Source organism: Schistocerca piceifrons, chromosome 5, assembly GCF_021461385.2.
Source record: "Schistocerca piceifrons isolate TAMUIC-IGC-003096 chromosome 5, iqSchPice1.1, whole genome shotgun sequence".
Lineage (NCBI taxonomy): Eukaryota > Metazoa > Arthropoda > Insecta > Orthoptera > Acrididae > Schistocerca > Schistocerca piceifrons.
In genome coordinates, this window is record NC_060142.1 from 207,549,623 (window position 1) to 207,837,980 (window position 288,358).

Sequence of the window (288,358 nt, forward strand, 5' to 3'; positions counted from 1 at the left end):
ATCATATCTCCCATTTCATCTTCATCTACATCCTCTTCCATTTCCATAATATTGTCCTCAAGTACATCGCCCTTGTATAGACCCTCTATATACTCCTTCCACCTTTCTGCTTTCCCTTCTTTGCTTAGAACTGGGTTGCCATCTGAGCTCTTGATATTCATACAAGTCGTTCTCTTATCTCCAAAGGTCTCTTTAATTTTCCTGTAGGCAGTACCTATCTTACCCCTAGTGAGATAGGCCTCTACATCCTTACATTTGTCCTCTAGCCATCCCTGCTTAGCCATTTTGCACTTCCTGTCGATCTCATTTTTGAGACGTTTGTATTCCTTTTTGCCTGTTTCACTTACTGCATTTTTATATTTTCTCCTTTCATCAATTAAATTCAATATTTCTTCTGTTACCCAAGGATTTCTACTAGCCCTCGTCTTTTTACCTACTTGATCCTCTGCTGCCTTCACTACTTCATCCCTCAAAGCTACCCATTCTTCTTCTACTGTATTTATTTCCCCCATTCCAGTCAATTGCTCCCTTATGCTCTCCCTGAATCTCTGTACAACCTCTGGTTCTTTTAGATTATCCAGGTCCCATCTCCTTAAATTCCCACCTTTTTGCAGTTTCTTCAGTTTTAATCTGCAGTTCATAACCAATAGATTGTGGTCAGAGTCCACATCTGCCCCTGGAAATGTCTTACAATTTAAAACCTGGTTCCTAAATCTCTGTCTTACAATTATATAATCTATCTGATACCTTTTAGTATCTCCAGGGTTCTTCCATGTATACAACCTTCTTTCATGATTCTTAAACCAAGTGTTAGTTATGATTATATTGTGCTCTGTGCAAAATTCTACCAGGCGGCTTCCTCTTTCATTTCTGTCCCCCAATCCATATTCACCTACTATGTTTCCTTCTCTTCCTTTTCCTACACTCGAATTCCAGTCACCCATGACTATTAAATTTTCGTCTCCCTTCACAATCTGAATAATTTCTTTTATTTCATCATACATTTCTTCAATTTCTTCGTCATCTGCAGAGCCAGTTGGCATATAAACTTGTACTACTGTAGTAGGTGTGGGCTTCGTATCTATCTTGGCCACAATAATGCGTTCACTATGCTGTTTGTAGTTGCTTACCCGCATTCCTATTTTCCTATTCATTATTAAACCTACTCCTGCATTACCCCTATTTGATTTTGTGTTTATAACCCTGTAGTCACCTGACCAGAAATCTTGTTCTTCCTGCCACCGAACTTCACTAATTCCCACTATATCCAACTTCAACCTATCCATTTCCCTTTTTAAATTTTCTAACCTACCTGCCCGATTAAGGGATCTGACATTCCACGCTCCGATCCGTAGAACGCCAGTTTTCTTTCTCCTGATAACGACATCCTCTTGAGTAGTCCCCGCCCGGAGATCCGAATGGGGGACTATTTTACCTCCGGAATATTTTATCCAAGAGGACGCCATCATCATTTGATCATACAGTAAAGCTGCATGCCCTCAGGAAAAATTACGGCTGTAGTTTCCCCTTGCTTTCAGCCGTTCACAGTACCAGCACAGCAAGGCCGTTTTGGTTATTGTTACAAGGCCAGATCAGTCAATCATCCAGACTGTTGCCCTTGCAACTACTGAAAAGGCTGCTGCCCCTCTTCAGGAACCACACGTTTGTCTGGCCTCTCAACAGATACCCCTCCGTTGTGGTTGCACCTACGGTACGGCTATCTGTATCGCTGAGGCACGCAAGCCTCCCCACCAACGGCAAGATCCAGGTTCATGGGGGGGGGGAATAAATATGTACAAAAAGTAAATGTAATATGTTTAATAACAATATTTGTTCTGAAGTGTTGAATCTAACATCAAGGTGTTGAACCACACATTACAACTTGTAAAATGTAAAAGTCAACATTTAAAAGTAAATATGAATGAAAAATAAATTCTACAGTGTTGTTGATATTTATTCAAATAGCTATTCACCACATGCTATAATCACAGGAGAAAAATTAAAGGTGAATATCCAGGAAACTTACAAGAAACACAAAAACAGTTTGGTACAGCTTCAAACTGTGGCCAAATGCAAAGGTTATGCTTTCTGCCTTCATCCGTTTTAGGGTCAGCTGAAATGTAGAACACTAATCATCTGCTGTGACTCATGACTAATGTGTTGCGTAATGTTTCATCATGAGTGGCATATTTAAGGCTGATCATGTTAGAAAGAGGGAATTTATTAGTATGTTGTGACAGTCTCTAGTGTTGAATGTTGATATTTTGAAGTTGTTATTGAGAGATGTTAGTCAGTCATCAGGCTGGAGGACTGTTATATGTCAGCCTTTTTATGTTTGGTAGTTATTGGCTATAAATTTGGTTTTGGAATTGTAATTGTTAGTTCATAATAGTTGGACATTTAATTTTTAATTTTTGTTTGTCATTTATTATAGATACGATGAGGAAATTTACCAACAGGTCATCACATGCTGCAGTGGGTGACAATATGGCCATTGCTGTGAAGTTTTTGTAGTTGTATGGGTTGCTGGCTGAATATATCAAGTCTCTCATGTGTGGCAAATTTATGTGGTTAACCAAAGTCGCTGTGTCTCAGACCAGGGAAGAGCATATGTGGTAGAGTTGTCATGATAATGTTTGGTGATGTATTTGGAAGAATTCCTGTTATGAGAAGTCTTGGCTGAGTATTCATGATATTGTGTTGTTAAGGTGCTATTGTTGCTATTGCTTGTCAATTAGGTATTGTGTTCTTGTTACAGGAATTAGCACTCATACAGCATTGGATTGGTTTTCTTATTTTATGGAGGTTCTCTCCAGGTTTATTAAGTATACATGATGGTTGGGGTGGGATGGGGTGGGGGTGGGGGGTTGGAACCTCATGAAGTGGCATTTGGGAAGGTGAGGTATGGGAGGGGTAGTGGCATTGTGGGAACCTGGGTGTGGGGGACTATTGTTTCAGGGGCTGGATGTTCTGAGGTTGATTGTAGGGTGGTGGGTTGACTGATGAAATATATATTGGTTGGGTTAATTGAGGAATATTCTAAGGAGAGGTCTATGATTGTTTCAGATTCATTTTCATCTTATAGGGATTTAGAGCTATGAAGTTTCAGCATTTAGTAGTGAATAAAGTATGTAATCTAAAAATTATAAGGTGGGGACTTGCACAAATACAGCAGATTAGTATAGGAATGGTTAAATCTATGGTAGGGAGGGGGAAGAAGCACTCTCCCACTTTGTTGAGTGTTCACTTTTTCTATTTACATTTATTGAGATTGGAACTACCAATTCGGTGGATTTCATTTGCTGATTTTTGTGTAAGTTTTGGTATGCATTTAATATTATGGATGTTGCTTATTAGCTTGTACCTTTCCAACACTCCCTAATTCCTGTGGTTGTCCTGTTAGTTCCATGTTCTTTGAATTATTTTGATTATATTTAGTACAAACTTTTTGCATCTTGTGTGTGTGATGTCATGGTTGCCATATTGTAAAAGGGCAAAATGGTGACTCAAAGCTGATGGCTGGTACTGGATATTTTGGTATTTCCCAATTTTAACAGCAAAGTGTACCATGAATTCTTGCCACAAGGTCAAACAGTCAATAAGGAGTACTACTTACTAGTTCAATGTCATTTGCATAGAGCAATTGGAAAAAATGACCAGTTTTGTGGCAAAACAATTCATGCCTTTTGCGCTACAATAATACACCTGATCACACTTCATTGCTTGTTCGTAAGTTTTTGGGCAACAGCAATATTTTAATGATGCCCCAGCCTCCATATTTGCCAGATATGGCCCCATGTAACCTTTTTTTTGTTCCCAAAAATAAAGAAATCCTTAAAAGGCTGTGATTTTACAAGCACGGTTGAGATAAAAAACACATTGCAGAGTGAAAAGCTATCTCCAACATCAAGTTCCAGAACAGTGTAAGCAAATGAAAAAAGTGCTGGCATAAGCCTATAATATCTAATGTGATTATTGTGAAGGAGATAGCATTGATATAGATGAAAAAATACAAGAACAAAAATTCCCATTATTTTTAACACACATTGCATTGCCATTTAATTATTTCTGTATTGAAATATGATACTCTAATGTTGTCTTTGTATTGTGGTCACTTAAGGTTTTTGTGATTTGAGAGATTAGAGGTTACAAAAAATACAGGAGATTTTCCAGGGATTTTTCAGAAAGGAAATGAGCATGATAGATATATTTTCATTTATATTTTATTTGCATGAATATGACTGTGTAGGAATAAAGTCTTAATCTAAATATTATACATTAATCTGTAAAAAATACATGACAAATTCTCAACGTTTGTTAAAGCATCAGGCTACTCCTTTTGCCTGCATATGAGATCATGTTTACTAATATTCTACTTTTGTAATATTTCAATCACATGTTTTTGTATTCAGTGTTATAACTTTCACTGACATGGGACTGTGATTTCATAATAAAACAATACTGAAGAAACATTAAATAATAATAGATCTCATTCTTATTTGGTTCTGTAAAACTGACTCATGCACACAGTTTCTGAAGATATTTCAGTCATTAGTTTAATTTATCATCTGCAGCAGTTCTTTCCCATGCCTAAGGAAAACCGTAGCATTGCCTCCTCTAAATTAGTTATCCAACATGCAGTGTGGACTTCCCACTGATGATGAGGAGGTTATTCAATTTCATGAGTAATTACACAGACATCAGTTTGAGTAAGCTTTCATAAAATTGAATGCTGCAGCTTTCTTTAGAGAAACTATACATATACAAAACTGAAAATTACATATTTAAGACATAAAACAGTTTTTTCAGATTTTTTTCAGTACAGCTGCATTAAAATCATAATCAGACCCACTTTGATTGATTCAGATACAGTTAACAATAAGACAAAATTACAGTTCCTAAAACTATATTTACAATATAACACAAGAACTAACTCATTAAGGTATATATGAACTAAATACAGTTTTTTTCTGGTACTGCATAACTTTAGGAGTCATGTAATTGCCCAAGTGGTTCTCAACAAGCTGGTTTATGAAGTATATGCAGTTCTATGTTACAAATAAATTTCTGTAATTCATGACATCCAATAATGGAGATCCATGAAGGTATGATTTCTCTTTGAAAAAAGAAAAATCTCTGCTATAGGACTTCGGGATCTCTAGACTCTAATCGTTTTACAACCACCAACATCAGAGGTGTCTTACCCTATCTGTCTTGTTCCAATGTATAAGAATTATCACACTTAAATAATCAAGTTGCTTGTTATGGTAGCTGTAATGTCCACTTTTGTTTCTGATTCAAATGCTGGTTATTGCATGTATTTTCCTCTTAAACACAAGCTGTACAACTGGAATACAAATAAAGTATCACAATCCTTTGAGTTAATTTGACCAGTTGCATTCTTTCTGAATGTGACATTAATTATACATGTTTTATAAAGTCTACCATAATTTTAATAATACATTGCTTGCTTTATCCACCCATTAATCAATACCAGTAGCAGAAGCAATCAGAATATTGCTGTATTTGGCATTGTCTCAAACTTTTATGAAACATCTTATTTGGCTCTTATTATTTGTGATGTATATTTATTTTCATCCATATCTACACCTGTCTTTGTTAATTTTCAGTTTAACTATTTCCAGTGCCTGGACTAAAAAAATACAGTATGTCTTTTGCAAATAATCACATCAAACTTGTACATCAGTGCCTGATAGGATATTGTACAACACTATGGCTCTCTTGAATAATTTCTGGTATACTGTGATGTGATTCACATTTCAAATTTTGTCAAAGTGCCAGGTATGGAGAAATTGCAGTAACTGCAAAGGAGATGCTGAAAACTTGTGCTATGTGAAGTACCAAAGAATTTAATTACACATTAATTCAAATTTGGTTGATAGATTATGCGATTCTGAAATTTTTGTGTCTTTGGTTTCGGAGACTTTTTTTAAACATTTCAGACAGTTTAGATTTATAAGGAATCAAGTAAACTATGGACCTTATAAAGTAAACCATGTTGTTAGCACATATAATTTGTGTAGTCCTTTCATTGTCTTCTGGAAGTTATTTGAACAAAAGATCTACAGTTTTATTATAAGCATTAACTAACTAAGAAAATTTTTGCTTGATACTGGTCATATGGTCAAAAACTGTGGTTACATTCAGGCCCCTCATGCCATGTCAGCAACAGATCAATAAGGTTACACAAAACTTTGTGTGACCCTATCAGCATGCCACGGGGGCTACTACCTGAGATCCCTTCTCACCTCTCTCACCATTACTCTTCTTTCTGAGCTGTCTGTATGCACTTAATTGTCTTGAAATACATATCTTGCAACACACAACTACTCAAAAGAGCTCTGTAACACATATACTGTTACCACTTCATAATAGCATGAAGATAAATACTCTAATACAACATTAACTATAAACAATACATTTGCATAATATATAGAAATTATGTACAGCAATACATACATGGGTTAATTATGTTACTCTATGAGTCATTCTATAAATACATTTACAATACTCCTGTACTGTGTGATAATTTTAGTTCAAACACCATAAATACATTATTCCCATGAACTGTTAATGGGAGACACAGATGACTGCAAATATCTATAAAACTGAACAGAATGGGGTGTTGAATCTGAAGTGAAGAGTGACCTACAGTCTATAAGAATGGGCTAGATTTCACATCACAGGCAGCAGGCTGCATGAGCCTAAACTTTCTACAATGAAGTCATCGTCCTCATAAGTACCTGTTTGCTGTGGTGTCGCCATCTAGTACAGTGTTGGCAACAGCAGCTGAAACAAACAAAGAAAAGTATTTTTTTATTCCCCTTGTAACCTGTTATCGCAAGATATCATGCTTGCTACCAATTCTTTTCTTTACTGTTCTGTGCTAACTTACAACTTAAATTACACTTATTTATAATGCCAAAGTGTAATCTTCATACCATTTATTCTCTATGATTGGAGCCCATATTTTTAAAAAAAATATTTAATTATAAAATAATTTTTTGAAAGTACAGGGGTTGAAATATATAGGTCCTGATGAAAGTGCTTCACATGGTGACTGGTTCTTGATGGATAGTGCTCACCTTAAATGCTGAGTCGTATGCAACTGGTGACAGAGATGCAAAGCTTGTTATTCTCATTGTTTGTTTCAAAGAATTTGTTTAGAGTTACTTACATATTAGCTGATGAACAACAATTGGAGAATCACATATTTTATTATGGATACTGATGTCTTTTTCTACCTTGTGCCAATACAGTGAGTCATGGAAATGCTGCTGAAGTGATACTATCTAATTGCAGAATTTTGTTCTTTATATCCATCCTTTTGTTGAAAATGTCATTATCAAATTATGGGCATGATCATAAGAAGAACTTTTAAGATGGTATGGAAGTTTTATATTGAAAGAAACTCCCAGTAATATAGTTATGTTCATTTTTCAGTTGCTTCTTATGCTAGCCAATGTATTACATATTGTGTGCCACATCATTCTTAATAACTTATTTTGTCAAAGCAACAGCTATCTAATGATTAATGGTATGTTATCAAATTTATGTGAATTCCGATTTATTTGTTTCTTATTGTGTATTTACTAATCATATGATTGGGGGCAGGAGAGTAATAAATGTGTCTAATATAATTTCAATTATGCAAAACTAGAGTCATTGAGAGGCAGCAATTTTTAATACAGCCCCCCCCCCCCCCCAGCTGATAGTATTAAAATCATAGAAGTTAGTTAATTGCTGAAGCATTTGCAGCAAAATGCCAGAGTCTGATGTGCTCCTGAAAAGCAGCGAATGTCACATAATACTAGTTACAGAAAGATGTGTGAAACCTGAAACTGATAGCAGTGAGATTTTTGGGGATAACTGAAGTGTATATCAAAATGATAAGCTAATGCCAAATGGAGGTGTTGTATTTGTCAAAGTACACAAGAAATTCAAATCTACCAAGGTAGAAAGAAACAGAAGCTGTATAATGAGACAGGAACTGAAGTTGAGGGTAGAAACACAAAAGCTGAAATGCTTAACTCCATTTTCAAATGTTCATTTACAAAGGAAAACCCAGAAGAACTGCTCCAATTTAATCCTCATACCTCTAAAAAATAAGTGAAATAAGTGTTGGTGTCAGTGGTGTTCACAAACAGCTGAAATCATTAGAGTTGAACAAGGCTCTAAGGTCCAATGGAATCCCAAACAGGTTATATACTGAATTTTCAGCTGAGTGAGACACTCTTCCAACTATAACCTGTCATAGATCCCTCAAACAAAAACAGTGCCCAGTAGTTGAAAAAAAAACCACAGTTTACATTCGTTTACAAGAAAAGTAGCAGAAGTGATCCACAAAACTACCACCAGTTATCCTTGACATCAGTTTGTTGCAGAATCTTAGGACATATTCAGAGCTCGAACATAATAAGGTACCTCGAACAATCTGACCTTCTCCATTTTCTGAAAACATTGATCATGTGAAACCCAATGTACACTTTTCTCACATAACATGGTGAAAACTTTGCATCAAGGCAGTCAGGCAGATGTAGCATTTCTTGATTTCCAGAAATCATAAAGCATATGACTCAGTACCACATCTACACTTATTGTCAAAAGTATGAACATATGGGGTACCAAGAAATATTTGTGACTGAGAACTTTTTGGTAGAGAGCAGGCAGCATGTTATCTTGGATTAAGAATCTTTGTCAGATGTAGACGTAACTTTGGGTGTGCCCCGAGAATTGTGTTGGGACCCTTGCTGTTCATGTTGTATACTAATGACCTTGCAGGCAATATTAATAGTAATCTCCACCTTTTTGCAGATGATGAAGTTATCTTTAATGAAGTATTGTCTGAAAAAAGTTGTGTAAAAATTCAATTAGATCTTGATAAGATTTCAAAGTGGTGCCAATATTGGAAACTTGCATTAAATGTTCAGAAATATAAAACTGCACATTTCCCAAAATGAAAAAAATGTAATATCCTATGACTATAATATCAATGAGTGACAACTGGAATTGACCAACTCGTACAAATACTTGGATGTAGCACTTTGCAGGGATATGAAATGGAATGACCATGTTGGCTCAGTTGTGGGTAAAGCAGGTAGTAGCTTTGATTTATTGGTAGAATACGGAGGAAATGCAATCAGTCTACAAGGGAGATTGCGTACAAATCACTTGTGCAACCCAGTCTAGAATATTCTTCAAGTCTATGGGATCCTACCAAATAGGTATAACGGGGGATATGTAATGTATACAGTGAAGTGCAGGACGAATGGTCACAGGTTTGTCTGACTTGTGGGAAAGAGTCACAGAGATGCTGAAGAATCTGAACTAGTGGACTCTTGAAGATAGATATAAATGATCCCAAGAAAGCTGAGCTACAAGGTTTCAATATATGACACTAGGAATATACTGCAACCCTCTATGTACTGCTTCCATAGTCACCATGAGAACAAGAATAGTTACAGCATGCACATAGGCATTTAGACAGTCATTCTTCCCATGCTCCATGTGTGATTTGATTGGGAAGAAACCCTAATAAGTGGTACAATGTGACACACACTGTCTTGTATTTCACAGTGGTTTGGGTTTGCAGAGTATAGATGTTGCTGTAGATATAGAGAAACTGCAATCTATATAAATTACCAGTCTGTCCTTCATGAACTCTCCCACTCAGTAGATGTTCCAGATTTACATGACTGATGTAATCCCAGAAGTTAGTACCACACTTCCTCTAGAGAGTGGATGAACACAATCCATTTGAGTGCCTCTGTTTGAACAATGTGGCACTGTGATCAGTGGTAGTTTTGTCCTTAAAATTTATTACATATCTCACCTTTGTTTGTAAATAACTTAATTACAAACCACTGCATGTGTCACGTCATTATACTTTTCTGTTGAATAGCTCTGTAATGCTGCTAGTGAGAGAGGTGCCCCAGTGGGCAGTGGAGGACAATGGTTTAAACTGCTTCTCCACCACCATTATTTCACTAAATCATTTAAGACACATGGTGAAATGATTCATACGTAATTGACACAGCCAATTTGCTTCTCCATCTGTTTCTCTGAGTTTGTGCTCTACATCTAATGGTTGCTGGACACTGTAGAAAAGCACTAAGTTCTTACAGTGTAGGTTTCATGGCCATTGTGTATGCCCTTGCTGATACATGGTTTCTGGTACTTAGGTTACCATGTTAAGTATAACTTTCCGTGTAAAATTTCATCTTCTGTTACATGAGATATTATCAGAGGCTATCCTGATAAGTTTTTAACTCTCTACTTTTAAGTGCTTTGAAAAACTGTAACTCAGAACAGTGTTAGAAACAATGGTTCAATCTGCTCATCTATAACATTCAAGTCACTCAGTTACTGAGGATGAGACGCCTGTGCACACCTTCATGCAATGAATGAGACAGAAAACAATGCATTTTGACCCTACAAGTGAAAAAAGACAAACTCAGTTTCATTTATTGGAATGATTGTGACCAGTATGCTATGGGATGCAAGAGAAAATAATCTTATCAGTTTCCTAGTAAATGATATAACAAGAACTTAAGTCTCCATGACCAAATGTATGATGAAATAAATAGAGTAGGTCTGCATTATAAAAGAAATAAACCAACCCTCGTCAGAACACTGCATCATCTCACAGAAGTGTTTTGGCAAAGAGAAAACTGGTGAATTTGAAATATTATTTGTTGGAACATCCATCCTTTTCACAAAATTTGATACTGTCTGACTTTCACCTATCTAAAGAAATTTATGGTTGTGCTTTGAGTACATTATGATGGGTGTTTTGCAGACTTTTCAGAATCACACTTCAGACATGGAGTCATACAGCTAATCAGTCATATGGGATTATTTTTTGGGGTAATTCATCAAGCCAAGCTAAAGTTTTCCGGGCACAAAAACGTGCAGTAAGAATTATATGTGGTGTGAACTCAAGAACATCCTGCAGAAGCCTGTTTAGGGAACTAGGGATACTAACTACAGCTTCCCAGTATATTTATTCCTTAATGAAATTTGTCATTAAAAATATATCACTTTTTCAAACCAACAGCTCAATTCATGGAATCAATACTAGAAATAAGAATAATCTTCACAAGAATTTAAAGTCACTTAGTCTTGTACAAAAAGGTGTGCATTATTCAGGAACACACATTTTCAATAACTTGCCAGCAGCCATAAAAAGCTTAACAACCAATGAAATTCAGTTTAAGAGAAGCCTAAAGGATTTATTGGTGGCCAACTCCTTCTACTCCATTGATGAATTTCTTAGTAAAACCAACTGATTTGTATATAAGTACAACATAACTTCTGCACAATTTCAGTGCAGTAATGTGTTCACTGAAAATTTGTGTGTGTGTGTGTGTGTGTGTGTGTGTGTGTGTGTGTGTGTGTGTGTGTGTAAGTATAATCTAACTTCTGCACCATTTCAGTGCAGTAATGTGTTCATTGTAAATAAGTATTACAGTAGTTGTATTACATGTTTATTACCTTATAAATAAATAAAAAACGTTTTTTATTTTAAATTCAGTGCATTAGTATTTGTAAAATGACTCTTAGTGTTCATTAAAAATGACGATCATTCCACTTGGGACCTGTGGAATGGTACATTAGCTTATTTGTTTTAGTTGTAAATATTTGTCATGTATTGTTGTTTTTCTGACATGTTCCACATCCAGGAGGACCTCCTCACTACGGATCAATTGGAATGAAAGTAAATCTAATCTAATCTAATCAGGGAAACTTTTTACCAGTCAGGATATCTTAGTACCGCTTAACCACTATTGTTTTAAATGGCTGCTGCCCTGCCTAATTGCATTATTTCTTCCATGATTTCTAGCTAATATTTCATTTGTCTTTCCAACTTCCTGCCACCTCTGAGGTTTGTGATTATCCTTTAATTGCATTGTCTATGAAGAGAGTTCCTGATGACAGTGATTTAAGTTGAACAATGCCAGGTTGATACAAATATCTTGATATTTCAATACTGAATTAATGCTGTTTGTTTTTACTTCTTACTAACACATTATTTCCTTCTGGAATGATCTAAATTTAGCTAGAGCGTTGGATACAGGAAAAATTCTTTGTTTTTAAAGACTGCTCTAATGTTTACCTGAATGACACTGTAGCTTTGTACCAGCTTTAAAATTGGAGCTTTAGTCTAATAGGGCATAGTTAATATACATTTTCGCTTTGCCAAGCACTCAGTAACTATAGATGTAAAATGTTCCACTGTCTGCTGCAATGTGTAATTTATTTTGTGTCCAGTATAAAAAAATGGTAAAAAGTGGTGCCAAGGTGCCCCAACTGACTGTAGTTACTGGGAAAATGTTAGACAAAGTGAACTGTACTAAAAGGAAGTGTTGTTGTTGTGGTCTTCAGACAAAGGACTGCAGCTCTCCATGCTAGTCTAACTTGTGTAAGCCTCTTTAAATCTGCATAATTGCTGCAACCTGCATCCATTTGTAGCATACTTCCATGAGACTGATGACCCCTTGATGTCTCAGGATGTTCACCATCAACCAATTCCTTCTTTGGTCAAGCTACATTTAACACATGATACTTTCCAATTGCTAGCCAGAGTGCCTGCCTACGTGTGTGGGTAGCCTGACTGCTACCACTCCCGACAGGTTTGGGAGCACATTCAGAGGCTGACTACACCTGCTGGCAACAACAAAACTGATGTGGTTCATGATCCCAGAGGTGGAATCACCAAATCACAGAAAGTAGAGTAAGGTACAGCAGATAGGGAAAGAACCTCAACTAAGAAAGGCAAAATAACAGAAAGGCTGACTTCCTGGTCGTGGGCAGAAACAATGGAAAGAGACAGTGTTCTCATAATTTAGATGCTTGCTTGTCCTTAGTCTACATAATGGTTTTCATAATCATAGTGCTTAGTATACTGGATGAATCACCTTAAACTTGCACCACAAATATTCTGGTAATGGAAAGTGCTATTGGTGTGTGGTTTTCAAAGAATGGATTGGTAATCAGGGGTTCATGTTGTTAGCCAATAAACAGATTGTAATAATACTTAGAAAGTGTATTTTTGTGTAAATAATACTTAGAAAGTATATTTTTTGTGTAAACATACACTGACACCAACAAACTGAACGTAGTGTAAATTAGAATGTCTATGGTGTTTGTTGCAGGATTCTAGTGTGAGTCATTTATGAGATATCATATTTTGAAAAGTTTCCACACCAACACTTCTTTGGCCACTCAGCTTGCGTAGTTGCTAGGTACTATGTTGTTTGCTTACAGTGTGCTTGAGTGTTCCTTGGTGCATTGAGACCTGCTAGTCAGTTAATGTGTGCAGTAGGTCGTGAGTAGACAATGGGATTTACCAGTGCGGAAAAAGCCAACATGCTTTTGGCATGGTAGGTGGAGAATGTAGGAAGAATGCAGTTCATTTTTGTATGGTGTGTGTGGCAAGACAGACCAACAGATGTCAACTATCTCAGCAGTTATTTATCAACCTCTTCAACCAGTTACATGAAAATGATACTATAACACCTAGACAACATAACAGAAGGAAACAGAAGAGGGGGGTGAGGGGGGGAAATAAAATGTTCTTGTTGCTGTTGCTTGCAATTGATCTGCACATAAGCTCTCACACAATCGCACAAGGATGTGACATGAGTCTGGCAAGTGTTCTAGACATTCTCCATTGACATAAGATCCATCCCTGGTGGGGGAGACAATGCTTCACTGTGTGAATCACCTCCTTATCATCCTCAAAATGTATTCCATGAATGGCATCCTTTAATGCATGTGTCTTCATGAATGACAATATCAGCTTGCTGCAACATGTCATGTGAGGGCTGTGGATGGTCTCCCCAAATGCTGCAGATCATGGAGCTTCGCCGAATCACCTTCTGATGACCTCACCCTTTGTGCCCAGGGACTAACTGTACTTCTGTTGATAGTAGATGCTCCACAGACTTCGCACAAGCGTTTGTGAATATTCCCCACAGTTTCTTCCCTGTAGTGAGAAATTCAAACTATGATGTTCCATAAATGACTTGCACTAGAATTCTGCAACAAAGACCACTGACATTCTCATTTACCCTAGTTTTAGTTTGTTGGTGTCAATAGGCATTGTTCCATTGAAAATGTGTATGTTTACACAAAAAAATACATTCTCGAAGTATTTTTACAATCTCTTGATTGGCTGATGACACGAGCCCTTGACTACCAATCCATCAAGTGAAAACTGCACACCAGTAACACTTTCCATTTCTGCAATAGCTGTTTATTATGTTTTCACTGTATGACGACCAGTTTCATATCCTCAAAGTATATCCTTAGGTCATATCTGCATATAGAATGAAACAACATAATAAGTAAAAGCAGTAATAGTCAACATAACCTACCGAACAAAGTAGACAATAAAGCAATGTATGCAAAAAACTAAGACTTCTTGTGCCATGATTTCCAAGATGCAAGTGCGCGTAAAAACATGTCACTCCTTGGGAAAACCGTAGAAGAAATGGCAGATGGGCATGTGATCTGAACGATGCATGATCAGTAATAAATCTCTAAAACACTGTCAAAAGATGAGCCTGGACAGCAAATGACAATCCACGTATGATAGGACGAAACCTATGACCACAAAACATTCTAGATTGAAGGTAATGTAAATTAAAACACAGCTCACAGTGTCAGGAGAGTATAAAAGAGGAGAAACTACCTTTGTCAAAATCTGCTGGGGAAACAAAGAAGTAAAAGATAAACAATCCTTGGGAGTCATCAACAGACTAAAATATATTGGGAGGTATCAAATAGAACTGCATGTTACAGCATTAGCTACACACTGAATATCGTGGAGCCAAGCATGCACCACCCCATCATGGGTTGAAGATTGTAATGTCTAACAGTAGGAACCAAATTAAAAGGTCATGCAGACTGGACCCTGGAAATCACAGTAAACATGGATTGTCATGTGCTGTCTGGGCTTGTCATTTGACAACATTTTGGAGATGTACTAATGATCATGCATGGTTTGCGTCGGATGCCCATCTGCTGTTTCATCCAAGATTTTACCAAGGAGTGATATGCTTTTACGTACACTTACCCTTTGGAAGTTGTGTCACATAAAGTATTAGTTTTGAGAGTACATAGCTTTACTGACTACTTTGTTCCATAGTTTTTATTGTCTATTACCATTTTACTTATGTAGTTTCAGGCTAACATGCAGGGTATGAAACCAATCATGATATAGTGAAAATACAATAAACAGCTATTGCGGATTTGGACTTTTACTTAGTTTAATATAGACTATTTTACCATCTCTGATTTTAAATTGTTTGATTGATGTACAAGTTTTTTAGCTGTTGTTGTCCAACCTATAATGTTATTCGTGCTTTCCATTTCCGCAATATTTGCACTGCAAGTTTTAGGTGGTTCACCCTGTATACTCAAAGCAGTGAGTGTACGCTTTGATTTTATGTTGTGAAAATTATGATGTCAAATTTGTGAGAGTTTGTAGCTATTGCATGACATATGGCACAGTGATATTAGCAGTGACACATCAAAAATAAACTCGTTTGTAGCAAAATTTAGTTTGAAGATTTCAATAGTCGTTAAGTTTTCTGATAAGATAAAAAATTAAAAAAAAAAATCAAAAAATCATGGTTGTTATGTGCACTTTAAGTATTTATCTAAACCTTTGCAGAGAATATAATCATTTTAAACTATACTTATGTGTAATTCTTATTAATGATCAAAACAATTTGCAGGTATCGCATTGCTCTGTTAGCTCCTATGAACCTGGTTTTAACTTGTAGCTTTTTGTACTTGTTACGCAGTGAAGTATGTATATAAAAATAAATCACGTTTCTGAATGTAATTATATAGTACAAGTACCCGTCTGTGCATCATATGACCATAACTGCGATTTCATTTATAATAATTATCTGAAGTCCAAAATTTTAGAGGTTTTAACAGCCAACTACCAATGAAATTGATATACTCAGCAGAATGAAACTTTGAAACTTTCTAACGTATAATTATTTCAGTAAGATTTTTTATGATGGTGTAAAAGCTATAAGTGTTCTAACATGTGATTTTCCTAACTGACAAAAATACAGTTTCAAACAATTCTTGCTATTTTTCTGGCTACCATTGTGTTGTGAAAATAATTTGGTATCTTGATACCTTTACAAATTAAAATAGTAATGAATCATGAAAGAGGGCATCCGGGATTTGCAGAATGAGTGTCTAATGTAGTGAAATACCTGTTTGTTCTAAAATAAAAAAATAAAAAACAAAGAAAATCACGAATGTGACAGTAGCATTGATTAATTTTCTCAATGTGTCATGTGACAACAACAAGTGAGAGTTGTTCAAAATTTATAATATTTATATAAAAGATATAGAAATTTTGTCAAATTCCTTAGTATCATTTCTTGTTAACAATATTAGCTTATTCCCCAGAATAAGCAGCTTTCACTTGGTTAATACTCAGCAGAAATCAAACCTGCATTTGGATCGGACTTCCTTAACATGCAGAAAGCTGTGCTGTATACTGCTGCATCCATTTTCAATAAGCTACCAATAGAATTCAAAAATCTTAGCAGCAATCCGCACGCTTTCGAATTGAAACTGAAGAGTTTTCTCATGGGTCACTCCTTCTATTCTGTCGAGTAGTTCCTTGAAAAATTAAGCTGATTCTTATTGTATTGTTGATTGTATTTACTTAAACTTATGGACTGACATTTTTCAGGTTCATAAACATTTATTTTTATCTGTTATTACTTTTAAGTTGCAATTTCATGTACTGAAACGCTCCATGGCCCAGGAGATTTGGTCCTACAGAACTTGACGTATAAATAAAAAATAAAATACAATTCAACATGTCATATTTACAGCGGTAGCAATCTATCCTTCCCATAATTGTTGATATTCTGACCTAGACTTCCCATTGTTCAAAATCACAGTTCTTTTGCTAACACTTAATGGAACTTCCTAATACAATTAGTAAGAAATACTGGTCCTTGTTGACATTAAGAGGAGAATTTAAAGGTCAAAATAAAAAGTTGGCACATTGACTAGAGGCATCAAGTCTTTCTTTTTATCCTTGGAGATTACCGATGGTGTTTTATAGGCCTGCATTTGTTTCCAATCATTAATGATTTGTTTCCCTTTTTCTGGTGGATAGCATTTTTGTTTTTCGTGATGTGGATATCTTCTAACTTTCCTCACCCTTTCCTGATATGATGTGCTTTTTTCCTTTGATACAGACTTTACTTCAAATGTTTCCTCTGCTTCATAACTCACACTTTAAGATGTTTGGTAGAGCAACCTAAAGAGGTCTTTTTGAAAAATCAATACATTTCCAATAGAAAAGCATTTAAGGTTTGTGTTCACCATTAAATGTGTGCCTAGTTTATTCAAAATATCTTTGAAATCAATGAAATTGTTGTATGACAATTCAAAGTCAACATAAAATTGTGGCTTTTTCTTAACACTTCTAATGACCTGAACATATTGAAGTGCAATATATACTAGGCCTCACTTATTTGCTCTCCTTATCTCTTTTTCAATCATCAAATGTGTTCCATCACCTTCATTCTGTGTCTTCCCTTTTGTGAAGTATTTATGGGTAATTTACTTAGTTTTCTGGAATTTGTGAAAGATGTACATGTACATGACAATTGTATATCTATTTGTGTTGTTGTTGAGGGCAGCAATTGTCTTCCTTGTTTCGTTTTGTAGTCAAATATTGTCAGATTGTAAGTAGACAGTTTACCTTCTCCATAAAAATTGAGGTGTCCTTCATAGGTATAGGAAACCACATATAAAAAGAAACTGAATTCAGAGCTGAATATTTTTGAAGACATAAAGAGAGTACCATTAGGCTTGCCATTCTTTTTGTGATCTTCTATGCAGTCTCTGTATAAACTCACAATAGTTCTTCCTCCTTCTATAAACTTGTGGATGCTGGTAGGTAATGACTCTCAGCGCAAGGGATTGATTTAATGTGTATATGCATGTTATTTGTAATGTTGTTACCAACTGAGGCATGTTAACCTTGTTTGCCCCAAAGATCCTCTAGTACAACTTCACCTTTAATTCATTCAGATCTAGTTGACACTTTTCGTCTGATAATATCCAAAGTAGACAAAAAATATTAACAGACTCTCAACCATTGTCCATCCTTTACAGAATGGAACACATGCTTCATATCCTTCTTGGAATATCTATATTGTAGCTTTATTTCAGTGGTATGATGTACAATATGTTCCCATTGCTTAGACAAATCCCCTATCTTCTAGTAGTTTGAAAAAATCACTCTCCTGTCATCTTCAATGAACTTTGAGGTACAAGTTTGAGAACAGTTTTGACATGGTAGCTTAGTACTCCTAAATGCTATATATTTTAAAGAAGTTACAAAGGGCTTGTGCTTTTCTGTGCTTCCATTTGGTAGTATGTGACTTTCTTCTTTCCTTTGGAGTTTATTTTATTTTTGGTAGCCTGGTTTTCTTCATTGCTAGTACTAGAATGAGAGAGAAGTTGATTGCAATCTAAGTGATTGTTCTTTTTCACTTGTTGATCCTCAGAAGTAAATGACTTCATGCTTTTGGTATTCTCAACTGAAATTTTCATAGGAGCTCAGCCTTTTTTCTGCTGTGTGTCCACTTGTTGTCAATGTGATCTTTAGATAACCATATACTTCTTCTGATGTCAAAGTAGTGTTACATTCAAAGTCAAACTCAGGATTTTCTATGCTGACATCACTGTTAAGAAGGCGTTCGTAGTTATCATTTTTTGGTTGGAACCACATTCTTCTGTGAGCATTTGACTGGAGGAGGAGATGGCGAAAACTCTCTTCTAAAAGGAATCAAGTCCTGCTCACTTTAAGACTGCAAGTATTGAGCACATTCGTAGCCACACAGCACCCAAACATTCCCACTATTAATCTGCTTCTTAAAATTAAAGCAAGTGTGCGTACTACAAATTTCCTTCATGGTTTCATCTAGTTCTTTCATCTTAAGCAATCATTCAGGCTCTGGATGATCCTCAGTGTTTTGTGCCTTGGTGGTTAAAACATTCTGGAGAAATCAAGAAACATGCGAGGCAATACTGACTCTGCAGCTTATCTCAGCAGATAGGTTGGAGAAAGGAAAACCTATGTTTATAGCATTTGTAGATATAGAGGAAGCTTTTGACAATATTGATTGGAATACACCATTTTAAATCCTGAATGTAGCAAGGATAAAATACAGGGAGCAAAATATTATCTACTACATGTGCAGAAACCAGTCTGTAGTCATAAGAGCCAAAGGACCCCATACGGACACAATAATTGAGGAGGAAATGAGGCAGGGTCAGGTGCAGCTACAGGTTAGTTCTTGAACAGAAGGGTAGGGCATTATCACAATGTGAAATGTGATTTATTCATCTCATTAAATACAATTTTCAAATCATTTCATTTGACGTGTAGGAGACGTGACAATATTTACAACAAGAACCAAGCTACATATTAAATATATTACTGCTTTTATTTAAATTTAAATTTTTAACTCCTTATAATATTCTGGTGGTTGGGCGTAGAGTTTTAAACACTACATCAGAAGTTTAAATTCTCTCTGTGGTGAGTGCTGCAGGTGTGGTGAAAATGGAAATTGTCAAGTCTGTGTTGATTTTTTTTATAAGAATAGCAGATCCTCATAAACGTGTTGTTGTTGTTATGGTCTTCAGTCCAAAGACTGGGTTTGATGCAGCTTTCCATACTACTCTATACTCTATACTCTATACTCTATACTCTTCATCTCTAACTACTACAACTTGTATCCTTTTGAATCTACTCATTGTATTCATGTTTGTCTCCCTCCCTTCTCTCAATACTAAATTTGTGATCTCTTGCTGTCTCAGAATGTGTCCTATCAACTGGTCCCTTCCTATAGCCAAGTTGTGGCACAAATTTGTTTTCTCCCCGATTCTGTTCAGTACCTCTTCATTAGTTATATGATCTACCCATCTAATCTTCAGCAGTCTTCTGTAATATTACTTTTCAAAAATTTCTATTCTCTTCCTACCTAAACAGCTTATTGTTCCTGTTTTGCTACCCATATGGCTTCAATCCATATAAATACTTCCAGAAAAGCATTCCTAACACTTAAATCTACATTTGATGTTAACGGAACAGAGAGGAATCCTTTATGTCTTCTCCCTGTACGTTAATTCCTACTCCAAATTCTTCTTTGAGGTCATTCACTGCTTGCTCATTGTACAGTTTGAAAACATAGGGATGGACTGCAACTCTGTTTCACTCCCTTCTCAGCCACTGCTTCCCATTCATGTTCCTTGGGTTTCTGTACAAGATGTAAAGAGCCTTTCATTCCCTCTATTTTATCCCTACTGCTGTCAGAATTTCAAAGAGAGTGTTCCAGACAACATTGTGAAAAGCTTTCTCTAAGTCTATAAATGCTATACATATATTTGTCATGCTAGGGATTGCTGAAGAAAAAATATAGGAGGTCCATTTAAAAAAAAACATAAGTTTGTGTTAAAAAATTCATATGCTTTCATTTTAGAATGTTTCCAAATATGTACATTCATGGGCCCCAGCCCTACATTGATACCGGTGGAAGTCGTTTTCCAATAGCTGTTATTGTTCCAGAGATATTTTGGGTGGACAAGATAGCTGAGACACCTTGTATATTCCTTAGTATCATTTCTTGTTAACAATATTAGCTTATTCCCCAGAATAAGCAGCTTTCACTTGGTTAATACTCAGCAGAAATCAAACCTGCATTTGGATCGGACTTCCTTAACATGCAAAAAGCTGTGCTGTATACTGCTGCATCCATTTTCAATAAGCTACCAATAGAATTCAAAAATCTTAGCAGCAATCCACACGCTTTCGAATTGAAACTGAAGAGTTTTCTCATGGGTCACTCCTTCTATTCTGTCGAGTAGTTCCTTGAAAAATTAAGCTGATTCTTATTGTATTGATGATTGTATTTACGTAAACTTATGGACTGACATTTTTCAGGTTCATAAACATTTATTTTTATCTGTTATTACTTTTAAGTTGCAGTTTCATGTACTGAAACGCTCCATGGCTCAGGATATTTGGTCCTACAGAACTTGACGTATAAATAAAAAATAAAATACAATTCAACATGTCATATTTACAGCGGTAGCAATCTATCCTTCCCATAATTGTTGATATTCTGACCTAGACTTCCCATTGTTCAAAATCACAGTTCTTTTGCTAACACTTAATGGAACTTCCTAATACAATTAGTAAGAAATACTGGTCCTTGTTGACATTAAGAGGAGAATTTAAAGGTTAAAATAAAAAGTTGGCACATTGACTAGAGGCATCAAGTCTTTCTTTTTACCCTTGGAGATTACCGATGGTGTTTTACAGGCCTGCATTTGTTTCCAATCATTAATGATTTGTTTCCCTTTTTCTGGTGGATAGCATTTTTGTTTTTCGTGATGTGGATATCTTCTAACTTTCCTCACCCTTTCCTGATATGAGGTGCTTTTTTCCTTTGATACAGACTTTACTTCAAATGTTTCCTCTGCTTCATAACTCACACTTTAAGATGTTTGGTAGAGCAACCTAAAGAGGTCTTTTTGAAAAATCAATACATTTCCAATAGAAAAGCATTTAAGGTTTGTGTTCACCATTAAATGTGTGCCTAGTTTATTCAAAATATCTTTGAAATCAATGAAATCGTTGTATGACAATTCAAAGTCATCATAAAATTGTGGCTTTTTCTTAACACTTTCTAATGACCTGAACATATTGAAGTGCAATATATACTAGGCCTCACTTATTTGCTCTCCTTATCTCTTTTTCAATCATCAAATGTGTTCCATCACCTTCATTCTGTGTCTTCCCTTTTGTGAAGTATTTATGGGTAATTTACTTAGTTTTCTGGAATTTGTGAAAGATGTACATGTACATGACAATTGTATATCTATTTGTGTTGTTGTTGAGGGCAGCAATTGTCTTCCTTGTTTCGTTTTGTAGTCAAATATTGTCAGATTGTAAGTAGACAGTTTACCTTCCCCATAAAAATTGAGGTGTCCTTCATAGGTATAGGAAACCACATAAAAAAAGAAACTGAATTCAGAGCTGAGTATTTTTGAAGACATAAAGAGAGTACCATTAGGCTTGCCATTCCTTTTGTGATCTTCTATGCAGTCTCTGTATAAACTCACAATAGTTCTTCCTCCTTCTATAATCTTGTGGATGCTGGTAGGTAATGACTCTCAGTGCAAGGGATTGATTTAATGTGTATATGCATGTTATTTGTAATGTTGTTACCAACTGAGGCATGTTAACCTTGTTTGCCCCAAAGATCCTCTAGTACAACTTCACCTTTAATTCATTCAGATCTAGTTGACACTGTTCGTCTGATAATATCCAAAGTAGACAAAAAATATTGACAGACTCTCAACCATTGTCCATCCTTTACAGAATGGAACACATGCTTCATATCCTTCTTGGGATATCTATATTGTAGCTTTATTTCAGTGGTATGATGTACAATATGTTCCCATTGCTTAGACAAATCCCCTATCTTCTAGTAGTTTGAAAAAAATCACTCTCCTGTCATCTTCAATGAACTTTGAGGTACAAGTTTGAGAACAGTTTTGACATGGTAGCTTAGTACTCCTAAATGCTATATATTTTAAAGAAGTTACAAAGGGCTTGTGCTTTTCTGTGCTTCCATTTGGTAGTATGTGACTTTCTTCTTTCCTTTGGAGTTTATTTTATTTTTGGTAGCCTGGTTTTCTTCATTGCTAGTACTAGAATGAGAGAGAAGTTGATTGCAATCTAAGTGATTGTTCTTTTTCACTTGTTGATCCTCAGAAGTAAGTGACTTCATGCTTTTGGTATTCTCAACTGAAATTTTCATAGGAGCTCAGCCTTTTTTCTGCTGTGTGTCCACTTGTTGTCAATGTGATCTTTAGATAACCATATACTTCTTCTGATGTCAAAGTAGTGTTACATTCGAAGTCAAACTCAGGATTTTCTATGCTGACATCACTGTTAAGAAGGCGTTCGTAGTTATCATTTTTTGGTTGGAACCACATTCTTCTGTGAGCATTTGACTGGAGGAGGAGATGGCGAAAACTCTCTTCTAAAAGGAATCAAGTCCTGCTCACTTTAAGACTGCAAGTATTGAGCACATTCGTAGCCACACAGCACCCAAACATTCCCACTATTAATCTGCTTCTTAAAATTAAAGCAAGTGTGCGTACTACAAATTTCCTTCATGGTTTCATCTAGTTCTTTCATCTTAAGCAATCATTCAGGCTCTGGATGATCCTCAGTGTTTTGTGCCTTGGTGGTTAAAACATTCTGGAGAAATCAAGAAACATGCGAGGCAATACTGACTCTGCAGCTTATCTCAGCAGATAGGTTGGAGAAAGGAAAACCTATGTTTATAGCATTTGTAGATATAGAGGAAGCTTTTGTCAATATTGATTGGAATACACCATTTTAAATCCTGAATGTAGCAAGGATAAAATACAGGGAGCAAAATATTATCTACTACATGTGCAGAAACCAGTCTGTAGTCATAAGAGCCAAAGGACCCCATACGGACACAATAATTGAGGAGGAAATGAGGCAGGGTCAGGTGCAGCTACAGGTTCAGTTCTTGAACAGAAGGGTAGGGCATTATCACAATGTGAAATGTGATTTATTCATCTCATTAAATACAATTTTCAAATCATTTCATTTGACGTGTAGGAGACGTGACAATATTTACAACAAGAACCAAGCTACATATTAAATATATTACTGCTTTTATTTAAATTTAAATTTTTAACTCCTTATGATATTCTGGTGGTTGGGCGTAGAGTTTTAAACACTACATCAGAAGTTTAAATTCTCTCTGTGGTGAGTGCTGCAGGTGTGGTGAAAATGGAAATTGTCAAGTCTGTGTTGATTTTTTTTTATAAGAATAGCAGATCCTCATAAACGTGTTGTTGTTATTATGGTCTTCAGTCCAAAGACTGGGTTTGATGCAGCTTTCCATACTACTCTATACTCTATACTCTATACTCTTCATCTCTAACTGCTACAACTTGCATCCTTTTGAATCTACTCACTGTATTCATGTTTGTCTCCCTCCCTTCTCTCAATACTAAATTTGTGATCTCTTGCTGTCTCAGAATGTGTCCTTTCAACTGGTCCCTTCCTATAGCCAAGTTGTGGCACAAATTTCTTTTCTCCCCGATTCTGTTCAGTACCTCTTCATTAGTTATATGATCTACCCATCTAATCTTCAGCAGTCTTCTGTAATATTACTTTTCAAAAATTTCTATTCTCTTCCTACCTAAACAGCTTATTGTTCCTGTTTTGCTACCCATATGGCTTCAATCCATATAAATACTTCCAGAAAAGCATTCCTAACACTTAAATCTACATTTGATGTTAACGGAACAGAGAGGAAACCTTTATGTCTTCTCCCTGTACGTTAATTCCTACTCCAAATTCTTCTTTGAGGTCATTCACTGCTTGCTCATTGTACAGTTTGAAAACATAGGGATGGACTGCAACTCTGTTTCACTCTCTTCTCAGCCACTGCTTCCCATTCATGTTCCTTGGGTTTCTGTACAAGATGTAAAGAGCCTTTCATTCCCTCTATTTTATCCCTACTGCTGTCAGAATTTCAAAGAGAGTGTTCCAGACAACATTGTGAAAAGCTTTCTCTAAGTCTATAAATGCTATGCATATAGGTTTGCCTTTCCTTAATCTATCTTCTAAGATAAGTCATAGAGCCAGTATTGCCTCGCGTGTTTCTACATTTCTCCGAAATCCAAACTTATCTTCCCGGAGGTCAGGCTCTACCAGTTTCACAATTCTTCTGTAAAGAATTAGTGTTAGTATTTTGCAATCTTGTCTTATTAAACTGATAGTTCAGTAATATTCACATCTTTCAACACCTGCTTTCTTTGTATTTGGAATTATTGCATTTTTGTTGAAGTCTGTGGGTATGTTGCTTGTCTTGTACATCTTGCTCATCAAATGGAAAAGTTTTTGTCATGGCTGGCTCTCTTAAGGCTCAGTAGATCTGACAGGGTATTGTCTACTCCCAGGGCCTTGTTTCAGCTGAGGTCTTTCAGTGATGTGTCAAGTTCTTCTCACAGTATCATATCTCATCTTCATCTGTGCCCAATTCCATTTCTATACTACTCCATTCAAGTTCACCTCACTCCTATAGAATGCCTTTCACCTTTCAGCTTTCCCTTCTTTGCTTAAGACTTGATATTTGTACAGCTGTTCTCCCCTCCATAGGCCTTGCTTGTAACTTTGTGTGATATGAACAGCAACTTGTCCATTTGCTGAAGTTAACAGTAAACAAATGGTAACATAAGGAAAATGCACACCAGCCATTTAGTCAACAGTCTTCAGTTGGTGGTTTGTGTGAGTTGAATGTACACCAAAGAAGAAAAAATAGAAGTGCTACTCATCTATGGAGAACGTGTGTCAGCAGAACAGCAATTGCAGTTATGTTTTCTTGTTTATAATATCGGTAGATGTAGCATAGTACTGTAGTAACTTTTTAAACAATATATTGTCTACAGTAAAGGCAATAATGATGATGCAGCTTTTAATCAGTGATTGACTTTACTATACACAACATATCATGTAAAAGTAGAGTACAACATGTACCAATATTGTAAATAATTCCATTCAAGTTCACCTCGCTCCTATAGAACGCCTTCCACCTTTCAGCTTTCCCTTCTTTGCTTAAGACTTGATATTTGTACAGCTGTTCTCCTCTCCAAAGGCCTTGCTTGTAACTTTGTGTGATATGAACAGCAATAAGTCTTTTTTAAAAAGCAACCTAATTTTTTTTTATTTTGTCATCCACTTCCTCTTCTCAAGACCAATTCAAATACATATTACAGTGAACAATTCATCTAAACATGCCATACTTAAAAACATAGCATAAACCTGAGTTTGAGACTCCTGTACTAGCACACAGTGGATGTACCTAGGAAAACAACTTGTCTACTTGCTGAAGTTAACAGTAAACAAATTGAAACATAAGGAAAATGCACACCAGCCATTTAGTCAACAATCTTCAGTTGGTGGTTTGTGTGAGTTGAATGTACACCAAAGAAGAAAAAATAGAAGTGCTACTCATCTATGGAGAACATGTGTCAGCAGAACAGCAATTGCAGTTATGTTTTCTTGTTTATAATATCAGTAGATGTAGCATAGTACTGTAGTAACTTTTTAAACAATATCTTGTCTACAGTAAAGGCAATAATGGTGATGCAGCTTTTAATCAGTGATTGACTTTACTGTACACAACATATCATGTAAAAGTAGAGTACAACATGTACCAATATTGTAAATAAAAAAAAAACATTATTGCAGTTACTGTTCTGCTACCTTATGTTCTCCATAGATGAGTAGCATTGCTACCTTTTCTTCATTGGTGTACTTTGTACTTTAGCTATTAGATTGTTTTACAACATGTACAGTGTGAGTCCGTGATGATGTTACATACTTTCATGATGGTGGAGAAGGATAAATGTATCAGTTTGAGGTAAATGACCCTATCCAAAATCATTTGAGTCAAAAGGTATAAGTAAAAACCTACACAAGTTTCACCTTAGCCTCACACAGTGCTCAAACCATGGGCCTTAACTTTGGAACCTGATCATAATGTGCAGAGTTTCCGCTCAATATTCTACAGTGCACTTTGATAATTTCTCCGGTTGATGGATTAGTAATGGTGAATTTAAGTTGATGTCAGGGAGGGAGGGGGGGGGGGGGGGGGAGAGAGAGAGAGAGAGAGAGAGAGAGAGAGAGAGAGAGACTAAAAACAATAAAAAAGTCAATACTCAATAACCATTTAAATTATCATAAAAATATAATTTGAATGGTTACTGAGTCTTTTTTGTTGTTATTCACAATGTCTCTGAGCCATGGTTGCCCTTTCCGGACAGCTGTTCATAGAAACTGAAAAAACCTAAGCCTATGGTTCAGTAATAATAAGTTTCATTTACCTGCACATGTTTCACAAGCTGCTGCATTTACAACAGTTGTTCAAAATGGGGTCCCCCAGCATCAATGCAGTCTTGGCATCATAACACAAAATTCTGTCATACCAATTCTAATATCCCCAATGTCATTTGAACAATGTCGCAGACAGTGAGAACTCTTGCCAGGAGATGCTCTTCAGTCTCAACAGGCTTTCCACAAGCCCCACAAGTAGAAGTTAGGTTGGGTGAGATCAGGTGAATATGCTGGCCACAAAACAGGACTTCCTCTGTCTGTCCACTTTTCACAGATTGTCTGGTCCACATTTTCTTGAATCCTCAGTCCAAAATGAGGTGTGTCTATATCATGTTGGAACCGATCTATTGATGGATAGTAGACTATGTTCCCAGAACCAAGGTATCATACCTCTGATAAACACTGTGTACACTGGAGCATTTAAGTGGTGAGGAAGAAGAATAGGGCCTACTATGTAGTTACTGCCTATGCCTTTCACTACATTGGTAGATAATCTGTGTTGATGGTTCTTCACAACTGTAGTGCGGGGATTCTCATCGCCCAAAACATCATTGCTGCGACTATTTAGCATTTCGTCTCTGGCGATACAGGCTTCATCCATGAATAGTACCTATGCAGGAAAGTGGGGAATGACTGTAAGGCGTTGCAAGAAGTATTTACTGAACACAACATGGGGTCCAAAGTCAGCCGGAGTTAAAGCATGCACTTTCTATGGATGGTAGAGATGTAGCTGCGTCTTCTGTAATAGTCACCACACAGTACTCCATGAAACATTCATTTCACCTACGTGTGATCAATTACTGACTGCAGATGTCTCATCCACTGGAGCAAACACTGCATCTCCTAAGTCGAAAATCTATGTAGTTCATTGTCTCCCTCTATTGTTGTACTGAGGTACTAACTGCTCTGCTCACTTAATCATTAGAACAGTTTTGGAAACATGGTATGAGCCAGATGTCTTCTACACAGATATTTAATCCTGCAGAACCTTTCCACTTCTCTGGTGCTTCCATATGCTTGCCTGCAAGTTCCATTACCAGGTACAACTCCATTTGGTTAGGGCCGATCGACATTAGTACTTCACTACCCTGCATAACCTGCAGTCCACTACAGTACAGACATTGTACACCAGGACTGCACATGTCACTACATAATACACCATCTGCATTGGATTAGTTGAGTCATTTTCCAAAGCTCTATGCCTTTGCGCTTGTTGGTATTGCCTACCATACAGTCTTGGCAACAACAGTACTAGTACATGTACTCCAATGTCAGAAGTATAAAAAAGATTTTCGCATATAAATTTCAACTCGGTCCCTTACCTCAAATTGATACATTTTGGCCATATTATCCAACTCTCCACCTTCCACATTGTTTCGTGTGGGTACACGTCATGCTTCCCCACGAACACAAACACGATGTTTGGACTTAAAGTTGTCGAACGTTTCTTTCGTTTATTTTTATTGGGCTGGTGCATAACTTCGTAGTGTTTTTCCATAAGTTTAAAAAAACACAATAGATACACACAACAAGGACTTTGGTCATCAATAATATTTCCTTCTTCACTGTTTACAACAGTCTGTCAATCCTGGGGTAAATTTAGATTCCGCGTCTGAAGAAATCATGTCGTTTTGAGGTGAAGAACTTGTTGAGCCATGTTCGAAGCGCATTTTCACCCAGAAAGGAAGTTCCTTGAGTGTTGTTCGACAGAGAGCGGAAAAGTTGAAAATCTGAGGGTGCAAGATCTGGTGAATAAGGTGGGTGTGAAATGACTTCCCAATTTAACTCCTGTATAGCGTTTTTTGTCTTTTTAGCAAAATGTGGGAGGGCATTATCGAGGAGTAGCAGTGCTTCATACACTCTTCCTTGTCGTTGTTCTTGGACTGTGTCTACAAGGCCCGTTGACAATAAATGTCAGCAGTGATGGTTAAACCTTGGGGAAGTAATTCGTAATACACCATACCGTCGCTGTCCCACCAAATTCGCAACATTATCTTTTTTGGATGAAGGTCTTTGCAAGTGAAGCTGCTTTGTTTGGAGTCAAACATTTCTTTCTTTTGCTTACGTTAGCACTAAGACATCATTTCTCGTCACCTATAACGATACAGAGTATGAATGGTTGGCGTTGTTCACGAACCAGTCGATAACGAGCAAGCGGTGATGCACATTTAGGCATCCGCAGATTTTTGTGATTTGGTACTCGTACACCCGATTTCTGAACCTCCCTCATTGCATACAAATGGTGGAATGATCACAGTTCATCACATTTGCCAGTTCTCCAGTTACAATGACTTGGATCAATGCGTTTAAATGATCTTCATAAAATCCCAAAGGTCTTCCTGAGTGAGGATAGTCACTAATGTCAAAACGACCTTCCTTTGTCATGCTCTGTCCAATGGTATTATCCCCATACATGGCCCACATGTTTCAGGCTCCCTCTGCAGCTGTCACCCCTCTGTTGAACTCAAAAAGAAGAATATGTCGAGTAGCCGAGTGGTTCTAGGCGCTACAGTCTGAAACCGCGCAACCGCTACGGTCGCAGGTTCGAATCCTGCCTTGGGCATAGATGTGTGTGATGTCCTTAGGTTAGTTAGGTTTAAGTAGTTCTAAGTTCTAGGGGACTGATGACCTCAGAAGTTAAGTCATATAGTGCTCAGAGCCATTTGAACCGGTTTTTTTGAAGAATATATCGGAAATGTTCCGATTTCTCCGCTTGGCACTCCATGTTCCAGCGTCAACAGCTCCACTCACTACCTCTAAATGACAAAACGACAATATGTACACTACAGTAACAGTACAGTAAGAGTGAACTAAACCCACAGCATCCGGAATACCAACATGCAAACCATAAATGCTTCGGATTTATGCACTAAGCTAATATTTCCTGTTTCGCTTTAATATTTTAGAAAGCCAGAAAAGGAAATGAATGAATACTTCAGAACATCTATAACTTAATGTTTTTCGCGTACGATTGTGAAGTCGTTCGCTCACGCAGTGGCAGAAGTATCACATAGGACAGTGCTAGGGCACGGCTGGCGGGGCTCACCTCCGCTGGCTGCCTTGCAGTGCCCTGCGAACTGGGTCTCAATGACGAAGCCCGTGGCGCAGGCGTCCTTGAGCATGTGGCACCAGGTCTCGTACGTGTGGTTGTTGGTGCCACAGATGGGGCCGAAGGGCGCGGCGTCGGCGTGTCCGTGAGCCCTGCGGTGGCCGCCTCCCGCGCCCGCCGCCGCCGCCGCCCCCGCTGCCCCCGCGCCTGCCCGGCCGGAACCTCGGGGACGGGGGCGGGAGCGAGCTCGGGGGCAGCGGTAGCTGCACGTCACACAGCGGGGGGCGCCAGTGTCCGGCTCCGTGAGGCACGTCTGCCGGTCCCCGCAGCGCACGCTGCTGCAGCTAGCGCCCTCTGTAACAGCACACCAGCCGCTTGGGACGCCCGCCTCCACAGCACGCACAGCCAGAACAAAACACATGGGGCGGCTACAGGGACCGCACAGAGCTATAGGAACACCGTACAAAAAAATTAGTCACCCAGGAGACATCACGCTACTACCCACAGCCTCGATAATGGTCTTACGGTTCCTCCAGTATGCCATATTTTTGATGATTACATATGTAGTGCCACCAAACTATGGGGATGTTCATGGTTTCGTTTCATTCGCTGTTCCAATCCTAGACATCGTCAGTGGGAGTAAGATCGATTGAGACCTGAGTTTCTCTTGGCGTATACAACTTTCAAATAACTTCCGGAAATTCAGCCAGGTAACACTTTCAGCGACCGCCGATATTTCGGCGGGAGAACACCCCGCCATTTTCAAGGCAAACTGCAACGGACAGGCGGCGTACATGCAAATTTAAAACCTCGGTTCTCGGACTGAAGCAGGAAAGATAACACACGCACTGAACACTAGTGCCACCAAAGATGACCAATGTCAGAGCTATCGATAGTAAGACTTGGTTTCCCAGGTGAGATAGCAATGACTCTGTCCCTCTGTTTTTTGACAAGGGAGAGAGCCGGATTTCAAACAGAGTTTAAACAGAAACCTCCATCCCTGTTAACGAGGTTGCTCGCTAATTTAATCTCAACTGCCTCCCTAATAACACTGTCCCAATAGCTGGACGTGCATGCTAATATCTCGGTGTTATTATATAACATGGGGTGGCCAGTATCCAAGCAATGTTCGGCAATAGCAGATCTACTTGGCTGCTGTAATCGTGTGTGCCGTTTATTCTCAGTACATCGGTCCTCCACGGTCCTGATAGTTTGACCAATATATGCCATGCCGCAGCTACAAGGAATACGATATACACCCGCCTCGCGCAGTCCAAGATCATCCTTAACGGAACTCAAAAGTGCTCTAATTTTAGATGGAGGTCGGAAAACACATTTCACATCGCATTTCCGTAAAAAACGACCGACCTTGTTGGACGTGTTTCCTACTTACTTACTTACTCACTGGTCATACCGGACTGGAGAGTCCATTACCGCAGCAACGTATTTTCGCCATCTGTCCCTGTCTTGGGCTATTTCCTTCCATTCACCTTCAATACCTAGGCTCCTCAAATCGGCCTTCACATTGTCCTCCCATCTACACCTCGGTCTCCCCACAGGACGTTTTCCCTCTAGGTGCCCTACCAGTACTCTGCACGCTGCCCTGCCCTCATCCATTCGAGCTACGTGACCCGCCCATCGCAGCCTACGTGATTTAATAATACTGATTATGTCAGGGCTTGAATAGAGTTCGTGAATGTCTTCGTTATGCAGTTTTCGCCACTCTCCGCTAATGTCATCCTAATTTTCCTCAAAATTTTGTTTTCAAATACTCTAAACGGCTTTTCATTTTGCACAGTGAGGGACCAAGTCTCACACCCATACAGCATAACTGGTAGAATAATAGTTTTGTATATTCTAATGTTTAAATTTCTAGACAATATCCGTGATGAAAGTAATCTATTTAGTGAGAAGTAGCACGCATTTCCCTCCCGTAATCTCTTCCTCAGTTCGGATTCAATCTCATTTCTCGAAGTGATGTCCACTCGTAGATACTTAAATGTGTTCGCTTTTTCAAACTGCATGTCTCCAACTCTTAACATTTCCTGATCTACTGCTGCTGGAATCCTAGTAGTAACCAGGGATTTAGTTTTGTCTTCACTTATCCTTAGACCTACATCTTCACTAGCCTTGATTAACGCATTCGCATTTGCTGTTACAGATTCTTTCTTATCGCTAATGATGTTTAGATCATCTGCATACCCTAATATCTTAATATTTCCATTTAACTCTACACCCTCTGAATTACCTGCTGCCATTCGTACAATATATTCTAGGACTAAGTTAAAAAGTAGCGGAGACAGGGCATCTCCCTGCTTAAGTCCGTTCTTTATTACAAATTCTTCTGACTCCAATTTCCCCACGCGTACTCTACCTTTTGTGTTTTTCAAACTCACTTCTATAAGTCTAACATACTTCTTTGGTATTCCAAGTTCCAAAAGAATTCTGTAAAATTTTGATTGCAATACTGAATCATATGCTTTTGTAAAATCTATGAAAAGATTATGAACTGTTTTATTGTATTCCCATTTCTTTTCCAAAATTTGACGCAGGGTGAATATTTGGTCTATAGTTTATCTGTTCCTCCGAAAGCCGGCTTGGTAATCCCCCACAATTTCATCTGCATATGGTGTAAGCCGAATATTCGAGAAAATTTTGGAAAATACTGGTAATAGCGATATGCCTCTATAATTACTACAATCCATTTTGTCACCTTTTTTAAAAATTAGGTTCAGAATCGATTCCTGCCACTCTCCAGGTATCATCTCTGAGTTCCATACTTTCGTAAGGCAGAAAGGTGTGAACATCATATCTGGAACTCAGCTGATTTTTTTACGTCGTTTGGAGGGACTGCAGTTGAATGACTCTGATATTTTAGTAAGTTTCGATGTGGTCTCTCTCTTCACTCGTGTTCCTCTGTCTGATTCGTTGCTGTTAACTGACGCCAGGTTTGGTGCTGAATTAACTAATCTCTTTCGGCATGTGTTGTCATCCACTTACTTTTTATTTAATGACCAGTATTACGACCAGACAGATGGAGTCGCGATGGGTAGTCCGTTGTCTCCTATGATCGCAAATTTGTTTATGGAAGACTTCGAGGAACGTGCATTGGAGTCGGCGCCTTTGAAACCCGCCTGTTTCTTTAGATACGTTGATGATACCTTCGTTGTTTGGCATCATGGTAGGGAGAATTTGAATGTCTTTCTAGAACATCTGAACTCGATCCACCCGAACATTCGTTTTACGATGGAGGTGGAAGAGGATGGTTGCCTTCCCTTCCTTGACGTGTAGGTTAGGAGGAAGGATGATGGATCATTGGGACATGCAGACTACAGGTAACGTACTCACACCAACTTGTACTTACAGGCTAATAGTTGTCACCATCCGGCTCAGCGTGAAGGGGTACTTCGTACCTTGGTGCACAGGGCACATGTCGTTTCTGACGCTGAGACTTCGCCAGCTGAGCTGTCCCATCTTGAAGTTACATTTTGTCAAAATGGTTATAGTGATAGACAGATTGAACGTGCGTTGCGCTGTCGACCAACTGTACATCTGGTGGTTGATGATAATTCTGAGTCAACACCTAAGTCTACTGCCTTTTTGCCTTACGTAGGAAACGCGTCCAACAAGATCGGTCGTTTTTTACGGAAATACGATGTGAAATGTGTTTTCCGACCTTCATTTAAAATTAGAGCACTTTTGAGTTCCGTTAAGGATGATCTTGGACTGCGTAAAACGGGTGTATATCGTATTCCTTGTAGCTGCGGCGTGGCATATATTGGTCAAACTATCAGGACCATGGAGGACCGATGTACAGCATAAACGGCACACACGATTACAGCAGCCAAGTAGATCTGCTATTGCCGAACAATGCTTGGATACTGGTCACCCCATGTTACATAATAACACCGAGATATTGGCATGTACGTCCAGCTGCTGGGACAGTGTTATTAGGGAGGCAGTTGAGATTAAATTAGCGGGCAACCTCGTTAACAGGGATGGAGGTTTCTGTTTAAACTCTATTTGGAATCCGGCTCTCTCCCTTGTCAAAAAAACAGAGGGACAGAGTCATTGCTACCTCACCTGCGAATTCATAGTCTCACTATCGATAGCTCTGACTTTGGTCATCTTTGGTGGCACCAGTGTTCAGTGTGTGTGTTATCTTTCCTGCTTCAGTCCGAGAACCGAGGTTTTAAGTTTGCATGTATGCCGCCTGTCCGTTGCAGTTAGCCTTGGAAACGGCGGGGTGTTCTCCCGCAGAAATATCGGCGGTCGCTGAAAGTGTTACCTGGCTGAATTCCCGGAAGTTATTTGTAAGATCGATTGATTTAACAGGCCAGTTGAGGTGCACTAGGACGCCTGAGGGTTTGCTCAACCAGGAACATATGCTTGCTGGCCTCGACCACGCTTTTTATCATCTTGGAAGACGGTAGTGTTCACAACAAATTCATTGTGAAGATTTAGGGGCAACACTTTTTCATCGAGAATGTTGAATAAACATTCTGCTTCATGCTTCAGTGGTTCACGAACGATGCGTCGGATAATGTTGTGAAAACTGCACAGTATTTCAACGAGACCGACGCTCGTCATCTACAGGTGCTTGCTGACGTGTTGCTGCAGTGGCTCGTCGTCAATAAATGCGCTGGCTCGCTAGAAGAGCGCAGTCACTGCAGGATGTAGCTATAACGTCATCGTAAACGAATCACAAAGGACGACGACAGCAGGGGGGCACTGCACGTCATCGTCCTCTATGATTTGTTTACGATGATGTTATAGCCCCATCCCTTGGTAACTGCGCTTTTCTAGCAAGCCAGCGCGTATAATAATGAGCCACTGCAGCTACACGTCAGCAAGCGCCCGAAGATGATGAGCAGCTGTCTCGTTGAAATACTGTGCAGTTTTCACAATATTATGCGATGCGACGCCCATGAACCACTGAAGCAGTTACTACGCCATACCCAACCGTGGTATGAAAAACACTCGCAAGGACAAAACCATCTCCAGCCCTAACTACAGCCTCCACGTACTGCTGGTTAAACGTATTTGGCCGTAGTGAATTCGACGCCTTGCATCGTTTGAAAAATTCGTGACTTGTCGAACCACAGTACAGATTACAGTCAGCTAATGGCCGAATTTTCTGTGTTGATTCGGCCAGCGAAGGGGTGCAGTTTTATCTGCCGCCGTGGGCAAAGGTCTTTTGTGAGGCATGTGACTAAATGTCCATTATATGTCACTTCACAATGTTTGCTCAAAAAGTGGTTGTCTTTTGCGAGGTATGTGACTAAATGTCTATTACACGTCACTTCACAATGTTTGCTCAAAGAGTGGTTCAGATGGACCTACATTCACGTAAAGTAGCAATTCCTGTCGTGTTTGAAACTGACTGTCATTGACAACGCTGACGCTCGTCTGCAGTCCCTGTTGGTTATTATCTTTTTATGACCACTGCACTTACACCGCATTGTACTGTTACGAATGGTACATCACTCCGTCCAGACAAGTTGGACAGTCCGTGTTGGTACATCAACAAATCGGGCGACTTCATTCATTGTGTGGAAATGGTACGACCAAACACGAAAGCTCCTTTCTACCATCGTCTCGCATCTCCACATCGACCCACCTAACTTTGCTAATTCCATACAAGCGACTGGCATATATAACGGGCAGTCGCTGCAGTGTATAAACACCGACATGTAGGCGAGGGCTAGTGTGGCATTCGTGTCTTTCGACATACGTGTGATAAATGTGGAAACGTGAACTATGGGGATGTTATTGCCAAATGCGTCCAAACAGGTCCAATGTGCTGTTATTATTTTCTTGAATGCCGAAGGAAAAATACTGATAGACATTCATCAAAGAATGAAGATTCTGCAAGGGGCAGTATGTGTATCGAAAAGCACCGTTGTGGAATGGTATACCAAGTTCGGTGCTGGTCGCATTTCGACACAGGACACTGCGACCTGTGAGGCCAGCCTCATCAATTACAGACAACAATGAGGGGGCAGTTGATGATGCGATTAGGGTGGACTGGCGCACAACCATTTGTGCACTAGCAAAGGATCCCGACTTCTGCTTCGGTAGCGTGCAACACATCATCTGGTAGGAGTTAAGCATTGTAAGGTCTGCAGCCAGTGGATACCCCGAGAGTTGAAAGCAGAATGAAAAGTAAATCGGATGGCTTTCTGCCTGAAGCACATGAGTTGTTTCAATGCTGAAGGCAATACGTTCCCTGGGCGCATTGTTGCAGGCGATAAAAGCTGGTGCCACCACTGGGAGCCGGAGTCGACCATGCAGTAGCGTCATCCATCGTCCATTCGTTCCAAGAAGCTCAAGACCAAGCCATCTGGTGCAAACGTGATGTTCTTTGATTACTGGGGCCTATTGCTTATTGATTTCAATGAACCTGGCGTCTCCATCGTTGGGGAATGGTGCTGTAGAATACGAGCAATTAAGGTGAACGTCAGAGAAAATTGCAACAAGAGGTGCTGGTGCTTTGTGATAACTCACGTCCCCATATCGCAAATGTCGTAATGCAGAACTTACACCAACTCAAGTGGGAGACACTTAAGCATCATCCCTGTGGTCCTGATCTCTCCGTATGCTCTTATCACGCTTTCGGTCCCTTGAAAAGGGCTTGAAGGGTCGATAATTCCTGTCGGACGAGGATGTATAGCACTCAGCTTCGGATTTCTTCGTGCTGCAGGACACGGTGTTTTACCAAACGGGTATCTTCAAACTGATGCGTCGGTAGTATGACGGCCTCAATGATTATGACGATTCACTGCCATGACATATGACCAGGTACCAGTCGTACACCATCTACAGTGCTCCAAAGTGAATACTGTGCTCTGTTAAGAGGTGACTAATAATTTTTTTCTGGTGGGGTTGTCATAACGCACAAAATGGCTTCTATTGTTCTCAAAGGTATTGCATGCGCAGAAGTAACTGTCGCGACATGCAGCAAGACTTAGTTTGCTTATGTGTCCTACACAAGTTGTGAAACATATTTGTACAAGATGTTAAACGTAAACTTGTACAATCGCTCGTTCTGCCGAACGTCCGTTATCTCTGTGTAATACAGCTTGAAACAAGTAGCGAAATCTCGTGACTATTAGAACCAACCAAGAATTCTTGCGTGCAGTAGATCTGCAACACATAGTTGGCGTTGTCAGTGCTTCGTACACCCATTTAGAATGGTTGTTGCCAACCAAGTTAAGTTACCGTGTAACGTATCTTTCACGACAGCACTCGTCTGCTCGTCCTCTGGCTATTACGAATGTCAGGGACGGCTTCTAGAGTATGAGGGAAAGGGGGTTGTCCAGCCAGGAGATGATGCCAGGGTCTTTCCGTAATTCTAATAGGGTTGTGGTCAGGCATAATACGCTGATTTCAAGGGAGAACGAGTTTCTCTAGAAAGCAAATGTTTTCCAGCACCTATTGAAAATAAACTTTGAAGAGACCTGTCAGGAAGCAGACCTTTTTCTAAGAGTGAGCAGGAAATGACCATTGAGAAAGCATGAATTCTTTTCTTGAAGCTGTTTGGCTGAAATAATTTAATTTTAAAAATACTTTCGTGGCGCGGTTTGAAGCTAGCGAAATGGAAAGGAAAGCAGCTGTCACTCCTTTTGGGGTGGCGGAAGTAAGCGTGAACCCTGTGGGGCGGAGGTGGTCTGTGATGTAGGAGGGCGTACTGAAAAGTAATTCCTCCAAAGTTTGCCTGAGATAACTCTTAAAGCTTTTTAAGTAAAACAAACTTTCTACAGCTTTATTCGTCATGTCCACGCATTTGGAATCCTCTGCCTCTAGAAGGCTGCAAATTATAGCGTGTAACATGGCGTTGCATAACGTAACTATGTCGGTCCCTGAGAAACAGCGCCGGCCGAAGTGGCCGTGCGGTTAAAGGCGCTGCAGTCTGGAACCGCAAGACCGCTACGGTCACAGGTTCGAATCCTGCCTCGGGCATGGATGTTTGTGATGTCCTTAGGTTAGTTAGGTTTAACTAGTTCTAAGTTCTAGGGGACTAATGACCTCAGCAGTTGAGTCCCATAGTGCTCAGAGCCATTTGAACCATTTTTTTGAGAAACAGCGTGCTGTGGTCGAGTTTCGAATTCGAAGAGTTTATCCACATGCGGAGCATCTTCCGCTTCAGTATGACAATGCTAGACCACCTAACAGCACTGCGACATCTGTAACAATGCTACGCTTCGGGTTCAGTGTAATTGATCATCCTCCATACAGTCCCGACTTGGCCCCATCCGATTTTCTTCTATTTACAGAACTTAAAGAATACCTTCGAGGGCTTAACTTCGATAGTGGCGAAGTGGTGCAAGCAGAGGTAAGGTTGTGGCTCCGTCAGCAAAATCAAACATTCTACTCTGATGGTATCAACAAACTGGTCTCTCGTTAGGAGTAATGTGTAATGTGTTCGCCGCCAGGGTGACTAAACTGGGAAATAAATATGTAGACACGAGTATAAGGAAGTAGAATGTTAATAAAGTTCATTTTATTTAAAAACCGTAAAGAGTTTTCACGTAAAAAATTCGGAGGCATTACTTTTCAACACGCCCTCGTATTTTCGAAGTCGGGAGTAGGCGATCATTCGCCAACTACCAAGTATTTCTTCCATCAGGGAAAACAGAAATAATACGGAACTACATTCCCATGTGATGGAGTGAATTTCGGATCTTTTTGGTTTTATAGGCCAGTGTTGTCGTTTCGTGACGGTGCAAACGCTCAGTGGATAGAGACCTCGAATTTAGTTCTGGAACCGAATAGCTAGCTAGGCGATGGTGTTTAGTGAACGAAATAGACTTGAAGCCAATAAATTATATTTGTTTACATGGAGGCCTGAAGTGTAATGTTTTGGTGTGACTTTCTTTACCTACTGACTCTGACCTGTTTTCGTTTTATCTTTGCTGAAGATTATCAGCGAGGGTTGACAGAACCAGCTGGAGGCGATCTATGTATTGTTGGCAGTGCTTGTTTTCCATTCTAGTCGTTGGATCGCGGAATGTTCTGAAAGTACTTGGATTGCTATAGGCCAGTTACTGTTGGCATGCGAGTAATGAGAATTTTAATCCCATCTCGCTGGTCAAAGCGGGGCTGGTGACCCTTTTTCAGACTCGCTTAACAGTGTAGCAATGCTGAATATTAATCCGGGTCCGCGGTCTGGTCACACGTGTCCTGACCGTGCCCGTGCCCAGGCACGTCCGAGTATCGGCCGTGACCCGGAGGACGAAATGTACCATCAGAATACACTACTGGCCATTAAAATTGCTACACCACCAAGATGATCTGCTACAGACGCGAAATTTAACCGACAGGAAGAAGATGCTGTGATATGCAAATGATTAGCTTTTCAGAGCATTCACACAAGGTTGGCGCCGGTGGCGACAACCACAACGTGCTGACATGAGGAAAGTTTCCAACCGATTTCTCATACACAAACAGCAGTTGACCGGCGTTGCCTGGTGAAACGTTGTTGTGATGCTTCGTGTAAGGAGGAGAAATGCGCACCATAACGTTTCCGACTTTGATAAAGGTCGGATTGTAGGCTATCGCGATTGCGGTTTATCGTATCGCGACATTGCTGCTCGCGTTGGTCGAGATCCAATGACTGTAAGCAGAATATGGAGTCGGTGGGTTCAGGAGGGTAATGCGGAACGCCGTGCTGGATCCCAACGGCCTCATATCACTAGCAGTCGAGATGACAGTCATCCGCATGGCTGTAACGGACCGTGCAGCCACGTCTCGATCCCTGAGTCAACAGATGGGGACGTTTGCAAGACAACAACCATCTGCACGAACAGTTCGACGACGTTTGTAGCGGCATGGACTACCAGCTTGGAGAGCATGGCTGCGGTTACCCTTGACGCTGCATCACAAAAAATGGTTCAAATGGCGCTGAGCACTATGGGACTTAACTACTGAGGTCATCAGTCCCCTAGAACTTAGAACTACTTAAACCTAACTAACCTAAGGACATCACACACATCCATGCACGAGGCAGGATTCGAACCTGCGACCGTAGCGGTCACGCTGTTCCAAACTGAAGCGCTTAGAACCGCACGGCCACACCGGCCGGCGCTGCATCACAGACAGGAGCGCCTGTGATGGTGTGCTCAGCGTCGAACCTGGGTGCACGAATGGCAAAACGTCATTTTTTCGGATGAATCCAGGCTTTGTTTACAGCATCATGATGGTCGCATCCGTGGTTGGCGACATCGCGGTGAACGCACATTGGAAGCGCGTATTCGTCATCACCATACTGGCGTATCACTCGGCGTGATGGTATGGGGTGCCATTGGTTACACGTGTCGGTCACATCTTGTTCGCATTGACGGCACTTTGATCGGTGGGCGTTACATTTCAGATGTGTTACGATCCGTGGCTCTACCCTTCATTCGATTCCTGCGAAACCCTACATTTCAGCAGGATAATGCACTACCGCATGTTGCAAGTCCTGTACGGGCCTTTCTGGAAACAGAAAATGTTCGACTGCTGCCCTGGCCAGCACATTCTCCACATCTCTCACCAATTGAAAACGTCTGGTCAATGGTGGCCGAGCAACTGGCTCGTCACAATACGCCAGTCACTACTCATGATGAACTGTGGTATCGTGTTGAAGCTGCATGGGCAAGCTGTACCTGTACACGCCATCCAAGTTTTGTTTGACTCAATGCCCAGGCGTATCAAGGCCGTTATTACGGCCAGAGGTGGTTGTTCTGGGTACTGATTTCTCACGATCTATGCACGAAAATTGCGTGAAAATGTAGTCACTTGTCAGTTCTAGCATAATGTATTTGTCCAATGCATACCCGTTTATCATCTGCATTTCTTCTTGGTGTAGCGGTTTTAATGGCCAGTAGTGTAAATGTAGCCCTCTAGACATGACCGGTGTGAGCTCGAAGAATGTCGGTGTGCCGAGAGAGTGCCGGGCGGAAATTGTTCTGTCTAATTTTTCACGTGACGGTAGAATTGTTTCGATGCTGTACAACTATGCATGACCGTTTTGTGTACAAAATATGGATGTGGAAAACTTAAAAGAGAAGATGTTCGTAAATTTTTTTGTGCTTTAGGACCAGACAAATGAAAAATACTGGATTTCCGAGTAGAAAGATAGAGTCTGGGAGAAAACCACAATAGATTTTCAAGCCAAAGGTAAGATAAAAATTATACAAATTTTAATACAGAAAGATATTTATTTCCTTTCTATTTTGCAGATGGATAGAAGGTTTTGCTTTATTTCATCACTATATCGCCAAACGACGTGTTCTTATAATTCCGCACTCCCTTGTGAAGAATTCGGCAATTTTTTTAATTGATCTCGTACAGAAAATGCAGCATCTGCTGATCTGCCACGAATTCGAGGTAGGTTTCGAAGATTTTATGATGTTTCGGATCCTTCAGAAGTTACCTTTTGATCCATTCTCTGTTCGGCCATCCTATAACCTTCCATTTTTCGAATAAAGTTGTACAATATACATGCCGCCGTTGTAACCATTGTAAGGTTTTTAGGACCTCCGTGAAAGATTCTTGCAAATATTCGAAATTATTGTTGCAAGATCCCGAATGCGTTGCGGATATCCTTCTTACCCGACTCAAACGAAACAAAAGTTGACAGAAGACGTGCTGCATCGTCTTAAAACATTCATAAAATTTTGTCTCTTCGTCCACGAGATGAGGAAATAATATTAGAAATTCTCCCTCTATTGGTTTTGTTTTCCGAGCACTGCATGTCTTCTTTTTTGCCTTTGTTCTTTTTCTTCTTCCTCTAAAGCAAGTGCTATAAGTCCCAATTCACTATTACGAAAATTAGCGAACGTGTTTAAAACTTTCACAAACGAAAAACACAGACCACCACTTTCGAGTCACAGAAACGCGGACGAGTTTCGGTTACGTGTGGTTACTAGAGGAATTACCCGGAGCATGGGCGTCACTCGTCCGACGCAGTGTGCTGACACGGCCACGACAAGTGCGATCGCACCTTGCAAGGACCGTTTCAACGTGACTGTCGTCCTCTGCGTCTGCTTCATCGGTACTGTGTGTGCATGCAGCCAAGTGCCTCGCATCACAAGTGTATGTCATTTCATCACAAAGTCTTACTGTCTGATCATAAGTGTGTGGACACGCTTATGTAATGCGGAATCGACCACAGCAGAATGAGTCGGTTGGGAAAGCTCAGTGACTTCGAACCTGTACTGGTCACTGGATGTCACCTGAGAAACGAATCCACCAAAGTCACTTTATCCTGCTAAACACGCCCCTAGTCGATTTTTGGTGACGTGATTATGAATTGGAAACTCGAAGCTAAACCAAGGCCAAACAGGCCGACAGAAAGTGTCGAGGATTGGGGATGGTGGTTGTGAAACATAGCATGAAATCAGCGGAAGGAATCACTCGTGAGTTTCAAAGTGCTTCAAGCAGACTGTCTAGTGCAATGATCGTGCGTAGGGAGTTAAAAAGAATGTGGTACAACAGTCGAGGAGCTCTTCACAAGCCACATGTTTCCGTAGTCAATACTAATCGACGCTTGAGGTGGGGTAAAGAGTGATGCCAATGGACAGTGGTTCACTGGGGTGACCTACTTTGAGGTGACGTCATCGCCACGATCTTGGATAACGGTACTTTGGGGCCACGTCCTTGTCTGGGGTGACCTACTTTGGGGCGACGTCCTGGTGTGGGGTGACCTACTTTGGGGCGACGTCCTGGTCTGGGGTGACCTACTTTGGGATGACGTCATCACCGCCATCTTGGATAACGGTAATTTGGGGCGACGTCCTTGTCCTGGGTGGCCTACTCTGGGGCGATGTCCTGGTCTGGGGTGACGTCCTGGGCTGGGGTGACCTACTTTGGGGCGATGTCCTGGTCTGGAGTGACCTACTTTGGGGTGACGTCATCGCCGCCATCTTGGATTATGGTACTTTGGGGCGACGTCCTTGTCTGGGGTGACCTACTTTGGGGCGACGTCCTGGTCTGGGGTGACCTACTTTGGGGCGACGTCCTGGTCTGGGGAGACCTACTTTGGGGCGATGTCCTGGTCTGGGGTACCTACTTTGGGGTGACGTCCTGGTGGGGGCTGACCTACTTTTGGACGACGTCCTGGTGTGGGGTGACCTACTTTGGGGCGATGTCCTCCTTGGGGCGATGACCCCCTTGTGCCCCTACTTAAGCCATCATAAAAGCGAAAGTTTGACACATGCCATATCAACGTCCACTAACAGGTGTCCGGACGTTTTTGCCCAGACTGTATATCAAGTATTCTAGCTGTGCCCATCCACAAAACAAAAACATTCACAGACATATTTTCCACTGCTGCTGTCCCCTTATCGAGCAAGTTACTCAGTAGGGCTACTCTGTGCGCAATTTGGTGTCCTGTTGCATTCGAGAAAAAACTGAATTAATTCCGTTTGTTGGTCTCACAACTTTTCACTAAGAAATTAACAAGTATGGTCGTTTCTCTCTTTGGTTACGGTTAGTCACACTCAACATATAGTCTAAACTTCCCAATTACTATTATCTATTGATTTGCTTCTTTTTTCGAGCGAGATGGCATAGTAGTTAAGTCTCTTGATTAATATTCGATTCGGAAGGCGCAGGTATCAAATCGACGTCTGTCGGTCCACATTCATGATTCCGGTCGCTTCCCTAAAGATCACTTTGAAGCAGTCGCTGAGATGGTTAAAGTCACGACCTTTTACTTGCAGCATCGTTCCCAAACCTGAGTTTGTGTACTGTCTTTAAAAACTTAGTGCTCGATGGGACATTAAACGAGAACCTCCTGCTTCCTTTTGTGGTTTTTCCGGCATTTGTGAAAACCAGTAAACTTAACTCGTAACGAAGCTAGCGGAGAAGAGCGAAGTCGCTATCGTTTACTGGAGAGAGAAGTTAAATGGAACAGAATGTTAAACTTCGTTGCCGCTGTATTACCGCATCCTCTTATTTTGAATTACTATTCACTGAAGACAGAACGCTGTATTCAATTTGAACTGCTATGCAGAAAATCTGCGGAATAACTAGGTGTGTTAAAATCTGGATTACATTTTTCCATTGTGTAACGGCCTTAGAAACATCCTTTTTTAATGCATTCTCTTTGTATGCCTTCTTTTCTTCATATAATTGCTACGAGGCAGCACTCCATTTTTCTTCTGAAATCTCTGTGATTTACTAATTTCCTTTGTCAATGTGTAATTTCTTCGTCGATCTTCCATTGTATTATGCAAGACTTGAAAAGCTATAAAACATTTGTTATCCAGACGTTTGAAGGTATCCTCTGACAGAAAATAGTACAAACATAAATTTTCACATTAAAAGAAATATACTCCTTACGAGAGCAGCAGCAAGTTAAGTACTACATACAAAGATCTGCAAAGATATCATCTGAAATGGAACAAAAAGAAAAGAAAGCGCTTTATGCTGGCTGCATAACATTAAGCTCATTTTTCCAGACACGATTAAACATTCCATACAAGAATTTATTAGAGAAGGAAGGGAAGTAAAGAATGATTGTGCACAGCTAATCACAACTACTTTGCTCTTGAAATAAAAATCGACAAATAGAGGCTATGGAGTTCAACGCATACCAACTGCAAAACACAGAATATACGAATGCAGCATATTAGCTCATGCAAAGCCGTCGCCGTAAATGTGCAAGAAACCAGGTGCTCACCCAGAACCAAGAGACTTGAACCTCAAAGAAGGACAAAGAGTGAGCAGCCCTTAACGCTCTGTGCTGGTTGAAAGGCAGCTCATACAGATATCTGGATCTTTGAAATCTGATGACAGCAATGAGGTTTCCAGCAGGTGTAATAAGATTCCATGCTGCGCTGTACTCATAAGAAACTGACTTTATGGCCAGTTAACGGCTAATTGAAGAAAAGAATCATCTGAATTCTTGTTAAAAATCCTGTTCTGCATAAAAATACTTATATTCGGTAAAGTGTTGGTGTCAAATGAGCGAGGTTGCGCTTTCAGGAGGAGCGAAATTCAAATCCGCATCCGTCCATGCAGACTTAGGTCTCCCTTGGTTCCCTTCGTGTGTTAAAACGAAGGCTGGAATGGTTTGTCAAATCGGATCTTGTGTTTCGTTTCTAGTTGCCTTCTCTATGTTTTTTAGGGAGGAATGACTGGAATTTATGTATAAATCATATCGTTATTTTCGTTGTGTAGTCGACTGCATTTTCAGTAGGATAAAAGCACGAACAATAATTGATAAAAGCGGAAAGTAACACAAATATTGCTTTTGGAGATGGAGGCTTCGAGAAATAAATGTATTAATAGGCAATCAAAATTATTATCCGTGAAAAGGAAATTATAAATTGACTGAAAGAAGATATAAATTTCCGGGTATATTCTCCGAAAACGGCAGGTTTTAGTTATACCAGTGAGAGTAATTACGCCAACATGTGAGTAAGATTCGAAATTAAGAAGAAAGAGCGTTTACTTATTTGAAACTACAACTATTGCAAAGGTTTTCGCAGACAATACCACACAGAATTAGCCCTTTAGGTACTGAACAGTAATCCCCGATTCCTTAAAGACTCAAACTTCTAATTACTTCACAAATGAGTTATTGTGTTAAATATTCGTCTTTAAGCGCGTAAGCGAGGAGAAGTTTGGAAAAATTTTGAAATTATGTTAAAAGTTTGTTGGAATTCGCTAAATGCTGTCATTATGATGAGTGGAGTTTGGGTAGTATGCGCTCCGTTCTAGGCAAAAGCTGGATTTCTTACGTATCTCAGTGTTTATGACGTCATATCTCCTGAAGTACGTGTCGTACAACGATGTAATTCTGCACGCACTTTCAGTGGTACATGTGGATACTGTCTGCAAAATATGTTACGAGTAGAGTTAACTGTAAAGAACTAATACATGAAAACGCCATTTTACAATAAAGAAGTAATACATGGAAACGCTATGCCTAATGCTGAAGTCTACAAGAACAGCGAAAACATAGTAAGCTATAAATTTCTTTCTTTTCATTATTTTGTGGGTGGTGTCAGCGAGTAACAGTTTCAGAATGGTGTATTGGAAGGCGCTAATTGCTGTCATCCTCAAATGCTGGAGAAATAGAGTTCTACTATTTTAGCGCGGCCTCAAGACGTCTACACTGTTTCTAATTGGAATTCTTTTCTTATTGTGTTAAACCTGTAACTTAAGATTACACCTCCTAATCAGTAGATTGTGACAGTATTCAAAAATTTTAAATTCGATCGATAATCATACGAAATATTGAAAATAAAATATTTGTTGGCCCTGGAAGTCATTAGATAGAAAACTTTCTACTGTGACTGGTTACTTTGTCCCAGGTTATTCGCTGAGTAATATATTAGGTTGGTGCATAAGTTCTCAGAGTTTCTGTTTTTCATATTGGTATTCCGGTTACTACGGTTTTATTTATCGATTGTCATTTTTTTATTTGCAGTTCACTGTTGCTATTTGAGTTTACACATTGTGATTTTGTCATTTGGAGACAAGTGAGTGGAGCTGTGGGCACTAGAAAAGGAAGTTTCAAGTGGAGGAATCAGAACTTTCAGGCATAGTCTCCTGTTTGAATTAAGTGTAGGGGTGGCAGCTGCGGAGGCAGCTAGAAACATTTGCACCATGTATGGGGATAATGTTATTGGACAGAGCACGGAAAGAAAACGATTTTCTCATTGTAAGGAGGATTTTCGCATTAGTGACTCTCCGCGGTCAGGAAGGCCTTAGGGGGTTTGATGATGATCGTTTAAAATCACGAATCCGTACAGATCCACGTAGATTACTCGGTAACTAACAAATGTGACGAATTGTGATTATTCCATCATCGTGCGACATTTGGGTGCAGTGGGAAATGTTCAAATATTGGGTGTGGGGGAGCTGCGTGCTCTAAGCCAAAATCACACGAGAAATGGTGTCTTTTTGTTGACATGAAGAAAACAAAGGATTTTTTGGGCCAAAACAAAACATCAGCTCCCCGTTCAGAGATCTGCACACATCCACAAAAGATAATGTTATGCATCTGGTGGAAATGCGACGTCGTGGCGTGTTACAAATTGCTTCCCCGAGGTTTAACCATCACTGTTGACGTTTACTATCAACAACTGAGACACCTTGCAGAAGCAAACCAAGAACAACAACCAAGAAGACTGCATGTAGTGATACTACGCCACGATAACGCCCGCCCGCATTCTGATAGCCTGGCAGAAAATACTATACATGAGTTGGTTTAAGAAATAATACTGCACACCCCTTATTCACCTGATCTGGTGCCCTCAGCTTTTCGCCTTTGCGGCTCTTTATCGAACACAACCTTTAAGGAATTTCCTTTCCGGATGAAAATGCGCTCCGAACAGACTCGACGAGTTCTTCGCCTCGAAACCACGTGATTTCTACAGTCACAGAGTCGAAGTTACCCCACGGTTGGCAGTAGTAGTGAAGGAGAGTATATTATTGATGACTAAAGTCTTTGTTATGTTTATCTGTTGTGTTTATTTAACTTATGGAAAAACGCTACGAACTTATGCACCAACCTAATAGATATTTCAGGCGCATTATGTGCTACATATACTTTAATGTTAGCTAAAATACAACACATGTCAAGTCAACTTGTGATGATCACATTAACTGATGCAATGTTGCAACATGCCTATATCTATTCTTCTCTGCACCACTGTATCTCCCAGATAAATACAATTCGTACACATACACAGTTTTTGAATTCTGGAATCATTTTCTTTCCTCGCTGTATAACACAACCTACTCACCAGACTACCAAACAGGAGTTCTCAGTTCATGACTTGCTTTTCATGCCTTCCCGTTAAACTGTTTCTCAAAACTTACTTAAATACAAATAATCTCCCAGAACTGGTTATCTCCAGTAGGAGTTCTATTTTTTTCACGCATGACGCATTGTTGTTTAAAAAGCTTTACTAATATCGTTAGTAATTTTTAATGTTATCGATAAAAAGTGACACTAAACTTGTTAAATCTTACATTTGATGATGTTTATAAAACAACTGTCATAATATAACTGTTATCGATTCAGTTAGTTTGTTACTGCCTAACTAATAATTCTCACCATATTTTTTCTGGGAGATTTCGCAGTATAATGACTGCAATCAAGAGCTAGGGATGGAATACATAATTTCTGCATATCAGTGTACCAGAAAATTTTGCTAGCATTATTTGCGTGTTTCAGTCATAATTAGCGAATGGCGTTATCAGAACATACAACGTTAATCAGCCACAGTATTTAGTAGAAACTGATCTGCAACTATAGTCGTGAAAATGTTCGTAGCAAAATTATGTCATCGTGCTAAACTTTCAAATTAAGAATTAAGTTCATGTGACTATCATGCAACCAAAGAGAGCACAGAAAGTTTAACGAGGTCGCAGCAGTTTGTCGCTAAAATTTGCGTAATGTTTACCTGCAAATCGAGGTTTATTCTTCAGAGGTAGAGCAAACTGTCAAAAATGAAAGGAGTCATTCTTTACTGTCAGGACACGTAACGCTGCCTACATGGTTATAAAGAGTCAAATTAGAGAGCGGTTTTCCGGTTCCTCTGTTTACCTCACAGCATAGAAAAAGTCTTTCAGACCGTAGGGCTTAGATGTTTATGTTTACTTCAGTATTGGGAGATCGTTATTCCATTGAAGAAGTGAAAACTTTGGAGCATGTGTGTGTGTGTGTGTGTTTGTGTGTGTGTGATATGTTAACCGGAGTAAAAGTCATTGTCGTATAAACAAACTGTATTTAATTTTCACTTTTTCATTTCCCAACCAAAACTGGCAGGACGAGTGTTGTAGAGGTGTGCTGTTTCCACCTGAGTTCAGGGTTCTGAGATGAGAGCATCTGCAGTCCTACATGGGAATAGTTGTAATCGAGAGTGTAGCGCCAGCAGAGCGTTTCGGGCTGTCACTTTCAGTAGGAAGAGGAAAGGAAGCGGACGCCACACAGAACAAAACAGAAGAACGGCTGCTAACCTGAGATGTGCCTCGTTCGATTCTCGTCTGCTTCGACCGTCGGCCCGTGGCTTCCTGGTGCCGAAAAGGAGGAATTAAAATTATACAGGTTCGCATGGTCACAGGTACGAATGCAAAGCTCTCATACATGCGCACAATACAGATATATATTATATTGCTCGTTGCCCTTTCTCCTACCCTCCCTGCTTCTCAATCTCTCTCTCTCTCTCTCTCTCTCTCACTCGCAAACATATGCACACATTCACATCCCCAGACATACTGACACGTACATATATTTTATGTATGTTTGCAGCTACACTTCGTTAAGTGCCAGTATATATACAGTATATATCAAAGCAATGTAGCGCCAGGTAGCAGGAAAGTTAATACTTGACTCATCAGTTGATTATAGTGTTTCCAGCGGCATCGGTCAGTTCAGTGTAGAAGTTCCTGACACAGAGTTTCGGGCAGTTCAGTATTGTTGTCGGAAAGTCGGGTATCGGTCTCTACACTGTTTTTGTGACAAGCGGTATCGGTTTTTTTATGCTTTTCGTGAGGCGAAGTGTCGTATATTTCTTATATCAGTGTAATTTTGTTAGTTCAAGTCAGTTTTGTAATAATGTGGATCTATTTGTGTTAAGAACTTCGTAAACTGTAACGTTTACCATTATTATACTGAAGTTGAAAAAGTATTTTATATATTAGTTTAGTTTTCCTGCCTATTCTAGCAAATGTATGCTTGTCAGAACTTTGCGTGAAAACTTATAGTGAGCGGACGTATTCTGGCGAAGGGTCACTCTACAATGCACACTTAGGTGACAAAGGTCATGCAGATAGCGGTGGTACAACATACGTAAGGTATAAGAGGGCAGTGCATCGGCAGTGCTGTCGTTTGTACTCATTCGATCGACGTGAAAAGATTGCCGATGTGATTATGGCAGTACGAAGGGAATAAACAGACTTTGAACACGGAATGCTAGTTGGAAGTAGCCACATGGGATGGTTCCATTTCGGATATCGATACTGGATTCAGTATTCCAAGATCCACTGTGTCAAGAGTGTGTCGAGAATACCAAATTTCAGGCATTTCCACTCACCACGAATAACGCAATGGCTGACGGACTTCACTTAACGACCGAGAGCAGCGGCGTTTGCATAGAGTTGTCAGTGCTTACAGACAAGAAACACTGCCTGAAATAATCACAGAAATCAATATGGGACGTACGACGAACGTATCCGTTACGACAGTGCGGCGAAATTTGGCGTTAATGGGCTATGGTAGCAGACGACCGATGCGAGTGCCTTTGCTAACAACGTGACATTGCCTGCAGCACCTCTCGTGGGCTCGTGACCATATTGGTTGGAACCTAGACGACTGGAAGACCGTGGACTGCTCAGATGAGTCCCAATTTCAGTTGGCAAAACTGATAGTGGGGTTCGAGTGTGGCGCAGACCCCACGAAGTCATGGACCCAGGTTGTCAACAGGGCAACTGTGCAAGCTGTTGGCTCCATTATGGTGTGGGCTTTGTTTGGATGCAATGGACTGGGTCCTCTGGTCCAACTTAACCGATCATTGACTGGAAATGGTTATGTTCGGCTACTTGAAGACCATTTGCAGACATTCATGGATTTCATGTTCGCAAACAACGATGCACTATGTCGCCGGGCCACAATTGTTCATGATTGGTTTGGAGAACTTTCTGGACTATTCGACTGAATGATTCGGCCACCTAGATCGTTCGGCATGAATACAATCGAACATTTATAGGACATAATCTAGAGCTCAGTTGGTGCACAAAAATCGTGCACCGGCAACGCCTCTGCAACTGTGGACGGCTATGGAGGCATCATGGCTCAATATTTCTGCAGGGCACTTCCAACAACTTGTTGATCCATGACACGTCAACCTGCTGCACTAAGCCGGGCAAAAGTAGGTCCAGCACTATGTTAGGAGGTGTTCCACGACTCTTGTCACTTCGATGTATATGATGTTCGGTTTTCATAAACAAAACGAATAAAAGAGTCATTTGTGATAACGATGTTAATGAAAATTATTTTTTGAAATACCAATGACCATATACCGAATCTTTAAATTATCTGTCTAGGATCTGGAAGCGAATTATAGTGGCATTTAAACAATGGACATCGTGCTAGATAACTACAAAGGATAATTGTTGAGTGAGGGCAGTTACGCCTTAGGATGCGTCCAGAATAAGCAGATTCAGCTGTTGACAAACAGCCAAGGAGCTCGCTTGATACGACCACAAGTTCGACTGTTGTTCATTTCCCTTGCTGTACAATCTACACTCCTGGAAATGGAAAAAAGAACACATTGACACCGGTGTGTCATACCCACCATACTTGCTCCGGACACTGCGAGAGGGCTGTACAAGCAATGATCACACGCACGGCACAGCGGACACACCAGGAACCGCGGTGTTGGCCGTCGAATGGCGCTAGCTGCGCAGCATTTGTGCACCGCCGCCGTCAGTGTCAGCCAGTTTGCCGTGGCATACGGAGCTCCATCGCAGTCTTTAACACTGGTAGCATGCCGCGACAGCGTGGACGTGAACCATATGTGCAGTTGACGGACTTTGAGCGAGGGCGTATAGTGGGCATGCGGGAGGCCGGGTGGACGTACCGCCGAATTGCTCAACACGTGGGGCGTGAGGTCTCCACAGTACATCGATGTTGTCGCCAGTGGTCGGCGGAAGGTGCACGTGCCCGTCGACCTGGGACCGGACCGCAGCGACGCACGGATGCACGCCAAGACCGAAGGATCCTACGCAGTGCCGTAGGGGACCGCACCTCCACTTCCCAACAAATTAGGGACACTGTTGCTCCTGGGGTATCGGCGAGGACCATTCGCAACCGTCTCCATGAAGCTGGGCTATGGTCCCGCACACCGTTAGGCCGTCTTCCGCTCACGCCCCAACATCGTGCAACCCACCTCCAGTGGTGTCGCGACAGGCGTGAATGGAGGGACGAATGGAGACGTGTCGTCTTCAGCGATGAGAGTCGCTTCTGCCTTGGTGCCAATGATGGTCGTATGCGTGTTTGGCGCCGTGCAGGTGAGCGCCACAATCAGGACTGCATACGACCGAGGCACACAGGGCCAACACCCGGCATCATGGTGTGGGGAGCGATCTCCTACACTGGCCGTACACCACTGGTGATCGTCGAGGGGACACTGAATAGTGCACGGTACATCCAAACCGTCATCGAACCCATCGTTCTACCATTCCTAGACCGGCAAGGGAACTTGCTGTTCCAACAGGACAATGCACGTCCGCATGTATCCCGTGCCACCCAACGTGCTCTAAAAGGTGTAAGTCAACTACCCTGGCCAGCAAGATCTCCGGATCTGTCCCCCATTGAGTATGTTTCGGACTGGATGAAGCGTCGTCTCACGCGGTCTGCACGTCCAGCACGAATGCTGGTCCAACTGAGGCGCCAGGTGGAAATGGCATGGTAAGCCGTTCCACAGGACCACATCCAGCATCTCTACGATCGTCTCCATGGGAGAATAGCAGCCTGCATTGCTGCGAAAGGTGGATATACACTGTACTAGTGCCGACATTGTGCATGCTCTGTTGCCTGTGTCTATGTGCCTGTGGTTCTGTCAGTGTGATCATGTGATGTATCTGACCCCAGGAATGTGTCAATAAAGTTTCCCCTTCCTGGGACAATGAATTCACGGTGTTCTTATTTCAATTTCCAGGAGTGTAGTTCCTACTACACTAGTGTCAAAAATGGTTCAAATGGCTCTGAGCACTATGGGACTTAACTTCTAAGGTCGTCAGTCCCATAGACCTTAGAACTACTTAAACCTAACTAACCTAAGGACATCACACACATCCATGCCCGAGGCAGGATTCGAACCTGCGACCGTAGCGGTCACGCGGTTCCTGACTGTAGCGCCTAGAACCGCTCGGCCACCCCGGCCGGCACACTAGTGTCGAGAAGTTGCGCACAGTCAGGAAAAGAAACACATGGGTAGAGCAAAAATGGATAAACGTGGTGAATTGCTGTCAAGGTTTTCCCACAAATCAGGGTTGTCCGTACGAAAAGAACATTCCCTGCTACAAACAGGCACATGGTTGTATAATTTCCGAAAGTGAATTTGACACATAATATGTGAAGTTTGTTTGCATTCTCTTTTCAAATAAGGTTGGCACTTTGGTGAAGTTTTTAACGTAACGACACAAAGCCGCCATTGGACACTTTTGTGCAAGGTTGAATTCTCAAATGTAGTACAGAAAAATCAGGCACTGGCTGCTTCCTCAGTACTGTTGAATGTACCAAAAATGTAATTTGAAGGCCTTTACAAACGTTCCGAGACACAGGAAGTGTTTGGATCAATACAAAGTAACCAGTACAGAGCAATCACCACAACATGATTGATACGCGTTTCACTGTATGATAAAGTCAGTGATGCCTGCAAAAGCTTATAACTATCTCGGAAGTTCTGATTTCTCCACAACCTGTTTTAGGTGTTGGGAAAAGCTGATCTGCAAGGTACAGGTTTGGCAAAAAAGACGCATTCGAAAGATTGTGAATAGAGTTCTCTAGAATTGAAATGGAATTATCGTAATTTGTAACCTAGCGAAGGGTAAAAGGATAAGTGGCGAATATTACAAAATTCCTCCGAACCAACAGAACGGCAAAAGGGGTACAAGAGACAGATTGATACAGAGACAAAAACTCCATCAGGACAATGTACATACGTATCTCAGAGCTTTGTTAGCTGTGGGAAAACAGAGAGATGTGAAATATAAATTATTTTAAAATGCTCTTCATTCATGAGATTTGGTACAGTCTGACTTCTGACTATTCACGCGTCTAAAGCCGGCCGGTGTGGCCGAGCGGTTCTAGGCGCTTCAGTTTGGAACCGCGCGACCGCTATGGTCGCAGGTTCGAATCCTGCCTCGGGCATGGATGTGTGTGATGTCCTTAGGCTAGTTAGTTTTAAGTAGTTCTAAGTTCTAGGGAGAATCGTTGGACATAGTACGCTGACCTAAAAAGGGGTCGCATCAAAAAATTAGTGCTTCTTTTAGTTAAAAGATACAGCCCTTCACTGCCAGGCCGAAATATTTTGACCTGATTCTAATAAATTGAAGACATTGATACCTAAATATGCCAGCGGCGATGGCAATTTCTGCGATGAGACCTTCTTTCGATTCAACGATATTCTCCCAAACAACTAAATGAAAAAATTGATGCCATATGGGTTCGGTGTCGAGGCTAGCTTGGTCGATCCATTGGCCGTGAAACACAGCTGTCAGAGGCAGTTCCCCTCACAAGCTGCTGAGGCAAAACCCTGCCCCTCTCTCCCCCCTCCAGCTTCTCAATAATATTTCACTTAACATCGAAAGATATATCCATAAGAGTTTGGCTGGACAATTTGAGGGAATATGTGATATGTCCTTCCATTAAGGCAGGCAAAGTGATTTTGTCGTCCATTTGCTCCATTTATAAGAGTTGAAAGACATGAAAAGGAAGCAGTGGTTGGGAAGGGAGTAAGACAGGGTTGTAGCCTCTCCCCGATGTTATTCAATCTCTATATTGAGCAAGCAGTAGAGGAAACAAAAGAAAAATTCGGAGTAGGTATTAAAATTCATGGAGAAGAAATAAAAACTTTGAGGTTCGCCGATGACATTGTAATTCTGTCAGAGACAGCAAAGGACTTGGAAGAGCAGTTGAACGGAATGGATGGTGTCTTGAAGGGAGGATATAAGATGAACATCAACAAAAGCAAAACGAGGATAATGGAATGTGGTCGAGTTAAGTCGGGTGATGCTGAGGGTATTAGATTAGGAAATGAGACACTTAAAGTAGTAAAGGAGTTTTGCTATTTGGGGAGCAAAATAACTGATGATGGACTAAGTAGCGAGGATATAAAATGTAGACTGGCAATGGCAAGGAAAGCGTTTCTGAAGAAGAGAAATTTGTTAACATCGAGTATAGATTTAAGTGTCAGGAAGTTATTTCTGAAAGTATTTGTATGGAGTGTCGCCATGTATGGAAGTGAAACATGGACGGTAAATAGTTTGGACAAGAAGAGAATAGAAGCTTTTGAAATGTGGTGCTACAGAAGAATGCTGAAGATTAGATGGGTAGATCACATAACTAATGAGGAAGTATTGAATAGGATTGGGGAGAAGAGAAGTTTGTGGCACAACTTGACCAGAAGAAGGGATCGGTTGGTAGGACATGTTCTGAGGCATCAAGGGATCACCAATTTAGTATTGGAGGGCAGCGTGGAGGGTAAAAATCATAGGGGGAGACCAAGAGATGAATACACTGAGCAGATTCAGAAGGATGTAGGTTGCAGTAGGTACTGGGAGATGAAGAAGCTTGCACAGGATAGAGTAGCATGGAGAGCTGCATCAAACCAGTCTCAGGACTGAAGACCACAACAACAACAGTCAGTCCCTCATGGACGAACAAGTGTATGAACAGACATGCTGTCTTGAACAGTTTAAGTCAGTAGCCATATGTTTCTATTACAGTTATGTATGTCTTGCAGTAATCTATCTCCTGTATAAATTTAGATGAATAGTCTGCAACACACTACATAGAGAGTGACTCTCCTAAGAGTCGTCAGACGCATTTACTCTGATATTTCGGCAAATATTGTTAATTTTGTTTTGAAACTTGAAGCTGGATGCTGCTCATCAACGTTTTTCATGCGACGCTCAGCGACGATGGAAAGCATAGGTTTGTTTCCCGTTACAAGCAAAATTATTTTTAAAGCGGAATTTTGCGTATCCATTCGATTAAGTGGCCCAAAATTAGTCTAGTGCGGTATTCGTTTTACCGATATGTACTCGTATTAAAAGGGACAGTAAAACATATGGAACAACGAGTACTCCAGCAACGACGTCACTGTCGTGGCCCGCGCTCACTGCTACCGCCATGCTGAAGCGTGCTGCTCAGTCGCTGTTGGAACACTGGTTATTCTTCATATTTTACTGTTTCTGTTAACACATATCGGTAAAACGAATATCGCATTCGACTAATATGGTAGGGCTCAATCGAATGGGCATGTAAAATATCGATTTAAAGAACATTATGTTTCACACGGGAAACAAACCAATACATTCCGTCGACCCTGGGGTCCCATGAAAGTCATGACGAGCAGAATTTGTTTGGGCTGACACCAGCTACACGCTGTAAAAACGAAATTGCAAATAACTGCCGAAGTGGTTCAAATGGCTCTGAGCACTATGGGACTTAACATCTATGGTCATCAGTCCCCTAGAACTTAGAACTACTTAAACCTAACTAACCTAAGGACATCACACAACACCCAGTCATCACGAGGCAGAGAAAATCCCTGACCCCGCCGGGAATCGAACCCGGGCGCGGGAAGCGAGAACGCTACCGCACGATCACGAGCTGCGGACTAACTGCCGAAATACCAGAGAAAATGCGCCTGGCTACCCACGGGAGAGACAAGCAGTAAAGAAATAGGAATATACAGGATATCTCAAAACTTTAGGGTGAAAATTATGCAGATGGCAAAGGAAGCTATAATTACTACTATGATATAAGAAACTATTGGTCGGGAATGAATATATATGTTCTTCTTGCTGTGCCTAATAGATTGATAGACGCACTGACATGGTGCGGTTAGAATCCCCGGCTGTTTAAAAAGAGATTTACATTAGGCTCAGTTACTATTTTAGCTATTATTCTAACAGCCCTTTTCTGTTGTACTGGCACTTCAAACAACAGAAAAGGGCTGCTCGAATAATAACTAAAATAGTAACTGAGCTCAATGTAAATCTCTTTTCAAACAGCCGGGGATTCTAACCGCACCATGTCAGTGCGTCTATCAATCTATTAGGCACAGCAAGAAGAACATAGCAACTGTTTCACAAACAGGAGCATTCATGACTAGGGAGCAAGAGCCAGACTAAACTTACATTTACCAAGACTGAACAAACAAAAAACACAAAACAGCATTTTCTACAACGAAATAAATTGTAAGATTAAGAGCTGGCCGCTGTAGCCGAGCGGTTCTAGGCGCTTCAGTCCGGAACCGCGCTGTTGCTACGGTCTGGGTTCGAATCCTGCCTCGGGCATGGATGTATGTGATGTCCTTAGGTTAGTTAGGTTTAAGTAGTTCTAAGTCCAGGGGACTGATGACCTCAGATGTTAAGTCCCATAGTGCCTAGAGCCATTTTAACCATTTGGAAAATTAAGAACCAATAAAAAAGCAAAGATTTAAATCTATAGTTAAAGCATACCTCTTAAATAACTCATGCTACAAAATCAAGGATTATTTACGAAACTCAGAACAAGAAGTGGCAAATACGACAGTTATTCCGTAAGTCATAACAACTATGGTATATCTTATGATAAAGCGACAGCATGAAAATTTCACGATGTGGACTGAATAGGTGCGGCTGTGTGTATATGAATGCCAACTTAAAATAGGGTTCCAGTAAAGGAGATCACGGTAATGGTTGAAATGAAGCACATGCATTGGAACTCTGTGTAAATTTATTGTCAAAGAGTAAAAATGGAACAAAAATGAACAAAAATACTAATGTACTTCAAGATAGTCCTCCAGTGCATACAGATGGCGTTGCCGACAATGGGGAGTGCACTGAATGCCATTGGCATTGCCATCAATGTGTGCCACCTATCGCCGAAATGCCCCGAGGACATTCACTTTACTTAAAAAGCGCCTCCCATGCAATGGTTTTCTCAGTTGTGGAATGAGATCGAAATCGCGTGAACTGAGGTCTGGTGAATAGAGTGGCTGGGGGAAGGTCCATCTTTAAAACGGCCGACCACACACTGAACCTATCAGGCGCTGGTGCCGAGCCATACTCACATGCGGCCGCAATGTCTCGGTTGATTTTGGTAATGTTTGCCAAGGGCTTTCGAATGTATTACTGCGATTACGATTATGCCACATGTTCGCACGATATACTGTAGTCGTCATGAATTATAGGATGACTGTCATATTAAAATTATTTAGTAATAAATAACACTCATTATCCAGTAAACTGCCATATTTTAATGAATATTACGGAAAAATCCTACTGCCACGATCTCTTTCCATTTTCTTGAGCTTAAAATCTCATTCATTACGAAAGGGTGCTTTCTCATTTTTTTTCAGCAGGCCAAAGATACAACATGAAGAAATGAAAAGAATGGCTGAAGTATCTTGTAAAATTTCTGACACAATTTTGCAAATGCCTTATAGTAACTACCAAAGCTTGTGCAAGTTTTTAAAAAAAATGAGACCTTAGCATCAAAGATAAATGGCCCTTGTTTTGAAAGCTCGCCCACTGGCGAAATGTAAGAGATGATACACTAACAACTAGGTGGTATACCTCGAATGACTGTGTCTCAGTTCATGCACTACAACGGCGCATAAAATATTGCCATCCTCAAGTATCCCTGTTGTCTGTTTTACATTGAGACAGGCAGGTAAGACCTTAAGAACCAATCCGTCTTCAGTTTGGTTTCAAACATCAACGACTTCAAGTAGCACCGTAGGGGAAAAATCATTAGGGAGAGATCTGGCGATCTCGCTGCCCAATGGGGCAGGATGTTCCCTTTCAATTTATGTATATGTATATGTATTTATATCAGGTAGATGTCTCGAATGAACATCCGGCAACGTTCATCAGTCAAATAGAGTTGTACCAAATAAGATCGGAATAGTTCACGTAACGTAATTTTAAACCAGAAGTTGCAGAGAATCGTTTTTGGAGATCTGAGAGAGGCTGGTGTATTAATGTTTATTACTTCAGACACGGCTGTTTCGGTAGTTGGAAACAGCATCACAGTTAAAAGAGAACTTATCTGTAAACTATACGTGCTATAGGAAGTTCGGCACCGCATTACAACACTGGATAATTCGTTGACAAAAGTGCACACCTGGTTGAGAATCATTTGACCCAATTGCTTTCACATGTTTTGTATGACAGGGCTGTTTTTGCCGCTCCACCAACACTCTTCACACCATATTCTTCGAATTTCACTGTGAAGCTGAAGGTGCCTTCATGAATTGTATCCTACACGATATAGCTCTCCATCTGCTCAAATTCTCTCTTTGTAGAGAGTCTCGATCAGAACTCTGTCGTCTGAACGACGTGGTTCCTCCTAAGTTTTCATCCCTGATGATAAATTTCTTCCAATTATGATGTTGCGTAACTTTTCTCTACACATTAGTTTGGACCTACAGTCACCATCCTGCAGTACCATTCATTAAACGCTTGTCCGTTAGTTCCTGCAACGAGTAATTCTCCGTCTTTGACCAACTAATCGTGAACTGTGAACAGTAGTACACTTCATCGTATCCATATCATACAACTGTATATCGTTTTTCAAGGGAGCGTCACGAGCGTTAATGCACCGAAAACTTGTTTGTTACATAAACTGTAACTTTGCACATTCAGGAGCTCGTATGATTCTTTACCTGAAAATACTGATCTTAGGGTCGTGTAACGTCTGTATAATTTTCACTCTAATGGTTCGCGACGACGTGCTCAAACAGTAGAGGCGAGCGACGAAGAGAGACAAACAGATGGTTATAATACACTTTGATTATGAAATATACACTGATAGAAAATAAAAGTTTTACACTATGAACACCTTGGCATAATCTTACGGAAAACTGATACGCAGCACTTTCGTATCTGTGGGAAATATTTACTAAAATTTCATCGTAAAAAAAAAATGCTGTCCTACAGATGAAGAATGCTGTAAGCACAGCATGGCTGTTGGTTGTGTCTAACTTTTCTGGAAGTTTCCAGGTGGAGACCACAACACAGCGTATCCAAAGGACGTGCACTTGCAGCTTATCGCCATCTTTATCATTTTCAGAGTCTATATCCGAGAGTCTATATCTACAGCTACATGAATACTCTGCAATTCACGCTTAAGTGCCTGGTAGAGGATTCTTCGAACCACCTTCGGACTATTCCTCTACCGTTCCACTCACCAACAGCGCTTGAGAAAATTGAACACTTAAATCTTTCTGTACGAGCTCTGATTTCTGTTGTTTTATCGCGATGATCTACGTAAGCTGGTTAACGACTGTAAAATATTTTCACATACGGAGGAGAAAGATGGTGATTGAAATTTCGTGAAGGGATCTCGCCGCAACGAAAAACGCCTTTGGTTCAAATGGTTCAAATGGCTCTGAGCACTATGGGACTTAACATCTGAGGTCATCAGTCCCCTAGAACTTAGAACTACTTAAACCTAACTAACCTAAGGACATCACACACATCCATGCCCGAGGCAGGATTCGAACTTGCGACCGTAGCGGTCGCGCGGTTCCAGACTGAAGCGCCTAGAACCGTTCGACCACACCGGCCGGCCGAAAAACGCCTTTGTTTTAATGATTTCCACCCCAATTCGCTCATCATATCCGTGAAACTCTCTGTCCTATTTCGCGATAGTACAAAAAGAGCTGCCCTTCTTCAGACTCCTCCGTCAATCCTACCTCGCAAGGATCACGTCCCAGACATCAGTACTCAAGAGGACGAACAAGAGTAGTGTAGGCAATCTTTTTAATAGAGCTGTTGCATCTTCTATATGTTCCGCCAATAAAATACAGTTTTTGCTTTGCCTTCCCCACAATATTATCTATGTGATCGTTCCAGTTTAAGTTCTTCGTAATTGTAATTCCTAGATATTTAGTTGAAATGACAGCCTTTATTCGTGCGATTCATCATGTAACCAAAATTTAACGGATTTCTTTTTATACTCACATGGATTATCTGACACTTTTCGTTATTCAGAAACATGTGCCACGTTTTGTACCTCACAGATATTTTGTCTAAATCATTTTGCAATTGGTTTTGATCTTCCGACGACTTTATTATACGTTAAATGACAGCATCATCTGCAGACAATCAAAGAGGGCTGCTCAGAGTGTCTCCTAAATAGTGTGTGTAGACTGAGAACAACAGAGGGAGTATAACACTTCTGTGGGGAACGCCAGATATCATATTACTACGTACTGTTACCTATCTGACAAGGAATCACGAATCCAGTCGCACAACTGAAGTGATACTGGATAAGGATGCAATTTGATTAGAAGTGTCTTGCGAGGAACGGTGTCAAAAGCCTTCTGAAAATCTAGAGATATGGAATCAATTTGAGATCCCCCGTCGATAGCACACATTACTTCATGCGAATAAAGAGCTAGTTGTGTTTCACAAGAACGATACTTTCTGAACCCGTGCTATGTGACAACAGACCGTTTTCTCCAAGGTAAATCGTAATCTTCGAAGACAATAAATGTTCCAAAATTCTACTGCAAATGGACGCCAGCGATATGGGTCTGTAATGCATCGGATTACTCCTAATTCCTTCCTTCAGTCATAGCGCTACCTCTGCAACTTTCCAGTCTTTTACTACCGATCTTCTTTCGAGCGAGCGGTTGTATATGATTGCTAATACGGAGCTATTGTACCAGGATACTCCGAAAGCAACCTAATTGGTCTACTATTTGAACGAAAGAGTTGCCTTTATTAAGAGATTTAAACTGCTTCGCTACACCGAGGATATCTACTCATAAGTTGCTCATGTTGGCAGCCGGTTCTTGATTCGAATTCTGGAGTATTTATTTCGTCCTCTTTGGTGACGAACTTTTGGAAAACTAAGTTTAATAACTCCGCTCTAGTGACGCTGTCGCCGACAATATTACCATTATTATCGCACAGTAAGAGTACTGATTGTGTCTTGTTGCTGGTGTCTTAATCATTGGCATGAGGGACATAGAAGCAACATACCGAATGATGGCACATAAAGTTGTCTCTAATACAATCATTGTAGAGCAAATGACGAGGTGCTCTCAGGATAATAGCGTGTCAAGGAGAGCAGGCAAGAGTCCTTCCAGAAGGGCTATACCGCCAGAAGATCGTAGAACTGATCATTTGGCTGTGACGAATAGACAGATGACAACAGCTGAAATCCTAGAATAGTCTGCAAACATAGTGACAGCACAAACAGCCGACAACAGGACTACTAGAAGCTGGGTTGAGACCCTCATTTGCTATATTCGTCGTTTATTGCAAACACCATACGATAGACAACGATTACTTGCGTGGTTTAGAGGCAAAGTCAACTGGGACATTGAGAGGCACTCTGTTGTGTTCAGTGACGAGTTTTAGTTCTGTAAGTGGCAGTCAGATCGACGCTGACGTGTCCGTAGATGACCTGGAAACAGGTCTGAATAAGCAGTGATCCTAGAGACCCATACCTCTCCATTTCCTGGAATCATATTGCGGGGAGTTATTGGACGTGACAACATGACTGATTTGGTAATTGTTAAATGGAGGCTGAATGGTCGCCAGCGTGTGGCAAGAATGTTAAACCCTGTTGTCACATCTTTCATGAGTATGATCTCACTTGCCATATTCCAGAAGGATAATGCAAGATCCCCACTGCAATTCACACAAGAAACGCCTTGAAGAATGAACATATCCATGTTTGGCCTTTCCAGTCCCATGATTTGTCACACAAAGAGATGTCTGCTATGCGATGGGAAGACGGCTACCATTGTTCATGAACTAGCAGCAATTGTTTCAGGCATGGAAAGAAATCAAATGAAACTATACGGTTCCAGAGGTCTCAAACAGCTTTTTTGTATATATACAGACAGCAGCGACGAATGAAAATTTGTACCAAATTCAGGATTCGAATGTGGTCTCCTCTTCACTAGGTAGATGCGCTAACCACTATGCCACCTTGCACAGTGACTTAGCACAGTTGATCAAATCCCGGCCTTGGCACAAATTTTCATTTGTCGCTTCAGTCTACATACATACATCGTACATCGTTGAGACGTGAAAAGGTCTCTGGTACCATACAGTTTCGTTTGATTAAAGCACCTATGTCTGGGTACCAGGCAGGATCTCCCGTTTCTTTCGATGCTGAGTTACTATTCCAGTACAATTGGAGAGCTTCTGCAATGTTGTCCGAGTTAGGGGGAACACCAAGTGGACTGAGGCGTGCCGGCCGCGGTGGACAAGCGGTTCTAGGCGATTCAGTCTGGAACCGCGCGACTGCTACGGTCGCAGGTTCGAATCCTGCCTCGGGCATGGATGTGTGTGATGTCCTTAGGTTAGTTAGGTTTAAGTAGTTCTAAGTTCTAGGGGACTGATGACCTCAGCAGTGAAGTCCCATAGTGCTCAGAGTCATTTGAACCATTTTTTGGCTGAGGCGTGATTGGGAATTTGAATTGTGGAGGGAAGCGTTCTAGGGTAGTCTGTGCAGTTGCGCTAAGCCCCCGTGCCAGGGTGGCGTAGTGGTTAGCGCATCTACCTCGTGAGCAGGAGAACCAAGTTCGAATCCCGGCGTTAGTGCAAATTTTCATTCGTCGCTTTAGTCTGCACATATGTATATAGCAAGAAATGCTTCAGTATGACATTCGGATGGTATTTGCTTCCACTCCACGATGAATGCAGAAGTATATTCGTGCCTGTAGCGGTCGTACCTCATGTTGATATTGATGATGGACGTCAGTTCCGAATCGACTGAAGAGTTTAACATTGAATATCCGTTACGTCATGAACGTATCCACAAAGTGATTAGTATTGGACCGATATTTCATGATGTGCCACTTTCCTTTCTCTGTCAGTGTGTCTTCTTAACAGGTGGTGGCGTAAAGTTTCTCATCATCAGTCTTTGCGTCAATGTCCGGGCTATATTCCAAAACATCTCCGCAGTGTCTCGCGAACTGAGGGGATGTGTCACTGTCAATGGTGATTCGTTCGTCGGATAGTGATGTTAATCTCAGCGGACCCCTTAGCGCTTTTCGAGAGGAGTTGGCTATGAGCCGGCACTGCTTCCCTTCATCCACAACATAAACGCAACACTGCACTGCAAAAGCACTCATCCCAGTCATCCACACGACACAGATACACACTGGACACTTCGTAGCAGGTCGGAGGAAGGTAACGGCAAACAACCTCCAGTAGGACCTTGCCACGAGCAGCCATACAGAATTACTGCACCTGCTCGCTCTACGCTCATTCCCTGAGTATGGGACTATTTATATATCTTGTTAACATGACAAAAAAAGGGTCAGGGGTATTTGTGAAATTGCTTTCCTCGTAGATACACTCCTGGATGTATTCTATTTTTATTATCTGACTCGGTCGCTAGCGACAGATGTATGAGTGTGAAAAAAAACGCTGCCGTTTTATTACTCAGGGGATTTAGCTTACAGGAAGCTTCTGGCGGGCAGCCTTTGCTAACGGCCTAATGGCCGCGAAAAGACAGAGAGGAGTGGGCAGGAGAAGGGAAACAGTAAAAAGGAAAGCGACCGGACAGGCCTCTCGGTACATCAGTTTATTACGTTTTACGTGCAGTTAAAAGCGGTCGTCAATGTCGTCGTGATGTGTCCTCCTCAGATGTTGTCGCTTTAATTTACGGAACAGAGGGGGAGGGTGGGTTGGCGGGGGGTGGGGGAGGGGGTGCAAGAAGACTTTCTGCAGTGGTAATCAACAAGTTAAGCTAAAGCTCGGGGCAATTTCGGAAAGGTTGTATTTTGTCGGTAAGCCATAATATCGCCGTAGCACGGGGACTTAGGTAGTTAAATGGACTACATTAACATCGTCTCTATATTTCTCTCTTGCCATTCGAGATACGTGAGCCAGCGGATTGTGTTCAATCAAACTTTACGAGAGACAAGTGAAAGCTTATTGCCGGGGCAGAGAGAACTTGCCCCTTTGCAGTGCAGCGACCCTCGGAGGAGGGGAGGGGTGGAGCGTTCTCGGTGGCCTTTCGCTTCCTGTGATGCAATATTGGTCAAAAGTCTCTGGACAAGCCTCATCCGAGATGTATAAGTGGATGCACCATTTGTCAGCATCACTGACGTGCTTTCCATCAACATGAGTGGACAGAGGGGACTAATTCATCTCGAACAGGATATGTTTGAAGTGCCGCACAAGTTCAGACATTCTATCAGCAAGATTTCCCAGAACCATTGTTAAAGAAGCTAATGTGAAGTAACAACGTCAAGGAAGTACTAAACTTATAATACAGGACTGCAATGAAAAAAATTGTTTCAAATTTTTATAGTGATTCTTATAGTATTTGTTGTGCTGAATACATCTACATCTACATGGATATTCTGCAAATCACATTTAAGTACCTGGCAGAGGGTTCATCGAACCACCTTCACAATTCTCTATTATTCCAATCTCGTATAGCACGCGGAAAGAATGAACACCTTTATCTTTCCGTACGAGCTCTGATTTCCCTTATTTTATCTTGGTGATCGTTCCCCCCTGTGTAGGTCGGCGTCAACAAAATATTTTCGCATTCGGAGGAGAAAGTTGGTGATTGGAATTTCGTGAGAAGATCCTGTCGCAACTAAAAACGCCTTTATTTTAATGATGTCCATCCCAAATCCTGTATCATTTCAGTGACACTCTCTCCCATATTTCGCGATAATACAAAACGTGCTACCTTTCTTTGAACTTTTTCGATGTACTCCGCCAGTCCTATCTGGTAAGAATCCCACATCGCGCGGCAATATTCTAAAAGAGGACGGACAAGCGTAGTGTAGGCAGTCTCCTTAGTAGGTCTGTTACATTTTCTAAGTGTCCTGCCAATAAAACGCAATCTTTGGTTAGCCTTCCCCATAACATTTTCTATGTGTTCCTTCCAATTTAAGTTGTTTGTAATTGTAATACCTAGGTATTTAATTGTATTTACGGCTTTTAGATTAGACTGATTTATCGTATAAACGAAGTTTAAAGAGTTCAAAAATGTTCAAATGTGTGTGAAATCTTATGAGACTTAACTGATAAGGTCATTAGTCCCTAAGCTTACACACTACTTAACCTAAATTATCCTAAGGACAAACACACACACACCCATGCCCGAGGGAGGACTCGAACCTCCGCCGGGACCAGCCGCACAGTCCATGACTGCAGCGCCCCAGACCGCTCGGCTAATCCCGCGCGGCGAAGTTTAAAGAGATCCTTTTAGCACTCATATGGATGACCTCAAACTTTTCGTTATTTATGGTCAACTGTCACTTTTCGCACCATTCCGATATTTCTTCTAAATCGTTTTGCAGTTTGTTTTGATCTTCTGATGACTTTATTAGTCGATCAACGACAGCGTCATCTGCAAACAACTGAAGACGGCTGCTCATATTGTATCCCAAATCGTTTATATAGATAAGAAACAGCAAATGGCCTATAACACTACCTTGGGGAATGCCAGAAATCACTTGCTTTCCGTCAGTTACTATGAACTGTGACCTCTCTGACAGGAAATCACAAATCCAGTCACATCACTGAGACGATATTCCATATGCACGCAATTTCACTACGAGCCGCTTGTGTGGTACAGTGTCAAAAGCCTTCCGGATATCCAAAATACGGAATCGATCTGAAATCCCTTGTCAATAGCACTCAACACTTCATGTGCATGAAGAGCTAGTTGTGTTTCACAGGAACGATGTTGTCTGAACCCATGTTGACTGTGTGTCAATAGATCGTTTTCTTCGAGGTAATTCATAATGTTCGAATACAATATACGTTCCAAAATCCTGCTGCAAATCGACGTTAACGATATGGCCTGTAATTTAGTGGATTGCTCCTACTACCTTTCTTGAATATTGGTTCGACTTGTGCAACTTTCCAGTCTTTGGGTACGGATGTTTCGTCGAGAAATAATAGGTGAAGAAATTCCATTAGCCTTTGTTTACCCACAAATCACAGATTGGATTTTTACTTTTAAGATGTTTTTAATATACGTACAAACCAAAACCTTTAGGTGAAATCTAAATAATAATCTTAAAATATTACGTGTTTAGCCTAATAGATTAGCTTGCAAATGTAATCAGTCCAAATTTAAGTTGCAATCATGAGACAGCCTCTCTTTTGTTAAAAAATTGTATGGTAAAACTGGTAGAATCCGATTCATACTAGATTTGCTGCCAGTATGCTGTCTGTGTCAGTACCTCTTCCACTCTTCCTTCTTCCCCCTCCACCCACTGTCTGCTCTCCACTGCAAGGTCAAGCTACTGTCAGTGTGGATGTAGTCACTCTGCTGACCACATTCCCATTATTTCTTCGCTGAAGTGAAATTTAGTTTTGTGTTTATAATGAATTTTAGAGGTTGTGTGAACTTTACTGATTATTTCTGCCATATTTGTGGGTCTTATATTGTTGAAAAGCAACAGAGAAACATAAATGATTTTGTTAAACAGGTATATTTTGCCTACTTTGGTATGAAACTGGGCGATCAAGACAAATCATGTGCTCCTTACAAAGTGTGTTCTGTGTGTGTAGAAGAACTGAGACAATAGTTTCCAGGTAAGAAGATATCATTTCGTTTCGTAATGTCTATGATTTTAAGAGAACCGAAAAATCACAGTAAAGACAGTTTTTTTGGTCTTGCTGTGTGCAACATTTTAATTTCAAAAATAAAAAGAATATTTGTATCCAAACATTGTTTCAGCTATGCGCCTCCATTTACCTGTACCCTTTGTGCAGCTAAAACTGAAAACAGTTTAGATGATGTTGATCAGTTGTCCCAAGGCAGTGATGACGATGACAATGTGATAGTTATGAGTCCCTCAACAATGAGCCAAAACTCTTCACACAGTAGGAACTAAATTATTTACTTAGAGAATAACGCCTTCCAAAGGATTCAGCTGAGGTTTCAGGATTGAGGTTGAAACAAAAGGGTTTGCTGGCTCCTGGAACATCCTTTTCTTGGTAAAGAAGTAGAGAAAAAGAGTTTGTGCCTTTTTTCTCTCGAGTGGGTGACCCCATTTTTTGTACTAATGTTCCTCAGTTGGTGAAGATATTCAGTATCAAATACGAACCTGATGAATGGAGAATTTTCAGTAAGTCCTCCAAAAGAAGTCTAAAAACTGTTCTTTTGCACAACAGCGACCAATATCCATCTGTACTAGTAGGACATTCAGTTCATTTGAAAGAATGTTATGAGAACCTTAAATTGGTCCTTAACAAGCTTAAGAACTCTGATCATAAGTGGACCATTTGTCCTCGCAAATGGTCCACTTATGAGCAGAGAATTCTCCATGCTACTAGGCCAACAGAGTGACTACAAAATGTTCCCCTGCTTCCTCTGTGAATGAGATAGCTGTGATCATGAACAACATTATGTTAAAACAGAATGGTCAGTAAGAAAAAGTTTGGTTCCTGGAGTTAAGAACGTTGAGAAGGAGAGTCTATTGGAGCCTAAAAATGTTTTACTTCCACCACTTCACATCAAGTTGGGACTGATGAAACAATTTGTTAAGTATTGCCTAAGAAGTAGAGTGTTTTAGATATCTTTGTGAGCAATTTCCTGACCTCTCTGAGGCAAAACCTAAAGAAGGGGTATTTGTTGGGCCTGATATAAGAAAGCTTATGAAGGATGAAAACTTCATGTTGAAAAGGGGAGATCGGGAAAGGAAACCATGGAAGTCTTTTAAAGAAGTGGTAACCGGATTTCTAGGAAATACGAGGTTTCTTTGAAAAGTTCTCGGAATCACCACGTGAGGTCTGCAATAGAGAAACAAGATGTTCACGCGATATTCATTGGACTGTTGCCTGTAAACACTTGCCATGTCAGTGCTCATGGAAGAGAGCAATGGCGGCGACGTGGTTGTCTTGTTGTTCCCGGGTAGTAATTTGCGAAAATGGAAAAAATCGAGACTCGAGCAGTGATTAAGTACTTCGTAAAGAAAGGTATGAAAGCAAAGGAATTCGTGCCAATTTCCAGACTACACTGGGTTATTCTGCTCCTTCATATACATCTGTTTTCAAGTGGACAAATGAATTTAAATTTGGTCGAGAGAGCTTAGATAATGATCCGTGCAGTGGTCAACGAAAATGTTCACTACTCCAGAAATCATTGCAAAAGCGCACAAAATGGTCATGGAGGATTGCCGATTGAAAGTGCGTGAAATTGCTCACGCTTGCCAGATGTCATTTCAAAGGGTATATCACACTTTAACTGAAGAATAATAAATGAAAAAATTATCTGCAAGATGGGTGCCGCGACTCTTGACGCGCGCTCGCACACATGTGCCGTCGCCATGGCAAAATTACACGAACTTAGGTATGAATTGTTGCCACACCCGCCTTATTCATCTGATATGACTCCGACAGACTTCTATCTCTTCCCAAAACTGAAAATTTTTCTTGGTGGACGAAAATTAATTTCAAACGAAAAATTGATAGCTAGAGATGATAACTGTTTTGCAGGACTGGAGGAGACTCATTTTCGAGATGGGATCAAGGCACTGGAACATCGTTGGACCACGTGCATTAATCTACAAGGAGATTAAACAGAAAAATAATAAAAAAAGTTTCAATGATGTAAGTACTTTTTTTCTATTCCGTTCGAGAACTTTTCAAATCACCTTCGTAGAAAAGACCCAAATGAAAGATAAATGTTAGCGATCTGGTAACTAACTAGAAATTGTTGGGCTGCGACATGAGCGTTAAATTTCATTTCCTTCATTCTCGGATCTGAACTATTTTCCGGAAAATCTTGGAGCTATCAATGAAGAACAAGGAGAACGATTCCATGAAGACATAAAAGAAATGGAACGAAGATATCAAGGGCGCTGGCACGTGAACATGATGGCTGACTACCGTTGGATGCTAAAAAGAGAAAATCCTCAACTCTACAGCGGGAAAAGTACAAAAAGAAGTTTGGAAGAAACAAGGAAACGTTACTACAAAGACAAGTAATAGTGTTTTAGTAAAGCCTTATCAACTAATCTTGTATCAAAATGGTTCAAATGGCTCTGAGCACTGTGGGACTTAACATCTGAGGTCATCAGTCCCCTAGAACGTTTTTTTTTTTTTGGGTCATCAGTCTACTGACTGGTTTGATGCGGCCCGCCACGAATTCCTTTCCTGTGCTAACCTCTTCATCTCAGAGTAGCACTTGCAACCTACGTCCTCAATTATTTGCTTGACGCATTCCAATCTCTGTCTTCCTCTACAGTTTTTGCCCTCTACAGCTCCCTCTAGTACCATGGAAGTCATTCCCTCATGTCTGAGCACATGTCCTATCATCCTGTCCTTTCTCCTTATCAGTGTTTTCCATATATTCCTTTCCTCTCCGATTCTGCGTAGAACCTCCTCATTCCTTACCTTATCAGTCCACCTAATTTTCAACATTCGTCTATAGCACCACATCTCAAATGCTTCGATTCTCTTCTGTTCCGGTTTTCCCACAGTCCATGTTTCACTACCATACAATGCTGTACTCAAGACATACATCCTCAGAAATTTCTTCCTCAAATTAAGGCCGGTATTTGATATTAGTAGACTTCTCTTGGCCAGAAATGCGTTTTCATGTCCTCCTTGCTCCGTCCGTCATTGGTTATTTTACTGCCTAGGTAGCAGAATTCCTTAACTTCATTGACTTCGTGACCATCAATCCTGATGTTAAGTTTCTCGCTGTTCTCATTTCTACTAGAACTTAGAACTACTTAAACCTGACTAACCTAAGAACATCACACACATCCATGCCCGAGGCAGGATTCGAACCTGCGACCATAGCCGTCGCGCAGTTCCAGACAGAGGCGCCTAGAACCACTCGGCCACTTCATTCAGACAATCTTGTATTGTGTTGTTTGTTAACCAGGGGCCTAGAAACGACGGAGAGGTTCCGTTCCCGCCGCAGCCGCAGTGGTCCACAACCCCATGACGACGACCGCAGTCCACGTCACTCCTCGGCCGCCCCACACTGAACCAAGCTATCAGGGTTATTGTTGCGGTTCGGCCCCCAGATGGTGGTGTACGCGTACGTGGAGTTCACTGAGGCGGAATAAGGGAACCAGCCCACATTCGCCGAGGCAGATGGAAAACCGCCTAAAAACCATCCACAGGCTGGGCGGCTCACTGGACCTCGACACAAGTCCGCTGGGAGGATTCGTGCCGGGGACCAGGCTCTCCTTCCCAATCTGGAATCTAACCGGGCGGAATATCAACTAATCTTACTCAATGTTTGTGATTAACCTGCGTTTAATGTGGTTTAATAACATTGTATATAAATAACACTAATATAAAAAATGGCCTTTTTAGGAATTTTGGTAAAAGTTTTACTTCTGTTTGTAGACAAACCTTACACTATAGAAATCAGCGCCAATAACTACATTAAAATCAGCTATCAAAACTAAAAAAAAATTCAGATTTTTTTTTTTTTTTTTTTGCGTACGTGTGTAATTATTCTGATTGGTCTAAGAAACTGTCTAATAAGGACCTCCAAATACTGAAGCATGCAGTACGATCCAGTTTAGACCATATCTGCATCTATACCTATATTGCACAAGCCTACCAATCTTACGGTGTGCGGCAGAAAGTATTTTGTATTCCACTCCCATTCATCTCCCTTCCCCTTCTGCTCTGGATCTCATCCCACTCACGAACAGTGCTCGGGAAAAGAAGGACAGTTAGCAAACCGCCGTATGAAGCTCACTCTTTCTAATTCTAGTTTCATAACTTTTTATAGTTATGTATGTAGGAGGAAGCAGTATGTTGGTTAACTTTTCTAGGAAAGCGCGCTCCTTGTACTTAAACAATAGAACACACTGTGCACAGTCTTGCAAAATCAGCTGATGGATTTGTATGAGCATCTTCATAGTAGTTACTGATGCGAGTCACTGTCGGCCCAAAACATTTAACAGAAGGATTGTTGTTGTTGTGGTCTTCAGTCATGAGACTGGTTTGATGCAGCATTCCATGCTACTCTATCCTGTGCAAGCTGCTTCATCTTCCAGTACATACTGCAGGCTACATCCTTTTGAATCTGCTTAGTGTATTCGTCTCTTGGTCTCCCTCTACGATTTTTACCCTCCACGCTGCCCTCCAATACTAAATTGGTGATCCCTTAATGCCTCAGAACATGTCCTACCAACCGATTCCTTCTTCTAGTCAAGTTGTGCCACAAACTCCTCCCCAATTCTATTCAATACCTCCTCATTAGTTATGTGATCTACCCATCTAATCTTCAGCATTCTTCTGTAGCACCACATTTCGAAAGCTTCTATTCTCTTCTTGTCCGAACTATTTATCGTCCATGTTTCACTTCCATACATGGCTACACTCCATACAAATACTCTAAGAAACGACTTCCTGACACTTAAATCTATACTCGATATTAACAAATTTCTCTTCTTCAGAAATGCTTTCCTTGCCATTGCCAGTCTACATTTTATATCCTCTCTACTTCGACCATCATCAGTAATTTTGCTCCCCAAATAGCAAAACTTCTTTACTAATTTAAGTGTCTCATTCCCTAATCTAATTCCCTCAGCATCACCCGAGTTAACTCGACTACATTCCATTATCCTCGTTTTGCTTTTGTTGATGTTCATCTTATATCCTCCTTTAAAGACACTGTCCATTCCGTTCAACTGCTCTTCGAAGTCCTTTGCTGTCTCTGACAGAATTACAATGTCATCGGCGAACCTTAAAGTTTTTATTTCTTCTCCATGGATTTTAATACCTACTCCGAATCTTTCTTTTGTTTCTTTTATTGCTTGCTCAATATACAGATTGAATAACATCGGGGATAAGCTACAACCCTGTCTCACTCCCTTCCCAACCACTGCTTCCCTTTCATGTCCCTCCACTCTTATAACTGTCATCTGGTTTCTGTACAAATTGTAAATAGCCTTTCGCTCCCTGTATTTTAACCCTGCCGCCTTCAGAATTTCAAAGAGAGTATTCCACTCAACATTGTCAAAAGCTTTCTCTAAATCTACAAATGCTAGAAACGTAGGTTTGACTTTTCTTAATCTAGCTTTTAAGATAAGTCGTACGGTCAGTATTGCCTCACTTGTTCCAATATTTCTACGGAATCCAAACTGATCTTCCCCGAAGTCGGCTTCTACCAGTTTTCCCATTCGTCTGTAAAGAATTCGCGTTAGTATTTTGCAGCCGTGACTTATTAAACTGATAGTTCGGTAATTTTCACATGTTTCAGAAGGATATCTGAATGTAAATAAAACTATCTCGCTCCATAACGTAGACAACGTCCAGCTATAGTCAAAAACAGTATTTATAAATGGCAAGCTTGTGGTTTCCATAATGTTAACACATGAACATTAAAATTTTGATTGGTAAGTCCTTGCTCGTGGCCAACTGTGACACATAACCAGTGATTTTGTATGTCTCAATAGTAAATTCGGACAGGTGATATAGCTGTCTTTTTTGGCCAAAACATGGTACATAATGTTACCTGTTAACAGATACTGTGTTGAATTGGAGTAAGGTTCCAATATACTTTGCAGCAGTATGTTTCACAGAACGGTTAGCTGAGGTGGCGCGTCTGGTATTGAACAGCAGGAGAAGCGGGTAGTCTGACGAGTAATGAGGCTTCTATTCGACTATTTTCTGCGCTAGTCGACGGTAGCACAATGCTCTAGGCGCGGTCGATGAGCATGAAGGGGAAAAAAGAAGCCGACAGGCAGGGACTGAATGCCTCCTATATAAGACTCCTCCACCTCCGAGATCCAGGTCTGCAAAACGACGTCTGTACGGCGTAACGGTGCTGTCTACCGATACACCAAGTCTTGCTGCTGGGAGAGTATATTCCTCAGGGAGACGTGCATTCGTGTATTGAAGCAGGTAACCGCAACCAATCTGACGTAGAGCTTTCCCGTTTTCTATCGTTTCCAGATAGATTCCACCTTCTCGTTGCTTGAAGCTACAATTTCCAATACAGGGGGTCCAGAGCAAATGTGAGCTATTCTCTGTTGTTAGGGCATATCTGATTCACAAGTTACTTGGCGATGGGTATCTTGCTAGTTTCTGTAGTCCTCCTACACATGGTCAGATGCAATGTTTGCAAAATTGAGACCACGCAACAAGATAAATGTTATGGAATGGCTGTTGTAATATCGCAGAGACACTTTTGAACACAGCTTAAGAAACACCGGCCGGCCGGTGTGGCCGAGTGGTTCTAGGCGCTTCAGCCTGGAACAGCGCGACCGCTACGGTCGCAGGTTCGAATCCTGCCTCGGGCATGGATGTGTGTGATGTCCTTAGGTTAGTTAGGTTTAAGTAGTTCTAAGTTCTAGGGTACTGATGACCTCAGATGTTAAGTCCCATAGTGCTCAGAGCCATTTGAACCATTTTAAGAAACGCCTACCACGTCGGAACTGTACATTGCAGCCACTAAAACGAAACGAAATTTTGCTTGTTGTTTGTATGTAGAAAAGTAGGAAGTATACACGATTAAATATGCAGGTGACTTGGAGGTATGCCGGCCGGAGTGGCCGAGCGGTTCTAGGCGCTACAGTCTGGAACCGCGCGACTGCTACGGTCGCAGGTTCGAATCCTGCCTCGGGCATGGATGTGTGTGATGTCCTTAGGTTAGTTAGGTTTAAGTAGTTCTAAGTTCTAGGGGACTGATGACGTCAGATGTTAAGTCCCGTAGTGCTCAGAGCCATTTGAACCATTTTGATTTGGAGGTATACAGGATGCGAAATTTATTGCACACAGTTGCCACCTTCGATAGCGACAAAGGCTCTATCTCTCGGATTACTGTTCCCGCTGAAGCAACCAGTCCTTGGAAACAACGCTAACATACATGGCTCGTGCCTCGCCCGACCCGCCCTCAAAATGTTACTTTCTTCTACACACTTTGCCATCTGGAACTGCCCGTTCTGTACTTTGATTTCCGGCCAAGTCCTGCGTGTACCATAAATTTGGACGGAGTCGGTGATGACGAGTAGTGGCGGTCCCCCTGTGACCGGATGAGGATCCCCGGAGTCGCTTCTCAGAATGAACAGTCAAGCTCTTCCAGCGCAAGTCTACATACTAATTGGTGGCCGCTGGAGTAGGTCTTTGGAAGGCCAACGTCTAGGTAAGCATATCGCACAGGTTTTCTGGAGCAGACCTCAAACCAACGTTCTTTCAAGAAAACGACAGTAACGCTGCACGGAAGAACTCTTTAGCAAACTGAATAAGATGGATCATTTTTCCACTGGAATATCGCCCCAAGGCACTGCTGAAGAAGTGGTAGTAATAACTACTGCTAAGAGGAGGGCACTGTCTAAGAAGGAACAGTAATACCTGTTGCTATGATCGCTCCTAATCTCGATCCAAAAGTTTCCGTTCGAAAACTGTAGAGTGCAGAATCGATATGCCAATCAGGCAAAATCGCCGTGAGTACCTACACACCACGTTGAAGATATCCGTTTGGCAGAACACGATGTCCTGCTGCACCTCGTTCGACTGGTATCGTCGACCTTTCAATGTCTTTTTAAGGCAGAGCAAGCGTGATTATCCGTTGGGAAGAGGTCAGGACTGTAGGGCGGGCGGCTGGGCGTCTCCCACTTGAGTTGGGCTAGCATTTGCCACGTGAGGGCGTGCGTCATCATGAAGCAGCAGCACCCCTTGTTGCACCATTCCACAACGGGGCTTTTCGACAGACATTCTGTCCTTCGGAAACCAAAAACCAATAACAGCACGTTGGTCCTGTTTGGATGCATTTGGTAATAACGCCGCCATAGTTCCCGTCTTCTAGAGGCACACACATCGGAAAGACACGAATACCGCGTTCACCCCTTGCCTACATGTCGGTCCTTAAGTAGCCACATCGGAGTCACGGTACATTGCATATACGCTACAGCAACGCCCTCAAACGGAAACTTTTTTATCGCTCTTCCACCTTTGTGCTATGTGTTGCGTAATATGCTGATTCCCTATACTAATTATGAAGATGTAAGGTGATGTAATAACAAGTTTTTCTTGGATAATTCTATGTAACCATCTGCTGTTGGGAACTACAGTGTGCTGGACATATGCACAGAAAGATGCATAGGAACCTAAGCATTGTGAGCCAATATGGTCGACTTCATGGCATTCCTCTCTTGGAGAGCGCACGTGGCAGTGGTTGAAGGAATAAGGAGCTTCCGGATACAGTTTAGGTTGCTTTATGTCACGGCGTAGTTTCTGTGAGAGGTCACCCCTTCGCTAGAAGAAATGGGACCGCCCATTTACCAGAGCAGGGGAAGACTTAGCGCGCAAGTTTTTTATATTTTTTAAACACTCTGCTAGCAGTTGCAGAAGGTATGACAAAATACCGGAACGTTCACAATCGTGGGCTGATGAACACTTAGAATCTAGAAATTAGTGGTAATTTTCAGTAACTGTGTTCTGCAGGAGGGTAATTTTGTAATCATTTGGTTAATCTGCTTATATTAGCTCTGAATATAACTGTTCGATTTGTAACCTGTGTGTATGGGCGCCATCAGTTGTTTTAGTGAGAAGCCACTACGACGGAACACTCGACATGAGTTTCTGAGCTGAAACGACTGACAGTCGAGCATGTTCTGGGGCTTATGCTACCAAGGACTCCAGAGAAGCTTCGCTATTACCGTTTTCTTTTGCCACGATGTATTCAGCCGAGGGCCACTCAGAGCGTCGTCGAAGAAATCCATATAGTGGAGTTGAAGATGGATGTGCACTACAAAAATCTGCCGCACTTCCTAGATAAGTCTCCAATGCGCTAGCACTTCACGTGTGTCTTGACGATATTAACAAAAGGCTAATGGCTACATGGTCGCGATTAGTAACTTTTTTCTGTAAGTGCTCAAGTCTGTAGCGAGATTTTTCGATTCGTGAGTTACAATGAGTTGTAGGTAAGAAAATATTGATTTTGGTGTGTGTTAATGTGTAAGACCCGCGTAGCAGAGCACGGGATAGCATCAGTAGTACTAATTTATCAATTGTTCAGAAAGGCGAGAAATCTATCCTAAAATAGTGGTAATAGAAGCGTGTCTCGGTAGGTACATGCTCGAGAGTATTGAGGTCGGTTTTACCCTTACTATGGCCAGGCAGAAGTGTATTTGGGGAAGAGCTATCTCGTGTATGTATAGTTTTATGGGCCAAAGGCCTTGCCGCAGTGGTAACACCGGTTCCCGTCATACCACCGAAGTTAAGCGCTGTCGGGCTTGGCTAGCACTTTGGTGGCTGACAGTCCGGTCTGCCGAACGCAGCTGGCGAGCGAGATGCACTCAGCCCTTGTGGGGCAAATTGAGAAGCTACTTGAGTGAGAAGTAGCGGCTCCAGTCTCATAAACTGACGTACGGCCGTGAGAGTGGTGTGCTGACCACAAGCTCCTCCATATCCGCATCCAGTGACGCCTGTAGACTGGGATGACACGGCGTTCGGTCAGTACCGTTAGGGTCTTCAGAGACCTATTCCAACGGAGATTAGTTCTGCTTCAAACTACACTACTGGCCATTAAAATTGCTACACCAAGAAGAAATGCAGATGATAAACAGGTATTCATTGGACAAATATATTATACTAGAACTGGCATGTGATTACATTTTCACGCAATTTGGGTGCGTAGATCCTGAGAAACCAGTTCCCAGAACAACCACCTCTGGCCGTAGTAACGGCCTTGATACGCCTGAGCATTAAGTCAAACAGAGCTTGGATGGCGTGTACAGGTACAGCTGCCCATGCAGCTTCAACACGATACCACAGTTCATCAAGAGTAGTGACTGGTGTATTGTGACGGGCCAGTTGCTCAGCCACCATTGACCAGACGTTTCCAATTGCTGAGAGATGTGGAGAATGTGCTGGCCAGGGCAACAGTCGAACATTTTCTGTATCCATAAAGGCCCGTACAGGACCTGCAACATGCAGTCGTGCATTATCCTGCTGAAATGTAGCGCTTCGCAGGGATCGAATGAAGGGTAGAGCCACGAGTCGTAATAAATCTGAAATGTAGCTTCCACTGTTCAAAGTGCCGTCAATGGGAACAAGAGGTGACCGAGACGTGTAACCAATGGCACCCCATACCATCACGCCAGGTGATACGCCAGTATGGCGATGACGAATACACACTTCCAATGTGCGTTCACCGCGATGTCGCCAAACACGTATGAATAATGATGCTGTAAACAAAACCTGGATTCATCCGAAAAAATGACGTTTTGCCATTCACGCACCCAGGTTCATCGTCGAGTACACCATCGCAGGCGCTCCTGTCTGTGATGCAGCGTCAAGGGTAACCGCAGCCACGGTCTCCGAGCTGATAGTCCATGCTGCTGCAAACGTCGTCGAACTGTTCCTGCAGATGGTTGTTGTCTTGCAAACGTCCCCATCAGTTGACTCAGGGATCGAGACGTGGCTGCACGGTCCGTTACAGCCATGCGGATAAGATGCCTGTCATCTCGACTGTTGGTGATACGAGGCCGTTGGGATCCAGCGCGGCGTTCCGTATTACTCTCCTGAACCCACAGATTCCATATTCTGCTAACAGTCATTGGATCTCGACCAACGCGAGCAGCAATGTCGCGATACGATAAACCGCAATCGCGATAGGCTACAATCCAACCTTTATCAAAGTCGGAAACGTGGTGGTATGCATTTCTCCTCCTTACACGAAGCATCACAACAACGTTTCACCAGGCAACGCCGGTCAACTGCTTTTTGTGTATGAGAAATCAGTTGGAAACTTTCCTCATGTCAGCACGTTGTAGGTGTCACCACCGGCGCTAACCTTGTGAGAATGCTCTGGAGAGCTAATCATTTGCATATCACAACATCTTCCTGTCGGTTAAATTTCGCGTCTGTAGCACGTCGTCTTCGTGGTGTAGCAATTTTAATGGCCAGTAGTGTAAATTCAGTTTCTTTTCAAATGGTATTTCTGATTTAATTGGTCGAAGGCAATATACCATTTCTCTATGGAACCACTCGTTACCCCTTAATCGTGTGTGTAATCAGCGGTGGTCGTTTAATGCGCATTTTGCCGTGATCCTCAAGTAGGTAAGTGTTGCAGAGCGCCAACAATATTCAGGCCATCAGCAAAAATGTGAGCGGTGGTGTCTTCCTCACTCGGTCCTAATTAAAAAGCCAGTAGTACGCCACGCCTCAAGTTCGTAGAAGTAAGTCACTGGTAGTGCAGCTGTCAACAGTTTCGGTCATCCTACGAGCACTGACCCACAGACACAGCAGTATCGCTGTGAGACTTGCGTGGGACACGTGGCGGTGCTCACTCTACTAGGAGCGGTGTGGCACAAAGCGAGTGCTGTCCTCTGTCCTCAGCTGTCCACCGTTGCTATGCGGTGATCATTTACTGAAGGGCTGTTCCGTAGCAGCTTTCCAACAGAGCTATCGCGCGATCAAACCTTTTCTATTGTTCGCACTGCGTCCTACGTTTGTCGCCGCTGGGACATAGCATGGCAGGAGAAACACTGTATCAGTCCGGACAATCGACTTTCACTGCTTGTAGTTTTCCCAATGCCCCATTAATCGTACTCTAGAGTGGATAGCTGAGCCAGTGTCGACGCACAGTAACTCTAAGCATGAGGGTGTGTGCGCAGCTATTCGGAGATAATAGCGTCACAGGTAAACGCTGTTGCGCGCAGCAAGGATCAGCTCAGGCCTTTCCACTGTTTAAAGTTTTCTTTAATGGCAGCGTATTTATTTAAAAAAAACTGAATAGCTGTTAATTTATTCACTTGCCGTCTCTTAGGGTTTTATGCAGGGTATCCAGAAGCAAAATAAAAGCAAATATTTCTTACAAGAGCAATCGGATTTTTGTAACTTTGTATATTTATGGTACGTGAAATTCACAACTCAAATATTAATTCCCCAAAACAGGTCGATGCAACTAAAAAAAATTCACGAGAAAATCGACTTTGAAATTTTTCAACCGTCTTTTATATGCTAAAGCAAGGTCAATTTTTCTTGAAAGATCGTATGGCTATGTGGTGGATAATTGTCTGCCACATAGGAGCTTTCTGTTCGATTCCTGACTGATGCAAATTTTTGAACAAAGGTACATGTTCTACAGGCAATTCCGTGAAGTTTAAATTACATAATGACGGAAAAAAGCAGACTGGTAAAGGCTCGATCGAGTCTTGTTTCGTTCATTATCTTTTTTGTTTTTCCCGTTGAGTTCGACTCCCTATGTCATTTAAATATAAAATTCGTCTACTGTATGTCAATTAACAGACATCTAATTGCTATTTTTACGAAAATGCACATATTCTTATTTCTAATCATATAATGCACACAAAACTCCAATTCTCGTTGCGAATGTAAATTCTTCTTTACTGATCGTCTATAAAAGAGTATTTAAATTAAAAGAAAAAATTTACAAATGTATTTCTTTTCGTCCTTATGAATTTTACGCTTCATGGGAATGTTCATGCAACGTGCATCTTTGTTTAAAATTTTACCATTGCTTGGACTCGAACTCGGGCCACACCCATGACTGGTAAACGTTCTACCACACAGCAACACAACCTGTCGACAAAAATCGACTTTACTTAGCACCTTACACACAGTCCAAAACATGCAACTCGATTTTCTCGAGAATTTTTGAAGTTGCATCGAATTGCTTTTGATGATTAATATCTGAGTTCTGAGTTTCACGTACCATAAATACAAAAAGATACAAAAGTCTGATTGCCATGTAGTAATCTTGTTAGCTCAGAAGCGAACGCAATATATCGTTTAAAGCCAGTATTGTACTGTACTGTATGTATCTTTGCAATTACTGCTCTGCTAACCTGCATTCTTCGTAGATGAATAGCATTTTTGTCTTCGCTCTGTTGATTTACAAAGTACTCACACAAACCTTTAACTGAAGATGCTTGAACGAATAAGTGGTGCTCACTTTGCCTGTGTTTACAGTTTTTCCTGTCAGCTCCAGCAAGTGGACGTATTACGTACCCTAGCTACCTGCGCCGTGCGGTAGTGCTTAAGAGTCAACTCAGTTTTGTGTAACATTTCTAATAACGTCATGTTTACATCAGTGGGTACGGTGTGGCATGTTTTTCAGTAGGTTCAAAAAAATGGTTCAAATGGCTCTGAGCACTATGGTACTTAACGTTTGTGGTCATTAGTCCCCTAGAACTTAGAACTACTTAAACCTAACTAACCTAAGGACATCACACACACCCATGCCCGACGCAGGATTCGAACCTGCGACCGTAGGGGTCACGCGGTTCCAGACCGTAGCGCCTCGAACCGCTCGGCCAACCCGGCCGGCTTTTCAGTAGGTCTCGAGGAGATTAACTGGATTACCGAATAAAAAAAATATAGGGTTCTGTTTAAAAGAAGACATACTGGTGTTCATATCTTCGTAAACTTACAAGAAAGCCAATCATGCTCCCAACATGATAGCTGGTAGCTAAGCAATATTTACTTCATCCATTTCTTATTTTCCTTCTGAACAAAAAGTTATTTGAGGTGGTCAAGATAAACCACTTATAACAGCGCCAAAAGAGACTGGGACTGGTTCCAGTTATACGGCAGGGCAAGGAATGTGGCACAACCTTGCATTAGGAACTGTCCCAGCTTTCACCTCTAATCATCTGTAAAAGCAGAGAATACTTAAATGAAGATGCTCTGACTTGGATTTGAACTGACGTCGTAACACTAATTTCGTGTTTCATCATTGCATCATCTCTAAAAACAATCGATAGTACGTAGACAGTGTTTAATGTTTTACTTTCTTCCTCGTACTTCACTGGACAGAATGATAGAGAATAATTTATATACAAGTTCCTGTTTCTATCGCTCATATTTCGGCATGATATTTTCGATTACATCGTACAGGCAACATAGTATTCGCTTTTCATTGAAAGTTTTCGCTTTTCGCAAAAAAAAAGAAAAAAAGCTCGAGTGGACGATGGAATAGGAGAGGGGGGGGGGTATGTCTGGAAGTCAATCATGAGTTGTGGAGAAACCGGAAAAGAATCGAAGCGTTTTAGATGTGGTGCTACAGAAGGACGTTGAAAAGTAGGGGGACTGATGAAATAAGAAATGAGAAGATTCTTCGCAGATTTGGTGAGGAGAGGAACATGCGAAAAACATTGACAAGAAGAAGGGACAGAATGGTGGGACATGTGTTAAGACATCAAGGAATAGCTTTCATGCTACTTGGGGGAACTGTACTGTAGGGAAAGACAGAGATTGTAATAAAAAATGGTTCAAATGGCTCTGAGCACTATGGGACTCAACTGCTGAGGTCATTAGTCCCCTAGAACTTAGAACTAGTTAAACCTAACTAACCTAAGGACATCACACACATCCATGCCCGAGGCAGGATTCGAACCTGCGACCGTAGCGGTCTTGCGGTTCCAGACTACGGCGCCTTTAACCGCGCGGCCACTTCGGCCGGCGATTGTAATACACCCAGCAAATAATAGAGTACGTAGGTTGCAAATGCTGCTCGTGGATGAAGCGGTTGGTACGACGGAGGAATTCGTAGTGGTCCGCATCAATAGCTGGAGTTGTTGTTGTTCTGGTCTTCAATCCCGAGATGGGTTTGATGCAGCTCTCCACGCTACTCTATCCTGTGCAAGCTTCTTCATCTCCCAGTACCTACTGCAACATACATCTTTCTGAACCCGCTTAGTGTATTCATCTCTTGGTCTCCCTCTACAATTTTTACCCTCCACGATGCCCTCCAGTACTAAATTGGTGATCCCTTGATGCCTCAGAACATGTCCTACCAACCGATCCCTTCTTCTAGTCAAGTTGTGCCACAAACTTCTCTTCTTCCCAATCCTATTCAACACCTCCTCATTATTTATGTGATCTACCCATCTATTCTTTAGCATTCTTCTGTAGCACCACATAGCTGGAGTAATGATAAAAAAAGAAGGTTCCACTTCGCTGCTAGTCACTATATTCTACATTACCCTGGTAACCTGAAACTCAGACGAATGTTGCATGTTTCCTCACAGAACGACTCCAGTTAAATTTTAGCAAGTTCATTTCACAAAGCAATTGCGCTACAGGAGAAAAATTGTACCTAAACAAAAAGAATAACATTTAGTGACAAGATAGCTCCCTAACTGGTAACCCACGTCCATTTATATATTCGCAGTTGGAAAACCTTCCCCGGGTTCCCGGGTTCGATTCCCGGCGGGGTCAGGGATTTTCTCTGCCTCGTGATGACTGGGTGTTGTGTGATGACCTTAGGTTAGTTAGGTTTCAGTAGTTCTAAGTTCTAGGGGACTGATGACCATAGATGTTAAGTCCCATAGTGCTCAGAGCCATTTGAACCATTTTGAAAACCCTCTGAAAACAGACGAAATATTATACAAGTACTTCATATGTCATCAGATTGATGTTCACTGCGTTCGGAAACATCTTTCGCACTGTTTGGTTTACTCACGTTTACAACATTACTTCTAGTAATAAGTTTTATTTTAAACCGAAACTCTAACGCAGAAAATTTCTCTTATAGATCTCAAATTGTCAGATACATTTGTTCGTAGAGAAATTTCGTAGAATAACTAGAAAACAACGATCCCAGTTAAGCAAATGAGTTATTTAGTTATGGTGGCCTTTACACGTGACGTGTACGTGGCGTGGGCTGCGCAAGAATCCACGCATCTTGCGTTGGTGCAACAGTGGCAGATCGTCATCAGGGAGTTGAGAAGACCTGCGGTCTGGTACGTAGCAACGTTATATGATGATAACACTGATCACCACTGTGCCACCACAATGCTGTTTTTCAGCACATATTTAACACTATGGCAGATACTCAGAACCCTTCGACAATGTAAGGTGGAACAAGGTGTGTGAGTTACTGTGACGAATGGGGAACTGTCGATGTTAGTAGCTGTCGATGTGGACTTTCTTCTTTACAAAAACTATTTGTACATAGTTATTACTGCAAAAAACTTTTACGTACTATGGTGGGCTCAAAAGAGCAAATTACTTTTGTTCAAATTATGGTATAACTTTCCCGCCGCGAATTGTGTAAAATAAAGGACAGCCGCAGGTTTCACCATTAGTTTTAACAATTATTTGGCGGCTGAATATCCCCACATGCATACATATACAACCATCGTTATTTGACGCTACAGAGATATCGTTTAATTTAGATGGATTCAAGGTAAACGTGTCACTGATAGTTAGGACGACAGATTTCACAGTGTACGCTGGTAACAAGGAAAGAATGAAATGACACCGATTTCATTTATTACACTCCAGATAGATTTTTAATTCTATTGGCTGCAGAACTATATAAAAGATGGAAAAAGAAATATCGACTTAGTTATAATTACGAGAACACATGACAATGTATAGGGTAGCGTACAACGAGGGAATACCTACAACAGGTCGTGCCTCCCTCCCCCCCCCTCCCCCCCCACTCCACCATCCCTCTCCAACAGCTACAGTTCCGTCCCTATCGTGGTCGCCATCTGCGAGAAGTGAAATTCTGAACCTTTCTTCCTAAATTACCCTGACGTGATTCAGAAGAAAACAAGCCGATGTTAAAGTTCAAAATACCCCATCGAAATTAAGACTACATCATTCACCGCTGTACACTGTGGGAACAATCGATCATTCAAAAGGCAAGAATCTTAGTTATATCTTTGACACTGGTGTCAATTTTAGCTAATAATCTGGTTCTGCATGTGATAAGGATTCCTACGCGCACAAATTCTTGATATGCCTTGAGGGTAATAGATGGATATGTCCCGTATGTTTTAAAGTGTGTATACGCAAATTCTTTGAAGATTCACGCACGAATTTTAAGCGTAAGTTGTGTGCTCCGTAAAAGAAACTCATCTGTAATTTCAGACGAGACAGAAGAACTCAAGAAAAGGTAATTAGAATGATTCTGTATTTCCGCGGCGAGTGTTACTGCATGGGCGATCTATTGGTAGGAAGAATTTACTGCCGGGTCGTCGACCACTGAAAGTAGCCCCCAGCTTCCGAAGGTATCAACTAGAGCCGGGCTGAGACGTCTACACTCATCGATCGCCGTCCACACTGATGGCTGGATGAATGCGGCTGCAACGAAACTAAGAATTTTAAGTCGTTCTCGGACAAGGAAAACGTCCGAAATGTTGCTGGCTGATGCTAATGAGCACACTACAGGCAATCATAAATAAAATTATGCACATATCTGAGCACGTGGAGCTGTACTGTCCTCGGGCGAAAAGTCCCGTAGTAATTGCCATGCAGTGCGGATAACGGTTGCTGAATGGCTTAAGCAATCAGAACAGATGTTCCGATTCGCAGGATGAAAACGGTCACTGTAATAAATCAGCACAATAATTTTGGTAATCAATCTGCAAGTTTCGTTACGCAGCGTACAAGAAGCTTTCTACCTCAAGTGTAAAGAAACTGATTTTGTAAATATTAGAAGATTGAATTATTCCTCGGTGTTGATGAAAATAGGGAAGTAGTTACACCAGTGCAGCGTAGTGGACAGCGACGCGAGACCTATTTTACAGTAGAAATATTAGGTTTTCAGAGCTGTGTGTGAATTCCGAGTGGTGCGGCTTCTCTACCGTACTTACAAAAGAGCGTTTGCGGTTAGTGTTACTCTTCTGTTTTCATCAACGAAATCTGCTGCGGAAAGTCATCGTCTGTGGAGGCGTATGGAGCATGTGCTCTGTCGGAAAGAACATCCAGAGATTGAGTTCGACGATTCCAGGACAGCGTTTTTCAGGTACGTGACTAAATGCTCCTGGTCGGTGTGGCCTACCGTGAACTGTTGCAACTTCGTCAGACGGCTTATGACGGACGCTAAGAAGCACAATCACACAATTTTAATCGCGGGTTTCAAGAGAAATTCCCGAAATATGCTCAGGGAGATGACAGTCATTCTGATTCATGCCAATTCCAAGTCACATGTTGAAAACCGAGTGAAGAAAACCTTAAGGGACTTACAGGGGATGTTTCACCCCACCCGCCGTATTCACCAGACATCGTGCCTTCTCATTTCCATTTGTTTCGTTTCATAGAGCATGGCCTTTCTGAAAAACGCATCCTTTAACGCTCTCGGAAACTGGCTCCATTAGCAGATCACCTCAAAAGAACCTGATTATTTTGTATCGCGGAATCCATTTGCCATCCGAAAAGTGGGAAAAGGTTGTATCTGCCGAAGGAAACTGCTTTCAACAAGTCGTCCATACCACTCTTCTAAATCAAACATGTGTTTTCTGTCCAACAAAAGGCGCGAATTGATATAAATACCCAGTGACTCCAGATTAATTCTGCCCTAATTTCTCATTCACTCCGTCTGTAACAACCTGTCGGAATCATCGTTTTCCAATGTGTCACAAGTCTTCTACTGCTCATCGACTTCCTTTCGACATACAAAAAAAGATGAAATTTACATGCGAGGGACACAACGTGCGCACGTTGTCGATGGGTGTAGAATACACTAATGGCTTTAAATATCCTCTCAGTCAGAAACCTGACTAATTAATGTCAGCTAAATGGGGAAGCCTTGCTATTGGATCTCATCAAACGCGCGTGTTTGGTGATATAGTTCGTGTTTGTCTGTTGCATCACCGTGCATAAACCATATCGGATGTTTCCAGGAAAGGTTACTTCATTCCGTGCATTCTAACACGCTTTTCCCAAACATGGCATGGTCTTCACGCTGCCGGCGAGACACTGTTACCCAATCGGGTCCCATTCTTGTACGGCGGTTGTCCTGAAGTCAAGCATTGTGCGATGGGAGTTCAGCGACCAGAAGTACAGCGCACCACAATTTTCTACTGAACCCTAGCATATGCAGTCGGGTTAACATCAGCAAATACTTAAGGATCTTCCATTCGGCTGGTTCCTCCTGCAGGAATTTGTCCACAGGGTGGACGCGATATGCCAGAACATTATCGTTTCGAGAGGTGACCCCGTCATTGAGAACTATAGACAGGAGGATCCTGTCTATAGTCTGTACAGTTCTCAAATTGCCGCCATTCCCTCGATAGCGATGAGCGGAGATTGACACCCGACCTTCTTCTGCTTCTTCTTCTTATCTTTTCGTTCGAGTCATTAGTCTTCTGACTAGTCTGATGCAGCCCACTACGAATTCCTCTCCTGGCTAACCTCTTCGTCTCAGAGGGCACTTGCAGCCTGCGTCCTCAGTTGTTAGTTGGACGCATTCCAATCTCTGTCTTCCCCTACAGTTTTTACCCACTTAACTTCCTTTAAGCTCCCCTTAGTATCTAGGTGATTACTCCGTGATGTCTTAACACGTATCCCCTATCATCCTGTCCCTTCCTCTTCTCAGTGTTCTCCATGTTTCCCTTCCTTCGTCGATTCTGTGGAGAACCTCCTCATTCTTAATCTTATCAATCCACCTAATTCTCAACATTCTTCTGTAGCACCACATTTCAAACGCTTCGATTCTCTTTCGTTCTAGATTTTACTCTGTCCATGATTCACTACCATATAATACTGTGCTGCAAAAGTACATTGTCAGAAATTTCTTTGTGAAGTTAAGGCCTATGTTTGATACAAATAGATTTCTATGGCCAAAAACGCCCTCTTTGCTTGTGCTAGTCTGCATTTTATGTCCTCCTTACTTCATCAGTCATGAGTTAATTTGCTTCCAAGCTAGCATAATTCCTTAAGTTTGTCTACTTCGTGATCACCATTTTGTAATTAAGTTTCTCACTATTCTCACTTGTGCTACTTCTCATTACTGTCGTGTTTCTTAGGCTTACTCTCTCACTCCATATTTTATACTTATTAGACTGTTCATTCCATTCAACAGATCCGATAATACTTCTTCGCTTTCACTGAGAATAGCAATATCATCAGCGAATCTTATCACTGATATACTTTCACTTCGAGTTTTAATCCCACTCTTGAACCTTTCATTTCCTTCTTCGATGTATAGACTGAACCGACTACATCCCTATCTTACACACGTTTCATTCCGAACACTTCGTTCTTGTCTTCCACTCTTATCGTTCCCTCTTGGTTCTTGTACTTATTTTCCTTCTTTCCCTATAAGTTACCCCTATTTTTCACAAAATATAGAACATCTTGAACTATTTTACATTGTCTAACGGTTTTTCTGGGTCGACAAGTACCTTCAGTAAAGCCAAACTGATCGTCATCCAATCGATTCTCAATTTTCTTTCGCAATCATCTTGCTTCTTTTATTGCAATTCGGTAATGATCCTTGCAGTCTCTGGACAACGAGTAAGGTCCCGCTTCATCAAGTCCCGTGAAGGTTCATAGTTATTCTTTCAAAACTGCTTCACAGAGGAAGATTGCACTATAATTCCTCCTTTAAATGGTCGCAACAACGACAAAATTACAGATATCGAAATAATCGATCAAGGGACAGAAAAGCAACTGGAATCGTTAAACAAAGGGTATCTTGAACAGCGAAGCGGTCCTAAAGATTAAAAAAACAGCAAGGTCACTCCTATTTTCAAGAAAGGTCGTTGAACAGACGCACATAACTGTAAACCCATATCTCCGACATCACTCTGTTGTAGAATTTTGGAGTATGTTGCGTATTATGACATTTATGAAGACCGTGAATCTCCTCTGTAGGAAGCAACATGGGTTCCGAAAACAACGATCCTGTGAAACCCAGCTCGCTCAGCTCATCCTCGAGAGACAGGAAGCTTTGGTAAACACCGCGTCCCTTGACTTCCGAAAGGCAATCAGCACGGTTTCACGATGCTACCTAACGAACAAAATACGAGCGTCGGAATATCAGAACAACTGTGTGATTTGATTGAAGAGTTTCTAGCAAACAGAACATAGTTTGTCTTTTTCAACCGAGAGATGTCTTAGATGTAAAAATATACTACTGGCCATTAAAATTGCTACACAAAGAAGAAATGCAAATGATAAACGGGTATTCATTGGACAAATATATTATACTAGAACTGACATATGATTACATTTTCACGCAAGATCCTGAGAAATCAGTACCCAGAACAACCACCTCTGACTGTAATAACGGCCTTCATACGCCTGGGCATTGAGTCGGACAGAGCTTGGATGGCGTGTACAGGTACAGCTGCCCATGCAGCTTCAACACGATACCACAGTTCGTCAAGAGTAGTGACTGGCGTATTGTGACGAGCCAGTTGCTCGGCCACCATTAACCAGACGATTTCGATTGGTGAGAGATCTGGAGAATGTTTTGGCCAGGGCAGCAGTGGAACATTTTCTGTGTCCAGAAAGGCCCGTACAGGACCTGCAACATGCGGTCGTGCATTATCCTGCTGAAATGTAGGGTTTCGCAGGGATCGAATGAAGGGTAGAGCCACGGGTCGTAACACATCTGAAATGTAACGTCCACTGTTCAAAGTGCTGTCAATGCGAACAAGAGGTGACCGGGATGTGTAACCAATGGCACGGATGCGACCATCATGATGCTGTAAACAGAACCTGGTTTCATCCGAAAAAATGACGTTTTGCTACCCATGCACTCAAGTTCATCGTTGAGTACACCATCGCAGGCGCCCCTGTCTGTGATGCAGCGTCAAGGGTAACCGCAGCCACGGTCTCCGAGCTGATAGTCCATGCTGCTGCAAACGTCGTCGAACTGTTCGTGCAGATGGTTGTTGTCTTGCAAACGTCCGCATCTGTTGACTCAGGGATCGAGACGTGGCTGCACGATCCGTTATAGCCATGCGGTAAGATGCCTGTCATCTCGACTGCTAGTGATATGAGGCCGTTTCGATCCAGCACGGCGTTCCGTATTACCATCCTGAACCCACAGATTCCATATTTTGTTAACAGTCATTGGATCTCGACCAACGCGAGCAGCATTGTCGCGATACGATAAAACCGCAATCGCGATAGGCTACAATAAGACCTTTATCAATGTCGGAAACGTGATGGTACGTGTTGTGGTTCGCAGGAGAGCCAACAGCGTGTTACTAGAGGAAGCCGAAAGGCACGCATTTTAACTCACGCAGGCTGGCGTGAGGTCTGGAACAGGACAAGGAAATTAGAATTTGGAAAAAACGGACGTAGCTGTTGGAATACTTAACTTTAATTCATTAATGGTGAACGTCGCTCTTGACGGTACATGATTCAGTATCAATAATAACTGGTAATGGCGCCTTGCTAAATCGTAGCAAATGACGTAGCTGAAGGCTATGCTAACTATCGTCTCGGCAAATGGGAGCGTATTTTGTCAGTGAACCATCGCTAGCAAAGTCGTTGTACAACTGGGCGAGTGCTAGGAAGTCTCTCTAGACCTGCCGTGTGGCGGTGCTCGGTCTGCAATCACTGATAGTGGCGACACGCGGATCCGACGTATACTAACGGACGGCGGCCGATTTAAAGGCTACCACCTAACAAGTGTGGTGTCTGGCGATGACACCACAGTACGCATTCCTCCTTCTTACCAGGCAACGCCGGTCAACTGCTATTTGTGTATGAGAAATCGGTTGGAAACTTTCCTCATGTCAGCATGTTGTAGGTGTCGCCACCGGCGCCAGCCTTGTGTGAATGCTCTGAAAAGCTAATCATTTGCATATCACAGCATCTTCTTCCTGTCGATTAAATTTCTCGTCTGTAGCACGTCATCTTCATGGTGTAGCAATTTTAATGGCCAGTAGTGTAACTTAGGGCGTGCCCCAGCGGAGTGTTACTGGACTATTACTTTTCACAATGTAACGTCGGAAGTTCCATGAGGCTTTTAGCCGCTGGTGCTGTTGTATGCAGAGAAGTCGCAACGCTAGAAAATTGCAGCGAAATGCAGGAAGCCTGCAGATGATCGATACGTGGCGCAGGGAGTGGCAGCTGACACTCATTAGAAACGAATGTAACGTATTGAGGACACGTAGACAGAAAGACGCATTACAGTATGATTACAAAACTGCAGAACGATCACTGGAAACATATAGCCTACTCCATAAAATATCTAGGAATGTGCGTACGGAGCGATTTTAAGTGGAATGAACACATAAATTTAATCGTTAGTAAGGCAGATGCGAGACTCATATTCACTGGAAGAGACCTCAGAAAATATAGTCCACAAATGATGGATGTAGCTTACAAAACACTTGTTCGAATTGCTCCTCATTATGGGATCTGTATCAGATAGCACTGATAGAGGAAACAGAGAAGAAAGATACAAAGAAGAGCAGCACGTTACTTTATAGGTTCATTTAGTAAGCGTGATAGTGTCACACACAGCCAATCCTAGTGGCAGACGCTGCAGGAGAGACGTTCTACATCACGTTACGATATAGTGTTAAAGTTCCGAAGGAGCACATTCCTATATGAATCAACGAATATATTACTTCCTCCTGCGTATATCTCATGAAAAGGCAATGAAAATTAAACTAGGGAGTGCGAGCCCGCACGAACACTTACCAACAATCCTTCTTCCCGGCTGACATAGGAAAAGAGGGGCAGTGACACAGTAGACAAAGTACTCTGCGCCACACGTCGTACGGTCCCATGCGGAGTACATATCTAGATGAAGATATAAATTCGTGAGAGATCAAGCATCTTGCTGGTCAGAGTAGTTGTTTCCGTATGTGGGCTTGCATAAACGCTAGGAAAGAGACTGAATAAATCAGCAGCTGGTAGTCGGCGGTTATAGAGTCATAAAAAAAAAAAATTGTAGCCACTGCGGTCCCAAGTTCAAACAAAATTGTGCACTATTTGTTGTTAACTGTCAGGCCGGAAGTGTAAAGAAGGCTGACTGCATAGGTTCGCCGAAAGGGATCCTGGGGACTGTGCACGTGGACGGGAAGAAACTAGCATAGCCTTGAGGCGACCAAAAGAGCGGAGAGAAATGAAGGTCAGTGTGGCGGCGTTCCATTAATCACACCACATCGCAGTCACGGTGACTGGCAGATAATTGAGCTCACGCATACCACCGCCCACCTGACCTCGAAACGCCCGCCGGCTTGGACGGCTAGCATCCTAGCAGCCGCGAGCGTCTTTTCGCGGATACGGCCGCCGTGTAGGATCCACGTGCGCCGATCGGCAATTGCGAAGTAACAGTGAGATTTCCACGGCGGTCGATTACGCTGTGAGCGTGTATCCTCAAGTAGCTACTGGTAGGCGATGCCTACTTACAGTTTTTGTCCATCTAGAACAGCTCTATTGGAACTCTCTTATCACAATTTCCTGCAGCCATTCCGAGAATCCAAGAGATTCTCGAAAGCGGAAGCAACTAACCGCTGACTGATGTACACTGATGTAACAGAAGTCATGGGGCAGCGATGTGCACGTATACAGATGCTGTAGTAGCGCGTACACAACCTATAAAAGGGCAGCGCATTGGTGGAGCTGTCATTTGTAAACAGATTATTCTTGTGGAAAGGTTTCTGACGTGATTATGGAGCACCATCTCCATCAGCAAGACAATGCCAATCCACTCACGAGCGCTGCTATATCTACAACAATCCGAAACCTTGGATTCACTGTCATCGATCATCCTCCGTACAGTCCCGATTTGGCCCCATCCGATTTTCATCTGTTTTCAGAACTTAATGAAAACCTTCGACAACTTCATTTTGGTAGTGATGAAACGGTGGAAGCAGAGGTGAGGTTGTGGCACCGTCAACCAATTCAAACATGCTACAGTGACAGTACCAACAAAATGCTCTTTCGATGGGAGAAATCGGTTCGTCGCCGGGGTGACTACGATGAGAAATAATTATATAGATATGAAGAATATACAAGTAGAATGTAATACCGAATGTATTATTTAAAAAGCTTCAAGAATTTGAATGATTTACTTTTCAGCACGCTCTCGTATTTTGAGATGTGATGAAGCACAATTTTCGTAATATTTTACTTCATAACAACATAGGACCGAAATGGCAACACTAGATTTTATGAAAATAATTTTTACAGTCAAATACGACTACGAAGTCGATTAAAAAATTTTACACAACTGGAAATCCAGCCATGAGGAGTTAATGAGATGAGCGTAACTATAAGGCCCTCTTCGCTGACATCAGTCGGTTGCAGAATTACGAAACACATGTCACACTCAAGTGTTACGATCTTTTCAGAGAACGAAAAATCTCCTCTGTGGTAATTAACAAGGACTGCATGGTTGGCTTATCTTGGCAAAACCTAAAGAACGAAACGGATGGAAAACTTAAAAATAAAATCCATCTACTGGCTTTTCAGCAGCGTTTTTTCTTCGCCATTGCTCATTTCTAAGCACAGCTTCATCATCAGGACTTCGTCTGTTATCGGAGGACCTTCACAGACACGGGTTTCTGGCCGTTGACATCGCAGTGAAAGTCATCTGGTAACAACTGGAGCACTGATGACGAAGCTAAACTGCGAAATGTGCAATGGCGAAGTAGAAATGGTTCAAATGGCTCTGAGCACTATGGGACTTAACTACTGAGGTCATCAGTCCCCTACTTAAACCTAACTAACCTAAGGACATCACACACTTCCATGCCCGAGGCAGGATTCGAACCTGCGACCGTAGAGGTCGCGCGGTTCCAGACTGTAGCGCCTAGAACCGCTCGGCCACTCCGGCCGGCCGCGAAGTAGAAACACTCTTTAAAAGACTGTAGAGAGGTTCTATTATAATGTTTGCGAGCAAAAATTTTTCAAATAGCCATCTTATAAAACTCAGCACGCAGTGAGAGATACAGGTCGATGCCGTGACTCTTGGCTTCGTGAAGCTTTGGTAGAGTTCTTCTCTATCGCGTTGTGAACAAAATGAGAACTCACTTCACCGTGCATTGTATAGTGGTTCGTGGATTTGTAAGGTGACCAGAGGACTTGGCGGTAGATAAAATTCATCATGTCAGTCTGATCAGGGACTAATCACCAGGTACAAATGTGACTTCAGACGTACCTAACGGGTGTGTCGTAGGCCGTCACTGTTGACGACGTGTTTATGATCTCGTTGATAACATCGGAAGCTCTGTGAGGCATTTCGTCGATGACAGTATTGTACACAGGATATTCGACACAAAGGAATTGTAGACCTTTGTCGTGAATCGGTACTAATTGAAATCAACGGGGAAAGTTGAAAATTTGTGCCGGACTGGGATCAGAAACCGAGCCCCCTGCTTATTAGGCAGATGTTATGACCACTGCGCCATCAGGACACAGTGGTGATCGCAATTGCACGAACTATCCAAGCACGCCTCCCGTCACACTCAAATTCTCAACTTACCCACACATTACTGAAATAGTGCCCCTTGCCGATTATCCTCGCAGCATTTAACCGATTCCCGTAAGAATTCAAGCCTGTTGTGCGTCTGCACTGAAGAGATCACTGGCCGTCTCGCCTTAATTAGCACATATATAGACAGTGAAAGTGCAAAGAAACTGGTATAGGCATGTGTATTCAAATACAGAGATATGTAAACAGGCAGAATATGGTGCTGCGGCCGGCAACGCCTGTATCTGACAACAAGTGTCTGGCGCAGTTGTTAGTTGGTTACTGCTGCTGCAATGGCAGGTTATCAAGATCTGAACTAGGTGTTATAGTCGGCGCACGAGCGATGGGACCCAGCATCTCCGAGATAGCGATGAAGTGGAGATTTTCCCTTACGGCGTTTTCACGAGTGTACCGCGAATATCAGGAATCCGGTAAAACATCAGATCTTCGACATCGCTGCGGCCGGAGAAAGATCTTGCAAGAACGGTACCAACGAAGACTGAAGAGAACCATTCGACGTGACAGAAGTGCAACCCTTCCTGAAATTGCTACAGATTTCAATGCTGGGCCATCAACAAGTGTCAGCGTGCGAACCATTCAACGAAGCATCATCGATATGGGTTTTCGGAGCCGAACGCCCAATATTGTACCCATGATGACTGCACGACACAAAGTTTACGCCTCGTCTGGGCCCATCAACACCGACATTGGACTGTTGATGACTGGAAACATGTTGCCTGGTCGGACGAGTCTCGTTTCAAATTGTATCGAGCGAATGGACGTGTACGGGTATGGAGACAACCTCATGTATCCATGGACCCTGCATGTCAGCAGGGGACTGTTCAAGCTGGAGGAGACTCTTTAATGGTGTGGGGCGTATGCAGTTGCAGTTATATGGGCCCCAGATACGCCTAGATAGGACAGGTGACACGTACGTAAGCATCCTGTCTGATCACCTGCATCCATTCATGTTCACTGTGCATTCCGACGGAGTTAGGAAATCCTGCAGGATTATGCGACATCCCACACGTCCATAATTGCTACAGAGTGGCTCCAGGATTAATCTTCTGAGTTTAAACACTTCCGCTGGCCACCAAACTCCCCAGAAACGAACATTATTGAACATATCTGGGAAGCCTTGCAACGTGCTGTTCAGAAGAGATTTCCATCACCTCGTACTCTTACGGATTTATGGACAGTCCTGCAGGATTCATGGTGTGAATTCCCTCCAGTACTACTTCAGACATTAGTCGAATCCACGTCACGTAGTGTGTAAGTAGGCTGTTTAGGTTTTTTTATTGGTAACGCCACCTCTGTATGAAAATCACTGGCTGTGCTGTGGGCAGTCTGTGTCTGCTTTGCATTGTTGTAATATTCGCCATTGTAGTGTTGGGCAGCTGGCTGTGAACAGCGCGTAGCGTTGCGCAGTTGGAGGTGAGCCGCCAGCAGTGGTGGATGTGGGGAGAGAGATGGCGGAGGTTTGTAATTTGTCATGAACTGCTATATTTATATATGATGATATCAAGGTAAATACATTGTTCGTTCTCTATTAATATCTTTCATTTGCTAACTATCCCTATCAGTAGTTAGTGCCTTCAGTAGTTTGAATCTTTCATTTAGCTGGCAGTGGTGGCGCTCCTGTATTGCAGTAGCTTGAGCAGCGAAGATTTTTGTGAGGTAAGTGATTTGTGAAAGGTATAGTTTAATGTTAGTCAGGGCCATTCTTTTGTAGGGATTTTTGAAAGTCAGATTGCGTTGCGCTAACAAAATATTGTGTATCAGTTTAAGCACAGTCGTGTATAATTGTTCTAAGGGGAAGTCTCGTGTATAAATAGTTCTAAGGGGACATTTCAAGTGTTGCGGCATATCTACGTGCCCGCTGAGGCCCTACACGATATGAGGCAGGTATACCAGTTTCTGTGGCTCTTCAGTGCAAAGAAAAGGCTCTATTATTGATCCAGCATCCATTATGAATTAAAACACAAAGGAATTGTAGAAAATTTTGCAGAACTGTTTCGAATCCGGCTCTGCCGCTTACTGTGTGGATAAGTTGAGAATATGAGCCTGATAGAACGGGAGCTACGGTAGTCCGTGCAGTTGCAATGATCAATGCGTGGTTTAGTGATCAGAGAGACTGCCTAGTAAGCAGGAGACCAGGGTTCGAATCGTGGTCCGGCACATATTTTTAACTTTCCGCAGTGATTTCAATCAACGGACAATGTCGGAAAGAACAGACACCGCATACATACAGTATATTCGCAATATCTATAAATTTTAAGGAATTCCCGGAAGATCTGAAGAGAATCGACTCTGAGTGCAGGGACTGCTGGTTGACCCTCAACACGAAGAAATGTACTGCACTGCGCATAAATCGTAGGAAAGACGCATTATTGTTCTATTACGCGATTGACGATAAATCACTGGAGACACTGAGAGACGTAAAATGTCAATGTGTACACGACCTCAGAATCTAGCGAGAAACGGCCACGGCTACTTACCATAAAATATCTGGGAATATCCATCCCGTGACCTAAAACGTAATGGCCCGAATGACCATACAAAGGAAAAGCAGATGCTAGACTGAGATTCATAAAGAGAACGTTAAGGGCGTGTAATTCACTCACGAAAGATGTATGTTTTAAAACACTTTTTCGCTCCTTATACTTAAGGACGGGGCTCTTAAGAAATAGTACTAACAGAACCGATTGAGAATATCCGATGAAGAGCGGCACATTTCAACGCAGGATCATTTAGCAGGCGAGAGAACGTTACCGAGATGTTCAACAAACTCAAGTGACCGGTGCCACAAGAGAGGCGTTGTTTCACAGAGAGGATTAAGGTTGAAATTCCGAGATTGTATGTTACAAGTAGAGTCTCGGGCAGCATATTACTTCAGCACATATTCCCGAAATGATCACGAGGAAAAAGAGAACTTAGATCTCATACGGAAGCTTAGCGACAGCCTTTCTTCCCAAGCGGCATTTGCGAATGGAACACAGAAATGGCAAAGTGACAGTACTGACGGAAGGACCCTAAGTCACAAGCCGTAAAGTGGCTTGCGAAGTATAGATGTAAACATTGATAACGTCGCACATTGTGTGATGCTCTTCGCGGATCATGCTGTATACAGACAAATTGCAACGACAGAAAATTGTACTGAAATGCCAAAACACCTACAACGGAATCATGACTGCACCCAGGCGAGACTCTCTTCGTCCTAAGCAAATCGAGGCCCACGAAACGTCCTTAGTAACATCCTTGGTAACAGGCACGCGGGCTTTTTTGTGCCAGATTGTTTCGAGTTTGTTACAGGGGTTCCGTTGGGAAGCACTTATACATACTCCTTACAGTTCCGACCTCTCCCCATGAGATTTCCATATTTTTGGAGCACTGAAGAAAGATTCGTGGCCGTTGGTTTGCTTCGGAAGAAGAGATGCACGCCTGAGTACAATTAACAGCAAATTGTTTCTCACGCAGACGCTGACCGTCACGTCTCACGTAAGATAAATGTATTAACAGTTATGGCGATTACCTTTGAAATAACAAAGAATTAACTTACTACTTTTCCATCTTTCCCGTTTTCATTTGACTGTGCCTTCCATTTCGCGGGAAAACTAAGAGGATGAATTAAGAGACAGGCATGTCCACACGAAAGCTTATCAAAAATTAATCTTCCCGCCCTTCATCCCCACTGGAACAGGAAAGGGAGGAAGTGTAAATGGTACAAAAACTTCTCTCCGCCAAACTCCCTAAGATGGCTTGCAAAGGACAGAGGTAGGCGTGCGTAATATACACTCCTGGAAATGGAAAAAAGAACACATTGACACCGGTGTGTCAGACCCACCATACTTGCTCCGGACACTGCGAGAGGGCTGTACAAGCAATGATCACACGCACGGCACAGCGGACACACCAGGAACCGCGGAGTTGGCCGTCGAATGGCGCTAGCTGCGCAGCATTTGTGCACCGCCGCCGTCAGTGTCAGCCAGTTTGCCGTGGCATACGGAGCTCCATCGCAGTCTTTAACACTGGTAGCATGCCGCGACAGCGTGGACGTGAACCGTATGTGCAGTTGACGGACTTTGAGCGAGGGCATATAGTGGGCATGCGGGAGGCCGGGTGGACGTACCGCCGAATTGCTCAACACGTGGGGCGTGAGATCTCCACAGTACATCGATGTTGTCGCCAGTGGTCGGCGGAAGGTGCACGTGCCCGTCGACCTGGGACCGGACCGCAGCGACGCACGGATGCACGCCAAGACCGTAGGATCCTACGCAGTGCCGTAGGGGACCGCACCGCCACTTCCCAGCAAATTAGGGACACTGTTGCTCCTGGGGTATCGGCGAGGACCATTCGCAACCGTCTCCATGAAGCTGGGCTACGGTCCCGCACACCGTTAGGCCGTCTTCCGCTCACGCCCCAACATCGTGCAGCCCGCCTCCAGTGGTGTCGCGACAGGCGTGAATAGAAGGACGAATGGAGACGTGTCGTCTTCAGCGATGAGAGTCGCTTCTGCCTTGGTGCCAATGATGGTCGTATGCGTGTTTGGCGCCGTGCAGGTGAGCGCCACAATCAGGACTGCATACGACCGAGGCACACAGGGCCAACACCCGGCATCATGGTGTGGGGAGCGATCTCCTACACTGGCCGTACACCACTGGTGATCGTCGAGGGGACACTGAATAGTGCACGGTACATCCAAACCGTCATCGAACCCATCGTTCTACCATTCCTAGACCGGCAAGGGAACTTGCTGTTCCAACAGGACAATGCACGTCCGCATGTATTTCGTGCCACCCAACGTGCTCTAGAAGGTGTAAGTCAACTACCCCGGCCAGCAAGATCTCCGGATCTGTCCCCCATTGAGCATGTTTGGGACTGGATGAAGCGTCGTCTCACGCGGTCTGCACGTCCAGCACGAACGCTGGTCCAACTGAGGCGCCAGGTGGAAATGGCATGGCAAGCCGTTCCACAGGACTACATCCAGCATCTCTACGATCGTCTCCATGGGAGAATAGCAGCCTGCATTGCTGCGAAAGGTGGATATACACTGTACTAGTGCTGACATTGTGCATGCTCTGTTGCCTGTGTCTGTGTGCCTGTGGTTCTGTCAGTGTGATCATGTGATGTATCTGACCCCAGGAATGTGTCAATAAAGTTTCCCCTTCCTGGGACAATGAATTCACGGTGTTCTTATTTCAATTTCCAGGAGTGTAGATATTGGCTACAGTTACTTGAGAAAGGAAGTCCAAAAATTCCTTCAGCTGTTCCATACCAGTTGAAGTCCTTATTGATGATTAGTTTTCTTTGAACTAGGAACTTTCGTTGTGTTTACTGCTACAATTTACTCGCTGTTCCAGTCAGCTCGAGCATTTTTTATGGGATTAATATCGGACGATTTAGCGGCCACTGGAGACGCAACAGAGTACCTGAGTGGTGATCAAATCAGGAGCATAAACGTGCTACCCTGCGAACACTGGTGTTGTCACCTTGGAAGAGGGAGGGTCCACGTCATACTCACCGTGAAAATGTAGACGTAAGAGGAGCACTTGGTCACGGCGATTACTGAAAACCCTGGTTGATGTTCTCTGTAACCTAAGTGAGTAAGCTCAAGTCGTGCTACAAACAAAACCTGCAGGATGTCTTTCCATTAAAAGTTTTCATCTCTCTTCAAAGGCGCTTGGATGAAGTTTAAAATATACACTGCTGGCCACGGTAAATGCAACACCAAGAAAGACAAGAGGTAGCACAACAAAATTTATTTTGTAGATAACATGTTGACCAAGTATCAAATGATTACGTTTACAGACGTCTGTGACATGTGGTTCCTGCCAGAATCAGTAGCCAGAGTAGCCGCCATTGTTGGAGATCACCGCTGCCACACGTCTCGGCATTGAGTCAAAGAGACGTTGGATGTGTTCCTGGGGTACAGCAGCCCAAGCAGCTTCCACACGTTGCCAAAGATCATCTGATGTGGCAGCTGGGGATGTAATCTGGGTCACTCGTTGAGCAACCATGGACCGCATGTTTTCTATCGGCGAAAGATCCGGAGAGCGAGCCGGCCAGGGAAGCACTTCAATCTGGTTATTGACGAAGAACCTTTGGACAATGCGTGCCACGTGTGGTCGCGCATTATCCTGTTGAAATATGGCTGTGGCCGAGCCCTGAAGGTAAGGAAGGACAACTGGCTCCAGCACCTCGGATATGTAGCGCCGGCTATTTAAAGTACCGGCAATGCGTACTAGAGGCGTGCGAGAGTAATATCCAATACCGCCCCATACTATAATACATAATACCCGGTGCAAGACCAGTGTGGCGGTGCATAATGCAGCTGTCCAGCATCCTCTCTCCACGGTGTCTCCACACTCGAATCCGACCATCGTGGTGCCGCAGACAGAAACGTGCCTCGTCGGTAAAGACAACGTCTTCCATTCTGCCGTCCACATCCGTCTGTCATCACACCATTGGCGACGGAGACGTCTGTGGTTCTGCGTCAATGGTAGACGAAGCAATGGACGTCTTGCGGACAGACCACTCTGCTGTAAACGGCGTCGAATGGTACGCGCAGACACTGGATGATGCGTTACAGACGCAATGTGCTGTGCTATGGTTCGGGATGTCACTGAGCGATCCGTCACTGCCATGCGCAAAATTTGCCTATCAGCACATGCAGTGGTGCACCGAGGTGAATGCGACCGACCACGTCGGTCCGTCGTACCCTCCTGCATCCAACGGTCACATATCCGCATTACAGTTGTTTGGTTTCGTCCAACACGACTAGCGATTTCTCTGTATGATAATCCACAATCTCGGTAAGCCACTATCCTACCTCTGTCGAACTCGGATACTTGATCAAACGATGTTCGCTGTTGTCTACGAGGCATAACTGATCGTCTTGTGAAACAACCACAAGGTAAACACACGTGCCGAACGTACACTCGTCGAAATCGCCAAGCCTTAAATGGCGCTATGAGGTGGCGCCACAGGCACGCATGATGTGCGTCTGCGCTGAAATTCTAATCAGTTGCATATCTCATCGCTGCAAACCCATGGTGTAAATTTCACTTGATTCGGATGCTTCCTTCAGGGTGTTGCATTTACGGTGGCCAGCAGTGTATATCTGTTGTTTTGAAGACTTACGAACCTCAGTAGCTTGTCTGACAGTAACGTTAGTGGATTGACCACATATCAGGATTTGTGTTTCTTTGTTTTTCAACACTTTTCGATAGCCTTTTTCGATACGTTCGGTGGTTCTGTGAGCAATAGCGTAGAAGGTTAACTATGTATAACCAAAAATAGTAGTAAAATTGTGTAAGACTGTTTGCTACTTCGACAGCAATAGTAATATATAGTTATAGCTCTCCATAAATAAATTTAAAAACAACACCAAAAATTCGTAACTGATACACTATTGGCCATTAAAATTACTACACCACGAAGATGACGTGCTACAGACGCGAAATTTAATCGACAGGAAGAAGATGCTGTGATATGCAAATGATTAGCTCTCCAGAGCATTCGCACAAGGTTGGCGCCGGTGGCGACACCTACAACGTGCTGACATGAGGAAAGTTTCCAACCGATTTCTCATACACAAAGAGCAGTTGACCGGCGCTGCCTGGTGAAACGTTGTTGTGATGCCTCGTGTAAGGAGTGTAAAGAGGAGAATTGCGTACCATCACGTTTAAGACTTTGATAAAGGTCGGATTGTAGCCTATGGCAATTGCAGTTTATCGTATCGCGACATTGCTACTCGCGTTGGTCGAGATCCAGTGACTGTTAACAGAATATGGAATCGGTGGGTTCAGGAAGGTGATACGGAACGCCGTGGTGGATCCCAACGGCCTCGTATCACTAGCAGTCGACATGACAGGAATCATATCCCCATGGCTCTAACGGATCGTGCAGCCACGTCTCGATCCCTGAGTCAACAGATGGGGACGTTTGCAAGTCAACCATCATCTGCACGAACAGTTTGACGACGTTCGCAGCAGCATGGACTATCAGCTCGGAGACCATGGCTGTGGTTACCCTTGACGCTGCATCACAGACAGGAGCGCCTGCGATGGTGTACTCAACGACGCACCTGGGTGCACGAATGGCAAAACGTCATTTTTTCTGTTTACAGCATCATGATGGTCGCATCCGTGTTTGGCGACATCGTGGTCAACGCACATTGGAAGCGTGTATTCGTCATCGCCATACTGGCGTATCACCCGGCGTGATGGTATGGGGTGCCATTGGTTACACGTCTCGGTCACCTCTTGTTCGCATTGACGGCCCTTTGAACAGTGGACGTTACAAAAAAAGGCTCTGAGCACTATGGGACTTAACTTCTGAAGTCATCAGTCCCCTAGAACTTAGAACTACTTAAACCTAACCAACCGAAGGACATCACACACATCCTTGCCCGAGGCAGGATTCGAACCTGCGACCGGAGCGCCTAGAACCGCTCGGCAGTGTGCGTTTCATTTCAGATGTGTTACGACCCGTGGCTCTACCCTTCATTCGATCCCTGCGAAACCCTACATTTCAGCAGGATAATGCATGATGCAGGTCCTGTACGGGCCTTTCTGGATACAGAAAATGTACGACTGCTGTCCTAGCCAGCACGTTCTCCAGATCTCTCACCAATTGAAAACGTCTGGTGAATGGTGTCTGAGCAACTGGCTCGTCACAATACGCCAGTTACTACTCTTGATGAACTGTGGTATCGTGTTGAAGCTGCATGGGCAGCTTTACCTGTACACGCCATCAAAGCTCTGTTTGACCCAATGCCCAGGCCCAACAAGGCCATTACTACGACCAGAGGTGGTTGTTCTGGGTACGGATTTCTCGGGATCTATGCACCCAAATTGCGTGAAAATGTAATCACATGTCAGTTCTAGTATAATATGTTTGTCCAATGAATACCCGTTTATCATCTGCATTTCTTCTTGGTGTAGCAATTTTAATGGCCAGTAGTGTATGTCTACAGGTGTCGATGGGTCTCGTCAGGATAAGTAAATATGTGGGTATGTCTTTCAGGAATGAAAGAAGAATATAAACTTACGAGGGCGTGCTGACAAGTAATGCCTCCGAATTTTTGTGTGAAAAACCCTTGAAGCCCTTTACACAAAACAATCGTTATTAACATTCTGCATCTTTATTCTACACGTCTACATATCTGCAGTCTCTGCCACTAGAGGACTCGGAACTGTAGCATGTAACATGGCGATGTTAACAACTGCTACATGTCGGTGCGCGAGAAACAGCGTGCTGTAATTTAGTTTCGAATTCAAAGAGCTCGTCCACACATGGAGCACTCTCTCCTTCAGCCATACAGTGTCACAGCACATACGTGCACTTCGATATCTGCAACAATTCGGCACTTTGGTGTTTATTCTCATAGGTCATCTTCCATACGGTCCCTACTTGGCCTCATCGATTTTCATCTGCGTTCAGAACGTAAGAATACATTCGAGGAGTTCAGTTGTTAGTGACGAAGCAGTGCAAGCAGAGGTGAGCTTGTAGCCCTGTCAATCAAATCAGACATTTTACAGTGACAGTACTAAAATACTGGTAGATGTTTTGTAGAGACAGTTCCAAAGTACTGGTCTCTCGTTGGGAGAAATGGGTTCGTCTCCAGTGTGATATTCCTGTGTATTGAAAATACGGAATACCATTAGGCGCGCCGGGTGCAGAATGATAGACCACTAGCCAATCAAGGTGGTCATGGAAGAAGTCGTTTTGTAAGAACGAAGTCCTAAACAGTCAGAAGAGACGAGAAAGTGCACGTCATGTCTAGATGGGAGCCGGGATCAGGGAGGGGGTCTTAATTTGGAAAGACGCTCTGGCTGCATCCTGTAGCCAACACGTGACTTCTTTCCTCCACTCCTTATTGGCTGTTCAAAACATTGGGAATATTGGCTCGCTGTTCAGCGCATTTTACAGAACCAACGTCCTCTGCTGAGGTGACAATACTACTCGGTATGTAGGCTAGATTAGTTTGTTCTTGAATACAAAAAACAAAAAAATTCAGCGGGAAAGAATTTGAAGTTAACAACAAAAATTCATGTTATTCTGTAGGTTGGCTAGTCAACCTGCGCATGTACCTTACACGGAACAGTCTGGGAAATTACACAGTCTGTAAATATTTCTTTTCCATTGACGTAACGCATCAATACGAAGCCACTCTGACGTGGGTTCAAACAATTGATCTCAAACATCACTATACCGCCATAACTGTCGTAAAACGTTAGGATTTACACTATGTGATCAAAAGTATCCGGACACCCGGCTGAAAATGACTTAAAAGTTCATGGCGCCCTCCATCGGTAATGCTGGAATTCAGTATGGTACTGGCCCACACTTAGCCTTGATGACAGTTTCCACTTTCACAGGCATACATTCAATCAGGTGCTGGAAGGTTTTTTGGGGAATGGCAGCCCACTGAGGAGAGGTATCGATGTCGGGCGGTAAGGTCCGGCACGAAGTCGGCGTTTCAAAACATCCTAAAGGTGTTCTGTGGGATTAAGGTCAGGACTCTGTACAGGCCAGTCCATGACAGGGATGTTATTGTCGTGTAACCACTCCGCCACAGGCCGTGCATAATGAACGGGTGCTCGATCGTGTTGAATGATGCAGTTGCCATACCCGAATTGCTCTGCAACAGTGGGAAACAAGAAAGTGCTTAAAACATCAATGTAGGCCTGTTCTACGATAGTGCCACGCTAAACAAAAAGGGGTGCAAGCCCCCTCCATGAAAAACACGACCATATCATAACACCAAGGCCTCCGAATTTTACTGTTGACACTACACACGCTGGCAGATGACGTTCACCGGGCATTCGCCATACCTGCACCCTGCCATCGAATCGCCACATTGTGTATCGTGATTCGTCACTCCACACATCGTTTTTCCACTGTTCAATCGTCGAATGTTTACGCTCTTTACACCAAGCGAGGCGTCGTTTGGTATTTACCGGCATGATTTGTGGCTTATGAGCAGCCGCTCGACCATGAAATCCAAGTTTTCTCATCTCCCGCTTAACTGTTATAGTACTTGCGGTGGACCCTCACGCAATTTGGAATTCCTGTGTGATGGTCTGGATAGATGTCTGCCTATTACACATTACGACCCTCTTCAACTGTCGGCGGTCCCTGTCAGTCAACAGACGAGGTCGGTCTGTACGCTTCTGTGCTGTACGTGTCCCTTCACGTTTCCAATTCACTACCACATCGGAAACAGTGGAACTAGGGATGTTTAGAAGTGTGGAAATCTCGCCTACAGACGTATGACACAAATGACACCCAATCACCTGACCACACTCGAAGTCCGTGAATTCCACGGAGCGCTCCACGCTGCTCTGTCACGATGTCTAATGATAACTGAGGACTCTGATATGGGGTACCTGGCAGTAGGTGGCAGCACAATACACCTAATATGAAAGACGTATGTTTTTGGGGCTTTTCGGATACTTTTGATCACTTAGTGTATTTTGATTCCAAACTGTCCTTTCAAAGTTAGCCGGTTTACAGTTAAATCTACACTTTTGTTTTAGTTGTTACGGAAAACAAAGCTTAGAATTGCTAACTGATTTGCTGTGATACATGTATTGGGAAAAATAAATTTCAAATGTTAAAATAGCTCCTACACTGCAGGGAACCGGTAAAAGATGCATGCACATCTCTATCCAGCTTCTAATACACACCGCGAAGCTAAATGCGGGAAAGCACATTAGTGTGTTGAATTGACTCAGTAACACTGACATTTCCCATTGAAAAACTTATACCTTAATTATTCCAACTAAGCTGTGAATCCATGTTCAAGTGTGAATGTCATTGTACTGTAGACAGAAAAACTGCGAACCTGTCACAAAAGTTCCTCTTCATTAACCTCGGATTCGTTAGGATTACATCTAACACTAAATGGCAAAGTTTTAGGTGCCGACAATGACCACCAACAGCTACCGAATTAGCTATAAGCTACGCCTATAGGTTATCACTATTTCAGCATTGTTATTAGTTTTCCATTGGTTTTCATCACAAAAGGAACAACAAGTTAGAAAAAAAGGATTCTGGGCACTCGTTCAGTGGAATAAATGTGTTTCACAGTAATGTAGATGAACAAGTGCTCAAAGCACTTAAGGTACGAATTTCAGAGCCTATGTTTGTCACACATTTTTTTCTTGTTTTGGTCCATACCTTCGCCTTTGAAAGTTGTCTACCCTACAATCCTAGCAAAATCAGTACCAGTACGTTTACCGTTCCCCATTATCGCTGAAATTCTGTAACATCAACACGGAACCAGCCTGTGCGAGTATATTGCATTCCGGTGTGCCAGCTACCAAAACACTTACACAGACTAGGTTACCGATGTAGCGAAACACAGTAACTTTCCCATACCCTTCCTTGTTATATGTTTCAGCCTCAGGTCGCAAAAAAGGTATCATTACAGATTTCGAGTTATTATCATGTGGTTATCTGTAAACAGACTGGTGAAAAAAAATTCTGATGACAACTTCGTAACAAGTCGGACCAGATGCTGATACCCAGTGTTTGACCTCAGGCTGAAATATACGGGGATGCTGACGAAACTCCTGCGGCAGACGCCCCCCCCCCCCCCCCCCGAGGACCTCTTGCTCCGGGATATTCTTCTTACTGTCACACGCCGTTACGTCTGCTCCTCTTTAATACTAGACTGCGATGGCTCGTGGGACGGAGTCGCCCGTGTTTACTGACTGCGTTAAATGCACTCCTTCTTCAGACGCTCTATCTGTCAGCGTACAGCTGCACGAATCCGCGAGTCGGTGATTCACTTTGTGGCGAGAGCGGAAATCCTGACCAGAGATATTCTGTGCACTGCATTCCTAGCGTACGTTGGTGCCTCTTTCTTTTCACAGTATGTTTTTCCTCGTCTACCGCGTGTCAGCGCGGGACGAGACCACTGGCCGGCGCCGTGTTACAGGGGATCTGTCAATAACAGTGGCTTGTTGCACACAGCATTAAATAACGACCCGCGGGCGGAGGAGGACGGGGGCAGGTCGTCTGTTAAAGACGTTATCTCCCATCCAGATTTATCTCTGTTTTCGCCTCTCGTGGCGCGCTCCTCTAAATATATGCGGTAGGCGGTGCACGATTTATATCTGCTGCCCACAATCGGGGAATAAATCACCCACTGTTGTCGCTAGCGTCCTTTCCTTATCAGCATATGAACGACTCCGGTGGACCGCTGCAGAGAAAACGATCTTCCCTTTGTCTTACTTATCTGTTTTTTCTCTGTTGAATCACCGAGCAGAATTCTTCGTGGGAGATGGATTCCGCTAGTCTGCTTGCCAGTCTTGCGCCCTTACATTCACAGTAATGAAGATCCAATTGTCCCCGTCTCTCTGTATAGCATGCGCCGGGCGGAATGAAGGAAGCAGTGGTTCAGTCGGTCGTCGTAAGATCGTGCGTGTAACTTGAGTACTCTCAAGCAACAAATAGTCAAACTATCTCTCAGTTTTTCTTTGGTCATTGACATAACTCACTTGGGGCGTTACTACACTAAGGTGTAAAGATCAACGTGCAATGTGATTCCATACTAATCTGTCAGTTTACTATGTGACTGGTTATGAAAGCCGGTTCTTGTGTTGGGGGAAGGCAGAGCACTACCAGTACGCTCAGATGACAATAGTCATCGGATAGCGATATGCACTTACACAGATGGCCGTAGTATTACGCACACAAAATATAAAAGGGCAGTTCATTGGCGGAGCTGTCATTTGTACTCAGGTGATTCATGTGAAAAGGTTTCCGACTTGATTATGACCGCATGACGGAAATTAACATACTTTTAACACGAATGGTAGTTGGAGCTAGATGCATGGGACATACCATTTCGTAAACCGTTACGGAATGCCATATTCCGAGATTTACAGTGTCAGAAGTGTGGCGAGAATATCATCCGGTGGTCTTAACGACCGAGAGCAGCGAGGTTTACGTAGAGTTGTCAGTGCTAATAGATAAGCAACACTGGGTGAAATAACTGCAAAAATCAATGTGGGACGTACGACTAACCTATCTATTACGACAGTGCGGCGAAATTTGGCGTCAACTGTCTTTGATAACAGACGACCGACGCGAGAGCCTTTACTAACATCCGACGTTGCCTGCAGTGTCTCTCCTAGGCTCGTGACCATATCGGTTGGGCCCTAAACGACTGGAAAATCGTAACCTGGTCAGATAGGTCCCGATTTTAGTTGGTAAGATCCGATCGTAGTGACGCAGACCCCACAAAGCTATGAACCTAAGTTGTCAGCAAGGCGCTGTGCAAGCTGGTGGTGGCTCAATAATGGTACGGGCTGTGTTTATGTGGAATGGACAGGGTCCTCTGGTCCAACTGAACCGATCATTGACTGGAAACGATTATTTTCGGCTACTTGGAGACCATTCGCAGCCATTCATGGACTTCATGTTCCGAAACAACGATGCACCATGTCACTGGGTCACGATTGTTCGCGATTGGTTTGGAGAACGTTCTGGACAATTCGAGCGATTGACTTAGCCACCCCGATCGTCCGACATGAATCCCATCGAACGTTTATGGAACATAATCGAGAGGTAATTTCGTGCACAAAATCATTCTCCGCCAACACTTTCGCGATTAAGGACGGTTATAGAGGCAGCATGCCTAAATATTTCTGAAAAGGACTTCTAACGACTTGTGTCCATGCCACGTCGAGTTGCTGCACTACGCTGGACAAAAGGAGGTCCGACAGGATATTAAAAGGTATCCCATGACTTTTGTCATCTCAATGTACGTCTGCGCCTAGTAATGAACTGTGATGTTCAAGTCGACCTTTAGATAACTTTCCAATGTTACGAATGCGATACATGTTTTGTTCCACGAACAGCGCAAATCTCCTGGCAGTTCTCGCGCTTACTAAACGAACACGTGACAAAAGGCTCCGTTATTCTTTAGAGATTGTCTACTAATCATAATAAGTAATAGTCCCATGCTGACGATCAGTACTCGAGAATGTCGAATGTCGGTTTTGTAAGCTACCCATTTAGTGTATGTCGTATCCTTGGAATTCTTCCAGTTTCTCTTAGTACGGCCTCTGCGTTTCCTACAGCTTGTATTAGGGGAGAGTTATCTGTATTGGAACGACTTCAGATTTGTTTCACCATTATGAAACTCATACTTTTTTTACTGTCCGACATTCAGTATGATCAGTGTGGACTACGTACTTCTTAGAAATGTTAGCTATAGATTCTGTGTGTTGAGGAACAGTTGAAGGTAACACTAATTTTATGTATCTAGGTAAGAGAAATATTTTTACAAAGCGAGTGGCAACATAATGTTTAAAATGAAGTAGCGAATTCTGTAACGTGTTTTTATCCTAAGTCATTAATTAAATAATAATTTTGTGTTACAGAATGGTAACAAATAGGCATTACTCAAAATGGAGTACAAATGAAGTGCTTTTAGCTGTAACAGCTTATCTAAATATGGATCACGGATCAGCAGTACTAAGGCACCCCCCGTGACGAGCATTACAAGGGGGCGGGGGGCTGAGGGGGGGGGTGCTTTATGTCCACCCAAAAAAAGGAAAAAACAAAACTCGTTAGTTGTTCTTAACTCGTATGCAACATAGTATTTACAGAGGTACTGACGTGGTAAACAGGGAACAGAAAGTGAAAATATTTGTTACCACCTTATTTGCTATATCCGTGCATTATCAGTAACATAAGCTACCAAGCTTGGACTGGTTTATGACCACTACAAAAATAAAAAAAAGGAAATTTTGTTAACTGTTGTTGACTTTTACTCAGAGCATACTGTTTAAAGAGAGATTAATGAGCAAGTAAGGTATTAAACTTGACAATGTTGAATGTGACAATCATTGTAGAGTGCGACATCTAGGGGAGTTGCCGAAATTGTGCCAGCTCCAAATTTGTACAAATGGTATAAAATTTGTATCTCTTCCACTATCCGACATTCAATACAGTCAGCGTGATCAACGTGCTCCTTAGGAACATACTCTCAGCTTTGAGTTCTGTTTTTTGAGGAACTGATCGCCTGAAGACAATTTTCATTTTGCTGTTGTTTTCGTCTAACTTGTTGTGTACTTAGCGAAGAGATTTAGTGTTATAAGTTATGCGATAACATAATGTTTTATTTATATGTGAATGCACAAGAAACAACCTTAGTTTACAGACAGTCATGAATCTGAATTCATTGGGGGTACGTTTGTACGAAGCTGACAAACTGGAAATGGAAACGTTGCCTATAATGTACCCCTGTAAGTTTCCAATATTGTTTTTGTGCAATTTAAGACACTTGCCCGTATAATGACCTTTAAAACATGCATTTGGTATAATTAATGCATCATAACGTCTGGAAGAGACGCGGTGAATTTTCTACTGCCTTGTTTATCCCAATATAATAAATAAATAATTATTTTCTAATGCAGTGTGGCAACAGGAAGGTATTACGAGAAGTGGAACACGGATGAAATTCATTTAGCTGTAACAGTATATCTAACTGGGCTCATGGATTGAATTAATGTGGACGTATATGTAACATTCGTAAGGCATCAATTAAGGGGAACAGTGAAAATAATAACAAAAATGTAAACAGGGATACAAAAACTTTTGGCCGCAATAAAGGGAGGTAATGACAGTGGCACGTAATGTGCCCTCCGCCACACACCGTTGGGTGGCTTGTGGAGTATAAATGTAGATGTAGATGTAGATCGTGTTCTTCAACACAGTTGAAAACGAATTGGAAGAGCATATTCTTACAAGTGAAAGGATGAGATAGGTTTAAGCATGTCGGTCGTAATAAAACTTCGATATTGCAGAACGAAACGGACAGCAGAAGCAGCCATCGCAGGCAAAAAGTAGGTCGAAGGTGTCCATCTAACAAATATCACCGAACCGAGGGAAATTATGAAAGCTACAAGCAAACTTTTTTTTTTTTTTAAAAAAAAGAAAGAGCTGACCGACGCAAAGGAAAAGAAATCCAGAGCTACAGCCCAGCCGGTGGAAAGGAAGTGTTTTGGAGGCTCTGTGTGGCAGGTACGACAGAAACTCATTAGTAAAACAGAGGAATGGTAGTGCGTGTTGTGCGAGAGAGAAATGATCAGATGCATGAAATGTAAAACGTGGATTCGCGCAAAGTTTGCACAGGTGGGGAAAGCAGTGAGAAAGTTATAGTTGCAATGCCTACAGATAGTGATTTAAGGACTAAAATATGGAACATTCCCTTAAACGTAGACTAGTAAAGATCTTTAAGCTCAGGGATATAGTCTAAAAGGGTGGTAAATTTATTCACCCGCTGGTAAAAATTAGGGAACAAGGTTCCTGACTTGTATTACTTGCAGACATTTAGAAAATTAAATGTCGTGTGTTTCTCAAAATTTCCATAGTTTCAATTAGAAATCAAGAACAACAGCCTCCAGTTGAAGATGGCATTGTTAAAATAGTCTTAAAATAACCAACTGTTTAGGTTAAAATAAATAAAATCTGAAATGTGGTACAATTTAGGCAACCACTCGTACTGTTTCCACTGATCTGTCGTCAATCGAACAGTTATGGATGTCTTCGATTGTTTATACGCAGTTCGTTACATTAATTTACATTCAGAATTAAATTCCAGCCCCTTCACCAATGATCGATCTTCCTCAGATCTTCCTGCACTTAGCTGCAGTCCTCTGGCGTTGCAACTTTCATACAGACTACAGCAGCTTCTGCCGAGTACCTCAAAGGGTTACTGATGTTATCCACTAGATGATCTATGTAGACGGTCCAGTCACATGACCAGGCCTATGTTCGATGTCAGCTTGTACTAATCACTCACAGATGACAGCGGGCAGCACGAGCAGTGGAGGATATACAGCATATTCGGAAATTCCCTTTTCAAACTTTTACGAGTTGTAGAGGGGAGTGAGTACATAATATTGTGAATGGGAACGCGCGCCCGGAAACGCCGTTTCCATGCTACCACCTTTTGAACGCATGTTTGCTACGTAGGTATGCAACACGGTAGTCACGGTGGGCCAGTGCTTGCGTCGGACTGGCTGATGTCGTTTGACATCTACTCTACCTCTCTGAACTGCTTCGAGCCTCATTCACGTGTCTGTTAGTATTAACGCAACATGGGTGAGTACGCATTTGCAGAATATACCGACATGATTGTTCTGTACGGCGATCGTTATACAGAACGTATGACTACATCCCATACGCTTTTCTCAACGATTACTCATTGGCTTCGAGAAAGGCTACTTTCAACGTCAGCAGGCGTGACTTTGGTGCTCTAAGCAAATGCCGCACACCCGAATTGGAAAACGCCGTATTACATCACGTTGAGGACAACCCGACAATGAGTAAACGAGCAATTCCTTTGACTGTTAATGAGCGGAATTGTAAAACAAGTGATGTACTGGATCACGCCTGATCAGTTACTTGTAAAAGTGGTCGCATTGTCAACATGTTTTCAAATGGTTGTAGCACAGAAGCCGTACGCTTGCAGGCATGAGTTCCAGTTCAAAATATTATCCACTCATTCCACTCTACAAGTCCTGGAAGGCTGTAACGGGAATTTCCGAAAACTCTGTAGAGTGCATATCGGGGGGGACGGGGGGGGGGGGGGCACCCCGGCTGGAGTGGCCGTGCGGTTCTAGGTGCTACAGTCTGGAGCCGAGCGACCGCTACGGTCGCAGGTTCGAATCCTGCCTCGGGCATGGATGTGTGTGATGTCCTTAGGTTAGTTAGGTTTAATTAGTTCTAAGTTCTAGGCGACTGATGACCTCAGAAGTTAAGTCACATAGTGCTCAGAGCCATTTGGGGAGGGGGGGGGGGGGCGGAAAACAATACAGTCGTCAACTCGTTGACGTAACGCAGAAACGGAGAGATTTATCCGACGTCCAAAAGGGCGTGATCATTGGTTTTCGGGCTAGGGGTGGATGCATCTCTGAAACTGCGACGTTTGTAAACGGTTTGCATGCTGCCTTGTTAAAATATACCGTGCTGGACAAAGTGGCGCTGTCCAGAAGTGACGCGGAGGCAACTAGGATGCAGCAAGCGCCATAGATGACAGGTGTTAGCGACGGCTGTGAAGATGTGTACGGGCGAATACACGTGTAACTGTTGGGCAAATGACCGCCCAGATGAACCAGAGGCCTACCAACAGTGTCCACTGGATGATCGTTCAGCGAACGTTGCTGCATTTGGCCCTCCGCAGCAGATGCCTGGTTCATGCTGCCTGCTGTTCATCGGTGACAAATGCTGGAGTGTGAAAGCCCATACTGCAACTGGAAGTCCTCTGATTGGCTGCAGGTGACTGTTGCAGGTGATAGAGGGATAGATGGCCGTTGACGTGTACAACGTGAAACATCTGAAAGCAAACGCCGTGCAGTAATTGTCGGAAGGGTACAGCCCCGAAGGGGGAGCTTTGTGGTCTGGGGAAAGTTTTGTGAAATTCCTGTTATATTGTGATTCTGAAATACTAGTACGCGTCTACCCTTGGTGATGTAATGGTACTTGAATTACGTAACCATTACAGCACCTTAACTAAACCTCTCGATACCAGCAATGGCCGGAGTGGCCGTGCGGTTCTAGGCCCTTCAGTCCGGAACCGTGTGACCGCTACGGTCGCAGGTTCGAATCTTGCCTCGGGCATGGATGTGTGTGATGTCCTTAGGTTAGTTAGGTTTAATTAGTTCTAGGAGACTTATGACTTCAGCAGTTGAGTCTTATAGTGCTCCGAGCCATTTGAACCATACCAGCATTATTCTACTGTGTTTCTGTAAAGTAGTTGACATATTTCTGAGACAACATTCAGATTTGATTTCATTAATGTAGAGGTACTTTGATGCATCGATATGTTTGTATTGCAATGATATCATTCTTATGTGTATTCTTTCTTTTGTCACTATGATCTTTGTCGTACTTGTAACTCTGATTTTTGGGCGCGTAAGCGATTATTAGTTAGTTAGAGTGTCGGACCTTGAGAAGGTCAAGTCTTGGACGTCATGTTGGAAAGACGCATAACGTAGTCAGCTTATAAAATGTGAACTTTAACAGTGAGGAAGATGTTTTCAAGTATGTTTTGTATTGTGAAGTGATGTTTTGTGTGTTACGGGATATTGCAAAAAAAGCAATAAAAAGGAAATGTAACTTAAATTCAGAGTGCTGATTATTTTTTAGATCACCATTGTGCTAACTTTCAAAGGTTTAATCTTCAAGAATGGTTTGTGAAACACATCTATAAAACTTTTGAATATAGCAGAATAAAACCTAGGCCTCTTTGCATCCGAGCTTGGAATCATCATCACCTAGATTTTCGACGATTGAGCCATGATTATACAAGACCATCGTGGGAAACACGAAAAGATGAGTGCCTAGTTTATTAATTATTACATGAAATGACTTTACTAACTGTGCTCTAATGACACCTGCCACATAATAACTTTGTTGTTGCCTGAAAATGCAGTATTTAGCAGCGTGAGCAACACCACAATCATTATTAAATTTTGACCTTTGTTGTGGTAGGGTTGTTAGAGGGACCATGTCCAACCTACATGCAGTTTGTTTTTCGTCGCCACAATGGCATCTACCAGCAGGAAAATGCAACATGTCACACAGCTCGTAGTGTACGTGCGTGGTTCGAAGAGCATCGGGATGAGTTTACAGTACTCGCCTGGCTACCAAACTCTCTTGATTTAAACCAATCAAGAATTTATGGAACCAAATCGATCGGGCTGCTTGCACCTGGGATTATGGACGGAGAAACCTAACCCACCTGCCCACCGCACTGGATGCAGCATGTCTCCGCATCCCTATTGGTACCTTCCAGAACCTCACTGACTCTCTTCCTGCACGTCTTGCAGCGACCTCCGTTGCAAAAGGTGGTTATTCAGGCTTTAGGTAGGTGGTCATATTAATGTGACTGGACAGCGTATTAGCAAGCAGTAACGGTCCTAAAACACAGTCTACAAGTACTCCAGAAGTTGCCTTTACGACGGCCGATTTCGTCTCTTTAAGGTGGGTAGGACGTCAAACTGGCCGACTTGGAGCAGGAGAGGCACCACAGGACATTTTAATTTCCACTGTCTATACTTCATCTTCATAAAACGTTGTCAGCATGACCAGGAAGGGTTCAGGATTCACGCTCATAGCAGTGAAAGTTCAATAATATAACAAAATATATTTTTTTTACATGTGAAATGTCATCATTTTTTCACTTACTATTGGCTGCATTCGTTGCTACAGGTACACTTTTCTGCATAAGTAAGGGAGATTCTTCGATGAATTTTGCACAGCATACAAACCATACTTACAGGTGTATGAAACTCTAGAATTTTCCAAATATATTAAAAACTGTGCTAAAATTTGAGATAATTAACCACAAAATTTGAGTTTTTTCTAAACATGAAGTTTAAAATGTAACAGCTCATTCATTTTTTCATTAATTAAATATATTCTAGAGTTTCATTCACCTGTAAGTATGGTTTGTATGCTGTGCAAAATTCATCGAAGAATCTCTCTTACTTGTGAAGAAAAGAGTACCTATAGCAACAATAAGTGAAAAAAAATGATGAAATTTCACACGTAAAAAAAAAATTATTTTGTTATACTTTTGAACTTACATTGCTATGAGTTTGAATCCTGAATCCTTCCTGGTCGTGTTGACAAAGTTTTATGAATTTATTTGTAAAAGTATAGACAGTGGAAATTAAAATGTCGTGTGGTGCCTCTGCTGCTCCAAGTCGGCCCGTTTGACGTCCTACCCCCCCCTTAAGAATAAAGTATCGAGGTCTGTCTGCTAAAAATTCTTGACTCCAGTCATGACTTCAAATCTGATTCGATACCCCGTAAGCTCGAATTTTGTTCACTAAACAACGAGGATGTAGCGATATTAGCGCGATTTCTCCTGGATCTGACCGATTTTTTAACCGGTGCTTAATTTGGTTGCATTTCCGGTGCTTGCAGCCCCTCCGAGTGCGAGAACACGGCGCACGGGCCCGCGGAGCGGGTTGCGGCGTCAGCAGGCGCCGGGTGGCGGACGGCGGGCAGAAGCATATGCAGAGGCAGATGCAGGTTGTGCAAGCGCCGCCGACGCCCGCGGCTGCAGCGTGACCGGCGCTCTCCTTGAGCGGTCTAGACGGCCGCTAGACGCGTGGGACCGAGCGCTCCCCTAGAGCCGGTTCCATAATTGCGGCTAGCGTACTCCGTCAGCCGCCTGATTGCCCCTCTTGAATGTATATGAACCTGGACAAAATTCTGCCGTGCGGAGGCAGTAAACGCCACGCTTCTTAATTGATTCTCAGCTGCTGGGACGAGTTGCAGGGCAGCCTCCAGTTCCGTTAACCAAGGCGCACTGTTATGAAAGAAAGATTCTTTCAGTCGCTTTTATTTACATCCCTTTTATCAATACAAAGCATCCGCTATTTTATCCACAGTCGCATGATCATGGGCATACATTGCTTCTAAGGTAACTTACGGTAGGGACAACACACACACCCATACCCGAGGGAGGATTCGAACCTCTGACGGCCGCGCGAACCATGACAAGACACCCGAGACCGCACGGCTACCCCGCGCGGCTGTTCAAGGAAAAACAGGTGCATAGATGAATAAATCTCTTAGGAATGAAATGGAAAATAGAAATGCCGTGTGGCTAAGGCCTCCCGTCGGGTAGACCGTTCGCCTGGTGCAACTCTTTCAAGTTGACGCCACTTCGGCGACTTGCGTGTCGATGGGGATGAAATGATGATGATTAGGACAACACAACAACCCAGCTTGGAGTCGAATCCGAGCCGTTAGGTATGACATTCCGACGCGCTGACCACTCAGCTACCAAGGACGGACAGGAATGAAATAAACAGGTAGTCCAGGAAAGCCCAAGGCGAAATAGCTGCCCCAAATGTGTGAAGAAAATGAAATTAAAAAAAAAAAAAGTCTGAAGGATTGATTCAGCATATAGAAACGTTAAAGCAACATTCGGTGAAATGAAAAGTGAGAGTGACAACATGAAGAGTGCACTGGGAAATCCATTGTTACACACAGAGAAGAGAGCGGATAAGTGGAAAGAATGCACTGGAGGGATATATGAGAGGGCGAAATTGTTTGAGGACGTGATAGAAGAAGAAATGGAGTTGATATGGTAAAGATAAGAGGATCCAGTGTTTGTAAGAATCTGAAAGAGCTATGGAAGACTTAAAATCAAATAAGGCAGAACGGTCAGATAACATTCCATCGGATTTTCTAAAACTGAAGAAAGTGGCAACGAAATGACTATGTAAGTTGGTGTGAATATGCGACAGGCGACACAGCGTTGGACTTCTGGAAAAATTTCATCCACGCAGTGCCGAAGACAGCGAGAGCAGATAAGTACGAGAACTATCGCACAGTCAGCTAATCAGCTCATGCATTAAAGCTGCTGACAAGGATAATATACAGAATAATGGAAAAGAAAACTGCGGATATCTTAGATGAAGATCAGTATGGCCTTAGGAAAAATATGTTCAAATGCTGTGTTTGCTAGTGGAAGCAAAAATGAAGAAAAATCAAAATATGTTCATGAGTTTTGTCGACTGGAAATAATGGAAAATTGGGCAGGATGTTCAAAATTCTCAGAAAAATAGGAGTAAGCTATAGAAAAGGCGGGTAATACACAATATGCATAAGAACAAACAGGGGACAATAAGGCTGGAAGACCAAGAACGAAGTGCTCGGTTTAAGAAGGGTGCAATCTTTCGCACCTACTGTTCAATCTATGCATCGAAGAAGCAATTACGGAAAGAGAAGGAAGTTTCAAGAGTGCGGTTGAAATTCAGTGTGGAAGGATATCAATGATAAGATTCACTGATGACATTGCTATCCTCACTGAAGGTGAAGAAGAATTACAGACTCTGTTGAATGGATTGAACAGTCTAATAACTATAGAATATGAAATGAAAGTGAATCGAAGAAAGACAAAAGCAATTAGAAGTAGCAGACATGAGAACAGCGAGAAACTTAACATTAGGACTGATGATCACGAAGTAGACGAAGTTAAGGGGCTCTGCTAACTTGGAAGCAAAGTAACCCATGGCGGGCAAAGCAAAGAGGGTATAAAATGGAGACCAATATAGGCAAGGACAACGTTCCTGGCCAAAAGAAGACTATCAGTATCAAACTTGGGCCTTAATTTAAGGAAGAGATTTCTGAGAATGTACATTTGAAGCATAGCAATGTATGGCAGTGAATCATGGACTCTGCGAAAACGGGAACAGAAGAGACTCGAAGCGTTTGAGAAATGGTGCTACAGACGAATTTTGAAAATTATATGGACCGATGAAGTAAACAATGAGGAGCTTCTCCGCAGAACAACCGTAGAAAGGGACATATGTAGAAGAGAATCAGAAGGGACAGGATGATAGGACATAAGTTAATACTTCAGGGAATAATTTCCGTGATACTGGAGGGAGCTGTAGAGGGTGAGAACTGTAGAGAAAGACAGAGATTGGAGTGCATCCAGCAAATAGGCCTAACTGAGGACGTTGGGTTCAAGACCTTCTCTGAAATGAGGAGGTTGGGACAGGAGATAAATTCGTGGCGGGCAGCATCAAACCAGTCAGTAAAATAATGACCTTTAAAATAAACTTGCAGAAATTGTAGTATAAAAGTATGAACACTGTATTTATGTTCGTGCCAAGATCCAAAGATTCCATTGTCACTGACACCAGCTAGAGCCTGACTGCTGGTTACTAAAAATTAAAATGTTTAGGTAGAACCGAGTGAATCATCGCCGTGGCGTAGGACTTCCATAAAATTTTTGTTTCAGAACTCGAGCAAATGAAGACCAGACGTTTCTGGTCGTTGTGGACTGTAATATTATCTGACAGTTGGTTGAAAGAGATGGTTTTATGAAGATTTTCTCGAATCTCCCGCATTTTCCGTTTCCAACATTATGACTTGCGCCATAAGACGTTTTCAATAACCTAACAGTGATTAGAAGAGGTATCAATTATTCCTTGAAAGTTAGCAGTCGCATTCCCTCTTGACATCGGTTTTCTTTGCGAATGTCTCATGGCCATCTCCACTCATAATGTGTGTGTGTGTATGTGTGTGTGTGTGTGCGATGCATATAATAAGTGTTCATATTTACACATTGAAAGAAAATTCTCGGATTTGTCTTTTCGTTGGGTATGGGCTATAGCGCAGAAATTGTGGTCCATCAGGAAGTACAAACTGATGCGTTTTTACTATCCTTTAACGGGCACAACGCACTTGATTTGCGATTCTTGTGTCTCTGCAGCCATGGACTGCTTCTTAGTTATCCTAGTGCATGGTACGAGACGCAGCCGTTTTGTTCACATTTATCTTCATCCGTCCTTACTTCAACCGCAAGACAACCAGACTGGAGGCGGCAAGGTCTTATTCGCGCCGGCACGTCTCGTAGAACTAACTGACTGTTAAGGATGCAAACGACATCCATTACCGATGGTGGTATGTAGATAAAATATTCACTGACTTTTTTCTTTTCATTGCGTCTTAAGGCAGTATTGTTCTGCATACAGTTAAGGTGCACATCTTTTGGGACAAGGGAAACCGTCGCAGCTTAAGTGGAACAAGACCATTGCCTGTTTTCGACACTTTTTTTTTAAAGGGTTGCTACAAATCTTTTCAGTTAATTGATGAAAGGAGGAAGTACAAACATGTTCCGGGAAAATCAGGAATACAGAAATACAAGTCGCTGAAGAATGAAATAAATAGGAAGTGCAGGGAAGCTAAGACGAAATGGCTGCAGGAAAAATGTGAAGACATCGAAAAAGATATGATTGTCGGAAGGACAGACTCAGCATAGAGGAAAGTCAAAACAACCTTTGGTGACATTAAAAGCAACGGTGGTAACATTAAGAGTGCAACGGGAATTCCACTGTTAAATGCAGAGGAGAGAGCAGATAGGTGGAAAGAATACATTGAAAGCCTCTATGAGGGTGAAGATTTGTCTGATGTGATAGAAGAAGAAACAGGAGTCGATTTAGAAGAGATAGGGGATCCAGTATTAGAATCGGAATTTAAAAGAGCTTTGGAGGACTTATGGTCATATAAGGCAGAAGGGATAGATAACATTCCATCAGAATTTCTAAAATCATTGGGGGAAGTGGCAACAAAACGACTATTCACGTTGGTGTGTAGAATGTATGAGTCTGGCGATATACCATCTGACTTTCGGAAAAGCATCATCGACACAATTCCGAAGACGGCAAGAGCTGACAAGTGCGAGAATTATCGCACAATCAGCTTAACAGCTCATGCATCGAAGCTGCTTACAAGAATAATATACAGAAGAATGGAAAAGAAAATTGAGAATGCGCTAGGTGACGATCAGTTTGGCTTTAGGAAAAGTAAAGGGACGAGAGAGGCAATTCTGACGTTACGGCTAATAATGGAAGCAAGGCTAAAGAAAAATCAAGACACTTTCATAGGATTTGTCGACCTGGAAAAAGCGTTCGACAATATAAAATGGTGCAAGCTGTTCGAGATTCTGAAAAAAGTAGGAGTAAGCTATAGGGAGAGACGGGTCATATACAATATGTACAACAACCAAGAGGGAATAATAAGAGTGGACGATCAAGAACGAAGTGCTCGTATTAAGAAGGGTGTAAGACAAGGCTGTAGCCTTTCGCCCCTACTCTTCAATCTGTACATCGAGGAAGCAATGATGGAAATAAAAGAAAGGTTCAGGAGTGGAATTAAAATACAAGGTGAAAGGATATCAATGATACGATTCGCTGATGACATTGCTATCCTGAGTGAAAGTGAAGAAGAATTAAATGATCTGCTGAACGGAATGAACAGTCTAATGAGTAAACAGTATGGTTTGAGAGTAAATCGGAGAAAGACGAAGGTAATGAGAAGTAGTAGAAATGAGAACAGCGAGAAACTTAACATCAGGATTGATGGTCACGAAGTCAATGAAGTTAAGGAATTCTGCTACCTATGCAGTAAAATAACCAATGACGGACGGATCAAGGAGGACATCAAAAGCAGACTCGCTATGGCAAAAAAGGCATTTCTGGCCAAGAGAAGTCTACTAATATCAAATACCGGCCTTAATTTGAGGAAGAAATTTCTGAGGATGTACGTCTGGAGTACAGCATTGTATGGTAGTGAAACATGGACTGTGGGAAAACCGGAACAGAAGAGAATTGAAGCATTTGAGATGTGGTGCTATAGACGAATGTTGAAAATTAGGTGGACTGATAAGGTAAGGAATGAGGAGGTTCTACGCAGAATCGGAGAGGAAAGGAATATGTGGAAAACACTGATAAGGAGAAGGGACAGGATGATAGGACATCTGCTAAGACATGAGGGAATGACTTCCATGGTACTAGAGGGAGCTATAGAGGGCAAAAACTGTAGAGGAAGACAGAGATTGGAATACGTCAAGCAAATAATTGAGGACGTAGGTTGCAAGTGCTACTCTGAGATGAAGAGGTTAGCACAGGAAAGGAATTCGTGGCGGGCCGCATCAAACCAGTCAGTGGACTGATGACCAAAAAAAAAAAAAAAAAAAAAAAAAATCTTGCGAGCTATTCACTGTGTATTAGGTTTGTTTATAAATGACTGCATGTCGAAAAGAGAAGACGCCAGCGTCTTACCGCCATTGAGAGTGTGTATTTATCTGGTGCAACATTTTGTAACTGACATGCATACGGCTATTTTCCAGAGCCTAAATGACTTGCTTACATGGCATGGCGGGTCGACGTTCAGTGTATGCTGAGTAGTGCTGCGTAAGAAACTGCACTCGTAACTAGATCTATGATGCGAGTATCCTCTGACCGTCCTCAGATAAGGTTTAATCATTTTCAGTAATCACCCTAAATAAATTCTACCGTAATTTGTTGCATGATGTCACACGAATCCTTCTAACTTGTGACGTTACCAATAATCCGCAGTCTTTAGTGATATGAAAGTTGATGAGGCGCTAAATAAAATTGGCTTACAGTTGATTTTAAATGACATTGGTGTTGAGTTCCTATGCCTTTCAAAATTTGAAGCGATTCTTCGATATTTTTATTGGGCACTTGGCGCAACGTATATTTACAAATAATGCAAATAATGCGGTAATAACTAATTTTGCCATTTGAACTCATTATGTACTGCTGGGTAAGTAATTAAGTAAATAAATACTTACGGCGTGTCAAACTGAATCGCTCATCGAGATACATTGTGTTGTTTAAACCGATTTTAATCCCTTGGCCCCTGATATTTAAGCAACATTAAGCCAACATCCCAGCAAAAAAAAAAAAAAAAAAAAAAACCTACTTGGCTTAAAAGTTGAATTTCCTGCAGAAGCTAGCAGGAAACGATGCAGGTGTCCTGTACAGGGCACTGGCTAATATTGCGCTCTTAAGCAGGGAAAAAGTTACGTGCAACAAAGATTGACATCCAGCTGAATGAAGTGATGAGAACCAATAGCGGCTTCTTCAGGTGTTACCAATGTTAGCAAAAACCTTGTAAGATGTCATGGTCTCCTGACCTTCATTGCTTGCATATTCCGCCCTCACAATCATATTCCTCACATCAAGACGCTTCATTCGAACCCAAACTAGACAAGATAAAGTCTATGTTGTATGAATTCATGTAAACGATACGCAAATAACAAGTGCGCACCAGGGTTGAGACACTCGAGGCTGGCGTACACACACACATTCAAGACACAACGGTCACAAGAGCTTTTAGTTCGGGACAGGTGGACCGCGCGCCAAGAGGCCAGTCCCTTCAGAGGACGATTCAGCCTATCTACGTCAGATGGCGATCGCCCGTGGAGCGGACAATGTTTGGCCGAGTGAAAGGCGAGAATGACCCCGTGTTCGGCTTAAAAGCAAATTCCGATATATAGTGTGGGAGCGCCCAGCCTACACATTCTTTACAAACATAGCACACAGTTTTAGAGGTTTTCACAGGGAGACAGCAAACGCCAAACGCCGATGCTACAGATTTCCGGATTGGTCGCCATAAACGAAACGTCATTCTCCCGTTTTAGAAGAGCAGTGCTGATTGGCAGACGATGTTCCTGATGCCTTGAGCTGAAGGAGTAATGGAAGAGACTGAAAGATATATCACTTCACGTCTGGCGTGGAGAGGGGCCGTTCCGCTGTCGCTCTTGGAGCGAGAACACGCAACGAGAGCGTGTGCGCTCATACATGTACTCAAAGAGCGAGGAACAACTCTCTCCTCAATACTTCACTGGGATAGCATCTCTGTCGAGAGCGAATCGGAGTGCGACTCTATATTGAGTCCTTGCGATTAAGCGTTGTTCACTGTGTTGGCCGCCACACTTATTGTGTGGTGTGAACGGACAGAGTTATAGTTAAACGCCTGCGAGCGAATTTTTGAGTGGCATCGCGGTGGACTGGTTATCTGACCAGTGTACCATGCCAATAGAGTAGGAGCGAATAGGAGTCCTTGGCTTCATCAAGGAGTAGGGAGAGTTTGATTGGCAAAGGTCAATCCAGATAGAACGAGAGTTATCTTATTTGTCAGCAGCGAGCGGCGCAGACAGCAGTCATGGCAGCTTACGGTATTGTGCGCTACAGCTCTTGCGAGCCCCATATTTCCTCCACAACAATATACTTCACTGCATTTCACACGCGACCGCCTCGACCGTACCTAGCAACATTCGAACGGATAATTATTCAAGTTGAGTAGGCGTGGCTCTCAGCCACTCTTCCAAGTCAATAACAATCTTTACTTTGTATAGAAATTTCATTAGCGAATCCGATCCTTAAGAGGTAACTTCACATTCCGAAAAGAACCCGTAAATAGCTTGTTCAGTTCATAACTAAAAGTGCCATTGTGATTTCTCAGAATTTTTGCAAAATAAATAATAATTTTCGTTAGTTTCATGTTTTTCTTACACTAACTAGCACTACTCCAGTACCCAAGTATCCCACTAGTTACGTAAAAAATTTTGTGAATTTTTGTGTCATTTCCTTACGGCGGACGACCCCAGAAGATATTTATTGCCTAAAGTTTTTCAGGCATTTCTCTTTAGAACGTTAGGAGCGTCTGTCTGACTTCTGTAGTAGTGTGGGGATGGAAATTGCATCTTGCAGGAGCCACAGGGTAAAGGGTACATCTCAGATTAATCCGTTGCGCAGAATGACAGAATAGCACCCACACGCTCACAACCGCTTCTGAAGCTGTAAAAATGAAAACTGTCAAGAGACGAATGTTAGAGAAGAAAATATCCCACGCATAAAACACTACAATACCTGTCAATATTCCACCTAAAATGTCTAACAACATTTGGCTGATTTAAACATCAATATTAGTATAATCAACAACAGATAGAATACAGAAAAAATATACGTTTGTTAGTGCCCACCTGATTTAGGAATCAACGGAGTAACTTAAATCTTTTAAGCTTCCGTGTAGTATGTGATAGAGTTTCAACTTGATCCATACTCGTCTGCATTAAAGGAATCAAAGGGGCTCAACATTGATCCACATTGTCCATGACTGTTCACTCCATGCGATGAAGTGATTCGAATGATGTATGTTAAGGTAATATAAAAGCTATGACACAAGTATCAAGTTTAAATAGAATTTTTTCATTATTATGTGACAGATTTGCAATATTATTCGTAACACATTCTTGTATACTGAACCATCTCCTGTATCTATATCTCCGCTAACTATAAAACTGTAAAATCGTCATGTCTGTTTGGACACGCAGATCGCCAGAACTATTACATGACTTCTCAAGTGGCTCTCACAGGTAATTTGAGCGTAGCTTGGGGCAACATATTTCATAAAAACCTGAACATGGAAAAAAATATCGTAATTTAAAGTTTCATCTAAAATCGTCTGCTCGGCTTAGTAGTTCCTGTATTTTATCATCATGGTTTAGTGTACCAAAGAGGCAATGGATAAACTGTTAGTTTTTTAATTCAGTGACAGAAGTATTTTTGGAAGTTTACGTCAGGTAGAGAATTAAGCGCCGCTATCTTATCTTTAAGAATATAAACAAACAGCGAATCTATTGGGCTAGATTTAGGAACTTACTGATTTCACTTTGCTTCTTACGATAGTTTTTATTTAGTTTGTTTTGCGATTTGGGTACCTACCATTACATTTTCATTTCGTTTTGATTACAAGTGAAAATGCATAGGAAACGGTCGAGTCTTTCTGCATAAACAGAACGGCTAAGTAACTGAGGACTATGAGGTATTAAAAATCCAATGACAATGGCGAGGCGAGACTTGCTGCGGCTCGAGAATATCAAGCTTTAACTCGCTCTTTGGAAACTCCTTCCGTAAGCGAGGTGCAAAGTAAATCTGATCAAGAGCATCATGCATTATCTCGCTCCTCAGAACCCGTCACTAATAGAGACTTAAAGGTACTTCTCTCCAACGTTACATCATACAAGTGGACATTTTGACGGGAAGCAGGGCAGTCGTGCGAGATTTTATATCCCGAATCCCGTTTATTCCTAATAGTTTCCCCATTTCGCTTTAAACGTATATAATTCCCTGTGAGCTTATGTTATGCGATGACCATAAACAAAGCACAAAGTTAGACGCTAAGTGCTGTGGGCATAGACATTAATGGCAGCTGCTTTTCGCACAACCACCTCTATGTGGTTCTCTCTTCTGTTGGTGATGCAAACAAGTTCTTCGTTCATGTCCCCAATCATACTACTTCAAGCGTTGTATACAAAGAAGGTTTAATAAGCGAAAAATAAATTCCACGTGAACAAAATGTCGCATACAGCTATAAGTAAATACCTGGGCAACACAAGTTTTCTCAGCTAGTACGACAATAATAATAAAAATGAAAGTTACAATAATACAATTAATAATAAAATATTTCGTCTTTAGATGGGCACTTACGTTGGTGTGGTGACGTTATGGATTTGCACCCAATTTGTCTGAGTTCAACAGGAAAGAAATTAGACCACCCTATGTTGAACAAAAATTGGCCATTATTACAAGTAAAGTGATTTATTGTAACGGAAGTTCCTTCCGCAAAGTGCTGAGGCCATAGTTTTCTTATGTATGTAAGAGGTTCTCTGTGAAAGTGTTGTGATAGTGAGAGTAATCTGCTACGAAAGGCTGCTATTTGTAAGTAAAGAACTGGTTTTTCATGATAAACGTCTCATAGTTATTGCTGCATACTGCGGTAACCGACGCTGGGATAATATGAAGTCCATTACGTTTTTTGTGTCTGGAGCGCGTCCGGAAGCTACCTAGTTTGATTTTTTCATTCGTGTTTCTATCTCTAAAACAGCTCCAGTAAGAGACGGAAATCTCCTCAGCGTATACGTAATGAATGTAATTACACTTTTGAACAAACATTTTATCCTTCTCGCATCAGAAGGGTCGAAGCTAAGAAGCATTTCGGCAGGCGTGTAGTATTGCTCAAATTATAGCAATAACACCTCATTAAAATTTCATTGGCCGTAAATAATCTACCGAGTAAGTAGCAGATTAGATTCAAATTGCTGGCTGCTCGATCGTTTCCACGGTAATAGGGGTCACACACTTTCCAGTACGCGTCTTCCCGGACGCGTGAATCTCTGAAGCGAACCTTCTTCTGCGTCCTAAGTAGATATGATCTGCTCAGAACAGAGACCCTTCGTGTCCCCTCGCGGCGAGGAACACTAATGCCTAAACTCGTAACACATGTCGTGTAGACCTTGCAGTGTCCCAGAAATATGACGAGTGCATTTGTATCTACACGTATTTCGGACTGCTGGTAAAGTAATTTTTTATGTTATCGTATTAAACATGTACGCGAATCTGATACTTGATTCGTAGTTTAATACCTCTTATACCGTCGTACGAGCGATGCTGTGGGACATAGGTGGAAACAGTTTCGCTGTGTAGGTCGCTGGAGGTCGTGGGAGGAAGGACATCCGGTGCGAGTACATCGACGAGGTGAGGCCTCAGATCTCTTCATCTACATCTATGTCCCGCAAACCGCCATGTGGTATATGGCGGAAGATCCTTTGAAAATAATTTTAATTATACGTCACAAGAGCATTTAATCCGCCTCCGCAGCTGGGTGGTCAGCGCAGGTGAAGGATCGGGTTCGATTCCCAGTACTGCCAAGGATGTTTCCTTGGTGGGAGGAATGGTGCAATCAGCCTCGTGATACTACTGACCGACTAGTAGCGGCTCCAAGGACGGGAAAATGTGCAAAACGGCCGGGAGTGGCTCAAATGGCTCTGAGCACTATGGGACTTAACTTCTGAGGTCATCAGTCCCCTAGAACTTAGAACTACTTAAACCTAACTAACCTAAGGACATCACACACATCCATACCCGAGGCAGGATTCGAACCTGCGACCGTAGCGGTCGCGCGGTTCCAGACTGTAGCGCCTAGAACCGCTCGGCCACTACGGCCGGCCGCCGGGAGTGTATATCCTTCCATACCGCATCCACACGACGCCGCAAAGCAGAGGATGACACGGTGACCGGGGCTTTACTGCGTCGATGAATAGCTCCTTTTACAGTAACATTTATTTTTAACGAGATGACTAGTTTCAGCCATTAGCATAAACCCCTGTATTATAATGTACCTTGTAATATGTAAGAAGTATGTGTGGAGTAATGGATGGCCGGCTGGTGTGGCCGAGAGGTTCTAGGCGCTTCAGTCTGGAACCGCGTGACCGCTACGGTCGCAGGTTCGAATCCTGCCTCGGGCATGGATACGTGTGATGTCCTTAGGTTAGTTAGCTTTAAGTAGTTCTAAGTTCTAGGGGACTGATGACCTCAGATGTTAAGTCCCATAGTGCTCAGAGCCATTTGAACCATGTTTTTTTGACTAATGGATTCTAGAAATTTATCCTGCATTTGGTGCTTCCGTGTTACTTGAATCTTTTGTAAACAGTGTTAAATTTCTAGGTGTTACCATCTCCTTCTGAACAAGGTAATTTTTAAACCATCGAATCCTAGGTAAATTTATAATTATCGAAACCTAGGTCAAGTGTTCTAATAAACCTGTCTTACGCAACTGGCTGACTGATTATTTCATCCTCTCTGAGTCTTCTGTGAAGGCATGCTCTCGGCACTTTAACAGTAGATCACCCCGTGATGCGCGGCCGTCTCTTGCAGCATATGCCACTGGATTTGGGTTAGTAACCTCGTGACACTTTCGCGCTTTTTAAATGCAACTGTGACGAAACGCGCTGCACTTCTTTGGATCTTCTCTGTTTCCTCTACCAATCCCATCTGATAAAGGTCACGAACTGACGAGCAACCTCAAATATCTGTCGAGCGAGGGTTCTATAAGTCACGTCCTTTGACGGGACTGTACACCTGAGGATTTTTTCCAATAAATCTCATTTTGCCATCTGCCTATCTTATTGCTGGTCGTGTGAGGTTTTTTCATTTTAAATCGCTCAGTACGTATACTTCTAGATGTTTAATGAATGTGAATGCGTCCAGTGATTGTTTGGCAATAGTATAATCATGTAATAACGGGCCTGTCCGCTTATTTAGAATAAGTCGCATCAGTTCAGGTCGAGGGTCAGTTTCCATACCCTACGCCAAACGTCTGCACCCGCAGGTCTTGACGCACTTCACTAAATTTCTAGCACTGCGAATTTTGTATGAACAACATCTCCTTGGAGCTCCGGACTTTATCGGATAGCACATTTTCTATGATCAGTGACGAAGTCTGCTACGACGTTTGTATGTCAAAAAACTCTCAGAAGACGAAGTCGAGTTCCAGAAACCGTTTCTAACTCTTGTCTTGATATGTTAAGCCAAAACCGATTTTGCTTTCCGTTCAAATATCGGTTTTCCGAACATTATATTTTTTTACACTAACGGTCTCTCTAAAACAGCAGTCCTAATTTTACTGGTACAATAAAGTGAGATTATCATTACTTCCATAATTTAATACAGAGAGTGCGTGAATTCCTTCTGCGAGGGCGTGCTGAAAAGTAATGACTCCGAATTTTTTATGCGGAAACTCTTAAAGCTATTTAAACACAAGATTAACATTCTTCCGCTAGAGGGATCTAAATTGTGTCGTGTCACATGGCCGTGTGTAAAGTGACAATGTCGGCGCGTGAGAAACAGCATGCTGTAATCGAGTTTCGAATTCGAAGAATTTGGTCACACATGGAGCACCCTCTCTTTCAGCATAATGCGGGATCACATATGAGCGCTGCGGCATCTACAACAGTCCGACGCCTTGGGTTCACTTTCGTCTATCGTCCTCCATGAAGCCCTGGCTTCGCTCCATCCGATTTTTATCTGTTTCGAATACTTAAAGAACATCTTTGAGGGCTTCACTCTGACAGTGATGAAGCGGTGCAGGCAGAGATGAGGTTGTGGCTCCGTCAACAAAATCTAACATTTTACAGTGACGGTATCAACGAACTGGTTTCTCGTTGGAAGAAATGTATTCGTCGCTAGGGTAACTATGTTGAGAAATAAATATGGAGACTTGAAGAATAAAGATGTAGAATGTAAGTAACGCTCGTAATATTTTTTTTAAATTTTGAGTTTTTACATAAAAAAGTCAGAGGCATTGCTTTTCAGCAAGGTCTCGTTGATGTCAGTTAACTTCTAATGAGGAGGAAAAGGAGATTGTACAAAAAGAGATGTTTAAACTATCCACACCAATTAAGGGACTATAAACCGTTTCGTCATATCCATCTAAACCATGTATATTGTGGAAAAGAAGAATGAAGTGATCAATTTGCAGACTTGGATTGACTAGAAAACTTCCAGTTGACTAACAATGCAGCCCTATTCCTGGCGCAAAATTAGCAAATGGTTTGCCAGTCGGTTCGCTATTTCTAATTTGTCAAATATGTCATCATTTATACCTCTCAGTCTATCTAAGAAAGATAAAACGTGAGCCTGTCCAATTAAATAAAGGCAAAAAACAACAATTATATAAGTAGTTATTATCGGAAATAAACATATCAAAAACTTTTTTTGCATCGCCTTGGTTCCTAGAGTTCCGGAACCTCTACAGAAAATTGGAATAGAGATCAACATAAACATCATTTCCGCCATTTTTATTGCTCATGAAAACCACACATTGCATGTTGCACCACCACACAGCCAGACCTTGAGAGGTGGTGATCCAGATGGCTGTACACAACGGTACCTCTAATTTCCAGTAGCAGTCCTCTTGCACTGATGCATGCCTGCATTCGTCGTGGCATACTATCCACAAGTTCATCAAGGCACTGTTGGTCCAGGTTGTCCCACTCCTCAACGGCGATTCGGCGTAGATCACTCAGACAGGTTGGTGGGTCACGTCGTCCGTAAACAGCCCTATTCAATCTATCCCAGGCATGTTCGTACACAACGGTACCTCTAATTTCCAGTAGCAGTCCTCTTGCATTGATGCATGCCTGCATTCGTCGTGGCATACTATCCACAAGTTCATCAAGGCACTGTTGGTCCAGGTTGTCCCACTCCTCAACGGCGATTCGGCGTAGATCACTCAGACAGGTTGGTGGGTCACGTCGTCCGTAAACAGCCCTATTCAATCTATCCCAGGCATGTTCGATAGGGGTCTGGAGAACATGCTGGCTACTCTAGTCGAGCGATGTTGTTATCGTGAAGGAAATCATTCACAAGATGTGCACGAAGGGGGCGCGAATTTTCGTCCATGAAGACGAATGCCTCGCCAATATGCTGCCGATATGGTGGCAGTATCGATCGGAGGATGGCATTCGCGTATCGTACAGCCATTACGGAGCCTTCCATGACCACCAGCGGCGTACTTCGGCCTCACATATTGCCACCCCATAACAGCAAGGAACCTCCACCTTTCTGCACTCGCTGGACAGTGTGTGTAAGGCGTTCAGCCTGACCGGGTTGCCTCCAAACACGTCTCCGACGATTGTGTTGTTGAAGGCATATGCGACATTCATCGGTGAAGAGAACATGATGCCAATCCTGAGCGGTTCATTCGGCATGTTGCTGGGTCCATCCGTACAGCGCAGCATGGTGTCGTCGTTGCAAAGACGGACCTCGCCATAGACGCCGGGAGTGAAGTTGCGCATCATGCAGCCTATTGCGCACAGTTTGAGTCCTGAGGCTGCACGAAAAGAATTATTCAACATGGTGGCGTTGCTGTCAGGGTTCCCCCGAGCCATAATCCGTAGGTAGCGGTCATCCACTGCAGTAGTAGCCCTTGGGCGGCCTGAGCGAGGCATGTCATCGATAGTTGCTGTCTCTCTGAATCTCCTCCATGTCCGAACAACATCGTTTTGGTTCACTCCGAGACGCCTGGACACTTTCCTTATTGAGAGCCCTTCCTGGCACAAAGTAACAATACGGAGACTATCGAGCCACGGTACTGACCATCTAGGCATGGCTGAACTACAGACGAGCCGTGTAACTCCTTCCTGGTGGAATGACTGGAACTGATCGGCTGTCGGACACCCTCCGTCTAATAGGCGCTGCTCATGCATGGGCAGGTTTAGTGACATCTCTGAACAGTCAAGGGGGCTGTGTCTGCAATACAATATACACAGTCAAAGTCTATCTTCAGGAGTTGTGGGAACCAGGGTGATGCAAAACTTTTTTTGATGTGTGTATTATGACCATTGCCCAGCGGGAGACTGACGGACATCTGTTGGTGTTATGACCACATGGCACAGTAAGAAAGGTGTGTGGGGAATCATTCTACCCATGATACGTGTCGTAAGCGGGGAAATCCACTGACATAAACGACTTTGAAAAAGAGCAGATTGTTACTACTCAGCACCTGGAAACGGTTCGCGCTTCGATGGAAAGTGGTTGATGGGCGGTGAAAACAGAAGTAGGCGACAAGGGGTTAGACACCCCCTGCCCCATTACAAAATGTGGAGGCCCGAGGTTTCTCCGCTCTGTAAAGCAGAACAGGTGTTGATCTGTGGCGGACCTGACGACAGGGTACAGTGCTGGTACAGGTACAAATGTCCCGCAGAACACTGTTCAGCGAACAGTGTTGAACGTGGGGCTCCGCAGCAGACGAAGCTTACGTGAACATTATTGCTGATCAACACACACATCCACAAAAGGGGACGCATCTAGAATCTGGAGTACAGAGTTTTTTACTCGTTATAAAATTCACACACACTTCTAAGGTTCTCTGGGATGTACTACTTTTTCGTATCATCTATAAAAGTTGGTTCTGAGTAACATACACACACACACACACACACACACACACACACACACACACACACACACATACATCATCCATTTTTTTTGAAAGTGTAATCATTTGTTTCTCTGAACATGTACGTACGTCACACCTACTGATTTCCATCCCATTCGGATAATTCATTCGTGGTGCGTAATTTTTTTTTGACTTGACGTGTACCTGTCATTCAGTTTAAGAGCATGTTCTGAGTACACTTGATCTTTCATTTAATTTTGGTTTACTGTATTATTTAGTTAATGTGCACCCGATAATAAATATAACTTTGTTTTCAGCTGATGTTCTCGTTTTTACTTGTATCCCAATGGCGTCCTTATAAAAATCTACTATGTATATTTTCATTGTTCCAGCACCTTTCCCCACATGACAGCCCCACCTTACAGCTATCATACACTTTATATGGGGGAAGTTGCAGCAACGTAAGCGCATCCTTAAAGTCCGTAAATCACGATCTTGCAAGCCAGTCGGGTTTCAGACTGTGGTGCTGAAGGTCTCTGTTCCACTCTTTTTTCCACATATTAAATGCCCTCACTTTTAGTTGGGTGGTCGGATGCTCTGTAATCGGCGAGAAGCTAGTGAGAGTTGTGCTTTGCGCATTGCGGAGGACTCGTTTTATAGAACGCCTAGATACGCTAGCATCCAGGTGGTTAGACACATTTATGCGCTCCTACTAAGGGTGAAGTAGGCCTTCGCCTTCTGTTTACCTTCCGCTTCTCCGTCCTCAATTTGCTTATCTACCTCGTTACTCCCTTATTACTCCTTTCTTTCTATAACTGCTAAAGCTGATGGAGCAAATAACAAATTCCAAGCCACGTAAAGCGAATTGCGTGGTACACAGCAGTTTTCAGGCATCATCTCCGAGATCATTAACTGAGGTTGGTTGTATTACGTCTCGCGTCGCCGATGAGTGCCTTAAGCAACTACACCAGATGTGAGATGAGATAACGTAATGTTCAATTCTTTAACAAAGAAGTTTTTCCCCCGTGAGCAGCTCGTAATGGTCGGAGGAGGTTGCAAGAACGAGGATCGGCGGAAAATTGTAGCACAGCGGGCGCGCCATGGTGCAAAACTGTAATTTCGCGGCAAAGTGATTTATCAGCGCAGGCCATGCAACCGAGCTAGGGCTTCGAGCGGAAAATATGAGTATTGCGTGTTCAGCGGCCGGACACGGAAAACTGCACTCGAGAAAATTAAGCGCGTCTCACAACATCGTTACCGTTCATCATTTGTTGTTCACAGAAAAAAGGGTAATGCTGAAATGGAAGATTCCTAGGAGCACATTCCTGAGCCTACACTTGACTGAGGCTGGGTGGTTCGAGAATTCCAGAGTCGACTAGGGGACAATGTCTTTTACTATCTCAACTGTTTAATTGCAGGCAAACTTTTAGAGATTTCAAACAATAAACAGCATTATTATTGATATTCGTCCTAGAGATTTCGTTGTAAAATATTTCATAAGTCTAAAATAATTCTAAAATCAGTTCGTCATTAATACGATTGGCAATTGTGCAATTGTGCGATTACTGTACATTGTGTAAGAAACATGCTTAATCGAAATTTACAGACAAGTCACTACAGCAGACTAAACACGACATGTCAAGTGAACATACGTTTCGAAATACATCGCTTTTCTAACTGTTATTGAAAGCACATTTCGTTTAATGTTTGCAGCACAAACATTAGAGTGCTATGAAACTCCCTGGAAGACCAAAACTGTGTGCTGCACCTGAATTCGGCTCCGGAACATAAACAGAGGAAGAAATTTCGATTAAATAGCCTTTTTAACAGTGAAAACGTCGCGCTATTGAAATGAAAAAATACAGTTGTATTTGACATTATTTAAGAAAAACACAATGAGTATGTTAAAAAGGCTCTATGTATTGCTTTGTAAATATTATTCGATGTGTTTTATGTACATATTTTCTCTACCACGCAAAATATAGATGTTCTGAAATATTTGGTCGATTTCACTTTTCCTTTGTCATGAATATGCGTTATGAATTTTGCTGTGCCCATTAATAAACATTATCCTTAAGTCTGATAGCATACAGGGTATGTATAAAAAGTAATGAGTCAAAATTCTGCAAAAAGATATTTAAGATATTGTTACTAACAAATGAAACTCTTCAATATAGGACCATTGGAGTCGACTCACATCTGCCAAAGGAGGCTGTCTTCGCTCAGGCAAATACAGTGGGTGAGAAAAAGTCATGCGATAGTGATATGCATGTATACAGATGGCGATAGTATCGCGCACACAAGCTATAAAAGGGCAATCCGTTGGCATAGCTGTCATTTGCACACAGGTGATTCAAGTGAATCTGTTTGCGACGTAACCGCGCGACTGCTACGGTCGCAGGTTCGAATCCTGCCTCGGGCATGGATGTGTGTGCTGTCCTTAGCTTAGTTAGGTTTAAGTAGTTCTATGTTCTAGGGGACTGGTGACCACAGCTGTTAAGCCCCATAGTGCTCAGAGCCATTTTTTGTTTACGACGTGATTATTTTCGCACCACGCGAATTAACAGACTTTGAATCCGTAATGGTAGTGGTGCTAGATGCATTGGACAGTCCATTTCGGAAATCGTTAGGGAATTCAATTTTTTGAGATCCACAATGTCAAGAGTGTGCCTAGAAACCAAATTTCAACAAGGACCACGCAGTGTCCGACCGCCTTCACTTAACGACAGAGAGCAGCGGAGTTTGGGTAGTGTGTTCAGTGCTAACAGATAAGCAACACTGCATGAAATAAACGCAGAAATCGCCGCGCTGAGTGGCCACTCGGTTTGAGGCGCCATGTCACGGACTGCGCGGCCCCTCCCGCCGGAGGTTCGAGTCCTCCCTCGGGCATTGGTGCGTGTGTTTGTCTTAGCATAAGTTAGTTTAAGTAGTGTGTAAGTCTCTGGACCGATGACCTCAGCAGTTTGGTCCCTTAAGAATTCACACACGTTTCAACGTTTTTTAAACGCAAAAATCAATGTGGGACGTAAGACGAACGCATCCGTTAAGACAGTGCAACGAAATTTAGCGTTATTGGGTATGACAGCAACGTCTGACGCGAGTGCCTTTGCTGACAGCACCACACCGCCTACAGCACCTCTCCTAGGCTCGTGACCCTATCGGTTGGGCCGTAGACGACTGAAAAATCGAGGCCTGGTCAGATGAGTGCCGATTTCAGTTGCTGATGATGGGGTTCGAGTGTGGTGCAGACTCCACGACGTCTTGGACCCAGATTGCCAAGAAGGCGCTGTGTAGGATGGTGGTAGCTCCATAATGGTGTGAGCTGTGTTTACATCGAATGAACTGGGACCAATGGTCCAACTGAACCGGTCACTGACTGGAAACAGTTATGCTTGGCTACCTGGAGACCATTTGCAGCCATGAAACGATGGAATTTTTATGGATGACAGTGCGCCATATCCAGGTCACAATTATTCGAGATTGCTATGAAGAACAGTCTAGACAATTTCGAGCGAACGGTTTGGCCATCCAGATCTCCCGAAATGAATCCTATTGAACGTTTGTGTTACATAATAAAAAAGTCAGTTCGTGAACAAAATCCAGCACTGACAACACTTTCGCAATTATGCAGCCGGACAAAAGGAGCTCCGGGACGATATCAGAAGGTATCCCATGCATCCCATGCCTTCCTCCGAGAGGAGGGACTTTACTGGAGTTGGGGAAGCACTGCGATGATGTATCAGGCCAGGTAGTCTTTCTTCTTTATTTTATATTCACTCGGGGGAACAGGATGAAGTCCCTCGGGATCACATGAGAACGTAGATGAGCTGGGGAAGTGTTGCAATGCTGCTCGAGACCACGCAGTCATTGACCACGAAGCAGCTGCGGCTTCTTTCATTGTCATGACTCAGCTTCAAATTGGCGGCAGCGCCTGGCCCCACTCGACCGACGGTTGCGTGCAGTCTTTCCATCATTTTCACATCGATCGACAATACAAACCACAAGGAAACTATAAACAAACGATACTAGGTGCATTTAGAAGATTCCCCCCCCCCGTCAATACACGGATCCTGGCGAGTTGCTAGCTGTACAGAACTGCATTGATCAATTTGTGGCGAGTGTAAAAATACACAACAGAGACGAAGGTGACTAGCCCATGGACAAGAAGTTGCACTTCATTGTATGGATAAAGAAGAATTGCGGAGGAACACTGCTACTGAATTTGGTGGTGGAGCTTCAGGCAGTCAGATTGGAAGAATAACCTACTGGGCAGTTATTTGTGTGTCTTCTGGGGCACTTTGTATGTTTTGCACCCGTCGTAGTTCGTTAAAGCATTCTTAATCATTCCAGGATCCTCAGACGTAGGAGTTGGTGACGTTAAGACTGACTGAGGAACGAGAATGACGCTAACTACAGTTTTTTGTTTGTTCATTTCTAGACACGGCTAATGTGATGATGGATTAGCTGAAGTTGTTAAGACACATGCAGATACAACAAAATAGCTGGACAAAATAATGATTTATTTAGGACACAAGATAGAAATAGCTTCGGCCGAACTAATGCTGGTGATACGCATGTGTGACCGTGCAGCCCACAAACGAGGTAATGAAATGGCTCCAAAGAAACTTGTTGATTATTTTAATGTATAAGACTCGATTTTTCAATATGTGCTCAAATTTTGTGGGAAGATAATGTGTAATTCACATGATTGCGTGTAAATAATCGAAAGTCTATGTTTATGGCATTCAACCGATGTCATTCTAATTTTTTTCTCAACTTCCGAGTTGTGACTCTTCCGGGTAATACAGATGGTCTGTGGTACCATCTGGTCTAGGAAAACGAGGTTCCACTGTATGTCGTAACCTCACTTCCACCGTTTAGTAGTAGGCTAAGTCAAGTGACATTGCATTGTCGCAGCTAGGTGACGTCTACCTTTTCTTTTGCCTCCAGCGTGTGTCGACGTCGATGGAACCATCTAATTCAGTGAAATGAGGTTCACTTTCACCATTCAGTATTGGACTAAGCAAAGTGTTGTTGTGCTGGAGCCTAAATTATGTAAAGGGCTTATTTCAATAGTGATACAAGTCCATTACCTTCACTCATCTGTGTACAATGCTTCTGAAATTAATGAGCCAAACAAAGAGAAAGAAAGGTTCATCTGTTGCAACAAGTCATATGTTTGAATGTTTCTGGTATCCCAACTCCAGATTTTTCAGTGCTCATTTAACTTTAGGACTCTGTATCTCAATATGTACAAAAATGGACTTGTACCACCATAAGCCCTTCATGTGTTGTCTTCATTTCTGTTGGTATCCGATGTGTATCGACTGAGTGGAGCTGAACCGTATGAAAAGTGTGGAACAAGAGCAGTTTATGCGATTAGCCACAGCAATTCAGTACCCCAGTTAGGACCCCCAGAAACGGTGAGGAACACGAGCGGCTGACGTTACTACGTCGTGGGAATGCAGTGCTCCAGTCAGGATCCCCAGCAATGGTGAGGAATGAGAGCGGCTAATTCGACTACTCTGCGGGGATGCAGTGTTCCGTTAGGACCCCCAGTAGCAGGCTGCAGCCTAGAGGGCTTGATTTTGCGAGGCAGCAGAGCAGAGCAAGGTGCTGGAGATACTCACGCTTGCAGCGGCCCTTGTAGGCCTCAGGGATGGCGCGTCCCTTGAGGCAGGCGGCCTCGCGCAGGTGGCAGGCGCTGGGGTAGGTGACGCCGTCGGCGCCGCACACCTGCCGGCTGGCGGGCTGCGCCGAGGCGGCGGCGGCGGCCGCGCTGGGGCACCGCTGCGCGCATCGCACGCAGTGCGGCCGCAGGTTCTGGTCGAGCAGGCAGTGCCGGCCGGCGCCGCACTGTACGCGCTCGCACGAGCCTGCGCACCAAAGCATACGCCCACTTGTACCGCAGTCGAGCTGTCGCGACGATGGTGACCGCGTGGCAGTTGCAGCGACGCCAGCGCACCAAGTGGCGAGAAGCCAAACGTCTCTTAACATCAGACACGACTAGAAACAAGAGTCATTGTACTAAAACATCAAAATGAATAAATAAGTAGGTGGCTTAGAAAACACTCGTTTTAACTATACTTGAGTATTGCTCATCGGTGTGGGATCCGTACCAGGTCGGATTGACGGAGGAGATAGAGAAGATCCAAAGAAGAGCGGCGCATTTCGTCACAGGGTTATTTGGTAAGCCTGATAGCGTTACGGAGATGTTCAGCAAACTCAAGTGGCAGACTCTGCAAGAGAGGCGCTCTGCATCGCGGTGTAGCTTGCTGGCCAGATTTCGAGAGGGTGCGTTTCTGGATGAGGTATCGAATATATTGCTTCCCCCTACTTATACCTCCCGAGGAGATCACGAATATAAAATTAGAGAGATTCGATCGCGCACGGAGGCTTTCCGGCAGTCGTTCTTGCAGCGAACCATACGCGACTGGAACAGGAAAGGGAGGTAATGACAGTGGCACGTAAAGTGCCCTCCGCCACACACTGTTGGGTGGCTTGCGGGTTATAAATGTAGATGTATAATTCAACAATTGTTGCTACAATGAAGTCTTTCGCGACCTGTTGCCGTATTTGCTGAGGATGCTTCCAGGTGGTATGGTCGTGGACCATGACACTTCCGTGCGTTCTGTTTCGCCCAGAGCTCTGAACGAGAGGTACTCCTGGTCAGTCGGCAAGTTTCAGCGTGACCAGGAAAACCTCTGAAGGTATCCAACATAGCTCTAGACGAGATGTATTCCTGAAAAATCAAAAATGGTTCAAATGTCTCTGAGGACTATGGGACCTAACATCTATGGTCATCAGTCCGCTAGAACTTAGAACTACTTAAACCTAACTAACTTAAGGACAGCACACAACACCCAGTCATCACGAGGCAGAGAAAATCCCTGACCCCGGCGCAGTGGTTAGCATACTGGACTCGCATTCGGGAGGACGACGGTTCAATCCCGTCTCCGGCCATCCTGATTTAGGTTTTCCGTGATTTCCCTAAATCGCTTCAGGCAAATGCCGGGATGGTTCCTTTGAAAGGGTACGGCCGATTTCCTTCCCCATCCTTCCCTAACCCGAGCTTGCGCTCCGTCTCTAATGACCTCGTTGTCGATGGGACGTTAAACACTAATCTCCTCCTCCTCCTCCCCTGACCCCGCCGGGAATAGAACCCGGGAACCCGGGCATGGGAAGCGAGAACGCTACCGCACGACCACGAGCTGCGGACTCCTGAACAATCGACAAGACTTAACGTAACCAGGAGCACCTCTGAAGTTGTCCAACACAGCTATGGACGATAGGTGTTACTGACCAGACAGCAAGACTGAATATGAAGTTATCTTCAAATGAAAATTAAATGAAGTAATTGCGAGGGCGTGCTGAAAAGTAATGCCTCCCAATTTCTCAAGTGAAAACTCTTAAAGCTCTTTAGCTCTTTAAATAAAAGAAACATTACTAACTTTCTACATCTCTATTCTTCATGTCTCCGAATTTGCAGCTCTCTACCGCTGAAAGACTCCCAATGGTAGCGTGTAACATGGCGGTGTGTAATGTAACTATGTCGGTGCTTGAGAAACAGTGTGCTGTAATCGAATTTCCGATCCGAAGATTTTGTCCACACAGGGAGCACCCTCTCCTTCAGCATAACAATGCCAGACCACACACGAGCGCTCCGATATCTTGGGTTCATTCTGTCATCAATCATCCTCCATACAGACCCAACTTGGCCGAGCCCGATTTTCATCAAACATAAAGTACACCTTCGAGGACTTCCCTTTGGTAATGATGAAGCGGTGTAAGCCAAGGCAAGTTAGTGGTTCCCTCAACAAAATCAGACATTCGTCAGTGACGGGCCGGCCGGGGTGGCTGAGGGTTCTAGACGTTACAGTCTGGAACCGCGCGACCACTACGGTCACAGGTTCCTATCCTGCCTCGCTCATAGACGTGTGTGATGTCCTTAGGTTAGTTAGGTTTAAGTAGTTCTACGTTCTAGGGGACTGATGACCTCAGACGTTATGTCCCATAGTGCTCAGAGCCATTTGAACCAATTTTTGACAGTGACGGTGTCAACAAACTGGTCTCTCGTGGGGAGAAACGTGTTCGTCGCCAGGTTGACTATGTTGAGAAATAAATTTGTAGACGTAGAGAATAAGGATGCAGAATTCGTAGGTATTACTTTTCAGCACGGCCACGTAGATTGAACAAAATTATTCATGTGTTAGAATATCGAGTGAAGCCTAAGAATGCGCAAGTCATCAGGCTCCGTTATTATATGACAAGATAAGAGACTAACATAGCAAAAATAGTCAGGCACAGAAATTTCGCAGAAACCGAGGTATGAAAGTCAATCATATTTTTAATAAATACTCGATCCAGTGTCTTAAGAAAAAAGACCATCTTACATTATTCTTAAACCAGATCAGGAAGCCGGCAGGTGTGGCCGTGCGGTTCTAGGCGCTTCAGTCTGGAACCGTGTGACCGCTACGGTCGCAGGTTCGAATCCTGCCTCGGGCATGGATGTGTGTGATGTCCTTAGGTTAGTTAGGTTTAAGTAGTTCTAAGTTGTAGGGGACTGATGACCACAGATGTTAAGTCCCATAGTGCTCAGAGCCAGATCAGGACGCCGATGAAGTGAAAGTATCGGGCGAGATGGGAAGATGCGTTTGAAAATATTTCCTTAGGAATATATAGTACATTATGTAATTTTACTTATGTGTTTTGACTTTGTTTGGATTTATTTTGCACTTGCTCATGTCTCTTAATATTTTACTGGTGCGGTAATATAAATACTCTATGGTAAATCATCTGACACCGTTATTATGTGACGAGGAAAGTGACGATCGTATTAAAGATAGTCAGGCAGATAAGATCATAGAAACCATGTGAAGAAAATGAATCGTATTTTTAATAAATATTGGGTCCAGGTTCTTAAAAAAGACAGTCTTGAATTATTGTTAAGCCAGATCAGAATTCCACTGAAGAGAAAATATTGGGCATAATGGAAAGATCTGTTTGAAAATATTTCGTCAGGAACATATTGAGTGAGGTGGCGCAGTGGTTATCACACTGGACTCGCATTCGAAAGAGCGACTGTTCAAATCTCCGTTCGGCCATCCCGATTCCGGTTTTCCGTGATCTACCAAATTTGCTCCAGGAAAATGCCGAGATGGTTCCACTGAAAAGGGCACGAATGATTTCCTTCCCCATTCTTTTCTAATCAGAGCTTGTGCACCATCTCTAATGACCACACTGTCGACAGAACATTAAACTCTAATCTTCCGCCGGCCGCTGTGACTAAGCGGAGGAGCGGTTCCAGGCGCTTCAGTCCGGAACCGCACTGCTGCTACGGTCGCAGGTTCGAATCCTGCCTCGGGCATGGATGTGTGTGATGTCCTTAGGTTAGTAAGGTTTAAGTAGTTCTCAGTCTAGGGGACTGATGACCTTAGATGTTAAGTCCAATAGTGCTTAGAGCCATTGGAAACATTTTTCTAACCTTCCCTCCTTATTTCCTTCAGAAATTCGATGTAGCTGATGTCATTTCATTCATGAGTTTATTTATTTTATTATTGTGTATTGTGTCGTGTATTGAATCGGTGACCCAGAACCGACAGAGAGGCTTCGTCCCGCCGTAGCCCTCAGTGGTTCACAACTCCACAACAGGCCACAGCAGTCCACCCACCCCACCGCCGCCCCACACCAAACCCAGGAATAATGTGCGGTTCGGCCCTCAGTGGATAACCCCCCCCCCCTCCCCCTTCCGGGAACGTCTCATACCAGACGAGTGTATCCCCAAATGTTTGCGTGGTAGAGTAATTATGGCGTACGCATATGTGGGGACAGTGTTTGCACAGAAATCGCCGAATAGTATTTTATCATTATTCATGTCTCTTAATATTTTATTAATATTTCAGATGCAGTAATATAAAAACACATACACTACTGTTTGCAAAAAGTGAAACAATGGTCTGCAACACGCCACGATAAGAAGACGTGTAGAACAGCTGAGCAATAATAAGCGATTTAAACGACAGAGAGTTGGCGTGCACATGGGCTCAACGGTACCCTCTTTTGTGTGACCGGACAGCTCAGTGTTACGCAAAGTTCAGCCGGTGCGGAGCCGTCATACGAAGTGTTCCACTATGCCTCGCCGACATCACAATGTGGAATATCAGCATGTGAGTGCATTCGAACGGGGCAGAATGACTGGTCTCCGGGAGGCGGCTCTCTCGTTCCGTGACACCGCGGCTCGTACAGGACGTGCTGCTTCAACAGTGAGGCGTACTTGTAACCAGGTAGAGGGTCGTATACAGTGCCGACAAGATACTGGACGATACAATGTGATCACAGTGCGAGATGTCAGCTTGGCCCTAATGTACAGAACAGCTTCGTCCACAGTGTTGGCACGAATGGGATGCACTGAAACAGTTGTGGACATCTCTGCGTCGACGGTTCTACATTGTCTTCTGCCGGCTGGACTGGCGGCATCCATGCCATTGCGTCGGCATCCATTGACTAGAACCCACCAACGCTACAGACTACAATGGGCACGTGAACGCCGGCACTGGCGTGCCGAGAGGAAAAATTTAGTGGTTTCGGACCGGGCCCACTTCAACTTGTCCTACAGTGATGGCTGCATATGCATTTCACGCCACCATGGTGAACGCAATCATGCAGACTATATTGTTAAACGGAATAACGCTCAAATGCCAAGTTTGATGGTTTGGGATGCCGTAGCGTATAACACACAGTCTCGCTTCCTACCTCTTGAAGGCTATCTGAACCACTACCTCTGGCAATGCTCGAGACAATGCCCCTCTTGCAGGCCGTTCCACATGCTATATTTCAGCATGACAACGGCTGGCAGCATTTGGGGAGGAATGTGCAAGCTTTCTTCAAAGAACGACGGGCACCAGTGCTTCCCTGGCCTGCCTGTGCGTCTGAGACGTCGCCCGTCGAACATGTATGGTATATGGTCGGTTGGTATATGGTCGGTCGGCAGATTGTTCGTTCAGGTCCTGCAGCAGCCATAGTTAATGCTTTGTGGACGCTCCTACAAACCGCGTGACAAAGTATTCCCCAGCAGGATATTCAGGCGTTTCTTGATCCATGACAGGACGTCTAGCGGTTCTGATTGCACCACTCGTTGGCGCTACTCCGTTCACAATTTCCACAGTCACATTGCATATACAGATCTGTAACGCTAATCATTTGGATAGTATCATGTCCCTAATCGGGTGAATAAATTTCATTGAGATCGCATCTCTCGGTCTTGATTTTCACTTTTTCCAAGCAGCAGTGTATAAAAATATCGGTCATTTGGGGAAAAACGTATTCTGTCAACATGTCACACAGTAAATGTCCCCGTTAACTGTTTTTTCTACAAAAATGAAAGGACCAATCACACGATCTTCCATCAAACCGCACCAGACATCAACTTTGGGAAAGTCACGTTGATATGCTGAATAGCTTCCTCTGGAAGCTCTTCCCCCCCCCCCGTATTGGGCAGTTATGACGATTAACTGTTTCATTGACATCAAATGTAGCCTCATCAGAAAAGAGATCTGCACACACGCCTGGTCTGAAGTGAGTGATTTGGGTTGCATTCAAAAAGTATTGATATAATCAATCAACCTTAAATAAAATAAGAAGCGAAAAAAAAACAGCACTGATGACGTCTCAAGGTGAAGCAGACGTGCCAACCGCAGGGGAGTCAAACTTGGAGAGTCGATGAATCAAACACCACAAACTAGAATAGTGTGTGTCACTTTGTACAGATTCTACGACACATAAAAACTTGGGAGTTCATTTTCAAACACACTCTACTCTATAGGCTCTGTGTTGACAGAATAATGGTAGGGCAGACGAGTGACACATCTTAAAAGAGGTATTCAAAATGTTACCCATCGATCTCAGTGCGTTGGAGGGCGGGTAGGGGCGCGCCATTTACATTTACATTTTTACATGCACATTTACGCGATTACTCTGCTATTCACAATAAAGTGCCTAGCAGAGGGTTCAATGAACCACTTTCAAGCTGTCTCTCTACCGTGACACTCTCGAACGGCACGCGGGAAAAACGAGCATTTCTGTGCGAGCCCTTATTTTATCAAAAATGGCTCTGAGCACTATGGGACTCAACTGCTGTGGTCATAAGTCCCCTAGAACTTAGAACTAATTAAACCTAACTAACCTAAGGACATCACACACATCCATGCCCGAGGCAGGATTCGAACCTGCGACCGTAGCAGTCCCGCGGTTCCGGACTGCGCGCCTAGAACCACTAGACCACCGCGGCCGGCCTTATTTTATCGTGATGATCATTTCTCCCTATGTAGGTGGGTGCCAAGAGAATGTTTTCGCAATCGGAGGAGAAAACTGGTGATTGAAATTTCATGATAAGATCCCGTCGCAACGAAAAACGCCTTTGTTTTAATGATTGCCACTCCAAATCACGTATCATGTCTGTGACACTATCTCCCCTATTTCGCGATAATACAATATGAGCTGCCATTCTTTGTACTTTTTCGATTTCATTCGTCAGTCCCACCTGATACGGATCCCACACCGCACAGCAATACTCCAGAATAGGGCGGACAAGCGTGGTGCTAGCAGTCTCTTTAGTAGACGTGTTGCACCTTCTAAGTGTTCTGCCAATGAATCGCGGTTATTGGTTTGCTCTACCCAAAATATTATCCATGTGATCGTTCCAATTTAGGTTATTTGTAATTGTAATCTCTAAGAATTTAGTTGAATTTAGACTTCAGATTTGTGTGACTTATCGTGTAATCGAAATTTATCTGATTTCTTTTACTACTCATGTGAATAACTTCACACTTTTCCTTATTCATTTCCATATGAAGTAATATTTAGCCAGCCAGATGGTATGGTGTGTATTCAGGGAGGAGGAATGTCACATAATTTGTGAGATGATTCCACATGTGAAAATAAGCCGAAGAAGTCGATGAACATGTTTCCGATTTTAGATCGTTAGGGAACTGAATACAGTGTTGATTGGTGTGGTGTCACCGCCAGACACCACACTTGCTAGGTGGTAGCCTTTAAATCGCCCGCGGTCCGTTAGTATACGTCGGACCAGCGTGTCGCCACTATCAGAGATTGCAGACCGAGCACCGCCACACGGCAGGTCTAGAGAGACTTCCTAGCACTCGCCCCAGTTGTACAGCTGACTTTGCTAGCGATGGTTCACTGACAAAACACGCTCCCATTTGCCAAGACGATAGTTAGCATAGCCTTCAGCTACGTCATCTGCTACGACCTAGCAAGACGCCATTACCAGTTACTATTGATGCTGTAAAACATGTACCGTCAAGAGCGATGTTCACCAATTATGGATTAAAGTTAAGTATTCCAGCAGCTACGTACGTTTTTTGTTAGTCTGATTTCCTTGACCTGTTCCAGACCTCACGCCAGCCTGCGTGAGCTAAAACGCCTGCCTTTCGGCTTCCTCTCATAGTGGGTTGGCTGTCTTGCCAATCCACAACAACTGGAATACTCTCTTTCAAATTCTGAAGGTGGCAGGGGTAAAATACAGGGAGCCAAAGGCTATTTACAATTTGTACAGTAACCAGATGGCAGTTAAAAGAGTCGAGGGGCATGAGAGGGAAGCAGTGGTTGGGAAGAGAGTGAAACAGGGTTGTAGCCTATCCCCGATGTTATTCAATCTGTATATTGAGCAAGCAGTAAAGGAAACAAACGAAAAATTCAGAATAGAAATTAAAACGCATGGAGAAGAAATAAAAACTTTGAGGTTCGCCGATGACATTGTAATTCTGTCAGAGACAGCAAAGGACTTGGAAGAGCAGTTGAACGGAATGGACAGTGTCTTGAAAGGAAGATATAAGATGAACATCAGCAAAAGCAAAACGAGAATAATGGAATGTTGTCGAATTAAATCGGGTGATGCTGCGGGAATTAGATTAGGAAATGAGACGATTAAAGTAGTAAGTGAGTTTTGCTACTTGGGGAGCAAAACAACTGAAGATGGTCGAAGCAGAGAGGATATAAAATGTAGACTGGCAATGGCAAGGAAAGCATTTCTGAAGAAGAGAAATTTGTTAACATCGAGTATAGATTTAAGTGTCAGGAAGTCGTTTCTGAAAGCATTTATATGGAGTGTAGCCATGTATGGAAGTGAAACATGGACGATAAATAGTTTGGCCAAGAGGAGAATAGAAGCTTTCGAAATGTGGTGCTACAGAAGAATGCTGAGAATTAGGTGGGTAGATCACATAACTAACGAGGAGGTTGTTGTTTGTTGTTGTTGTTGTGGTCTTCAGTCCTGAGACTGGTTTGATGCAGCTCTCCATGCTACTCTATCCTCTGCAAGCTTCTTCGTCTCCCAGTACCTACTGCAGCCTACATCCTTCTGAATCTGCTTAGTGTATTCATCTCTTGGTCTCCCTCTACGATTTTTACCCTCCACGCTGTCCTCCAATACTAAATTGGTGATGCCTCAGAACATGCCCTACCAACCGATCCCTTCTTCTAGTCAAGTTGTGCCACGAACTCCTCTTCTCCCCAATGCTATTCAATACCTCCTCATTAGTTATGTGATCTACCCATCAATCTTCAGCATTCTTCTGTATCACCACATTTCGAAAGCTTCTATTCTCTTCTGTATAAACTATTTATCGTCCTTGTTTCACTTCCATACATGGCCACACTCCAAAAAAATACTTTCAGAAACGACTTCCTGACACTTAGGAAACATAGTAGGTAAATATGGATTAGAGCTAAGAAATGAAAGAGGAAGCTGCCTGGTAGAATTTTGCACAGAGCATAACTTAATCATAGCTAACACTTGGTTCAAGAATCATGAAAGAAGACTGTATACATGGAAGAACCCTGGAGATACTAGAAGGTTTCAGATAGATTATATAATGGTAGGAGAGAGATTTAGGAACCAGGTTTTAAATTGTAAGACATTTCCAGGGGCAGATGTGGTCTCTGACCAGAGTCTATTGGTTATGAACTGTAGATTAAAACTGAAGACATCACGAAAAGGTGGCAATTTGAGATGGGACCTGGATAAACTGAAAGAACAAGAGGTTGTATAGAGTTTCAGGGAGAGCATAAGGGAACAATTGACAGGAATGGGGGAGAGAAATACAGTAGAAGAAGAATGGGCAGCTTTGAGGGGTGAAATAGTGAAGGCAGCAGAGGTTCAAGTACGTAAAAAGACGAGGGCTAGTAGAAATCCTTGGGTAACAGAAGAGATGCTGAATTTAATTGATGAAAGGAGAAAATACAAAAAGCAGGCAAAAAGGAATACAAACGTCTCAAAAATGAGATCGACAGGAAGTGCAAAAAGGCTAAGCAGGGATGGCTGGAGGACAAATGTAAGGATGTAGAGGCTTGTCTCACGAGGGGTAGGATGGATACTGCCTACAGGAAAATTAAAGAGACCTTTGGAGAAAAGAGAATCACTTGCATGAATATCAAGAGCTCAGATGGAAACCCAGTTCTAAGCAAAGAAGGGAAAGCAGAAGGGAGGAAGGAGAATAGAGGGTCTATACGGGGGCGATGTTCTTGAGGACAATATTTTGGAAATGGAAGAGGATGTAGATGAAGATGATATGGGAGATACGATACTGCGTGGAGGTATTGAATAGAATTGGGGAGAAGAGAAATTTTTGGCACATCTTGACTAGAAGATGGGATCGGTTGGTAGGACATATTCTGAGGCATCAAGGGATCACCAATTTAGTGTTGGAGGGCAGCGTGGAGGGTAAAAATCGTAGAGGGAGACCAAGGTTGGTAGGACATATTCTGAGGTATCAAGGGATCACCAATTTAGTGTTGGAGGGCAGCGTGGAGGGTAAAAATCGTAGAGGGAGACCAAGGTTGGTAGGACATATTCTGAGGTATCAAGGGATCACCAATTTAGTGTTGGAGGGCAGCGTGGAGGGTAAAAATCGTAGAGGGAGACCAAGAGATGAATACACTAAACAGGTTCAGAAGGATGTAGGTTGCAGTAAGTACTGGGAGATGAAGAAGCTTGCACAGGATAGAGTAGCATGTATAGCTGCATCAAACCAGTTTCTGGACTGAAGACCACAACAACAACAACAACGGAACTGAAGCGTGTTGAAAACTACACGTAGTGAAGTTTGAATATTACTTACAGAAATGCTGTATAGGCGTTATGTTGGCAGAATAATGCTCGAACAGACGACAGATCCATCCTACAAGAGGTGTTCAAAAAGTTTCCCCATCCATATGAGTGCGTTGGAGGGCTTGTTGTGTGTGTTGCACATCATCTTGGGGGGCTTTAATGCGGACTGGGATATCACAAAGGGGCGCCCGAGAGATGATTGAGAGATCAAAGTTGGTGATGTAACAGAAGAAGGTGAAGGTCAGTCAGAGTGGCAGGAGTGGCCGCGGCAGGGAGTTGGGAGGCCGGCAGTGGGCGGAGCGGCTCGCGGCAGAGCGAGGAGGCCGGCCGGCTCGCGCACGCGCGGGCGGGCCAGGATTGCCCGAGGTTCAAGGCCGGCGCCGCCGCGTCACAGGCAGCGTCACCGCCACCGCCGGCGTCATTCCCGCAGGCCTGCCCGGTGCCCAGCGCTGTCCCTGAGCCCCACCCCCCCTCACCGCTCTACCATGTCGACCCAGTCTGCGCCGAGTTCCGCTTACTTGGCCTCGCCCTCACAGGAAGTACTCGTTACAGTGGAATGTACCTTGAACTGATGCTCGGGGCTCTCACCCTGTCCGTTCTCTGCGATCTACCTCCGAGGCTACAATGGTCTGGAGATTTTGTCTTTTCTTCTTTGCAGGTTCGAATCCTGCCTCGGGCATGGATGTTTGTGATGTCCTTAGGTTAGTTAGGAGGTTTAAGTAGTTCTAAGTCTAGGGGACTGATGACCTCAGATGTTAAGTCCCATAGTGCTCAGAGCCATCTGAACCATCAAGCGTTTCACAACTGTATACCATACGGCAGCGCCACAGTTTTATCGCTCCAGCGAATCATCTTTCTTTGGAAAGGAACAATAATAATAATGATAGGCATTCTGGTGAGATACGAGGGTTATTCGGAAAGTAAGGAACGTTCGGTCGCGAAATGGAAACCACAGCGAAAATCCGATGAAATTTGGCACATGCGTATTGGGCAGTATCTCTTGTATGCCCGTCGATCATGTTACGTCGTTCTTTTTAGTTCTGAGCACACAGGGGACACATAAAGATACCTAGAACAATAGTGTCTCACGCCAAGAACAAGGGCCTGGTGAGAAATTTCGCCTGAAGCTATGCAGCCAACATTACATAACTGCCGTGCGGTTTCTTCTTCAAGAGAATTCTCAGCCACATTCTGCAGCGGCAATGCAGATGCTCCTGCATCGTTTTCAAGTGGAAATGTTTGATTACCAACAATACAGCCCGTAATTGTCTCCCTCTGAGTTTCATCTCTGCTCACATGAACGGCTGACTATGAAAACAACATTTTGGCGCAGACAACGACCGGTAGGCCAGCGTAGAGAACTGGCGGAATGCACTGGCGTCTGCCTTCTATAATGAGGGTATTGGAAAGTTGGTACACAGCTACGACAAACGTCTAAGTCGAATCGGCGACTATGGAGATAAGTAGCTGGAAGTTGTAGCTAACTGTTGCAAATAAAAGAGTTTTAATTTTCACTGTGGTTTCCATTTCGCGACCTATCGTTCCTTACTTTCCGAATAACCCTCGTATAATATGAAATCGATATGAAATGAAGCTTTTAAAAATTTAAACAAACGTTCATTTAAATTTTTAATGTGTCAGTATTTCTCCAAATGCCGACGGCATATTCCATAAACGAACATTTATTTATCCTTATTCATGAACGTATCTCAAGTACTGTGCACATTATTCAGAGCAGGTATATCCCTCTGCGATACGTGCATGAATGTGTCCATAACCAAATGTTCGCTTTTAGTATACACTGTCGGAAATAAATTAGTACACATGGAAAGACGACGTCGATTTTGCCACCTCGGGACTAGTAGATGACATATACTGATAATGCTTTCAACATCGTCCGCTAACAACAGCGTAGGGGCATAGCCAAAAGAGCCCCGTCTGTGACTACCCTTTAATGTAGAATATTTACAGCCGGAAGACTCAGTGTGATGCAGACATATGAAGCAAGAAGGCAACAATGCACTCGTGCTTCTACAGCGTACTAGGCGAGTTTGAGAAAGAGTCAAATTTTGGCCTTTCGATTGGCCGAACGGTTCTCTTGGGGAACTGTCACACAAGCTGAACGTGCTACGGCAGTTGTGCTACGATTCTGGTATCAGTGCTCACGGGATCACTCTCACAAAGGTAGGCGAGGTTCTGGACGTCCACGCAGCACAGAAGCCCGACAGGATCGTCTTATTGTAAGGGCAACAGTGGCAGATCGTACAGCTACCACAGCACAGATAAGAGGGCTTGTGAGGCACGATGTGTCAACATGGACTGTTGCGAACTAGTTATTAGCAATGGGACTGCGGGCATGCACACCTCTAGACCGCCCTCCACCCACGCCACAGAGTCGTGCTCGGCTTGACTGGCACCGTCAGAGCATCACTTGGAAGAGGGAATGGAGCGCCGTGGTCTCCAGTGATGAAAGCAGATTCTGCCTGCACGCAAGTGATGGTGAGTGCTGGTGCATTCTTCCTAGACACACTGTCCCCATCCCACGCTTTATGATCTGGGTTGCAATAAGCAAAAATTCTCTTTCTCCTTTGACTTTTCTGGACGGGACGCTAACCAGCACTCGCTACACGCAAAATGTTGTTGCACCTGTTCTTTTGCCGTTCTTGCAACAGGAAGTTGATTTGTTGCTCCAACAGGATAATGCTCACCCAAACACTGCCCATGAAAACGTGTCATGCAAAACGTGCAGCTTTCTTGGGCGGTATGATCTCCGGACTTTTCTCCTATCGAGAAAGTGGGATATGATGGCCCGAGAAGTGACTCGTGCGAGTCGTCAACCAACAACTCTTACAGAACTACGTGAAAAGGTCGAGTAGGCTATCTCTGAACAGGATTCGCTATCTGTACAATAGACTGTACGCCAGAGTCAGCACCAGCATTACCACCCATGAAAGCTACACCACGTGTCAATATAGGTGCTTAAGCACGAGTCGAAACCTCAGAACCGCTTGATCTGTAAATGTGATCATTTCATGTACTCCATATGCACAACCGGAAACCTCTAAAGTGGTGTAGTATTTTTTTCCTGGAGTGCATTTTTATTACAGTATATTGTCGCAACTTGTCTTTTTAATGATTACCGGCTTCGTTCAAATTTTGAAGATCTGTTGAAACAAGTAAAAGACAGGCCAAGTTTGACCTAAGTAATCTCAAACACACACATGATAAAAATAAAAATGTATACGATTATATATTCTTATTTAAGAGAAACCTACCAGTTTTATGTGCTATGTGCAGCCTCCGTGAGTTATTAATGTGCAGACACTACAAGTCGTGAGTCGTGCTTTGGTATCTCTGGCGGTAGAGCACTTGCCCGCGAAAGGCGAGGTCCCGAGTTCGAGTCTCGGTCCGGCACACAGTTTTAATATTCCAGGAAGTTTCATATAAGCGTACACTCCGCTGCAGAGTGAAAATTTTATTCATGAATGCTACGAAATTTACTTCTCCTTTCTCAGATCTCTGCTTTCAAAAAACTATACATGGAGGTGATCAGGGCTATTGCCTACATGACAGACGAGAACATTACTTCATTCGTGGAAAAACAGTGGAATGCAGCAGAAACCTCCCATTCTTAGTGTACAAAAAGCACTTTAACGAACACGAGGTTGTAACTGGGCTAAAGCAGTGTCTCCTCGATTGTCTTGCCTCTTTGGGCCAAGCGCGGTGGCCGGACAACTCACTTCGATTGAATAACCAAAAGCCGACCGGGGTGGCCGAGCGGTTCTAGCCGCTTCAGTCTGAAACCGCGCGACCGCTACGGTCGCAGGTTCGAATCCTGCCTCCGGCATGGATGTGTGTGATGTCCTTAGGTTAGTTAGGTTTAAGTAGTTCTAAGTTCTAGGGGACTGATGACCTCAGATGTTAAGTCCCATAGTGCTCAGAGCCAATTGAACCATTTGAATATCCAAAACTTCTGAAGTGAAAGCAACCGTCTTTCTCACGATGGCCGGGTGGCGCCGCAACGTCTCGCCTTTGATATTCGTGCAAAAACGTCAAATTCAATTATTCTTCGGGGACGGCAGTGACAGCATAGTGTCCCCTGCCCTCAGCTAGGCCAGGCACTGGCTGTGATCGCAAAAGCAACAAGCAGGCTGCAGTCATAAAAACTGGTGAGGCTTGCCTCTCCTAATGAGATACATTGACTGCCTTCTCCCGACATGAGGACCCTGAGACGACAGCGTGAGTACACCATCCCAGTGTGAAAACGCAAAGCCTACCTCCCAAACCCAGAAATCCAGTACTTTCAATAAAATAACCATCAAGTAGGGGCAGAAAATGAAACAATATCGCTCTATGATATGTGACAGTAATGTCACCGTCTGATTAAATCTACTGACACCGTGAACAGCAGTGATGATCGCGGATGCACTACAACTTTTACTTGATACCTGTTGTTGGACAGGGGAGTATAATAACGGCTGTTAATCATGTTCGATATTCCATCATCGACGTACTGGTGAAATTGATTTGCGACGCCCCACATTCCAGAGTGAAATGTTACTCCCTTACACTCAGCCACAACAAATATTCACACATTCACACATCCGCTTTGTCTCAAACTACTGACACCGTGAACAGCAGTGATGATCGCGGATGCACTACAACTTTTACTTGATACCTGTTGTTGGACAGGGGAGTATAATAACGGCTGTTAATCATGTTCGATATTCCATCATCGACGTACTGGTGAAATTGATTTGCGACGCCCCACATTCCAGAGTGAAATGTTACTCCCTTACACTCAGCCACAACAAATATTCACACATTCACACATCCGCTTTGTCTCAAACTTCACGGCGAAAAACCTTGAAAGAAAGAGTGGCGCCAGCATAGTCTAGCACGACTTGTGGCTTTCGGCACTCATGTAGCGGCTAATGCTTGGAGAGTCACAACTGCCACTAAAACGAGGACTGTCGGTCTTTTTGAGACGAAAAGTTAGAGATACAATTCGAGTGTAACTTGCCTAACTGTTTGTACTCTTTACTGTAAACAGTATCTGGTGTGTGAACTGCCCAGCAAGCTATCAGTGACCAGTAAGCACTCAATGTCAGCTGCAACTGCGAGCTTCTTGGCTAGTTAACACGGCGTGTAAGGTATGCAACAACGAAGTCTCATGACTGAAGTGCTTGTCCGTTCGTTATCTGTATTTCGGATTTCCATGTAACAAAACTTATAGCCGAGCGGTCTAAGGCGCTGCAGTCATGGACTGTGCGGCTGGTCCCGGTGGAGGTTCGAGTCCTCCCTCGGGCATGGGTGTGTGTGTTTGTCCTTAGGATACTTTAGGTTAAGTAGTGTGTAAGCTTAGGGACTGATGACCTTAGCAGTTAAGTCCCATAAGATTTCACACACATTTAAATATATTGAACAAAACTTAGACTATTTACTGCAAGGATTCTGTAGCACCGTCTCAATTGGTTCATTGCAGTACCACTGACCAATTATTATTGTTATTATTATTATTATTATTATTACACTGAGTAGCCAAAAGTCAGGGGATGAGTCATCGCTTTCGACTGTGTGCCGTGTTTGACGCCCTAATGTTGTGGTTGGACGTAGTGGTTGTGTAGTTTGACAAGCAGTACAAAATGTCGCGAGTTAAGTGATTTTGAACTTGGGACGATAATCGGTGTCAAGGCATGGGACAGTGACGGACAGCCTTTGGCCCTCCTATGGTATCCTGGTGACAGTGCTTTTAGGAAGCAATGTACATTTATGCAAATTTTTCTTTGAACTTTATCAATTCATTTGGTGATCTTATGTATGAAAATGTAACGAAAAATTGTTATGGAAATTTATGTTGGTATTTGCGTTGCAATATTATTTCAGTGTGGTTTTTCTATTTTCCCTTTGCGCTTCTGGAAGCTCGGCCCGGTAGGGTGTAGTCTACGTAGTAATTTTGTACAAACTAAAAGGAGAGACAAGTGATGAGCGGTAGAGGGTATGATTCGACGTGATCTCGGATGATTGGAGACGCTCGGTCGCAGATGCGATAAAAATCGGGAAAAGTTTCATTAAACTGTGAAGAAAAGAATAGTTTTTCAGTTTCGGAAGGAGACAGAAGCAGTACTTTCGAGACTAAGAACGTCATTATTTACGAGGAAATGCAAGCCGAATGTGGAAAGTTCTAGAAGGCGATTGTCACATTTCTATTACTACTACTTGTTATAATCTAAAGGGAAAAACTGGTCTGTAAATCTACGCAGAAGAGGAAGCCCAAGAGTAGAAGTCAACAGGAGAAGAGAGTCAAGCAAGAAGATTTTAGAATATTCATCACATACAACTATGGGAGGAAAAAGAAACCGGACGGTCGTCGAACATTGTAGAATCCGCAGCAATCAGGTTACGAGAGCACTACCTCATAACACCTCACTCATGCAGCGAAACAACCAATTAACGTTATCAAATGGTTCAAATGGCTCTGAGCACTATGGGACTTAACATCTGAGGCCATCAGTCCCCTAGAACTTAGAACTACTTAAACCTAACTGACCTAAGGACATCACACACATCCATGTCCGAGGCAGGATTGGAACCTGCGACCGTAGCGGTCACGCGGTTCCAGACTGAAGCGCCTAGAACCGCACGGCCACACCGGCCGGCTTAACGTTATCATCTTGGGTCGGAGGCGACAAAGTGAATATTATGGTTCTAAACCATTTCGAGTGGAAGTGGACTGACTGAGTTCTGCGCACTGAACTGTGAACTGTTTTGTTTCAAACTGTGTTTATTAGTGTGGGGGTAAAGCAGTTGATCATTAACATTGAGAATAGTAATAAACGGACGGCTTCCTAGTTAAATAGATATCAAAGCAGTCCTCCAGCGCTGAATGTGAAAATTCCGTTTTCGTAACATTAATACAATATACCCTGTCCCGTGCCTTCCGAAACAGCTTTAAGTACTATTTACGATGTGTTTTGCTACGGAACAGAACTCCGGAGCCGCGGTAATGTTTTATTTCATATTGGTGAATATTCTGTAAATCGATGAAATCGCCTTTGCTATTTTGGCAGGTCAGCGGTATTTCCGGAACAGCAAAGCGTCGACTCCAGAGACTACTGTGCTGTCGTCACGAGGTAGGAAGTATCTGAGGCGACATCTATGAATTTAGCTATCAACAGTTCTCCGCCATTTGTGTTACTGGGCCAAACAAAAACAAATCTATTTAGCTAACATCTTACTAAACAGTACTGTACAGTGAAACAGTGTTCGTATTCCTTAAGGTGATTATTAACGATATTACTTTACTGGAATTCCCGAGCTTAAAACATAGTTGTTGTCAGACATACTTTTGCGCTCAGCTGTCAGCTACTTCAAATTAAATTTGCGTACTGAGGTAGATTATTCCTTATTTTATACAAGTACTAGTCAGTTTTACAAATCATTTAATTATTGTCACAGTTTATATTGCTTCATACTTTATGCCCAAGCAGCAATTAACATTTGTTACTAGGGTCGGCCTGATTTCTTACGACATAAACCTGTTAATGCACCGAGCGAGGTGGCGCAGTGGCTAGCACACTGGACTCGCATTCGGAGGACGACGGTTCAATCCCGCGTCCGGCCATCCTGATTTAGGTTTTCCGTGATTTCCCTAAATCGCTCCAGGCAAATGCCGGGATGGTTCCTTTGAAAGGGCACGGCCGACTTCCTTCCCCGTCCTTCCCTAATCCGAAGAGACCGATGACCTCGCTGTCTGGTCTCCTCCCCCAAACAACCCCAACCCCCCTGTTAATGCACGTCATACAATTACACATTATTCTCACTTATTCTGTGGATAGCATTTACATAAAGCGTATAAATCCGGTTTCAAGTCCCTGTCCAACACAAATTTTCAACTTTACCCTTTGACATATTTCAGTGCCCAATAGCAGCTAATGTTTTTATTTCCTTTGGATCATAATAAAGCATATTTATATTACTTGTCCGCACATGGACTTTCGTAGCTAACAGTCACACATTAACAAACACCACTACAATTTCATTGCGTGCATTGGTTTTAAGAGTGACCGTGGGAATGTCAGTGTGTCGCATGGGTCAGTTCAGTCAGGTGTAAAGAGAAAAGTAAGCTGCCAAATACTTGCATATATGCATTCCCTTAAGTTGGAAACATTTAATGGATTTGACAAAAGGGGCACGGCATATGAAGTAATATTTAGCGGGCCAGGTGTAGTGTATATAAAGGGAGGAGGAATGTCACAGAATTTGTGAGGTGATTCTACATGTGAAATAAACCGAAAAAGTCCAATGAATATGTTACCGATTTTCGATATTTACGAAACTGAAGCTTGTTGAAAACTACACGCATCCATGAAAGAACATGTAGACAAGTGTGAACATTACTTACAGACATGCTGTGTAGGCGCTGTGTTGACAGAATAATAGTGGGACAGAAGACAGATTCATCCTACCAGAGGTGTTCAAAAAGTTCCACATCCATCTCAAAGCGTTGGAGGGAGTGTTGTGTTGCACATCGAACATCATCTCGGGGGAATTTAACGCGGGCAACAGCGTTGGTGAGGCAGCGACAAGTTCTTCACGTGTATCCACCTTCACAACGTACACAGCCATCTTTGACTAGCCCCATAAACCGAAGTCTAATGGAGTTAGGTCGAGTAATCTGGAAGGCCAATTAATGGGTCCGCCTCACCCCAGCCACCGTCGAGGAACTGTGTGATTCATATACTGGGATACATCTCTGGTACAATGGATCGGTGATTCATCAGGTTACTGGTATATTTGCGTCGTTGCTCTACTGTTACGTCTTCCAAAGGTGCAGGTAGGTCTTCTGTCAGCAAATGAGCATATGCTGCGGCTGTCATGCGATCTGGCAGGAACACAGGCGTATCACCAGGTTCACACCACACCAGACGTTCACTCAGAATCTAACTTGGAATCTTGTTTCCCTAGTGTTATGTGGTTCTCCATCGCCCATGTATGAGAACTGTGGGTGTTCATTGCACCACTGCGTGTAAATGTAGTCTCATCTGTGAGTAAAGTGTATTGCACGATGTCTCTATGTACAGCCAACCGTTCACAAAAAATGGTTCAAATGGCTCTGAGCACTATGGGACTGAACTGCTGAGGTCATTAGTCCCCTAGAACTTAGAACTAGTTAAACCTAACTAACCTAAGGACATCACAAACATCCATGCCCGAGGCAGGATTCGAACCTATGACCGTAGCAGTCTTGCGGTTCCAGACTGCAGCGCCTTTAACCGCACGGCCACTTCGGCCGGCAACCGTTCACAGAATTCTTGTCTGCTTACTGAGTCTCCAGGATGCAGATGTTGCAGGGGCTGCACACGGAATGGGTAAAACCCTCGAAATGTAACATACGACATACTCACATATTTAGCTGACGGCTGATACGTTGTGTACTGGTGGTAAGATTCCGTTGCACCATTGCAATAATGCCTTCCTTTATTCAACCGACTGGACAGCCTCACGTTTACATTGGGTAATATTTCGAATTCACGCAATGTTTGAGAAACCCTGGGAAATACCCTGCCACAGAGGGTTCGTCGATCAGGAAATGTCTGGTACTCTGTCGCAGCCGTATGGCTTGCCATTACAGTACCCCACACACAAACAACATGTCTGCGTACTCTGCATGGGTGCTCGTCTGCGGCATGTTGGTATTCACGGACATAATGGAGTTACTCAATTAAACAACACGCAAGCACGACAAGCATACAGCATCACGACTACTCCCTGATCCAACCCACGATTACACAGCGGGTCTCCTGGCAGCTGTTACCTCGGTGTAACGTCATAGTGCTGCCATCTGTTGGAGAACCCCCCACAGATCTTGTAGGACGGATCAGTAATCAGTGCACCCATTATTTTGTCCACCATAGCACCTCCACCAGCATTTCGGTAAGTAATATTCACACTTTTCTTCATTCATGGATGCGTGTGGTCCTCAACCTGCTCAAGTTCTGAATCGATCGAAAATCGGACACATGTTCATAGGCTTTTAAGTTTCTTTCTGTATGTAGAATCAGCTCACAAATTATGTGACATTTCTCCTGAATGACCCTGCATATGCTGTGTTGAGCTATTATATGTTTGTGACAGTAAAGTCTACTCTGGGAATCCATATTTATGTTCGTTGTGGTAAGAGTACAGGCAACATACATATTCGCTGATTATAGTTGGAGCATACTGTAAGACGAGTGAACTGTTTACAAGCTCAGTTGATGTAATACATTTGTTTTAACCCGACTCATAGTAGTTAACCAGTCAGCAGAGACAAAATGGATCGTTTTAGAACAAAGAACACGTAATAATTCAGGTTTCAGTTTGTAGGGAGGGCAAATGGCCGTCACAAAGTGCGCACTGTAGAAATAGTGCAGAAGGGAATTAAGCCACCATGAACAACTCATTGAAGGAGTACGGATTCCTCATCTCACTAATAGCAGAGATTGTCTTAAAAAGTCGACAGGCCAGACTCGGTTCGGTACATAAGCTGTTCTGGCAATGTACCTAGCTGGACAGCACATTCTCAGTAGCTTCCCAGCCGGCCGGGGTGGCCGAGCGGCTCTAGGCACTACAGTCTGGAACAGTTTTTATTCATAGGGTGACACCAGCGATATCTGCTGCGGGTGCCACTTAGCCAGATGAAAGTAAGCAAGGATTATAGGTCCTAGACTACAATAAAAGTGCAACTACAGGTTCGAATCCTGCCTCGGGCATGGATGTGTGTGATGTCCTTAGGTTAGTTAGGTTTAAGTAGTTCTAAGTTCTAGGGGACTGATGACCTCAGTAGTTAAATCCCATAGTGCTTAGAGCCATTTGAACCATTTGAAGTAGCTTCCCTGGAATACAATCGAGGGACTTGGGTAATTGTAAGAGAGTGAAATTCATTCTACTTACAGAAAATTATTCATTTCTATCACGACGCGGTACTAGAAGCCACAGTGAGTTATGGTGTGAGCATATGGCGGCTTAGGCCAAGGCTTGTAACAGAGAAACTATCTGTGGTGCAGGCACAGCATCAGTGCTATTGAGTTGCTCAGGTGGGTTTGCTACAACTTCAGTTGAAGCATCGCAAGTTTTATTTGAGGTCCTGCGTGTCAGATGCAGTGCGGCCATCCATTGGACGAAGAAAAGCAAGCTATATAAAGTAAAAAAATACTTGGGGTACGAGAGGATAATTTCATCTTAATCAGAGAGTTAGTATAGATTTATGGCATGAGAGAGCGGACTCCTCCGTGAGTGGAGCTCGAACGTATTACTTCTTCCCAAACGCCAGAGAATGAGGCCAAATGGTTCACAACGACCATCAGATATTGTTGTACACTATCTGACCGGAAATAGCTCATTCCCTGAATATTTAAACAGAGCCAAAAATACACTCCTGGAAATGGAAAAAAGAACACATTGACACCGGTGTGTCAGACCCACCATACTTGCTCCGGACACTGCGAGAGGGCTGTACAAGCAATGATCACACGCACGGCACAGCGGACACACCAGGAACCGCGGTGTTGGCCGTCGAATGGCGCTAGCTGCGCAGCATTTGTGCACCGCCGCCTTCAGTGTCAGCCAGTTTGCCGTGGTATACGGAGCTCCATCGCAGTCTTTAACACTGGTAGCATGCCGCGACAGCGTGGACGTGAACCGTATGTGCAGTTGACGGACTTTGAGCGAGGGCGTATCGTGGGCATGCGGGAGGCCGGGTGGACGTACCGCCGAATTGCTCAACACGTGGGGCGTGAGGTCTCCACAGTACATCGATGTTGTCGCCAGTGGTCGGCGGAAGGTGCACGTGCCCGTCGACCTGGGACCGGACCGCAGCGACGCACGGACGCACGCCAAGACCGTAGGATCCTACGCAGTGCCGTAGGGGACCGCACCGCCACTTCCCAGCAAATTAGGGACACTGTTGCTCCTGGGGTATCGGCGAGGACCATTCGCAACCGTCTCCATGAAGCTGGGCTACGGTCCCGCACACCGTTAGGCCGTCTTCCGCTCACGCCCCAACATCGTGCAGCCCGCCTCCAGTGGTGTCGCGACAGGCGTGAATGGAGGGACGAATGGAGACGTGTCGTCTTCAGCGATGAGAGTCGCTTCTGCCTTGGTGCCAATGATGGTCGTATGCGTGTTTGGCGCCGTGCAAGTGAGCGCCACAATCAGGACTGCATACGACCGAGGCACACAGGGCCAATACCCGGCATCATGGTGTGGGGAGCGATCTCCTACAGTGGCCTACACCACTGGTGATCGTTGAGGGGACACTGAATAGTGCACGGTACATCCAAACCGTCATCGAACCCATCGTTCTACCATTCCTAGACCGGCAAGGGAACTTGCTGTTCCAACAGGACAATGCACGTCCGCATGTATCCCGTGCCACCCAACGTGCTCTAGAAGGTGTAAGTCAACTACCCTGGCCAGCAAGATCTCCGGATCTGTCCCCCATTGAGCATGTTTGGGACTGGATGAAGCGTCGTCTCACGCGGTCTGCACGTCCAGCACGAACGCTGGTCCAACTGAGGCGCCAGGTGGAAATGGCATGGCAAGCCGTTCCACAGGACTACATTAAGCATCTCTACGATCGTCTCCATGGGAGAATAGCAGCCTGCATTGCTGCGAAAGGTGGATATACACTGTACTAATGCCGACATTGTGCATGCTCTGTTGCCTGTGTCTATGTGCCTGTGGTTCTGTCAGTGTGATCATGTGATGTATCTGACCCCAGGAATGTGTCAATAAAGTTTCCCCTTCCTGGGACAATGAATTCACGGTGTTCTTATTTCAATTTCCAGGAGTGTAGCCCAGCTGCGATGTGAGAATGTTGTGGCGTAGCACGACAGCCACGCCACTCGGAAGTAGCCGAAAGGCACGCGCTTAAACTCACGCAGGATGACGTGAGGTCTGAAACAGGATACGTAATGAATGCTATAAAGAAAAGTACGTAGCTTCTGGAATACTTAACTTTAATCCATCATTTGTATACATCGTTCTTGATGAGACATGCTTCATACGATAACTATCAATTGCTATGGTGCCTTGCTAGGTCGTAGCCATGAACTTAGCTGAAGGCTATTCTAACTATCTGCTCGGCCAAGGAGCGAGGCTTCGTCAGTGTCGTCGCTAGCAAAGTCGTCCGTACAACTGGGGCGAGTGCTAGTCCGTCTCTCGAGACCTGCAGTGTGATGGCACTCGGTCTGCGATCACTGACAGTGGCGACACGCGGGTCTGACATGTACTAATGGACCGCGGCCGATTTAAAGCTACCACCTAGCAAGTGTGGTGTCTGGCGGTGACACCACAGAGAACTATTGGTACACCTAATCACGTTCTATCAGAATATTCTGTTTATGAGTTATTGTTGGTAGAAGGGAGACAGCAGCCTCAGGCAATTGCTGCATATGAAGCACTGAGCACGAGGCGAAATTTAGACTTTTGACCGCAACAGTTCCAATCTTCTCGCAGACAGTCAAAGGAGCTCGAACTAACTAATGCGTAGCCAGGGCAGAGAGGAATGATCTGTTGAGGAGAAGGGTAACGGCTTCTCCAAAGTAGAGTTTTCTTCGGCATCGATGTCGAGTTCTAAAGGGGTACTGCATATCCAGCGTCCAACCCAGTACACAGACGGTGAAACTGGAAATGTTTCGGCACACCGTCGACTTGCTTCCGGAGCCAAGAGCCCCGTAGCTATTGCGAGAAGGAAACCAATTGAAGAATACTCTATCCCCTGAGATAAGATTACCAAAAGCTTCAACAGCCTTGATTCCATACGGAAGAGTTGTGCGCAGCGACTGTATATTTTTACGAGGAAGAATTGGAATACAGCAACCAGTCGCAATCCCGTTGGTACATATGTACCGTGTATTTGTAAAAAAAAAAGAAAATTATGGGGTCTTGCCGCTGTAGGAGGTAATTTTAGACTTTGACTATGCCTATTTAGGCAAGATGTTTTATCCAGAATGAGATTTTCACTCTGCAGCGGAGTGTGCGCTGATATGAAACTTCCTGGCAGATTAAAACTGTGTGCCCGACCGAGACTCGAACTCGGGACCTTTGCCTTTCGCGGGCAAGTGCTTTACCAACTGAGCTACCGAAGCACGACTCACGTCCGGTACTCACAGCTTTACTTCTGCCAGTACCTCGTCTCCTACCTTCCAAACTTTACAGAAGCTCTCCTGCGAACCTTGCAGAACTAGCATTCCTGAAAGAAAGGATATTGCGGAGACATGGCTTAGCCACAGCCTGGGGGATGTTTCCAGAATGAGATTTTCACTCTGCAGCGGAGTGTGCGCTGATATGAAACTTCCTGGCAGATTAAAACTGTGTGCCCGACCGAGACTCGAACTCGGGACCTTTGCCTTTCGCGGGCAAGTGCTCTACCAACTGAGCTACCGAAGCACGACTCACGTCCGGTACTCACAGCTTTACTTCTGCCAGTACCTCGTCTCCTACCTTCCAAACTTTACAGAAGCTCTCCTGCGAACCTTGCAGAACTAGCACTCCTGAAAGAAAGGATATTGCGGAGACATGGCTTAGCCACAGCCTGGGGGATGTTTCCAGAATGAGATTTTCACTCTGCAGCGGAGTGTGCGCTGATATGAAACTTCCTGGCAGATTAAAACTGTGTGCCCGACCGAGACTCGAACTCGGGACCTTTGCCTTTCGCGGGCAAGTGCTCTACCAACTGAGCTACCGAAGCACGACTCACGTCCGGTACTCACAGCTTTACTTCTGCCAGTACCTCGTCTCCTACCTTCCAAACTTTACAGAAGCTCTCCTGCGAACCTTGCAGAACTAGCACTCCTGAAAGAAAGGATATTGCGGAGACATGGCTTAGCCACAGCCTGGGGGATGTTTCCAGAATGAGATTTTCACTCTGCAGCGGAGTGTGCGCTGATATGAAACTTCCTGGCAGATTAAAACTGTGTGCCCGACCGAGACTCGAACTCGGGACCTTTGCCTTTCGCGGGCATGTGCTCTACCAACTGAGCTACCGAAGCACGACTCACGTCCGGTACTCACAGCTTTACTTCTGCCAGTACCTCGTCTCCTACCTTCCAAAACTTTACAGAAGCTCTCCTGCGAACCTTGCAGAACTAGCACTCCTGAAAGAAAGGATATTGCGGAGACATGGCTTAGCCACAGCCTGGGGGATGTTTCCAGAATGAGATTTTCACTCTGCAGCGGAGTGTGCGCTGATATGAAACTTCCTGGCAGATTAAAACTGTGTGCCCGACCGAGACTCGAACTCGGGACCTTTGCCTTTCGCGGGCAAGTGCTCTACCAACTGAGCTACCGAAGCACGACTCACGTCCGGTACTCACAGCTTTACTTCTGCCAGTACCTCGTCTCCTACCTTCCAAACTTTACAGAAGCTCTCCTGCGAACATTGCAGAACTAGCACTCCTGAAAGAAAGGATATTGCGGAGACATGGCTTAGCCACAGCCTGGGGGATGTTTCCAGAATGAGATTTTCACTCTGCAGCGGAGTGTGCGCTGATATGAAACTTCCTGGCAGATTAAAACTGTGTGCCCGACCGAGACTCGAACTCGGGACCTTTGCTTTTCGCGGGCAAGTGCTCTACCAACTGAGCTACCGAAGCACGACTCCCGTCCGGTACTCACAGCTTTACTTCTGCCAGTACCTCGTCTCCTACCTTCCAAACTTTACAGAAGCTCTCCTGCGAACCGGACGTGAGTCGCGCTTCGGTAGCTCAGTTGGTAGAGCACTTGCCCGCGAAAAGCAAAGGTCCCGAGTTCGAGTCTCGGTCGGGCACACAGTTTTAATCTGCCAGGAAGTTTCATATCAGCGCACACTCCGCTGCAGAGTGAAAATCTCATTCTGGAAACATCCCCCAGGCTGTGGCTAAGCCATGTCTCCGCAATATCCTTTCTTTCAGGAGTGCTAGTTCTGCAAGGTTCGCAGGAGAGCTTCTGTAAAGTTTGGAAGGTAGGAGACGAGGTACTGGCAGAAGTAAAGCTGTGAGTACCGGACGTGAGTCGTGCTTCGGTAGCTCAGTTGGTAGAGCACTTGCCCGCGAAAGGCAAAGGTCCCGAGTTCGAGTCTCGGACGGGCACACAGTTTTAATCTGCCAGGAAGTTTCATATCAGCGCACACTCCGCTGCAGAGTGAAAATCTCATTCTGGAAACATCCCCCAGGCTGTGGCTAAGCCATGTCTCCGCAATATCCTTTCTTTCAGGAGTGCTAGTTCTGCAAGGTTCGCAGGAGAGCTTCTGTAAAGTTTGGAAGGTAGGAGACGAGGTACTGGCAGAAGTAAAGCTGTGAGTACCGGACGTGAGTCGTGCTTCGGTAGCTCAGTTGGTAGAGCACTTGCCCGCGAAAGGCAAAGGTCCCGAGTTCGAGTCTCGGTCGGGCACACAGTTTTAATCTGCCAGGAAGTTTCATATCAGCGCACACTCCGCTGCAGAGTGAAAATCTCATTCTGGAAACATCCCCCAGGCTGTGGCTAAGCCATGTCTCCGCAATATCCTTTCTTTCAGGAGTACTAGTTCTGCAAGGTTCGCAGGAGAGCTTCTGTAAAGTTTGGAAGGTAGGAGACGAGGTACTGGCAGAAGTAAAGCTGTGAGTACATGACGTGAGTCGTGCTTCGGTAGCTCAGTTGGTAGAGCACTTGCCCGCGAAAGGCAAAGGTCCCGAGTTCGAGTCTCGGTCGGGCACACAGTTTTAATCTGCCAGGAAGTTTCATATCAGCGCACACTCCGCTGCAGAGTGAAAATCTCATTCTGGAAACATCCCCCAGGCTGTGGCTAAGCCATGTCTCCGCAATATCCTTTCTTTCAGGAGTGCTAGTTCTGCAAGGTTCGCAGGAGAGCTTCTGTAAAGTTTGGAAGGTAGGAGACGAGGTACTGGCAGAAGTAAAGCTGTGAGTACCGGACGTGAGTCGTGCTTCGGTAGCTCAGTTGGTAGAGCACTTGCCCGCGAAAGGCAAAGGTCCCGAGTTCGAGTCTCGGTCGGGCACACAGTTTTAATCTGCCAGGAAGTTTCATATCAGCGCACACTCCGCTGCAGAGTGAAAATCTCATTCTGGAAACATCCCCCAGGCTGTGGCTAAGCCATGTCTCCGCAATATCCTTTCTTTCAGGAGTACTAGTTCTGCAAGGTTCGCAGGAGAGCTTCTGTAAAGTTTGGAAGGTAGGAGACGAGGTACTGGCAGAAGTAAAGCTGTGAGTACCGGACGTGAGTCGTGCTTCGGTAGCTCAGTTGGTAGAGCACTTGCCCGCGAAAGGCAAAGGTCCCGAGTTCGAGTCTCGGTCGGGCACACAGTTTTAATCTGCCAGGAAGTTTCATATCAGCGCACACTCCGCTGCAGAGTGAAAATCTCATTCTGGAAACATCCCCCAGGCTGTGGCTAAGCCATGTCTCCGCAATATCCTTTCTTTCAGGAGTGCTAGTTCTGCAAGGTTCGCAGGAGAGCTTCTGTAAAGTTTGGAAGGTAGGAGACGAGGTACTGGCAGAAGTAAAGCTGTGAGTACCGGACGTGAGTCGTGCTTCGGTAGCTCAGTTGGTAGAGCACTTGCCCGCGAAAGGCAAAGGTCCCGAGTTCGAGTCTCGGTCGGGCACACAGTTTTAATCTGCCAGGAAGTTTCATATCAGCGCACACTCCGCTGCAGAGTGAAAATCTCATTCTGGAAACATCCCCCAGGCTGTGGCTAAGCCATGTCTCCGCAATATCCTTTCTTTCAGGAGTGCTAGTTCTGCAAGGTTCGCAGGAGAGCTTCTGTAAAGTTTGGAAGGTAGGAGACGAGGTACTGGCAGAAGTAAAGCTGTGAGTACCGGACGTGAGTCGTGCTTCGGTAGCTTAGTTGGTAGAGCACTTGCCCGCGAAAGGCAAAGGTCCCGAGTTCGAGTCTCGGTCGGGCACACAGTTTTAATCTGCCAGGAAGTTTCAAGATGTTTTATATTTGTTCTGAAGAAGGCGTGGTTAGCCACGCTGAAACGTAGGTAAACACCAGGTAGTATTTTTATCGGTCTTGCATATCTAGATTTCAGCCATAAATAGTCATTTTAAGTGCTAAATTACAAGAAAATTACAGAATCAGAACTGATTTGCATAGAACAATAAATGAAACGCCACGTTATCCAATAAAAATTATCTATTTTAGTTAGCATACCATTTGAGTGAGTTATAACTTCTAGTAGTACATGTCACCATATGACATTATTGGTAGGCCGGCCGCGGTGGTCTAGTGGTTCTAGGCCCGCAGTCCGGAACCGCGGGACTGCTACGGTCGCAGGTTCGAATCCTGCCTCGGGCATGGATGTGTGTGATGTTCTTAGGTTAGTTAGGTTTAAGTAGTTCTAAGTTCTAGGGGACTGATGACCACAGAAGTTAAGTCCCATAGTGCTCAGAGCCATTTGAACCATTTTTGAACATTATTGGTGTAGAGGCAGAAGGTAACTGCACTTATTGTTGTTTACAACAAGTTGTTGCACAAAGCTAAGAAGGGCAGATTCATGGACCTCCTGCAATAGAGGACGATATACTGCTATCCGAGGTCACGTAGCGTTCACCTGCTCGACGCGCAAATGCCAGTGAAAACGACCCGGTTTCGGGAGCTTCTCAATGGTCTCTCTCTATAGGACAGGAGATGTCACGACCCAGAAGGGCATTAATTTTGGAAGGCTGGCCTGTCTTAAATATGACAACACTAAGCATGGTAGTATGTGTGAACACTACTTACTATTATCTGTGGATCGGCTTGTCTTCCTTTTTATTGGTACTATCCTATGCTGTATCGGTTTTATTACCAAACAAGTAAAACATCATTCAACTATTAGCCTTAGGGGCTAAGCATAAGGCAATGTGTTATAGCGTTCTTTGCAAGCAGCGCTCCGTAATTGGAGCTAAATCGTATGTTATGTAAGAAAATTGCATCAATAGAGGGCGTTAGTAGGTTTTTATTAATTTTACCAGTTTAAAGTAGACCTGTCGTGTTGATCTTCAGTATTTTATTATGATGTTAACAGATCTTTAAAAAACGATTTGTATGAACTTTTATATATTTTTTAAATTACTTATTTAGTGGATCACTTAACCACCATGACACTAGCGACTACCCTAGGTTTTGGCTGTTGACGAATTCCAATTGGTATGTAATTACACTGTATTTTATCAAGGCAATCTTCAAAGAATTTGTAATTTTTAGGTCGAATGTGATGTAATATTTTGTAGGGGACTGCTGTATGAACTAATTAATGATCTATCGCATACGATTTGGTAGATAGTTTACTGCTAACATATGAATAAATACATTGTAAATCGGCTTTTCCTGATGCATTTTAAAGGTGATATGCAAATAAGTTTACTGATTTTATTTAATGAAATTGGTTTTTAACTAATATGTCAGAAAGAAAATGTGTTCGTTAGTTTTTGGAATACAGAGGGCCTTCCTTACACTACGTGACGCAGACTGAGTCTGCTGCACTTGTTGTAAAGGACAACCTCAGTTTCCTTCTGACAGTACACTAGTTAACTCATATGATGACATATACTGCTGGGAGTTATAATTCACTCAAATGGTGTATTGACTGAAATGGGTCGTTTTTATTGGATAATATAGTGTTTTACTTATTGTTCTGTGCAAATTAATTCTGATTATGTAATTCTCTTGTATTTTAGCACTGAAGACCATTACGTATAGCTGAAAGCTAGATACGAAAGAATAATGAAGGAAATCCAGTGGAATTGCGACTGAATGCTGTTTTCCTATCCTTCCATATATTACGAAAAATTGTCACAGTAATAGTCGCTTGAAGTTAACATCCATAAATTAGAATTCTGATGGTTTAAACTGATTTAGAGTTAGATTTAAAAAATCACAACCCCAAAGACTTTTGAGTGAAACAAATCTGACTGCGATATTTCAGCCCACAAAACATCTGCTGGTTGGAGGACGGGTACATTATTTAGAGGCAAATCCGATAAACCATGCACTTACCTGTTCATTCTCAGCGAAAGACAAATGCGTTTTACGGTAGGGGCAAAGTTAGTTCTTTTAGAGCATTCTCTGGGGACAGCAAATAGTTCCTGACAATGAAATCGTACCGTTCCTATCTACCGCTATGTGGTCGAAAGGAAATAGGGTGTGCCCGTGAAGTGGGAAAGGCCGCAGGGACATGGGCAGGGTGGGCAAATTACTATTTCCTACTGGTCTATTTGCAGGGCGCTGCGGCCGCGACAGGAGATTGGTCCGCTGATTGGCACGTGCGGACGAGCCAGGGGCGCGGCGAGCGGCTCGCTCATTAGCGCTCTTCAATTGTCCGCGTCCACACGTGGCGCGAGCCGCGCCAGACATTTGGACACGACCGCCGGCCGCAGACGGAATCCATTTGCTCGTGCCTGTCTGGCGCAATCGCTTCACTGTCGGTGCTGTCCTTTTGGGACCATTTTTGCACCTACGGGGCCAAGGTCGGCTGCATTGTTCATCGGTCTACCTGTACTCTCAAAAAGGACCGTATACCATTTAATTATTGGATTTTTTCCCTTTTATTTAGTGCTTCTTGCGTATTCGTTTCGTGCTAGAAACTAAGGCGTGGTGTACGAATGCGTGGTCTCGTGGTCATACAGTTTAATAAAATTTACTCGGAGTTCGAGCCTCAGAGCCGGCCGCGGTGGTCGAGCGGTTCTAGGCGCTTCAATCTGGAACCGCGCAGCTCCTACGGTCGCAGGTTCGAATCCTGCCTCGGGCATGGATGTGTGTGATGTCCTTAGGTTAGTTAGGTTTAAGTAGTTCTAAGTTCTAGGGGTCTGATGACCTCAGATGCTTAAGTCCCGTAGTGTTCAGAACCATTTCGAGCCAGATCACAATCCAGGAACTCTCTGGACGAGTACACCCTGCTCATTATACCACGGTAACTACTGACTGCAGGGCGAATGACGGCGTTGTTCCTACGCAGTTGCGCTGCCTGTTCAAAAATGGTTCAAATGGCCCTGAGCACTATGGGACTTAACATCTTGGGTCATCAGTCCCCTAGAACTTAGAACTACTTAAACCTAACTAACCTAAGGACATCAATGCCCGAGGCAGGATTCGAACCTGCGACCGTAGCAGTCCTGCGGTTCCGGACTTCAGCGCCAGAATCGCACTGCCACCGCGGCCGGCTGCGCTGCCTGTCTTGGCGTCACTGGTGCCTAACTAATTCTGGATAACCTCGAACTAGAGAGGTATACGACGCCAAAAGCATATACGACCTATGACAAGTACAGCGTATCGCTAATTACTCACGACACCTCCCAGAGAGCCGACAAGATATCTGAGGCGCACAACAACAATGTTGCATTCCGAACGTTTTGTCTCGATTATAAGAACATTTAACTGATTTTTGAAGCAGCAGGTCTTCCAACGCTCAAATATCGGGCAATTTTTGAGGCCGGTGAACGACGTGATACTCAGAACACCCAGTACATTTACAGTACCGTTCGAGTGAGCACTTTTGGATGGACAGCCAGGAATGAATTCTTATTTCAAGGAAAACCTCTGAGCTGCGTTAAAAACTTTTCGTTCGGATGGTTTGGCGACTAGCCCATCTATATGAAAAAGAAAACAAATTTCTTATGTGTCTGGTACGGATTTTCGATACTCAAACAATACTGCAGGATTCATCCACGTCATGGACTTATAAGTAATGCATATATACGGTCCACTCACATGACTGTAATCCCGCATGTGTTCGACGTCAACGTGCAATGACCACTCATAGACGGCACGTGGCAACACTAGCAGTAGAGAATATATAAAACGTGTCGCGGAAACGCGGAAAAACAGTATGCGTTGTCATAATGCGGAAACTGAGCGATTTATCTGCAATACAAAAGAGCATGGTCATTGAATTTCAGGTTAAGGATGGAAGCATTTTCGAAAAGGCTAAGTTTTAAACACTTTACATGTCGCCTTGGTTAAAGTCTACCGTACATGGCAAAATGGCGCTACCAAAAACCGGCGCTGAGGCAACTGTTGAGTACCACGAGCCATATACGAGATGCGACAATAAAGTAATGACACTGATTTTCTTTGCAAGATGTGGCAACCCTGCAGGCTTGCGCAGGCACAATATCTTTGACCTTGGTCTATAAGTTGCTTCTAGTCCAAGTTGCACATCGATGCAACTGCTCAGTCGTGAGTTGTTCCGTAACAAGTTAACACGTGTTTGTGCCTCTCGTCACGGAAATGGATCCGCATAATATTGCGCAACGGTATGCCATTTCTTTTTGCGTTACATAGGGCGAAAACGCGACGCAAACTTATAGTAAGCTTCAAAAGTCTTTTGGAGAGGAGGTGATGTCAAGAGCTCAAGTTTTTCGTTGGCATAAAATGTTTAGTGAAGGCAGAACGAATTTTGAAGATGAACACCGCAGTGGACGACCATCAGCCTCATCGACGGATGTCAACTTGGCCAGCGTGCGTGAACTCAGACGGTCTGACCGAAGGTTATCAGTGAAAATGATTGCAGAAGAACTCAACATCAATCGAGAAACGGTTCGTCCAATAATAACTGAAGATCTTGGTATGAGAAAGATTTGTGCAAAAATGGTTCCTAAAAGTCTCTCACCACAAAAGCGAGAAACACGGAAAAATGTGGCAGCCGATCTGTTAGAGCGAGCAGCAATCAATCCAGAATTGTTGAGCCGTGTTATCATTGGTGATGAAAGTTGGTTTTTTCAGTACGATCTAGAGACAAAACGCCCAAGTTCGCAATGGTGTTCAAAGGGATCACCAAGACCAAAAAAAGCTCGCATGTCAAAGGCAAAAGTGAAATGCATGCTTGTGTGCTTCTTTGATTCCAAGGGAATTGTTCATAAAGAGTGGGTGCCTCCTGGACAAATAGTTTGTAAGAGGTCCATGACTAAGGAATTTATTGCTAGCGCACTCGAGCAGATGTAATTTCGATGGATTGCTCACACACTGCCAGCGATATGTAAGCTGTAAGAGAATCTCAGACCAGAGAGCAGTGTTGTATGCAGTAGGAACCGTGTGGCAGTAGTAGTAAGTAGTAGCTAGGAGTCTGGTGTATCGAGTTGGCTGGACCGGTCGTGGGGAGCGATGGCGGTGCCTGAGCGATGTAGCATAAGGTAAAAGCAGCCTCGCACATATGTACTATTGTTATATCAAGTCCCATGTAAATGTTTTTGAAAAATCTCTTAATAATAATCTTCCTTGTAAAAATTAACTTTTGACAATCATTCATCTCAATTTAAAGAATTTACTAATTTCTCCAATCCATGGTCATCTCGATTATTGTAGAGAAAAATCAGTTGTTTCTTTTTATACGTGACAAATCTATCGGCCAGCATTGCACTGGGCTGTGCCAGAAAAAATTCTTATAGGAGCAGATATATACGCGTTATCCGGCGACCTTATTGAGGTAAGAATTTTCAGTTTATTCAGAATGATCTTTCAGGGCCATGACGCAGCACTGCTGACGTCCAAATTTACCAGTTTAGATTCACAGTCAATTATTGAAAGGTTATAAGTGAGCCACAATTTTATTGAGAGATTAGTCACATTTTTAGTATTGGTAGGTCACGGAGTTTATCTGTTGGTAGGTTATACTGAATGTGAATGAATGATATAATTATATATTTTTAAATGTTGGGAGGTTACACTAAATGTGAATATACTTAATATTTTTTATGAGGGGAGGTTACAAGTTAACCAATATTACTACAAAGAAACTTTAGAAAGACTTCGTAAAAGAGTTCTTCGTGTCCGTGCCAACATTGCTGACAACTGAATTCTCACGATAATGCGCCGTCCCATACTTCTCTGTCAGTAAAGCAATTTTTAACCTCAAAACAAATTTCAGTACTACCACAGCCACCTTATTCACCAGATATAGCTCCGTGCGACTTTTTTCTATTTCCAAGAGTCAAAACGGCGGTCAAGCAACACTATTTTCAAACAACACAAAGTGTCCAAAAAGCTGTGGCGAGGGTCTTGGAGGATATTACAGAAGATGAGTTCCAGAAATGTTACTATCAATGGCAGAAGCGCTGGAAAAAGTGCGTGCAATCAGAAGGGAACTACTTGGAAGGAGACAACACTAAACTTGACTGAAACGGTAAGCAACATTTTTTTTCACATCAGTCTCATTACTTTATTGTCGCACCTCGTATGACAGGGGTGACCGACGATTGTGGAGATGTGTGCGGGCGAATCAGTGTGCAACTGTTGAGCGTCTGACCACCCAATAAACCAAGGTACTACCCACGGTGTCTCCTCAAAGACCTTTCAGCGAACGTTGCTGTTTTTAGGCCTCCACAGCAGGCGTCTGTTTGACGCCATCATACAGACTGCTGTTCATTGGCAACGATGGCTGGAATTTGCACGCCAGTCCCGGAGCTGGACGTCTACTGAGTACCAAGGTACTACCCACGGTGTCTCCTCAAAGACCTTTCAGCGAACGTTGCTGTTTTTAGGCCTCCACAGCAGGTGTCTGTTTGACGCCATCATACAGACTGCTGTTCATTGGCAACGATGGCTGGAATTTGCACGCCAGTCCCGGAGCTGGACGTCTACTGAGTGTCGACAGGTGGCCTTTTCAAATGAATCAAGTTTTATCTCTTTTGGACAGATGGCCTTTGGCGTGTACGACCCTGCACCATTCGTCGCAAAGATTCAGGCCGGAGGAGGTAGCATTATGGTCGAATGTTTTCGTGTCATCCCCTGGGTGATCTCGTCATTCTGGAAGGCACAACGGATCAACACAAGTGAGTATCTTCCATTGGTGACCATGTCCACCCCTATGTACAATTCGGTTTTTCCTCGGCATGATGGCACCTAACAGCAGGATAGTGCGCAGTGCACATGGGGGTTCGAAGAGTACCAGAATGTGTTTACTGTACTCCCAAGGCCACTAAAACCCCGGATTGAAACCCAAACGTTAATATGTCGGTCCACTTCGATCGGCCTGCTCCTGCAATGTATCCTCAACAGAGAAACCCAGCACAATTGGCAATGGCACTCGGGTCGGCAAGGCTGCACGTCTCTGTCGGTAGCTTTTTGGGAACCTCATAGACTCTCTTCCTGCACGTCCGCGCCGCAAAAGGTGGATATCCAGGCTTTTGAGAGGTGGTCACTTTAATGTGGCCGGACTGTTTACAATACACCTAGACGTAATATTATCGTAGTAGTAACAGCATGTTACAAGTCAATTACAACCCAAACCTCGGTCTCCGTAAATATATCCTCCGATAGCCAGATCATGCCTACATACTATGTAACTCGTAAACACTTAGCTAAGAGCTATTTATAAGCAATAACCAACTGAGGACCGGCTACGCGAACACTGCATGGAATCTAGTCTTCAAGAAGCTTAAGAGAGCAGAGTGGGCGACGAATGGAAACATTCTCTCGTACAACAATCGATCAGGTACTGGCCACGTACAGACCGATATCGCGTATATTTAACGAAAACGCCATCAACTACACGACTGACAATGGGAAGGAGTAATAATAATAAATCCCGTGGAGTCTGAAACACTTGATACGTACGGAGGCACAGGAAATTTTCTTTGTAAATGTAACGGTATGTGCCTGTAAGTCGCCCGAATGTTGCAGCTGAAGCGAACAATGTGTAGCGTGGATCTCCAATACCCCAGAGACTGTTGCCACACGCGTAAACTACCGCGCAGAACGACTAGAAGTGTTCGACAGACGAGCGTCATGTCGTTTTCGCAAAGCCATATCAGGCAACTGACGGTGTACAGTGAGATCGCCGCCGATTTGGATGAAGGGTGCCAGTAACCCCTTTCTACCGCGACTGTAAGGTAAGACTTCAGCAGTCGACGATCAACGAGAGTCCCTTTGCTGAAACGTCGAAACAGACCTCGACGACTGGCGTGATACTGCAAACAACACCACTGCACCATGAGACAGTGGAGGCGTTTAGCTCGGCCCGATGAATCACGGTTCCAATTGTATTGAGCTGATGGGCGGGAAAGAGTGTGCCGAACGTCCCATGAGGATATGGATCGTGCGTGTCCAGGAGGTGGCTCAGTTATTCACATGTTCGCAATTATTCCCCATTGTCCACTGCAGGAACCAGTTGGATTTCTCCGTTATGTGCACACTCTTCCAGGCCTTCTGCAATAATTTCTAGCATCTGAGTACCCTGAAGGACATACCATATTCCAGCAGGATAATGCAACCGTTCACCACTCTTCGTTTGCATGCAGGTTACTTGATGAAAACTCCAGCGGATTCGAGACCTCGGGTCGATTTCGTCAAATCAACCAAGCAAACATTTATGTAGCGCTGTCGATATGTGTTTTCGTTCGATGAACCCTGTGCCAAATTTTACGTAGCAATGCAAGATGCAGTGCTCAATACCTTTCCGGAACAATACCAACGTGACGTAAGTTCTACGCTTCTTAATGCAGTTTTGGGGGCTCGCGGAAGAGCAGCTCGGTATGAATATGATACTCAGTGCCTAATCCATGACTTATTCCCACACGTGGTACGGGAAGGGCGGTAATAATGGTCGTAATAGCCATTTGAATCTGTGAGTCTATGTAGTGCTGCAGTTGTACGGCAACTGCGTAAAGGTGTTACTCGAAACGCCCTCCGTTACGCTTAGTCATCTGAAGGAGCCGCAGATTATTAAGTTGTCTAACAGTGAAATTTTGTATCGTTTTGTGACCATGTGATGTATGGTAGATTCTCACTTTATGTAATTATTACAAATTTACGTAACACGTTAGGTTTTACCAGCATAATGGTGTTGAAAGAGTGGTTACTTAGCGACAAATTACTATGTCGACGATTGCTTCATCGGAGGCCGTCGCCAACAACTTCTGTGGAATGGTTTCTAGACTGGTACATTGGCCACCCAGTGGCCAATATGACCGCCGCTTTCTTTCTTCCATTTTTACTGTTATCTGCGATAACAGTTATTGAATGTAACTACAATTAATTATAAATAATAATATATAATACTAATTTTAGTAATAAATAGTAAATGTAATATTTACGCAACAATAATTATTACAAAATAATAAAAATAATTAATTATTCCCATACAGCGATGACGTACACATACAAGCACAAAGTAAAACGTCAGTCATGGGACCCATGCGACATGGAGATATCAATAGTGAGTGAAGGACGACATTGCTTTCAAAACTATTGCAATTACCTATCGAGATCCAAGGAATAAGCTGAAGAGGAAAGGTATTGGGGGAATTTCAGTCCGTTTTTACTTCAAAACAAGAGAAGGAAATTTAGAACCATCTCCTGCTGTTGGAAAGATTTTTCGGAATGACAGTTAATGATATGTGATGTTCAGTAATTCAACTGGCCTAGGGGAATAACCTTCCTCATGGTTTTAGTAAGACGACCAGAATGATCGGAAAGATGTGGATTGATGGTTTCAAGAAAAGGTCTCCATCGTTGAGGTTGAGGCCAAGTGCCCAGGATGTGCGACGTGAGCACACGAACATGAGCTGCTATTAGTGAAGACGAAAATGCCTCTATATACAAAAACTGTGCCTAAAATTTTTAGAACCATTTTAGTTTTCCTTTATAGAGACAACGAATTTGTTTCTTTTAAAAAATGGCCATGACTCGGCACTGAGGGTTCTGTACAAAATTGATTATGTATATAGACAATTTATCCATTCCGGGAATTGAGGGTATTTACGATTTTTACCTGTTACCGGCATTGATGCTAGTACGATATCAGTCCCAAGGATTCCAGAACTTCAGAGAATGTTTTAATTTCAGGTTTGATGTCGAATAACAAATGACAAGAGAAATATTTTTCGTATTATATAATTACAAATTAAGAATTTCCAAATTTTTTCCTTTACTTGTACTGCGATAAGTTGCTTCTTGTCAAATTTCATGATTCTAGGTGAACGGGACGTACCCTATAGGTTTTTCGAGTATCAAAATATGGACGTATATAGTCGTATCGTTTGATTGAATTGGCTTAGAAGTTAAAACTTTTCACACCGCCAAGCGACCATCGGCCTTAATGTGCGATAGAAATTTACGCTTGATACATCAACTCTTTCCTGCGAAAAAGGGTTCTTAACAGTCGGGCAGACAGACTGGTGGCCAACATGGCGAACCTATATAAGTGGTCTGCTTTTACAGAATGAGGCAGGGAACCCTAAAAAACGAATGATAATTATAGTGTGCAGTTAATATTTTACTATCAACATGTAATAAATAAGTTCCATTTTCTTTCAATACATATTTTCAAAATTAAATCGGTTTTCTCAGTTTATTTAACTCTTTTTTAGCTGTGTGTCCACTATGCCCTACCCATCCGGGCACAATGGACATTTGGTTTATTTGTATGATTATTGATTATTTAGGTGCTTTACTTTCGTCCAAATAGAATGCAAAAAATCAGGTCGATAGGAGGTTAGTCTAATATGTACACCCCGCGAATTTGGAATTACTAGATCGATTAAAAGTTAGTAGAAATATTACCAAACCTTAGGGTGGCTGTTATATCCATCCTTCTCCTACATCTGTACTCATTCCCTGCGATTGGGAATAAAGTTGCTATGAAAAATCTTCGTTATACTCTATTTTACATTTTCGCTAAGTTCCCTAATTACCCCCTGTCTAAGGCAAACAATAACAACAGGGCGAGCCACTGCACTCATTGCCAAGCAGTCACTTCTCTTGGCAGACCTTCGTAGGTAGCCTTTCCGCAGCGTTTGTAGTGATCAGTCGATATAAACAAATGAATGACACAGGCGTACATTACAGTCCGCACAAAGAAGCTGTAATTCCACGTAAACACGGCTCGCTATGAGGTGTGTTGAATACGTCAGAGATATTAAATACGATCTTTACTCGGGCGAAGGCTGGGCAACCGACCGGAGGAACGATAGGAATGGGACCAGACATTTTATTGGGGGATTATTCGGAAAACAGTCAAACAGAGGGCCGCAGCGATTCGAGGAATTCCTGGGGCGCAAGCAGCCGGCGGCGGCGGCAGGAATGCCGTGTTTTTGTTGCCTACGTGTCTCAGGTCTATTTATACCGTCCCTATACATATCGCGCGGCGATGCAAGCAGCGGCGATGATAAACAGCGAAAAATCTCAAAGCGGGGACCCACGTGCCCGGCGCGCAGGTCCAGTGCATTGCTCTTCCCACCAATCGACACCGCGCACCACCGCCTTGTCGTAACAGAAACAACTAATACGTAGTCGTGGTACTAGGGCATAAATGCATAAATTATCCGGCTTAAACAGGTTTTTATGATTAGAGTCGTAGTAACAATGACTCTTCTGTCCATGTGTAGGTTTGTTCTCATAAACTAACGGCCGTGATTCCTTTTGAAGTGAAATTACGTGGGCAGTACAGCATGCAACGACGTACTGCGCAGTCCAGCTGCGCAGTTTGTTATAAGCATTCTCAATCCAACGTCGAAGGGAGCTCCTATTGATTTTGTTTCCATCTTGTCTGAGGGACAGTCGAAATGAGTTGTGAGCAAGCATTCCGTGAATGTTTAAATTAAACTGTGTTGAGTCATAGCGAATTGCCTCAGTGGGAGAGGGTGAGACGGTTTCTAATTTCCTGGAACACAAATATTAGTCTTCAGTCGTCTTTATGCGCGGTGTTGGCAGGTTTCGGGGTTGGGAACAAAGCTTGGCGTGAAACGCCAATTACATTTATATATGTAATATACTTGGTGATCGACCTAGAAATGAACCTACCATAATCCGTCCCAACAGACAGTGAATGAACGAATGAGCGAATGGCATTGTTGGCCGCGAGGTCCCATCCGGGGAAGTTCGGCAGCCGAGTGCAAGTCTTATTTCATTCGACACTTTATTGGGCCACATGCGTGTCGGAGATGAAGATGAGATGATGATGACAACACAACACCCAGTCCACGAGCGGAGAAAATACCCAACTCGGACCGGAAGAGAACCCGAGCTCGCTGCATGGGAGGCAAGCACGTAACCACCCAGCTAAGCAGACGGACCCAACAGACAGTGAATCGATTATATATGGTGTAAGGGGTATAAGTGTAGATATTTCTGTACTGGACAATATTACACCAGTATTTACGTCATTTGCAGCTAATAATTATAGGTTTTACGAGTCATATGTTGTTAGGTTGGTTAGTACCTCGAAGTACAGACGGCAAGAGCAAGCCGTTATCGCTTATTTTCCCCTGGGCAGCAGGTCTGGAGTGTGGACGAGTGGATGGCAAATAATTAGTCTGTACTGACAGGCGCAGTCCGTTGAGTGGTGCAGTTACGACCGTGGAGAAAACATCAGGAAGTAAATTACGTGACGTATTTGCTAGAAGATCGTTAGATATAGAGAAAAAAACAACTACCAGAGTGACGTGTGTAATGTATTAAGTCACTACATGCAAAAATATCTGCACTTGTGTGCGATAAATCCTGTATATTTATACTTATTTTTACTCTTCAACAGTTGCCCTATTCTCCTATCCGCCCGCAGTCACGACCACTGCAGTATTTCTCTTTCAGGTCTGTCTTCCTCACTATTCCAACTACTTCCGCTCTCCATGTTATTTTCGGCCCTCCGCGCTCCCTCCTTCCCGGCGGCGGCCATTCCAGATTGCTTTTGTCCATTTCCTTGCTCCATTCGCCATACCTGGCAATAACATTGAAGAGACCTGTTCTCAACTCTTTGCACGACTGGTTGCTGCAATTTCCAATCTTTTCCGAATCTCCTCGTTTCTTCTTCCTTTGTCTTGGATATCGTGGTTGCCCTCCTTATTCCATCCGTCTCTACTGACCGTGCTCTACTTGTCTGCTGCTCCCCCTGGCTCCATTCTTCTGCACAGTATGTTAGTATACTTCCCATCACTCTTTGCAGGATTCTCTTCTTTGTTTCTTTCGATATTGTCCTGCTCCACAAAACGATTATGTCACATCTCTATTTTCAGTTCTGACCTCACAGTGAGCACGTTAAGATTCTTAGAAAATAATATTTCCCGCCAAGTAGGCCGGGCTGGTGAGAAAATTCGCCTGAAGCTATGCAGCCCACATAACATAACTGTCATGCGTTTTCTTCTTCATGACAATTCTCGGCTGCGCTCTGTAGGAGCAATGAAGGTGCTGGTGCAGCTTTTTTGATAGGAAGTGTTTGATCACCTGCCATACAGCCTGTAGTTGGCTTCCCCGGGTTTCATCAATGCTCACATGAACCACTGGCTATGAAGGCAGGATTTCGGCGCAGACAACGAGCTGTAGACCAGCATAGAGAATTGTCGGAAAGCTGCTGGGAAGTTTGTACAACGCTACGACAGCTGCCTAAGCGAATATGTAGAGAGTAGCTGGAAGGTGTTGCTAACTGTTGTAAATAAAACAATTTTGATTTTCATAGTGGTTTCCATTTTGCGACCAATCGGACCTCACTTTCTGAATAGCCGTCGTAATAGGTGTACTCCCTGGCCATTAGGATGCACCTTCTCATTTATTTGTATAAGGCTAACAATACGATTCTTACAAGATCGCCCAACCGTGAAACCTGCCTGATACTCTCGCAATTTTCTCTCAATTTCATTCTTCAACGAGTTTTTCAGTATAGCGCTAAAACGCCTGCTGACAGATGTCATAACACCATTCCCCCTATAATTGCTCAGGTGATTCTTGTATCATTTTTTACAGGTAGCAAATATGTATGACGCACACCACTGTTGATATTTCTTCTCGCCTCACAAACCGATTGAACAATTTACATGTTAAGTTCAAATGGCTCTGAGCACTATGGGACTTAACTTCTGAGGTCATCAGTCCCCTAGAACTTAGAACTACTTAAACCTAACTAACCTAAGGACATCATACACACCCATGCCCGAGGCAGGATTCGAACCTGAGACCGTAGCGGTCGCGCGATTCCAGACTGTAGCACCTAGAACCGCTCGGCCACTCCGGCCGGCACATGTTAAGTACCACCCTTTGAGGGAGCCCCAATTTTCACAAGTCTATCACAGCTCTCCACGTCCCGCTTGCCTTTTTTGAGTATCTATTTTACTTCCTCTTCTAATGTTACATAATGTAATGCTTTTGTTGTAGACTTCTGTCATCTCATTTCATTCTTTTTCTACAAGAGCTGCTTTAAAGTGCTTTTTCCGCTGCCCAATAGATACAGATTGTCTTGTGGATGCAGAAGGAAAATTTAATGTAGATTGAGCAGTGCCCTTCTGAGAGAAGGCGAATTTCACGAACGCCGATTGGCTGCACTTCAAAACTGAGCTGTTACACATCGGCGGACATGAAATCTTACGGCGTATTTGTAATCCTAAGCTACTTCTAGAGGTGGTCCCGGTGAGGCAGGACGTGTCCTACGCACGAAGATACTGGGTGACGTATCGCTTGTGCGCCGACACACAAACACACACACACACACACACACACACACACACACACACACACACACACATACATAGCAGGAACAGTGCTAGATTCCATAAACTGGTGCTGTGCCTTGTGGTGGCTCATCAAGAGTAATGGTTAAGCCAATTAATTGTTAGTATTTACAGTGAGAGCAGTTGAAATAAATTATCGATATTATTTAACTTGCATCGTGAGTTTTAATGTGACTCTAATATGCAGGCTTAATAAGTTCAGGCAAGGTATTGACTATTACGTTTAAGCAACAAGTTTTGTATTGAGATGTTGTGAGCATCTGATTCAACACGCAGTAAGTTTCTAGGTTTTACCGCCTAGTAGCGACCAGTTTGATTTATGAACGTGTTGGTGTGATACATTCCAGAGTCACTTCGCGGCCTTAGAATTGCCCCCCCCCCCAAAAAAAAAGAGAAGACAGCATAAACAGATGCGGTAAAAGAACGGGGGTACAGCAGTAGCGACTATACACAGCGAGGAATAACCCGTACTACGACAAGGTATGTACGCATGCGTTTGTGATTCTTTCAGGAACACTGAAAAATGTGTAGGACTGAGTGTTAACCACATTGAGGACTTTCTGTAGTGTCAACAGTATGCTCAATGTGTTTGTATGATCCATGTGCCTACAAGTATTTGTTTCTGGACACACTTTTAAAGGAGCTTGACCAGAACTATCTCCTCTTAAAATACAAGACACTTCTTTTCAGTTACCCCGTATAGCTATCTATGTCTCACCTGCTGCAAATAGTAAAAATAAAAATCACAATAATTCTTCGTTCTACATCTACAGGGTAATTCAAAAAATCTGTACACACTTCGTGGTGTAATGTATGCTTCAAAACAAGAGTAAAACGTTAAATAAAGTTTTTCTGAATTTACTTTATTTCAGAGTTATACAGTAGAGTAGGGATCACAGGTACAACATAAAATTAATACTTCTCCGAAAGCAACGACACGAAGGTCATGGTTCAAACTTCTTACAGCTCTCGGAATGTTGGAGGTTCCGTTCATCTCATTCTCCACAGCGACACAGCCATTTTCAGTTCGCTGCTGTAGTTGTACTACACTGTCTCAATTGCAACACCTTACACGAGCCCCATGAGACAGCACCAAAGGTAGAAATCCAGGGGTCGAGATCCGGAGATCTGGCCGAGTAAGGAACTGGTCTTGCACGAGCTGTCCACTTACCGGGATAAACAGCTCTGGGATACTCCCTTGCGTAGCCACTGAAACGTGCAGGGACTCCGTCGACAAAGCAACCCCAGTCGGTATGCAGGCGAACACGGTACGCCAAAAGTCTGTACTGGCCCGTAATGTAAAGCCTAACTCAAATGATATTGTGCATCGTAACTCGGAAATGAAGCGTTTTCTGACAAAACTTTATTTAACATTTTACTCTTATTTTGATCTACACATAACACCCACGAAGTGTGTACAATTACTTTTGAATCATCCTGTATATCTATGTCTACAAACATACACCACAAGCCATGGCGGGGGATAACTTGTACTACTACTACTAACCGTTCCCTCTCCTATTAGTCACAATTAGAGCGAGGTAAAAACGACTGCCTGTGTGCTTCCGTACTAGCCTGAATGTCTCTTATGGCTCAAATGGCTCTGAGCGCTATGGGACTTAACTCCTGAGGTCATCAGTCCCCTAGACTTAGAACTACTTAAACCTAACTAACCTAAGGACATCACACACATCCATGCCCGAAGCAGGTTCAAAAATGGCTCTGAGCACTATGCGACTTAACTTATGAAGTCATCAGTCCCCTAGACTTAGAACTACTTAAACCTAACTAACCGAAGGACATCACACACATCCATGCCCGAGGCAGGATTCGAACCTGCGACCGTAGCGGAATGTCTCTTATCTTACATTCGTGACCCATGTGAAATGTACGTTGGCGGCAGTAGAATCATTCTGCAGTCAGCTTCTTATGCCGGTTCTCTAAATTTTCTTGATACTGCTTCGCGTAAAGAGCGTCGTCTTCCCTCCAAGGAATCCGATTTGAATGCATGAAACATGTTGGTTGAACCTAAAAGTAACAAATCTCGCAAACCGCCTCTGAACTGCTTCTATATTTTGATCCCAAATACTCTAGCGGTACTCAGTAACGGGTCGCACTACTGTTCTATACGCTGTCTCCTTTATAGCTGAACTCCACGTTCCTAGAATTCTCCCAGTAAACGAAGGCGACCATTGGGCTTCCCTAACGGCGTTATGCAAAAAATGGTTCAAATGGCTCTAAGCACTATGGGACTTAACATCTGAGGTCATCAGTCCCCTAGACTCAGAACTACTTAAACCTAACTAACCTAACGACAGCACACACATCCACGTCCGAGGCAGGATTCGAACCTGCGACTGTAGCAGCAACGTGGTTCCGGACTGAAGCGCCTAGAACCGCTCGGCCACAGCGGCCGGCGTGGCGTTATGCGCTCGTTTCATTACATATCGACTTGCAAGGTTACGTCTGCATACTTAATCGACGTGACTGCCGAGAAACACACCACTAATGCCGTATCCGAACAGGGTTGTTTTTCCTACTCATCTGCGTTTTACTGCATTTGGGAAAACTGCCGTTTGTCGCACCAGAAATTAGTCTAAATCATCCTGTATACTTTCACATTCTCGACAACGACACTTTCCCGTAGACTATAACGTTATCAGCGACAGTCGCAGAATATCACACAGATAGTTATGTGTACGCTGTATTATAAATTCAAACCCACATGCTGTTTACATTGAAATATGCAGCGACTATCTTTTACTCTGTATTTCCCCATACGATTGAAACACACTACAGTAAGTGAAAGGCAATAACTATTACAACTACCGCTACTGTCGCAGGTTCGAATCCTGCCTCGGGCATGGATGTGTGTAATGTCCTTAGGTTAGTTAGGTTTAACTAATTCTAAATTCTAGGGGACTGATGACCTCAGAAGTTAAGTCCCATAGCGCTCAGAGCCATTTTTGAACTATTACGAGTTGCATTCAAGTTCTAAGGCCTCCGATTTTTTTTCTCCAGACTGGAAAGAGATAGGAACATGCGCATTGTTTTAAAATGAGGCCGCGTTCATTGTCAATACGTCCCAGGGATGGCAGCACCGTACGGCAGATGGAATTTTACCGCCAGCGGCGAGAATGAGAACTGTTTTAAATACTTAAAATGGCGACGTTTTCCTTACTTGAACAGATGCAATCATTCGTTTTGTGAATTTGCGTGGTGTGAAACCAATTGAAATTCATCGACAGTTGAAGGTGACATGTGGTGATGGAGTTATGGATGTGTCGAAAGTGCGCTCGTGGGCGCGACAGTTTAATGAAGGCAGAACATCGTGTGACAACAAACCGAAACAACCTCGGGCTCGCACAAGCCGGTCTGACGACATGATCGAGAAGGTGGAGAGAATTGTTTTGGGGGATCGCCGAATGACTGTTGAGCAGATCGCCTCCAGAGTTGGCATTTCTGTGGGTTCTGTGCACACAATCCTGCATGACGACCTGAAAATGCGATAAGTGTGATCCAGGTGGGTGCCACGAATGCTGACAGACGACCACATGGCTGCCCGTGTGGCATGTTGCCAAGCAATGTTGATGCGCAACGACAGCATGAGTGGGACTTTCTTTTCGTCGGTTCTGACAATGGATGAGACGTGGATGCCATTTTTCAATCCAGAAACAAAGCTCCAGTCAGCTCAATGGAAGCACACAGATTCACCGCCACCAAAAAAATTTCGGGTAACCGCCAGTGCTGAAAAAATGATGGCGTCCATGTTCTGGGACAGCGAGGGCGTAATACTTACCCATTGCGTTCCAAAGAGCACTACGGTAACAGGTGCATCCTACGAAAATTGTTTTGAAGAACAAATTCCTTCCTGCACTGCAACAAAAACGTCCGGGAAGGGCTGCGCGTGTGCTGTTTCACCAAGACAACGCACCCGCACATCGAGCTAACGTTACGCAACAGTTTCTTCGTGGTAACAACTTTGAAGTGATTCCTCATGCTCCCTACTCACCTGACCTGGCTCCTAGTGACTTTTGGCTTTTTCCAACAATGAAAGACACTCTCCGTGGCCACACATTCACCAGCCGTGCTGCTATTGCCTCAGCGATTTTCCAGTGGTCAAAACAGACTCCTAAAGAAGCCTTCGCCGCTGCCATGGAATCATGGCGTCAGCGTTGTGAAAAATGTGTACGTCTGCAGGCTCCTAGTGACTTTTGGCTTTTTCCAACAATGAAAGACACTCTCCGTGGCCGCACATTCACCAGCCGTGCTGCTATTGCCTCAGCGATTTTCCAGTGGTCGAAACAGACTCCTAAAGAAGCCTTCGCCGCTGCCATGGAATCATGGCGTCAGCGTTGTGAAAAATGTGTACGTCTACAGGGCGATTACGTCGAGAAGTAATGCCAGTTTCATCGATTTCGGGTGAGTAGTTAATTAGAAAAAAAAATCGGAGGCCTTAGAACTTGAATGCACCTCGCATAACCTGTTTGACGTACGGCACGATGATGAGCGCCCGATTTGACATATTCTTCACATTATTATAACCAAAGCTTTTGTGCATTTGTTAGTACCTCTGATATTAAGGACTTGGTTCCTTGCACATGATTATATCTGTGAAAGCTATACCTGGTCGGAATAACAAAGTGATTGGCAGCTAGTTTTTTACATGACAGGTGCCATAGCAATAACTAATCAGAAAATGAGCTTGGCCACGCCTTACGTTGTGTTCTACTACCTCAGGTACCAGTTGCCAGTCAGTAAGAGACGACGTTTCCCTCCGGTAACGTGAGAATTGGGATCAGTTTACTCTGTTTCGGCTGAACAATGTTACTATGCAACCCTCACAAAAAAATACAATTTCGAAAAAGCTTACATGTCCGATACTACATGACCTTCCCCTATCACGTGAAAGGTTTCCTATTCGTGTTTCTTCTGACAGAAAATTTATGGGAACCTCTACAAATATTCCTCGATATTCTGAGTTTCCATTATATAAATATGAACGTGCTTAAGGAATTAAACTAATCGGACAAAATATTAGTCAACCCCTCAAAAGAGCAGAATGGTTGCTCTGGAGAGATGCAGATACTAAAGAACTACTACCAGACCGTCATATGGCCCTCCATTTATGACGCACGTCCTGTGAGTGAAGTTATGTTTACGTAGCAGTCAACTGTGTGCATTCATGACAGTCAAATGGGTTGACGTGGAGACGCGACAGAATGAAAAAATGGTGCCGTGTAACACGGCTTAAGAAAAGTGGTCACAAAAATATTTTAAATGACAGGGACCGCAAACGAGTATCACGCTTTGTCAACAGCAGTCGGTTTCAGACACAACAGGTATTGCTACTGCCAGCGAATGGCGGTTCCTCCCGACTAGTCAGCGAGCGAACACTGAGAACGGAACTTCACGGGACTGACATTTGGTGACGGGCACATCGTAGAATGTTGTAGCCCACATTGGCACACAAATCTGCATTTCTTCTATAGGCTAACCAATACAGAAATTGGACGGTACCTGACTGGAAGCGTGTAGTGTTGTCCATTGAATTGCGATTTTGTGTCTTTTCAAATGATGCGACGTGTCGACGGCATCAACGTCTCAATGAGGCATTTAACCCACAGTGCCTGGATGGTGCAGTTCATTCTGCAGGTGGTTCTGTGTTGTTTTAGGGGTGTTTTTTCGCATTCTGATATGCGCCCACTCATTCAGGATACCGCAAACATGAACCTGGATGTATATTTCAGCATATTCGGTGACCCGCTGTTCCTCTTTCTTCTAGAACTTGCTATGGGAACTCCTGTGTTCCCAGATGACAAAACTGTTCACAGAGTTGCACACATGCTGCTCTGTAGAAGACTCAGGCACCCTACAGCAAATTGACAGACCTGTTAAAGAACGCGATCTTAACTCGATAGAATATGTCTGGGACCATTTGCAGCAGCGTGTGAATGTAGCAAATCAGCATCTTGTGCTCCAAGAATTCTAATCATCAGTATCTAGACCTCACGCAAAATAACGTGGAAACCGCACAGAAAGCCATTCTCGTCGTGAACTTTGAGCAATTCCATCCCATTGTTCTGAATGTGTGGCCGCCTCCGTTGGCTGTGTTCTCGTTGCTGTATTTTCACTATATAGCCTGCCACTTCAGTCTTTGCGCATTACAGGTGCAGGGAAAGTTGATCATGATCAGGTGCGTGTGACTATTTGTAAAGAGCATCATATTTTTGTTGGGAAGCAAACGGGTCTGACGTGACATGACTGTCGCCTGTCGCTAAACAATATTGTTTCATTTTTCTGGCACTACTGTTGGTTGTTTCATTGTGAGTTCTAGGCTTGTTTGCTTGGGAGGAAAAATTTTCATTTTTCTCGCTGGGCAGGTGTGCTTCCGGAATAGCCACTAGTTTCTGTTTACCGGCAGAAGGCAGCCAGTGAGTTTCATTAGGGGGACGAGCATACCCAGGGAGTTCAGCAGTTTCGCAGAACTGGGGCCACGACCCACTCTATGTTTTTGTTGGCTACAGCCAGCGCCTGTCCGCCTGCCGTCCCAAGAGAATAACTGAGCATGAGCATGACATTTTTGCCTTTCCTGGATTGACATCAAAGCGCTGGATGACGTAATGCTGCCCTAGGAGCATGAGAAATTCGGTTGCTTTCGGTCCAGATTTTTCGTATATCCCACCGAATTAGCCCCCCCTGCCACTGTGCATGGTGTGGAGAGGTTAACCAACCCGTGAGACGCTGGTATAGGCCAGTACCAACCTCTTGTTTTGAGAATGAAAACATGGTCCAAGTAGGCCATATTTTTTTGGCCCAAGTAGGCTGTATCCTTTTTATTATCTGTGCAATTGCCAGTTTTTACTGTGGGTCATTTTCAAACACCTATTTTAAGCTTCACGCTTCATTTGATTCTCATACATTACCTGTGGACAGGTATACATCGTATTTCTGTGCGTATGTGGCACAAAAGCAATACAACAGCGTACATGATTACGTCTTGTTTCTTAAGGTGCTTTCCGTATGCAATGAGTGGGAAGTTTCTGCTGCGTTCTCCCGTTTTGTCATTAAGTAAGTAATATGCTGGTTCTTCACTTTGGCAATAGCACTGAGTCGTCCCCTATCTGTGGAGTTTTTTTACTGTTGAGAGTCGATAGTGGACAAGGACGTCTATGGGATATTCACCTCATGGCATCCGTCTGGTGCTGAATGGAGCATCCTAGTTGATTTTTAGGGAAATGTAAGTGTCGCAATTGCAGTAGGTCGATCTGTATTCTCAGAAACTCACAGCTTACCTGTACTGCCCTGCAACTTGTGTTGCATATTTGATTATAATTTTTGATCTCTTATGTTTCGTTAATTCTGAATTCGTGAGCTGCGCAGGTGAGGATATCTTACTGCAATTTCTCCACGGAGTCTACCACACAGTTTAGTACTCTCCACAGTGCCAGTGACACTTTGTGTAGTTTCTATTGAGAATTTACAGAAATTTGCTCTCTCTCAGTTCCGTGTGAACTGTGTGCATCATAAAGAGAAAATAAAAATATGTTACATTCAAACTTGACCTAGATTTCAACATCCCTCGACTGTTCTGCACTTTTTCCATGGTTAGGCGCCGCCCAAATTGGTATAAAGGAGTTGTTGTTCTCACAATGACGGTATTGTCGTTCTGTACAATGGCCAAACACAAGCAACAGCTGTTTGAAGTTAAAGAGAGACACCACCGAGATTCATAGACACAATATTTCCCTGTGGCGCATGCTCTTTATTCTACATTGCCAATATCGCAGTAAGTGGCGTCGGCTGCTACACTACATTTTTCATTTTTTTTTATTTTATGAAATTTTATTCTGGCGGGACGTGGTCGATCTTGTTTTGCTTTCGTTGATTTTTATTTATACAACTACTTCGGACTGGTTCAAATGGCTGTGAGCACTATGGGACTTGACATCTGAGGTCATCAGTCCCCTAGAACTTAGAACTACTTAAACCTAACTAACCTAAGGACATCACACACATCCATGCCCGAGGCAGGATTCGAACCTGCGACCGTAGCGGTTGCGCGATTCCAGCCTGAAGCGCCTAGAACCGCTCGGCCACAAAGGCCGGCTACTTCGGACTCTAGTGAGAAAATATTGAATTTGAATGTCCATATTTGTCATATTATTGGACTTACATAACATACTAATATAGTAGTTTGCAGGCAGCATAGGTGCAGCTTACAAGCTACGCGAGAAATACAGGTTTTCACTGGCTGAAGCTACCGAACTGCACCTTCCCTACCGCGTCTTGGCCGTACTCGACAGAGCTCCACTCAGTATTGCTTTGTCTCTTCCTGTGCCGCACCTTTTGCGTGGGTACGGGCCGAGTCATATCGTGCGCACTCTACCTACGTGTGGGTAAGGCATGACTGAAGAAATCTGACTTCGTTACAAGGCCAGAGGCGGTGTTACATGGTATTAGTACGATATCTATTGTAGATTAGTATTCTGTTGTCGCACGTACTCATTTAGGGAATTATTATTAGCTAACAGCCCGGGAAGCGAGGACCAGACCAGAGGGACAGAGAACATATGGAGATACTGCGAAGGGTTGTTGAGCACCCCCTGCCGTTCCACGACGTACTATCAGCCAAAATATTTTATGTGGTCAATGTGCAGTTGTTCTGAAAGCAATAAAGTTTGGTTTTATATGCGACACGGTTTCTGGATTTGTGTCTGGATTCGACGCAGCGTAAAAAATGCAGGCACATACCTGGACATTGAATATAGGTTCATATAAATTTTAGATACATTGTGTAACTACGCACAGCATTCCGTTCACATCAGTGTATTTGTTTACGTGTGTAATAAAGCTTATTTCATTCAAATTCTCCTTGTATACCGTACGCTGTATGACACTGCCGAAAATTTATGACGCTAAGGAATCTTGATAAAAGCTTGTAGAATAGTTTGTAAGATTTCCAAAACATAAGACCATGACCGTTTGTTGCGATTGAAAATTTCGTTGCTGGTGAATTAACTATTTTTTGTGCCAGAATTGTAAAGCAGGTGGTTCATTCTTTTGCCTTAGGCACCAAACAGCTATGTTTTGCAGCTTTCTTCTAAATTTTGAATATTTTCAGATTAGAAACTATGAATATGGATGACAGTATGGCAGGTAATTCATTGTGAACAGATGAGTATGAGTTTAAAACCATAACTTCAAATCTTAATGGAACCACTTTGTACATAAAGGAAAAACTGCAAAGTGTCAATTATTCTCTGAAACGTAATCTTGGTATCTATTTGTGCATAGGTAGTGTTTTGCAAAAGTTTCATACATATAACAAGCAAATGATCAACTGATTCAGGAGAGAGCCGGTTTAGGTAGACGATATATTGACTATTAATGTCATTAACTCCCTATCTGACAACAAGTTCGTTGCATATTTAACTGAGTGCGTTGGGTCGTATTGTAGCTGATGTGTGAGGCGATGTTTTTGTATTTTACCCGTGTAATTCAGTTTCAAAGGGAAGTTAACCACATGCTACATACAATTTATACAGAGTGTTAAAAAAGGATTCCATTCTTTGAGAGATGGTAGTACGGATCAAAACAAGACAAAAATGTTCAGAAACGTTGGCTCTAAAATGGATCCCTTAAGAGTTATGAGCAGTTGTACATCTTCGCTACTATGAAACACATATCTTCTACTGGAAGGTCTTTGCTATGAAGAACAACCTACGCAAAGCAGTAAACAAATGTGGACATATTTGTCTGTTATTGTTCGTGATACAGCAAGCAGTAAACATCTGTTAGTGTTGTTATTGCAAACCGCGTTCATAGTTCTGCGTATGTGCAGTGCTTATATTAGTTCTAAAGGAACCAGTGTGTATTCTAATTAGTTAGAAACATGCTTACGTCGTACTTTTATCTTTGCGCATACCAGCCTAGTGGAAGACTTATTTCACATGGGAAACGGCAGACAGTATTGAGCACCTCCTTCAGCGGTGGCTCACAGTGTAGGTCTCGTGTGTAATAGCAAGCAGATGACGTTAGAAGCTCAGTTGTTTCACACTAACAGAACAGCGAGTTCTCGTTTGTTTAATTATTTGTTTACTGCATTCTGCAGGTCGCTCATAATAGCAAAGAGCTTGCAGCAGAAGAAATGTGTTTCATAGTAGCGAAGATGCAGAAGTATTCACAGCTATTAAGATATTCATTTTAGGGCCCACGTCTGTTGGACTCTCTTTTTTTCTTCTTTTTCGGACCCTACTACCGCCTCTCAAAATAGGGAATACTTTTCTTTAACATCCTGTGTGAAAGCAAACTTTTCTAGAACCTTTTGTATCTGTTACTCTCCGACAGTAGTGGGTTACACATATCTCCGACACATTTCGGTATTTTTCCGTATTAGCTTCACAGCATATATCGCGCAGAAAATGATGTGTGGAACAACACAAAGACAGAATAAAACAGATTTTCCAGACCGTCTTCTCATTGTATCATGCTACTGATCATCTGAGAGTACAGCATTAGTGTATACAGGGTATCCATAATTAAAGTTCCTGTTTCAAACCGCTGTAGAAAGAGTCACTGCTCAGAATGACGTCAAATTCGAACAGCATAATGTCGTCGCAGGGGTAAACGTCATGAAACAACAGAAAAGAAAAATGTAACGAAAATTTTACCAATAGATGGCATTGTAACCGTCTTGAAGTAAATGGGGTCGGCTATAAATGACAGATGAATCGCAGTACGATAGCTATGGTCTGAGCTGCACATTGCACCAGCCGTATTGTTTAATGTGGGTGTGTACTGTTTAATGTGCACAAGTTCCGTAGTCAATAGTTGTGGCACTGCTAGTTAGGTAAGCCAATGTACCACGGCTAGGTGAAATCACATCGGACCAGAAAAATCGAATCGTCCTGAGGCCAAAAGCCGCATAAAAAACTAAATGGCATCGGTTTCTAATTGTCCTGAGGTGCAAAAACCGCATAGAAACCAAAATGACATCGATTTTTAAATGTTCTGGGGCTTAAATTATACAAAAAGCAAAATGACATCAGTTTTTAGTTGTTCTGTGGCCAAAAACCACAAAAAAAGGAAAATGACATCGGTTTCTGTCTGTCGTTAGACAGGAGCGAGACATGCTCAATATGCCACAAACTGAAATCGAGACAATGCACGTTCCGCAACAGAGAGAGTCTCGGGTGTCTCAATGTGTACCGTCTATGGATCTGTGTTCGTAATTGGAGCACTGAACACGACGTAACGAAATGACGGTTTGTAATTCTAGAATTTGCGAAATGCCGAAATGCCTCTGCAGCAGCCGCTCCATGGCTGTGCATTGTGATGCGGAGAGCCATCTTGCCTAAAAATGATCCTGCACACACATCCCCACTCTTGAAGGGTCGGAATGGCATTGATGCGCAAAAGACACTCGTAGCGTTTACCAATGATGGTACAGGTAATAGGACCCGCAGGACTCATCTTCTCGAAAACATACGGCCCTGCGATAAACGATGCCGTCAAACCGCACAACACAGTCACCGTTGCGAAATAAACTGGAACCGGTCGAAGTGCGTGCGGTTTTTCCGTTGCCCATATTCAGCAGTTCTGCATATTGACATGTCCGTAGAGATGGAAGTGGGCTTGGTCTGTCCACAGATCGTTCCATGCCCATTCATTGTCCACTTCCTTCCACGTGAGCAAGAAATTCCAGAGCGATCGTTTGTCTTGCTGGCAGCTCAACGGGAAGCAATTGCTGAACATGGCAATGCAAGGCGTTTCATAGGATTCGAGCAATGCACACCACCGCTGGAACCCTCCCGCAATGTTGTGGCCTCTCATTTCCTCCTTCTGCCACAATGCCCTTCAAAAGAACTTTTCTTTTCGACTTTTGTAGTCATTTTGCCCAAATTGTTACCAGAGATTGGACGAATGTTTTTTTTTCATATTCTTGAGTGTCCGGAACTTCTCCGGGCCAACTGGCGCACAATCACCATTCTTGCGCAAGAGCAGTTGACGTTTCCCCATGCATCAGTAGTATTCTGTTCAAAGCTGACTTCATTTTGGCTGGCGGTTCTCCTTCTACAGCATTTTCAAACTGGAGTCTTAACTGTGGGCACCTGCTGGTAGTCGATGCACGTCAGGGGTTCGTTCACGATAATCAAAGGTACAGTACTGGCCATTAAAATTGCTACACCACGAAGATGACGTGCTACAGACGCGAAATTTAACCGACAGGAAGAAGATGCTGTGATATGCAAATGATTAGCTTTTCAGGGCATTCAGACAAGGTTGGCGCCGGTGGCGACACCCACAACGTGCTGACATGAGGAAAGTTTGCAACCGATTTCTCATACACCAATAGCAGTTGACCGGCGTTGCCTGGTGAAACGTTGTTGCGATGCCTCGTGTAAAGAGGAGAAATGCGTACCATCACGTTTCCCACTTTCACAAAGGTCCGATTGTAGCCTATGGCAATTGCAGTTCATCGTATCGTGACATTGCTACTCGCGTTGGTCGAGATCCAGTGACTGTTAGGGGAATATGCAATCGGTGGGTTAAGCAGGGTAATACGGAACGCCGTGCTCGGTCCCAACGGCCTTGTATCACTAACAGTCGAGATGACAGGCATCTTGTCCGCATGGCTGTAACAGATCGTGCAGCCACGTCTCGATCCCTGAGTCAACAGATGGGGACGTTTGCAAGACAACAACCATCTGGACGAACAGTTCGACGACGTTTGCAGCAGCACGGACTATCAGTTCGGAGACCATGGCAGCGGTTACCCTTGACGCTGCATTACAGACAGGAGCGCCTGTGATGGTGTACTCAACGACGAACCTGGGTGCACGAATGGCAAATCGTCATTTTTTCGGATGAATCCAGGTTCTGTTTACAGCATCATGATGGTCGCATCCGTCTTTGGCGACATCGCGGTGAAGTCACATTGGTAGCGTGTATTCGTCATCGCCATAATGGCGTATCACCGGGCGTGATGGTATAGGGTGCCATTGGTTACACCTCTCATTCGCATTTACGGCACTTTGAACAGTGGACGTTACATTTCAGACGTGTTACGACCCGTGGCTCTACCCTTCATTCGATCACTGTGAAACCCTACATTTCAGCAGGATAATGCACGACCCCATGTTGCAGGTCCTGTACGGGATACAGAAAATATTCGACTGCTGCCCTGGCCAGCATATTCTCCAGATCTCTGACCAATTGAAAACGTCTGGTCAATGGTGGCTCGTCACAATACGTCAGTCACTACTCTTGATGATCTGTGGTATCGTGTTGAAGGTGCATGGACAGCAGTACCTGTACACGCCATCCATGCTCTGTTTGACTCAATGCCCAGGCGTATCAACGCCGTTATTACGGCCAGAGGTGGCTGTTCTGGGTACTGATTTCTCAGGATCCTTGCACCCAAAATGCGTGAAAATGTAATCACATGTTAGTTGTAGTATAATATATTTGTCGAATGAATACCCGTTTATCATTTGTTCTTGGTGTAGCAATTTTAATGGCCACTTGTGTAATTTCTTTCCTAGTTGTAGCTGCTGATTATTAACAGTTAGAAATTATTTCAGAGGTACTCGACGCGTTATCTAGTGCTACCGTACACCACGCCAGTTTGTTTTGACAACATGAAAGACGGTGGTGGTGCGGGAGAGGGTTCTGAATTCGCTTCAATGCCGCCGCGGTGGAGCTGCGGTGACACTGCCGTAGCGACAGCGGGGTGGGCTGGGTTGCCTGTGCGCAGGGGCGCGCGTACTCACTCTGACACTTGCCGGGGTAGTCGACGGCTAGCGCGGGCACCTTGCGGCGGCAGGCGCGCCGGCGCAGGCGGCACACGGAGGTGTAGGAGCGGCCGTCGGTGCCGCAGACCGGGCCCCGCAGGCGCGCGCGCGCCTTGCAGTCGGCGGCGCACACGCAGCGCGGCGCGCCCCGCCGCAGCACGCAGCGCCGGCCCTCGCCGCACTGCACGCCCGCGCACGACTCTGCAACACCGCACCGCCGCCCGGTCACTCGTCCGCTCCGCTCCCGACCTCCACCTGTTGCACGAGCCTACGGCTCAAACACTGCTCCCGTACGAGAGGCGGCTTCTCTCGAAGAATCGCCAGCGATTCAGGAAAAACTACACGTGTCAAAGTTAGCTTGCTCTCATCTATACGATACTCTCCTGTTCACATAAAATTGTTCACAGAACGACTTTCAGAGAACGGATTGACAAAAATATGCAAACACCAAGAACTATTTACCATATCTAATAAGCAGGCGAAATACCCTCACACTTCAAGAAGAATATAATAATTCCAATCCCAAAGAAAGCAGGTGTTGACAGATGTGAAAATTACGGAACTATTGGTTAAATAAGTCACAGCTGCAAAATACTAACGCGAATTATTTACAGACGAATGGAAAAACTGATAGAAGCCGACGTCGGGGAAGATCAGTTTGGATTCCGTAGAAATATTGGGACACGTGAGGCAGTACTGACCCTACGACTTATCTTAGAAGAAAGATTAAGGAAAGGCAAACCTACGTTTCTAGCATTTGTAGACTTAGAGAAAGCTTTTGACAATGTTGATTGGAATACTCTCTTTCAAACTCTGAAGGTGCCAGGGGTAAAATACAGGGAGCGGAGGGTTGTTTGCAATTTGTACAGAAACCAGATAGATGGCAGTTATAAGAGTCGAGGTGCATGAAAGGGAACCAGTGGTTGGGAAGGGAGTGAGACAGGGTTGTAGCTTATCCCCGATGTTATTCAATCTGTATATTGAGCAAGCAGTAAAGGAAACAAAAGAAAAATTCGGAGTAGGTATTAAAATCCATGGAGAGGAAATAAAACTTTGAGGTTCGCCGATGACATTGTGATTCTGTCAGAGACAGCAAAGGACTTGGAAGAGCAGTTGAACGGAATGGACAGTGTCTTGAAAGGAAGATATGAGATGAACATCAACAAAAGCATAACGAGGATAATGGAATGCAGTCGAATTAAGTCGGATGATGCCGAGGGACTTAGATTACGAAATGAGACACTTAATGTAGTAAAGGAGTTTTGCTATTTGGGGAGCACAATAACTGATGATGGTCAAAGTAGAGAGGATATAAAATGTAGACTGGCAATGACAAGGAAAGCGTTTCTGAAGAAGAAAAATTTGTTAATATCGAGTATTGATTTAAATGTCAGGAAGTCGTTTCTGAAAGTATTTGTATGGAGTGTAGTCATGTATGGAAGTGAAACGTGGACGATAAATAGTTTAGACAAGAAGAGAATACAAGCATTCGAAATGTGGTGCTACAGAAGAATGATGAAGATTAGATGGGTAGATCACATAACTAATGAGGAGGTATTGAATAGAATTGGGGAGAAGAGGAGCTTGTGGCACAACTTGACTAGAAGAAGCGATCGGTTGGTAGGACATGTTCTGAGGCATCAAGGGATCACAAATTTAGTATTGGAGGGCAGCGTGGAGGGTAAAAATCGTACAGGGAGATCAGAGATGAATACACTAAGCAGATTCAGAAGGATGTAGGCTGCAGTTGGAACAGGGAGATGAAGAAGCTTGCACAGGATAGAGTAGCACGGAGAGCTGCATCAAACCAGTCTCAGGACTGAAGACCACAACAACAATAAGCTGTCGCAAAAAATGTTTGCATTCAAAAGAGCTTCCAGGCGGCTGTTTCGGAACGGATAAATACCGGTCCCATATGGTTTCCAAGAGAATCGTATACCATTTGAGCCGTAGCATTCGTTACTGGCGCTCCGGTCTCTTGGATGTCTATTATCGATCCTTCGATGTTTCTTATCATTGCTTGCCTTGTTGTTTTTCGCATTGACGTTTGCTCGGGCTACCTGCTGAGAGGCCGCGAGGTACGAGGTGGGAAGCAACCACGTATATGTGGAGTTGATTGTACGCGGTCTGCGGGTTCAGGATGGATGATATGTGTTGGCTGCCTGTCTGTCTGCTCTCCCGATTTTACTCGCCATGCCTTGCGACCGTGTAGCTTGGGTTGCTGCCTGGTGTATCCTACACGAGCCAGCAGAAGTTAAGCAGCCTTGTGTTTGTTTTAAAGAAAAGGAGCAAATGTATAAGACTTTTTGCAACCAATTTTGGTGGCCTCATTAAGTGTGGCCTTCGCCTTTATACTGCCTTCGGGGAGAACTGATTCTTTTAAATGTAAATAGTTTGGGTACCCTGTCCTTTATAATATTTTGGGGGTTGTATTTGAATTTTCTCTTTGGGGGTTCCTTCCTTTTGCTTGGTTACGTTTACTTGTATAGCGGAAAGTGACTCCTAATTAAAACTCGGAGAAGGTGTTTGATGTTTCTGCCGCCTCCGGCATTCGTCTTTTCAATTAAGTGTTGTCATCCCTTCGAGCGACCTGGTGTCACTCCTCGTTAATTAATGCTGGTTTATGTGTACTTAATTTTGAATTGGCCATTTGAATTAATATTTTGGAGCGCAGTATAGCACTAAGGCAACCTAATTGTATACCACCTTGTGCCCCGGTCTACTACCTTAATTTTCAGTGGCACGAGTTAGCTCCACTACCGGTTTTACTGATGTGCTCCATTCAAAATCTTGTCTTGTATAAGTTTGCCCCATGTGGAACACAGAGATGAGCTTTAGTGTAACTTCAGTGCTAGTCAGTTAATGGAATCTTCATTTTGGCTTGGCTTCCACTGAAGAGTTTGTGTGGAGCGTAGTGTGTTTGATTTGTTATTCATTTAATTACTGTAAGTTTGTTTATTTAATGGGGAGCAAGACATTTAAAGACTGTTGGTATTAACTCTCCTAGTTGCTGGTTTTGCTAATTCGTTCCAGATGGCCTACTACTTATTCAATGGAAAGGCTGTTGATTTGTTGGTTACTGTGAGTACAAATTCACGCTATTTATTTGTTGCCGAAATTGTTAAAGTGTCTGTGTCGTGATTCAATCACTAGCTACGTGTTTGAGCTAAATTGATGTAAACCTTACATTGCCTCAAAAAATGGTTCAAATGGCTCTGAGCACTATGGGACTTAACTTCTGAGGTCATCAGTCCCCTAGAATTTAGAACTACTTAAACCTAACTAACCTAAGGACATCACACACATCCATGGCCGAGGCAAGATTCGAATATGCGACCGTAGCTGTCGCGCAGCACCAGACTGTAGCGCCTAGAACCGCTCGGCCGCCACGGCCGGCCTCCAAAGCTGACCACAAAGGCTCAGTAGAACTGACATCTTGTCTCTAGGCCAGAGAAGATACGAAAATTCATCCTTGTGGCAAAACCAGTCCTCGACAATGCGAGGTGTGAGAACAACTGCTTTGTCCAGAATAGGATTTTCACTCTGCAGCGGAGTGTGCGCTGATATGAAGCTTCCTGGCAGATTAAAACCGTGTGCCGGACCGAGACTCGAACTCGGGACCTTTGCCTTTCGCGAGCAAGTGCTCTACCATCTGAGCTAAATCTGGTACATCCCCCAGGCTGTGGCTAAGCGATGTCTCCGCAATATCCGTTCCTTCAGGAGCGCTAGTTCTGCAAGGTTCGCAGGAGAGCTTCTGTAAAGTTTGGAAGGTAGGAGACGAGATACTGGCAGAAGTAAAGCTGTGAGGACGGGGTGTGAGTCATGCTTGGGTAGCTCAGATGGTAGAGCGCTTGCCCGCGAAAAGCATAGGTCCCGAGTTCGAGTCTCGGTCCGGCACACAGTTCTACTCTGCCAGGAAGTTTCAACTGCTTTGTCGTCTTGGAACACAGCATCATTATTGGGAAACAAATACCGTATCGTGAGGTGGACTTGATTAGCCAAAATGGTCACTTAAATCTTGGCAGTAATACGATCTTGCAGAGTAACCGTGGGGTCCGCGGAATACCACGATATGGCTGTCCAAATCATAATCGAACCCCCTCCCTCTTTTCCACTCTTGGGATGTAAACTCGGCGAGAAGTTGGAGGCAGTAGCAAAAAGACTTATTCGACCAAATGACATTCTTCCGTTGCTACGGTCCCGGTTTTATGGCTTGATTACCACATTTCCCTGTTACGTGCATTTTCATCACCCCTGAGTGGTTTTGAAAGGGTTAGCGAGTGTGACATTCAGTTCTGCAGTTGCTTTTGCAACTGTCATTCCCTTGTTTTTCGTCACAATCCTCTTCAGTAACTCAACACACACTTGCGGCCGCGTTGTGGCTAAGTGGATGACGTTTTCTGCTTTCCCTGTATGCGGTATAAAGCTTCGATATGGTGCCTCTTGAAACACCAATCACTTCCTTCCTTAGTTATGGAAACACCCACCATACGAGCACCAACAATTTGTAAACACTCGAATTCACTTAGCTGCGACTCAGTGGAGTCAAAACTACACCCAACACTGTTCTGACCACGACTGAATCTCTCAACGTATGGATGACGTTTCAGAAGTGCCAAACACAACAGCACAATCTTCAGGGTTAACTAATATTTGTATCTATGTTCAAGTCTCAATTTCTCGCAGTGCTTACATATTTTTGTGCAACCTTTGTTTTTCTCGACCGTTCACTCTTGAGAGCTCTTATTTCTCTTTATTTTGTTACGCGTATGTAGATGATAATTAACAAAATGTTGTAGCATATTACAGAGAAAGGCAATGATTGCAATGTTCTGAAAACATCTCGCCTTTGTTTTAATGATTGCCACTACAACTCGCTTTCCTCGGCTTGTTTTGCTTACTGCTGAATGTGTGTTTTTTCTGGTGTTAAAGTAGGATCATCCCCGTTGCGACTTGCCATGCACATTTGGAACAGGGTAGATAGGTTTTCATCGTTCTTTATTCATTTATTTACTCATTCGCCGGAAGGGACAGGCTTTGCGGACCTCGAGGGCCCGTAGCCGACCTTCATGGGTGGCGAGTCAGCTTAGGCCTAGTCTGAGCTAGGTATCAACGTTTACACCAAGTTGGCGATGAGGCAGAGAGGAATTTTGAACCAGTGTGTTGGCTGTGGGTGCGTGATCGCCAATTCCCGGTGCTGCGGCAAAGTGTCTCGTAGCTGGTCGAACTTCCTAAAGAGGCTGACTCTTTCTTCAGGATGGCTTCCTGATCGTGTCCATTTGCGTAGCATTGTGCATGTCGCGAATTCGTTCCCAGGGGGCTGGGGAGATGGGGCGGGGGTGGGGGAGAGGGTGGAAGAGTCAACGAAGAACCCATTTCTTATTTGTTGAGTTGCGTGTCTGATGCGATTTACCAGGCAGTGCTGCCTTGGAGGAGGGCAGGTAGAATCGTTGCGTGGTGTAACCGTATCTTAGTGCGTTGACGCATATAAGGCCAGTGAAGAAGGGAGTGAGGCCATGCGCCATTTGTAGTCATCTTCACCGGTTGCCCTAGATGTGTTTACTGAAGTATAGTTGGGATTCTAAAGTGACACCCACGTAATTAACGCTGGAGGACCAAGCTGAGTGAGAAAAACGTTATACTAGTGGAGGACGGTATTTCCGCAATCTCATAGGGTATTGAGGATGAGGAGGAGTGGTGTTAGATGTCCTTTGAAGGTGTTATTGGTGGAAACAGATGACTTGATCGGTGTTTTGCTGTATTTCCTACCACTGGTGGAAATAGGCGAGTGAGAAACGCGCGACAGTTGTGGCTAGTGCCGGCTGAGGCGTGCCAGTACCCTGTGTACTCAAGGCCAACGCCACTGTGGTCTCCAGTGCGCCATTGTGGGTTGCTTTCCGAGAGCTGTCGTAGCTCTGTTGCTGCTGGCAACCAAGACGCTTGAATTCTGTACCCGTCTACTTGTTCATGTTCCCGAACCGTTGGAGAATTTTACAGACTGACAATGCTGTCACACACGGTGAAGGATTTTACCGACAACCCTTAAATTTGTTTGATGTTTCGTGTAACAGAAATTCAAAGAGTTTTTTTTAGATGTGGAGGACCTCACAAGTTTTATCTTTTAGGGCCATCTCTCACTTTTCGGAGCGTGGATGTCCTGCCTAAAACATTCTGGAATTCGTTTTGATCATCTGACGACATTACTAGACGGTAAATGACCACATCAGTTTCAAACAATCTAAAAGGGCTGCTTATATTATGTGCTTAAGCGTTTACATTACTGAGGAGCCCATGATATCAATGCGGTAAGGAATCCAGACATACAACTGAGACGATGTTGCACAGACACGCAATCTGATTACAATCTGCTTGTTAGGAACAGAGTCAAAAGCCTTCTGGAGATCTAGAAGTGTGAAATATACTTGATCACACAGCACAGGCTTTCACCATCGATATTTAAATCCTCGGTGACTGCTGACGTGTGGACATTAGTTGGTGGTCTTAGGCATGTTTCCGTGCGTATCATTTCGTCTGCTAATACTGGAGATAACATTCTGGGGCTATAATGACGTAATCCACTAGGGCTATTTTTTTAACTTCCGATCTCTTGCTAAATTAAAACCACAGTGGAAATCCGGCGAAGCTTTGCGCAGATGTGTTGCACAGTGTCTCTAGCATGCCCGCCTCTGGCATCACATCGCACATTTCAGTTCTAAGTTCTCAGTAGTACGTAAAGATGCCTAGACAGTAGTGTTTCAGGCCAAGGGTGAAGTGCTTGCTGAGATGTTCTGCCTGATTTCGTGCAGCCCACATAAAATTGTCAAGCATTTCGGTTTTCACGACAATATTTTCTCGGCTGTAGGTGCAGGTGCAGCGTCTGCGATGGGACGTGTTTGATCACCTACCATACAGCCCCTACTTGGCTACCTCTAATTTTCGTATCTTCGCTCACAGGAACCGTTGACTACGAGGACAGCATTTTCGCGCACACAGCCAGCTGCAGACCAAAGTAGAGAATTTTTGGAAATCACAGATGATTGCCTTCTGTCACGAGAGTATTGGAATTGGTACCACGCTACGACAAATGACGGAGCGGTGACAATTTAGGAAAGTAGCTGTAAGGTGTAGCTGAACGTTGCAAATAAAACATTTTTTATTTTCATTTTGATTTCCATTTTGCGAATGATCGGAGACTGCAAAAAAAAAAAAAAAAAAAAAAAAAAAAAAAAAAAAAAACAGCCCTTGTATTTTCGAACTTAAAGCAGCTCATCAAACTTAACCATCTGCACATATAAACAGTTCGGCTGAATATCGCCAAGACGATGTTTCCACGTGAGTTCAAATGGTTCAAATGGCTCTGAGCACTATGGGACTTAGCTTCTAAGGTCATCAGTCCCTAGAACTTAGAACTATTTAAACCTAACCAACCTAAGGACATCACACACATCCATGCCCGAGGCAGGATTCGAACCTGCGATCGTAGCGGTCGCGCGGTTCCAGACTGTAGCGCCTTTAACCGCTTGACCACCCCGGCCGGCTCCACGTGAGTAAACCGCCGCACAGGATGGCCCAAAGGGTGACATCACTCCGGCTATAGAAGGTCTACTGTGAGATCGCTGCCGGTTTCATTGTGGTGCATCAGAGGTCAATTTCTACCAGGACTAAACAAACACAGGCTTCAGCAACCGGCAACTGACTTGTCTCCTAGTGCCTTCCCGTAACGTTTGGCCCCTCAGCGAAGATCCGCCCTTTATGGCAGCGACCAAACAAACGGAGTACGTGTATAGTCTCCTGGAAGCGTGCAGAAGGCAAGAAGTGTCGCATTCAACGTCGGGATTTTTGAAAGAAAATCAGGGCGTCATTTAGTCCTCAGTAGGGCGACATCTACCTTGGCCCAACTGCCGTTGATTCACGAGCATTTTTAGTATTACCTTATTTTCCGCGATTACACACCAAATTCGAGTCAACTTTGCTTAGTAGTGTTAAAGACAGCACGCAGTATCTTATGCTTAAGATGTAGTTATTGATATGTAGGATAGGATCCAATAGGAACGTACAGCCGTATGAAGTCAAGACATTATGCTTCAAATCACGTATAGGTATCTAAAATCAAAGTCCAGGTTTGTTTCTAACAGTAGAGGTTGAAATAGTAATAAATAGTTAGAAAACTAGAGCTTTAAGAAACTAGTTGAAAGTCAGACAAAGAGGCCACTGAGCTCAGAAGTTTTTATAGGTTAGAATGCAATGAAAAACGAATTTAGAGCCTAATTAAAAAATACGATTGTGACGACATTTAACAACACTTAAAGTAGCTTATAACTATCAATATGGGTTCATAGAGAGTCACAGTGTGTCGTATTGTCCAGTCACAGCAGTGTTTAGGTGACTGAATGATACGAATCGTGCTATACAGTTTCTATCCAACAGTTTTTGGCACTGTAGTCAAGGAAACCTTTACTGAATGCAATGGAAAAGACCGTACAAGAATCTCGTACATGCGCGGACGGCCGAGGGCGTATCGCACCAGTATTATCCGTTCTCTCTCTGGTTCAGTTCGTGTATTAGTGAAGGAAATATGACTGTCTGTATGCTTCCCTAATCCTCTTACTTTATTCTCATGGTACCGGATGGTTGCAGTTAGAGTGCAGCTACTCATACAGGTCCTAAGTGGGCTGTAATTATCGTACGGCAGCGAAACTTGTTAGATATTACAACGCATTAATGCGAAACCGATTTACGTTGGAAAAAAATAGTTCCAGTTTGGCCAACAGGTCCAAATCTGGCGCTATGACTGCACGAAAGGCTTGTAGAAATGTTTCTATATGTAATTGATTAGAAATGGGACGTGGGTAGACAAGGTCTAGCAAGTGAGAAAGTAATAACATTGCTTTTATTATTAACAGCCACTCACACAATTTGTTCAGTATGAGCACTGGATACGTCGAGGAGATGCTGCATCCGTAAAACGACGTGATCGATAGTTGCTCGCAACAGTTCCGGTGGCGTCAGAGCAACGTGTGGTTGTATACTGGCCTTCAGATTAGGCAGAGAACCAACGTGTCACCGGTAAACGCGTTCTTTTAGATATTCCCAAAGCCAGAAGTCACATGGATATAGATCAGGTGATCTTGCAGGCCATGAATCCGGAAACCGTCTGGAGATAACAAGTTCGTGGAATGTTGCATTAAGCAGATCTCTCACCGGGAGAGCGACATGAGATGTTGCCCCATCTTGCATGAAAGCAGTGGTTTCCATACAGTTGCGCTCTTCCAAAGCAGGAAGTACAAGCTGTACAAGGAGGTGTCGATAACGCGGAGACGTTGCGGTACGCCTGACAGTCCCTCTGGGTGTTTTCTCTTCAAAGAAAAACCAACCGGCAACAAAGGTGCTTGTGAATCCACACCACACAGACACATATGGCGACTACAATGGCTCTTAGTGCACAACACACGCTTTTAACAGCACCCGAAATTCGGCAGTTCTGTGAATTCACTGCACCTTCTAGTATAAAATGTGTCTCGTCTGTCCATAGAATATTGCCCAACCACATGTCATCAACTTCGATCCGTGCCAGAAACCGAAGAGCAAATCCAGAACGTTGCTGCAGATTGTGAAGTTTAAATTGCTGCACCGTCAGGATCTTCTAGGAATACCACTGTAATATACACTACCGGCCATTACAATTGCTACACCAAGATGAAATGCAGATGATAAACGGGTATTCATTGGACAAATATATTATACTAGAATTGACATGTGATTACATTTTCACGCAATTTGGGTGAATAGATCCTGAGAAATCAGTACACAGAACAACCACCTCTGGTCGTAATAACGGCCTTGACACGCCTGGGCATTGAGTCAAACAGAGCTTGGATGGCGCGTACAAGTACAGCTGCCCATGCAGCTTCAACACGATACCACAGTTCATCAAGAGTACTGACTGGCGTATTGTGACGAGCCAGTTGCTCGGCCACCATTGACCAGACGTTTTCAATTGGTGAGAGATCTGGAGAATGTGCTGGCTAGGGCAGCAGTCGAATATGTTCTGTATCCAGAAAGGCCCGTATAGGACCTGCAACATGCGGTCGTGCATTGTCCTGCTGAAATGTAAGGTTTCGCAGGGATCGAATGAAGGGTAGAGCCACGAGTCCTAACACATCTGAAATGTAATTTGCACTGTTCAAAGTGCCGTCAATGCGAACGAGAGGTGACCGAGACGTGTAACCAATGGCACCTCATACCATCACGCCGGCTGATACGCCAGTATGGCGATGACGAATACACGCTTCCAATGTGCGTTCACCGCGATGTCGCCAAAGATAGGTGCGACCGTCATGATGCTGTAAACAAAACCTGGATTCATCCGAAAAAATGAGGTTTTGCCATTCGTGCACCCAGGTTCGTCGTTGAGTACACTATCACAGGCGCTCCTGTCTGTGATGTAGCGTCAAGGGTAACCGCAGCCATGGTCTCCGAGCTGATCGTCCATGTTGCTGCAAACGTCGTCGAACTGTTCGTGCAGATGGTTGTTGTCTTGCAAACGTCCCCATCTGTTGACTCAGGGATCGAGACGTGGCAACACGATCCGTTACAGCCATGCGGATAAGATGCCTGTCATCTTGACTGCTAGTGATACGAGGCCGTTGGGATCCAGCACAGTGTTCCGTATTACCCTTCTGAACACACCGATTCAGTATTCTGCTAACAGTTATTGGATCTCGACCAACGCGAGCAGTAATGTCGCGATACGATAAAACCGCAATCGCGATAGGCTACAATCCGCCCTTTATCAAAGTCGGGAACGTAATGGTACGCATTTCTCCTCGTTACACGAGGCATCACGACAACGTTTCACCAGGCAACGCCGGTCAACTGCTGTTTGTGTATGAGAAATCGGCTGGAAACTTTTCCCATGTCAGCACGTTGTAGGTGTCGCCACCGGCGCCAACCTTGTGTGAATGCTCTGAAAAGCTAATCATTTGCATATCACAGCATCTTCTTCCTGTCGGTTAAATTTCGCGTCTGTAGCACGTCATCTTCGTGGTGTATCAATATTAATGGCCAGTAGTGTATATCGCAAAAATTTCTCGTGACACTGCACTAGCACTAGCGCTACCCGGGGCACGTGCTGCATGGTCAGTTACAGCAACAGCAACGTCTTCAATTGATGTCACTGGAATAAGAGGCTTCCTCTTCCAGGTGCCACACCAAGCTCACCCGTGTTTTAGAATTTCACTATCATCTTATTTAAAGCATTTAATGACATGGCGCCTCTCCGCAGACCTTTCAGTCGGCGATACGCTCTCCATGCATCACTATCATTGTTGCCATTCACATAAAACGGTTTCACTAACTACGCGTGTATGGTTTCCTTTTCGCTATTCATACTGCTCACTCACGTTATCGCTTGTAAAATAGTGCGAATGTCATACCGTCATACAGTATACAGCGTCAGATTTGCATCTGGTGGCTGCAATTCGAAATAATTTATTTTCCAGCGTAAATCGGTTCCTCAAAAATAACATGTTAGCATGTCTATCAATTTTCTCTGCCACACGACAGTTACAGCTCGAACTGGACCTCCGTGAGTAGATGCACTTTAATTGTAACTACCTGGTATCTATGCGAGAAGGTTGAAGCAGAACGGTCGCAGTCTCCTTGAATACAGATTTGCGAGAGCAAGCTATCTTTAAGCTCCCCGAGCATTTCTGTTACAGTGTCGTAGGTGCCCGTTAGGGTCCTAGCGAACACTGAAACTATACGAGTACTCTGGAACTGGTCAAACTAGCATTACGTATGCGATTTCGCTTATGCATGCTCTCACTTTGCCAATACGCTTCTAATACATACAAGCCATACATTCTACTTCCCTAACACTTCGTTTATGTGAACATTGCATTTCATATCACTTCTTAGCACTATCTCAGGATACTTGGGGCGTTAAATGCTCAAGATGTTCACCTCTAATTGTTCAGTCGGATACTATACGGTTTCTCAATGTCATATGAGTTACCTCAACGATATTCACATTTTTAAGAGATCTGTGTTTCACTGTATTAGCTGGAAATTGTCCAGATTTTTCTACACTTCCTTACAATGGTCCAGTGACGATCCTTTCTGTACCCAACAATGTCGTCAAGGAACAACCGTCGATGATGTGGTAAAACAGAATAGAGTGGTGGAGGGGGAAATAGCTGGTCAGAGCCAGACTGTGGTTACCGACCTTCGCAAACGCAAGACGGCAGAACTAGCAACTGCGCATCTCTCCGAACGCAGTGGCTTGAGAAACGACATTCATCGAATTAATTGTTCCCCACTAGTATCGGATCCGCTGTAGGAGCGAAGAAAAACGCGAACCTCTCAATAACCAACTCAAATAGTTACGCAAACGCATACAGCATGTCACCACTACAAGTTGTTGTCACAGTGACGGTTGTGGGAATTGTGAGGAGCTGTATACTTTGTGGGCTGTAGCAAAAGGGAAGAGGCGTTCATCCAGAAATTTGCTTTAGTGAAATTCGGTGACTGGAAGCCAACGTAGCTAACGACAGCAGAGGACCATTTAAAATACACTGTCTGGCAAAAAACAAACAAACAAAAAAGCAAAGCGTCCAGAAGGAAGGATGAAACGAAACGAAATTTCACGGGTTCACATGGTATGTGATGTTATTTCACTGATTACAATATCGAATAAAATTTTGAAACAACTGGGCGATATGAGCCCACTTATCAGCATGGCGTTGCACCCTCTCTGACTTGGATGAGTGCATTGATTCGGTAGGGAAGGAAGTCATAAAGCAGTTGCATGCACTCTTGAGGCGTGCTGGCCCACATCAATTGCAACTGGCCCTTGACACCCTTGGATACTGACAATGGGGCAGCGTTAACGTCCGAGATGGTGCCACACACGTTCCATGGCAGACGGATCTGGTGATCTTGCTTGCCATAGGAGTACCTCAACATCACGGAGACAGTTCATGGAGACACCAGGTGTGGAAGAGTGTGCTGTTGAAAAATGGTACCATGATATTGTTGCAACGAAGGTAATACACGAAGACGCAGAATGTACGTAACGCCGGCCAAAGTGGCCGTGCGGTTAAAGGTGCTGCAGCCTGGAACCGCAAGACCGCTACGGTCGCAGGTTCGAATCCTGCCTCGGGCATTGATGTTTGTGATGTCCTTAGGTTAGTTAGGTTTAACTAGTTCTAAGTTCTAGGGGACTAATGACCTCAGCCGTTGAGTCCCATAGTGCTCAGAACCATTTGGACCATTTTTTTTGTACGTGACGTGTCAGAATTTCCTTGCTGTACCTCTACAAAACATTGGAAGATTGGGACCTCTCCCCAGTTCCCCACCATACTCGCCGACGATGGTCATCCTGGGGTAGTGCAGACCTGCGATTCATCGCTGATCACTACGAAACGCTATTCATCAGCAGTTAATGCTTCCCGGTCACGACGTCACTTCAAAGCAACCGTATCTGTTGTGGCGTTAAAGGCAGCCTCCGCATGCGAAGGTAATTTCCTAGCGGTGCTGCTGCTGGTCTCCGACCAATGATGCGGGATCACACACAGTGTTGCTGAAACTTCATTATTTGTTCCCGAATGGCAGGCGCTGATGTGAAGGATTTACGATTTGCTTGTTGCACAATACGGCGACCCTCTCTTGTGATAGTCAGACGTAGTCGATCGGATCCTTGACGAGTATGACTGTCCTCACGTTTCCACTGCTCCACAAATCCGGATACTGCACGATTACACCAGCTGTCCAAATGGAGACCGTAAACAAGGCCCCTTTCAATCTCGGTGAGGTGTTGATAACGCTGTGTCACATGAGTACGTGGCATTTCTGTGTACTTAACATTGATCATGCCCGTCATATAGCCTACTAGGCCTGGTAACAGAACCAAACGCGAAAAACTCTGATGCTATCTAGTGGCCGCAGCGCCAGTCACAGGGAATTGCGGCTTCATCTGTATATAATTGACACACGTGCCGATGGTGTGTGTGTGTGTGTGTGTGTGTGTGTGTGTGTGTACGAAGTTACATTGATATCCCCCTATGTCTTCTGGGTCCTTCACTATTTTTGTCAAGGAGTGTACACTGACGTGTAAGAAGTCATGGGTTACTTTCTAATATCATGTCAGACTTCATTTTGCAACTCGACGTGGCATGGAAGACCCCTGCAGAAATATTGTGTCATGCTGCCTCTATATCTGTCCTAATTGCCGAAGTGTTACCGGTGCGGAATTTTGTGCACCAATAGACCTCTCAATTATGTCTAACAAATGTTCGCTGGGATTTATGTTGGGCTATACGGGAGGCCATATCATTCGCCTGAACTGTCCAGAATGTTCTTCAAACGAATTGTGTCCCGGTGACATTCCACATTGCCACCCACGAAAATTCCATCGTTGTCTGGGAACATGAAGTCCATGAAAGCACGCAAATGGTTTGCAACATAATTATTTCCAGTCAATGATGGGTGTAGCTGGACCAGATGACCCAGGCCATTCCATCTAAACGCAGCCCACACCATTATAGAGCCACCACCAGCTTGCACAGTAGCTTGTTGACAATTTTGGTCAAGGGCTTCGTGAGGTCTGCGCCATACTCGAACCTTATCATCTGCTCTTACCAACTAAAATTGGGACTCATCTGTCCAGGCCACATTTTCCAGTCGTCTAAGGTCCAAACGATGTGGTCAAAAGCCCAGGACAGGCGCTGCAGGCGATGCCGTGCTGTTAGCAGAGATACTTACATCGGTCCTCTGCTGCCATGGCCCTTAAGGCCAGCCTTGGCTGCACTGTTCTAACGGTTACGTTCGTTCTGCGGTTATTTCACACAGTGTCTCTTGTCTTTTAGCGCTGACAACTCGACGCAAACGCCGATGGTCTCTGTCGTTAAGTGAAGGCCATCGGTCACTGCGTTGTCCATGGTGAGAAGTAATGCCGCACATCTCATATTCTCGACACACTCTTGACGCTGTGGGTCCTTGAATTCCCTAACGATTTCCGAAATGGAATTTTCCATGCGTCTAGCTTCAACGACGATTTCGCTCTCAAAGTCTGTTAATTCCCGTCGTGTGTCATTAATCACGCCGGACACTTTTCACATGAATACAAATTATACCTCCACCATTGCACTGCCCTTTGATATCTTGTGTTCGCGATACTACCGCTATCTGTATATGTGCGCCGGCCAGAGTGGCCGTGCGGTTCTAGGCGCTACAGTCTGGAACCGAGCGACCGCTACGGTCGCAGGTTCGAATCCTGCCTCGGGCATGGATGTGTGTGATGTCCTTAGGTTAGTTAGGTTTAATTAGTTCTAAGTTATAGGCCACTGATGACCTCAGAAGTTAAGTCGCATAGTGCTCAGAGCCATTTGAACCATTTTTTTTTGTATATGTGCATATCGTAATCCAGTGACTTTTGTCACCTCAGTGTAAAGAGATCTTGCACCATTAGACTTCCATCTGTCTGATCCACTCGAAGCTCGTCGAGAGCATCACTTTAATGATGCGGAGACGTTTAAAAATTCTGTGGATAAATCACGTGGATAAAGATGGTCATTATATCGAAAAGAGACAAACTGATCGTGAATGATGTAGCTGTTACTCTTGTGTATGTTATTTATTTTCTGGCTGATCCTCGTAATAAGGTGACCGGCAAGAGGGCAACGGAGAAACGGCCGGCACGCCAAGCGCGTGCGCACCACCCTATAGGATCGTGGGCAACCACTGGGAATTCCTGGCGACGGCGATTTAAAGGTGGCCAGGAGTATAAGGTGGGCTCAAGAGCACACAGCAACAACTCGCAAAAGGGAGCGAGTCCGTTTAGAAAAAGAGAAAGCAGCAATTTGAGAGGGACAAGCACGAGATACGTTCAGCTAGGTTGGTACCAACATTAACACTGACGTTTCAAAACCAGCCCCACAGGAAACAGTAACACTAAGTTCGCCAATGTTCTCACAAATCGTTTGTATATTGAGAACATTGGTCCTGTTATGATTCTCTGGGGCACATCAGTCATTACTTTCGCCGCCCAATATCACAGATTAATTACATACTTATCAATCCAGTCACACATTTGCGAAGATAATTAATGCGTGTGATCGTACACAGGTGTCTAGAGCAACAAACGAAATTTTTGCAAGTTTACTTTTATTTTGCCACAACACAATGTAAACAGGTGGTAGTAAAGTAGAAACAAAGTAAAGAAAACCGCACGTAAACAACTGCAATATGCATAACAGCAGACAAAAATGTTCTATGTTTTCACCAGCTTAACGGATTTGTACATACATTCAGACAACTGGTTGATGTGCTCACTTTGGGGTGTGACCACCTCTGGCAGCAGTACAGGTCTGACAATGATGGGGCATGCTGTGAATAATGTCACCACTTCCATGTTGGGGCAATAACGCCCATTCTTCCTGCAGAGCTCCTCGTAAGTCTTGGAGAGTGGTTGGTGGATGCTGACGTGATGCAACCTGTCTCCCTAGTGCATCACACACAAGCTCTATGGGATTCACATCGGGAGAGCGAGCAGGCCACACCATGAAGGCAATATCTTCCGTTTCCAATAAAACATCAACCACCTCTGCTCTATAGGTCGAGCATTATCGTCCATCAGTACAAAATGTGGGCCCACACTTCCTCTCATACGGTCGCAGGTTCGAATCCTGCCTCGGGCATGGATGTGTGTGATGTTAATTAGCTTTAAGTAGTTCTAAGTTCTAGGGGACTGATGACCTCAGCAGTTAAGTCCCATACTGCTCAGAGCAATTTTTGAACTTCCTCTCAACAACTGCACATGAGGTCGCGAGATCTCGTCGCGATACCTGACAGCAGTTAAACCTTGACGATTCACCTGTACAGTTTCATGAAGAGGTGTTCGAGTGGTCAATATAATCCCTGCCCACACCATTAAGGATCCTCCTCACTATAGGTCTCTTTCCACAATGTTTGGATTCCGAAATCATGTTCCACGAACCCTCCAGATGCGAATGCGTCGAGAATCGCTCTCCAGACCAAATCTGGACTCACCTGCAAAAAGAACGTTGGCACACTGCTCGACCGTTCAGGTGTCATGTTGACGACTCCATTCTAGACGTTCCCTTCTGTGGAGACGCATGAGAAGTACACATACAGAAGACTTCCCACAATACGGGCTACTCTGCCGAAGCCTTCTGTACACCGTTTGTCTCGATATGACACGTCCAGTGGATGCTACGAGGTCAGATGCCGTGCAGCACTAAGGCGGTACCATCGAGCCCTTGCGGCCAAATAACGGTCCTCTCTTTTTGATATCCCTAGTCTTCGGGAAACTGTTTCGGTCTCTATAAATTGTCGCCACATCCGACAAACAACAGAAAGATTCACATTAAGCCTTCGGGTCACATCAGTTTGCAACTGTCCTGCTTCCATTCTTCTTATGGCCCTCCATCGCAGAGAATCCGGTAGGCATCTTCTTCGTGCCATACTGCACCGTTTGGGGCTGTATACACAGCGATTATGGACCTGGGACTGCGCGGCATACACTACCACGTCTGGCAAGTGCCCTGACGTCATCGTTAACGTGGTTTTTCATTGACCGGAATGTCATCTTCCATGCAGAACACGATTGTACGGACATCTGTTGACATTATGTTTGATTATACCGCGAATTAGACACAACACGGGGAAAAAGTGGTTTGTTACTGTAATTTTGGACATCGTATAAGGGGTGATCAAAAAGCTTCCATTCGAAAGCTGCGGGGTCCATAATCTGTATGAGATTCAGGCAAAATCCCCTTGAGCATTGGGGCGATCATTCCACAGATGCACGAGGCTGAAGACACCCGTTTACGAAATCACCATACCCTACTGCGTTAAGGAAGCTGTAACTGCCTACTGTACATCCTCGTCCGAGAGGAAAATTTGACCATTCGAGGCCTTTTTTGAGGGATCGAAGGCGTGAAAATCGCACTGGGAGAGATAAGGATTGCAAGGTGGGTACTGAGGGTTTCCCACTTGAGTTGGAGTGTCGATACGGGGACGTGCGTTATCATGTTATCATGAAACAGCAGCACACCTTGTTGCAGTTTTCCCGGTGTTTCGCTTTAATTGCAGCGTCATGCAGTTTCCCAGTGATGGAGACACCAGGTTCCTTGAAATCAATAAGGAATGGACCTCGTTAAGCAAAGATCTGGGTGTGCATTACCTTTCCAATGGATGGTTGGTTCAAAAATGGCTCCAAGCACTATGGGACATCTGAGGTCATCAGTCCCCTAGACTTACAACTACTTAAACCTAACTAACCTAAGGACATCACACATATCCATGCCCGAGGCCGGATTCGAACCTGCGACCTTAGCAGCAGCGCGGAAGCGCCTAGAACCGCTCGGCCACAACGGCCGGCCAGATGACTGGCTCTTGAACTTCTTAGGACGAAGGGACGATGAATGACCGGACTGCATCGTCGATGCTTTCGATCTGTTTCCGGTTCCCAATAGTGACACCAGCTTCTGTCGTATGCAACAATGCGCTCAAGGAACGTGTTTCACTTCACTATTGAAACACAGCAGGTGCTTCAGGTAAACAGCCATCCGCTTTGGATTTTGTTCATGATTTAACGCCCAGGGTATCCATTGACTGCAGAGCTTACGGTAGACTAACTACCGCTGGATGATGTGTTGCACGCTACCAAAGTTGATGTGGAGATCCTTTACTAGCATAAAAATGGCTACGCGCCGATCCGTCCTAACCACATCATCAACCGCTCTCTTGTTCTTGCCACCGAGCTCGACCAGTATCTTGTGTCGAATCGTGACTAGCACGGAACCTGGCGCACTATTCCACAGTAGTGGTTTTCGACAGATATGCTGCCCCATACTCATTCATTGTTAGAAATAATTTCAACACTGGGGAAACCACAACTAAAATAGGTATACATGACTGATTGACAATTCTTAGATTAAAGAGTTTTTTTAATAGAGGTGTTAAAATTATTAAATATGAAATTGAATGAACAGTCTAGTATCCGCTGTAGCTCTATTTATTCAAGTCAACTATAGACCCACGTAACGGTTTCGAAACTTTTGATTCTTCTGGTGTATATAACTGCTATGTCATATGGTGTGAGAAGTAGTTACAGAATGCTGCAGATAACTGTTGAAGTGACTAGGAAAAGTTCTCTGCCCTCCTAAATTCATAAAAAGAAACCATCATCTACCTCCAGTGGACGTCTACCGATGTTTGTCCTTCGGCATCCATGAAAAGTATAACAGCACGTTGGTCCTGTTTGGACACGTTTGGTAATAACGTTGCCGCAAGACTCATCCCTTGCTTACATGTCGGTGCTTACATGCGCGCATCGGAGTCGCGCTGGGTTGCATATATGAGCAGAAACGCCCACAAACTGAAACTTTTTGATCGCCCCTTATGTCTTGGTAAGTAGTCGCTGATGTGGTGCAGTGACGAAAGAGTTTCGAAAATGTAGGAACGTGGAGTCTATATGTTCAGCAGCATCTATTGTTTGCAAAATCTGATGTGTGAATAAGCTGTTTCACACGAGTAGTTTTTTTCTGCGAATCAAGAGCAGGGGTTTCATTTGATGACAGCCAGCTGCATTTGTTCTAGAAGGACAATTTTTTTTAAAAGGCAACTGAGCCGTGGTAAAATTTGCTGTTTTGAAGAGCGCGCCGCAGCGCGTAGTGTAAAGCGGTTGCCTTCCGTTTCTGGCGGTGGCGCCGCTGTAGCAGTCGCAGCTTTGGTGTCTCCCTCTGGTGCGAAAGGGGAAAATTTGCCTGTCCACGTGCATTTAAGGGGCGCTATAAGCTCAGTCTGACGGCGTACTAAGCTGCTGCCAGCCCGCCCCCTTCGGGGGGAATTGAAATTCAATAAATGAAAAAAAGAAAAAAACTCAGTCTGAGTTAGTCAGTCGGAGGCAGTTGGTCAGCCAGGGAGTCTCGGAGAGGCTGGTCAGTTGGTCAGTCTGGGTCTGTCTCTCGTCCGCATTGGTGAGGCGGTTAGTGTCTGTCTGTCGTCCTGAGTGCTAGTATGTGTTAGGCCGCCAGTCTGCTCGAGTTTGTTCAGGCAGTGGTCATTGGTGGTTGGATCGATCGGTTTGTCGGTCGCGCAGTGGGAGACAAGATGACTTGTCCGCCTGGAGCGTCGGCGTATGTGAGGTCGCCACGTGAGTCCAGTGGCCGCGCCGTATGGCGAGGCTTAGTGGCTTCGCGGCCGACACGAGAGCAACAGGAGTCAACCCACGACATCGGTCTGGCCGGGGCGAGCTGTGACACTGTGAGACGGGAGATTGGCGCGCCTTCTTGAGCCCGTTGAAGAGGCTGGCAGCGGACGGTTCGGGAAAGCGTTTTGGGGGTGCTGCGCCCGGTCTTCGCCAGAAATCGCAGTTATTAAAAGTTAAGTGATTCGTGATATGTTGTTTCAGTTACTTGTTAAATTCTTGGTTAGTCTCTCGTCCCCAGCTTGCTCGTCGGTCTCCCCTCCGCATTTGTAAGGCAGTTAGTGTCTGTCTGTCTGTCTGGCTGTCGGTCGGTCTGTCGTACGTTAATAGCTGCCTCTGTCATGTTTGTCGGATTCGGTGTTAACGAATTTATTGCTTAAAGGCCGACTTCTTGAAATATGTTTTTATCTTGCCTATCATCTGGCGAGGTGGTATATGTGTGATGTAGAGCATGTTGTACATTTTATGTAAGTCCGCATTTTATTGGTTTTATTTAAATAGTCATTTTAGGTTATAAGGTTGCCACCCTTCCACCGTAAGAGTCCTTTAAAAAAATAAAAAAATTGCACTTTCGGTGGCAAATAATTTGAGTGTTGTACCATTTCCATCCCTCTTATGGGGTGCATAGTTTACGTGTTTGTGTGAATTGTTAAAAAAAATTTTAGTTTAAAGTAATCTGGTGTGTTGCAGATTTGCGCCAGTGTACTCTTTCAGAGGTTGTGAGCAGTCATGACTACGGACGTGTTGAAAGGGAGCAGGCAAGCTCCTCAGCCCGAAGGCTCATACTGTTAATATTGTTCCTTCAGCCTCTAAATAAAATTTTAACCTGATATTTCGAGGGTGCTTTTCTGCTTATAATTTTAAATCTTTTTTTGAAAAAGCTTTTAGGAATAAAATTCACATTTGTTAAAAGTAATTTCATTTTCCATCAGTTACTTCCTGGCAACTACTTCCACGCTCACCTAGTGTGATTAAATGTGTTAATGTTCTTGATGAATCGCTAGTAAAAAAGGTAAATTCCTTAAGAAAAGATTTTGAAAGTAAATTTACGGTTCAGCAACTACAGGGTGGACAAAATCAAAGTAGCCCGGAAAATATTTCCCACACCTTTAGATAGGTAACCCCACTTATATTATCCGTACTGGGTGTGGCCGATGTAAGTTGGGTTGCCTGTCTAATGGCGCGGGAAATATTTTCCGGGCCAGTTTCATTTTGCTCACCTTGTAGTTGTCTCGGAAATACTTGCAGAGCAATAGCTGTGTGAGATTACCGACGCGCGGAAATAACACACGTCATGACTCTCAACGGCAATATCACTGCAGGCGCCGCTCCTCGGAGTGTGCTTGTGATTGCCGTTAGGTGGTGGTTGACGGAGCCGTAGCAGAAGCAACAGGACGCCGTGCTCCGGCAGTGGAGCGGTCACGTACGGAATAACTAGAATTAGATTGGCCGTGCTGCGCTGCCTGCAACAGGATGCATCGCCACAGGCATCCCGCGCCGAGGAAACTTGTGCTGCAGCTGCGCAGACCCTGATTGCTGCTGGGACTTTCTGGAAACAGGGCGGAGGGCCACTTAACTTCATCAGCGCGTCGTGCGGTGCGGCTCCAGCTGGCGAGGTGCTCCGTTGCAGGTCTGCATCGTCTGTAGCTGCAGACGCCTTTCTGAGAATTTCGCACGGATATACGGAAACAATGTCCGGTGGAAAGCAGTGCTCACGGTCGCGGACTATCTGCACCCTGGGAGACTGTGAGATGAGGCCTTCACGCATCCCGAAAGTCCTCGTCCGTCCACAGTGGCTGAACCATCAGACAATCTCTCTCAGTAGGACTTTAGTAGTAGTCATTTCGTACGCCTTGGGTGTTTCTGTGCTTATAGGCACGAGAGAAACAATAAGGCTTCCGGCAGTAAGAGGTTTACGTTGCTGGTCATTTGCTTGACGCCACTGGTGACCGACATTACGTTCTACAATATTTCCCTCTTACATATTCGTTGTTGTTGTTGTTGTTGTTGTTGCTGTGGTCTTCAGGCCTGAGACTGGTTTGATGCAGCTCTCCATGCTACTCTATCTTGTGCAAGCTTCTTCATCTCCCAGTACCTACTGCAACCTACATCCTTCTGAATCTGCTTAGTGTATTCATTTCTTGGTCTCCCTCTACGAGTTTTACCCTCTACGCTGCCCTCCAATACTAAATTGGTGATCCCTTGATGCCTCAGAACATGTCCTACCAACCGATCCCTTCTTCTAGTCAAGTTGTGCCACAAACTCCTCTTCTTCCCAATTCTATTCCTCACTAATTCCCACTATAGCTAACTTTAACCTATCCATTTCCCTTTTTCAATTTTCTAACCTACCTGCCTGATTAAGGGATCTAACATTCCACGCTCCGATCTATGGAACGCCAGTTTTCTTTCTCCTGATAACGAAGTCCTCTTGAGTAGTCCCCGCCCGGAGATCCGAATGGGGGACTATTTTACCTCCGGAATATTTTACCCAAGAGGACGCCATCGTCATTTAATCAAACAGTAAATCTGCATGCCCTCGGGAAAAATTACGACTGTAGTTTCCCCTTGCTTTCAGCCGTTCGCAGTATCCGCACAGCAAGGCCGTTTTGGTTAGTGTTACAAGGCAAGATCAGTCAATTATCCAGACTGTTGCCCGTGCAACTACTGAAAAGGCTGCTGCCCCTCTTCAGGAACCACACGTTTGTCTGGCCTCTCAACAGATACCCCTCCGTTGTGGGTATTCGTATTGCACTGATTTTAATTGTTTCAACGATTAAATCCTACTTTTCCTTCTTTTATGACGATTACTAGGTCCTAATATGACAAAACCATGTAATGCATTGCCACCTTAAATAATGTTTTCTTTTTTATTATAAAATTAGTTTTGGTGTGTAGTCTGTTCTTTAAACAAACGGGTGTCCGACAAATATTGTGGCAAACTTCGAGGGATTGTAGAGGGGTGTCTTGCGGAAAAAAATCGAGGATAGAAATTCTTATCCGGAAACGTAATGCAAAGACGCTACAGAGCGTTAAAGTTACAAACTCCAGCACCTGCAATTAGGCCACCCCTTAGGTAAAAACATGACTTTGTATGCTGACAGACCACAGTCGAAACTTCTCGCAATGTTGTTTCTTATTCGGTGGAGGAGATGTAACTAGCTGCTGCGTAGAAAGGCCTTGTCTCATGTGAATGTGATGCTCTGTTGTCCTGGTGGATGAACACTGAAAAACAATGGATAAATTACAGGGTTCCGAGAGAAAAATAAACTAAATAAACTGGCGATGGAAACCTGCCGAAAGTGCGAAAGTTTGGCCTAGTGGCAGGAGCTCTGTAGTGTTGTCGGGTGACGTTTCGAGACACGATTTCCTATCAATGAGCTGCAGTCCGGAACGTCGCTGTTGCTATGGTCGCAGGTTCGTATCCTGCCTCGGGTATGGATATGTGTGATGTTCTTAGTTTAGTTAGGTTTAAGTAGTTCTAAGTCTAGGGGACTGATGACTTCAGATGTTAAGTCCAATAGTGCTTAGAGCCATTTGAACCTATCAATGACTTGTTCCTCGCGACACCCACTACAACCCCTCAGACACCCTGTGTGTCTTACCTAATACGCAAATTTATAATGATCGTGTATCTGGCTTTTCGCAATCCTGACAATGATATGCAAAATTATAATTATTTAGAAAACTGTCCCCCTGTTTTGAAAACATGTAGCTCTATGAGTGGAAGGAGAAACTATGTGGGCCTACAGGTCATTTCACCCATAGATCTACATTAGTTTGTATGACAACGCATTTATGTGCGTTACATGTGCCATAGTCTGATCTATTAGTTTGTACGACAGCGAATCTTATGTAAGTTACACGTGCCATGCTCTGATCTACGGGCGTGAAACATATTTTATCTTATATTTATTTTAAACTATGCTTTGTCAAGCAGAAGACATGCGAATTAGAGATTCTATGTTTGAAATAGGTTTTTATGTTTACCATTGTCGTTTCTGAAAAAAAAAAATCGTCAGACTGAAGAAAATTGTTATATCCGATTGTAAAAGTTTTGGCATTACATCCTGTTGAGCATCGCCAGTCGCCTGTCTCAGCACAGCACGTCAAGGGCCACCCACGGCCATAAAAGCTGCACACTCCCGACAGTATAGGCCGGCAGTGCTGTCCAACAGTGTTGCGGCCGCACGGATTGCAGCCACATGTACAGCAAGATCGCCGGCCGCTGCTGACCCGAAATTTTTACGGTGAAACATTTCCGGGACAGGAGTGTTTACACGAGCCACAATATGACAATGGAAAACTGAGCTATTAAAGAGGAATCGGGCTTAGTGTGTAAGATTTTTTTTTTATCTAGGCAAACTGCTTCCGAAATTTTAACTCACGTACCTCTCCCATAATGCTGAAAAATAGTTTGGAAGTAATTCGTCCGAGAACTGGTAAAACCATTACAAATATCAAATACTGTATATCAAGTGGAATCCGTTAGTTTTTGGGTAGTTGTGATTCATACAGAAGTTTTATGTACCTATTAAAGTGCACGTCTCCGAAATATGCTTCTTGGTACAATCCGGTTACAATGCTTTGGTGGAAGAAATCGGCGAATTAAATAAAGCAGTCTGAAGTAACAATAAAATGTTTACGTTAATAGTTCTCTTACATAGTAAGAGAACTCTTAATTTAATAAAGCGATACATCTACGAACAAAGTAATATATACGAGAACTACAATTAAAAAAAAAAAAAACTGTTGGCGAATTGCTGCCCATGAAGCACGCGTACTGAGGCTTTAAAAGCATTCAGATGTCTTAATAACCTTGAAACAAGTCGATTAGTTAGAATCTGTTAGTTAACTGACCGAGGGTTTTCGTATTGCGCTTCTTACGCTACCCTGGTAGCGAAACGATAAAATTAGTTATGAGTAATGACACAAACAACTGCACGTGTTCCATGAGTAACACCTTACAACACCCAATTTTCAGTGTTCAGATACATCTCTGTGAAGCAATGATTGAGCAATTTCAGTCGTTCATAAATTAAATTATCTCTCGCTCTCATGTTAAATATTCGCAAGAACACGTCCCGTCCGTGTGGAGTCGCTTTCCCTCGTTTCAGCTCAGCCTTTTGTCGCCTATTCACAATGGTTACTCCTGCAAGGTAGGTGGGGTTGATCGTTTTGAAATACAGCGGCTATTGCTTCGTGTGTGGCGCATCGGTGCCACAAGGGCGCGGGACGCTACGGCGAGACGTGTCTTCACGTTTTATCTGCACGGGAAAGAGTCAGTTGCAACTATAGGACCTGTTTCCGTAGTACAGCCGGTGTGACGTGCTTGCTTGGTCACGCGCTTGTCCGAAGAGTAGTAAACTGTCGACCTTAAGCGAAATACCTGTAATTTTATTTCACAGGACTCAGCGCAGCAGCGCTGTCGGCGTGAGAAAGAACAAGCAAGGCTGAGAGAGAGAGAGTGAAGCATTTACAGACCAGGACAGAGACTGATATGATCCGCCCATAAGAAATACTCTCCACTTTTGTAGACAATAAGGACAACACCTCGGCAGTGCGATGGCAACTACCTACAACAGCGTGTTCCATGCACGAGTATTGTCACGTATTGCAGCTGTTGTGAATTGGCATGAGCCAATTCACGGGGTTTGGAGGAAGCCGAAAGGCACGCGTTTAAGCTCACGCAGGCTGGCGTGAGGTCTGGAACAGGTAAAGTAATTATACTATCAAGAAAAGTACGTACCTTCAGGAATACTTAACTTTAATCCATAATTGGTGAACATCAGTCTGACTGTACATGCATCGCAAGATAAATAGGAATTGACAATGGCGCCTTGCTAGGTCGTAGCAAATGACGTAGCTGAAGGCTATGCTAACTATCGTCTCGGCTAATGAGAGCGTAATTGTCAGTGAACCATCACTAGCAAAGTCAACTGTACAACTGGGGCGAGTGCTAGGAAGTCTCTCTAGACCTGCCGTGTGGCGGCGCTCGGTCTGCAATCACTGACAGTGGCGACAGACGGGTCCGACGTATACTAACGGACCGCGGCCGATTTAAAGGCTACCACCTAGCCAGTGTGGTGTCTGGCGGTGACACCACAGCAGCAAAGACGTGAAAGGGAAACAGGAGTTCATATACTTCTAGATGGACGTTCGTTCGTCAAACAATTGCGATCGTCCTGTACGGTGGTATATGAGTATGGAAACATCGTCTCTGCGATATTGAAGACCCACCCTCCACACTTTTGATTTTGGAAAACCGAATTTTTTACAATCTCTGGTAGTGGCGTAGCGTGGCATTTTTGTGGAGTAGCCCCAGAATTACGAATTTCGAAAAAAGAAAAAATCTTAAAATAAATCCTTTAAAACAGAAACACTGCAAAAGTAACTTATAAACAAATGCAAAAAAATATTAAACAGCTACACATTCATAGAATTATAACACATAGTAATGCACCGTTACATCTTTTTTTTTTAAATTTGTTCTATCTTTCTGTCCTTCTTCTGGGCATAAACATCGCTGACATGAGTTATGAGATCCTGTAGATTGGTTGAAGATTTTCAGTTCCCCTCTCTACAGCCAAAATCGCCAGCTATGACAGTCTATCATTTGTCATTGTGCGCATTTACGTGTTTCCATTTACTCACGCTTCTGCTGCAAGGCGCAGTGGTTGCTGGAATAGCAAGAATCAACGACTGTAATTTCACACATTCAAGAGAACACATTTTTTAATCCATTGTTTTTTTAACCCATTGTTTATAATGGATTTCAGGAGGTCCTGAGGCTCTAGACGTTTATTCTCACTACTGTAAATAAACGTAAGTTCCCTTTTTTCGGTTTTTCTTTGTCATTAAAGGATATATTTTAAGTATTTTATCAAACTCACATATAGGGAAATTGTTGGGCCAGCTATAATGTAACAACTTCTTCTCAAATGTTTCAAATGGCTCTGAGCATTATGGGACTTCACTTCTGATTTCATCAGTCGCCTAGAACTTAGAACTACTTAAACCTAACAAACCTAAGGACATCACACACATCCATGCCCGAGGCAGGATTCGAACCTGCGACCGTAGCAGTCGCGCAGTTCCGGACTGAAGCACCTACAACCGCACGGCCACCGCAGCCGGCTAACTTCTTGTCATTTACAAGTTCTGCAAAATCTGTTTCACGGAAGTCCTGGAATCTAGTTTCGATGTTTACTAGTATTGTGTCAATTATTTCGAATACTAACCTTCTCAAGTTCCGAATACTTACTTCTGTTTCGTTAAAATTATTTGAGATACTCCTGCTGAATTTATAAGGCTCTTAACTTCCATTACGCATTTCAGAATAACTTCCTCACATCTTAGTCGCCGGCCGTAGTGGCCGAGCGGTTCTAGGCGCTTCAGTCTGGAACTGCGCGACCGCTACGGTTGCAGGTTCGGATCCTGCCTCGGGCATGGATGTGTGTGATGTCCTTAGGTTAGTTAGGTTTAAGTAATTCTAAGTTCTAGGGGACTGATGACCTCAGAAGTTAAGTCCCATAGTGCTCAGAGCGATTTTTTGGACATCTTTGTCTTTCACCAGCCTTAATACAATTTTCAAATTCAAGCTCACAGCGTCTCAGGTTCATAGTTTTACTTTCCAAGATGTCAAACAAGATCTCTGCATGAAGCAAAATCGAATTGTACAGCAGCAGTAGAAAAGAAAAGTCTGGTCATCCTATTTAGCCCAGTTACTTGATGTGAGGAATTATCATCTCACCCTTCATTGTATATCACATCATTAAATGCTGCTCTCAGGTCTGTATAGTGAAGAATAATGATTTGTAAAGAGCCTGAATGAATATTCCACCTCGTTTGACAAGGACCTGGTAGTTTAAATTCCCTTTCCCTCAGAAGTTCACTTCTTTTACTGAAACGACAAAAAAAAAAAAAAAAAAAAAAAGCAGCGTGAAATCCAGATATATTTGCCATAAAATTTTAAACTGCGTTATTTTTTTTACAAGCGTACAAGAGGACTAGTTTCAACTGATGCGCATAGCAGTTGATAGAGGGAAATGAGGATACGCTTGTTTCACAACAGAATGGCCACCATAGTTTTTCCGTGCCATTGCATTGGAGCCGTCGTATGTTTGCGATACTAATGTGTTTTTGTCAATATTCCAACTGCCTTGCACTGGCAACGAAACAGTGGCTACGCCTTGGCACTCCGGTCTTTAGATACGTCACAAAACCCTACGAATCACTCTTATATTTCTCCCGATTCGTTACTTTCAAAACGAAAATTACACTCACTTCTAGTTGAGACATCCGTTGTTTCGTCGGCTGTAAAAGGACTATATTTAACTTCACCTGAAATTTGTTCTTTATGAACTTCCGTAATAAAAGCTATTAAATCATCCTGTGCGTCAGAGGCAGTGCCTTTAAATACTCCATCGGATGCTAAACAATCTTTCATGCATTGTTCTTCTTCTGAGAAGAAATCCAAAAGTTCTAAATAATTTCCTTACCTCAGGTTCGTCATGACTTCAGACAGCTAACTGTTACGATACTAAAAAACAGTCTGTCCAAATAAGTCTCTTTATTACACTTCTGTTTCGATCAACCTTCTCGTTGTGTTTCAAAACTTGCAAGAGTATTTCTTTTGAAAAGGCATGGTCAATTCTTATGTGCCTAGCTGATTGTATTTAACAGTTGCTGTGATATGTGAAGTGGAACATTCATGCTTTATAGCTGTGGAAAGGAAATTTTGAAGATTCTCTTCGGCTACTCCCCACTTACCCTATTCAAAACTGTCATCACCCATGCCAAATACTACACAGTAAAAGCAAAAATATTTGTTCCTTACAACGCTGCCACTTAGCCACGTATTTGAATTGTACCATTGTGTTTGGAAACCTCGTAAAAATTATCCATAAGATTTAATAGACAGACTTGACTTCGGCTTTAGTTCTTTCAAAGGGAGTTTATCTTCCGAAGAAAGACGAGAGTAGAATGCAGGGTTTTCAATTAAAATATTCAGTGGGTCATGCGGTGAAATAAACGCTGCCTTGGGAGTTTCGGACAGTCAGCAATACCATGCTTTACAACATAATGATTTAAATATTAGACAACTCACGGTTTTCCTTTCAACAACACACTATCAAGACAGATTGGCGATGACACCTCACACGTGACAGGGCATACCGAAATATACTTCACTGATCAGTTAATCACTACCACTAAGTACTACATTTTTGCTCGCAAATTCATGTTCAGGGTTTCACCAAAAGCACGTCTAGTACTGTTGATTTGAAAACCTACAGACACGCTACAGAACTACCAACGTAGCTTTTTCCTGTCACCTCGCAACAACATCCAGTGACGCATTCCCATTTATTATGAACGTCTTCTTGTTATTTGTGTTTTGAGTAAACACTTAAACGAAGAGTTAATGGTTTCTCATTCTGCCCGTCTTGCTACTGGCGTGCTAGACGATGCGAAATAGAGCTATCTGTTAGGGAACTGCTGAAAGACTTGTCATCACACTTAGGCGTTTATCCATCTGCTGGCGAGAAGTAGAAACAAATCAAACGCCAGCTTTTAAAAAACCCTATCCACGCTGTAGAAACCGCCGTCCGCCACGTGGAAAAAAAAAAAAAAAACTGGCTTACTGCTGTAAGTAGGCTGTTTATGTGTTTGCATGTTGGCAGCGCTATGCAGTGCTCTGCATTAATAACTCTGACAGCGCTGTGTGCACTCTGTAAGAGACTCTCTGTGGCTGGTCGGACGCAGTTGGAGGTGAACAGCCAGCAGTGATAGAAGTTTGGAATGAGAAGTCAGCCGTGATGGATGTTAGAGGTTAGTAATTAGCAGTGTTGGAGGTTTGCAGCATTAGCGCGAGCGGACGGTCTAAATGTGTATCCGTCATGGACATTTATTACTGATGATTATATAATTTTTTTGAATTGGTTGTCACATGATTAAGGTAAAATCCGCTAAATACATTGTTTGCTCTGCAACAAAATCTTTCCTTTGCTAGCCACATGCCTATTAGTAGTTAGAGCCTACAGTAGTTAAAATCTTTTATTTAGCTGGCTTTATTAGTGTTTGCTGCATTGCAGTAGTTCGTGTAATGAAGATTTTCTGCGAGGTAAGTGACTTATGATATGTATGGATTATTGTTAGGATTTCTTCTAATTCAGGGCCATTCTTTTGTATTAATTATTTGAAGTCATGTTATCAATTTTTTGAGCAGTCAGATTGCGTTGCGCTAGAATATTGTGGGTCAGTGTTGGCATGATAAAGACAAGCAATGAGACAGTGCGTTCAGTTTCACACAGCAGTTTAAGCAGGTTCATTTGCATTCAATTTCACTCACCAGTTGAAGTAAAAATCTTTATTAAGAAGTTTCACTGCGCATGCTCGGAACAAGCACAGAATTCCGAGCTGGTATTGGTAACAGAGCCAGAGGAATGATGCACACTGTCGGGTGCACATACGAAGTTCAAAAGTAAAATACTTGAAAACATTTACTAGGGTACGTGATCAGATCGGATTAAATTCAGTGTGGACGAATAATTTTGAAATTTCTTGAGAAGGCTCGGCCTTAGAGCCTTAATGGACGCTTCGCCACTGATCTCCGGTTTGCTGAGACTGGTGACAGGTAAATTTCGTTTACTCTATAGATCGACAAACATTGAGAAAGCGACAGTTTTTAACGAAATATTGCGGAAAATACAGCGGTCTGCAAAACCCAAGGACGAAAGAAACTTTCGCATGATGTGACACTGCCAAGTGACATAGCTCGATGGAACTTGGACCGTACACAGAAATAACTGCTACACTATGGTGCAGAAAGTGACTGAAAGAAATACGCAATTAGACGAACAGAAACGACACTTTTTTTTCAAAGATAATAATGGCACTGAAATCACCGCGATTTGTGATTATCCCCAGGAAATTAAAGAAGCCGGGACGTGGTTTTTAATAGGATATCTGATTACCTCGGACGGCAACATGCTCCCGTACTAGCCACAAGGTTGATAAAGAAGTTCTTCTAGCAGGGCGTTCCATTTGTCCACCAACGCGGCTGACAACTGCCGGGAGGTCGCTGGTGCATGTGGACTACCTGCAATACTTTTCAATTCAATAAACTTTACCGACAGCCCTACACTTTAAGATATTTTATTTCGAACGCAGCCAGTTTCGTCAATTCATTTTGCCATCTTCAGGCCCCATACGCTCTTTTCGAATCAACAAGCTTATTGTATAGCGCCATAAAACTAGATATCGTGAATCCCAATCGTTGCGCAGCTGTTTCACACGAAAGCGTGACAGCAACTGCTGTATGGGGCCTGAAGATGCCAAAATAAATTGCCGAAACTGGTTGCGAATGTATTGAACGGGATGGCGGTTACGTGGTAAACAGTCTACAAGTGTGTCGACAATATCCTGTAATTTTTTTTCTAATACACTTTTTATAAAAAAAAGTATAAAAATCTAGTGCACACACTTTTTGAACATGTCTCGAGGGCAAAGTTTAAACTGACTTTAAAATGCGCTTTGGAGACGTAAGTGCCAATAAATGGGTTAAAGATGAGAAAGACTCTCCGTGGTTTAGTAATCAGATTCAGAAAACGCTGAGGAAACATAGATTGTTGGACTCTCGGTTCAAGAAAGAGTGCGCAAATGTCGACTAGCAAAATTTAGTAGAAATTCACGCGTCCCTAAGAAGATGCACGAAGCATACACCAACTTCCACAGTCATACCTACGCGAAAGAACCCTAAAAAATTCGGGTCGTGCGAGAAGTCACCAAGCGGGTCGAAGCTTCTATCCGTACACTTTTTGACCAATCTGAGGTGTCAACAGAAGACTGCAAAAGGAGCTGATGGTTTAAATTTTACGTTTAAGAAACCATATATGCAGGAGAATCGTACAAACATTTCGTCGTTTGCCTGTAGCACAGACCCCCGCTTGGCGGACATAGAAGTAGCCACCTGCGGAGTAGAGAAGCAACTGAAAGAGCCGAAAACGAATATGTCGTCAGATCCAGATGGAATCCGTTCAGTTTTACAGTGATTGTTCTGCGGCTTTAGCCCCTTAACTAGCTTTCATTTGTGGCCGAGCGGTTCTAGGCGCTTCAGTCCGGAACCGAGCTCCTGCTACGGTCGCAGGTTCGAATTCTGCCTCGGGCATGGATGTTGTGATGTCCTTAGGTTAGTAACGTTTAAGTACTTCTAGGTCTAGGGGACTGATGCCCTCAGATGTTAAGTCCCATAGTGCTTAGAGCCATTTGAACCATTTTGTACCTTTCATTTCTCCTAGCGCAGGTAACTTCTGTACGTATGTAAGGAAGGCAAAAGAGCCGACCCGCATTATTACAGACCAATATCGTTAACATCGGTTTGCTGCAGCATTCTCGAACGCATTCAAAGTTCAAATGTAAAAAATTTTCTCGAGACAGAACAGCCTCTGTCCACAGGCCAGAACGGGCTGAGAAAGCAGCGTTCGTGAGAAGCACAACTTGTCCTTCTCTGACATGATATTCTTCAAACCATGGATGGAGGGTAACAGGCAGATTCCGTATTCCTAGATTTCCAGAAAACAGTTGATGCGGTGCCCCACTGAAGACTGTTGCTGACGGTCTGAGCATACAATTTAGGCTCCAAGATATGTGAGTTACTCCAAGAATTGTTAAGTACCAGAACCCACTACTTTGTCATCTACAGGCAGTCTTCATGACAGGCTAGGGCGTCGTCAGTAGTGCCCCAGCGAAGTGTGATAGGACCCCTCTTAATCTCTACATACGTAAATGATACGACAGACAGAGTGAATATCAATTTCCGGTTGTTTGCTGATGGCGCTGTAGCGTACGAGAAGGTGTCGTTATTGAATGGGTGTAGTAGTATACAAAATGATTTAGACAGAATTTATAGTTGTGTGATGAATGACAGCTTCCGCTAAATGTAGAAAAAAATGTTAACGCGGATGAGTAGGAAAAAGAATCCTGTAAAGTTCGAATGCGGCATTAGTACGATGCAGATTGACGCAGTCACATCGTTTAAATATCTAGGTGTAGCGTTGCAAAGCGATATGAAATGGAATGAGCACTTCAGATTGGTGATAGGGAAGGCGAATACTCGACTTCCTTTTATTGAGAGAATTTTGGGGAGCTATAGCTCACCTATAAAGGAGACGGCACATAGAACGCTAGTGCGACCCGTTCTTGAGTGCTGTTAGAGAGTTTGGGATACCCACCTGTTCGGATTAAAGGAATATATTGAAGCAGTTCAGAGACATGCTGCTAGATTTGTTACTGGTAAGTTCGATCAGTACGAAAGTATTGCGGAGATGCTTTGTGAACCCAAATGGGAATCCGTGGAGGGAAGACGACGCTCTTTTCGCCACGCACTATTGCCAGAATTTAGAGAACTTGTATTTGAGGCTGGCTGCAGAAGGATTCTACTGCCCCAACATTTATTGCGCGTGCAGCTCATACGGAGGCTTTTAGAGAGTCGTTTTTCCCTAGCTCTATGTGCAAGTGGAACAGGAAAGGAAATGACCAGTAGTGCTATCTGCTACTCTCTGCCATGCAGAGAGCGGTGGCTTGCGAATACGTATATCCTTTGAGGTGACAGAAGTCATGGGATATATGCTAATATCATGTCAGACCTCCTTTTGTCCGACGTACTGCAGCAACTCGACGTGGCATGGACTCAGTAATTCGTTGGAAGCCCCTTCAGAAATATAGAGCCCCGCTCTCTCTCTAGCCGTCCATAATTGCCAAAATGTTGCCGGTGCAGAATTTTGTGCACGAACTGACCTCTCGACTAAGTCCCACAAATGTTCAGTGGGATTCATATCGGGTGATCTGGATAGACAAATCATTCGCTCCAACTGTTCGGAATGTTCTCCAAACCAATGTGGAACAATTGTGGCCGGGTAGCACGACGCACTATCATCCATGCAAATTCCATTGTTGCTTGAGAACATGAAGTCCGAGAATGGCTGCAAATGGTAAATGATGGGTTCGGTTGGACCAGAGGACCCAGTCCATCCCATGCAAACACAGTCCACACCACTGTGGAGCCACCGCCAGCTTGCACAGTGCCTTGTTAACAACTTGGGTCCATGGCTTAGAGGAGTCTGCGTCACACTCGAATGCTACCTCAGCTCTTAAGAACTGAAATCTGGACTCATCTGACAAGACCACGATTTGCCAGTCGTCTAAGTTCCGAAAGATATCGTCGTGAGCCCAGAAGACGCCCTATAGGCGATATCGTACTCTTAGCAAAGGCACTCGCGTCGGTCGTCTGCTGCCACAGCGCAATAACGCCAAATTTCGCCGCGCTGTCCTAAGGAATGCGCTCGTTATACGTCCCACATTGGTTTTTGTTGTTGTTTCATGCAATGATACCGCTGCTCTCAGTCAAGTGAAGACCTTCGGCTACTGCGTTGACCGTGGTGCGAAGTAATGACTGAAATTTGGTATTCTTGCACGCTCTTGACACTGTGGATCGCGGAATATTGAATTTTCTAGCGATTTCCGAAATAGAATGTCCCATGCTTCTAGTTCCATCTACCATTCTGTTCATTCCCGTCGCGCGGCCATAATCACGTGGGAAGCCTCATAGGAATCACCTGAGTACAAAAGACAGCTCCGTCAAGGCACTGCCCTTTTATACTTTGTGTACGAGATACTTTTTCCATCTGTATATGTGCATATCGCTATCCCATGACTCCTGTCATGCCAGTGCAGCTGCGGATATAGATACAGTAGAGATTCTCTGGAAAATGCTGATTCCTGCAAGAAATTTCTTTGCAGTGCGTGCTTTAAGACTCCATCCAGTGAAAGTCACAAATACTTAAGTCAGCCTATTGGGCCTTGACCACAACGCATTTGGTTGGATTACTGAAAGACGTACTTACTACTTCCAAGCCGAACGAAAGCCCCCATCTCGCAGTGCACACTCCCCCCCCTCCCCCCCAGTAGCGAAGAGGACGAGGACATAGACGCAACAAGGAATTCATTTTTTCTGTGCTTGATGAAACAATGTTATCCACACTGGTTTAGTAAACAAGTCACTTGGCACTTGATTATATAAGTGGTCTAGTGTGAAACTGTCTTAAGCGAAATCTAGAATAGGAAGAAAGGCAGATAATTATTGGAGGGGCGTTCAATAAGTAATGCAACACTTTTTTTTCTCTCGGCCAGTTTCTGTGCAAAAAATGCGGAGTTTGTTGTGGGACATCGTGGAATAATATCGCTTCAACTCCTATAGTTTCACAAAGTTCTAATAAGTGCCAGTGCTATACGCAGCCTTAAAAATAGAATCTACAAAGGAGGTGCGTTCCAGGCAGGGAGTCGCCGTTGAGTTTCTTTTGGCAGAAAACGAGAGCATCGCATAAGTGCTTGCAGAGTGTCTGCGGAGACACGGCAGAGAAGAAGAGGATGGTGAGTTGTTGGGCTGTGCGCCTGGTCCCGGCGGAGGTTCGAGTCCTCCCTCGGGCATGCGTGCGTGTGTTTGTCCTTAGGATAATTTAGGTTACGTAGTGTGTAAGCTTAGGGGCTAATGACCTTAGCAGTTAAGTCTCATAAGATTTCACACACATTTGAACATTTGAAGTTGTTGGGCGAGGTGTTTGTAGTCATCGCAACATGGTCCCACAAACCTATCCAAATTACCCCGTGCCGGCCGGCCGGACTCAGCTGACTGCTGCAGTGTTGGAGCGGACGAATACTCTCATTCGGGGTGATCGACAGGTCACAATGAAACACCTCTCTGTAGAATTGGACGTCTCTGTGAGTAGTGCTGACACACTCGTCCACCAGTTGGGGTACTCAAATGTGTGTGCCGGCTGGGTTGCGCTCTGGCTAACAGAAGACTGTAAAGAGCAACGAAGGGCCATCTGCGCGAAATTTATTGTGCTTTACGAAGCTCATCGTGACAATTTTTTTTTAAAATATGGGTTCATCATTTCGAGCCGGAAACAAAACGGCGATTCACGGAGTGGTGTCACACCGCCTCTCCTCCGAAGAAATCCACTGGGACTCTGAAGGGGTTGTTCTGTTTGATGTCTATCCTCACGGGGGAACCATGAGCTCTGAAGATACCCGCAGGAAATAAAAGAACTTCAGCGTATACGTCGCCACAAAAATGCCTTCTCCATGACAACGCTAGGCCTCACACAAGTCTACGCACCCTAGAGGATCTCACAAAACTTCATTGGTTTTTCTTCCTGATCTACCCTACAGCCTGGATCTCGCACCTTCCGATTTCCATCTGTTTGACCCACTCCGCGGGAAGCAGTACGTGGATTATGTGGAGATTATTGATGCAGCAAGACGCTGGCTCCGACATCGACCAGTGGAGCGGCACCGTGCGGCACCACCAGTGAGGTGGCGTAAGGCCGTCACATGGACGGAGACATGATGAAATATAGGGCTTTGTAGCCAAAAGAGAGGGGAATAATATGGTGTATAGGAATCCTGAATAAAACGAATCTGCTTTCAGAAAAGAATGTGTTGCATTAGTTATTGAACGTTCCTCGTACAACTGCGCCAGGAGAATGAGTGGGCTACTGCATTCACGCCGAACGTTGCCTGGACAGAGCGCAGTCCGTGGGTCACCTCCCGCGTTTCAATGGAAAGACGGCAATAGCAGAACGCCAGCGCGCTGAAGGTGACCTAGAGCGAGCCGAGACGCAGGTGTTTGGCGGATTTCGAAAGAGGCGGCGCGGCGGCTGTTTACGCTGAGGCGTTCCCACGCCCCGGCCACAGAATCCGACACCCTGCGGGCGCACCTGCGGCCGATCTCTTTGTGAGAGGCGGCGAGCACGTGGGAGCCGCAGACGCGGCAGTAACTGGGCCGCCGCCGCCGCCGCGGGCCACCTGCTGGTGACGCGGCCCGCTCGCGACTGTCACGCGCAGCGAGCGCGCAGTGCCAGGCCTTTCCGAGAACGCCGCCTGACGCGGAAACGTGTGCGATTGGCACGTAGCACCTATCCCACGCCAGCCGCCGCGCTGTAGTCGCTGCGCTGGCAAACGCAAACGCTCCACAGCAGACTCGATGGTAGGCAGTGAAAACCTCGTAACTCCATCTGTCTCTGAAAACTTCGTAATTGCAGTAACCAGTAACTCCATTATCAAAGAGACATTTGGAAGCGCGTGGTTTCTCTAATCGTAATTCCACTATACAGGGTGTTCGGAAACTACCATTTCAGACTTCTAGGACTTGTAGAGGGCAGTGATACACAAAATTTTGAACAGGAATCTTTGTACGGAAACGTATGATTTCCCCGCTACACCCATTCGTAAACAAATTTGCTAGATATGTATGCAACAGGGTGGTTATGGTGAGTGGGAGAGGGGTGGTTTGTCTGCTCGGCTGATGTCATTTGACGTATATCCTACCTCTCTGGCCTGGTTCGAGACTCATTCAAGCATCTGTGAGTGCTAGAGCAACATGGTTGACTACACGTTTGCAGAATACGCCGACAAAATCCTCCTGAATGGCGAAGCTCACGGTATCGGAAGAGCTGCTCGTCCCCTTTATCGAGCTCTCCACAACGTCCGACTTCATCGCATCCCCTTTTCACCACAGTTACGCAACGGCTTCGAGAAAGTGTAACTCCACCGTCAGCAAGCGTGACCGTGGTGCTCCAAGGAGACGCCGCACATCCGAACTGGAAAAGGCCGTACTGCATCACGTTAAAAAGAACCTGTAAACGAGTACACGAGCATTACCTGTAAAAACGGTCGCGTTACTAAGATACTTTCAAACGGTTGTACCACGGAAACAGTACGTTTCTGCACCTGGGTTTCTATTCAGTATCTTCTCTACTCACTCCCCTCTACAAGCCGGCCGCTGTGGCAGAGCGGTTCTATGCGCTTCAGTCCGGAACCGCGCTGCTGCTACGGTCGCAGGTTCGAATCCTGCCTCGGGCATGGATGTGTGTCATGTCCTTAGGTTAGTTAGGTTTAAGTAGTTCTAAGTCTACGGGACTGATGACCTCAGATGTTAAGTCCCATAGTGCTTAGAGCCATTTGAACCATTTGAACCCCTCTTCAGCTCCTAGAAATCTGTAACGGGAATTCCTGAATATCCTACATGCTTACACATGTAGCAACTTTATAAGTATCACTTAACATTATTTTTTATGAAACCGTTTTCGCTTCTCCCGTACAATTTAACAAAATGGAGTTACGCGGTTTCCTTCGCCTACCATCGCGATGTCGCCAAATGAATCGAATACAACATTGTGTCACTCGATGGCAACTTTGTAGGAAGAAAGGAGGAAGTGTATGTGGATAAGGTAGGTCAAGCGATACTGTCGGAAGAATCTGAGAAAGCACTGGAAGATCCAGATCGAAACAAGGCACCTGGAGTGTGGTGTCACCGCCAGACACCACACTGGCTAGGTGGTAGCCTTTAAATCGGCCGCGGTCCGTTAGTATACGTCGGACCCGCGTGTCGCCACTATCAGTGATTGCAGACCGACCGCCGCCACACGGCAGGTCTAGAGAGACTTCCTAGCACTCGCCCCAGTTGTACAGCCGACTTTGCTAGCGATAGTTAGCATAGCCTTCAGCTACGTCATTTGCTACGACCTAGAAAGGCGCCATTACCAGTTACTATTGATACTGTGAATAATGTACCGTCTAGAGCGACGTTCACCATTAATGGATTAAAGTTAAGTATTCCACCAGCTACCAGCTACGTCCGATTTTTCTAAATTCTAATTTCCTTGTCCTGTTCCAGACCTCACGCCAGCCTGCGTGAGCTAAAACGCGTGCCTTTCGGCTTCCTCTAGTAACACGGTGTTGGCTCTCCTGCCAACCACAACATGGAGAAGACTACATTTCTCCAGAATCATTAACGTCTGGAAGAACCACTCTAGACAAAACTGTTTCGCCCAACATACAGGTTATATTGACAGACCACTAAAGCTGTATAAAAAGATATCACGTTCCTACAGGATGTAGTATTCATCAAAAATAGAAGCAAATTTCCCAAAAAAATGTGGTTTTGTGACGAAGCTTCTATGGCTATTTAATGTGATTGTACCATCTATACACAACGATATTATGTAGTATACTGTATTTACTCTGGTACGAAAGTGTTGTCTTATTTGCTTATAATGAATTCTGATTCTGTATTTTATGTAACTGGGAAACATTGTACTGGGGTTATTCGGAAAGTAAGGTACGATCGGTCGCGAAATGGAAACCACTGTGAAAATCAAAATTGTTTTATTTGCAACAGTTAGCTACACCTTCCAGCTACTTCTGTACAAAGTCTCCGCTCCGATTTAGGCACCTGTGGTAGCGCTGTACCTACTTTCCAGTACCTTCGTCATAAAAGGCTGCCAGCTGTGCTTTCTGCGAATTCTCTACGCTGGTCTACAGCTCGTTGTCTGTGACAATATGTCTTCATAGCCAGCGGTTCTTCCGAGCAGAAATGAAACTGAGGGGGAGTCAGTTACGGGCTGTACTGTGGGTGATCAAACACTTACCATTGTAAACGCTGCAGAAGCATCTTCATTGTCCCTGCAGAGTGCAGCCGACAATTGTCATGAAGAAGGAAACGCATGACAGTTACGTTATGTGGGCTGCATGACAGCAGGCGAAATCTCTGGCCCCCCCATATTTGGCAAAAGACACTACTTCCTAAACATATTTACGTGTTTGCTGCGCGCTGAGAACTGAAAAGAGCGACGTGATGCGGTCAGCGGGCTGGAATCACTGCTCAACACATGTGTGCAAAACTTTGTTGGATTTTCACTGTGGCTTCCATTTCGCTCCCGATCGGACACTGCTTTCTGAATAGCTCTCGTACATCAAGCTACCTTTGTGCATTTATTATTTTTAGGTCTGAATATGGTCATCGATGACCGAAATTAATTACCTGATCAATAAACTTGTGTAATCCGTGACTGTATCTATATCAAGTATTGTTTCAGAAACAAGTAATGTATCGGGGTTCACTACAGCAGGAGCCAGAATCTAGCAACAAACTTCCAGTGGTTGATTCCAGTTGTCTACTGAGTCTTTCATACAAGAAGCGCTTCGCCTCCAGTTTCATTACAAATCGTTCGTTGCTTACCCCAGTTATCTTAGCAAGTGTGCAAATTCGTTTAACACAATACGAGAGGGCTCTGGTAAAAGCATGTTTTCATTTGCTCATGAAACTTTCTATTGCAACGCTGTTAAATGCCCACTTGGATTCATAACATTAAAGAACTCGTATTAACGTTCGTCTGGACTTACGATTTTCATGGGCGCGATTTGACACTAGTACTGCCACTAATCTAAGTTACGGTAAGAATGTCTGACCGTCAACGATTCTATGATGAACACCACACTGAATGGTCACAGTGCCAGCCTGAAAGGCATTCTGTTCTAACAGTTTACCAAGGCGGTAGCATCCAGGCCACGAACAACTATTCACACGAGTTATCAGTTTCAAAGATACGACCTTGACTCTCGCCAACAAATGTAGTTTTGGCGTGATTGGTTAATCTAATAGTTCAGATGATTCGACGACCGAGCCAGTCTTCTTCTCCAGGTGCTGGAATCGAGTTGATGTGTGTTCTCGTTGCCTGGACTCCAACCAGACTGAAGTACTGTTACAGCTGAGTTCGGCTGCTGGGGCCCGCTACGCTGTTTGATGCTCGTTTGTTTTGCAGAGCCCACAATGTTTTCTGTAAAATACAAACTCTCTTCGCGTTTTTCAGCTCTTACGAGCGAAATAGCTGGCGAGATTTTAATAGATTTAGTGCCGGATCCCAAGCCTTTCTTAAATTGTAAATGTAAATGTCGTGTGACTAGGGCCTCCCATCTGGTAGACCGTTCGCCGGGTGCAAGTCTTTCGATTTGACGCCACTTCGGCGACTTGCGCGTCGATGGGGATGATATGATGATGATCAGGACAACACCACAAGTCCCTGAGTGGAGAAAATCTCCGACCCAGCCGGGAATCGAACCCGGGCCCTTAGGATTGACATTCTGTCGCTCTGACCACTCAGCTTCCGGGGGCAGACTTTCTTAAATTGAAAACTCTGTAATGGTTTGTTAGCTTTTCCAATATCTTTATTTCAATAGCCAGCAATGTACAGCATATCAGCAGGTACGGCAAGAAATTGCCGTCGGAAGTTGTCTTTTAGCATCTCTAATGAGGTCGAACAATCGCGGTAGACTTGCGACTTCAGGTAATCCCACAACCAATAATCGCACTGACTGACGTCTGGGTATCTTGGGGGGCGTGGCGTCTCAGCACGCGATCCTCACCAAACGACGTTCGCGAGAGGTCTTTTACGATTGTTGCTATATGGGTGGATCGCAATCCTGCATAAATGTCATACCTTCCAGCTGGTCTTTACCAGTAAGGTTAGGGATGATCTGACTTCCTCTCACACTACATCTCATTTTATGCGTCATTCCGTCCAGTGCCATCTGCTGGCCAGTTTTTGCAGTCGTTTTTAGTTTCAATAAAACCTCATGTCATTTCAGACACATGTGTCTGTTTTTACCTCTCTACCAACATTATTCCACGTATCAGCGAATTTTCAAATGTTAACTGACTTTTGAACCACCCTGTACACTGGATGCCATGTTTCCGTAAGAGTCTACCGATCTTCCCGGAGATTAGACCAACAAAAAGCAGATAAGAAAGTACTGACTTTTGTATTTCATTCTCAGTCTTAATCTACATCTTAGGAACAGAGCGAGGTGGCGCAGCGGTTAGCACACTGGACTCGCGTTCGGGAGGACGACGGTTCAACCCCGCCTCTGGCCATCCTGATTTAGGTTTGAAACTTCCTGGCAGATTAAAACTGTGTGCCCGACCGAGACTCGAACTCGGGACCTTTGCCTTTCCCGGGAAAGTGCTCTACCATCTGAGCTACCGAAGCACGACTCACGCCCGGTACTCACAGCTTTACTTCAGCCAGTATCACGTCTCCTACCTCCGCTGCACAGTGAAAAATCTCATTCTGGAAACATCCCCCAGGCTGTGGCTAAGCCATGTCTCCGCAGTATTCTTTCTTTCAGGATGTTTCCTGAATGAGATTTTCACTCTGCAGCGGAGTGTGCGCTGATATGAATCTTCCTGGCAGATTCAAACTGTGTGCCCGACCGAGACTCGAACTCGAGACCTTTGCCTTTCGCGGGCAAGTGCTAGTTCTGCAAGGTTGGCAGGAGAGCTTCTGTAAAGTTTGGAAGGTAGGAGACGAGATACTGGCAGAAGTAATGCTGTGAGTACCGGGCGTGAGTCGTGCTTCGGTAGCTCAGATGGTAGAGCACTTGCCCGCGAAAGGCAAAGGTCCCGATTTCGAGTCTCGGTCGGGCACACAGTTTTTAATCTGCCAGGAAGTTTCATATCAGCGCACACTCCGCTGCAGAGTGAAAAATCTCATTCTGGAAACATCCCCCAGGCTGTGGCTAAGCCATGTCTCCGCAGTATCCTTTCTTTCAGGAGTGCTAGTTCTACAAGGTTCGCAGGAAAGCTTCTGTAAAGTTTGGAAGATAGGTGACGAGATACTGGCAGACGTAAAGCTGTGAGTACCGGGCGTGAGTCGTGCTTCGGTAGCTCAGATGGTAGAGCACTTGCCCGCGAAAGGCAAAGGTCCCGAGTTCGAGTCTCGGTCGGGCACTCAGTTTTAATCTGCCAGGAAGTTTCATATTAGCGCACACTCCGCTGCAGAGTGAAAAATCTCATTCTGATTTAGGTTTTCCGAGATTTCCCTAAATCGCTTCAGGCAAATGCTGGGATGGTTCCTTTTTGAAAGGGCACGGCCGACTTCCTTCCCCATCCTTTCCTAATCCGATGAGACCGATGACCTCGCAGTTTGGTCTCTTCCCCCAAATCAAATGAAACCAAACCTACATCTTAAGTCCATTTTGAGCTTGACAGCAACGTACGCTTAATTTGCCAATCTGAGTACCAATTCCTCCAGAACACTATTCGCAAGTATTTGGTGACGCTCTCCCCATCTTGTTGCGTTTGAGAATTAAGGGCTAGAGTGTTTAGCTGGGAATTTCTTTATGACGGCAGTCGAACTCGGCTATAAATAGCGGCGTAACAGCTCAGTCAAGTTGGAGTCCAGGCAGCGAGTACACATAATCGCATGCAACACTCGAAGAAGGCGACTGGGCTGGTCGCCAAAATATCGTGGCAAGTGGAAACAAAAACGTGAGAGAGCGCGAGTGGAGAGTGGCTCACCCTTGCAGGCGGTGCAGGGCACGCCCCCTCCGAGGACCCTCCAGAAGAAGAGCGTGCCGGCGTCCAGGTCCTCCTCGCTCCAGGCAGTCGCCACACTCGACGACGTGCAGCACTCCTCCTTGGACACTTTCTGACTCAGCAGGTCGGTGCAGCGGCCGTTGCGCACTCGCAGCGACCAGCAGTTCCCTCCTGAAACAACGCCGCGCCGTCCCGCCTGTCAGCCACCGATCTACCACCTCTTTTATGCTACTGCTAGCTGCTGCTGTTACTCACCTAAATGTGCATTCGATTGTGCAGGGCATCCAAAATCTAACTCTTAAGCATACCGCAGAAGCAAGCAAGACCGCACTGCAGTTCCTTCTCTAAATCCTCGCACAAACGAAAAAATGGCTGACATCGAAATAAGTATCCAAGGAATAGAAAAGCAACTGGAATCACTCAATAGGGGAAAGTCCACTGGACCTGACGGGATACCAATTCGATTCTACACAGAGTACGCGAAAGAACTTGCCCCCCTTCTAACAGCCGTGTACCGCAAGTCTCTAGAGGAACGGAGGGTTCCAAATGATTGGAAAAGAGCACAGATAGTCCCAGTCTTCAAGAAGGGTCGTCGAGCAGATGCGCAAAACTATAGACCTATATCTCTGACGTCGATCTGTTGTAGAATTTTAGAACATGTTTTTTGCTCGAGTATCATGTCGTTTTTGGAAACCCAGAATCTACTATGTAGGAATCAACATGGATTCCGGAAACAGCGATCGTGTGAGACCCAACTCGCTTTATTTGTTCATGAGGCCCAGAAAATATTAGATACAGGCTCCCAGGTAGATGCTATTTTTCTTGACTTCCGGAAGGCGTTCGATACAGTTCCGCACTGTCGCCTGATAAACAAAGTAAGAGCCTACGGAATATCAGACCAGCTGTGTGGCTGGATTGAAGAGTTTTTAGCAAACAGAACACAGCATGTTGTTATCAATGGAGAGACGTCTACAGACGTTAAAGTAACCTCTGGCGTGCCACAGGGGAGTGTTATGGGACCATTGCTTTTCACAATATATATAAATGACCTAGTAGATAGTGTCGGAAGTTCCATGCGGCTTTTCGCGGATGATGCTGTAGTATACAGAGAAATTGCAGCATTAGAAAATTGTAGCGAAATGCAGGAAGATCTGCAGCGGATAGGCACTTGGTGCAGGGAGTGGCAACTGACCCTTAACATAGACAAATGTAATGTATTGCGAATACATAGAAAGAAGGATCCTTTATTGTATGATTATATGATAGCGGAACAAACACTGGTAGCAGTTACTTCTGTAAAATATCTGGGAGTATGCGTGCGGAACGATTTGAAGTGGAATGATCATATAAAATTAATAGTTGGTAAGGCGGGTACCAGGTTGAGATTCATTGGGAGAGTGCTTAGAAAATGTAGTCCATCAACAAAGGAGGTGGCTTACAAAACACTCGTTCGACCTATACTTGAGTATTGCTCATCAGTGTGGGATCCGTACCAGATCGGTTTGACGGAGGAGATAGAGAAGATCCAAAGAAGAGCGGCGCGTTTCGTCACAGGGTTATTTGGTAACCGTGATAGCGTTAAAGAGATCTTTAATAAACTCAAGTGGCAGACTCTGCAAGAGAGGCGCACTGCATCGCGATGTAGCTTGCTCGCCAGGTTTCGAGAGGGTGCGTTTCTGGATGAGGTATCGAATATATTGCTTCCCCCTACTTATACCTCCCGAGGAGATCACGAATGTAAAATTAGAGAGATTAGAGCGCGCACGGAGGCTTTCAGACAGTCGTTCTTCCCGCGAACCATACGCGACTGGAACAGGAAAGGGAGGTAATGACAGTGGCACGTAAAGTGCCCTCCGCCACACACCGTTGGGTGGGTTACGGAGTATAAATGTAGATGTAGATGTAGATGTAGACGGTCCAGAAAACGTATCAGTTCCCACATTCCTCCATGTGAGTGACGGTCTTGTTCCCAATTTACGCCTCAGTTAAATAACAGGCGACCAATTAAAACGCGATGAGAAACAGAACTACATATACATAATTCATAACTATCCCTCTCGCCTTAAATTGCCGACTGCGAATAATCTTCTGAAAAGCGTTTGTCGGCTGCAGCGGTGATACCACAGGGTAGCGAAAATTGCAGAAGTTACGTCGAATACTTTCTTTTCTGTAGATTATACTGAAACTGTTTTCTGTTTCCAGCTTTCCACTGTTATGTTGCAACAAGTTTCCGACCTTACTCCCTAAAGAACATGGGTCGGCCAAAATTCGATTCTTCTCGTTAACAGGTCTCGGTGCAACAGTGCAGAATATTTATAAGAATAGAATATTTAACACTGGGATGCAGAGGCTGATTTTCAGTAGAGTGGTCAACAAGCGCAGTTGCTCTAAGAAATCTCCCAAGGAGGTCAGGACTAACGTCGCCGACAAGTGCGTAAGCGCGTCACAAAGTGGAGATCACTCTATCACGAATCTCGAGAGAACGACTGCTATGTCCGCGGACCTAACCGAATCACGCGCGCCCTGCCATCTCTCAGCCCGGCCGCACCTGCGCGGTGGTCGGCCTTAGCTCCACGTCGCGGCTGCCGGAGGTTCGTGGCGTTATCTCCGGCTGAAGACGCCGCGCCATTCAATAGCTCTTGCCTGCAGCTCCCTCCCTCTATGGCCACAAGATATAACGGGAGCACAGACCTGACGACATGGCCACTCGCTCTTGCTCGCTAGCTGTGTTGACATCGAAGTGATATTGTATATGGCTCTGAGCACTATGGGACTTAACTTCTGAAGTCATCAATCCCCTAGAACTTAGAACTACTTAAACCTTACTAACCTAAGGACATCACACACATCCATGTCCGAGGCAGGATTCGAACCTGCGACCAAAGCGGTCGCGCAGTTCCAGACTGTAGCGCAGAAACCGCTCGGTCACTCCGGCCGGCGATATTGTATAGCTCTTGTATGACATCCTTGGGCTTGGAACTTACTTACGATTTGGATTGCACTGTGGATTTGTGAATTGTATTGTGAAATTAATTACGTAGCTACTTGCTATGAGAGCAATAGAGCCTGCTTCAGTGTGGAGAATAAAGATAAGTAATCTTCCTGATCGCTGGCGCCTTACTTTGAGACTAATCTTTTCTCGGCCAACAGATCTTGCGTCACACCCCGGTCACGTCGTGCTACCACTTCCAACTTATGTTTGCCACTCCAAGCAGACATAAAAACTACGACGCGAGGTGTGTGGTGCAAAACCACACCGGAAAATCTGTGAGGACATGGAAAAACAACAAAACCGAAATCCAATTATACTTAATGATAGGAAATAGTAACAGCTACTAAAGACGACAGACGTACGACGTATGAAAACTGGATATTTATTAAAAGAAGGCTAAGAAGTAAGCATAAAAAGCAAGCACAGAGCGGGAGGGTTGCCCTGCATCTGGGTGTCGATTCTCATCAGTGTGCTATCCTGACAGACCTCGTGTGCTCTGGCCGTGAGCACGTTCGAGGATATATGCTTTCTTCCTCTGGGATCAGATTGGTAGGGGACTAGCGAAGACAGGACTTGCTTCTAACCGCAATAATTAATCTTAATTTCTTTTCAGTATTACTTGTTAGATATGTTAGTTTTAGCTATTCGTATAGTTGATATTATCAGCTAATATTTTAGCACAGTTTAATAAGTCTTGGTTACAAAATACTGACACAAATTATTAACAAACTAGTGGAAGAAAGTGGTAGAAGTCGATCTCAGGAAAGACCGTATGAGTTCTGGAGAAACGTAGGTACACGTGTGCCCCTACTGCCGTTACGTCTTATCTTAGAAGATAGACTGTAGAAAGCCAGACCTACGTTTATAGCATCTATAGACCTATAGAAAACTTTTTAAAATGTTGAAATGAGTATACTATTCAAGTTCTGGAGGTCGCAGGGATAAAATACAGGGAGCGAAAGGTTACACGTAATTTGTACAGAAAGCATACGGCATTCACAAGAGTCGAAAGACATGAAAGGGAAGCAGAGGTGAACGGAGACAGGGTTATAACCTATCACCGATGTTGTTCAGTCTGTAAAGGAAACCAAGGGAAGAGAATTAAAGTACAAGGAGAAGAAATAAAACTTTGCGACTTGTCGACGACAATGTAATTCCGTTAGAGATGGCAAAGGACTTGGGGAAGGTTTGTTGAACGGGATGCATAATGCCTTAAAATAGGTTATCGTCATCAAGAAAGGTAAAAGAAGGTAATGGAATCTGCTGGGCAGCAAAATAACTGACGAAGACCGAAGTGGAAAGGATGTAAACTGTACACAAGAAGTACTCGTAGTAATAAAAGCGACAACAGAAGCTTTTGAAATGCGGTGCTGCAGAAGAATGCTGCAGAATAGCAGGGTAGATCGTATAACTGATGGCCTACTGAATGGAGAGAAAAAAATTGTGGCATAATAGGGCGACCAAAGTTTGAGTATAGTAAACAGGAGAAGTGCGCTTGCATCTTGCAGCAGTTATACAGAGATGAGAAGGCTTGCACAGGACAGACTAGCATGGAGAACTGGTTCGAACCCGTCTTTGGATTGAACGAGGCAACAATAGTCTCTAGTCTGAAGGTTCACTTTTCAGTGGAGTTCACGAACTGATCTGAAACGCCCTGCCTCATTAAAACTGCGTACCGGACTGGGCTCCGACGTGGGACCTTTGCCTTTCACCGGCCGTACCAACTGAACTACCCAATCACGACTCACGTCCCGCCCTCACATCTTCACTCGTGGCAGTATCACTCCTCATCTATAAATTTCATAGGACCCAGGCTGGAGTGCTGGTCCGGCACACGGCTTTAATCTGCCAGGAAGTCTCAACAACAACACTGTGTTACTGGAGTTTCCACGCTCTTGGCGAAACTTTATTTAGAATGTGTATGAGCAATGCAAAACAAAACTCCGTCCGCACAGGTATCAACCGATAACCGTGTCGCCCTCAGCCCGAAGCTGTTGCCGAATGCGGATATGGAGGGGCATGTGATCAGCACAGCGCTCTCCCAGACATCGTTAGTTTTTGTGACCGGAATATGGTTTGACGCAATGGCGTCCATATCCGGGACAAGACCCCACCGCCCCCCCCCCCCTTCCTTCCCTAGGTTTCAGAGAAAGCAAAAGCCCCGCGGGATTAGCCGAATCGGACCTGCACTCAGCCGGCACGGTAACTCAGCGTGTTAGGTCAGAGGGTTAGCTGTCCTTTGTAATTAAAAAAAAAAACTGAGTTAATGGATCATCGACGAACTGAAGAACTGAAACGGGTGTCTTGCGACGTCCGCACCGAGTAGATGAAACGAACAAAACCGAACAAAATGAGATAAAAAAAAACTGTCTAAGGCGCTGCAGTCATGGACTGTGCGGCTGATCTCGGCAGAGGTTCGAGTCCTCCCTCGAGCATGGGTGTGTGTGTTTGTCCTTAGGATAATTTAGGTTAAGTAGTGTGTGAGCTTAGGGACTGATGACCTTAGCAGTCCCATAAGATTTCACACACATTTGAACATTTTTAGAAAGAAAAAAAATAGTGTAGTCAGGTGTTTTTCTTTCTCGGAAGTGATTTTATGGCTACTGACAAGATTTCATTTGTGTTGAGAAATATTAAAAATATTTCATACCCCTAGGTCCAACTCACCGCCTAAGGCTATTGTAGGGGCGACACTGGCATGACGTAAAACTTCACGTATGCCGTACGTGGCCTGCATCTGCCGAGATTACCACAAACGCTGTTCCAGGGAGCCGTATACCGTCGGCTGCCTGTTGGTTGGCATCATTTCATTGTACCTGCACCGCAGAGTGAGGCGCCCGCGACAACGGATTTCCCCGAACGTCACCGACACGTCCTGCGGCGGGCGGGCGTTCCCACGCGCTGCGCTGCGCTGCGCCGCGGCGCGCCGTCAGACAGTGGCTTTCCTTGAGTGGCGGACTCGTGTTTCGCCGGCGCGGCGTGGCACGCGGTCTGCGCAGGCGCGGGGACAGGTCCCAGACTGCGCGGTCCCGGCCTTGTGGAGAGGCTGCCCCGTCAATGGGCAGGCGCCGGCCCGCCTTACGACACCTGCCCGTCCTCGGGATGGCCGTGGAGCCGCTCACCCACTTACCGCTCAACATTTAAATACAGGACTGACCCTCAATTAACTTCGCCTGTACACACGTAAACGAAGAGAACGCGGAGCGTGCACCCTGACGCAGCGGCACCCTCAGCTCTGTTGTTCTCCGATGATGGTCTCTGGCGTGTAGTTGTTCGAAGTCCACAGGATCTGTAAGTATCAGTCCTAGCAGCTGCTCCTCTCGTTCTATAGGCTATTTCTAATGCCAGAGTTAGTATCCAGGTCAGCCGAGAGCGCTAATGCGCTGCTTCCTGGACTCGGGTAGGCGCGCCGGCCCTGGATCGAATTCGCCCGGCGGATTAACGACGACGGCCGGTGTGCCGGTCAGCCTGGATGTGGTTTTCAGGCGGTTTTCCACATCCCCCTAGGTGAATACCGGGATGGTCCCCACATCACGCCTCAGCTACACGGCTCGCAGACATTTGAACACTTTCGCACTATTCCATGGATTACACTAATCTCAGACAGTTGGGGTACACAAATTCAGTCCCGGGGGGTACGGGGTGGAGGCAGGAAGGGCATCCGGGCACCCTTTAAACTAACACTGCCAAATCCGACTAAGCATGCCGACCCTGCCTAACTGCGGGAAAAGGCGCAAGTGAAAGAAAGAAAGAAAACTTACTATCCGTATGCGGTGCAACTAGTCTTTTTTCAGCTTTCTTTTTCAGCCTGGGTCTGTCTTTTCGTGATTTATCAAAATAATGGTTTGTGGTCTGAATCTACTAGGCTGGCTTAAGGAGGTGCGTATCCTAGGGGAGGAGTGGAGAGGGGGTCATAAACACACAAACAGACGCTACTGTCGCAGGTTCGAATCCTACCTCGGGCATGGATGTGTCTGATGTCCTTAGGTTAGGTTTAAGTAGTTCTAAGTTGTAGCGGACTGATGACCTCAGAAGTTAAGTCCCATAGTGCTCAGAGCCATTTGAACCATTTTTGAACACAAACAAAAAACAAGCGTTTACCTTTACAACGCGGGAGCGCTGTTCAAAATGGCTCTGAGCCATCTGGGCTCATCAGTCCCCTAGAACTTAGAACTACTTAAACCTAACTAACCGAAGGGCATCACACACATCCATGCCCGAGGCAGGATTCGAACCTGCGGCCATAGCGGTTGCACGGTTCCAAACTGAAGCGCCTAGAACCACTCGGCCACACCGGCCGGCGGGAGCGCTGTAACCAATATGTCTGAGAAGACCGCGCACGGAATTGCGGTTTGGGAGTGGGTGGTCTTGGTGCTCGGTAACTATTTCAGTTAGGAAAATGGCATGAAAAGTTTGTGGTTCAGCCCGGCCCGGCAGCCATTTCTATAGCCATTCGAACATCAGTCTTCCTGTACCTAAATCACAATATACTAAGCGAGGAGTGAACGACGAACCAGAGCTGGCACCATAGGTAAATTCTACGAATCGATTAATTCCTTTTGCAAAAGATTTTAATTGAGCTGAAATCAGAGCTCAGATAACGGCACCATTTGTATGTGAATTTTACTTGCAAAAGCGGTCTCCCTTAAATAACTCCGGACCGCAGCGAGATTGATGATTCAAATTTCGTGCGCAGGCGTATCGGTGTAAGGCGCGCACACACACGCACACACACACACACACACACACACACACACACACACACACACAAATATTGCTTCGTTTAGATTTTACATGAAAAAAAAACACGTTTCACTGGTAGGTTTTCGAAGCACACCACTTCTATACTTTAAACTTGAACGAATCGGTTCTAATTTTGCTGAAGATACCTTAATGGATATATGTTATTTATCCAATAATCTCCATCCTTTGTCAAGATACGATAATTTCAAGTCGAGCTAAATGTAACACGCAAAATTAGTTCTTACGTAAGCTGAATGCGCGGAAACTGTTTAAAGTGAATAAAATATATAAAAAATGCATTCTTTCGATGAAACTGAAAGCTCACTTTCAAAAATCTAACTTCATTCAGATTTCACGTGCCAAAAACACGTTTTCTGAGACTTTTGCGCACACCACTTCTATGTTTCAAAATTGCGTGAATCAGTTCAAATTTTGTAGTAAGGTACAGAAATAGGCTACGTGTAATTAATGGTCGTCGTCTTTTTCATGATAGCTGTATCCGTTGACACGATATGAGCAAAATGGTTCGAAAAACAATAAAAAATTCTTTACCGGATCAGTCGTTATTAGAGTCAACAAAAATCTATATCGGTTGCCAAACTAAGGCGGTCTAATGTCAAAATTATGGTAGAGTAAAAGTTGGGAACCAGAATGAAAGTTTCGCCTATCGCAGAAAAAAAAGGCGAATATGTCCTGGGCAGAGTTAGGGATGTAAAGGAAGGGAACTAGCTTTTCGGTTTATCTGGCAGTTTCAAAGACATTTAAATGATAACATTTTGATATATTCGCAATTCGTTACAAGTTAACCGTAATTTCCCAGAGCAGTGAGCTCTCTTAAAGCCATCCCCTGTTACACGTATGATGTTGACAGATGGGATGTATCTGCAATAGAAAGTATCTGAGAGTGGGTGAGCATATATAATGACAGATGGGATGTATCTGCAATAGAAAGTATCTGAGAGTGGGTGTGCATATATAATAGGAAGTATTCCAAAGTGAGGATGCATGCATCCTAAACATTATTGACAAGTTGTGGCATACTGCATGACGTGACAAATGCCAAGTTGGAAGACAATGTGGCCTCCGTCATGTTGTACGACATGACATCATACATTATGTTACTTTTCTTGACGCGATGCTTTATACTGCACAACATGGGTGCTAATACTAACGAGTTAAAAAGCGCGAATATATCAACATGTTTTTATTGAAATTCTTTAAAGTTCCCCAGGACATTGTCCTTTTTTTGTGTTACAATAGTAGCATTTTGTTCTTCTGGTAGTTTTAGGTATATCTGTTCCCAAATTTCTCGGGTAACTTACGGGGAATAAAGTACGAGGGCGTGATGAAAAGTAATGCCTCCGAATTTTTTATTCTGTTCTCAATATCTTTTAGGTATTACATGTCATGCGTATTACTCGATCGACTTCCGCTCTTCGCTGACGCAAGTGGCAACCCTCTCCAAATTCTAGCATGTGACTTGGCGGTGTATAACGTATCTTTGTCAGTGCACGATAAACCTTCAGAAAACTAAAAGCACGAATTCGAAACAGACATGGAGCAAAGGTTCCTTGAGCCTGAAAATTCGACACCACACACGAACACTGGGACATCTGCCAGAAGAGGACACCTTGGGTTCACTGTCATCGCTCATCCTGCATACAGTCCCATCCGATTTTGGTCTGTTTCTAAAACTTGAAGAACCTTCGAAGGCCTCGCTTTGAAAGTGATGAAGCGGCGGAAACAGAGGTTAGCTTGTGGCTCCGTCAACAAAGTCAACATTCTACAATGACGGTACCAACAAACTGGTCTCTCGTTGGCAGAAATATGTTCGTCCCTAAATAATACAGAATAAAGATTTATAATGTTCATAAAGTTTGTCTTATTTAAAAAGATTTAAGAGTTTTCTCATAAAATACCGAGGCAGTACTTTTCAGCATGCCCTCGTAGAACGAAAACAGAGTTGCCAAACTCGAAATCCTACAAACCTAGAAGAATAGTGTGGTATCGTCCAGAGACCGCGGTGCCACACTAAAGTCGGCAACGCATATCGATACGACAGACGTTAGCCAGGATTCGCAGCAATCCGCAACGATGCGTTCGTGTAGAACACGCCACTCCCCAGCTCTGCAGGTGCCCCCACGCTGAGGCCAGTATAGAATCGAGCATGCAGCAGTTCTGTCCCGTTCGCTACACATCAGCTACAGCAGTCAGCATCATCATCTAGCACCAACGAGTACTTAAAGTTTCAGATGAACTTATACCGTTGTTAATGATGAATCTTATACCTCAAGAGAAAAGCTTTTTTCTAAAATTAGAGCATTAGGTGTTGCTTTGGTAGTTTATGACAGTTGCAAATCATCCAGTATTTCTGCGGCAAAGATGTATGTCAACGTTAAACAAATCTTTAATTCGTTAATACAATAAAGTGAACTAATATTTCCTGCGAACCTTGCAGAGAGCTTCTGTAAAGTTTGGAAGGTAGGAGACGAGATACTGGTAGATGTAAAGCTGTGAGTACCGGGGGTGAGTCGTGCTTCGGTAGCTCAGATGGTAGAGCACTTGCCGCGAAAGGCAAAGGTCTCGAGTTCGAGTCTCGGTCGGGCACACAGTTTTAATCTGCCAGGAAGTTTCAAATATTGTTTAACTACCACTTCGGCTGTTGCGCTTTGATGGTGATGAGATGCAATGACAACACAAACGCCCAGTCTCCGGTCGGAGAAACTCCCCAACGGTGCCAGCAATCGGGCTCTAGACCCTGGGAAGTAGATGGTGGTGGTGATGGTGGTGGTTAGTGTTTAACGTCCCGTCGACAACGAGGTCATTAGAGACGGAGTGCAAGCTCGGGTTAGGGAAGGATTGGGAAGGAAATCGGCCGTGCCCTTTCAAAGGAACCATCCCGGCATTTGCCTGAAACGATTTAGGGAAATCACGGAAAACCTAAATCAGGATGGCCGGAGACGGGATTGACCCGTCGTCCTCCCGAATGCAAGTCCAGTGTGCTAACCACTGCGCCACCTCGCTCGATCTGGGAAGTAGAGAAAGCGACACTAACCATTAGACAGAGAGCTACGAACTGAAAACCGCTGACTGAATGACTGGTGTCCTTTTTCCTTGTATTTCCATTTTTGTTTACTGTCAACTCCTGCCAAGTTGACGAGTTACGTACGTACACTGTGCGCTGCTACAGGCGTGACAAAGTCAGTTCTGTGCAACGTTGTTAATAACGTCAGGTTTATGTGTTTAGTACACTGTGATAAGTTTTCGAAAAGATATTCAGCAGAGGAAGTTGATTATCAAATTAAAAAAGGTTCTATTTAAAAAAATACGTGCTGCTATTCATCACAACGAACAGATGTAGAGAAAGCCAATTATGCTGGTTACTTATGCTGATTATTGTTCCCTTGGTAACTAAACAGCATTTGCTTGATAAATTTTTTATTTTGCTTCTGGACAAAAAGTTGTTTGGGAAGATCAAGACAAATATGACACGCTGTATACCCAACCTCGTTTTGCCAGTCAAATCTTGGCGAGGAAAATACAGCGTGGCGCACGAAATGTGTTACCAATTGTTTCTTTCACAATTTACGACGCACATTAGATATCCCGCTGGGATCTCTACAGCAGTACCAGCAGAGCTTGGAAAAACAAATGAGTTACGAAGTGACGTGTAATTCATGATACTGCCGCTAGGAGACTAGTAAGCAGCAATGGCTGACAATGAAAGACTGACGACACAGCAACGATCGGCAATTGTGTTACTTTTCCATGAAACGAAAAGCGTTGTTGTGACTCAGAGGCGTTTTCGACAACAGGTTAATACACGATGGTTCCCTTGCAAGAAGACCATCCACAGGTTGTACGGTAAATTTGTACAGGAAGGAACAGTACTAGAAGCGAAGCGACCTCGGCCTAAGCCTGTTTGTTCACCGGAGAATATTGAAGCGGTACGAGTTGCTGTACAGAGAAGTCCCGGGAAATCGTGTAGAAACGCAGCAGTGCAACTGGGAGTATCCAGATGCTCCGTTCAACGCATTCTTAAAAAGTGACATCTATATGTATCCATTCAAGATGACCTGTGCACAGAAGTTCACTGAAGAACACAAGCAGCAGAGACTACAGTTTGCTCAGTGGGCGGAGGATAGGGAAGAAACTCTCAACAACGTTTGGTTTTCAGACGAGGCGCATTTTCATTCAGACGGTGTGGTTAACAGACAAAATGTACGCTTTTGGGCCACTGAAAACCCACAAGTGCTTCATGAATGACAACATTATGCTCCGAGGATTACAGCGTCGGCAGCAATTTCCAGTCACGGGCTTATTGGACCCTTTTTCTTTGAAGAAACTGTGAACAGCGAGCGTTATTTGAGCATGCTTCACAATAGCTTCATTCGACAGTTTCTTGCTTCTGCCTTGCCCTTCAACACACAGTGGTTCACGCAAGATGGAGCAAGGCCACATACTGCAAACACTGTGTTGGAGTTTTTACACGAGCATTTCGACATGCGGATCATTTCACTCAGGTTTCCAGGTCGCTTCAATAACGGACAAAATTGGCCCTCCAGTAGTCCAGACTTCAATCCATGTGACTTTTTTCTTTGGGTGTAGCTAAAGGAAAAAAATTTCCCGAAACGTCCACGTGATTTAATGGAGCTCAGAAGACTTATTCTTCAAGTTTGCAGTGAAATTACGGGAGACATGTGCCGTAGGGCAATCACTAACTTCAGTGTTCGTTTGAAGGAAGTTAGGAAACGAAATGGTGGACATATTGAGCATGGGCTGAGTTAGAACAAATCTCCATGGACGGCTCTTCATTGTAGTATATGTTCCTTTCAGATTGTATTGACAATAAAGTTTATATTCAAAAACAAAATGGTAACACATTTCGTGCGCCACCCTGTATGTTCGGCCACAGGTACCAGCTACCTCCGGTTCGAACGAACGCCACTGTAACAGCGAGCGATAACGACCTCGGATACGGAGGCGGATGCTGTTGTAAGGAGACCACGTCAGGCGGTTACGTAGACGACGAGTCAAGGATGGCGGAACGTGTTACAGTGTATAGGTGTCCCGTCCCGCCACGACCGCAGTGGCAGTGCGATCGCCAGGAGCTGGCCAGACGGCGTCTAGTCTTCCGCGGCGGTGGCGGCGGCGGCGGCGGCGGCGGCGGATCGGGTGGTAGTTGTCTGCGGCGCGGGCAGGCCGGCCGGGCACCGCTGCACGCTCAAGGTTACGTCACCGCGGCCACCGTTCATTCATGGCGCGGCCGCGCGCAGGCGGTCTGCGCAGGCGCGGCCGCCGGCCCGCTGTTCACGCCGGCCACATATTTTATACGCCACCCACTCCCGCTCAGCCGGGCAGCAGGTTGGTCGTTCCGCGACAAGCTCTTTAATAAGTCTCCACAATCTGCGATCCCTTACACACGTCATTACTGTGCTGGAAAGCACTCGTCGGTATTCCGATCGTAGAAAGGATAAAATACACGGCCACTTGTACAAATACACCGTGTAATCAAAAGTATCCGGACACCCCCAAAAACATACGATTTCATATGAGGTGCATTGTGCTGCCACCTACTGTCAGGTACTCCACATCAGCGACCTCAGTAATCATTAGACATCGTGAGAGGGCAGAATGGGGCGCTCCGCGAAATTCACAGACTTCAATCTTCGTCAGCTGATTGGGTGTCATTGTATCATACGTCTGAACGGGGTATTTCCACACTCCTAAACACCCCTAGGTCAACTGTTTCCGAAGTGACAGTGAAGTGGAAACGTGAAGGGACACATACAGCATAAAGGCGTATAGTCCGACATAGTCTGTTGACTAACAGAGACCGCCGAAAGTTGAAGAGGGTCGTAATATGTAATACGCAGACAAGGTTCCAGAACATCACACAAGATTTCCAAACTGCATCAGAATCCACTGCAAGTACTATGATACTTAACTGGAAGGTGAGAAAACTTGGATTTCATGGTCGAACGGCTGCTCATAAGCCACACATTATGCCGGTAAATGCCAAACGACGCCTCGCTTAGTGTAAGGATCGTAAACATTGGACGATTGAAGCGTGGAAAAACGTTGTGTGGAGTGACGAATCACGGTACACAATGTGACGATCCGATGGCAGGGTGGGGTATGGCGAATGCCCGGCGAACGTCATCTGTCAGCGTGTGTAGTGCCAACAGTAAAATTCGGAGGCGGTGGTGTGGTCGTGTTTTTCATGGAGGGGGCTCGCATCCCTTGTTTTGCGTGGCACTATCACAGCACAGGCCTACACTAAAGTTTTAAGCGCCTTGTTGTTTCCCACTGTTGAAGAGCAATTGGGGGATGGCGATTGCATCTTTCAACACGATCGACCACCTGTTCATAATGTGCGGCCTGTGGCGGAGTGGTTACAAGACAATAACGTCCCTGTAATGGACTGTCCTGCACAGAGTCCTGACCTGAATCCTATAGAACACCTTTGGGTTATTCTGGAACGCCGACTTGGTGCCAGGCCTCACCGACCGACATCGATACCTCTCCCCAGTGCAGCAGTCCGTGAAGAATGGGCTGCCATTCCCCAAGAAACCTTCCAGCACCTGATTGAACGTATGCTAGCGAGAGTCGAAGCTGTCATCAAGGCTAAGGGTGAGCCAACACCATATTGAATTCCAGCATTACCGAAGGAGGGCGCCACGAACTTGTACGTCATTTTCAGCCAGGTGTCCGGGTACTTTTGATCACATAGTGTACGTGACTGCTCTTTCATGAGTCGAGGACCACGAAACGGAAGCGGTGGCTGAAAAAGGATGAGGCAGAGTTGAACGCTATCTTAGAAAATATAACAGGCAGATAAAACACGCAACACAAAAGAAATACCACACAGTAAGCTAGTAATCGAATCGTTTCCCACACGACACAACCACCAAAGAACTTCTGGGAGTAACAGTATGTAATTGAAAAACAACAGACAGAGCCCCAGACTGTCACAAAGCAACATTTGGAACACGTAAAAAAAAACGAATTTCTCATTCTTACATTAACAGTATGCTACAATGCGTAAAGTAATATAGAAGGTGTTTAAAAATTACACCGACATACTTCGAAGGGATGTAGAAGGTGTCTTGAGGAACAAAATGAGGATACGAATCCGTGTCCGGGAACACATCAGCTTAACAGCTCATCCATCCAAGTTGCTGACAAGAATAATATACAGAAGAATGGAAAAGAGTATGTGCTAGATGACGATCAGTTTGGCTTTAGAAAAGGTGAAGGCACGAGAGGCGCAATTCTGACGTTGTGGTTGATAATGGAAGCAAGACTATAGAAAAATCGAGACATGTTCATAGGATTTGTCGCCCTGGGAAAAACGTTCGACAGTGTAAAATGGTGCAGGATGTTCGAAATTGTGAGAAAAATTGGGGTACGCTATAGGGAGAGACGGGTAATATACAAGACGTACAAGAGCCAAGAGGGTATAATAAGAATGGACGACCAAGAACGAAGTGCTCGGACGAAAAAGGGTGTAAGACAGAGATGTAGTCTTTCGCCCCTACTGTTCAATCTGTACACTGAAGAAGCAATGATGGAAGTAAAACAAAGGTTCAGGAGTCGAATTAAAATTCAAGGTGAAAGTGTATCAGTGATACGATTCGCTGATGACATTGCTACCCTGCAGAAAGAGAAGAAGAATTACATGATCTAATGAATGGAATGAACCTTCTAATGAGTACAGAATATGGATTGACAGTAAATCGAAGAAAGACGAAAGTAATGAGAAGTACCTCAAATGAGAACAGTGAGAAACTTAACATTAGGATTTGTGGTCACGAAGTAGGTGAAGTTAAGAAATTCTGCTACCTAGGCAGCAAAATAACCAATGACCGACGGAGCATGGAGGACATCAAAAGCAGACTAGCACCGGCAATAATGGCATTCCTAGTCAAGAGAATCTACTAGTATCAAACATAGACATTAATTTGAGGAAGAAATTTCTGAAAATGTACGTTTGGAGCACCGCATTGTGTGATAGTGAATCATGAGTTGTGGAAGAACTGGAACAGAAAAGAATCGAAACATTTGAGATGTGGTGCTACAGATGAATGCTGAAAATTAGGTCGACTGGTAAGGTAAGGAATGAGGAGGTTCTGCGTAGAATTGGAGAGGAAGGGGGTACGTGGAAAACTCTGACAAGAAGAAGGGACAAGATGATAGGACATCTGTTAAGACATCAGGGAATGACTTCCATGGTAGTAAAGAGACCTGTAAATGGCAAAAACTGTCGAGGAAGACAGAGACTGGAATACATTCAACAAGTAAATGAGGACATAGGTTGCAAGTGCTACTCCGAGATGAAGAGGTTGGCACCGGACGTTCTTACCCACATTTTATTCCTTAAGACACATTCTACATACCCTCCAACTTTGTCGGCGTAATTTTGAAACACTCAGTGTAACCATTTTTGAGAATGTTGACAGGAATACACTTACTGAAAGTTCTGAAGCCAGGAGGGATGAAGTACAGGAGTGAAAGGTTATCTCTAACATTTAGAAAAACTAAGAACGCAGTTATAAGAGCCGAAAGACGTGAAAGGGAAACAGTATTTGAGAAGGGATTGAGAGAGTAGAGGCCCATCGGCAGTGTCATTCAATCTCTACACAAAGCCAGCAGTATAAGTTCAAGAAGAAGAAATAAAAACTTCGAGGTTTTGCAGAAAACTTCGCAGTTCTGTCAGTGATGGCAAAGAACTTGGAAGAGCAGTTTAACGGAATGGATATATATCAGCGCACACTCCGCTGCAGAGTGAAAATCTCATTCTGGAATGGATATTGTCTCGAAATGGGTTGTAAGATGAACATCACCAAACGTAAAATAAGGGCAATCGAAATGTTGCTGTCGTGGTCTTCACTCAGAAGAGTAATTTGGTACACTACACTACCCCGTGCATGCCTCCTCATCTCCGACTAATTACTGCAACCTTCATTTATCTGAACCTGCTTACTGAACTTACTGAACTCATGCCTTGGTCTCCGTCCATAACTTACCCTCTCCGTCCCCCGTCATCCGCCCCCCCCCCCCACACACACACACACACACACTACCCTCATTATCAAACTGACGATTCCTTGATACCTCAGGATTTGTCCCAACAACTGATCCCTTCTTTTACACAATTTGTGCCATCAGTTCCCTTTTTCTCCAATTCGATTCAGCATCTCCTCATTAGTTACTCGATTTGCCCTCTTAATCTTCCGTAGCACCACATTTAAAACTGTAGTCGAATTAAATTAGGAAATGAAGGAGGTAGACGAGTTGTGCTAACTGTGTTGGTGGACCAGAGCTTCACTGCAGTACGGAGGATCAAATGATGGCTTGGAAAGGATAGACTAGCGTAGAGAGATGTATCAAACCAGTCTTGGGAATCACCCCAGTAAAGCATTCTACGGTAGAACGTAAAAAATAGTCTACATCTACATCTATACTCCTCATCTCGCAATACGATACATGGCTGAGGGTACCTCGTAACGTTATTAGCATTTTCCTGTTCTATTTCATTCACTTATTGAGCGAAGGAAAAGTAAATGTATGCCACTGTACTCGTCCTAATCTACCTTACCTAGCTGTCACTACTCCTGCGCAAGGTATGCAAATATGGCATCAGAATGGCTGCAAAGACTTCCTCGAACATACAGGGTGTTTCACAAAGATTGATCCGAATTCACAAGGCTATATCTTCTACGTGTTATTCAGGAATGAAACTACAAAGTTCTTATTGTCAAAATAACCGTCCAATTTTACAAGGCTATATCTACATCTAAACCTACAGCTGTACTGCGCAAACCATCGTGAGGTACATGGTAGAGAGTACGTCCCATTGTACCAGTTATTAGAGTTTCTTCCCGTTCTGCTCACGTACAGAGCGCGGGAAGAATGATTGAATGCCTCTATGGGTGCAGTCATTATTCTAATCTTATCCTCACGATCCGTATGTGAGCGATACATAAGAGGTTGTAGTATATTCCTAGTGTCATCATTTAAATCCAGTTCTTGAAACTTTGTTCATAGACTTTCTCGGGATAGTTTACGTCTATCTTCAAGCGTCTTACAGTTCAGCTCCTTCAGTATCTCTGCGACACTCTCCCACGGATCAAACGGACCTGAACATTTGTGTTACTCTTCTCTGTATAAGTTGAATATTCCCTCTTATTCCTATCTGGAACGGATCCCACACAGCTGAGAAATATTCTAGAACCGGTCGAGCGAGTGATTTGTAAGCAATTTCCTTTGTAGACTAATTGCACTCCCCCGGTATTCTACCAATAAACCGAAGTCTACCACCTGCTTTACCCACAACTGAACCTACGTGTACATTCCATTTCGTATCCCAACAAAGTGTTACACCGAGGTATTTGTATGAGTTGGCCGATTCAACAGCGACTTATTGATATTATAGACAAAGTAGACAACATTTTTTTCGTTTTGTAAAGTGCACAATTTTACATTTCTGATCATTTAAAGTAACCTGCCAATCTTCGCACCACTTTGAAATCTTATTAAGATCTGACAGAATATTTACGCATCTTCTTTCAGAGAGTACTTCATCGTAGATACCTGTATCGCCTGCAAAAAGTCTGAGGTTACTATTAATATTTCCTTCAAGGTCATTAACATACAACATGAACAGCAAGGGTCACAACACACCTCCGTGGGGCACACCTGAAGTTACTTCAACATCTGATTACTCTCCATCGAATATCACACGCTGCGTCCTCTCTACCAAAAAGTCCTCAATCCAGTCACAAATTTCACATGATAAAATTTCATTGCGACCCCACATGATCGTACCTTTAACCATAAACGTACCCGTGGTATTGAGTCAGATGCTTTATGGAAATCAAGATCTACTGCATCTACCTGACTGCCATGATAGAAAGCTTTCGGTATGTCATGTGAGAAAAGTTTCGTATCATCATATGCCAACCCCTGATACTGAGTCTTGTCCAAACAGTCTCACATGCAGCTTCAATTTCTGTCTCTGTAGATTTGAGTTTCTTGTCTATTGCGACAAATACACCACCTCCATTTTCCATTTGCCTATTCATTCGATATACACTCAATTTTTCCCCTAAAATCTCACTAGTATCAATTTCCGGTTTCAACTATCTTTCCATACTTAGTATTATGTGAGCTTCACTGTTTTTCTGGAGGGCTTCAAACTCTGGCACTTTGTTGCGAATGCTTCGGCAGTTAACGATTAGGATTTTAATAATCTCACCTGTGGGAGGCAGTTCTTTCGATTCTACACTGATACTTCTGGGTTTCCTGCAGCTATCGTTAGCTGGATTGGATGGAATGTCGCCTAATCTAAAAAAAACCTGTGTGCACCCCACACCAGGCAGCTACTTGAGCAGCAGCCTATGACGTATAATGCACACCTGGCCCATTTGTTACCCTGAGAATTCATAATAATAAAAATTAAGTCACAAAAATCAAGATACATTATCCCTATAACAGCAATAATTTCAACGACAGGATTGATTTTAACATTAACTTTAATTTCACTGTACTAAAGACTTCGGTTAATTAAACTAACCATTTCTCAACCCTACGGTGCAAGTCTAGGAAGTCGCAGCCTAGCTTGTCACAGAATCTTCGAAATTTGTTTCAGTCCTTCCACTCGACAGAACCGAAGGGCCATGTTCAGTTCTGAGGACAATGCTGCAGATTGTGGGCTTTGTTGACCCTCTATGCATAAGATTGGTCTTTTCAATATTATCTGCCACTCGCTGGAATGATCCAATTATGAATTCGGAGCCCAGACGGCAGGCATAATTTTTTCCGACATGTGCCACAATCTGCAGATGGTTGTACCCTGTTCCCTCAACGGCTGTTGGAATAGCATCTTCATCATATTGAATGAGGCTCCCAGGCATACACACTGAGTGCACCTCGTGTCCTTTCCTGTCCCTTACTGCCTTTTCCCTAAAGCCTACCGTCAATCGCCGTACGTTTGAACTGCTGGCGTTTGATAGACCCCTACTCTTTTGTGTTTGTCTCCTCTTGACACCGGCCAGAAAAACAGGTGAAGTGAGTCCCAGTGGCTCAGTTTCAGTTTCAGTGAAAGACAGCACCTCAAACTTGTTGGTTCACCGGACGCACGACAGCCAGGCACCCCAACGAAGTCCAATGTGAATTCCGTGTGCTCCTTAGGGACGCTCATTAATGACATGAGCTCAAAATGTAGGGGAGGAGAGGGGAGGGGAGACAGGAGTCCTGCAACATCCCACCATATCTCATTTAAAGGGAGGAGAGAGCATGAAGATCTCATGTCATCTTTTTAATTAGAGAGTGGACATTATTATGATGGGTAACATTTTGTTGCATAAAATTAATCCCGAGCATAGACAATAATGTGCCCACCAGTCTTTATAGCCCATCTGAACTGAACAGAATGCTTTACAGTTGTGCACAGCCGGAATTTCCCTATTTGAAACAAGCACCGCACTAGTGTCAGATTTCATTCGGAGAGTTCCCTACGGTGCAGGTCGAAATCACTGCTTGTGATTGAGTCAGTTGTGCTATTCTTCAACGCATATAAAGCACTGTGCTCAGCATGAATTTTGTGTCAAAATGTTTACAATGCGAATGTTAAGTGACGTGCCGACAAGGCGTAACAGACATGCCAGCAAGAAGTTAACCGTTTGTGGAGGGAAGCTAAGCCGAAGTTCATCGACAAGAATTGTTGTAGTTAAAATGGTTCAAATGGCTCTGAGCACTATGGGACTTAACATCTAAGGTCATCACTCCCGTAGAACTTAGAACTACTTAAACCTAACTAACATAAGGACATCACACACATCCATGCCCGAGACAGGATTCGAACCTGCGACCGTAGCGGTCGCGCGTTTCCAGACTGAAGCGCCGGCAATTGTTTTAGTGATCATGTAAATCAAGAAATTGAAAAGCTACGTAATCATACTGTTCAAAAGAACGAGCAATATTGTCTTTCATCAGCAAAGTAAGTGTAATGCATATAATGAATCAATATAAGGTCAGTCTAATAGGGCTCCGTCAAAACGATTAATACTATTTTCGCAAAGCCTTTTTGTTCGTTTACCTCTTCGTCCGATTACTACTCGGTGATGGCATGTTAAAATAAAGTGTTTTCAATCACGCGTTCAAAACACTTTTTAATGCACTTTTAATAAAGCATCTTTTTAATCAATGTTTAAAACAAATAAAAGCATTCATTTTAACATAGTTTCAACGGACTACGACCAAAGCCGGGGCGGGTTTACAATTCCATCAAGTCTCTTGTAACTAGTTTAATAAAGCATTTTGGTAAGAGGTGTCATTCGATGCGTCGCTCCACCTGTTACATGGCGAATTTTATAAATTAAATTTCGCATCTCTAAAAAATCAGAATGAAGATAAACATGTCATATTGGTATCAAATGAAAGGTCTAAAAGTGAGGGCATTCCCAGTGTGTACATTATCTATGTAAATACATTCAATTTGATAAATAAAATAGTAACTACTAATCGTGTCTGTCCCACGAGCACGCGAAAATTACTGAACCTACTGAGATGACTCCTTTTTATCGTTTTTATAGCACTTCTGCGATAAATTTAGGCTGCATTTAACGGCAACACGATCACGGGAAATCATTTAAGTAGGAATATAATGTAAAAAAGTTTGCCGGCAGCGCGCTCTCTTGCAATACGTTGTGTAAACGATAAGAGCTACATCATTATACACTCCTGGAAATGGAAAAAAGAACACATTGACACCGGTGTGTCAGACCCACCATACTTGCTCCGGACACTGCGAGAGGGCTGTACAAGAAATGATCACACGCACGGCACAGCGGACACACCAGGAACCGCGGTGTTGGCCGTCGAATGGCGCTAGCTGCGCAGCATTTGTGCACCGCCGCCGTCAGTGTCAGCCAGTTTGCCGTGGCATACGGAGCTCCATCGCAGTCTTTAACACTGGTAGCATGCCGCGACAGCGTGGACGTGATCCGTATGTGCAGTTGACGGACTTTGAGCGAGGGCGTATAGTGGGCATGCGGGAGGCCGGGTGAACGTACCGCCGAATTGCTCAACACGTGGGGCGTGAGGTCTCCACAGTACATCGATGTTGTCGCCAGTGGTCGGCGGAAGGTGCACGTGCCCGTCGACCTGGGACCGGACCGCAGCGACGCACGGATGCACGCCAAGACCGTAGGATCCTACGCAGTGCCGTAGGGGACCGCACCGCCACTTCCCAGCAAATTAGGGACACTGTTGCTCCTGGGGTATCGGCGAGGACCATTCGCAACCGTCTCCATGAAGCTGGGCTACGGTCCCGCACACCGTTAGGCCATCTTCCGCTCACGCCCCAACATCGTGCAGCCCGCCTCCAGTGGTGTCGCAACAGACGTGAATGAAGGGACGAATGGAGACGTGTCGTCTTCAGCGATGAGAGTCGCTTCTGCCTTGGTGCCAATGATGGTCGTATGCATGTTTGGCGCCGTGCAGGTGAGCGCCACAATCAGGACTGCATACGACCGAGGCACACAGGGCCAACACCCGGCATCATGGTGTGGGGAGCGATCTCCTACACTGGCCGTACACCACTGGTGATCGTCGAGGGGACACTGAATAGTGCACGGTACATCCAAACCGTCATCGAACCCATCGCTCTACCATTCCTAGACCGGCAAGGGAACTTGCTGTTCCAACAGGACAATGCACGTCCGTATGTATTCCGTGCCACCCAACGTGCTCTAGAAGGTGTAAGTCAACTACCCTGGCCAGCAAGATCTCCGGATCTGTCCCCCATTGAGCATGTTTGGGACTGGATGAAGCGTCGTCTCACGCGGTCTGCACGTCCAGCACGAACGCTGGTCCAACTGAGGCGCCAGGTGGAAATGGCATGGCAAGCCGTTCCACAGGACTACATCCAGCATCTCTACGATCGTCTCCATGGGAGAATAGCAGCCTGCATTGCTACGAAAGGTGGATATACACTGTACTAGTGCCGACATTGTGCATGCTCTGTTGCCTGTGTCTATGTGCCTGTGGTTCTGTCAGTGTGATCATGTGATGTATCTGACCCCAGGAATGTGTCAATAAAGTTTCCCCTTCCTGGGACAATGAATTCACGGTGTTCGTATTTCAATTTCCAGGAATGTACTTAGTACAAAACTGCAGATCTCGAAAAGATATACAAAAAAGTCAGAGATAAGATCTATTTCATGGTTCTCCCTCAAAAACCTTTTTGTTTGTTTGTTTGTTTTTTAGTCGCTGCGCCAGGTGGCTAGATAAGTCAATTAAGGATTGTGGGTCAACCACGAAAGATAAACATGTACTCTCAGAGATTGATGTAGATATTCTTGAACTCTATAATCTGATATTACAAAATTTCATATAGCTCACATGGTTTTGGCGGTGCATTGCACAAGAGCGCACGCTGCGCCCGAAGCTGTTACCCTCCGTGTGAAGCTGCACACACATGCGTCGGCGCTGCACGCAACCTCGCGTGCACCTGTGATCAGCGTTCGACTAACGCGTCTGGTCACCCATCGGGCTGTGGAGCTACTGTGCGACATGGACGATAGACTACAGTCTAATTACAAACAAGCCCGTCGAACGAACATCCGTAACTGAGCATTATACCAGAGGTTGAGGTAGCACACCGCTCCTGGAACACGTCCACCACGGCGCTCGTTGGCCCCAGCACCAAGTTACGACACCTGAAGATGGGCTTATAAGAGCCCGAAACCGGTCGTGTGATAATAAAACAATTTCACAACTAAAGCGGTATTTTCAACCTATGGTGCAGTCTAATTACGCTCTTCCTGTACCACCAAAACACATGGATGTGACTTGTATTACAACAGAGGAAGCACATGAATGCCCATGGAGTGAGTGAAGAATTAGGGAGGGTGTTGTTGCAGTCTATTTTGTATTTATCTATTTTCGAAAATTATTTGCGAAAATCATATGTGAAGAACCAGTTGGCAGCTTTCAAGACAGTTTCATTGAAATTATTTTTACCACCAATTTCACAGAGAAATGCACTTCATAGAAGATACGCTTTAGGTATGAAGCGAAAACATGAATGTATCCAACAGATTTAATTATTTAAAAATCATAGGGTAAACATCACTCGAGAGGGAGAGGAGGGGACGGGTCCCACAAAATCTACTAAGGAGAAAATGGGGTCCAAATTAAAGAAAAAAATCGCAAGCAATAAAGAGTTGTCACCTTACATTTTAATGGGTGGACTGCCGCAATCTCGCCTCTCAGTTATGACTGAACAACGCCTGTTGAAACGGAAGACGCAAGACGCCATTGCTGTGTTATCGACATTTCTACTCGACGCGCATTGGGTGGACGAACGTGTGAGCTAGTTGCACCAGGGAGACCCCTACCGACAACCACACGAAATGGCAGCTTACAACTGGTGACAAGACGAACTTTTAGTTTCGATGCTTAAGTTACAATCCACACAGAATTTCTATTTTCATTCGTGTGGCAGGTACAGTTTTGTGAACCTGGACGAATGTGTTTCAGACACCCTCTAGGTTACCAAGATTTACTCAGCAGGGTTTTACGAGAACTACGTCGTCTTGCTTCTAAGAATTGCCTTTCAAGGTCCCTGAACACTCCTGTCAAGATTTCATGTATTCTGTACCGTCCTCTTGCGATCCTAGCAGCGAGTCTCTAAATTCGATCAATTCTGTTGTCATGCTTACTTGAATAAAAATACTCTTGACCTGCTCACACTGCAGTCGTGTTTTCTATTTCCTTTACAACATACTTCAAATAAATCGAAGTCTTACATTCGACTTCCCTAACACTATCCATAAATATTTGTAAGATGTGACTGCTTGACATGTTCACTACTAATCATGTAATGGAACACTATCGGTTTCTTCTCATTTATTGAAGGATCGTCTTGCATTTAGCCACATATAAAGAGAGCTGCAATTCATTATACCAAGTGGAAATTTTGTACGAGTCTTTCTGCACTTTCTTACGATCGGCCAACGACAGTACGATGCCCGCATCTCGTGGTCGTGCGGTAGCGTTCTCGCTTCCCACGCCCGGGTTCCCGGGTTCGATTCCCGGCGGGGTCAGGGATTTTCTCTGCCTCGTGATGGCTGGGTGTTGTGTGCTGTCCTTAGGTTAGTTAGGTTTAAGTAGTTCTAAGTTCTAGGGGACTTATGACCACAGCAGTTGAGGCCCATAGTGCTCAGAGCCATTTGAACCATTTTTTGACAGTACGATGGCTATTCGGAAAGTAAGGAACGATAGGTCGCAAAATGGAAACCACAGTGAAAATTAAAACTGTTTTATTTGCAAGTTAGCTACAACTTCCAGCTACTTATCTCCATAGTCGCCGATCCGACTTAGACGTTTGTCGTAGAGTTGTACCAACTTTCCAGTACCCTCGTTATAAAAGGCAGCCACCAGTGTTTTCCGCCAATTCTCTAAGCAGGCCTACAGCTCGTTGTCTGTCCCAAAAAGTTGTCTTCATAGCCAGCGGTTCATGTGAGCAGAGATGAAACTCATAGGGAGACAATTGCGGACTGTATTGTGAGTAATCAAACATTTCCAGCTGAAAACGATGCAGGAGCATCTTCATTGCCCGTGCAGAATGCGGCTGAGAATTGTCTTGAAGAAGAAACCGCAAGACAGTTATGTAATGTTGGCTGCATCGCTTCAGGCGACATTTCTCAAGAGGCTCTCGTACTTGGCGGTAGACACTATTGTTCTAGGTATCTTTATGTGCTCCCTGCGTGCTCAGAACTAAAAAGAACGACGTAACGCAATCGACGGGCATACTAGAGACACTGACAAACACACCTGTGCAAAATTTTATTGGATTCTAACTGTGGTTTCCATTTCGCGACCGATCGTTCCTTACTTTCCGAATAACCCTCGTACTTTCCTGTTCTCAACAGCGCGGCCTCCGACCATTTTATAATACTGGTGAGCCTAGGTGACAGATCGGTTAATTATGTACTGTATATTGAGAACATACGAGTCCCTGCTGAGCATCCTTGGGTAACACCCTTCGTTACTTTCGTTTCTGTTGAACGCTTGTTGTCACATTATAACGTACTAGGATCTGTTAGCAAGATATTAATCGATCGAAATACATATTTTCAAAAGATGCTTCGTATGATCGTATCTTTGTGTGGTGTAGAGTCGAAGGCCTTTTGGAAATCTAGGAAGACAGAATATGTCCGCCTATCTGTACGTTGCAGCATATCGTGCGTGAACGATAGCCGAGGTGTGTCACGTAAGTGGTTTTTACGAATTCGTGCTAATTATTTGAGGACGCAGACCAACATTAGTGACATCGGTCAGTAATGCTATTCATCCGATCTGTTACCCTTTTCGTAAAGAATAGTGACGTTCGCTGTTTTACAAATTAATTTGCATGTATTCTTCCTACGTCCTTTTTGTGTTCTTATCTTCTTGCTTTACTGTTGGGCAAGCCGAGAACAGGGAAGTGATAAGTTCTCGATTCTCACTAGTTCTCGGAGCTCTCTGGAACCGAGGACAAGTACTCGAATACCACACCCTGGATCAAGACCTGTCGTTTCACGCTGAGACAACAACGAGAACGTATGCTGGCTGTTCTTGTAAAAGTTATCGGTTCTCGGATATCTGTTCATTTTCGTTTCTTCTGTTCATTTTCATTTTTGTCTGTTGATTTTCGTTTTGTCCAACTATGTCTCACTACGGGAGTACTCTGGCGGGAGTCATGATCCCAAGCACCCCTTCCTCTGGTATCCTAGCCTGTAGATGATAAATGTAGAGACAATGCCATTACGAAAACCGGGCTTACTTCTAACGATATGACAATTTATGTCATCTGCACCACTGTTTAAAAGCCACATCACCGTGATTTAAAAAAATGGTGGCCATATCTTAGGGAAAGAGTTGCAGATAACATAGCTTTTAACCAGTAGTTATAGCTGTATGGAAGATATTTCTGTGTAATAAATCGCAGGAAGCCGCACGGCCAGCACGTATTCGAAACTTGCTAAGGCTGTAACTAACCGTGTGGCAAACTCTAGAGTTGTCGAATTAGATGCAGAGTAGGAACTTCCTATCAAAATAAATACGTGTGCGGATCCGGGACTCGATTCGTGAAATCATAACTTTTGCAGGCGATGCTCTTACAGAGTGAGCAAATCATGTGCAACTCACGGTCTTCCCTCACAGCTTTACTCAAGACTCGAAGTTCTTCGGCGTCAGCTACCATAACACGAAACAGAAACGCAACATTAAGAGCTATGTCAACGGTTCAACCACTTCAAGATTACATAATGTTCTAGTGTATTTCATATGGTGTAAGGTGTTCTCAAATCTGTCTAATGGTCTGTCTTTGTTTTTATAGCTACACTTTCTGTGAGATGCTTTGCAGTTACTTTTTATTATAAGGGGAGATGAAAAAGTTACCGTTTGAGTACGTTGCTGCAGTGTGTATGCAATGTAGCGCGAATCCGATGCGGGTATACAAGCACTGACAGAAAGGCAAGGGACTTACTAACCATACGTGTCTACACGATGTGATCGCGGTAAATGCGGAAACGTGAACTAAGGCGACGTTTTTACCAAATGCGCCTAAACAGGACCAACGTGCAATACTCTTTTCTTGGGTGCTGAAGGACAAACACCGTTAGACATCCATCAGAGAATGAAGAATTAGTATGGGGCAGCCCGTCTGTCGAAACCAAGGTTGTGGAACGGTACGCCAAGTTCCGTGCTGGTCGTGAATCCATGGCGGTCGATCTGGGAGGCCGGCAGAAGTAACGTCATCTCAAGGGGGAGTCACTCCAGTATCCTCTCCACTGTCTTGATCTCTCGTCATGTGATTATGACGCCTTCGGTTCCTTAAAAAATGCCTTGGAGCGTCAACGGGTCCTTCCGCACGAGGATGTGCACCAGTCTTTACGCAGCAGGACACGGGGTATTACCAAACCGGTATCTTCAACTTGAAGCGTGGATGGGATGATTGCCTCAATGCTCACGGTAATTTGGGTAATCGGCATGCCGATTCTGGACTGTATGGCATTCGAACGGAAACTTTTTGCTTCTTATATGTGCAACAACGTGATGCGTTTTATATGTAGTGAAAGCAAACATTGCGCAATTAACGATCGGCTATTTTAGTCATAAGAGCGAGTCAGCCAGCCATGTAGCAAGTCAAAATAAATTTAAATAGCATGAAAAGTGCTGAACAGTTAACTATGTACCTCGTGACCTCTTTACCCTCAAAACAAGCGTTGCCGTAGATTTACTGAATAACTAACTAACTGTCTGGAGATGGCTGATTAGATTCTGGTAAAGAACGAAATAAGGTGCTAAATATTGATGTAGAGAGGAATGAATTCTTTCTTCACAGCTGTTGTTCATTCATCGTAAGTTCGATGGGTCTCCTCAGACAAGCGACGGACCGCAGCGACCCGTCACATGCGACTTCGGCTGCAATCGGTCACTCCTTTCGACCGACAAGACCGACTTGCCAAGCAAGTTCAGTCAGTATTAAGAACACCACTGTGTCGAGAGGTTCTGCACTGGAAAATGAACTACCATGTATATCAGCAGTTGCAGTGGATTTCCGAACCTCCACGAGTACTTGCAAAAAATTAATTTACAACACACGAGAATTGTAACTTATTAAACTTTTTTGAAATACTTTTCTCAGGATCTCTACGTTACTTTGCAGAATATATTACATTTTGCACTAACGTCAAGTGGGTTGTATACGTGTTTCCAGTGTGCTAATAGAATTCATTTTTATACATTAACTTTACACAATTATGTTGGGATCAGTTAATCAATCAGTCAATACCGGAATCACAGAACATAAGCGGCATTGCAGTTGCAGCAGGGGGGCAATCGGCTGTGGCAAAGCATGCGCTATGTGAGACCGACACATTGTAAAATCTACCGAAACGGAAGCTCTGACCCGCTTGTTCAGAAAAGTCACAGAAGTGTACAAACACGAAAATGGCTTCAACAAGAAAGAAGAAAGCCTCAAGATAAACGGATCCTGGATTCCCGTGCTGCAACGAACGACCGTTGCAGGTAACAAAAGGAGAATAGCACCGAAAATGACCGAGGAAAAGTACTTGGGCGCTCCTCTGCGACCGCGAGCTCGGTTCCAGTCCACCATCAGCTTTGATAATGCCAGCCACTCGTGCTAGTAAAACGTCAGAAAAATCATCAGAAGAACTACGGCCTAATAACCCGAGATAGAAGCCCAACGATAGTTCGTCATTTATACAATTAGTTTAAAATCTCGAAGTGTCTGTATATAGCGAAGATGTCAATAGCAGCACTACTGATTACCATAGCTCTTGATATAAACTACGGGAGAATTAGATTATATGAAATAACAGGGGACTTGAAAATAACTGTGTAATAGAATTGCCTGAACATTAAAATTAAACTGTCCTCTTCACATTACAGTACATATGCGATTTTCTTTACAAGTTAAAAACTTTAACAGCGTAATCATCTCATCAGCAACTCAAAATCATCAGGCGGAGCCCATTGTATCGCGACAATTACTATGAACTTTCCATCAATTCTACTTCTATAGCACAAGGTACAACAGTGCTAATCGCTGCAAAAACGAAGCGTCTTTTTGATTTATTTGTTATATAAATGACAATTCCAGTCGCCACTTCACTTCTCCGAGTAGCTCGTGGTCCCTGAAGAAGTACAAATTCTTATCATAAAGTTCTTAACTCAACATGTGCAAAGTGAAATGAAACAAAACTGCAGAATCACGCTTAATAACAAGAGAAAAGAGTCGCAGCCACACACCACTGCTAACCAGCTAGGCAGCCATACTGTGAGCACCAATCGCTTGCAGTCCAACAAACTGCCTGGGATATCCATCAGCAACCTACCGCTGCGATTTGCCCACACACGGATGAGCAATAAGTGATCGATCGTCCATGCGAGATATCGCTGCGATCTGTCACTCGCGTGTGGGGACCTTTACTCAAAACAAAAGCACGGGCGGCGATTGGTCTACAGCCGTAGTGCATGTCCACTGGGCGTTATAGCGCCTCTGGAAATAGTCCCTGCTTATCCTTCAGTTATTTCGACATAATTCTATCGAAAATAGTAGAATGATGCATTCTAAAGCACTGAAAGTTACCAGAGTTCTTGCTAATCACCATGCTAACTATTTAGCCGACATAATACTTATTTCAAGCCTCATTCGACAGTCACTACCGCTACGTCGCCCCTCGTGCCCATGTGCCCATGTGCTCCTTGAGTGTGGACTTGTTCGTGTGACACAGTGGAACATAAGCGCGGAAGACAGTTAAAAAGCGCCCAGAAGCAGATGGTGTGTGAGTAAACGATGTACCGTACGTTTTCAGGAAATAGAACGGCGCATTATAAAAGAAGAATGGAAACTGTGGGGCTCCGATTGCTTCATGGATGCTGTTTCTGATCGGCTGCTCATCAGAGTGACAGATAACAAGGTCCGGCTCTGCTCTTGAATCCTGGAATTCGTTAAGGAAAGAGATGAGGGCTACGACTGATAACCCTAAGTTTTGCATTCATTGACTTTGCAGCCAGGCACGGATCGCAGCTGCTCTCTGTGACTGCAGCACAGCTGCAGGTCGAAGTGCGAGCCGCAAGGCTAGATCATAAAGGTGTCCTAATAAGTACGCAGCTCTACTCAACAGAAAGTGGTTTACATTTCCCAGAAAGGAGAATATAACAACAAAAAAGCAAACGACTGTTAGTGAATAACGCAGTGTTGATTTCCTTCTTAAACTACAACGAACAGAATGTTATGCAGAATCTTATTGCAATAAAATGCATTTATACCTATTTTGTTAACACAAAATTCTGTTGGCACTGGCGTTCAACTGGAGAACACCAGTTTTCTGGGACTGACAAGGGGACCGACCCTGCTCATCCAAATATTTGGTATATGCAGGACTTCGTCAGAAATCACTATGACAGATATGGGAGCTCCAGATGGCCAAACGCATTTTTGGGGCGGCATGAGACGTTTACGGCTTAGAGTGGTATCCAGTTAGCGGTTGGCGCAACGGATTACGGAACGTTAATCCTAGGGTCATGGGATTGTATCACCACTATGGGGGTTCTTTTTATTTTCAGTTTTTAGTTATTTAAACCGCAAATAAATCAAAATAATGCTCAGTATATTATATTTATTAATATTTTCATAAAAGGCGTGAAAAGGAAAGGGTAAGAAAATTTGGAACAGCAAATAAATTTCCAAGTAAGGGTTGTTCTTATAGCATCCATGAGGACTCTGCAAATAAATTTTGAGGAAATACGTATACGAGTTCGTATACAAAATAAAATCCTCGTCTTCCTCTACAGATGATTTACGCGTCCTGGGGTTAGACCGGTCGTAAAACAGGGGAAGCAGCAATCTTCTCAGCATCTCGTACACGTTATAAACTCTTCGTTTTTACAAGTATGTGGTTGTCTTAAAGTTTTTGTAGGGAAACAAACTATGTTTACATTCATCAAAGCTTCTCTATCATCGCGCAATCTGCAGCAAAAACACGCGTTTGGTCACTTGCATTATAGTCTGTGTAGTCACTAGAACTGCTGTCAGAATTTAATGGTACATCATATAAAAATGTTCTGTGTTATTTACCATTACGCACTCACTCTGCCATGCTTTCATTATTACTTCCTTCGTGAGTTTTACAACATTATGCACACCTGACGACGAAGTGTGGTTTATAGCGTCCTTTCTCAATCTTTCCATTTCTGTCAGTGTACATTTTTTGTTGTTCCTTGCCACATAAGCCTTAACTTGAGCGCATACGAGTCCAGTGGAGTTGAAATGGTAGTGGTATGATAGCACTCTAATGACCTTATGACCATATTTTTTTCAGTTGATATACAACACATAGAGGTAAAGGTCGTTTATTCTGAGACGTGAGGCCCAGCAATTCACGCTTTCTACTATCTTCTGGTATGGGAATATCAACAAGAGCTACAGAACGATTCACGGATTCCATCCGCTTGTCTTTATCTGAGACCAAACTCCATTGCATTTTAATACATCGATAGATACCAGAAACCAAAGGATGACGATTAATATAAATTCTCAGCTTTTTGCGTTCATAGATGTATTAGTTCGGTGCATAAGTTCATTAAGTTTTCCCATAAGTCCTATAAACACAACAGATACATATAACAGAGACTTTGTTCATCACCAGTATGTTCCCTTCGCTATTTACAACCATGCCGATGCTGGGGAAACTTCTCGATCCCGCTAGTGTAGAAATCACGTGGTTTTGAGGCGAAGAACTCGTCGAGTCATGTTCCAACTCAACTCCTGTATACCGTTTTTTTCTCAGTCTAGGACAATGCGGGTGGGGTCATCGTGGAGTAGCATCACTTCACGCAGTCTTCCTGGTCGTTGTTCTTGGAATGCGTATGCAAGACATTCCAGCTGTTGACAATAAATGTCAGCAGTGATGGTTACACTTTGAGGAAGTAATTCGTTCTACACCACACTATCGCTGTTCTTCCAGATGCATTTCATTATCTTTGGTAGCCTCATTCAGATCTTTGTACGGGAAGTTGACGCTTTGTTTGGTCTCAACCATTCCTTTCTTTTCCGTATGTTAGCATAAAGATACCATTTGCCATCACCAGTAGCATTCCAGGATACGACTGGTCGGTATTGTTCACGAGCCACTTCATGACGGGCAAGCAAAGATGCACTTATGGCCATGCTTTTATCATTTTGGCTTAGAGCGTGCGTTACCGAAACACACGATTTTTGAACTTCCACACTGCATACAAATGTCTCAAGATGGTGGAATGACCAGTTCATCTCATGTGCCAGTTCTCGAGTACAGTGGAGTAGATTATCGTGGTTTAATGCCTCTGAACGATATTCATTAAGCCCCGAATGTCTTCTTGAATGTGGAGAGTCGCTAGTGTCAGACCGATCCTCCTTAGAAAGAGAAAACCATTTTCTTGCCGTGATCTGTCCAATATCATTATCCCTATACACGGCACAAATATTCCTGGCTGCCGGCCGCGGTGGTCTAGCGGTTCTAGGCGCGCAGTCCGGAACCGCGCGACTGCTACGGTCGCAGGTTCGAATCCTGCCTCGGGCATGGATGTGTGTGATGTCCTTAGGTTAGTTAGGTTTAATTAGTTCTAAGTTCTAGGGGACTGATGACCACAGATGTTTAGTCCCATAGTGCTCAGAGCCATTTGAACCATTTTTTATTCCTGGCTGCCTCCGCTGCTGTCACCATTCTACTGAACTCAAAAAATGGCTCTGAGCACTATGGGTCATCAGTCCCCTAGAACTTAGAACTACTTAAACCTAACTAACCTAAGGACATCACACACATCCATGCCCGAGGCAGGATTCGAACCTGCGACCGTAGCAGTCGCGCGGTTCCGGACTGCGCGCCTAGAACCGCTCGGCCACAGCGGCCGGCTACTGAACTCAGACAGGGGAATATGTCGCAAGTGTTCCGATTTCTCTACCTGGCATTTCATTTTATAGGGTCCACAGCTGCAGTCACTATCTCCAAATGACAAAATGACTATTATGTAAACTCAAACAGCAACAGTGAACTACAAATAAAAAATGACGATCGATAAATAAACCCATAGGAACAGGGCTATCAACATGCAAAACGAAAACGCTGCGAACTTGTGCACCGACGTAATAGAAATAAAATAACAAAACAATTTATTACATTGATAGAAGTGTTATATCGACTAAAACGGGAGCTACTACGTTAGCATAAGCTAGTTTCTTAGAGAAAAGTAACAATAAGCTTAATAAAAAGGTTAAATGTGTATTTGAACTCACAATACTCCGGTTAACAGTCCAGTGCTTTGCTTTTACCCTAATATGTCAAAAAGACAATTAGTTAAATTTAATACCGTTACAGCACATTGTAACTACAATGTCAACTTCGACTAAAGAGGTGATTGCATCATTAATTGCATAAGAAACAGGAACACAAAATATGAGCATAGTGGACGGGGACAACTTTGGCTGCACAGTGGCGTTATGCAAGTGTATAAGTTGTAATTATTCCTCATTTTAGTGAGAGATGGCGCTAGTTCTATTCTTAAAAACGATTTCGGTGTGAATGCTGCTTTTCGCGTACAGTAACATATGATTTAAGTTCCCGTGAGCGTAAAAATTTTTCACTGTGAGCGTTCCGAATTAATTGCTGTAGGTTTCTTAATTTCAGAACATCGTAATAATAATGATCACCAAGGGCAGGCTATGACGTGCGCCTGTAAGTTGCGAAAGAATCGAAGCTTTTAACCAAATTCACTGATGGAAAAGAAATCGGAGCACTAAGAACGAACTGTGCGACATAAACGAAAGTTGGTAGGCATGTCTCTCCATCTGAAAGGTGGTGTCCATTGATAGTCACGCATAAGAGTGGCGATAGTAGAACCACTATGAGGACACGCCGTAACGCTCGTGAGCGTTACTTTCTTTGAGACTGGACGAGATGCGTTGATGTTGGTCAAGAATGCCTATAAGGCGACAGAGACGCCATTACCAACACCACACTAAGGCCATGTAACAGGGCTACGAGAAGCTGGATGTTCCTTCTGCGATATTGCAGAAATGTAACCAGTGCCCATGACTGCTGGCAGCGATGATCACGAGAATGTACCGGGTGATAAAAAGTCAGCATAAATTTGAAAACTTAATAAACCACGGAATAATGTAGATAGAGAGGTAAAAATTGACACACGTGCTTGGAATGACATAGGGTTTTATTAGAATAAAAAAAAAACCAAGCTCACAAAATGTCCATCAGATGCGCCAGCAGTCGCAGCATGTTAACGTTACCTGAAAAGTTGCTTTTAGTGAAGCCGTATTATCAGAATGGGTAACGTGCTAGTTTAGCGTTACGATCCTATCGCCATAGGAAGGGGATTCGAACGGGCAAAGGTCCGTTGATAAATGCAGCTGTGGCGGGAATGATTTAGAAGTTCGAAGCCACGGGTTGTTTAGACGATAGACCCCGTAGTGGCCGACCGAGCACAATCGCACGTCGCACCGGCATTCCATACACTACTGTTTGGTTGGCACTTAGGCGTATCCTCCGATGCTATCTGTACAAAATCCATCGGCATCATGAACTGTTACCTGGCGATTTAGTGAAACGGAGGGCATTTGCGATGTGGGCGTTTCAAAAGATGGCGGAAGATGACGATTGGTTGAGTAACGTGTTGTGGACCGACGAAGCTCATTTCACGCTCCGAGGGTCTGTCAACGCCCACAACTGCAGAATTTGGGCTACCGAAAATCCTAGAACTGTCGTGAAAGCTCCATTGCAAGACGAGAAAGTCACGGTACGGGGTGGATTTACCACATCTACCGTTATCGGGCCTTTTTTTCTTCGAGGAAATGCGTGATTCTGGTTTTGTAACTGCTACCGTGACGGGTGAGAGGTACGCCGATATATTACAGGTTCGCATTCTCCTCAGCCTGGCTGATAAACACCTATTGGAACGTACGATGCCGGCCGCTGTGGTCTAGCGGTTCTAGGCGCTCAGTTCGGAACCGCACGACCGCTACGGTCGCAGGTTCGAATCCTGCCTAGGGCATGGAACTGTGTGATGTCCTTAGGTTAGTTAGGTTTAAGTAGTTCTAAGTTCTAGGGGACTGATGACCTAAGATGTTAAGTCCCATAGTGCTCAGAGCCATTTGAACCATTTTTGTTGCGTACCCATAACATACTGATTTATGTAGGTTACTAATTAATAATAAGGTCGGTGCATTTGTGGCCCAAGAAGCCGCCCAACAATGTCAGGATTGGTTCTCGAGTACAAAAGTTTGACGACGACTGGTCCAGTGTGAACACACCTCCACTTGACGATGACGTCAATACACGTTCCTTTCCGTCGACGTTTAGGGTGACTGGACCTTGGAGAACAGCAGTAGTCTGTGAGGTACGGTCTGAAGGGTTTGAGAGTAGACGCGACCAGCGCGCTTCCGATCGGCGACGGCGCTCGAGACGCGGCCTTCGCAGCGCAGTGGAGCGGCGCAGCGCTACGGCAGGACGCCTCTTCGCCGAAATCCTTGACCGTCGGCGCGCTGCCGTTGAATGCCGCCTTTTATTCCGCGCGCCGACAGGCGGCAAGGTCAGGGGGAGCGCGATACGGCGGCGCAGGCGGCGCGATAGGCGACAGCCGACGGGCGCGCGCAGCAAACCTGGCCGCCGTCCCCGTCCCGGTCGCGAAACGGCCTCTGTCTCCACGGGCCGCGGAGATGCAGGCGTCCCCTCACTGTTGCTGTGATATTCGTTAGGAGACCCTTGCGGGCTGTCACGTGGGACGCTGGACGGTCCTGAGTAGGCGTCAGGTCTAGGAGCGCTCCCTGCCGTAGGACGCCTAATGACCGAGATAGCCGCGCAAACAATTGGGCCGTGAAACTTCCTGGCAGATTAAAACTGCGTGCCGGACCGAGACTCTACATCCACATCTACATATATGCTCCGCAACCCATCATACGGTGCGTGGCGGAGGGTACCTCGTACCACAACTAGCATCTTCTCTCCCTGTTCCACTCCAAAACAGAACGAGGGAAAAATGACTGCCTATAGGCCTCTGTACGAGCCCTAATCCTTCTTATATTATCTTTGTGGTCTTTCCGCGAAATGTAAGTTGGCGGCAGTAAAATTGTGCTGCAGTCAGCCGCAAATGCTGGATCTCTAAATTTCCTCAGTAGCGATTCACGAAAAGAACGCCGCCTTTCCTCCAGAGACTCCTACCTGAGTTCCTGAAGCATTTCCGTAACACTCGCGTGATGATCAAACGTACCAGAAACAAATCTAGCAGCCCGCCTCTGAATTGCTTTTATGTCCTCCCTCAATTCGACCTGATAGGGATCCCAAACGCTCTAGCAGTACTCAAGAATAGGTCGTATTAGTGTTTTATAAGCGGTCTCTTTACAGATGAACCACATCTTCCCAAAATTCTACCAATAAACCGAAGACGATTATCCGCCTTCCCCACAACTGCCATTACATGCTTGTCCCACTTCATTTCGCTGTGCAATGTTACGCCCGTATATTTAATCGACGTGACTGTGTCAGGCGCTACACTACTAATGGAGTATTGAAACATTACGGGATTCTTTTTCCTATTTATCTGAATTAATTTACATTTATCTATATTTAGAGTTAGCTGCCCTTCTTTACACCAGTCACAAATCCTGTCCAAGTCATCTTGTATTCTCCTACAGTCACTCAACGACAACACCTTCCCGTACACCACAGCATCATCAGCAAACAGCCGCACATTGTTATCCACCCTATCCTAAAGTTCATTTATGTAGATAGAAAACAACAGCGGACCTACCACACTTCCCTGGGCACTCCAGATGATACCCTCACCTCTGATGAACACTCACCATCGAGGACAACGTACTGGGTTCTGTTACTTAAGAAGTCTTCGAGCCACTCACATATTTGGGAACCAATCCCATATGTTCGTACCTTAGTTAGGAGTCTGCAGTGGGGCACCGAGTCAAGGAATATGGCATCCGTCTGATACCCTTCATCCATGGTTCGCAAGATATCATGTGAGAAAAGGGCGAGTTGCGTTTCGCAGGAGCGATGCTTTCTAAAGCCGTGCTGATGCATGGACAGCATCTTCTCTGTCTCAAGGAAATTCATTATATTTGAACTGAGAATATGTTCGAAAATCCTGCGAGAAACCGATGTTAATGAAATTGGCGGATCCGTCCTTCTACCCTTCTTATATACAGGCGTCACCTGCGCTTTTTTCCAGTCGCTCGGGACTTTACGTTGGGCAAGAGATTCGCAGTAAATGCAAGCCAGTCTACTGACTGGTTTGATGCGGCCCGCCACGAATTCCTTTCCTGTGCTAACCTCTTCATCTCAGAGTAGCACTTGCAACCTACGTCCTCAATTATTTGCTTGACGTATTCCAATCTCTGTCTTCCTCTACAGTTTTTGCCATCTACAGCTCCCTCTAGTCCCATGGAAGTCAACTCTTGCAACCTACGTCCTAAATTATTTGCTTGACGTATTCCAATCTCTCTCTTCCTCTACAGTTTTTGCCCTCTACAGCTCCCTCTAGTACCATGGAAGTCATTCCCTCATGTCTCAGCAGATGTCCTATCATCCTGTCCCTTCTCCTTATCAGTGTTTTCCACATATTCCTTTCCTCTCCGATTCTGCGTAGAACCTCCTCATTCCTTACCTTATCAGTCCACCTAATTTTCAACATTCGTCTATAGTACCACATCTCAAATGCTTCGATTCTCTTCTGTTACGGTTTTACCACAGTCCATGTTTCACTACCATACAATGCTGTACTCCAGACGTACATCCTCAGAAATTTCTTCCTCAAATCGAGGCCGGTATTTGATATTAGTAGACTTCTCTTGGCCAGAAATGCCTTTTAGCCATAGCGAGTCTGCTTTTGATGTCTTCCTTGCTCCGTCCGTCATTGGTTATTTTACTGCCTAGGTAGCAGCATTCATTAACTTCACTGACTTCGTGACCATCAATCCTGATGTTAAGTTTCTCGCTGTTCTCATTTCTACTATTTCTCATTACCTTCGTCTTTCTCCGATTTACTCTCAAACCATACCGTGTACTCATTAGACTGTTCATTCCGTTCAGCAGATCATTTAATTCTTCTTCACTTTCACTCAGGATAGCAATATCATCAGCGAATCGTATCATTGATATCCTTTCACCTTGTATTTTAATTCCACTCCTGAACCTTTCTTTTATTTCCATCATTGCTTCCTCGATGTACAGATACGCGCACTTCGTTCTTGATCGTCCACTCTTATTATTCCCTCTTGGTTGTTGTACATATTGTATATGACCCGTCTCTCCCTATAGCTTACCCCTACTTTTTTCAGAATCTCGAACAGCTTGCACCATTTTATATTGTCGAACGCTTTTTCCAGGTCGACAAATCCTATGAAAGTCTCTTGATTTTTCTTTAGCTTTGCTTCCATTATTAGACGTAACGTCAGAATTGCCTCTCTCGTCCCTTTACTTTTCCTACAGCCAAACTGATCGTCACCTAGCGCATTCTCAATTTTCTTTTCCATTCTTCTGTATATTATTCTTGTAAGCAGCTTCGATGCATGACCTGTTAAGCTGATTGTGCGATAATTCTCGCACTTGTCAGCCCTTGCCGTCTTCGGAATTGTGTGGATGATGCTTTTCCGAAAGTCAGATGGTATATCGCCAGACTCATGTATTCTACACACCAACGTGAATAGTCGTTTTGTTGCCACTTCCCCCAGTGATTTTAGAAATTCTGATGGAATGTTATCTATCCCTTCTGCCTTATTTGACCGTAAGTCCTCCAAAGCTCTTTTAAATTCCGATTCTAATACTGGATCCCCTATCTCTTCTAAATCGACTCCTGTTTCTTCTTCTATCACATCAGACAAATCTTCACCCTCATAGAGGTTTTCAATGTATTCTTTCCACCTATCTGCTCTCTCTTCTGCATTTAACAGTGGAATTCCCGTTGCACTCTTAATGCTACCACCGTTGCTTTTAATGTCACCAAAGGTTGTTTTGACTTTCCTGTATGCTGAGTCTGTCCTTCCGACAATCATATCTTTTTCGATGTCTTCACATTTTTCCTGCAGCCATTTCGTCTTAGCTTCCCTGCACATCCTATTTATTTCATTTCTCAGCGACTTGTATTTCTGTATTCCTGATTTTCCCGGAACATGTTTGTACTTCCTCCTTTCATCAATCAACTGAAGTATTTCTTGTGTTACCCATGGTTTCTTCGCAGCTACCTTCTTTGTACCTATGTTTTCCTTCCCAACTTCTGTGATGGCCCTTTTTAGAGATGTCCATTCCTCTTCAACTTTACTGCCTACTGCGCTATTCGTTATTGCTGTATCTATAGCGTTAGAGAACTTCAAACGTATCTCGTCATTCCTTAGTAATTCCGTATCCCACTTCTTTGCGTATTGATTCTTCCTGACTAATGTCTTGAACTTCAGCCTACTCTTCATCACTACTATATTGTGATCTGAGTCTATATCTGCTCCTGGGTACGCCTTACAATCCAGTATCTGATTTCGGAATCTCTGTCTGACCATGATGTAATATAACTGAAATCTTCCCATATCTCCCGGCCTTTTCCAAGTATACCTCCTCCTCTTGTGATTCTTGAACAGGGTATTCGCTATTACTAGCTGAAACTTGTTACAGAACTCAATTAGTCTTTCTCCTCTTTCATTCCTTGTTCCAAGCCCATATTCTCCTGTAACCTTTTCTTCTACTCCTTCCCCTACAACTGCATTCCAGTCGCCCATGACTACTAGATTTTCGTCCCCCTTTACATGCTGCATTACCCTTTCAATATCCTCATACACTTTCTCTATCTGTTCATCTTCAGCTTGCGACGTCGGCATGTATACCTGAACTATCGTTGTCGGTGTTGGTCTGCTGTCGATTCTGATTAGAACAACCCAGTCACACACCCTCTGCCCTACCTTCCTATTCATAACGAATCCTACACCTGTTATACTATTTTCTGCTGCTGTTGCTATTACCCGATACTCATCTGACCAGAAATCCTTGTCTTCCTTCCACTTCACTTCACTGACCTCTACTATATCTAGATTGAGCCTTTGCATTTCCCTTTCCAGATTTTCTAGTTTCCCTACCATGTTCAAGCTTCTGACATTCCACGCCCCGACTCGTAAAACGTTATTCTTTCGTAGATTATTCAATCTTTTTCTCATGGTAACCTCCCCCTTGGCAGTCCCCTCCCGGAGATCCGAATGGGGGACTATTCCGGAATCTTTTGCCAATGGAGAGATCATCATGGCACTTTTTCAGTTACAGGCCACATGTCCTGTGGATACACGTTACGTGTCTTTAGTGCAGTGGTTTCCATTGCCTTCTGCATCCTCATGTCGTTGATCATTGCTGATTCTTCCGCCTTTAGGGGCAATTTCCCACCCCTAGGACAATAGAGTGCCCTGAACTTCTATCCGCTCCTCCGCCCTCTTTGATAAGGCCTTTGGCAGAATTAGGCTGACTTCTTATGCCGGAAGTCTTCGGCCGCCAATGCTGATTATTTATCAAAATTTAGGCAGTGGCGGGGATCGAACCCGGGACCGAAAACGTTTTGATGATGAATCAAAGACGCTACCCCTAGACCACGGGTACCCTAAGCTAAGTAACGCGAACTCGGGACCTTTGCGTTTCGCTGGCAAGTGCTCTAGAAACATCCCCCAGGCTGTGGCTAAGCCGTGTCTCCGCAATATCCTTTCTTCCAGGAGTGCTAGTTCTGCAAGGTTCGCAGGAGAGCTTATGTGAAGTTTGGGAGGTAGGAGACGAGATACTGGCGGAATTAAAGCTGTGAGGACAGTGCGTGAGTCGTGCTTGGGTAGCTCAGGTGGTAGAGCACTTGCCCGTGAAAGGCAAAGATCCCGAGTTCGAGTCTCGGTCAGGTACACAGTTTTAATCTTCCAGGATGTTTCATATCAGCGCACACTCCGCTGTAGAGTGAAAATTTCGTTCTAATTCGGCCGTGTCTCACTGCGCGTGGGCTGCGAGCTTCGCCATTCGCCTGTAAATACACACTGCAGCGGCTGCTATCTGTTCGCGAATCGTATGTTCTGAGGCGTAGTCATCTTTATGCAATAATCGCTGCTCAGGAACAACAATTTACGGAAGAACAGTCAACGCTCCGTGGACAATGCTCGAAAGATTTTGCTACAGTATGTAAAATGGTCTGTGTCTCTTTTTAGAATAGTCAGGAGCTTTTTCTATGATGCCGCGACAGATTACTTCTTCTTGCTAAGGGAGGTATAAAACTTGATCTTCCGGAACAAACGGAAATCTTCAGCAACAAACATATAGCGCCACACCACCTTAGTGGTTAAACTGAACTGGAAAAGAAAGTTTTGTACAGAGCTTCCGAGACAGAACAACTAATCAGCCAGTCCTCCCATCCTTATCTCTCCTTCCCCTTACTTCCTAACAGTACCTGTATTATCAGCCAGTATCCTATCACAGAATATTAAACACACCAGGTTAGCCGAGAGCGCTAATGCGCTGCTTCCTGCACTCGGGTAGGCGCGCCGGCCCCGGATCGAATCCGCCCGCCGGATTGACTACGAGGGCCGGTGTGCCGGCCAGACTGGATGTGGTTTTTAGGCCGTTGTTCACATCCTTCTAGGTGAATACCGGGCTGGTCCCCACGTCCCGCATCAGTTATACGACTCACAGTCATTTGACACACATCCGCACTTTTCCATGATTTCCACTAGTCGCTGACAGATGGGGTACTCTGATTCCGTCCTGGGGAGTACGGCGTGGCGGTAGGAAGGGCATCCGGCCACCCCTTCAAATTACCATGCCAAATCCGGTTTAACCCCGTCAACCACGCGCAAAATGCGGGACAAAGGCGCAAGCGATAGATAGATCCTATCAGAGAATATTTCTTGTGCTCTGTAGCTAAGTATCTTCTACTGTAAATATTTTTATAAAAATGGCCTATGACATAACAGATACGCTAAAAAAATGCTCATCAGAAAATTTAGTACTCAAATGTGTGAATTTCTAAGGGATCAAACTGCTGAGGTCATCGGTCCCTACACTTGCACACTACTTAAACTAATTTATACTAACTTAGCTGAGAACAACACACACAGCCATGCCCGAGGGAGGACTCGAACGTCCGGCGGGAGGGGCCGCGCACTCAGTGACATCTACATCTACATTTATACTCCGCAAACCCCCCAACGGTGTGTGGCGGAGGGCACTTTACGTGCCACTGTCATTACCTCCCTTTTCTCTTCCAGTCGCGTATGGTTCGCGGGAAGAACGACTGTCTGAAAGCCTCCGTGCGCTCGAATCTCGCTAATTTTACATTTGTGATCTCCTCGGGAGGTATAAGTAGGGGGAAGCAATATATTCGATACCTCAGCCAGAAACGCACCCTCTCGAAACCTGGCGAGCAAGCTACACCGCGATGCAGAGCGCCTTTCTTGCAGAGTCTGCCACTAGAGTTTGCTAAACATCTCCGTAGCGCTATCACGGTTACCAAATAACCCTGTGACGAAACGCGACGCTCTTCTTTGGATCTTCTCTATCTCTTCCGTCAACCCGATCTGGTACGGATCCCAAACTGATGAGCAATACTCAAGTGTAGGTCGAACGAGTGTTTTGTAAGCCACCTCCTTTGTTGATGGACTACATTTTCTAAGGACTCTCCCAATGAATCTCAACCTGGTACCCGCCTTACCAACAATTAATTTTATATGATCATTCCGCTTCAAATCGTTCCGTACGCATACTCCCAAATATTTTACACAAGTAACTGCTAGCAGTGTTTGTTCCGCTACCATGTAATCATACTGTGGTGTCACCGCCAGACACCACACTTGCTAGGTGGTAGCCTTTAAATCGGCCGCGGTCCGTTAGTATACGTCGGACCCGCGTGTCGCCACTATCATTGATTGCAGACCGAGCGCCGCCACACGGCAGGTCTAGAGAGACTTCCTAGCACTCGCCCAGTTGTACAGCCGATTTTGCTAGCGATGGTTCACTGACAAATTACGTTCTCATTTGCCGAGACGATAGTTAGCATAGCCTTCAGCTACGTCATTTGCTACGACCTAGCAAGGCGCCATTATCATTTGCTATTTATCTTGTGATGCATGTACCGTCAGACCGATGTTCACCAATTATGGATTAAATTTAAGTATTCCAGAAGCTACGTACTTTTTTTACTAGACTCAACTCCTTTAACTGTTCCAGACCTCACGTGAGCCTGCGTGAGGTTAAACGCGTGCCTTTCGGCTATCTCATAGTGGCTTGGCTGTCTTGCCAAGTCACAACACATACAAGAAAGGATTCTTCTTTCTATGTATTCGCAATACATTACATTTGTCTATGTTAAGGGTTAGTTGCCACTCCCTGCATCAAGTGCCTATCCGCTGCAGATCTTCCTGCATTTCGCTGCAATTTTCTAATGCTGCAACTTCTCTGTATACTACAGCATCATCCGCGAAAAGCCGCATGGAACTTCCCTACACTATCTACTAGGTCATTTATATATATTGTGAAAAGTAATGGTCCCATAACACTCCCCTGTGGCACGCCAGAGATTACTTTAACGTCTGTAGACGTCTCTCCATTGATAACAACATGCTGTGTTCTGTTTGCTAAAAATTCTTCAATCCAGCCACACAGCTGGTCTGTTATTCCGTAGGCTCTTACTTTGTTTATCAGGCGACTGTGCGGAACTGTATCGAACGCCTTCCGGAAGTCAAGGAAAATAGCATCTACCTGGGAGCCTGTATCTAATATTTTCTGGGTCTCATGAACAAATAAAGCGAGTTGGGTCTCACACGATCGCTGTTTCCGGAATCCATGTTAATTCCTACAGAGTAGATTCTGGGTTTCCAAAAACGGCATGATACTCGAGCAAAAAACATGTTCCAAAATTCTACAACAGATCGATGTCAGAGATATAGGTCTATAGTTTTGCGCATCTGCTCGACGACCCTTCTTGAAGACTGGGACTACCTGTGCTCTTTTCCAATCATTTGGAACCTTCCGCTCCTCTAGACACTTGCGGTACACGGCTGTTAGAAGGGGGGCAGGGGGGGGGGGGGGCGGTGCTTCTAACCGCGCGACCACTCAGCGCGGCTGTAGTACATCGATATTATCATAGTAGCTGCAATAAACTGAATCTGTATTTGCCATAAGCCTATTTATTAAAAGAAAAGAAACAATGCAGAACTTCACTTCGAAGTTTTATTCAGTAAATTTATTGTTAGTACAACACGGTCCAGTCACATTAATGTTACCACCACCTGCGTTCGACGTAATAACCACTCACAGACGGTCTGTGACAGCACTATCAGTGGAGGGTGTATAAAGCGTGTCGTGGGGAACGCAGAAAGCAATGCAATCGTTGTCGCAACCTGGAAACGGAGCGATTTATCTGGTGTCCAAAACGCAATGCTCATCGGCTTTCTGGGCAAAGGGTGTAAGCATTTCGGAAATGTCTGTAAACTGTTTGCGTGGCGCCGTGGTTAAAGTATACCGTGCATGGTGAACTGGCGCTATCCAAAACTGGCGCCGAGAAAACTGTGGTGCACCACGGGATGCAAATGGCAGGGGTGAACGACAGAAGCGGAAATGTGTACTGGCGAATAGACGTAGAGCTGTTGAGAAACTGACTGCCCAGATGAACCAAAGGGCTGTCAACAGTATCTCCTCAACGACCGTTCAGCGAACGTTGCTGCGTATGAGCCTCCGCAGCAGGTGCGTGGTTCATGCATCCGTGCTGACTGCTGTTCATCGGCGACGAAGGCTGGAATTTGCACGCCAGTACTGCCACTTGACGTCCACTGAGTAGCGACAGCTGGACAGCTGGCCTTTTCAGACGAATCATGTTGGCCGTTGGCGTGAATGACGTGAAACGTCTGAAAAGAAACACCTTGCAACAGTCACCGGAACGATCCAGTCCGGAGGAAGGAGTATTATGGTATACAGGACATAAAATCCCGTCTGAGGCCTGCGATCAATTTTATGTTAATAATTGACAACCAAGGCTATACAGTCGCAATAAAGATGTTCAATTGGCTCTTTTATTAGAGCGTGTTACGCGTTTCGGGATTACACCCATCTCCAGACATCACAAACTTCAACTCCTTCCTAACCAACCAGGCGTACAGCCTTGACAACTCAAACTTTTCTTTGTCAAGGCTGTACGCCTGGTTGGTTAGGAAGGAGTTGAAGTTTGTGATGTCTGAAGATGGGTGTAATCCCGAAACGCGTAACACGCTCTAATAAAAGAGTCAATTGAACATATCATGACTTTATTGCGATTGTACAGCATTGGTTGCCAATTATTAAGAAGTATTATGGTCTTGGCAATGTTTTCGCTGCATTCCCTGGGTTATCTTGTCATTCTGGGAGGCGTAATGGATCAACACAAGTATCAATCCATCAGTTGGGTACATGTCCACCCCTACATGCGATTTGTTTTCCTCGGCACGACGGCATCTACCAAACAATGAAACGCGTCACACAGCCCGAAGGGTATGTGCGTAGTTCGAAGAGCATCAATACGAGTTTACCGTACTCCTCTGGCCACCAAACTCCCCAGATTAAAACCCAATCGATATGGCTGTTCGTGCCCTGTATACTCAGCCGAGAAACCTAGCACAACTGGCCTTGCCACTGGCGTCGGCATTGCCATACATCTCTATCCGTCTCTTCTAGAACCTTACCACTGACTCTCTTTTTGCACATGTTGCAGCGGTCCGCTCTGAAAAAGTGGTTATTTTGGGTTTTGTCAGGTGATCAAATGGCTTTGGTTCAAATGGCCCTGAGCACTATGGGACTTAGCGTCTGAGATCATCAGTCCCCTAGACTTACAACTACTTAAACCTAAATAACCTAAGGACATCACACACATCCATGCCCGAGGCAGGATTCAAACCTGCAATCGTAGCAGCAGCGCGGTTCCGGACTTAATCGCTTAGAACCGTTCGGCCACAGTGGTCGCCGTCAGGTGCTCACGTGACTGTGACTGCACCGAGTACAAACAGCTGCAAGTTTCTGAACATGTAACTACTATAACACTATTTTCTGGCATTCAGTGTTAACACCAGTTTAGATCGATGTATTTCCCCACACATCGATTGTATAATATGTACAAAAAGTGACGAATTGTTTGTGTCAAAGAATATTACATCTTTGAGTGGATTTCTTTCTAATATGCATCACTCCACAGCATATGCTGGATGCTGCCGGATTTATGGTGAAAATATTTATATTTATAGTGAAAAGGGAGTAATCTATGGGCAATAGGCAATTGAAATGGAAGCTAACTACGGGTGTAACATCACAATAGGTGTCGTTACATGATTAAAAAAATGAGTGATGCAACTAATTAATCTCAGCCCCAACAACCGCTTGCCTGTAGAAGCAATATGGGTCTACACATTTCTATTTTCATTCTTATGTGCACGTCCTGTGTCCTGATTTCCATTTTTCACCCTTCCTGAAAGTGTGTGGACAAATGTGAATGATTTGAATGCAGTAGCAGACGAACCAGAGAAGTTTCATGATGCAATAATATACCAACAGCCGTTGGTATTGTAGAAATTTATTTTATAAACTTCTTATGTGCTAATAGTTGCGGCATTACGTTGATGCCATTTTCAGACCCCACACGTCATAGTCGTAAAATCGCTATACATGGACGGAGGCACATAACTGAATCTGTGAATCATGTCGCCTGGCCACCAAGAGCTGTTGCATAGCGATTTGATTCACGGATCCAGTTATATGGCTCCTTCCGTGTATAGCGATTTTACACTATGACGTGTGGGACCTCAAGATAGCATCAATGTAATGCCGAAACTGGTAGTACATAATAAGTTCATAAAATAAATTTCCACAATACATACAGCTGTTGGTAAATTATTGCATCAAGAAATACATGACAGCCGTTGTCCCACGATCTATAATGGATCAACGAAGAAGAACCAGAGAAGTGGTGGGTTTCTTAATCTTCTGCCAACCTAAACGGTTTTGGTGGGAGGCAGAGAGCAGGAACAGGAGGGCTTGGCCAAAGATGAGTAAAGTAAATCGTTTTCCTAGCACAGGTTGGTCACGGGCCTCCCCCACCACCTCGGGCGGTTCGGAGAGAGCTCCGCGCGACGGATGCAGGTAGAGTTGTTCTGAAGACAGGTAAGCGAGCAGACGTTCCCTCAGAACGTCTGTGTCGAACAAGGGACAAAAGGTATTTGAATTTGTTAATAATAATTTGTTAATCTCAACAATTTCTTCTCCTAGCCATTTTTTGAATTACCATATAGATTCTGGTTACAATTTTTGGTTCAGTTAATCAGTGTCATAACAGTGCGATTTCCGTTAGGCGCCACCACGCGGTCTATAGATTCAAAGCACAGCCCAAGCCTTAAAAGTTAATGTCCGCCATATTATTTTATTTGTGCGGGACATTTTAAACTACCAATAAAACTGCACCGAGCGTGTATTCGTCAAGATGAATCGATTTGTTTACAAACGCTTCACGCAAAGATGTGCAGCCACCAAAATCCTGGTCGATGCCAGCCACAAGGTGCATACAATTCTTCCCACTAATAAATGCTGTCGAGATTTTGTTTGCCGTGTGAATTAGTGCATGTGAATGTCTGTGTTAGAAACGTGAGCAGTGACCACGTGCTTCCCAGATTTTCTCACCCCACAGGACTCTACAGATTAAGGCCAACGTGGCTTGTTATTCTCGTGTGAGAAAGCCATAGGATCGTATATAAACGTACAAGGAATGTTTTGTCCATCTATTAAATACAAAAAAATTACTGTTGATATGAAAAATATTAGTCAAAAATAAATATTTTATCATTTGAAGCTATTTCCGTGATTGTTAATTTATTTTTAATACATCTGAAAATAATGTCACATTTGTAGTATTGATGATTACGCTCCTCAAATCCAAAGTGCTTGGCTCAAGTTTAGCTAGCGGTACGTAGCTTTCTCTGACGGCCCCATAGAATACCACAGCTTTATCCGTGGCGACCTTAATAAATTCAATCAGCGAAGGAATCGTTCGTCAAATTTAGATGGGCCTAAATCTATTTGAAATAATGGGCAAAACTATTCAGAGAAGGTTACGTCGCCAAACAAAAATAAGAGCGAATGTGGATAGGATATGCCTTCATAGCAGGCTGGAACAAAAGAAATAATAATAATCAAAAGAAGCTCCTGCTAGTGAAAGTAAGTACCCCTCCAAGGCTGCCACTCAATGAATAGTAAGATGCCAGTGGTGAGTTACAAGGGGGGACTTCAAAAAGTAAGTTACGTCGTCTCATGTTAAGACTATTGCACAATATTGGCACATTGTCAGAAGAGGGTACATGCTCTTGGTTTTTGCAGTTCTGTTGTGGTTCGGGTAACATAATTTACATATCACAGTGCGGGTGTGGAATTACCTGGCAACTGGAAGCGTACTTCAGAGTTGAAGTACGCGGCACAATACGATTCTTGTGGGCAAAACGTGTAATTCTGAAATTCTGGCGGTATATGGACCAAACGCAGTGTCGCGTTCAGCTATAGTGTAATTGTAGTGACCAAGGCCATGTGTGCGGGCGTGATGCTGGTCGGGAAGGTAGGCCGTCGACATCGATCACAGGCGACAATGCCCAGGCGGTAAAGGAACTTACTGGCAGCAGTCGCAGATTTTTCGACGACGAGGGCGTTTACATACTGCTTCTCGAATGGGTTTGTGATTAAGGAGCAGAATGCTATCACCAAGGAGTTGAGCGCTTGGTGGAACGTCCCGATCGCAGTTTACAGAGACTTGCTGGCCATGTTGGAAAATAGTGTCAGGTATCTGTGTGACTTTGAAGTGCAGTGTAGCATTCAGTAAAACTCACTTAAACTGTCACTACCGTGTGAAGGTTACTCTCTGAAGCCCCCTCTCGCAATGACGGCCACACTGCCCCAGTAAATAAGTTTTCGTATACAACCCGCTATATAACTATCACTCAAGGTGATCCATTAAGCCTTTATATCTGTGTTCTTACCACAGAACCGTAATTAGCACCACGCTACGGACAGATGTAAGTTTCATGTGCCCGATCCGAAGAACAGTCTGAAACACAGAGAAACTGGTTGCAGTTTTGTGTATATTTATGTTCAGCACTCAGTCACGGGTTAGAGAACATGGAAAATGGCTAAGATTAATCTCCACTTTCATTTCTGCAATGCGTCAACAGAACCAGCTCAAAAAGTACTGCCCGTCACTGTCGGCAACAGTAACACCACCTCACTCGTCGCCCTCAAGCTTGCGTTTCGTGCTACTCGGCTCGTCTAGACGTTGTTTCTGCGGCCGTGTTAGTTGTGTGTCAGCTGGCCGCTATGAACGTCGTGTTTGCGATGCTATGTTGAGGTAATTTCACAGCGACGGCAACCACAGCGCAGTGCATTTGTTGCATCTTGAATGTAGACAACATTGTCCGTGGAGGGTATCAATCTGGTGCTATACTCTGGTTAAGACAACAGTCGAGATCGCAATAACATTTGTTTATTACAACAGGTTTCGGGCTATGTTAAAACCATCCTCAGGTTTTTTGGGCCCCCTATAGCTTGTGGCAACGGCTTTGCCGCAGTGGATACACCGGTTCCCGTCAGATCACCGAAGTTAAGCGCTGTCGGGCGTGGCCGGCACTTGGATGGGTGACCCAACCGGGTCGCGACGCGCTGTTGCCATTTTTCTGGGTGCATTCAGCCTCGTGATGCCAATTGAGGAGCTACTCGACCGATTAGTAGCGGCTCCGGTCAAAGAAAATCATCGTAACGACGGGGAGAGCGGTGTGCTGACCACACGCCCCTCCTATCCGAATCCTTATCTGAGGATGACACGGCGGTCGGATGGTCCCGATGGGCCACTTGTGGCCTGAAGACTGAGTGCTATGGCTGGTGCTGGCGGCTCCTCCGTTTTTTCGCAGTGTACGATCATGGTATCACGTGAAAAACCGAGGAGCACCAGCTATAGGAGGCGCAAAAAATCAGAGGATGGCTTTAACATAACCCGAAACCGATCGTAATAAACGAACGTTATTGTGATCTCGGATGTTGTCTTAACCAAAGCATTTGCATCCGTACATAGGCGCATTATTTTCTGTCTTATGTTGTGGATTGTGCTATTGCTGACTGCGTGTTACTGACTGTTCCACTATTCTGAACGTATTTTCACAGAAAGAGAGGTAACTGGGATAGCAAACAAATTATAATCACAGTAT

General features: G+C 43.9%; 1 protein-coding gene and 1 pseudogene across 1 annotated transcript; one reads left to right on the forward strand and one right to left on the reverse strand.

Annotated features, from left to right (window-relative positions):
• Positions 1 to 4,207: 4,207 nt before the first annotated feature.
• LOC124798896 (follistatin) lies at positions 4,208 to 238,094 on the reverse strand. The gene is made up of 7 exons (XM_047262428.1): positions 238,085 to 238,094; positions 237,771 to 237,959; positions 194,320 to 194,541; positions 137,619 to 137,864; positions 49,050 to 49,103; positions 30,084 to 30,440; positions 4,208 to 6,810 (listed from the first exon to the last, which is right to left on the reverse strand). Exons 1-7 carry the CDS (start codon positions 238,092 to 238,094, stop codon positions 6,755 to 6,757), a joined length of 1,134 nt encoding a protein of 377 aa, XP_047118384.1. The 3' UTR covers positions 4,208 to 6,754.
• A 49,612-nt stretch (positions 238,095 to 287,706) lies between these two features.
• LOC124799678 lies at positions 287,707 to 287,825 on the forward strand (annotated as a pseudogene).
• Positions 287,826 to 288,358: the final 533 nt, after the last annotated feature.

Coding starts and splice junctions, on each gene's coding strand:
- LOC124798896 (XM_047262428.1), bottom strand. Junction 194,542..237,770: donor GCCCTGCACCGCCTGCAAGG/GTGAGCCACTCT, acceptor GCGGTGTTGCAG/AGTCGTGCGCGGGCGTGCAG. Junction 30,441..49,049: donor TCGAACGAGGCACATCTCAG/GTTAGCAGCCGT, acceptor GTGCTGTTACAG/AGGGCGCTAGCTGCAGCAGC.